Source organism: Puma concolor, chromosome C2 (assembly GCF_028749965.1).
Source record: "Puma concolor isolate L17-30 chromosome C2, mPumCon1.1.hap2, whole genome shotgun sequence".
NCBI lineage: Eukaryota > Metazoa > Chordata > Mammalia > Carnivora > Felidae > Puma > Puma concolor.
In genome coordinates, this window is record NC_141675.1 from 94,680,045 (window position 1) to 94,968,402 (window position 288,358).

The following is a 288,358-nucleotide window of genomic DNA, read 5'->3' on the forward strand; positions in this document are numbered from 1 at the left end:
TATTAAGAACTTTTTTGGTATGTGTCTTTTGCTGGACATAAGTGCTTATTTCTCTGGAATATACCACTGTATAGGATTCCTGGGTCATAGAACAGACTCATATTTGACCTTAATAGATACTGCCAGACAGTTTCCCAAAATGGTAGTACCAGTATACACTCTCACCAGCAATGCATAAGAGTTCAAGTTGCTTTGCATATTTACCTTTTACTGTTGGCTGTTCTGGTTTGTTGGTACTCAGTGGAGTTTTCATTTGTATTTCTCTTATGACTAATGATGTTGAGCACTTTTACAGATACTTATTGGCCATTTGGATATCCTTTTTACAAAGTGCCTGTTCACTTCTTTTGCCCATTTTTATATTGGATTGTTCGTCTCATTCTTATTGATTTGTAGGACTTATTTACGTAGCATGCTTGTATGTATGTGTTTGTATTTTTTTTTTTTTTAATTTTTTTTTTTCAACGTTTATTTATTTTTGGGACAGAGAGAGACAGAGCATGAACGGGCAAGGGGCAGAGAGAGAGGGAGACACAGAATCGGAAACAGGCTCCAGGCTCTGAGCCATCAGCCCAGAGCCCGACGCGGGGCTCAAACTCACGGACCGTGAGATCGTGACCTGGTTGAAGTCGGACGCTTAACCGACTGCGCCACCCAGGCGCCCCTGTGTTTGTATTTTTTAAACCCTTAAAGCTTTAAGTATTCTGTATTTTATTTTGGTAGATGGTTTGTGATAGAAATCTCACCTAATCTTATTTTTAAAAGGTTATCTAGATGTTACAATGACATTTTTTTTTTTTTAAAAAATTTCTCCATTGATTTAAAATACTAGCTTTTCCATATAGCACTCTCTAGTACATACTTGAGTCTATTTCTGTACACTTCACTCCTGTTTTGTCAAGAAAAAATGATCTGGTGTTTCTCTCAGACCGTTTTTTGGTTGTAGGTTTATAACATACGATAATATCTCATAGAACAAATTCCCTTTCATTTTTTTCTTTAAAAATAATTTGTGAGTACTTCATATATTCTTCCAAGTAACTGTAGGATATTTTTGTTCAGTTCCAACAATGACATCAAAAAGTTTGTTGGGATTGTTTAAAAATTCAAGAAAAGTCTTCTAGGTCAAGGATGTTTGTGAGTCTGGCTTGCTGATGTTGTTTCATTGATCTCTGTTATGGGCTGAATTGTGTTCCCCCCAAAACTCATATGTTGAAGCCCTAAAGCCTGTAAAGGACCCTGGAGATAGGGGCATTAAAGAGGTAATTAACCTTAATCATTGGGGTGGGACTCTAATCCAATCTGACTGTTGACCTTGTAAGAAGAGGAAAAGATAGGGGGAGGTGCTCACACAGAGAAAAGGCCATGTGAGGTTTATTTTTCTTTTCCAATTTGGATGCCTTTTATTTATTTTATTATTTTCTTGCCTAATTACTCTTGCTAGAACTTCCAAGAAAATGGTGAATAGAAATGGTGAAAGTGGGCATTCTGATCTTGTTTCTGATCATAAGGGGAAGGCTTTCACTATTGAGTATGATATAGATTTTTCATCAAAGCCCTTTATCAGATTAAAGAAGTGCTCTCTGTTCCTTGTTTTCTGAGTATTTTTTTCTTTTAATCAGGGAAAGGTGTTGAAATTTAAAAAATATGCATTAATTGAGATGATTCTATGTTTTTTCTCCTTCATTTTATTAATGTGATATATTACATTGATTTATTTTTGTACGGTGAACCATCTTTGCATTCCTAGAGTAAATCCTACTTTGTCACAGAATGTGATGGTCTTAATATGTTTCTGGATTCAGTTAGCTAGTATTTTGTTGAGAATTTTTGCATCTATATTAATAAGAGATATTAGTTTGTAGTTTTCTTGTGATTGTCTGGCTCTGATATCATGGTTATGCTGGCTCATAGAATGAGTTTAAAAATGTTCCCTCCTCTTTTATTCTTTGGAAGAGTTTGAGAAGGCTTAGTGTTAATTTTTCTGTAAGTGGTTGGTAGAATTTATCAGTGAAGTCGTCTGTTTCTAGATTTTTTTTTTCTTCTAATGTTTGGGAGGTTTTTTGATTCAACCTGTTTATGTGTTATAGATATGTTCAGTTTTTTTTTTTTTTCTATTTCTTCTTGAGTCTGCTTTGGTAGTATATTTCTAGGAATTTTTCCTTTTTATCTAGGTTGTCTTTTTTTTTTTTTTTTTTTTTTTTTACTGTATAGTTGCTCATAGAATTCTCTTTATAATCCTTTTTACTTCTGTAAGATTGATAGTAATGTCCCCACTGTCATTTCTTTAGTTATTTACTACTTGTCTCTCTCTTTCTCTTTGTCAGTCTAGCTAAAGGTTTATTAATTTTGTTGATCTTTATTTTAAAGGACCCACTTTTGTTGACCCTCTCTATTATTTTCATATACTCTATTTAGTTTATCTCTGCTCTATTTTTTAGAATAGAATTTTCTTTCATCTTTTAGATTAGGGTTTAGTTTGCTCTTCTCCTTAAAGATCTTTAAGGTATAAAGTTAGTTTACTGATTTGAGATCTTCTTTTTTTTTAATTTTTTAAAATGTTTTTATTTATTTTTGAAGGAGAGAGAGACAGAGCATGAGCAGGGGAGGAGCAGAGAAAGAGGGAGACATAGAATTTGAAGCAGGCTCCAGGCTCTAAGCTGTCAGCACAGAGACCGATGTGGGGCTCGAACTCACGAACTGTGAGATCATGACCTGAGCCGAAGTTGGACACTTAACCGGCTGAGCCACGCAGGTGCCCCTGAGATCTTCTTTTTTTAATGTAGGCATTTATAGCTGTAAATTTCTTTCTCAGTAGTTTATTTCCAGCATCCCATATCTTGGTATGTTGCGTTTTAGGTTTCATCTGTCTCAAGGTATTTTCATCCATCTCAAAGCATTACATTACTCTTGTAATTTCTTTGTTGACTCATTGGTTTTTTAAAAGTGTGCTGTTTAATTTCCAAATATTTGTGAAATTTTCAGTTTTCCTTCTGTTATTGATTTATAGCTTCATTCCACTGTGTTCAGAAGAGATGCTTTATAAGATTTAAAGCTTTTAAAATTTATTAAGACTTGATTTGGGACTTAATATATAGTCTATCTTGGGGAATGTTCCATGAGAAGAATGTATATATGCTATGGTTTGGTGGAATGTTCTTTATATGTCTGCTAGGTCTAGTTGGTTTATAGTGCTGTTCAAGTCTTGTATTTTCTTTAAAAAAAATTTTTTTTTAAGTTTATTTATTTATTTTGAGAGAGAGATACAGAGACAGAGACAGAGAGAGAGAGAGAGAGAGAGAAAGTATATGCATGAGCACAAGTGCAGGAAGGGACAGAGAGAGAGGAGAGAGAGAATTCCAAGCAGGCTCTGTGTGCTGTCAGTGCAAAGCCTGATGTCGGGATCGAATTCACAAATTTGAGATCATGACCTGAACTGAAATCAAGAGTCGGATGCTTAACTGACTCAGCCAGCTAGGTGCCCCAGGTCTTGTATTTTCTTATTGATCTTCTGTCTAGATATTTTATCCACTGGACACTTTGTGTCAGTTCTTTAGGTAGCCCTCAGACAAGTCAAAACACAAGCAGAATTCTTTGATAACAGGTGTGCTCTGCTCCCTCTGGAATGAGGGACTATGATCTCATACTTGAACATGGGCTTCTGTCTTCAAAACTGATGCTGAGTTGAGGAGCAGAGCAAGGACAAGTAAAAATGCTGCAGTGGTCTCCTGCTGTTTGTAAGTTGCCCCCTTGATTCAGCATTCACTTGATTGCTATTATCTTTGTCTGTTTTCCAGAGTTCTGAAAAAGTTGACTGAGATTTTTTGCTCATTTTTTTATTGTTTTTGTGGAAGGATGAGCCCCTGGAGCTACCAACTCTATCACTTTTATTGACATCACTCCCTACTGTGCCCCCAACCCCTTAAAGTTTTGAAAATGGCAACTTGTATATCCACATCAGATGCTTGGTTTCTTTTGAAGAATTGAAAGTATGTTACTACTGAGCCCATAGTTCCACAGATCAACAATTGCCTGGTGAGTAACAGTTGCCCAGTTCAGGTAGGAAATACGTTTCGCCTGCACTTTCCCTCCTGCCCCTTAATCATTTAAGTTACCTGATTGGTTTCTCCACCCATTTTAATTTTCAATCTCTTTAGTATTACATATTGACTACAAGCCTAGGCCTTGAACCAGATAAAACTGGACTTGAACGTTGTCCTGACCATTTAAAGACTGTGTGTCCTTAGAAAAGTGACCTGTTCTCTGTGATCTTTAGTGTCTTCATTTGTAAAATGAAGAGAAACATAATTACTCAACTTAGTTATTGAGATAAGTAAATAATATAATATTTATGAAGAATTTAGCCCAGTGCCTAACATGCAGTAAGTAAATAATAGTTGTTAGGAGTTTTAATGTAAATTTATTAAAGTCATTTTTCATGTTCCTTGGTAATGTTTGGAATTTTTTTCTTATATGTTGAGTATATTTGTTTAAAAATGTTATTCTTATATAATTTGTGAATTTTATTGTTGTTGTGAATTGGATCTTTTTTTCCTACTATATTTTCTAAATGGCTAATGCTAGTATGTAGGAAAGATAATTTTGGTTTCTCTTTTCTCCTGCCATTTTTTAAATTTCCTTATTAGATTAAATAGATTTTCTGATTAGCTTCATTTTTCTTTTTGTTTTTTTAGTTTCACTTTTCTTGATACACATTGTAATGATAATTTCCCCCACCTTTATAATATTTATACTCTAATTCTTTTTTTTTCTGATATTGACTAGGACTACAAAACAATGTTAAATAATAATGAGGATTACAGATGTCATTTTATTCCTGAATATAATGGGAATGTCCCAGCAAGTGCAATGCTTAATTTTGGTTTCAGATATATATATATATATACATACATATGCATATACGTGTGAATATATATATATGTATATATATGTACATGTATAAATATATATGAATATATATAGAACAATTTCTATGATGAAGTTTCTTTATTTCTATTTTACAAAAAATTTTAACTGGCTTTTGAATTTTATCAAATAATTCATAGAATCTATTGAAATAGTCATATGATTATCTCCATTAACTTATTCATGTAGTTGCATCCATAGATTTTTTTTTTTAACGTTTGTGTATTTATTTTGAGAGAGAAAGAGCATGAGCAGGGGAAGAGCGGGGGGGGGGGTGGGGAGAGGGGGAGGTGGTGGGGAGAGAGAATCCTAAGCAGCTCCACACTGAATGTGGAGCCTGATCCCATGACTGTGAGATGACGTGAACCAAAATCAAGAGTGGATGCCTAACCAACTGAGCCACCCAGGTGCCCCACATCCATGGATTTTTAAATGTTAAATCAGTTATCCATTCCTAGAATAAACCTTACTTGGTCATCCTATATTTGTCTTTTAATACAATTCTGAAATCAGTTGCTAATATTTTATTCAGGATGTTTGTATTTTAGTAGTTGATCTATTGTTACCCTTTCTTGTTTTGTATTTGTAGACTTTTGGCATTAGTATTATGCTAGCTTTATAAAATGATTTTAGAAACTTACTATCTTCTTCTGTGTCCTGGGACAGTTTATATATGAACTATCTGTTCTTCAAGATTTTCCAAAACTCACCTATAAAATCACATGGTCTTTGGGGCGCCTGGGTGGCTCAGTCGGTTAAGCGTCCGACTTCAGCTCAGGTCACGATCTCGCGGTCCGTGAGTTCGAGCCCCGCGTCGGGCTCTGGGCTGATGGCTCAGAGCCTGGAGCCTGCTTCCGATTCTGTGTCTCCCTCTCTCTCTGCCCCTCCCCCATTCATGCTCTGTCTCTCTGTCTCAAAAATAAATAAACGTTAAAAAAATAATAAAATAAAATCACATGGTCTGGTTTCTCAGGGTGTGGGGGTTATGGTTGTGGTGTATACAGATCTCTTATAGGTTTTCCAGTTACTGTAGGTTTTCCAGTATTGTATGATTATTGGTCTACTTAAATTTTTTCCTTATACTTTAAAATTTTTTGATGATTCAACTTAGAAAAATATTGCATTTCCTTTCAGATTTATGATTTATTGAGACTAAGTATTTTTTTAGACTGTTACTTCAATCCCCACGTTTTTAATTTCCAATATTGAGTCCTCTCTCTTTCTTGATTATATTCAGTTATACTTTATTTCTAGTATGTTTTAATGTTTGTTTAAACAGTCTTTTTAAAGAAACACCTCTTTTGTTTATCACGTTTATTTTGAGTTGTTTTGGGGTGTTGAGGCTGTAATGTAACAGACAGTGAGTTTATAGTTTTGTGATCCTCTGACCTGTAATATCTAACTCTATGGGGTACCAGAATCACTAAATTTGGAGTGTACATCCATGATATACAAAAGGATTAGTGGGGAACCTTCTGCAACTTTTCTTATTTTTATGCTGCTTATTTATTGATTTGTGAGCAAACCAAAGTGAAAGTAACTTTTTAAATTTTTTTTTTGTAACGTTTATTATTTTTGGGACAGAGAGAGACAGAGCATTAACGGGGGAGGGGCAGAGAGAGAGGGAGACACAGAATCGGAAACAGGCTCCAGGCTCCGAGCCATCAGCCCAGAGCCTGACGCGGGGCTCGAACTCACGGACCGCGAGATCGTGACCTGGCTGAAGTCGGACGCTCAACCGACTGCGCCACCCAGGCGCCCCATAAAGTAACTTTGAACTGAGTTCAAGGTATCATATTTGCCTGTTCTTAAACCCAGTTGAAAATCTGTGGTTTGCACTAGAGAAGATAGTTTTTTCTTGTTTTTGCTTTGTTTTGTTCCTTTTGGTTGATGTCTTGGAATTTCTTGCTCTTTAAGCATGAAGCTAAGTGTTTTAAACATACTTAATTATGTATTTTTTAAAAATAGTTTTATTAACATATAAAAAAATACCATACCACAAAGTTAACTCACTTAATGTGTATTCAGTGGTTCTTTAGGATATTCACAGAGTTTTGCAACCACACCACAATCTAATTTTAGAGAATTTTTAACACTCTAAATAGAAATCCTGCACACATTAGCAGTCATTTCACATTTCTCCCCTACTTCACCCCAAACCTGGATAATCACCATCCTATTTTCTGTATTTTGCCTATTTGGGACATTTCACAAAGATAGAGTCATACAATATAATGTATGTCTTTCACTTGGCATAATGTTTTCAAAGTTTATCAATGTTGTGGCATGTATCAAAATTTTATTTTCTTCTTAGTGCCAAATGATTTTTATTATTTGTATATACCACATGTAGTTTATCCATTCTTCAGTTGATGGACATTCACATTGTTTCTACTTTTTGGCTGTTATGAATGATGCAGCTATGAACATTCATGTACAAGTTTTTGTGTGTATATATATTTTAATTTCTATTTGCTATATACCTGGGGTGGAATTGCTGGTCATATGATAACTCTCTGTGTAATCTTTTGAGGAACCACCAAAACTGTTTTCCAAAGTTGCTGCACAATTTTACATTCCCACCAGCAGCATATGAAGGTTCCAATTTCTTCACAACCTCATCGACACTTATTATTATGTGTTTATTATGTTAGCTTTATTAGTGGGTATGAGTGGTATATCTTTGTGGATTTGATTTTCATTTCCCTCGTGGCTAATGATGTTGAACATTTTTTATGTGTTTATTGGTCATTTGTGTATCTTCTTTGGAGAAATTTCTATTCAAATTCTTTGCTCATTAAAAAATATTCTTTAATAAATTTTTAAATTTATTTTTGAGAGACAGGGACAAAATGTGAGTAGGGGAGGGGCAGAGAGAGAGGGAGACACAGAATCGGAAGCAGGCTCCAGGCTCTGAGCTGTCAGCACAGAGCCCAACATGGGGCTTGAACCCACAAACCATGAGATCATGACCTGAGCCAAAGTCGGATGCTTAACTACCTGAGCCACCCAGGCGCCCCTGCCCATTTTAAATTGGGTTGCTTGTCTATTTATTATTGAATTGTAAGAATTCTTTATATATTCTAGATATAAATCCCATTTGAAATATATGATTTGCAAATATTTTCTCCCATGCTGTGTGTTGTCTCTTTACTTCCTTGATGGTATCCTTTGACAGAGAGAAGTTTTAAATTTTAATGATCTTCCACGACCTATGTTTTTGGTGTCATATTTAAGAGACCATTGTCTAATCCTAGATCTCAAAGATTTAGACCCATTTATGAAAACAAGTAAATCTTCTTAGTGAAGATACTTCACTGCCATCTTCTTAGTGAAGATACTCAATGTATGTATGGTTTCCTAATCTGCAAAGAACTTGTAACATTTAACTCCTTACTGATTATGGCAGAGGACCCACAATTTACTAAGAAAGATCGGATGAGTGTGTGACTATTCTGATAACTTATCAAAATTGATGTAGGTGACTTACTCTGAGGAGTAAAACAGGAGAGAAGCAGGTCAGAGTTCCTGCATGGTGATTCCATCCCAAATCTAGGTGATCTCATACAAATCAAAATTGGGTTAGCTTCAGATAGTCCTTTTCTTCTTTTAATGTTTCCATGTGACTAAGTAGTCTAATAAAATGGTTCCCATCCTAATATTTTGTACTCAAATCATGTATCCAAAGATGTCTTATTAAAAGCAACTATTTTTTTTACTCTTAAAACTTGGAATTTATCTATTATAATGTTATCACAGCACAGAATCTTTTTTTCTTCTTTTCCTCACCCCTCTCAGGTAAGAAGAGGAGATGTCTCCGGTGGGACTTTTGCTCTCGTGGGACTACTTTTCTAGTAGTGGTGAGTTACTTAATACTAGATTTTAAAACTATCAGTGGTTATTATTTCTGATGACCTGAGGGAAGGGCTTTCTATGATATTGATCTCTTCTCACACTTTCCTACCTTTTTTAAAATGCTTATTTATTTTTGAGAGAGAGAGGGAGAGAGCGCATGCAAGCGGGGGAGAGGCAGAGAGAGAGGGTGACGCAGAATCCCAGAATCCGAAGCAGTCTTCAGGCTCTGAGCTGTCAGCACCAGAGCCCAACACGGGGCTCAAACTCACGAACTGTAAGATCATGACCTGAGCCGAAGTCAGATGCTTAACCAACTGAGTCACCCAGGTGCCCCTCGCACTCTCCTACTTTTTATGATACTAACCTCTTCTTACACTCTCCCATTTCTCAATCCTGGGAAAAAATATTTTATTTTCTTTAAAAAAAAAAAAAAGAAAGAAATTATTGAGCCCTTGCTATCTATGTGTAAGGCAAGATGGCTACAAAAGGAAACAAGGCCGATAAGGTTTTTAACCTCAGGAATCTTATATTCTAGAAGGGACCTCTAGAAAACAAACAACTATAATGCAAGGTGGTAAGAGCTATGCCAGGGGAAGTACAAACAGGTATTTGTGCATGTAAATGCGACACTTGAATCAAAGTTGGAGTGCTAGGGTCTAACTGCAAGCACAACATCTACTAGCTCGGTTACCTTGGACAAGTTTCTTCATCTTTACTGCCTTCAGTTTTCTCATATTTAAAATAGAGGCAATAAGAGTACTCATCTAATTGGTTTTCTATGAAAATAAATGAGTTGATGCATATAAATTGCTTAGCATAGTGCCTGAATATACAATAAAAAGGTAACTCATTATTATGATGATGATGATGATGATGATGATGATGATGATGAGAGGGATATTATTCTGAAGGGTTATTTAAGAGCTAAGAAGTAAATGGAGCGGTCAATGTCAGAAGAATATTCCAGGCAGAGAGAAGAGCATGTTGCATGCCTGGAGGCAGAACAGATCATGGAGAGTATGAATAACTAAATGAAATTTATTATGCTGAGTAGGAGAGAGCTGGAGAAAAAGATATGATACAGGAGAAATAGGGGCCGGATCAGAGAGATGTTTGGCCTTTATGCCAAGAGTATGCAGATTTGAGAGGGGGATCAAGATACTCGAGTAAGAGGACCCGAAACTCACCTCTTCCCACAGATGGAACTAGATAACTCCTATTAGCGTAAATAACCCAGGAAAAGACCCAAAGACTGGCAGGACAAACTCCACAACTAAAGTAGAGAAGAGACCACAATGAAGATGGTAGGAAGGGCAGAGATGTGGCAATCTGCAGCAGGGAAGGAGCCCTGGGTGCAGACAAGGGTGAGAGACAGACTATCACACTGGATATCCTGCACTGGGAAGATGAAACTCCATAGCCTTTGACTTTTAAAACTAGAGGGACTGAATTTCATGAGTTCTTACAACCAGTGGGACTTAAGGCTTGGAATCTTAAAAATCAGCAGACTCAGTTCTACATCTTGGAAATAATAGCTAGAAGTAGCAGTTTGAAAAATGCCTGGGGTACATGGGAGGAACAGTTATTTATACATCTCAGAGCATGTCCTGAAGGAAATTCTCCACAAACAAAGGAGCTGGCAGGTGCCATATCCCTGCCCTGCCCCACAGCATAACCAGCAGCAGCACTGACATTCACTAACTTGCTTACACCAAGCCCCACCTCCCACACTTCAGCAGATCCACCCCTTCAGGTCCTGTTTACCTTAGTCTGAGCACTGCAGGTCCCCTCTGCCAGAAGACCAATGCAAACCTTGCCAACACTGCATCTCCTGACCCATGCATTTTACAAGGCCCTGGTCTCAGTGGTGGTGGGGGTGGCAGGTCTCATTTTGCAAGCATACCAGAGCTCACCTTGTTAAAACTACACATAATATACTGCCCACAACAGGCAAAGAGAACCTCTGCAGATGACTGGACTGAAGGAAAAAGTGGCCAAGACATAATAGCTGGACACACACCACACACATAGGAGACACCCCTGAACCACCAGGTTCTGGTGAATAGGGGACACTGCAGGATATCTTCTTCATAAGGCCATTATTTTCAAGAGCAGGAGACATAGCTGACATCCCTAACACACAGAAACAGACACAGAGAGACGAAATGAGGAGACAGAGAAATATGTCCCAAATGAAAGAATAGGATAAAACCACAGCAAGAGACCTAAGTGAAATGTATATAAGGAAGATGTCTGATAGAAAATTTAAAGTAATGATCATAAAGATACTCACTGGACTTGAGTAAAGTGGAGGACATCATTGGGACCCTTAATAAAGACATATGAAACATAAAAAAGAACCAATGAGATGAAGAGCACAACACATGAAATAAAAAATACACTAGATGGAATAAATAGCAGGCTGGAGGAAGCAGAAGGATGACTTAGAAACTTGGAAGACAAGAGTAATGGAAAGTAATCAAGCTGAGCAGGTGAGAGAAAAAATTATGCAAAATGAGAATAGAGTTAGGGAACTCAGTGACCCCCTTCAAGCATAATAACATTTGTATTATAGGGATCCCAGAAGAAGAAGAAGAGAGAGAAAACGTGGCAGAAAATTTATTTGAAGAAATAATAGCTGAAAATTTCCTAATATGGGGAAGGAAACAGATATCCAAATACAAGAGGCACAGAGAGCCCCCAACAAAATCAACCCAAGGAGGTCCATACCAAGATATATGGTAATTAAAATGCCAGAAAGTAGTGATAAAGAGGGAATTTTAAAAACAGCAAGAGAAAAGAAGACAATTATATTCAAGAGAAACCCCATAAGGTTATCAGTGGATTTCTCACCAGAACTTTTGCAGGCTAGAAGGGAGTGGAATGATATATTTAAAGTGCCAAAAGGAAAAAGTCTACAGCCAAGAATACTCTATCCAGCAAGATTATCATACAGAATAAAAGGAGAGATAGTTTCCTAGACAAACAAAAGCTAAAGAAGTTCATGACCACTAAATCAGCCCTACAAGAAATGTTAAAGAGGACTCTTTGAGTGGAAAGGAAAGACCATAAGTAAGAGTAAGAAAAGTAGGACACACAAAAGCAGTAAAAATTAGTATATCTGTAAAAATCAGTCAAGGGACTCACAAAATAAAAAGATATAAAGTATGATACTATATACCAAAAACATGGGGGGTGGAGAGTAAAGAATGTGCTCAAATTTAAGTGACCATCAAGTTAATATAGACTGCTATATGCAGCAGATATTATATTCAAACCTAATGGTAAACATAAATCAAAAACCAGTAATAGATATGCAAAAAATAAAGAGAAAGGAATCAAAATGTATTATTAAAGAAAGCTAGCAAATTGAAAGGAGAGTAAAAGGAGAAACAATCAGGGAAGAACTACAAAAACAACCACAAAACAAGTAACAAAATGGCAATAATTGTAAATAATTACTTTGAATGTAAATGGACTACATGTTCCAATCAAAGGTGTAGGGTGATGGAATGGATAATAAAAAATAAGACTCATCTATATGCTGCCTACAAGAGACTAATTTCAGACCTAAAGTCACCTGCAAATTAAAGTGAAGGGATGGAGAAACATTTATCATGCAAATGGATGTCAAAAGAAAGCTGGCAATACTTACATGAGACAAAATAGACTCTAAAACAAAGACTGTAACGAGAGACAAAGAAAGAACATATATAATAATAAAGAGGACAGGGGCGCCTGGGTGACTCAGTCGGTTAAGTGGCTGACTTCAGCTCAGGTCATGATCTCACGGTTCATGAGTTCGAGCCCCTCATCAGGCTCTGTGCTGACAGCTCAGAGACTGGAGCCTGCTTCAGACTCTGTGTCTCCTTCTCTCTCTGCCCCTCCCCTGCTCGTACTCTCAGTCTGTCTCTCAAAAAAATGAATAAACATCAAAAAATTTTTTTTCAAAAAAAAAAAAATAAAGAGGACAATCCAATAAGAAGATATAACAATTATAAATGTTTATGCACCCAACATGATAGCACCCAAATACATAAAACAAGTAACAACAAACATAAAGGAACTAATTGATAGTAATATAATACTATATTAATACTATATATGATACTATCTATAGGGGACTTTAGGAGACTAATATAATACTATAGAGGGCTTTAACACTCCCCTATGTCAATGGACAGATGATCCACACAGAGAACCTGCAAGGAAATGTGATTTTGAATGACACACTAGACCAGATGGTTTTAACAGATATATTCAGAACATTACATCCTAAAGCAGCAGAATATACATTCTTTTTGAGTGCACATGAAACATTCTCCATAATAGAACATGTGTTACACCACAAAACAAGTCTTAACAAATTAAAAAAGATAGAAGTCATACCATGCATCTTTTCTGACACAATGCTATGAAACTAGAAATCAAACACAAGAAAAAATCTGGAAAGAACACAAATACATGGAGCTTAAATAACATTCTACTAAACAATGAATGGATCATCTAAGAATTCAAAGAAGAAATAAAAAATTGCATGGAGAAAAATGAAAACAAAGACACAATGGCCCCAAATCTTTGGGATGCAGGAAGTGGTTCTAAGAGAGAAGTTTATAGCAATACGAGAATACCTCAAGAAGCAAGAAAATTTTCAAATAAGCAACCTAACCTTATACCTAAAGTAGCTAGAAAAAGAACAAACAAAACCCACAATCAGCAGAAGGAAGGAAATAATAAAGATTAGAACAGAAATAAATGATATAGAAACTAAAAAACAAAACAAAACAAAAAAACAATAGAACAGATCAATGAAACCAAGAGTTGGTTATGTAAAAAGATCATGAAAATTGATAAATCTCTAGCCAGACTCATTAGAAAAAGAGAGAAAGGCCTCAAATAAACAAAATCACAAATGAAAGAGAAGAAATAACAACTGACACTACAGAAAAAAAATTATAAGAGAATATTATGAAAAATTATATGCCAACATATAATTGGACAACCCAGAAGAAATGGATGAATTCCTAGAAACATATAACCTACCAAAGCTAAAGTGGGAAGAAACAGAATTTGAACAGACCTACTACCAGCAATGAAATTGAATCAGTAATCAAAAAACTCACAACAAACAAAAGTCAAGGACCAGATGGCTTCACGGGAGAATTCTACTAGACATTTAAGGAAAAATTAATACTGATTCTTCTCAAACTTTTCCAAAAAAATAGAAGAGGAAGGAAAACTTCCAAATTCATTCCATGATAACAAACCAAATAAAGATACCACAGAAAAAAGAGAACCAATATCTATGATGAACATGGATGAAAAAATCCTCAACAAAATATTGGCCCACAGAATCCAACAATACATTAAAAAAAGCATTCACCATGATCAAGTGGGATTTATTCCTGGGATGCAAGGCTAGTTCAATATTCACAAATCAATCAACATTATACATCACATCAATAAGAAAAGATAAAAAACATATATATGGTCATTTCAATAGATGCAGAAGAAGCATCTGACAAAGTACAACATTCATTCATAGCAACAACATCCTAAAGGGCATATATGAAAAACCCACAGCAAACATCATACTCGTTGGGGAAAAACTGAGAGATTTCCCCCTGAGGTAAGGAAGAAGACAAAGATGTCTACTGTCACAACTTTTATTCAATATACTACTGGATGTCCCAGCCACAGCAGTCAGACAACAAAAAGAAATAAAAGGCATCCAAATTGGTAAGGAAGAAGTACAACTTTCACTATTTGCACAGGACATGTTACTATATGTAGAAAACTCTAAAGACTACATAAAAAAACTACCAGAACTAATAAACGAATTCAGTAAAATCTCAGGATACAAAATCAATGTGCAGAAATCTGTTGCTTTTCTATACTCTAATAATGAAGCAGAAAAAGAGAAATTAATAAAGCAATTTCACTTACAACTGCACTAAAAATAATAAGATATCTAGGAATAAACTTAACCAAAGAGGTGAAAGACCTGTACTCTGAAAACTACAAAACATTGATGAAAGAAATTGAAGATGACACAAAGAAATGGAAAGATATTCCATGCTCAAGGATTGGAAGAACAAATAGTGTTAAAATATCTATACTACCCAAGGCAATCTACAGATTTAATTCAATCCCCATCAAAATACCAATAGCATTTTTTCACAGTACTAGAACAAACAATCTCTGAATAGCCAAAGCAACCTTAAAAAAGAAAAACAAAACTGGATGTATCACAATTCCAGATTTCAAGTTATGTTACAAAGCTGTAGTAATCAAAACAGTGTAATACTGGTACAAAAATAGACACATTGATCAATGGAACAGAATAAAAAGCCCAGAAATAAACCCAAAATTATATGGTCAATCTTTGATAAAAGAGGCAAGAATATACAATATGAAAAAGTCTCTTCAGCAAATGGTTTTGGGAAAATTGGACAGCTACATGCAAAATAATGAAACTGGACCAGTTTTTACACCATACACAAAAATAAACTAAAATTGGATTAAGGACCTAAATGTGAGACATGAAACCATAAAAAGCCTGGAGGAGAAGACAGGCAGTTATTTCTCTGACATTGGCCATAGCAACATCTTTCTAGATTATGTCTCCTGAGGCAAGTGAAACAAAAGAAAAAATAAACTATTGGGACTACATCAAAATAAAAAGCCTCTGCCCAGCAAAGGAAACAACCAACAAAACTAAAAGACAACCTGTGGAATGGGAGAAGATATTTGCAAATGACATATCCAATACAGGGTTAGTATCCTAAATTATAAAGAACTTATACAAGTCAACACCAGAAACCCAAATAATCCAATTTAAATTGGACAGAAGACACAAACAGACATTTCTCCAAAGAAGACATATGTATGGTCAACAGACACATGAAAAGATTCTCAACATAACTAATCATCAGGGAAATGCAAATCAACATCACAATGAGGTATTACCTCACACCCGTCAGAACGGCTAAAATCAACAACACAAGGAACAACAAGTGTTGACAAGTATGTAGAGGAAAAGGAATGCAAACTAGTACAGCCACTGTGAAAGATAGTTTGGAGGTTCCTCAAAAAATTAAAAGTAGGGTTACCCTATTATCCAGGAATCATACTACTGGATATTTACCCAAATAATATGAAAACACTGATTTGAAAAGATATATGCACCCTTATGTTTATCACAGCATTGTTTACAACAGCCAAACTATGGAAGCAGCCCATGTCCATCAATAGATGAGTGGATAAAGAAGCTGTGGTATATATGTACAGTGGAATATTATTTAGCCATAAAAAGAATGAAATCTTGCCATTTACATCTAGAGAATATAATGCTAAGTGAAATAATCCACTCAGGGAAAGACTAATACCCTATGATTTCCCTCATCTGTGGAATTTTTTTTTTAATTTTTTTTTTTAACGTTTATTTATTTTTGAGACAGAGAGAGAGACAGAGTATGAACAGGGGAGGGGCAGAGATAGAGGGAGACACAGAATCTGAAACAGGCTCCAGGCTCTGAGCTGTCAGCACAGAGCCCGACGCAGGGCTCGAACCGATGGACCGTGAGATCATGACCTGAGCCGAAGTCGGACGCTTAACCGACCAAGCCACCTAGGCACCCCATCATCTGTGGAATTTAAGAAACAAAACAGCAAAGGGAAAAAAGAGGGGCAAACCAAAAAACAGACTTTTAACTATAGAGAACAAAGAGATAGCAGAGGGGAGGGAGGGAATAGGTGAAATAGGTAAAGGGGATTAAAAGTATACTTATCTTGATGAGCACTGAGTAATATACAGAATAGTTGAATCACTATACTGAAACTAATATAACACAGTATGTTAACGACACCAGAATTTAAATGATAAAATAGTATGCAGAGTCATGAAAGGGTTTCGTGCAAGGCACTGACATGATCAGATTTGCATTTTAGATCATTCTTGTTGTAACTAAAAAACCAGATCGAAGTAGTGGACCAGGGGTAGGGAGACTAATAAAACCCTATTACAGAGAGTTCCATTTATAAAATGGCCAAGTAAAGATGGCGTTATACTCATCTTCTCTCAGAAATCAATGCAAGATAAGAAGAGCAAGAAAGAGAAATGCAAATTCAGTCTTTGAAAAAAAATTAGATGAAATCTATAACCTGAACCACAATATGTGAGGAAGGATTACTAAGAGGAGTTGTGGTCAAAAAAGAGTAGGAGCAGGTACGGAAAGATGCTGTTTACCTCTCGGCACATTTTAGCCAAAACTGGCAGGGAAAGTTCTCTAGAGGAGATGCTGTACCTTCAGGGGGAAAAAAAATCCTCAAACATTTCCTTATTTGGAATAACGGGAATGTGCCAAAGGTATTGGAGTGAGAAGGAGCAGAAAGGAACTAGCAATAAAGTAATATACACATTGAATCATTTAATCCAAAGAAATAGAGGATTAAATATACTATAAAATTTATAGTAAACCCACAGATACAATTTTAACTGTGAGAAATAAAGCAAGTGAAAAGATATTCATTGCAACATCAATTGTGTAGGCAAAAGATTGGGAATAACATATATAGTATATCAATAACAAAGGTATGTATATAACACAGGTTATATCCATACAGTGCAGCTATTATAAAGAGTGAACTCTTATGTATATTTATATGGAATAATCTCCAAAATGTATCATTAGGTGGCAAAGCAAGGTACCAAGGGAAAAGAATGGGGAATGAGAACCAATATATATGTGCTTGCATATGTTTAAAATATATCTCTTTTAGTGTTTTATTTATTTTTGGGAGAGAGAGAGAGCGCAAGTGGGGAAGGGGCAGAGAGAGAGGGACAAAGGATCTGAGGCAAGCTCCATGCTGACAGCAGCAAGCTCGATGCAGGGCTTGAATTTACGAACCGAACCGTGAGATCATGACCTGAGCCAAAGTTGGACCCTCAACCAACTGAGCCACCCAGGTGCCCCTAAAATATATCTTGAAGGACACACAGAACTTTGGTTAGCTTGGTTTCCTCTTATTAAGGAAACTGTGTCACTGGTGGTCAGGGATGAAAGGAAAATGTTTACTGTATACTTCACAGTAATCGTAAATTTTTGTGTCATGTATTTTTTGTACCATAAATTTTGTATCATTACTTTAGAAAAAGTAAGACTTTTTTTTTTTAAAAAGAGGCTATTTAAGTTATTTGTGTAAGAGAGAATGGTGATCTGAGTTAGAGAAATGGCAGTGGGGATGGAGAAAAGTAGATGGATTAGAAGTATTATCAGTGGGAATGATGGGTAGTGAGTAAGGAAGAAGGGGTCAAAGATGACAGGTAACTTTCTTCTGGCTTGGGTGACTGGGTGGGTGGTTGTGCTGTCCCATAAGGTGGGGCACTCAGGCTTCATCCCTCAACTTTCTTTGTAGAATTCTGTTATTTCATGCCTTTCTACCTTTCCTGCTATTTTAACCTCTTTGTGGATAGTTTCCCTGTCTTTTATAAGCTCAGGATTATCTGGAATATCAGATGTATACTGGATGTCAGCTCAAACACATATTCTTACCTAATTACAGGATTAAAGAATCATAAAAGTTAAATCTTAAAATGGATCTTAGAAATTTACCATGGTTTCATTGTTTTATTTTAACAATGAAAACCTTAACGACAGAAGCATTATGTGACATAGATTCCTGTTAAAAATTTAAATAAGTTGTATAATGAACTTCCATTTTTTAAAAAAATTTTTTAATGTTTTATTTATTTTTCAGGCAGAGAGAGACAGATCATGAACGGGGGAGGGTCAGAGAGAGAGGGAGACACAGAATCTGAAGCAGGCTCCAGGCTCTGAGCTGTCAGCACAGAGCCCGACGTGGGGCTTGAACTCACGGACCGTGAGATCATGACCTGAGCCAAAGTCGGACACTTAACCGACTGAGCCACCCAGGCGCCCCTGAACTTACATATTTTTGATCCCTCTTTTCTTCCCTTAGTTTTTTTAAAAATTAATTTTATTTATTTTGAGAGAGAGAGAGAGGGAGGGAGGGGGTGTTAGCAGGGGAGGGACAGAAAGAGAGGGAGAGAGAGAATTCCAAGCAGGTACCACACTGTCAGTGCAGAGCCCGATGTGGGGCTTGAACTCATGAACCATGAGATCATGACCTGAGCCAAAATCAAGAGTCAGATGCTTAACTGACTGAGCCACCCAGGTACCCCTCTTCCCTTATTTAAATGATAGTAAATCATAACACGCCTAAGTAGTGGATTCTAGAACAACATTGTCTTAAAAACATTTTTTTTTTAATGTTTATTTATTTTTGAGAGAGACAGAGCACAAGTGGGGAGGGGCAGAGACAGAGAGGGAGGCACAGAATCTGAAGCAGGCTCTGGGCTCCAGGCTGTCAGCACAGAACCTGATGCGGGGCTTGAACTCACAAACTGTGAGATCATGACCTGAGCTGAAGTCGGACACCCAACTGACTGAGCCCCCCAGGTGCCCCCAAAACAACATTGTCTTTTAACCACATGTGGCAAATAGACAATGTATAAGAATGTCAAACTGTTTCCTCTGTGATCTCTGTCTCATTGGCTTCAACATCTCTTAATCTGCCTAGACTCAAGAGGTCAAAATTTTCTTTATTCTCTCTTATTTTAATTATACTCTCCTATCCCACACCCTGCATCAACCCACTGTTGAATGACTGATTTTGGTTTTCCTTCTGAAACACATCGATGTTTTTTTCTCCATTGCCATTAATACAGATGGAGTTCAGATTTTTTTGCCTGGATCATAGCAGAGGCCTCCAAACTGATCTCCTTGACTTCAGCCTTTCTCTGTTTCAATTTATCTTCTGAATTACAGCAAGTTTTACTTTCTAGAGGTGTGGATCTTATTGGATCTCTCATAAAATTTTCAATAACTGTTCAAATAACTTATTTTCAATAACTAGATCAAATGTCCAGATTTCCTGGGTGGCATTCAATGCCTCCATGATTTGTAACTAGCCTTTGTTTCTGATTTTATTTCTGAATACACCTTCCACTGCAGCTATACCTGACTAGTCATCTTTTCCAAAATTCAATCTGTACTTCTTCACTCTGAAGTAACTTTTCCTTTGTTTATTTTTGTTGAAGATTTATCCATCTTCAAGAGCCTGTTCATATACCACCTGGCTTTCGTAGAGCAAACCTTCCGCTTACTCACGTGTCTTTGAGTTTGTGCCATCAATAGAATAGCATTCTCATGGTTTGCTCTCTATTTTATTTAGTGGTGTTTGTGATACTGTGTCTTTTTCATTTAAGTGTACTTCACCAACCTCTTTCCCAACTTTTGTACATTCTGTAGGCTCAGAAACAATGCCCTAGATGACTTGAAAACTTGTGACCGTTCTGCAGAACTTCAGGGGTCTGAAACTGGATTGAAACGGTTAGAAACCAGATTAGAAACCAGGTTAGAAACCACAACAGAAGTACCCTGGAGATTTGCTATACAGTAAAACCTTGGATTGCGAGTAACTTGTTCTGAAAGTGTTCCGCAAGACGAGCAAACATTTCGAATGAATTTTAGCTTGATAAATGAGCTATGTCTTGCAATAGGAGTAGTACATGCCGCCCAACATCACATGATCACAACTGAGCCAATGGTTCTTCTCTCTGTCTCTCTGTGTCTCTCTCTCTTTCTCTCTCTTGCTGCAGGATTGTGGGTGACCGTCTCGCATGCTCAGATGCTCGGTTTCAGGCCGAGGTGTTTGGTAGAAATCAATGACTTTTCAGAGCATTGGAAGGTACCCACAACTGGCACTAGTGTATTTTTTGTCACTTCAAAGCACCTATGGACAGTCTTTTGCTTTTCCATACAAGAGTAAGCTAATGAATATTTTGCTTCATTCTGGGTCAGGCTGCCTACAGATATAGATCCCTTTCCTCTGCTGCCTTATTGCCAGTCACATTAAATACAGCAGATGACAAGAGTTTATTAATACTGTACTGTAGTCAGCATCCTTGCAAGGTATACAATGGCCCCCATGGAGAAAGATTCCATTGAGCCAAGAGACAGCAGTGATTCCATGAGTGATAGTGAAAGTCGTCCTACACAATAACCCTCCTCTCTCTTGTCTCCCTCACACCCGCCATGAAGGTTTTCAAAGGTAAGTGCAGGTGAATTTGTTCATTTTTCTTTATATTTTGTATTTTCTTTACTATTTTGTGTTATATTACAATATTGTAATTATTTTAATATGAATATTTTTGGTTGTGGAACAAATCATCTGAGTTTCCATTATTTCTTATGGGGAAATTAGCTTTGATATACAAGTGCTTTGGATTACAAGCGTGTTTCCAGAATGAATTATGCTCGCAAATCAAGGTTTTACTGTACTTCTAAATGGCATTCTCTACCTGTGACCATTTTTTAGTTGTAATTTTCACACGTCTATTTATTTTACAATTTATTACAATTGGTACAGAAAGTGAAACATTGTATTTGATATGACTGATTTCCCAAAGGGAATAGATGATAAATGCAAACAAATTTGTTACCTGAGATATTAATTCAAATTTTGAAACAGTTTTTGAAAATTTATGTAAGTATTTGAAAAACATATTTGAGTAGAAAAGTTTTTTAAGAAGTCGCTCAGCTAGGGACATCACTTTTATGTGCACTACATAATTTCTTCCACTGGAGGGCAGCAATGACTCATGACAGCATTAGGCAATAGTAAAAATGTTTTGGAATTATCCTTGGAATAGTTTGCAATGCAAAATTGGACAAAATTCACTTGTCACTAATTTAAGAAGCGTCTACTTTGTTGACTTTCTGTCCAAGTAGAAATTAATCCCTAGTACTAGCCGTTAAGTTTAATAAAGCAGATTGTGTTATGTGGCAGAACAATTCTTTTACCTTAGTTTTCAACTTATTTTCTCATGTTATTTGTTCGCAGAGCAAACGTGAATTAAGCTCAGTTCTGTGATAGGCTCTGTGTTTTTCCTGGGAATACAAAGCTGAATAAGACATAGTCCTTGCTGTGGGGAACCCTGTTTTATTAAAAAATTTTTATTTTGGAGTATTCCTAAGCTAAATAAAACAGGATACAAATGTGTACAAGACATAATTATAAATAGCATGCATTGGACGCATACAGTGTGCTAGGCACTGTTCTAAGTTGCTTTACTTCTGTCATCTCACTTACCACTCAGAAAAACTTTGAGAAGTAGGAATCAGTATTGCTGTTTCGCAGGGAGGTGGAGGCACAGGAGATTAAGTCCCTTGCCAAGCATCACACAACATTTAAGTGATGGAGCCAGCATCTGAACCGAGGCCATTTTAATACAACACACACTCCCATCACTCTACTGGTCTGCTGTTACCCATGTGAGCTCTGTCCTCAAAAAACAATTACTTCTGGGAAAATGAGGCATCCTGGGGAAATAAACAGCATCATCAGTTAGGTGCTTCATCTTGAAGTCTATGACAAAGTGTCAATAAAAATACTCCTCTGTCTTGGCTAGATTCTGACCAGTTTAAGGAGTAAACAAAAGACTTGGGAGATGAAGCCAACATATCACCTTTATTACTGATGGAAGCCAAATTGGGGGATTTGGTTTTAGGTCTGTTAGGTAAACAGGCTTACAGATATTGAACCACAGAATTAGACTTCCCCACCCCCACCCCACCTCATAAAGGGAAGCCTCAGGCCTAGGGTACGCCTCACTCCCCCCCACCCTTCATCCAGCACTTGCCCCCAGCAGGGGCACAGTCCCTAGTGGAGCAGTGAAACGAGTGCTTTCTAGAAGCACCTCACTCCCAAAAGGAAGAAGGGAGGCTCTGAGCCAAGCATGAACAGTTTATTCTTCTCACATTTACTTCTCAGATAAATCACACCATGTCTTCTGAGCAAAGAGAAGCCAGGAGAAAGTCACTGGGGTAGACAGAATAGTGGCCCCCCAAACATGTCTACATTCCAATCCCTGGAACCTGTGAGTGTCAGGTTCCACATCAAAGGGGAATTAAGGTTGCAGATGGAATTAAGTTTGCAGCTGACTTTAAAATGGGAGATTTTTAAATGGCAGAAAAGTTTGTTTGTGGTTTTTGCTTTAATTTCACAAACCTCCTTATTTAAAAAAAATTTTAATAACATTTTATTTAACCCAATATACCCAAAATATTTTAGCTTCCGCATGTAATCAATATTTAAAAACTAGCAATGAAATATTTTTCTTCCTTTTCATACTGTCTTTGAAGTCCAGTGTGTATTTTATACTTATAGCACATCTCAGTTCAGAAGCTATATTTTTTTAGTTGGCTTTTATTTTTGAAATGTTTATTTATTTTGAGAGAGAAAGAAAAAAAGCGCAAGTCAGGGAGGGGCAGAGAGAGAGGAAGAGAGAAAATCCCAAGCAGGCTCCATGCTGTCAGTGCAGAGCCCAACATGGGGCTCTGTCCCACAAACTGTGAGATTGTGACTTGAGCCAAAATCAAGAGCTGGATGCTTAGTCGACTGAGCCACCCAGGCCCCCCTACTTGGCTTTTTTTAATTGAAGTATAGTTGATACACAATGTTGCATTCGTTTCAGGAGTACAACATGATTCCTAAGTTTACACATTGTGTATGTTCACCCCAAGTGTAGCTACCATCTGTCACCATATAACAAACACTAGTACAATATCATTGATTATATTTCCTTTGCTGTACCTCTCATCCCCATGACCTATTAATTCCAAAACTGGAAGCCTGTCTCTCCCACTCCTTTTCCCACACTTGTCCCATTCCTCCACCCCCACTCTCTGTCAACCATCAGCTTGTGCTCTGTACTTATGGGTCTCCTTCTGCTTTTGTTTGTTTATTCGTTTGTTTTTTAGATCCAAATATAAGTGAAATAATATGGTATTTGTCTTTCTCTGACACATTTCACTTAGCATAATACCTTCTAGGTCCCTCCATGCTGTTGCAAATGACAAGATCTTGTCCATCTTGATGGCAGAGTAATATTTCATTGCGTATGTGTATGTGTATATGTGTGTGTATATATATTCCATCGATAAGCGTCTTCTTTATCCATTCATCTATTGATAGACACTTGGATTGTTTCCATATCTTGACTATGGTAAATAATACTACAATAAACATAGGGTGCATGTATCTTTTCAAATTGGTATTTTCATTTTCTTTGGGTAAATACCCAGAAGTGTATTGCATTACCACCAATAGCGCAAGAGGGTTCCCCTTTCTCTACATCCTTGCCAACATCTGTTGTTTCCCGAGTTGTTAATTTTAGCCATTCTGACAGGTGTGAGGTGGTATCTCATTGTGGTTTTGATTTGTATTTCCCTGATAATGAGTGATGTTGAGCATCTTTTCATGTGTCTGTTAGCCATCTGGATGTCTTCTTTGGAAAAGTGTCTATTTATGTCTTCTGCCCATTTCTTAACAGGGTTGTTTGTTTTTTGGGTGTTAAGTTTGTTAAGTTCTTTATAGATTTTGGATACTAACCCTTTATCAGATATATCATTCCCAATACCATTTATTAAAGAGACTGTCTTTTCCCCATTTTATATTCTTGCTTACTTTTTTGTAGATTCATTGACCATGCAAGTGTTGGTCTATTTCATGTAAGTGTTGGGCTACCTCTTCTGTTCCACTGATCTATGTGTATATTGTTCCTTGTTTTATGTGGATATAGTGTATATTGTTTAAAAATATGGCGGCTTGCTTTCTGGGGCCTTCTGGCTTTGTTTACATACACTAGTGTGTCTAGACATTCTTGTTCCTTTTTCCCTGTTCTGCTGCATTTTGACATCCAGAACTTTCTCCTTCTTGTTCTGCCCTTCCCCAGCACTCCCAACTCTACATCAGTGTCTCCTTCCATGAGGACCTGAACTGATAAAGGAGTTCTGTTGTCAAGTCCTGCGGCAGTTGCCTAATTGCTGCTTTATATTTCCTATGGAACAGACATCAATTCCATACTAGTTTTGTGGCTGTTAGTGGTTCACCTGCATTGATTTGTACTTTGTGGTTTGTAAGCATACCTTGTTGTCCCAATTTTTAAATAAATGTTGTTCATGGGTTCTTGGCTTTGTTGTCAGGTTGCTCTTCCTGTTTTTATGTAAGGATTTGGGAAATTGGAAAAATTATGCTGCCACTGCTGCCATCTTCCTGGGATCCGTGGAAAAACTCTTGTCAACTCTAACTATTGATATCATTGTCATGGCCAGTATATTCCTGCCTCCTGCTGTATCTGATGAGGTGATTTATAAGAATACTTGAGATTTACAAAAGTACCTCTAAAATGTCTGAAGATCATTTCCCTTATTGTATCTAGGCTATCGTCTGATCTTAATGTGATTTCTCTCTCAGAAGCAATCATGTTGATTAGCTGAGATAAATAAATACCCTTGGTTGTTCTATTTCTCACAATGAATTATTTACGTATTCAATTCAGGCTAACCTTTATTTGGGGCTCCTCTACGTGTCAGTCAGGGTGGGTTGGGTACAAGAGAGACAGAGGTGAGTAAGCTGTAGACCCAACACTGCAGGATTTCTCAGTCAGATAAATTTGTTCGCTGATATTAAGGATCTACCCTTACCTCAGATGATATCAGACCTTAAGCAAGCTCTGATGAAGAGAAGGAATTTGAACTTTCTATCAAAATCTTATGAAAAAAAAGTAAAATTTCTAGGAGATAGAGAAAACAGAAACTGTTACTGAGCCCTAAATTAATTCGAAGGAAAGACTTTGTTTTGAGTATTGATATTGGAAGTTCCTGGTGGTTGTTAATGGTTTATCATCTCAAAATGTGGATGGGTAGAGTCATTTGATGATTCAAGTTTTTTTCTACAGGTAGGGTCAACCAGAGTAATTTTAATAGTCTGGTGAAAAAAGGCCTCAGAAACTAAAAATATATGAATAGCCAATAGCTTCTGCAGGGAGCACTCCACAGTACCAGGTTTGGGTCTGTCTGAGCCCACTCCATTGACATGGAGCTGGTAAAGTGGAATCCCTGGGAAGTGTATACAAAAAAATCCAGTGCTAATGATTAAAGGTGAAGTAACTGAGCTTTGCAGTAGAGGTAGCTTAGCAATCTTGTTTTTTTGTGTAACATTAAGACATTTAGTGTGTGAATTGTATGATAGAGCATTTCTTGTTATTTACACTTTTAATACATCTTTGTGATATTCTCTATGTGTGTGTATATGTGTATATATGTATATCTATATACAATGGGTATATAGCTATGCAATTGATTGAATGTTTATGCCCCCCCAAAATTCATATGTTAAAATCCTAACCCCCAAGGTCTTCACCTTGGATGGTGATGGATATTAGGAGGAGGAGACCCTGGGAGGTGATAGGGTCATGAAGAAATTAGTGCCCATAAAAGAGAGGTCCCAGAGAGATCCTTTGCCCCATCAACCATGTGAGTACACAGTGAGAAGATGGCAGCCTGTGAGGAAGTGGGCCCTCACCAGACATTGCTGACACTTTGATCTTGGACCTCCCAGCCTCCAGAACTGTGAGAAATAAATTACTGTTGTTTATAAGGCACCCAGTCTACAGTATTTTGTTTTAGCAGCCTGAACAGACTAAGGAATTGGGAATAAACTAAATAGAAATAGTTTATGAAGCTAACTGGGGGCACTCAATGAAAGAATACGTAGCTTGTAGTGCTACATTTGAATTTAAGTTGTCAACTTAGGCTGCTTGATTATACCTTTGTCTTAAAAACATAACCCTGACAATTGATTTTGAAGCTGTATAACCCTTAGCTGGGACTATTCTTTTTATACCCCCTGAGGACAGTTTTTTTGTTTATTTTATTTCTGAAAACCCTGCTTTTCTGGGTGGTTTTGGTCACAGAAGTCTGCTAAGCTGATGTTTTCAAAGAAAGCTTATTATGGCTCCCAGGACCTTCTTTTAGGATTTAAGTAAAATTTAGTTTTTTTTATTAATATAAATATTTAAACATACAAACTCTGAAGACTAAACATAGATGAATAGAATGTCATGTTTTAATGAAACTTATAGTGACATCAATTAATCTGAAATATTTAATGAGGAGATGATTACTATTATACTTCATGAAATTTAAGGACAAATGGTGAGCATTGAACTTTGGCATTAAGGTATTTACATCTGTTTAAGGGTAGAATAGGCATAACCCCATAAAATATCTTATTGAATTAACTGTAAGGACTCTTTTGAAGGTATGATTTAATACATTATATATTATTTTCTGGATGAGTACTTATGGAAGCAATCTCTCTCTATTCTTGGTACCTGGAATAGTTAGGCTGCTCCTAAACTACTGTTTTGCTTACCTTTTAAGGACCCTGTATTGTATAACTGATTATGTTCTTTTTTGCATCCCCTGCCAGGAAGCTCACTGCCAAATTTATGGCTGACTTATAGTAAATTTGGAGGACATAATGACATACATTATCTGCTGTAATCTCACACTTCATGTAACTTTTACTTTACTATTATTTCTTTCCTATTAGTTTTTATTTATAACTTATTATATTGTTGATGTATTTTTTAGAAGCCACTAAATTTAATTGAGGGTTGAATAGATAAAATGAGTAGCTCATATAAACAGTTACAAGCGGGAGGCATTGTTGTACTCCAGGTCTGCTACTCCAGGGGTGGTGCTCAATCTGGGCACACTGGATGAAGCAGGAAGTTGCTCTGATCTCTACATGGCAGTCCCACAACCCATCATGTAGGAGGAAACAAGAGGTCAGGCTTTACAGCTTCTCTTGTTGGAGTCTCCTGCTCTTAACTTGCACTGTGACCTCAGATTTGAGGCCTGTGACCCTCAAACTCTCTCCTTTTTCTTCCCTGTCTTCCATTTTCAGTGTTTGCCTTAGCAGCACAGACCAAAAGTGTATTGTAAGGGGAGGTCTTTGTCCACCCTCAAATATCATCCCTAGCTGCCTAAAATTCCACCAGATACAGATTTATTTGACCACTAAGCAAATGCCTATGGAAAGACTAAGAATTGGATCTTCCTACTTCCTTCCCCGAGTAGGTGTGGATATGCAGCAGCATTATAAAGCCAAAAGGGACATTAGAGAGCCTAAGAACTCTCACTTTGCTTTTCGTTTTTTTTTTTTTTGTTTGTGTTTAAAGTTTCTTTTTATTTATTTATTCTGAGAGAGGCAGAGTGTGAGTAGGGGAGGGACAGAGAGGGAGAAAGCGAGAATCCCCAGCAGGCTCCACGGTGGCAGCTCAGAGCCTGATGTGGGACTCACGAACCCTAAGATTGTGACCTGTGCCCAAACCAAGAGTCAGACGTTTAACCAACTGAGCCACACAGGTCCCCCCCCAACCCCGAACTCTCACTTTGTAAAAGAGGACATTGAAGCTCCCTGAAGCTAAAGTATTTTGCTCAAGGGTATACAGTTTAAAAATGTTAAAAAATAGGACTAGAACTCTTGACTCCCAACCCAGCGTATGATAGAAAATAGATTTTTAAAAGAACTGTATGGCATGGTACAGTTATTTATATATATTTAGTGTATACTTTATAAAATGCTCTACCAAGGGAGTGTCACTTTGGAGCTGGCACGGAACCAGTCAGCTCTTGTGAAATCAGTGTTCCTCTGGGTGTCACAGTCATGATAGTAAGAATAGAGATCGATCATGATAATGAGAATAGAGGTTGAGTAGAGCATGAGGAAATAGACTGGGGAAAAGATACATGAGAACAGGTAGCCATAAAAAGGGAGGGGAAAGAAGTAAAGGAGAAGATTATGAGGAGAAACAGAAACATATGGGAAAGACAGAGGCAAAAATAGAAGTGAAGGAGGCAGAAAAAGGAGAATAAAAATGAGCAAAATAAAAACACGAGAAAAGGGGACTAAGGCTGAAAAGTGAGTCCATAGTAAAGACTAAGACAAAGGATGAGGAGTACCCCACGGGCAGTCAGATGCTCCGTCAGACGTTGAAAATAGCAGGTGGATCAACACATTAAGTGATTGATATTCAAACAAATTGGATTTCATCTCACTTTCCAAGTTATTGAGAGGCATCAATATATTGCCCTAAAATGAAAATGAATGCAACATCTAAAAAAGCAAAACCAAAAAATAGAACGGATAACTCCCTAGGTAAAATTTTAGTAGGAACAAAATTCATTAATATATGAATAGATTTTTGGTGTGCAGGGAAGTGGTTAAACTGAAATAAAAAAATAAAACAACTGTCACCCTAGGTATGGTCTTCCTTTAAAGATGCAAATTAAGCATGGACTCTCAAATGTTACTTAGGATAGGAAAGTTACAATTAGCTGCTATAATAATATGCTCTTTGGTTCTTGCTTTGTTTCACAGTGGCTTTAATTAAAGGCCTAGTGATGTCGGAAAGTCACATTAATTATTCATCTGCAAACATTTACATAGACTTCCCTGTTCCCCTTCAATAAATTATCAACTTCACATCTCCATAATTTAATCAAATGACTAAAAATACACCATCTCCAGCTTCTGCCCCTCCTCTCTGGGCTTTGTCTCTTCCATGTTATTTGTTACTGGAGAAGACTTCCCACTGTTATTAAGAAAGAAGAGAAGAAAATCTGTCTGCTGAAACTGTGTAGATTGTGTTTCCTTTTTTTCACACTGTCATATTGATTGGTATAAAGCTGTGGTTTGCAAATGTCCATAATTTTTTGGAGCAAGATGAAAGGTACCATAGAATTGTGCTATTATTAAAAGCTAACATGATGTTGGGATATATTAATAGAAGCGTAATATTCGAGAATAAAGCAACTTTTCCCATAATCCTCAGAGTGTGAAGAATCAAAGCTTCAACCACTAAGCACAGAAAAATCATAAAAAGGGAAACTTCTAGAGGTTACAGCTGAAAGAATAAGCATACTTAGCCAAAAGTAAAGTTAGAAGTGCCATTTAAGAAAAATTACTCAAGAAAGCAGATGTGCAATTCGATACATAGTCACTTAGTAGGTCTGCAATTTGGCCTAACCCTTAAAGGAACATTGGGGAACAATTAAATCCAAGGATTCAAAACATGGTAAAGGGAAAAACATGGACTTTGGAGTCAGCTGGGGCTGAATTCAAATCACAGCTGTGCCATTTACCAGTGCTCTGATGTTTAGATACTTTCTGAACTTTCCGAAGTCTTCCTGATCTTGATAGGTAATGTCTTAGCCCAGGGTCATTTGATTACAGGGAGTAAAAACCCATTCAAGCCAGATTAAGCATAGCAGATTTACTATGAGGAAACAAAGGAATCTCATGGAACTTTCCAATTTCCATGAGGTGTGGCTACCGTTAGTGTATATGTGTTCCATGAGATTCCTTTGTTTCCCCATAGGCAGCTTTTTCTCTTCCCTAAGTGTTCTCCTAGAGTCTCTTATTTGTGATTCTTGTGCAATATTTGTATTTCCTAAAGAAATTAAAGAGGACCTAAATAAATGGACAGACATCCCATTATTGCACATCCAAAAAACTTAATATTGTTAATATGGCAATGCTCCCTAAATTGATCTAGAAATTCAACACAAGTCCCTATCATCATTCCAGCTGTGTGTGGGTTGTGGGTTTTTTTTTTTTCCTGAAACTGACAAGCTGATCCTAAAATTCATATAGAAATCCCAGAGACACAGGATAGCTAAAACAATTTTGCAAAACAAAGTTGGAAGACTCACACTTCCTGATTTCAAAATTTACTACAAAGCTACAAAAATCAAGACCGTGTGGTTCTGGGGTGAGACCATACCCATATATTCAATGGAACGTAATGGTGAGTCCAGAAATAAATCCATACATTTGTGGTCAAATTATTTTTTACAAAGATGCCAGAACATCCTATGTGAAAAGAATAATCTTTTCAACAATGATGCCAGGACACTGGCTATCCATATGTAAAAGAATGAAGTTGAAGCTTTGTCTCACGCTATATACAAAGATTAACTCCAAATGGATGAAAGGCATAAACATAAAAGTTAAAACTTCCAGAAAGAAAAATAGGTCTAAATCTTTATGGCTTTGGGTTAGGAAATGATTTCTTAAATATGACACCAAAAAGCACAGACAACGAAAGAAAAAGCAAACAAATTGGACTATATCAACACTAAAAATATTTGTCACAGGACACTATCAAAAGAAAAGAAAGCAGAATGAGAGAAAATACTCATAAATAATCTATCTATAAGAGTCTTGGGGCGCCTGGGTGGCGCAGTCTGTTAAGCGTCCCACTTCAGCCAGGTCACGATCTCGCGGTCCGTGAGTTTGAGCCCCGCGTCAGGCTCTGGGCTGATGGCTCAGAGCCTGGAGCCTGTTTCCGATTCTGTGTCTCCCTCTCTCTCTGCCCCTCCCCCGTTCATGCTCTGTCTCTCTCTGTCCCAAAAATAAATAAACGTTGAAAAAAAAATTTAAAAGAGTCTAATATCCAGAAGATATAGAGGACTCCTATAACTCAGTAAGACAGAAAGTCTCAAATAAACAGCCCCATTTAAAAATGGGCAAAGGACTAGAATAGACATTTCTCCAGAGAACATACACAAATAGCCAATAAGCACATGAAAAGATGCTCAATATTATTAGGAATCAGGGAGATGAAAGTTAAAACTGCAATGAAATACCACTTCATAAATACCAGAATTAGCTATAATGAAAGAGAGGTAGTAAGTGTTGGTTAGTATGTGGAGAAACTGGAACCTTCAGACACTGCTACGGGGAGTGTAAAATGAGACAGCCACTTTAGAAATAGTCTGGTAGTTCCTCCAAAGGTTAAATAAATATAGACCCAGCTATATGACCCAGAAATTCTACTACCAGATATATATCAAAAAGAAATGAAAATATATGTTCACACAAAAACTTGTATATGAATATTCAATAGCAGCATTATTCATAATAGTTGAAGGTGGAAACTGACCACATTCCATCAACTGATGAACGGATAAAGAAAATAGGGTCCATCCATATTATGGAATACTACTAGCCATAAAAGAAATGAAGTTCTGATGCATATTACAACATGGACGAACCTTGAAAAAATTATACTAAGTGAAAGAAAGCAGCCACAAAAGATTGTATGATTCCATATATACGAAATGTCCAGAATAGGAAAATACCGAGAGACAGGAGGTAGATTAGTGGTTTCCTTGAGATGGGGAGGGGTTGGGGGTGGGAGATGGAAGTGACTGTTAATAAGCATGGTTTTTGGGTTTTTTTTTTTTGGAGTGATGAAAATACACTAAATTTTTTTGTGCTGACAGTTATATGACTATGACTTTCTAAAAACCATTGAATTATTCACTTCAAATGGACAAATTGTATGACAGGTGAATTATGTCTCAATAAAGCTGTATTTTAAAATGATTCATATTTTCTGACTTATGGTGACTCTGTGTTGCTTATTGGGGGAGGGAAGAGGGATGTAACACTCAAGTCTCTCAAGTCTCCAAACTGGGCCATAGCTTCTCAAAAATGGGAACGTGAGAGGAACTGATGCTTATCTCCAATATGTGTACACACACACACACACACACACACACACACACACACACACACAAACTGGGCCATAGCTTCTCAAAAATGGGAACGTGAGAGGAACTGATGCTTATCTCCAATACGTGTACACACACACACACGCACACACACACACACACACACACATACACACACCCAAACTGGGCCATAGCTTCTCAAAAATGGGAATGTGAGAGGAAATGATGCTTATCTCTAATATGTGTATATGCACACACATGCACACACACACACACACACACACACACACCTCAAAAGTGTGAGGATTCAATGAGATAATATGTAAAGCACCAAGAAAGGTATCTAACTAGGTTCCCCTTTATCGTTTTGCCATTTTGTTTTAGCTTTTACTTCTTGTCAGATTGAAATGATCATTATTAGATATTTCACCTGTTGCAATTCTTTATGTCATGGTTGCCCAGAAAGGCCAGGGACGTGGAGTACTTTGTGCGGTCTGGCAGCAGTCTATGTTACTAGGGTCTTGGATCCATCCTGATAGACCTATGTTCTAGGCTCTTAAAAATCCTCCGGACACTTTGGGCTTGGCGAGGTATTAGGGTCATCCTTTCCCACATCTAACGGGCCTGGAACAGTTTTCTCTCCAGATGACTCTAAAAGAACATGGTGACGAACTCAAATCCCTGAGTGACTCTCAGTGGTTGTGAACCCCTCAAGTGTCCCCCAAACCCTGGTGCAGCTGAGGCCTATACTGTTGTGGGCTTTCCTGTGAACCAGAGCAAGTCCCTCCAGCTGCATCAGTTCAAATTCATGCTAAAAGGTTTTCTCGGTGGGCACCAAGTGCCTCTCTAAAACATGGGACTGGCTACACCTGTCTTTCCTCTTTGATGCAGGTAAGTCAAATCTATGGCAAGGAACAAATCGTCCCATGACAACTTGTTTATAAATTCTGTATTCTTCGTTTTGAATTTTTGATAGGGGGTGAGCTATTCACTTTATATAGTTGAATTTGGTATTCTGGATTTCTAATAAAACTTTTTTTTAATGCTTATTTATTTTGAGAGAGAGAGAGAGAGCATGTGTGCACACGTGCAAGTGAGGTAGGGGCACAGAGAGAGAGAGAGAGAGAGAGAGAGAGAGAATCCCAAGCAGACTCTGCGCTATGAAGTGCAGAGCCTGATGTGGGGCTTGAACCGTAAGATCATGACCTGAGCTGAAATCAAGAGTCAGATGCTTAACCGACTGAGTCACCCAGGTACCCCCAGGATTTCTAATAAAACTTTTGCCATGTGAGTGTGATTTTTCAGATATGGGTTGATTTATGGCCTCAGTCTTAACCAGATTTCTCAGTGTGGCATTGTGCTGACCGTAAGTGTCACTCAGCATTCATGTTTTTTTTTTTCCTTTGAGAGAGTGGCCATCGGTAGGTAGTATCCTCCCGATGGAGGTACCACCTCAAGGAGGTAGGTCACCTCAAGGACTTCTGATTATACAAAATAAGTCTTTCTCAGAAGTGTGGAAATTTTTGATACCGGTTTTCTCGTATCCTTGGATCGTGTAAACTAGATTGGCTCCATCGGTGACAGGAAACAGCACACATGGGCACCAATCGCTTTGGCAGGCCGGATACAGATGTATCTCTGAATCCTGCATAATTTCTCAGAGTATACAAAGTTGCTTAGTAGCTTCTGGAGTCAGTACCAGATGATATTAAGCACTTGTACGGTAGAAAAATATAGGCAGTATTAGTGCTTCTGCATCTGTTATATACATAGTTTATTTCTAATAGACTGCTTTCAGACTGCATGTTATAACCACTTCATGTTACAATAGGCAGTATGGGAGAGTGGAAAGAGCACTGCATTTTTAGTCAGATGGAACTTGTATCAATCCCTCACTATTTCTACAAGTGTAAATGGTGTCCCTTGTATATGTCACTTAACCTTTGTGCAATGAACATAATTCTTCCTGGTAGGTTGTGGAAATCCACTTCTTAGTAGATTGTATGTACAAAACCATACAGTGCCTAGCACAAAGAAGGAATACTCTCACTGAATGGTAATTTGAATCTAAACTCACCTGTCTGGGGAACTTATTCCTTAAGGCCCAGCTCGCATTGTTACCTCCTCTCTGTAGCTTTCAGACTCTCTCCATGTTCTTGCCAATGTAATTGTAGTTTGCCCTCTGTGCTTCCTTAGTGTCTGAGGCTCTGTGGTAGCACTGTTCTCATGGTTTACATGCATTACCAGAAGAGTATTAGCATTGGCCATTTTCCTTGTGACTTAGGCCTAACCTCTTTCATACGGTGCTAGGATTTGCAGAGATCAGAAACTAAAGGCCGTATCCTTTTCTCCCACAGAGATTGTGAATTGTTGGCATTTCCTCTATGCACAGGGCTGAGCTTTGCTATGATTAAAGCACTGAGGGAAAGCAAAGCATTTTCATCCTGATTTGGGCCTTTGTACTGTTGGTTTGTTCCGCTTCTATTATATCTTTAACAACTGTTGTAAGCTTTTACTTCTTTTCTCAAACCATACCTAGCATCTCATCTCCCACTCCAAGAGTTTAACCTTGTCTTTTTTTTTTTTTAACTGAGAAAATCAACATCAGGTTGGAACTTCCTCAGCTTCCTCCTCAATTTCCTCTTCCAACACCTGCAAATTATATACTTCTTTCGCTTCTGGCTTCCTGTCTCCATAGGAAGGGTGTTCCTCCTTTACTTTCCTTCATAGTCAAAAAATGTGAAAGAAGAGCTTATGTTTCTTTTCTTTTTCATTTCCCATATTCTCCAATCTGGCTTGTCTCTACTATATTAGAATTTCTTGCTAACGTGACTAGGATTCAATGGGCCTTTTTTTCTTCTGATCTTTCATAACCCCTTAATTCATTTAATCTTTTGACAATTCACTCCTTCAGATGTAGCTTCCGGGCCATTTTTCTCTCCTGGTTTTCTACTTCTCTGATCTTTGTATCATAGCTTCCTTTAAAGGCTCTTTTCTCTCTTAGCTGCTCATTCTTTCATTTGTTGATTGATTCATTCTACACAGTTTTTTGAGTGCCTGCTGTGCGCTAGGCTCTGTACTAAAAACTGGGGTAACTACAATGGAATATAGCATTGACAAGGCCTTTGCCTTCCTGGAGCTTATTCTAATTGGGGAAATCTTTGGTAAACAAATAAATAAACAGTTACAAATTATGATGAGTCCCATAAAGGAATATCAAGTGAATGATGCGGGACCTACTATAGATAGTGTGAGCAGGGAAAGCATCTTGAAGGAGAAACCAATAGTGTGAAGAGCAGAAGAACATTCTAGCAGAAGAAATGCATTTAAATGGCATTTAAAGCTATGAGAATAAACAAAAATCACTTAGAGATGGAAAAGAGAATATTTAACATTTAAAGGTGAGTGGAGGAGGAGTCAGCAAAGGAAATAGAAATGGCTAAGAAGGTAGGAGGCATATGAGATAAGCGAGCTGGGAAGATGTGGTAGGCAGAATAATGGCCCTCCCAGCACATCTGAGTCCTAATCTTCAGAACCTGTGACTATGTTGGGTAACATGGCCAAGGGGAATTAAGGTTGCCCATGGAATCAAAGTTGCTAAGCCACTGACCTTAAAATAGGAAGATCATCCTGGATTATGTAGATAGGCCCAATGTAATCACAAGAGTCCTCATAAAAGTGGAAGAGGGAGGCAGAAGAGGGATGCCGACATAAGAATGACTCAACCTGCTGTTGAAGGCAGAGGAAGAGGGCCACAAACCAAGGAGTGCAGACAGCCTCTAGCCTCTAGGACCTGGAGAAGCCCCCTGCCACCACCTGGATTCTAGCTCAGGAAGACCTATTTTGGGCTTCTGGCCTCTAGAACTGTAGGATAATAGATTTGTATTGGTTAAGTCACCAAAAGTGTGGTAGTTTTTGTGCAGCATCAGTAGAAAACTGGGCTGTGACCTCAGCCACAACAGGGTTGTGACTCAAGCCCTCTCCTCAGCTTCTCATTCACTATACTTGCTCTGGACAATCTTATTCTCACCATGACGTCCATCCAAACATATTCCTGCCTCCCTCTCTATAGCTGTCATATCTCTGAGCTACAGATTTGTACACAAATCTTTATTTCACTTGAGTATCTCATAGACACATTAAACAGGAATAAAGCCAAATGTATTTATATTTTCCCCACATCTGATTTTTATTCTCTGCTATCTCTGTGATTGGTATTAACATTCACCCAGTTGCCAGGTAAATCCTCTATCACTTCTCACAATGAATCTTTAATTTCTCTAGAGTCTCTCTGCTGACTCCATCACCATCTCTCCTTTCCATCATCACTGCCTTGGTTTGGGCCTTTATCAGTTCTAGCCTGGATTACTATCATACCTAACTAAAATTCCTGCCTTCCTGCCCAACTGCAAATAAATGATCTATACTGCTTCTGGAGTATTCTTTTAAAGAATAACCAAATGTGTTCCTCCCCTGCTTAAATTCCTCCAGTAGCTTCCTGTGGTAGCTTTTGACATCTCAACTTGGCTAGGCTGAGCTAAAGTCCCTGTAATTTCATTTCTAGTATGTCACTGGTTAGGATGTGAGAGTTGGAGGATGATAGCAACATACACCTTCTCCAAATTCAAACAGACGCTAATGTAGGTACTGCTGAGAAGAGACCTGGCAGATATGATTAAAGTCCCCTAATAAGTTGATGTTAAATTAATCAGGGAGATTATGCTGGGTAGGTCTGACTGAATCATTGGAAGGCTTTTAAAAGAGGGTTAGGACTTCTCTGAGTACAGAAATGACTAACCATGAATGACAAACTTTACCTTATACCCATGGAACTCCAACCTGCTTATGACCTTCCCTTCCATTGTGTTTGCCTTGTGGACTTCAGAATTGCTTAGCCAGTCTCCACTATTGGGTAAGTCAGTTCCATGTAATAAATCCTTCTATGTATGTATCTATATCTGTATCTACATATAGACCCATATCTAGACCTAGATATGTGTGTGTGTGTGTGTGTGTGTGTGTGTGTGTGTGTGTGTGTGTGTAGAGCCTACTGGTCCTGCTCCAGTTGAACAGTGACCAATACAGAAGTTGGTACCAGAAGTTGTGGTTCTGGAGAAACAGAATCTTCGGGGTGAGTTCTCTGAATTGATTTTGTGTTTTATGGAATTGGTTCTCTGATGAAATTTAAAGGTACTAATGGCTGACTATTTCCAGAGGCATGAAGTGGCAAAAATGTTAATAAAATGATCACATTTGGATACCTGTAATCAGCTACAGAAGGCAAAGCTCTGGGTCACCAAGTATTAGCAACCTCAGTACATTTTGGTCAAAATAAGGAATTTAGTGGGATTGATTGGTTATTTTCAACTGCACCGGGAAAAGCAGAGGAAGAAAATGATGAGCTCAGGGCTTCAAATTCCCATCTCGAGTTACACATTATGACCTGAAAGGTTCTATAGCTTTCCTGAAAGAAACTCTTATTTCCTTTAGCTGCAAGACCAAAATTTCTTAAAACTAAACTCAGAGTTTCATTTTGCAAGTGGCTGAATTATAACACAAATTGAATTCCCAACCCTGCAGTATCTATTCTGTTAAAATTGGATCTTTACTGGGATGGAATGGGATCAAGAACATGTGGGTAAATTCCGGTGAAGATAGGGAACTTGGACCGCTAAATTCAATAGAGGCTCTTTTTTTTGGCCAGTAGAAGCAAACTTTCCACTCCTGCCTGAGAAGGTTAGTGGTATGTGTGAGATTGGGCTTGAGCCCAGTAAGTATGAAATAGGCCTTGAAGGCACAAGTACATTGCATGAGGAAGTGGTTCAAATGCCCACAGTCCCTTCTCTTCCTTTATTACCTTCTCTTTCTCATGTTTTTACAGCCTCATGAGGAGTTCTCTATGACAGTTGACTGAGGAAGAAAAAACTCAAGCCTGGCTTTACAGATGTTTTTGTGTGATGTGCAGGCAACAAACCCAAGAGGACAACTGCCACACAGTATACATAGCCCCTCTCTGTGACATCCACTGAAAGAAAGAGGTGAAGGGAAATCCTCCAAGTGAGTTAAACTACAAGCAGTGCATCTGGTTGTTTATTTTGCTTGGAAGGAGAAATGGCCAGGTGTGTGATTATACACTGACTCATGGGCTGTGGCCAGTGGTTTGGCTGGATGGTCAGGGACTTAAGAGGAAAATGGTTAGAAAAGTGGAACAAGGAAGTCTGGGAAAGAGGAATGAGAATGGGAAAAAAGTGTGAAGATATTTGTGTCCCATGTAAATTATCACCAAAGGGTGATATTGGCAGAAGAGTCTTTAAATAATCAAGTAGATACAATGACATATTCTGTGGATACCAGTCAGCCTCTTTTCCCAGCCATTCCTGTCATTGCCCAATGGACTCATGAAAAAAGTGGCCATGGTGGCACCTGTGTGGCTCAGTCAGTTAAGCATCCAACTTTGGCTCAGGTCATGATCTCACAGTTCGTGGGTTTGAGCCCCACATCAGGCTCTGTGCTGGCAGCTCAGAGCCTGGAGCCTGCTTCGGATTCTGTGTCTCCCTTTCTTTTTGCCCCTCCCCCACTCCTGCTCTGTCTCTCTCTCTCAAAGATAAATAAACATTTTAAAAAATTTAAAAAACAAGAAATAAAACTCAAATGCCTCAACTTCAACAGTAAATGAAATAAATCAGTGTCACTACCTGTACATTGATAGTTGTGTCAAATAATTGGGTTTAGATTTCCAGACATAAACATCCCATTGGTAAGATACATAGTGTATATACCATACTCCCTCAGTCAAATGAGGATCCTCATTTATGAGCCTCTTTTTCTTTTAACCATTGAAGGATCACATTTTGTCAAAAGCAGGGATCACAAATAATGTGAAGATTGCAACTGCTATGATACATGATATGTCACTATTTCCTTGAAGGAGTTTTTTCCTTATTGTAAATATTTATTTTTTTATGATTTTATTTTTAAGCAATCTCTGCACCCAATGTGGGGCTTGAACTCACAATCCCAGGATCAAGATCAAATGCTCCCAAAAAACAAGAGTCCAGGGCCCTATGGCTTTCCAGGGGAATTCTACCAAACATTTAAGGAAGAGTTAACACCTATTCTCTTGAAGATGTTTCAAAAAATAGAAATGGAAGGAAAACTTCCAAACTCTTTATATGAAGCCAGCATTACCTTAATTCCAAAATCAGACAGGACCCCACTAAAAGGGAGAACTATAGACCAATTTCCTTGATGAACATGGATGCAAAAATCCTCAACAAGATATTAGCCAACCGGATCCAAAAATACATTAAAAAAATTATTCACCACGACCAAGTGGAATTTATACCTGGGATGCAGGACTGGTTCAATATCTGCAAAACAATCAGTGTGATTCATCACATCAATAAAAGAAAGGACAAGAACCACATGATCCTCTCAACAGATGCAGAGTGAACATTTGACAAAATACAGCATCCTTTCTTGATAAAAACCCTCAAGAAAGGGATAGAAGGATCATACCTTGAGATCATAAAAGCCATATATGAAAGACCCAAAGCTAATACCATCCTCAATGGAGAAAAACCGAGGGCTTTCCCCCTAAGGTCAGGAACAATACAGGGATGTCCACTCTCACCACTGTTATTCAACATAGTATTGGAAGTCTTAGCTTTGGCAATCAGACAACACAAAGAAATAAAAGGCATCCAAATTGGCCAGGAGGAGGTCAAACTTTCACTTTTCGCAGATGACATGATACTCTATGGAAAACCCAAAAGATTCCACCAAAAACCTGCTAGAACTGATCCATGAATTCAGCAAAGTTGCAGGATACAAAATCAATGCACAGAAATTAGTTGCATTCCTATACACCAACAATAAAGTGACAGAAAGAGAAATCAAGGAATCGATCCCATTTACAATTACACCAAAACACATAAAATGCCTAGGGATAAATCTAATCAAAGAGGTGAAACATGTATACACTGAAAAGTATAGAGAGCTGATGAAAAAAATTGAAGAATACACACAAAAATGGAAAAAGATTCTATGCTCCTGGATAGGAAGAACAAATATTGTTAAAATGTCGATACTACTCAAAGTAATCTACATATTCAATGCAATCCCTATCAAAATAGCACTAGCATTCTTCACAGAGCTAGAACAAACAATCCTAAAATTTGTACGGAACCAGAAAAGACCCTAAATAGCCAAAGCAATATTGAAAACCAAAGCAGGAGGCATTACAATCCCAGACTTCAAGCTATACTACAAAGCTGTAATCATCAAGACAGTATGGTACTGGCACAAGAACAGACACTCATATCAATGGAACAGAAAAGAGAACCCAGAAATGGACCTACAAACGTATAGCCAACTAATCTTTGACAAAGCAGGAAAGAATATCCAATGTAATAAAGACAGTGTCTTCAGCAAGTGGTGCTGGGAAAACTAGACGGCAACATGCAAAAGAATGAACCTGGACCACTTTCTTACACCATACACAAAAATAAACTCAAAATGGATGAAAGACCTCAATGTAAGACAGGAAGCCATCAGAATCCTCAAGGAGAGAGCAGGCAAATACCTCTTTGATCTCGGCTGCAGCAACTTCTTACTCAACACATCTCAAGAGGCAAGGGAAACAAAAGCAAAAATGAACTGCTGGGACCGCATAAAAAAACTTCTGCACAGTGAAGGAAACAGTCAGCAAAACTAAATGGCAACCGATGGAATAGGAGAAGATATTTGCAAATGACATATCACATAAAAGGTTAGTATTCAAAATCTATAAAGAACTTATCAAACTCAACACCCAAAAAACGAATAATCCAGTGAAAAAATGGGCAAAAGACATGAATAGACACTTCTCCAAAGAAGACATCCAGATGGCCAACCAACACATGACAAAAATGCTCAACATCACTCATTCATCAGGGAAATACAAATCAAAACCACAATGAGATACCACCTCACACCTGTCAGAATGGCTAACATTAACAACTCAGGCAACAACAGACGTTGGTGAGGATGCTGAGAAAGAGGATCTCTTTTGCGATCCTGGTGGGAATGCAAACTGGTGCAGCCACTCTGGAAAGCAGTATGGAGGTTCCTCAAAAAATTAAAAATAGAACTACCCTATGACCCAACAATTGCACTACTAGGTATTTATCCAAGGGATACAGGTGTGCTGCTTTGAAGGGGCACAAGCAACCAATGCTTATAGCAGCACTATCAACAATAGACAAAGTATGGAAAGAACCCAAATGTCGATTGATGGATGAATGGATAAAGACGGTGTGGTATATATATATATATATACAATGGAGTATTACTCGGCATTCAAAAATAATGAAATCTTGCCATTTGCAACTACGTGTATGGAACTAGAGGGTATTATGCTAAGCGAAATTAGCCAGTCAGAGAAAGACAAATATCATATGACTTCACTCATAGGAGGACTTTAAGACACAGAACGGATGAACACAGGGAAGGGAAGCAAAAAGAGTATAAAAAAAAGGGAGGGGGACAAAACATAAGAGACTCTTAAATATGGAGAACAAACAGAGGGTTACTGGAGGGGTTGTGGGAGGGGGGATGGGCTAAATGGGTAAGGGGCATTAAGGAATCTACCCTTGAAACCATTGTTGCACTGTATGCTAACTAACTTGGATGTAAATTTTTAAAATTAAATTAAATTAGAAAAAAAATGATCAAATGCTCCACTGTCTGAGCCAGCCAGGTGCCCCTCCTTAGTGTAAATATTTTTCTGTCTGGAAAACATGTAATAACCCAGACATCCAAGGCTTCGCCAAAATGTATGACTGTGACCCTGTGACATTTATGCCCAGCCTGTTTCTTAGGCCTTCTTGTTCTCGTAGGACCTCATCTCCCTCTCAAAAATTCTCCCCATTTGTTTCAAGCAACCTCCACAATGGTTATATTTCACATATGCTCATAAATAATTATGTCTGTGCCCTTCCACTCTTGTGTAACCCCGTGACTACAAACCACAAGAGAGGTATCTTCCCCTGTCAAAGAGCTTTTTTTGAGGATGCTTCTCTGCTGGGCACTGCTGCCCTCGACCTGCTATATGCCAAGGTTGTGTTTCCTGGTGGGGGTTGGGGAAAGGGAGCATAGTCTCTCTGATTCTGTATGCATTTGGTCACCTAGACAAAAGGTGGCTCTGTGGAGTTCAGAGCCTCCTGCAGTCTTTCATAAACATACTTCCTTTGGCCTTTTGCCCTACTACTGCTCTCAGAGGAACTTGAACTCATCCATCAGTACAGACACGTACTGATGAGAAATGGGAAACAAGAAAAATGGCATAGCATTCCCATCACTTTCCCCGATTTTCTCTTGTCTTTATTCCACAGCTGCATCTATGCCTTTCTATCTCCTCTCAACAGCAATTAAAACAAAAAAAACCACCCAAACCAAAACAAACAAAAAGGAAACAAAGGCAGAAAAAACCCCAAGCCCTGCCCCGCAAAAGGCACATACACTCTGAAGATAGATACTTGGATGCTTACTTATACTTAAGACAATCCAGTTCTTAGCTGTCCAGGAAGGTACCCTGGTACAATTTTTAAAAACACTTTTAATTATTAAATCTTATTAAAGTCTGCACATAATGTCCATCAGTTGTTATTTGGGTATGCTAAGTGTTCCAAATGTGTACTAGTTTTATATCTAGGACAATATCGCAACACATTATTTCTGCAATCCTATAGGCTGAGTCCCAGGAAAAGAGGTAAGCTCTTTCTGTTGGAGACCAGTTTATTTTTGCTTTCAATTTTCAAACGAATAAGAAAAATACATTTGAAATTCATGCCAAGGGCCTAGGGTTAAAAGTTACAGTCTGCCTTTTTTGGTCTGGAAGAATGATGAGACAGCATGAACTCTGAAGTCTGAAATGCCTGAATTCCAACCTCACTTACATATTCTTGGTCATGATGCTTTATGGATTTCAGTTTACCGCTTTGAAAATTGGAGATACTTCCCAGTATCCATGTCAGGGTTAAATGAAATAATGTAAAGTGCCTGGTACCTAGAGGTTCAACAGTTGTTACTTCCTCCTACACAGTGCCTTTTCTTCCAGAGTTGTCTCAGACTTCAGTGAATCATAGCTATATGGAATTTCAGAGCTGGGAAGAAATAGATCTCAATTTTCATTGCCATGACGACAGAATCAGAGCAGTGAAAAATTTCCTCCCTAAACAGGAGCAACTGTTAACAAAGTAGCACCTTTTTAATTGGTGGCAAATACGTGATTTTGTTCCTTCTCTTTCCCCCTCTGCTTCAACTAGTTTGCCTAATCCTATTTGTTTACTCTGAATGGACCAAAAGGAGAAGTTAGCGATTGATATTCTACTTACTGTGAAAATATTAACAATGATATCTAGTGCTTTCATATCACCTGCCTTCTAATTGCTGCCTGCAGAATATCATGGAAGGTACCTGGGATTTTATTATAATCTAAAATTAGATCTTTTTGTAATCAACAGCTGTATTTGTCAGATGCCTGTAAGCTATACTTATGTATTATTCATAAAATCTCAAAAAGTTACAGTGGCCATTCAGTCTTTCTTTCACTCTCCGAATAGAATCATTTCCAAAAGGAATTTTTCCCCTTTTTGTTTTGACATGCCTAAAGTTGACTCAATTAATTCCCATGGTAATATATTTCACTCCTTCATAGTTTTTGTGGTCTTAATAACCAACCCTACCTAGTAAAACTTAAACCTCTCCTCTCTCTTACCAAAGATATGGAAAATAGCTAATCATTGTTATTAATATAGTTTTGTTTGCTCTAAGAAAGATCCCAAGTTATGGTCCTTTCTTTATGACAGTTAACTTTTTCTCACGTGATAGAGTACAAAGTTATTTTAAAACAATGTGTTCCATTAAAACATACTTTTAGGGGCACCTGGGTGGCTCTGTTGGTTAAGCATCTGACCTCGGCTCAGGTCATGATCTCACAGTTCGTGAGTTCGAGCCCCACGTCTGGCTCTGTGCTGACAGCTAAGAGCCTGGAGCCTGCTTCGGATTCTGTGTTTCCCTCGCTCTCTGCCCCTACCCTGTTCACGCTCTGTCTCTCTGTGTCTCTCAAAAATGAATAAACATTAAAAATAAATAAATAAAAAACATACTTAAAAAGTTGTTTTGAAAAGCTGATTCCTTAAAAGCAGTGTGGCAGGGGCACCTGGGTGGATCAGTCAGTTAAACATTGACTATAGATTTCAGTTTAGGTCATGATCCCAGGGTCGTGAGATGGAGCCCCATGTCAGACTCTGCCCCGAGCATGGAAACTCCTTGGGATTCTCTCTCTCTCCCTCTGCCTCTCTCCTCACTCACGCTCTCTCTCTCTCTCTCTCAAAAAAAAAAAAAAAAAAAGGCAGTGTGTCAGAGATCTGTAACAAAGGTCAGGCTTCAAAGACCAGTAAAGAAGTCCTTTAATGAAAAATGTTTTTTATTGAGTTATAATTGACCTATAATATATTAGTTTCAGGGGTATAACATAGTGACTTGACATTTCTATATATTGCAAAATGATTACCACAACAAGGTTAAATATTGTCGTCACCATACAATGTTAATACAATATTATTGACTATATCCCCCATGCTGTACATTATATTCCCATGACATATTTATTTTATAACTGGACATTTGTTTTTCTTGATCCCCTTCACCCTTTCCCACCTGCTGCCCCCTAAGTCTTTCTCTCTGTCAACCACCAATCTATTCTCTGTATGAGTCTGGGGGTTTTTTGTTGTTGTTTTACTTGTTTTGTTTTTAAAATTCCACATATAAATAAAATCATAAAATATTTGTCTTTCTCTACCTGACTTATTTCACTTAGAATAATACCCTCAAGGTCGTATCCATATTGTTGCAAGTGGCAAGATTTCATTCCATTTCATGGCTGAATAGTATTCCATTATATATAAATTATATATTATCCATACACATACATACACACCCACACACACCCCACACACATCTTCCTTACCTATTCATCCATTGATGAACACTTAGGTTGTTTCCATATCTTGGCTATTGTAAATAATGCTGCTATGAAAAGATCTTTTCAGGATAGTGTTTTTGTTTTCTTTGGATAAATAACCAGTAGTGGAATTCTGGGATCATATGGTAGTTCTATTTTTAATTTTGTTGAAGAACTTCCGTACTATTTTCTATAGTAGCTGCACCAATTTACATTCCCATCAACAATACACAAGGTTCACTTTTTTTCCATATCCTCACTAACATTTGTTATTTCTTGTCTTTTTGATAAATAATAGCCACTTTAACAGCTAAAGTTGTTATTTCATTGTGGTTTTTGTTTGCTTTTCCCTGAAGATTAGTGATGTTGAGCATCATTTTATGTGCCTGTTGCCCATCTATATGTCTTCTTTGGAAAAATGTCTGTTAAGATCTTCTGCCCATTTTTTAATTGAATTGTTTATTTTTTGTCATTGAGTTGTATAAGTTCTTTATGTACTTTGGATATTAAGCTTTCATCAGATATATAATTTGTAAATATCTTCTCTCATTCAGTACATTGACTTTTTGCTTTGTTTATGGTTTCTTTCACTTTTCAGAGCTTTTTAGTTTGGTATATTTGTTTGTTTATTTTTACTTTTGTTTTCCTTCCCTTTGGAGTCAGATCCAAAGGAATATCGCTAAGACTGATGTCAAGGAGCTTACTGCTTATGTTTTCTTCTAAGAGTTTTATGGCTTCAAGCCTTACATTTAAGGCTTTAATCCATTTTTTAAAATATTTATTTATTTTTTGGAGAGCACAAGCAGGGAAGAGGCAGAGAGAGAGGGACAGAGGATCTGAAGTGGTCTCTGCACGGACAGGCTGACAGCAGCGAGCCTGATGTGGGGCTTGAACTCATGAACCATGAGATCATGACCTGAGCCAAAGTTGGACGCTCAACTGACTGAGCCACCCAGCCTTTGAGTTAATTTTTGTATATGGTATGAGATAGTGTCCAATTTTATTCTTTTACATGTAGCTGTCCAGTTTTCCTAGCACCATTTATCGAAGAGACTGTCCTTTCCCCATTGTGTGTTCTTGCCTCTTTTGTCAAAAATTAATTGACCACATATGGGTTTATTTCTCTCCATTCAGTTCCATTAATCTATGTGTCTGTTTTTGTTCCAATACCATACTGTTTTGATTACTAATGTTTTGTGGTACAGTTTGAAATGAAGGAGTGTGGTACTTCTGGCTTTGTTCTTTCTCAAGATTGTCTTGGCTATTCTGTATTTTTTGTGGTTCCATATAAATTTTAAAATTATTTGTCCTAGTTCTTTGAAAATGCCACTGGAATTTTGATACGGATTACACTGGATCTTTAGATTATTTGGGATAATATGGATATTTTAAAAATAATAATTCTTCCAATACATGAGCATGGAATATCTTTCCATTTATGTGTGTCACCTTCTATTTCTTTCATTAATTTCTTATAGTTTTCAGAGTACAGGTCTTTCACCTCCCTGGTTAAATTTATTTCTAGATATTTTATTCTTTTTGATGCAATTGTGAATGGGATTGTTTTTATTTGAAAATTAATTTCTTAATTTGAAATTTTCTTATTTGAGAAAAGAGCTAAATGACATAGAAACATGTTGTCAGTAAAATTATTTCTGTCTCATTGATAAAGGATTAGCACACATATGGAAGTCATGCTTCTTGCATGAAGATATGAAATGGAAGAATTCTCTGAGCTTTTGATAAGGTTTTTGGGACAGAAAATAATTTTTCTCATGTGCATTTATAGAGGAATGAATTAGATAAGAAAGAAGCTAAAAGTGCTAAGAATGGAACTTTAAGCAGAGATTGTTAGCTGCTCACCCAATATCCATTCTCTCATTTTTCTTTAGTAAGGGAAACCCAGTTTTCTTGGGGGCAATATTGTATTCAGGTTAACAAATATTACATTTCCATGCCTCCCTTGTAAGTAGAAGTGGACAAGTAATACAGTTCAGTTCAATGATGTACAAAGGTAGTTTAAGGTTAGAACTTCTGGGAATATTTCTTAAATGTGAGTAACCCATGGTTAGTATGCCTTTGCTGCTCTATGGACTGTTTCCTTTTTTTCCCCCCACTGAAACATGAAATGCATAATGGATGTGGGTCTATTTATAGATACCTCAACTCAGACCTCATTCTTATAATAGTTCCTTTGATGAAGTCATTGTTGCTTTAGATTGGCTGCTTGTTAGAATTGCCTGAGAATATTCTAAAAACCAAGTGTTGGCGCTTCTACTCATAGGTATGATGTAGTAGATAGTGGCAGGCCAGGGTTTCTGTTGCAAGAGTCTATTGCAAAAGTCATATAAATTACAAATATATTTCTAAAGGTATCAGAGAGCTGTAAAAGCAAGTTTATGATACTAAATTTCCAGAGAGGGAAGAACTATTCTCCTTGTAGGTGGATGATCAATAGCTACTTCTCTTCCTGGGGTCATTTGCCAGCTCTGGTGTGGCCTAGGCAGAAGACTCTGCTAATAGAAAGAGAAACGTATAAAGCTTTTAGTGGTCAGGCAGGGCAGGAGTGAAAAAAAGGAAACCTGAAGCACATTAAATGCACATCTGGTTTTTCTCACAGGACATTAGTCAAATTTTGGTTCTGCACAGGTAGCTGAGGAGCTAAGCTGAAAGCTTCTGAAAGGCAGAGTGAAATCTTCTGTAGTCTCATGAAACTTAGGCAACAAAGACTTGCCAAAGGTGGGGATATGCCTCAAATGCACAGCTGGTTTCCCTTCAAGACATTTGCTAGATTTTACAATGTAGGGTCAGGAGACTGAAGAGCTGGGCTGAGAACTTTGGAAAAGTAGAGCTGGATCTTCCACAGTTTGTCCGAAGAGTTGGAAACTCATCAGGTACTCAATAAACAGTTCAGGAAAGGCTGAGGAAAAGAGGAGAACCAGAGACAGACCTGAGTTTTATTAAAACTGAAACTAGTCCCAACCCAGTCAGTACTTGGTTGGATTGAGGTAATCACTCTCTCCTCCTATATACTAGTAAAGGACAGAAAAACCCTTTTTGGTGAAGAATAACATTATTTGGAGAATTTGTGTTTCTTTAAATACACAGAATTTGGCATACCATAAAAAAAGCTGCTAGGCATATAATGAGGCAAGACAAATAGGGCCTATAATTAAGAGAAAAAGAAGACAGTTGAGTAGGGCCACATTGAAGTTTGCAGACAAAGAGTTGTAATAACTGTGATTAATATGTTTAAGAAAATAAAGGAAAACATGGCCAAAGTGATAAAATGATGGAAAATCTCACTAGATATTTGTTATATATAAAAATTAAAATGGACATAAATAAGTAAAAAAATACAGTATCTGAAATTAATAACTCAATAAATAGATTTTGTGATATTAGACACAGCTGAACACAGGCTTAGTAAACTGGAAGACAATTCAAGAGAAAATATCCAAGTTGAAGCACAGAGAGACACAAGAATGGAGAGAACAAAACAGTGTAAAAAATGTGTATTGTAATTTAGCTCTCTGAAAACAGAAAGTCTTGATTTGTAATGGTATAACTTACTACCATGATATAAATGCTGTCACCATGGCTGATTTCAAGCAACTATTATCACAATAGCCATATCACAAAATACCTGAATATTTAAAAATTGACTTTGCAAGCTGGTAAAAGCTAGTTGTACTGCACTCTTCATATGAATCACATTCAGAAGCTCTAAAATATGTTAGGAACACAGAAAAAGAATAGAATGGGATAGAAGCAACCTTTGAAGAGATTATAGCTGAGAATATCCAAAGCTTTTAAGGTAAATCAAGCCGTGGATTAAAGAACTCAGCCCACTACAAGCATGATAAATACAAAGAATACTACATAAAGAATACTGCACCTCACTGTAAGACTGTTGCAAACGAAGGTGTAATAGGCTGGATAGTGATGCCCAAAGTGATCTATCCATGTCATAATTCTCAAAACCTCTGAGTGTTGTCTTGTTTGGAAAAATTACATCTTGTTTTCACAGATGTAATTAAATTAGGATTTTGAAATGAGCACATCATCCTGGATTATTTAATTCTGGTGGACCCTAACTATTATCTTGTTATTTTTTCACCATTGTAACAAAAAGGTAAATACCAATTACTTGCATCAGTCATTAAAAAGATGGTATTACTATGCTGGTGCCTGGGTGGCTCAGATGGTTAAGTGTCCAACTTCGGCTCAGGTCGTGATCTCATGGTTCTTGAGTTCAAGCCCCACATTGGCCTCTCTGCTGTCAGCTCAGAGCCTGCTTCAGATCCTCTGTCCTCCTCTCTCTCTCCCCCTCCCCTTCTTGGGCATGTGTGCTCTTTTGTCTCTCAAAAATAAATAAACATTAAAATTTTTTTTAAGATGATATTACTATGGATTTTATAGACATCAAATATACATTAAGAGACTATTATGAATTTGGAGCCAATAAATTTGGATAAAATGGATAGATTTTTGAAAAATAACAACTAACCAAAGTTTCCAGAGAATAAATAGAAAACCTGAATAGTGTGACATTAATTAAAAAGATTGCCCATGAAGAAACAACTTTACATAGTGAAAACCCAGGTTTGATGGATACACAAGTAAATTCTCACAAACATTTATGTAAGAAACAAAACAAGTATTTCACAAATTCTGTTTTAAAATAGAGACAGAGGAGTACCTTTCTACTTTATATGAGGCCAGTATAAACTTTATTCTAAAACTAAAAGGATATTGCAAGAAAATTATCAGTCTTTCTCATGAATGTAGATGCAAAAATTCTTAAAAAGCACTTTAAAAAATCCAGCTGTATGTAAAAAGGATAAAAGCAAATGCCAGTGGAATTTATTTCACAGATGCAATTAATTGTCGCTTAGTAACCACAACTCAGTTAAGGTAACTCACACATTATTAAGAAAAAAAAAAGAAAGGTCATGCTCATTGCAACAAATATAAAGAAAGCATTTCAGAAATTTTAAGAGATTAATGATTTTTTTAAATTTTTTAACATTTATTTATTTTTGAGACAGAGAGAGACAGAGCATGAATGGGAGAGGGTCAAAGAAAGAGGGAGACACAGAATCCGAAACAGGCTCCAGGCTCTGAGCTGTCAGCACAGAGCCCGATGCGGGGCTTGAACTCACGGACCGCGAGATCATGACCTGAGCTGAAGTCGGACGCTTAACCCACTGAGCCACCCAGGCGCCCCGAGATTAATGATTTTTAAAAATCTTGGCAAACATAGAATAAAATAGAATTTCTTAACTTGATAAATATATTTATTAAAAAACCTATATGAGGCATCATATTAAATGATGAAATATTCACAACTTTTCTTCTGATACTGGATGTGAGACAAGGAGGCCTACTACCAACACTTCCATTCAACATTTTCTGGAGGTCTTAGGCAGTGCGATAGGGTAAGAAAAAAGAAGCAAATAAGGATTAAAAAGGAAGAAATAAACTTATTATTTTTAGATGATGTAATTAGGTATATAGACCATTCAAAAAAGTTTAGAATCAATAAGTGAATTTTGTAAGATTGTTGGAAATAAGATACACAACAGTTAAATTTTTTTCTATGTGCCAGGAAGAGACAAATAGAAAATGAAATTTGAAAAACGATACCATTTACAAAAGCATCAAAGGATTGAAGTCAACCAAATTTAGGAATAAATTTAAGTGGGAATAAATTTAACCAAAAATGTGCATACTAAATATGATCGTGAGAAATGAAAGAACCCTAACTGAATTGCTTGATCTGGCATATTCTTAGATTTGAAGAATGAATATTATGTAAAGATAGCAATTTTCCTAAATTAATCTATAGTTTCAACATAATCCCAATCAAAATCCCAGGAGATTTTATTGGGGAAATTTAGGTCCTGGTTCTAAAATTCACTTGGAAGTGCAAAGGACCAAAAATAGCCAAGGCAGTCTGAAGAAACACAAAGCTGAAGGATTTATACTACCAGATGTCAAGACTACTATATATCTATAGTAATTAAGGAAGTGTAGTATTGGATAAATTTCTGCATTTTCCACTAAACTGGAGGTTTCATAAGAGCAAAGACCTCTACTTAATGTATCACCAGTGTCTTAACAGGGCCTGGGATATGTAAATACAGTAAAACCACATTATACTACCCCTCAAAAGTAATTAGAATTAACATATAATAAAACTGGCAATTAATTCTTGTCCTATGTTTAGTTCTTTTGCATATTGGGAGTGTGGGGATGGGGTGGAGGCTAAAGGGCTTACTGTCTAAGGGAGGATATGGTGGGGTGATGTTAGAAGGTTAAATGGCAGGCAGATATGTCCCAGGAAGCATAGGGAATGTATATTATGTATATTGTGGTTGAGTATTCTTATATCAAGCTAATGAAACAAGTGCGAACTCACTATTACTGGGATCACTGATGCTGCTGTGAAGTACCGGTAACACAGGACTCAACTCAGACAGTTCCATCAAAAGCCAAGCTGTAGTATGAAGTGCCACCAGGTGGCGCTAAACCACAGCTAAGACAGGAATAAATCTGGATCCAGCGATAGGACCTCAGGAATTCCTGACCAGCTAGCCAATTTATTAGCCCAGTCATTTTATTAACCTTATAATAATTCAAGCATGCATTTTACATGATCTAATTGCTTCATTGCCACTTAACACATCATATGGTCATTCTGCTTAAGAAGTCCCAACTTAATCTAGTCCCTCCTTATCTCTCTAATTGCTTCTTCTAGTTTCTTCCCATTCACTCAGCTCTCACTACAATGACCTCCTCAATTTTCCTTGAACAAATAGAAACACATTTGCCTCTTTTGCCTCGGGACCTACAAAATTGTTCTTTCCCTAGATCTTGCATAGTTATCCTTTCACTTCCTGTGGGTCTTTCTCACATGTCACCTGAAGTGAGGCCTTTGCTGACCATCTTATCTAAAATATAAAACTTGAAAAGATATTTTAAAATCCCTCTCCCTATTGTATTTTTTTCTTAGCATTACATCACTAACATACTCTATATTTTATATAATAATCATTTATTTTCAGACACACCCAATAAGACCAACAAGAATAGGGATTTTGATCTGTTTTATTCATTGTTGAATTCTCAGTGTCTTCAACATTGCTTGGCACATAGTAGACACTGAATAAACATTAAAAAAAAATGAATCAGTGAATGAAACAAGTCTCAAGAAACTTCACAGGACTGGAATCAATCAGAACACATTCTCTGACCATAATGTTACTAAGCTAAATATCAATAACAGTATGAATACATATATACTCATACACTTAAATATTAAGAAAGTCACTTTTAAATAATTCAAAATCAAAGAGGATACCATAAAAAAACTAAAAAAGTATTTAGAAGAAAACAGTAATGAAAATATTTTCTGTTACAACCTGTGCAAAGCAACTAGCATACTTGGTGGAAGGACAGGGTAGGTAGGGTTGGCTGTGAGGCAAAGGTGTCTGTTAAAGTAGCAAAGCAGTGAAGTCTCTCATTTCAAAGATCTATTCAGAGGGCTTTTCAGTTTGTTCTGAGAATTAAATGAATTCAAATATTTGCTTATGACTGCAAAATACAATGCAATGAAAAGTTTTTGGTGGTATATCAAGTCCACAAAATGGATATTTTATTACCATGAATGTAGGCTTTCGAATATAAAACCAATATAATAATAATGGTAATAATAACAGCAGCTAACATTACTGGCCAGGCCGATTATCTGTGAAAGGTTGTAATGGGCATTTTCATTTATGCAGTAAAACCTTGAATTGTGAGTAACTTGTTCTGTGAGTGTTCTGCAAGATGAGCAAACATTTCTAATAGATTCCAACTTGATAAATGAATGATGTATTACAATATGAGTAGTACGTGATGCCGAATGTCACATGACCACAACTGAGCCAATGGTTCTTGAAACTTGCTTTGATATATGAGTACTTTGGATCACAAGCATGTTTCTGGAATGAATTATGCTCGCAAACCAAGGTTTTACTGTATTACCTCATTGAATTCTTATAACAACTTGTGAGGTAAGAATTATATCCCATTTTTATAAAGTTTATAGTTGAGGTCTAAACAGGTTAAGTGACTTTACAAAAGCCATTTAAAAATATATACGGCATTCCCTCCCCCGTTCATGCTCTGTCTCTCTCTGTCCCAAAAATAAATAAAAAACTTTGAAAAAAAAATTAAAAAAAAAAAAAAAAGGGGCGCCTGGGTGGCGCAGTCGGTTAAGCGTCTGACTTCAGCCAGGTCACGATCTCGCGGTCCGTGAGTTCGAGCCCCGCGTCGGGCTCTGGGCTGATGGCTCGGAGCCTGGAGCCTGTTTCCGATTCTGTGTCTCCCTCTCTCTCTGCCCCTCCCCCGTTCATGCTCTGTCTCTCTCTGTCCCAAAAATAAATAAAAAACGTTGAAAAAAAATTAAAAAAAAATATATACGGCATTGAGCAAATCTTTTATCATTTAGAACTTCAAATACAAAAGCTGTGTTTTGTATTTGCCTTATTTGTTACTAGATTTCATGAAAAATACATTGTAGAGACCTTCCAAAATCTCTAGGACAAGAAGAAATGTACTATTCCATAGTTTTGATGTGTAATTTGGAAAGAGCAGGCTATTAAAAAGCTATAATAGAATCTTGGTAAGAACCATATAGACAGGCATATAAAACCCATGTAAGGGTAGGTCTCTTAGCCTAGGTTTCCCTGCAAGTTTATCCTGAGACAAAAGTTTATGTAGAGTTAGTTTATTGAGGAAGTAATTTCAGGGAGCAGGGTTAATTGGTGAAGGATTGAAAAAGAGAGGGAGGAAAAGCTGATCAAGGATGTATTCATTTGTTGGTTACTGTTGGTTACTATTGGTGTTGCCAGGGCTTTCTGAGGAGCTCGAGGAACTAAGAACTTCCCCTCCTCCACTCCCCTGGAGAATGCAAGGCAGTAGGTTGATCCATTGGCTCCCATCCCACACTGGTCAAGACTGGCCCCATCAGTGTTGACATCCCTGAGCTTCTAGGTTACACATGTTGGTCCCACCAGATTCCTGCCCGTGTCCCAGGCAGCATTGTCCTGAGCAGGGAGAGATACTTGCTGTAGACCACAATGAAGCAAGTTGCTGTCAGGTTATACCTGTGAGAAGTTGATCTGAACCTGCAGCAGAAGCCGGAACAAGAGGTGGGGCTGAGAAGATCTGAAATACACAAGAAGGGTCTCATACTCTTCCTTTAGGAATATAGGGTATTAGTGTGTGGATTTTGGTAATAATGATTAGATATATATGGATTTTCTGAAATAATTTTAAAGCTGTGAACCGACTTATTGGAATTAAATATCTTTTAGGCCATCTAATATTTTCTTCTTTGTGTTACCATAGAAACACAGCATGGCTCACTGTTTTTAATTTGAGTTCCAATTTTTATGAGTTATTACTGATTTTATTATTAATAGCACATAAAATCAAGGTATTATTTAATCTTTTAAGCTCACTAACTATAAAATTTTATATTAATTTTTAAGGGGTGGTGGTATGCATTGAATTGTAGAAGTGTCTTTTTTTTTTTTTTTGAATTTTTTTTTTCAACGTTTTTATGTATTTTTGGGACAGAGAGAGACAGAGCATGAACGGGGGAGGGGCAGAGAGAGAGGGAGACACAGAATCCGAAACAGGCTCCAGGCTCCGAGCCACCAGCCCAGAGCCTGACGCGGGGCTCGAACTCGCGGACCGCGAGATCGTGACCTGGCTGAAGTCGGACGCTTAACCGACTGCGCCACCCAGGCGCCCCTGTATAAGTGTCTTTTAAGGAAGAGTGTTCATTAACAACAGATTCAGAAGGCAGGCTAAAATCTGAACAAACAATTCTTTAGTATTAAAAAGTAGCAGAAATAGTACCAATTCCAAATTGCCAGTCAGGTTGCTATTCAAATAGAGGTATTAGGGTATAGTGGAAAGAATACTGCCCTTACAGTTAGAAAGGTTGGGTTTTACTCTTTGGGTTTTATTACTTAAGAATTCTATGTTTTTGATGAAGCAGTTTAAAGTTTCTCTAAATCTTGGTTTTATTCATCTGGAAAAATGAGTGGAAAACCACTATCTCACAGAGTTGTTGTCAGGATTTAAATGAGACTATGTTTGTTAAAGCATATAGCATGGTGCCTGGCACATAGCAAGTATGCAGAAATATGGACTGAATTTAAACTGGAAATGTACACACAACACTGACTCTGATCCACATGCTGATCATATATGTTACCAGACTGGAGGCCATCTTTTGACCATTTCTAGTTCTCTTCATGGCTTGTTTCTTCCTATTTCTTGACCACTAGCTGAGATGTTCCTTCTTTAGGAAGATAATTTCTGGCTCTAATCAAGTAGGACCTTTCTCACCTCTTTTTTTTGTTTGTTTGTTTGTTTTTGTTTTTTTTTCAATATATGAAATTGATTGTCAAATTGGTTTCCATACAACACCCAGTGCTTATCCCAAAAGGTGCCCTTCTCAATACCCATCACCCACCCTCCCCTCCCTCCCACCCCCATGAACCCTCAGTTTGTTCTCAGTTTTTAAGAGTCTCTTATGCTTTGGCTCTCTCCCACTCTAACCTCTTTTTTTTTTCCTTCCCCTCCCCCATGGGTTTCTGTTAAGTTTCTCAGGATCCACATAAGATTCACCTCTTTGGAAGTATAAGTTCATGAATATCTCTAACCTGCCTTTAGAGAGACAAGACCTTCAGAACACTTTAAAGACAGTGTTCTTGGTGGCAGGCAACAGAAATTGATGATGGTTAATTAAAGCAGGAAAGGTCCAGGAGCAGGAAAGCTCCTAGAAAAAACGGGAAGTCTAAAGGGTCAGAAAACAAGCAGAAACCAAAGAAGGCTAGGTTGCTGAAATGACACTATAGGAATAGTCCAGTGACAACCATTGATGATGGCACAGGTACTGGATGCCACACCTGGCATCATTGCCACAAATGTCTTTGTTCAGTGGACAGTGGAGTGAGTTCTTTATCCCTTCCTTATTCTTATCCCTTATCCCTTTCTAACGTTTATTTATTTTTGAGACAGAGAAAGACAGAGCATGAACGGGGGAGGGTCAGAGAGAGGGAGACACAGAATCTGAAACAGGCTCCAGGCTCCGAGCTGTCAGCACAGAGCCCGATGCGGGGCTCGAACTCACGGACTGCGAGATCGTGACCTGAGCCAAAGTCGGCCGCTCAACCAACTGAGCCCAGGCGCCCCCCCTTATCCCTTTCTTATCCCTGAATTTTTGTGACACCTGCTCACGATTTATAGTCCAGAGATGAACTTCTCCTGTTGGCTCAACCTTATATTATGTGAGCACAGTATAGATGCTAGGAAGTCATTTTTGGAGTCTGCATTGGAAGGTAGACTTTGGTTCCCACTGAGAACAAAACTGGGGAATTCTCTGAACATTGGAAGAGAGTCTTGATGCTTAGCAGTCAAAAAATACTTAGCAATCAAAACAATTCCCCACAGTCTACTCCTTTGAATGCCCAACATCTACCAATACTTTCCTCCCTTATATTTATATTAAAAAATACATAATGCATGTACCTTCTCACAACTGTTAAATCACTCAATTCCACACTAGGAGACAATTGCAAACTCTTGTTATTATTTATGGTTCCATACTTAAGTCCAGTGGTGATATCTGTTCTTCTTTTTGGGTTGTTATTCTGTCTTGATATTCCTCTGTCTGTGGACTGACTATAAAATTATCTGCTGCTATCACACCCTAAATAAAACAAGAAGAGGAAAGAAACAGAAAGTTAGTTAATAGTGTAAATATGTAAATGACAGAGCAAGGAACAAGATAGAGACAGAGGCTACAGACATTATTTCTGAAACAAATTATTAGGCCATACCTATTTCAACTCTGCATCTTTAAGAGATAGCATTCTTTTAGCACATTTTTAGAAAGTACTTGAGTTTCAGTCCAGAATTTGGAGATTTAAGTATGTTATTTTCTTTATTTAAGCAATGTGGTAACATTACAAGTATTCAGCTATCCCACAGTTCATCACGCTGCTTTTACTGTTCTCTGAGAGTGGCACCCAGGTTTCTCAAAGCTTTGCCTCCAGTGTGCACTTAATGAAATGATCGTATGATTTTTTTTCTTAATCTTTTAACATAGCAAATAACATTAATTTTCACATGTTAAACCAATCTTACATTCCCAAAATAAATTCAATTGGTGTGATGAATTACTCTTTTTATATATCACTGAACTTGATTTGCTAATATTCATTTGCATGATATAAATCTCTACATAATGAAAATTAACCTATCTTCCGTTCTTGCGTTATCTTTGTCCATATTTGGTAATCAATATAATGCTAGCACCACAAAATGAGTTAAAGAGGATTTCCTTTTCTTTCTGTATTGTTGAATAGTTTGTAAAAGATTGGAGTTTTTCGGGGCACCTGGGTGGCTCGGTCGGTTAAGCGTCTGACTTCAGCTCAGGTCATGATCTCATGGTCCGTGAGTTCGAGCCCCGTGTCGGGCTCTGTGCTGACAGCTCAGAGCCTGGAGCCTGTTTCAGATTCTGTGTCTCCCTCTCTCTCTGTCCCTCCCCTGTTCATGCTCTGTCTCTCTCTGTCTCAAAAATAAATAAACGTTAAAAAAAAAATTAAAAAAAAAAAAAAAAAGATTGGAGTTTTTTGTTCCCTGAACATTTGGTGAAACTTGCTGATAAAATTGTCTGGATCTATAGTTTTATTTATAGGAAGATTTTACACTATTGCTTTAATTACCTTAATTATATGGGATTACTCATATTTTCTGTTTATTTTTAAGCAAGTATTGGTAAGTCATATTTCTCTAGGAATTTGTCCCTTTCTTGTAAGTTTTCAAATTTATTAGCATAAAATTGTTCATTGTTCTCCCAATCTTTTTAATCTCCATAGCATCTTTGGTGATGTCTCCTTCTTAAATTACGCTATTATTTGATAATTAAAATATGATATTATTTCTCTCTCATTTTAAATTTTGTTTAGCCTCACCAGTTTTGTTAATTTATTAAACTTTTCAAGGTACCAACTCTTGGCTGTGTTGATCTCCATATTATATGTTTTGTTTAATATTTCATTAATTTTGCCTCTTTATTAGCTTCTTCCTTCTACTCTCCTTGGACTTATTTTATTTTCTTTGTCAGACATCATAAACTTTATCATAATTCATTTGTGTTTAAGCTTTCATCTTTTCTAACATACACATTTGAAGCCTTAAAGTTTTCCTCCAAGTATGCTAGTTGCTTTGCACAGGTTGTAACAGAAAATATTTTCATTACTGTTTTCTTCTAAATACTTTTTTAGTTTTTTTATGGTATCCTCTTTGATTTTGAATTATTTAAAAGTGACTTTCTTAATATTTAAGTGTATGAGTATATATGTATTCATACTGTTATTGATATTTAGCTTAGTTAACATTATGGTCAGAGAATGTGTTCTGATTGATTCCAGTCCTGTGAAGTTTCTTGAGACTTGTTTCATTCACTGATTCATTTTTTTTAAATGTTTATTCAGTGTCTACTATGTGCCAAGCAATGTTGAAGACACTGAGAATTCAACAATGAATAAAACAGATCAAAATCCCTATTCTTGTTGGTCTTATTGGGTGTGTCTGAAAATAAATGATTATTATATAAAATATAGAGTATGTTAGTGATGTAATGCTAAGAAAAAAATACAATAGGGAGAGGGATTTTAAAATATCTTTTCAAGTTTTATATTTTAGATAAGATGGTCAGCAAAGGCCTCACTTCAGGTGACATGTGAGAAAGACCCACAGGAAGTGAAAGGATAACTATGCAAGATCTAGGGAAAGAACAATTTTGTAGGTCCCGAGGCAAAAGAGGCAAATGTGTTTCTATTTGTTCAAGGAAAATTGAGGAGGTCATTGTAGTGAGAGCTGAGTGAATGAGAAGAAACTAGAAGAAGCAATTAGAGAGATAAGGAGGGACTAGATTAAGTTGGGACTTCTTTTTTTTTTTTTTTTTTTTATAAGGATATATCTTCAACGTTTATTTATTTTTGGGACAGAGAGAGACAGAGCATGAACGGGGGAGGGGCAGAGAGAGAGGGAGACACAGAATCGGAAACAGGCTCCAGGCTCCGAGCCATCAGCCCAGAGCCTGACGCGGGGCTCGAACTCAGGGACCGCGAGATCGTGACCTGGCTGAAGTCGGACGCTTAACCGACTGCGCCACCCAGGCGCCCCAAGTTGGGACTTCTTAAGCAGAATAGTGCCCTCTCCACTCCCCATCTCAAGATATCCACTTAATCCCTGGAACCTAAGAATATGTTCCCTCACTTGGAAAAAGGGAATTAAGATTGTAAATGGAATTAAGGCTGCCCTTCAACTGATTTGGAGATTAGGAGGTTATCTTGGATTAACAAGCGGGCCCACTGTTATCACAAGGATCCTTAAATGTGGAAGCAGGAGACAGAGTCAGAGAGACAGCAATGTGGAAAGGACTTGGCCTGATGTTGCTGGCTTTGAAAATGGAGGAAGGGGGCCATAAGCCAAGGAAAGTAGGTGAACTCTAGAAACTGTAGAAGGAAAGGAAAAGGATTCTCCAGAAAGGAGCACAACCCTGCAGCCATCTTGATTTTAGCCCAATGAGACCCATTTTGGACTTCTGACCTCCGAACTATAATAAATTTGTGTTGTTTTATACTACTAAGTTTGCAGTGATCTGTTACAGCAGCAATAGAAGTCTGATACAAACCTTATAATTTATAATAAAGACTTCTACTTTCACTGTGAGTCAGAAAGTCACTGGGCAGAGCAGTAATCTGATCTGATTTAATAGGACCATTCTGGATGCTGTGTTGAGAATAGACTGTTGAGGAATTCCTTCCTTCATCTAGCTTTCAGCCTGACTCCCATATTTTACTGAGATCTCATCAATTCATTTAAGATTAAAAAAAATAATTTCTCATTTCTTGTCTAAGTCAAGGTCTCTAGTCTGTTTTGTTGCCAGAAATAGAAGTCTGAACTGCACTTTACATTAAACTTCTATGGAAAACTCAGAATTTGAACCAACTGAAATAAGTGATTGTCAATACTACAATATATAAATCAAGTGAGAGGTTGAAGGAGATTAGTTTAGATTACCGAATACTGGTAAAGAGACTTTGAAGAATATTTGAAAATTATTTTCCTTACATTATAAGAAAGAGAATACAAAAAAATGTGAGGTGACATAAAATGTTTCTTACGCTATTGCCCTTTTCAAATCCTAAAAAATGTATTGGCGCCATTTTCAATTTGCTGTTAGAATGAATTCAGTAGCATTTTGTCACAATGGGCCCTGCTTCAGAGAGTAACTTTGCCTGAAAATAAATGTGTTCATAACAGAAGGATTTCAAGGAAAAGAGCCAACTTTTCCCCAAACGGATGAAGATGTGAAACTTTGCTTCAGCAATATTCACAGTGGTGATAGGGATTAGGCTACGGTGAGGGGGATGGAAATGCTGTTTACCTTTGTGTGACTCCTATCTAGCACAGCTATCCTAGAGAAGTGGGCAGAAACTAATATAAGAAACGTATCAGAAAGACTAAGCTGTCAATATATCTAGGTTGTAAATTGATCCAAAATTTGTGATGGAGATTTTGAAATAATAAATCTTTCAAATATTAAATAATTTATTTGTATTTAACATAGAATAAACACTTATTGGCTTGTTAATTATTCTAACAATTCCATTATTATCTTTTCCACTCTTTATTATTATCTCAGAGCCTTAATTGTCTTTTCACAAAAGGGGAAGGGGGAAGAATTCCTTTCAAATTTTACTTCTAAAAGGAGCAAGCTCTACTCTAGATTATACACGGTCCTAGGCAACTTCGTTTAAATAGTTACAGGATGAATTACTGGCTCAAACAAGGATCAAAAGGTATTTTCGAGCTTTAAGAATGATATTCTTGGGATGCCCAAGTGGCTCAGTCAGTTAAGCATCAACTCTTGATTTCGGCTCAGGTCATGATCTCCTGGTTCATGGGATTGAGCCCTAAGTCGGGGTCCAGGCTTACAGCACGGGAGCCTGTTTGGGATTGTCTCTCCCCCTCTCTCTCTGCCCACCTCCCTCAATAAAGAAATAAACTTTACTTAAAAAAATGAATGATATTCTTATAAAACATTCCATAGACATTCTCAAAAACTTAAATGCAATTAATCTTTAATTATATACATAAATGGAGAGGGATAGATGCTATTAATAATTTAAAAGTAGCTAATTAGGGGCGCCTGGGTGGCGCAGTCGGTTAAGCGTCCGGCTTCAGCCAGGTCACGATCTCGCGGACCGTGAGTTCGAGCCCCGCGTCAGGCTCTGGGCTGATGGCTCGGAGCCTGGAGCCTGTTTCCGATTCTGTGTCTCCCTCTCTCTCTGCCCCTCCCCTGTTCATGCTCTGTCTCTCTCTGTCCCAAAAATAAATAAAAACGTTGGAAAAAAAAAATTTAAAAGTAGCTAATTAAAAATAGTTTATACTTGGCTTTGGAAAGCCTTATAATTCCCTCCATCGTTTTTCTTTCTTAATTGTTTTTCTCTTAAGCTAACATTAAAACTAATTTTCCATTCTTGAATGCAGAGTAACATTGTAGAAAGATCATCCAGCATTTTCATGGGTGGAGGATAGAAGCTGGTCTAGGATTACAATTTGAATTGGGATAATTCATATTTAGATATTTAGACGTTGACTATATTCTCATGTCATCAATGTTTTGAGCCCAAGATTATTATTACATTATGTAGCGGAAATTTTATGGGCTATTCCTATGGGAGTGGGTGGAAGTGGTGGGGGTGGGGTCTGATGTATGTTGGGGCAGCAACTGCAGTGTTCCCACAGACAGCTTTAAGACACTAACCTATGGTTTATATGAAATTCTTCCGATGTTGGTCTATAAAGAGCTAAAAGAAAAACACTGGTGTGGTAGGAAACAACCATAGTATGAATGTCAGAAGACCTTGGTTGCAGTTCTGCCTTGGTATTTGCAATCCCCAAAGCGTCCCTTGATCTTTTTGAGACTCAGTGTCTTACGATGTGGAGAGGGGGCAATAATACCTGCCTTACATACTCCTCGGGTTGCTGTGAAAATCCAAGCAGATAACATATGCGAAAGCATTTTGAAGTTTATAAAGTATTATACAGATGTAAGATGTCTGTTGCTTTAGCACTCAGAATACTTAAGAAATTTAAAGAAATCCTACTGTGGTCATAAAGCAGATTAGGATGAAAGTGGTGAAACTCATCACTACTAGTAACAAACTTACTCAAAATACATGCCAGTGGTATTAACTCTGTGAATTGAAAAGCACTTTTTTTCCCCCCTGTTTCCTGTGAGAGTGTCCTTTTTGAAGCCTCTGTGAACAGCCCTTAGAGTTTCTGGTACTGCCGATCTGCTTCCTTTGAGTCCACCATCTACCATCTGCACCCGAGCTTCTGAGCAGACAGATTGCTGTCTGAAATCGGATCATTCCCACTCCCCCTTCAGAAGCCACACTTATTTTTCTATTAAAAGGGCTGCTCCACCTAACTGTAAGCACTCTGTTCTCTTAATAACTCACCAGCTCCTGTTGGGTGAGGTAGAAGTACACTATGGTGACATAGAGGCAGGAGAGCGAGCTCTCTTTCTCTGATTCATAACCTTGTGGATATATCCCATGTACAAGTGTAAGTTTTTTAAAGGGTGGGGGTCATATCTTATACTTTATATTTGACGTTTAACCCAGTGTCTTACACAAGGTAGGTATTTTGTAAATGCTTGCTGAATTGATGTGCTAAGAAATGTATCAGGTAACTTGCTTTATCAGGGCTTTTCATCTAGATTATTAGGTTATTTATTTAATTAAAAAACGAATATTCTATCTCTATATTTAAATCTGGGATTATAGTAAAGTGAAGACCTGTTCTGAGTAGCACCTGCCATTTGACAGCTTCCTTGTTTTTCTCTTTATATTAATTACTCTTATACCCTGTTTGGCATGGGGTTTGAATGTGGAAATGTGTGCAGGACAAGATAAGGAATTGGATTGAATGTAGAAAAAAAAATCTAGCTCTTGCTGTGGAGTTTAAAAGAATGAGAATGATCCCAGTGATGAAATCATAGCTGAAATCTAAAATTTCTGTTGTTAGTATCAAATAATCTGTACTGTCATATTATCATCTTCTTGCCATTAGAGATCTGGTAAGGGATTCTAACAAATTGGAGGTAGTGAGCAAAGTTTAAGCATCTTCAGTTCATAATCAGACTATATCTTTTCAGGGTATTGGTATTAAAGGTGATTGGCATTTCTTACTTTCCTTACTTAAAAACTATAGCATCAAAATTTTCAAAAAAGAAAAAAGTGCATCCATAATTCCACCATGTTGATACTGTTATTTTTACATGTATCTTCCAATCTTTGTCCAAATGTATAGATGTTTTACATATTTGCCTTTCTCCTGTGCATACTATTTTCATTCTGAGTTGCCATGTGAGGATTATATCTGCCAAATGGGGGCTCAAAATTTCCTAATGGCCCCAAGAATCCTAATCTATGTTGCTGTAGAAATTAACGGAATAGTCTGACATTCCCCAGGCAGGTATGTCCAAAGAATTTAGAAGTTTCCCATTAAGAAGCTGAAGCAGAAAGTGACTATGGAGCTGTTAGGACACCAGTGATACAATGGATAAGAAATGAAGATTAGTTTTTATAAGGAGAGAGGTAGGTAGATATTTAAGTAAAATAATTTCAGATGCCAAGAATGTCTCTCTTCCCACCCAACCAAAACAAACAGGAAACAAAAAATAACCCAAAGTAACAACCACCATAATACAATCACCCTCTCACTAGTGAACAAATAAAGAAAACATTTAAAACTACAACTTAAAATTTATTTATTTATTTGTTTGTTTATTTGAGAGAGCGCGTGCGCAAGTGGGGGAGGGGCAGAGAGAGATTGGGAGACACAGAATCCCAAGCAGGCTCCAGGCTCTGAAATGTCAGCACAGAGCCCTGTTCCGGCCTCCAAATCACAAACCGCCAGACGGTGACCTGAGCCAAAGTCAGACACTTAACCGACTCAGCCAGCCAGGGGCCCCTAAAACGGCAAATTTTAAATATTAGAAGTTGAGATAAGTTTTGCTGAAAGGGCAAGAGAAGATAGAATCGGGGAGCGAGGAGCATGAAGCCCTTATGCTCTTTTAAGGAAAAAAGGGTAGTCAGGAAAAAAGAAAAAAAAAAAAAGCTATGGAATAGAATTAACCTCATCAATTCTTAATTTTGCTGGAATTAGGTAGGTTCTTTCAGATTATGTAGGCTACAGAAGAGAGGAATGGACAGAAATCATCTGAAAAGTACAACAGAAAAGAATCTAGCTGGATGAAGGTTGTGGAAAGTCCTTCCTAGAGGACTTTGGGGATCAAGACTGACACCCACTGTTTGGAGAGTGATTCAGGGCCGGGTGGGCCTTGACAGAAGGCCAGGAGGGCGTTCTCCGGTGGGTCCCCAGCGGCGCTCGCCCCGGCGTGCGGGGGAGGGGGTGGCACCGCGCACAGGTGGCCCAGGCAGCGCCAGCTGCGCGCCGCGCTCTCTCCGCGGGTGGGCCGCCAGGCGTCGCGCTGGAGCCGCGGTTGCCTGGGAGACCGAGCGGGGCGAGTGGGCGGCGCGGAGCGGAGCCGGAGCCGGGCTGCTGCCCTACTAGCCCGGCGAGAGTTGGGGGGGAGTGGCTCCCCCGGCGGCGCGGCAGTGCCGGCGGGTCCTGGGGCAGCGCGAGATATCCGCGGCGCTGCGGGGCTAGGCCGGCGAGCCCGGGACGCGCCTGGTCGCAGCTCAGCGTCCGCGGAGCGGAAGGGCAGAGCTGCACTTGCCTGGTCTGAGCGTCTCACGGTCCCGGCCCCACCGGGCGGACCCGGCTGCCCCAAGAGCGCGACGAGGAGTCGGGCGGGCGGCGGGCGCGCTCCCCGCGGCCCCGGGATGACTTCTCCGGGCTCCCCTCTGGCGCCTCTCCTGCTTCTTTCTCTGCACGGTGAGTAGCCCGAGCCCTCCGCTCCCGGTGGGGCCAGCCTGGGCCGGCGGGCCCGGAGGGACCTTTGCCAGGTCCTGGGAGCCCAACTTTCCCAGGGGCCGTATTCGTTGCTATCGGCCGGGGCTCACGCGCCCACTCTCACGGCTGCTATCCCGCGGGTGTCCCCAGTCCTCACCGCGCGCGCGGCTCAGGTGTCCCAGATCCAAGAGGTGACTGCACCCGCTGCTCGTTTCCCTCTGATCGCGGACTTGCCTCTGACCCCGCCGTGCTCTTTTTAGGTAATCACTCCCTCACTTACTGGGTCCAGTGAGAAACAGTATTTCCGTTACCCGGCGGCTCCAGGAAAAATAGAGATGCCTTTAAAGTAATTGAGAAAACTTTAAATTGCAGCTTTACCATAACCTTTAACAAGCATACGCAGGTTTGACTGAAAATGTGATCTTTGCTTTAAAAATAACTCTACAGCGTGCTACACTGTGTTCGAAAACAATAATTTTTTTGTACTCCAGCTTCTCCCCCAAAGCATTTAAATTGGCTTACTGAAATACATAAAAGGTAACAATATTAGAACAGAAAGACTAAACGTGTATTTAATTTTCTTAATGTTTTTTTAAAGCTATTTACATTTAAATTTTCTACTCTAATTTTTCTTAACATTTTATTTTCGATGAATAGCCATCATATTTAAACTCTGATTTTCATCTTTGCCCTTTTCTTTTGTGAGTGCACTGCCTTGGAAGCGTTTTCTGTCCCATTTAATTGAAGAGATGTATTGACATTTATTCTGAAGGGTTTCATTTAAAGAGCAGGTTCAGTGATTTATGGAATATTGTGGTTAACCTTGTTTGTTTCTGGAGATATCAGTATGTTTCCCCTAGTTTTGTGGCCTTATTTGAACTGATAATGTATGCATGGATCTTGAAGGGATTTCGTTTTAGTCGACTTAAATTGTTCAAATTTATTTAGTAGGGGAGAAAGGAATACAAAATTTTGAATACTTTTTTCATAGATGCCAGTGAAGGAAATCGTCAAAATTACAGATAACTTTCCTGGAGTTCAGTATATACATTTTTGGTGATGATGTGTAGACAATAATTAAGTGATGTGAGTATGTGCTTCCAAATTAATTTTGTCTGGTTACCAGTTTGAAGGGGCCAACATTTTTCTGTCCTGCTTTTCAAGTGTGTAATAATTAGCGTAAATGAGCTTTTTATACAGTGTCTTGGACGTAACTGAAAATATTATAAATATTACTATAAGAGCAGATGAAATTTTGGTAAAAATAATCTGTTCTTAACCTTCATCTACTACAATAAATTATGCTCCCTTTTTGTAAATCGCATTTGTGTGTAGTTTGTTTTTGAGTTATTAGGCAGTACTTTTAAAGAGTTGATGTAATTTGCAGAAGTAGCCTTACAAGGTCATCTGATTGGTTTCCTTTCCTTCAGAACTATTCCCAAGCTATCCTAGAATGTTTAAAGACTTCCAAGGACAGTTCAGCCTTCATGACAATCTATTATGTACAGACACTTTTCACCCTCAGAAATGAACAGTTGTGTTCATTTGTTCAACAAATATTTGCGGAGCTACAACTCTGAATTTGGGTGTCTGATGGGGAGAGATGGTGGAAGACAGAGTACAAGAGTTTGTCTGCAGCCCTTAAGGAGTTTGCAGTTTTGCAACAGGCTGTAAGCATGCACAAATGGTTAATGATACAAGGAAAATATGAGTGCCATTTATCAGTGGCGCTATCAAGGAAGACTTCATAGAAAAGTTTACTTTTGATCTGGACTTTGAGTAGGATTTGAATTGGCTGAGATGAGAGCAGTCGGGTCTCCTTTCCTAGGGCAAAGGAATAGCCTGGATCAAAGGATATGAAGTGGAAAGTTCAGGAGCATATTCTTGAAAGGCCAAGTGTCTAGCTGCTAGAGCAAGAGATGTGTGTAAAAGGAGAAAGGGCTACAAAGATAGTAAAAGGATAGTAGAGAGCCTTGAATGCTGAATTTGGTTTTATTCTGTAGGCCATGGAAAGGCCACTGTCATTCAGTTTCTTGAAGATGGGGAGGGGAAGAGGGTGAACAGCTATTGTGTGCTTACTTGCGCCTAGCATAACAGTCTCCAGGAGAATACCATATCCTGACCTGACTGCCATTAAGTTCTTGAAGTCAAAGGCAGAGTTGTTTTGAATGAATTAGGGCCCATCCTTGGGACTTAGAATGAACAAAGTTGCTTCTGGATGCTAAATAGATAACCATTCGAGCATTGGCTACTACAAAGACATGATGCACTAAAGGTAGAAATACAGAGTCTCTTAAACTTTTGAAAGAAATGTCAAGAAATTTCTGTTTTTATTTCTGTTTGAATTTCTAAGCATGTGTGTACACACATGTGTGTGCACACACACACACAGACACACACACACAGACACACACACACACACACACACACACACACACACACACACACATCCTTCTCTTTAGGGCTGAGAACTGAATCACCTGGCTGTCTTTTCCCAGCAGTGTTAGGATCTGGGCTCAGTCCCCACTTGTGTTTTTTTCCCTTTTGTAAATTGTGGTAAAATATATATAACAAAAAAATGTATTATTTCAACCAGTTTTAAGTGTACAGTCCTGTGACATTAAATACATTCACAGTGTTCAAAAAAAAAAAAAGAATTTCTGTGGAGTATTCAGAGGGAATCTGAATAGAAAAGTTGACTTCTGTATAGTTCTACCAATAGGTTAGATTTATCTGAAGTTTTTTTTTTTTTTTTTAATATTTGGGATTACTTGCAATAGCAGATAACTTTCCAGAATCTGAGAAAATCTATAAAAAGAAAGGATCATGTAAAATGAAATGAAAATGAAAAGAATTATTATGCTAAATATTAGCATTCTGAAAATTTTATTGTGAACTTTGATTTGTTAGCTGTAACTTTAACTGGGTAGCTGCTTTGGAAGGATTCACTTAAAATTTTTTTTTAATGTTTATTTTTGAGAGAGAGACTGAGTGCAAGCGGAGGAGGGACAGAGAGAAAGGGAGACAAAGAATCCAAAGCAGGCTCCAGGCTCTGAGCTGTCAGCACAGAGCCCGATGTGGGGCTGGAGCTCATGAACCACAAGATCATGACCTGAGGTGAAGTTGGACGCTTAACTGACTGAGCCATCCAGGCACACCAGAAGGATTCACTTTTTTTGTAAAAAATCTGTAGTTTGGCCTACATGAAAGGTGACAGCCACTGGATGAAAATTTTAGAGAAATTAAGCTTAATACACTGTATATTCCATATGGACTACTCAGGAAGCAATTTAAACATAGAATCACGAAGTGCTTCTAAAATATTCTGCTTAGAACTGTTGTCAGACTCAAGGTAATGATGCAGCGGGGGAAAGACTTTTCCCCCCAGTAACAGTATGTGACACATTTTCAAATGTGTTTTCACACTTTGATGGTGGAAGCATTTATAATGAAAAGTCTCGTTTGGATCTTCATAGTTAAGCCATGTGATTTAGTGCCAAACAAGGTGATGTGCCGGCACACAAGATTCTTCAGTTGCAGTGGGTTATACAGAAAAAGGGACTGGAAATGCTAGCCGAGGTGGGAAAATTGTGGCACTCCCCCTGAAATTCTCATCTGTGTTAGTTTGTTTAGAATAGGGATCCTAAATTTATAGTTATCCACACTAAAGATGTTTTAGGCAATTGGAGGTAGGATTGCTGGGTTTCTGGAGTCGAGTCACTGCAAGTCCCCCCTCCTTTGTTTGATAAGGGCTGTCTGGCACTCATATATCTCACCCTTGGATTTTGAGGGCAGCTCTCATACCATCTGGAGGCTCTGAAATCCCCCTTTGATCATAATTGAGAATAACTGGTTTCAGAGGGGGTGTCAGTTCTTGGGTGGTATTCAAAACGCCATATGATTTGAGCTGAATTTGGTCTTAAAAGTGGAAAGTTAATTAGTTACTCATTAGTTAAGCTGATCTTACTAAAGTGTGAAAGGATTTTTTTCCTTTCTATTAAAGTTTGAGTAGTTGATTTCCTCTGTACCTGGTTTCCTACCACATAAGAAAGAATAGTTTACATTTGTGATGATTAAAAAAAACATGAAGTCATGGGGCGCCTGGCTGGCTCAGTCAGTTCAGTGCCTGACTCTTGATATCAGCTCAGGTCATGATCTCATGGTTTGTGAGTTTAAGCCCATGTCGGGCTCTGTGCTCAGAGTGTGGAGCCAGCTTGGGATTCTCTCTTTCTGGCTCTCTCTGCCCCTCCCCTACTTGTGTACGTTCATGCGCGCTCTCTCAAAATAAATAAACGTAAAAAAAACCCATGAAATGTGTCAAAGAAATAAAATCTGTTTACTAATTTCACAAGTGATAGACTCAGCCATTGATCTGCTACCATTATTGGATACTCCATAGTTCCTATATTGTGTGCCTCTGCCTCACTTATGTATGCTTGGAAGATCATATTTTAACATGTCACTAAAATTATTATGTTTGTAGAATAGGATTAAATAAATACAAGTTTCCAATGCGAAAAAAAGTGTTCAATAAAAAATATTCATAGAAGAAGTCTATTTACTGGTTTTTCTTCATTTAGCATTTTGATCTTGAGAGAGGTAACAAACTGGCGGTATTAGATGTACAATTTATTTTAGAAAAGCCTTGCCAGTAAAGAAGTTGAGATGCTAGAAGCACAGAGTTCAGGAAATCCTTGTACCACGTAGAGTTCTTTGGAGAAATCTTCAGAGAATTAGGTTAATATCAGCGGTATGAATGATGGTGGATTGGAATTTAAGGTTGGAATAGATGGTTAAAGTAGAATAGGTTTGGAAATTCAGTGCTGGTTTTTTACCAAGAGTCATAACTATGTAATAACACAATGTGACATTGTGAATGTAACTCTAGTGTCATGGGGCCACTTGTAGGCCAGTCTTAAAAGACTAATCCAGTAGTTTTAAAAATTGGAAAGAGGTTTAAATTTTTTCTGAAGTCTGTTGAAGATCATGTCCTAATTTAGAGAGCCCCTTTACCCTCCTTTGTCCAGAGTCTCTCCCTGTTGACAGCAGTTGCTCATGTAAAAATATGTTTTCTCTCACTCCCACATTCTCATTAATGTTGGTTCTTTTCTGTCCTCTTTCCTCCTCATGGTCTCCAAACATTTTGGAGGATGTTGTATTGTTCTGTTACCATCAGGTTCTTTTATTGTTCATTTAGCATCTAGCCATTTATGGTTCCTTCCAATGATTTACCTCCACCTATTTTGAGGATATATCAACCCTGGAGCCAAGCAGCCCGACCCAGTAATCACTTTAGAAGTTGGGCAGTGGTGAGTGAGAAGGTGGACATTATTCCATGCTAGTATTTTCCCCTTGTTCATGAAGTTAATTTCATGATATAATTCAGTGTGTATTTATATTTATATTTATATTTTCCCTAAAAGATAGTACCATACCTGGCATATAGTAAGTGCTCAGTAGATACTTGAGAATGACTGAGTGGTTGTTCATATAATTGGTAATTCTGTGTGCTTGGAGTACCTGAAAAGAATGTTCTCGCTTTCTCTTTTAATGAAAAATAATTTTTGTTAAACATTTTTTAGGGATTTGGTGTGACTGTGTCAGCTTTAGTTCATCTTTAAACCTTAGTATGTATTTTGTGGAACAGAGGTGATACAGATCTATTTTCATAGACTTTCCGGATTCTATGAGTTGGAAGTTAATTTAAAAAGGTAATGCACCCCATAAGAGACCCTTAAAAACTGAGAATAAACTGAGGGTTGATGGGGGGTGGGAGGGAGGGGAAAGTGGGTGATGGGCATAGAGGAGGGTACCTGTTGGGATGAGCACTGGGTGTTGTATGGAAAACAATTTGACAATAAATTTCATATTAAAAAAATAAAAAGGTAATACAGATCTTTCAAAATTTATTTTTAGCTTATTTTTAATCACAAAGCTTTGAAGTTGTTGATATTTGAAATATATTCCCCTAAGGAGTTTCTGAAGATCTTGCTCCATGTAAGAAAGAATGACCTTGGACTTTTGGGCATTTGTTTAGAACCGTAAAGTTTCCCATTGCCATGCCTGGTATTCTTTGTCCTTAGGGCCTGTATGTTAAAACTAGTCTCCCAAGAACAGAGGTAATTAAAAACAATAACACCTGTGTAGTCTAAGCTCAATCTCCCCCTCCCCACGTCATGTGTACAAAGTACTGGAGAAGTTCTTTTAGAAATAAGAGCATTAACTAGATGAGCCCCATGTGGAGGCATCATAACCTGCGCCCAAGGGAGACTGCCCAGTGTCCTCCCTTCCATTCCTTTCCCTTTTTCTTTTCCACACATAGTTTCTCCCAGCTGGGGCTCATTCTGTGTGGACTATCCAATCAGTCTGCTGATGTTTATCTCGTAAGTCTTCTACTCATAGGGACATCCTTGATCATGTACTCAAAGATGCCTTAAGTAACATCCATATCTGTTATAACACTTCATCTTTGTTTCCTTGGACCAGGTCTATCATTACCTGTTATGCAACTTCTGTCAGCCCCATCTGTCAGGATTGTTTGCCAGAACACAAAATACATGGCAAAAAGAGAGGCCCAAGTGTCGGAAACGTCACTTGTTGCAGAACACATTCCAATCAGGCTAGCATCTTAGGCTTTCATTGGTTAAGAAAGCTTGTAGTACATTTCACTTATGCATATTACTCATGTGTAAATACAGACTGCCATGCTAGCATTTGTTAGCCAGGACTTAAAACAATATGCAGGACATGTGAAAAATATGTTAATGCTGTACTACAAAGACTTTCAACCTTTTGGCCTTGAAGATTATTGGGGCCTTAAAGATTATTGAGGACCACAAAGAGCTTTTGTTTATGTGGATTATATCTGTTGATATTTACCATATTAGAAATTAAAAGTAAGGACATTTAAGAATATTTATTAATCAATTTAAAAACAATAATAAATCCATTGTATATTGACATAAAATATTTTTGTGACAAGTAAGAATTTTTGCCCAAACCAAAAAATATTAGCAAGAAGAGTGGTATTGTTCCACATTTTTGGAAATATCTTCAATATCTGACTCGTTAGAATACAGCTGGATTCCCCAATCTCCTTCTGCATTCAATTATTATGATATGTTGGTTTGGTTAAAATATATAAAGAATATCTGCCTTACACAGATATGTAGTTGGAAAAAGAAGGGATATTTTGACAGCATTTTCAAATAATTTTGGATATTCTTTGGTATTTACCAGAATTCAATAAGAACTAGTTTTTTAAAAGTTGGTTACTATGCAGAATTGAAACCATATCAATAAACATTTCTTTCTCTGTTTTCTGAAATCCATTGGTTTATGTTGCACTTTGAATGGATCTTTTATTCTTTTTTTTTTTTTAATTTAATTTTTTTTTTCAACGTTTATTTATTTTTGGGACAGAGAGAGACAGAGCATGACGGGGGAGGGGCAGAGAGAGAGGGAGACACAGAATCGGAAACAGGCTCCAGGCTCTGAGCCATCAGCCCAGAGCCTGACGCGGGGCTTGAACTCACGGACCGCGAGATCGTGACCTGGCTGAAGTCGGACGCTTAACTGACTGCGCCACCCAGGCGCCCCCGGATCTTTTATTCTTGCATGACTTTTTGGTACAGTATACATTGATAATTTGGGAAATATTGCTTCTTTGATAAAGATTTTACAAATATTGACAGACATTAAATTACCTAACAGATCACATTTGTTAATGTCACCATTGATCTCATCAAAACAGTTTCTAAGTATTGGGAAGCTGTTAAGCTACAATGGCAGATACAAGTTTTCAAAATTGTAATATTTCCCCAAATTTTATTATTGGAAAAGAACACCTGCCAGTTATTTCCCTTGAAGTGAGAGTCCTATTTTCTTAAGTTTTGCAAAAATGTGTGCCTCATACCTAAGTCTGAATAATTGCATTCTGTGAATTGTTCTTCTGAATAAAAATGCTGATCCATGAAAACAGCGACTAGCTCATTCAGCTTTGCTCTCAAGGAGTTGCACCAGTGTTTTTCCTTGGGACAGCCATTTTGCTTTGGTCTGCTGCAAAAATGATGTATGTTTCGTACTGCCCATTTTGTCATACAGGAAATTATAAACAGGTCAAGATTTAATAAAATTACTGTTATTGTTTCTCCGAAGACATTCTTCAGTGAAACTGGATTTTCTTTGTTCACTGTGAGCACATGATGGTGAAGACCCACTACAATGACTGAGTATGGTTTAGTGTCAGTACCTTGAGTGTGGTAAGGCACCAGTGTTTCACCCACTACTTTGTCTGCGCTGTCAGTGCAAATGTCAACACAGGCAAAAGGCAAATAACAGTTTACCATTATTAAGAAAATAAGTTTTACCTCACAGATTTTCTGGAAGGATCTTGGAGAACCCATTGAGTCCATACTGACTGTACTTGAAACTCTGGTGTACTGTAATGGAATGTTAGATTATTTTTATTTTTTTTTTTGAACATTGTTTTTTAGACAAATAGCCAACAGTTATTGCATATTCTGTAGGATGGCATTAAATAGAGTATGCATATATTATTTAAAAATAATAAACTTATTTAAAATTCTTTATTTTTGTATTTTACATACGTTTTTAATCACAGAAGTAACATATCCTAGGCATAAAAATTCAAACAATGCAGAAGTGTTTAAGAATTGACTCATACCCTACCTCCACCCACCGAATTCTCTGGTTTTCTTGTGCATTGTTCCAGACATTTTTCTAATGACAAACAAAATCTGCATGTCCATGTACTTTTTTTTTTTTTGTCTTTTTTGAGGATCTTTGTAGATTGTATAGAGGACCAGTCATTTACATTTTTTGGAGATCTTGTTTACCCTCTACCTAAAATCTAGGTTCAAAGTTAATTGTTCAAAAATCAGTTTGATTGCATTTGGTAGGAAAGTAATCATAGCCCCTAGGTAGGTGTGTGTGTGTGTGTGTGTGTGTGTGTGTGTGTGTGTGTGTGTGTTTTGTATGTGACTGACAACCACTTTGCCACCACATAATTTTTCGTGAGTTACTCATATTGCCTTTTAAGTCAGTTTTATTGAAGTATAATTTAATTACAGTAACATGCTCCTGTTTTCAGTATAATATTATGTAGTTTTGATAAATTTATGCACCTGTGTAAGAGTCAAATGTAGAACTTTCCACCACTGAAAAGTTCCCCCATGGGCCTTTGCAGTTAACTCTCCCACTCTCAGATCCAGTCAAATGTCGATTTGTTTCTGTAAGTATATATCAATTCTGACTGTTTTAATTTACTTAAATGGAATACAATTTGTGCTTGAAAAGTACAGACCTCAGGTTTTGTATTAAAAGGATCCATGTTCATTTTAAGTTAGTTCAAACAGTATAAAGCAAGAGAAAACAATATTTCAATATACCATTCTAAACCAGACCACCCAGATATGTCCATTTTAACATTGATAATTATGATTTATTTCTTGATAAACCTAGATAGATGTCTATCATTTAGAATTATTTCAGTGCTTACTTTGTTCTCTGAGTTAGTTCATGTTTTCAATGTTTGCCTGTTTCTGTCCAAATTGAAAGAGAATTTGTATACATATGTTATTGAGTCAAAACGTCTTTCCTACAATTTGTTAGAAATTATTCCATATCTTCTGGCATTGACTGTTGCTGTGAAGTCTGAGATTAGTCTAGATTTAATTTTTCTCTCTTGAGAGTGATTTACTTTTTGTACCTGGATGTCAAAAAGCTTTTCTATATTTTTATAGTTCAATAGGTTAACCATAATTTATCTTGATGTGCTTGTTTTTATCAGTTTTTTCTGAGATATTATATCTATCTATATATAAAGATATATATTATATCTTTTCAGTCTGCCTACTCACATCTTCCTGCATTTCAGATCTGTTTTCCTATATTGTATTTCTGGATATTTCTTTTTTTTAAATTATTTGTTTTAATGTTTATTTATTTTTGAAAGACAGAAAGAGAGCACAAGCAGGGCCAGTAGAGGGGCAGAGAGAGGGGGAGACCCAGAATCAGAAGCAGCCTCCAGGCTTTGAGCTGTCAGCATAGAGCCCGACGCGGGGCTTGAACTCACAAACTGTGAGATCATGACCTGAGCCGAAGTCAGTGCTTAACCAACGGAGCCACCCAGGCGCCCCTATTTCTGGATATTTCTACGTTTCATATCTTCTATTTAGTATCTCAGATACTATCTGTATATTAAATTTTTTTTTCTACATAATTTTTAAAATTTGAAATTCAACTTATTTAAACTAAACCCAATTTACTCATTTCTCATATTTTAAAAAAAACAAATAATGTCATAAATATTGTTTTACAACTTACTTATAAAATATAACAATTTAATATGGGTCTTCTTCCACATCTGTTACATGGATCTACCTCATTCTTTTTAGTGACTGTTTAGTATATCATAGCATATATATGCCATAGTTTATTTAACTATTTCCCCATTGTTGGACATTTATGTTTTTCTGATTTTTTGATATTAATGATGTTGTAGTGAACATCTTTGTATGTATAACCTGTAAGTTTATGTAGGTATTTCTTCAGTCTGTCTTGCCCAAAGTAGAATTGTTTGGATATAATTATTTAGCATTTGGGGGGAGATAATAGTATTGTGTGGGCTTTAGTTTAGTCAGACATATTGGGTTTAAATTCCTGAGTTATCATTTATTTGTGCTATGACTTTGGGAATGTTTTAATGTTTTGAGCTTGAGTTTGATTACCTTGTACAGTGGAGATGGCCTTCATTAAGTACTAAGTTAAATATAATGACACATCTCTAAAGGGTCTAGCATAGAGCTTGGCATTAAGAAATGCTTGGGGGTGGGGGCGCCTGGGTGGCGCAGTCGGTTAAGCGTCCGACTTCAGCCAGGTCACGATCTCACGGTCTGTGAGTTCGAGCCCCGCGTCGGGCTCTGGGGCTGATGGCTCGGAGCCTGGAGCCTGTTTCCGATTCTGTGTCTCCCTCTCTCTCTGCCCCTCCCCTGTTCATGCTCTGTCTCTCTCTGTCCCAAAAATAAATAAACGTTGAAAAAAAAAATTAAAAAAAAAAAAAAAAAAAAAAAAAAAAGAAATGCTTGGGGGTGCCTGGGTGGCTCAGTTGGTTAACTGTACAACTCTAGATTTCAGCTCAGGTCATGGGATTCTCTCTTCTCCCTGTCTCTCTGCCCCTCACTCACTTGTGCACTCTCTCTCCCTCAAGATAAATAAATAAACTTTTTTTTTTTTTTTAAAGAAAACTGCTTGGTTAGTGACAATTATTGTTGTAAGGATTGTGGATTCATGAGCTCTAACTTGAGTCAGAGATGAGTCTATCCAGGGAGTACCAATGGGAGGTGTGACTTGGGAGCATCCTACAATTCAATTCCCCGAGGCTTGCTTTCATTTACAAAATAAAGGAGTTGGGTGAGGTAATATCTTGTTCTTTTCTGGCTCTGTAATCTCACAACTATTAAGACTATTGGCAATAAAATAAATTGGAGAGAATATATGGCTAGTTTTAACGTATTTACAAGCCTTGCCCTAAAATAGCTAATTGACTTTCTATTCCTTCTCCTCCATAAATGTAACGAGACTTTTCTTTAATTAAAACCATTCTCATCTGGGGGCACCTGGGTGGCTCAGTTGGTTAGGTGTCTGACTTCGACTCTCAGGTCATGATCTCGTGGCACGTGAGTTCGAGCCCCACGTCGGGCTCTGTGCTGACAGCTCAGAGCCTGGAGTCTGCTTCGGATTCTGTGTCTCTCTCACCTCTCTCTCTGCCCCTCCCCTCCTAGTGCTCTGTCTCTCTCTCAAAAATAAATAAACTTTTAAAAAAATCTTAAAAAAAAACCCATCCTCATCTGTTGTGGAAAGATTATGAACAGTGGTTTCAAATATAAAGAATCTTATTTTTAAATTTTATTTTAAAATTGATTTTTTTTTCCACTTTGGTTCAAACTCTGTACATAACTATTCTCCTAAATCCTTTCTATCATAGGCAGATCTTGTGTGTGTCAAGAGACGGTCAGTGGTAAGCAGACTATATATATGACAGAAATCTTTTTACCACCGTCATTGTATTCTGACCCTTTGGCTTGATTTCTATGACTTTTCTCTGCTTTTCTCTTTTCTTTGTGTAAGCCAGGCATAGGTGTCTAAATTTTATCTGTGTGGGGTTATATGACAAATATAGATGTTTTCTAATGCTGTTGTTGATGAAAAGTGAAAAGCCTGTGAGCTTTTAAAAAATAACAACCAGGGAGTTTTAGTCAGGGAGGGTAGTGATACTTAAATGGAAAGCTTCGGAGGGGTGTGGTTAACCAGGGCACCTCTGGATTCTGACTCTAGGTTACATGTGATTGATGGTGTTTCCCACCTGTTCTCTTTGCATTTTATGAAAGGACATTTTTATACAAAGCCAGGTGGTCTCCAAAGTGGATGATAGAGTTAGTCACTTTGGCAGAAATTTCAAAATAATCCTGAGATTCATAAACTCACTGCCTACTAAGTTATCTTAAAAAAATTTTTTTTTAAACATTTATTTATTTTTGAGAGAGGGAGAGCGAACATGAGCAGGGGAGGAACAGAGAGAGGGAGACTGAGGATCCAAAACCCAATGCGGGTCTCAAACTCATGAACTGTGAGATTATGACCTGAGCCAGAATCAAGAGTTGGTCACTTAACTGTCTAAGCCATCCAGGCAACCTGCTGCCTACTAAGTTATCTTGGTAAGTATAGTTTGTTTACAGGTCATTAAATTTTTCCTGAAACCAAAGTATGTGAGTAGAGAAGGTTCTTGAGTTTTGCATACCAGCCACTTCAGTTTTAGAAACTTAAACGTGGCTCATTTTCATGAATATATTTTCTGAAATTATAACTTTTAATTCTAACTAGTTTGTGATTTCAGTGTCCTCAGAGCATGACATGTTTTAGTTGCCCTTTGATCAATCTATATTCCTGGTTTGGTTTCTGTCTTAAGATCTGTACTTCTTTGGACAAATTAATTGTTGCCTGCCCCCCCCCCCTCCCCCCGGCTGTTATTTGGAGTTCAAGGGGTTGAGTTGTCTTTCTCATTAATAAGAACATGTAAGGTTGTGAGTCATGTGGACCTGGCCCAGCAAGGTCTCTTAGGGCCTTTAATTCCATAATGTCCTTGATCTGAGGAAGCCGCTCAGTAATCTCTTCACAATTTCCACAACCAAGCCATCTGCCTGCATTAAAATAAATCAAATCTGCTTACTCCTTCAGTGTCTAACAAATATTCTATAAACTGATGATGATGAAGACCACAAACACAAAAATAATTTGCAGTCTCGAGCACTTCCTCTGAATTCGCAACTTGGATTGTCTTGACATAGTGGAAGTTGGCATGCCAGCTTTCTCTTTGACTGGAGTAGAGGATAGCGGAACCCTTTCCCCCTACTCCTTTGCAGTAATTCCAAGTGTGACAGGGGAACGGATTCAGCTTTTCCACATCTAGATTAGTCTTCACAAAACCTTTCCTTGCCCTTCTGCTTCGTATATACTAGCTAATTAGGTAAATGCACATATGTGTTTAGAAATAGAATCATCCATATTCATTCTGCACTTTTTTGTTTCTGGCTCTTAAAATTCAACATTATTTATGCACTTTATCCACATTAGGTATAGCTGTAGTTTCTTCACCTTCATTACAGTAGAGCATTTCATTGTATGAATATACCATGATATTGACATCCGTCCTACTGCTGATAGACATTGCGTTCTTTCCATTTTGGGTCTACAATGAATAATGCTGCTGTGAACATTCTTATACATGTGTTTTGATGCGAACCAGAGTGCATTTCTGTTAAGTATACACCTAAGAAACAAATTGAGTATATTCAGCGTTAGTAGGTACTGCCATTTTCGCGAAGTGGTTGTGTTGATGTTTACACCTGCTAGCAGTGTTTGGAAGTTTTGTTTCCTCTACATGCTTATGAACACTATTATCTATTTAACTTTAACCATTATGATGGAGGAATAATGGTATCGCATTGTGTGTGTGTGTTTGTAAGGTTCTGCACTTCCCTGATTACTAATGAGGTTGCTCACCATTTCCCCTTTTACTGACCATTTAAGTATCTTCCTATGTAAATTGTCTGCTCAGGTCTTCCCAGTTTTTTTTTTTTAATTTTTTTTTAACGTTTATTTATTTTGGGGGCAGAGAGAGACAGAGCACGAACGGGGGAGGGGCAGAGAGAGAGGGGGACACAGAATCGGAAGCAGGCTCCAGGCTCTGAGCCATCAGCCCAGAGCCTGACTCGGGGCTCGAACTCACGGACCGCGAGATCATGACCTGGCTGAAGTCGGACGCTTAACTGACTGCGCCACCCAGGCGCCCCTAAAAATGTTTATTTATTTATTTTGAGAAAGAGTGTGTGTGAGTACAAGTAGGAGAGAGGCAGAGAGAGAGGGAGAGAGAGAGTTCCAAGGAGGCTCCATGCTCAGCACAGAGCCCAGCGTGGGGCTTGATCCCACGAACCATGAACCAAAATCAAGAGTTGGCTGCTTAACTGACTGAGCCACCTGGGTGCCCCTTGCCAGTTTTCTTTTTTTTTTTTTTTTTAATAACAGCTTTATTCAGATGTAAGTCACCTACTGTATAATTTAACCCATTTAAAGTGTACAATCCAGTGGTTTTTGGTATATTACATTATTAATTTTACAACTCAGTGGTTTTGGTGTAATGTATCATTAATTTTTAAGAATTGTGGTAAAACACAACATAAAAGTTGTTATTTTAACTGTTTTTAAGTGTACAAATCAGTGGCATTAAGCACATTCACAATTTTGTGCAACTATTACCACTATTTCCAAAACTTTTTCATCATTTCAAACAGAAACTTTATAAACAGTGAATAACAGTTACTCCCTGTTTTCCAGTTCCCCCAGCCACTGGAAATATCAAATCTATTTATATTTCTGTGAATTTGCCTATTCTATCTACTTCATGTAGGTGAAATCATACAGTATTTGTCTTTTTGTGACGGGCTTATTTCATTTAGCATAACATTTTCAAGGTTCATCTATGTGATAGCATGTATGATAACACTTCATTCCTTTTCATGGCTGAATAATATTTCAGTGTTTATATATGCTACATTTTGTTTATCCATTTATCTGTTGATGAACCCTTGGGTTTTTGTGAGTTTTTAAAATTAGAGAGTCCATGTGTCTTTTTTCTCCCTGATTTGTATGGGTTTTAAAATGTTTCTTGGAATTTTATTGGTTAGATGTGTTGCAAAATCTTCTTTTACTCTGTGACTTGCCTTTTCACTTATTTTGATATCTTTTAAAGAACAGTTCTTAATTAGTAGTGTTAACAGTTTTTCCTTTTTGACTACTACTTTCTGGGTCTTGGCTGAGAATTTGTTACCTATCCCAGTGTCATAAAGATATTCTCTGTTTTCTTCTATAAGCCATACTGTTTACCTTTTATATTTTGACTGATAGCCCTCCTGGAATTGATGTTTTGGGTGTGTGATGAGAGTTGGGAGTTAGGGACTGAAACTTAATTTTTGGTGGTGATTTACCCAGACTGATTTACTCAGATTGATTGATCCAGTCTTTTTGGTTAGGTAAGTTCTTTGATACGGTCTTATGTTTCATCTTACCTTCAGGGTCTAGTACAATGCCTTGTACATAGTAAGTGATCAGTAAATTCTTGCTAACAGTGGTTGAGCCATAAACACTCATTTCCCAAAAGGCACAAGAGACCCAAACAGAATACTGTGAAATTTGTTTTTATTTGTAAATGGTATCTGTAAATAATGCTCATTTTTTTGTAAATAGGATTCATTTCCTCTTTACAGAATCAATTTCTTCTCTCCTTTTGTTTTGGTTTTGGTCTGCTATCTCTCTCTTCTTCTGTTTTCTCTGCCATCTTTATCATCATCATCTCCTGCTTCATTAATGTCATCTTCATCATCCAGAGCTGAGGTTATGTTCTAAATCTCATGATCTTCATTTTACCACTGTATCGTAATTTCCTTTAAAAATAATAATTTTAATTGTATAATAGTCTTTCCTATTATTGAGTATCTTACATCATAATAGCATCACCTTACATTTGGTTTGTACAAGGAATTTGAACTTATGGTCCAAAAACGGTTTCCAGAGAAGGCATAGAAATTTTATGCAAAATTTAGTGTTGTATGCATTTGGTCTTTTTTTTTTCTGGGGGGAGAATATCTCAACTTATTTATTTTCTATTTGTTTTTGAGAGAAAGAGATTGAGAGAAAGATTGTGAGCGGCGGGAGGGGCAGAGAGAGAGGGAGAGGGGAATCTTAAGCAGGCTCCATGCTCAGTGCAGAGCCTGATATGGGGCTTGATCCCATGACCATGAAATCATGACCTGAGCTGAAATCAAAGGTCAGATGCTTAATTGACTGAGCCAGCCATCACCCCAATATGGTACCTGGTCTTGAGGAGCTTAATACATGTGTAATTAGAGTTGTAAGCACACTTATAATTTGGAGATTTATATGAATCAGAAAAGGAATAATAGTGGAACCCTTGTCAGAATTGTGTGAGGAAATAGAAGTGCAGCTATGTGATAGTTGAAATGTCAGGAGGGGGGCGCCTGGGTGGCATAGTCGGTTAAGCGTCCGACTTCAGCCAGGTCACGATCTCGCGGTCTGTGAGTTCGAGCCCCGCATCAGGCTCTGGGCTGATGGCTCAGGGCCTGGAGCCTGTTTCCAATTCTGTGTCTCCCTCTCTCTCTGCCCCTCCCCGTTCATGCTCTGTCTCTCTCTGTCACAAAAATAAATAAAAAACGTTGAAAAAAAAATTAAAAAAAAAAAAAAAAAAGAAATGTCAGGAGGAAGAAGATACGATATTCAGATAGTTAATGGCTTTGTGCACTGCCTGTCTGGTCTTTATCCCAGCTGATGAGGCAAATCACCTCTGTTTCTTCTATATTAAACAGTTTTAAAGGAAAAGCAAAATAAAATGACAAAAAAAATGAAGGGTCTATTATGTTCCAGGAATCTTGGGTAGAAAGATGAAAAAGTGTAGTAGGGTCCAGTCCTCAAGAGTCCATGGTTTAGTCTAAAAGACAAACGTGATTCAGCTCATTATGATATAATGTGTTTCTTTAGGGTATGAATGAAGTATAGCCTCCCGTTCAATTGTCATTGTTATTTTGACCGATCTGTGCCATTTTCCTGGGTGGTTTGGTTCTCGGGGTCTGCAGGTTCTGTAGCTGGCCACTTTGAACATGTGCTAGAGTGATGGCACGGAGGCAGTGGCAGAAGCAGGTGGAGTCTGTGGCAATGCTCCTGGGTCCTCAGGGCCTTCATGAAGTGTGTAAGAGACCTAGCAGTGTATGTGTATCCTGGTAAGGGGACCTATCAAGGTCTGAGGAAGTCTATGAGTACAGGAATTTCAAGATGAGAGGACCATTGTATAAAGATGGGAGCTGGCACATACCTACCACTGTTCCATTCAGCACCACTGCTACAACTACCACCAGAAAGAACACTCCCGCCCAGGACTGGTTGTAACTTACTGGTTACCACTCTGGGAGTCCTCAGTCCCCCTAGATCTGAATCCAGGGAAGACCCCGGAAACTTTGTGTAGATATGAGGGCCACCTCTCTTCTTCTCTGCCTTGGGATAGTTGGAGGATTCTATCCTTCAGGCAGTCAGATACCATCTGGAAGAAAATCAGGACGGGGGAAAGAAATCTAAAAGACTGAGCATTTATCTGAGCCATCCAAAAGAGACATCTCTACAATATTACTTAAAAAGTCTGTTTAGGGGCACCTGGGTGGCATCCAACTCTTAATTTTGGCTCAGGTCATAATATCATGGTTCGTGAGATCGAGCCCTGTGTGGGGCTCTGTGCTGACAGCATGGAAGTCTGCTTGGGATTCGCTGTCTCCTTCTCTGTCTGCCTCTCCCCCACTTGTGTTGTTTATCTGTCAAAATAAATAAATAAACATTAAAAAAATATTATTTATTATTGTTCCCCAACCCCTGCCACCCATCTAGTTTTGGGGTGGGTTGGTGGGGTAGGAAGTAGTAAGAAGAGCGTATCAGCTTGAAAGAAAATAGACTTTGCTTTTATGCACATGCTTCTTTGTTCACAAAGGAATGTAAATTTACTTATTGCTATCCTCTTGCTAGCATTTGGTTTAGATACATGGCCAGTCCTGCAGAATCTGGGGTCCTCATCTGGCCAGATGTGCCAGTCTTGAGCTCTGTCCTAGTTTTTAACTTAAGCTCATGTACCAACATGGCAGCAAATGTGTAAGCAATTGCAAGAACATACTACTGTGGTTTATTGAATCTCGATAAATGATCTTTTCTCTTAAGAAAAGCCTCTTTATTCACTTGATCACTTAGAGTGCTTTTTTTAAATACTTGGATTTTGGCAGGCATTTCGGTATTGAGGTGCCCGCAGTGAACTGAATGTGGTTAAACAGCTTGGAACACGGGGGTTGAACAGGCTCTGAGCACACGTGCCACAGTGTGGTAAGCCAACATCAGCTCTGATGAGCTTCAGTTCTGCTGTCGCTGCCACTTCTGGATCCCTCTTTCAGGCACACACATTTCTTCTGATTTGAAGCTGTCACAAGTTTCCAGTCTGGATGTCAAATTTCCATTAAGATTGTATCTGCCATTGTTGGGTACCCACCCGTGTGCCATTCATTACCTGAGTGCTTTATTATATTTACTCATCAATTCTAAGACAAGCCTGTGAGATCGATGAGTATTCTCCCTATTTCCAAGTAAGGAAATTGTGCAGTTGTAGAATAGAATGAATTTCAGTACCTTGAGTTAAGTGCCTGGAAGATTAAGGCAATATGTAAAGTGCCTACTACTGTGCCAGGCTCAGACAGTCAGTAAGTGGATTACAGTTTTTCCTTTAAGCTCCGTTTGACTTTGTGATGATTTTTGTCTCCATTCTAGCACCTGATTGGAGAAGACTTTGGGAAGCATGTATATGATCTGTGAGCAGGGCTTGAAAAGATCTTTGGAACCCTAAGCATGAAAAGATCATGGTGCCCCCTCCTGTGAAACTCAGAATGGGACACTAAACTATAAAGTAAGAGTAAGCGAGTCCAGCACAGCTGTTTTTCCCTTTAAGAGGACCACTTTAGTCTTTGTTCTGAAATATCAAATATCAGTCTTTTTTTTTAAATTTTAAAATGTTTATTTACTTACAGAGAGAGACAGACAGAGCACAAGCAGGGGAGGAGCAGAGAGAGAGGGAGGCACAGAATCTGAAGCAGACTCCAGGCTCTGAGCTGTCAGCACAGAGTGCAGTGTGGGACTCAAACCTGTGAACTGTGAGAACATGACCTGAACTGAAGTCAGATGCCCAACTGACTGAGCCATCCAAAATATCAGCCAGTCTTAAAAATGTTTACCCCTTCTCTCTCTTCCTCCGCCACCTTCTTCTTGTCTAGTACTAGTCCTTCAACATACATTATATAATTAATATTTACCACAGCGGTCCATTGTTTCCATTTTATAAACAAGGAAACTGGCGTTCAGAAACGTGAAATAAGGTTACAGCTCATGTCCTTTGGTTTCTAAAATCGACATTCTCCCTGCTTCAGGAAAAGGAGAACAAGAAAATACTGTTGTTTCACCTTGAAATCCTCCTTCCTCCTCTTTTTTCTGAGCCTGGGAAATAATGCTTATGCTTTTGGATGCAGGTTGGATGTCACCTCCCACACGGTCTCCCCAAGTTGGCTTCTTCCTCTCCTGTCTCCATAGAACATTGTTCAGACTTGAGCCCACACCTGTTTACTGTGACCCATACACTCACCTCTTGCTTAATCCTGCTCTTCCTTCCTTATCCCTTGCACTATGCCTGGGACACAGCCAGTGCCTAATATGTGTTTGTTTCATAAATAGTAGGTGACAATTTTACAGTTCAGGCTACAAGGACACCTGGAGTTCAGAGAGACTTTATGGAACAGGTAGGAAGTCACAGAGTCTCCCAGCATCTGCATAGGATTTAGACTGGCACAGCAGAGGCCTGGCTTGCTGGGCTGTGGGGGAAGGGGTGGGGTGCGGAACCACAGCAGAAGTGGCCGTTTGGAAAGGAGCATTGCTAGCTGCTGCTGGGAAGTAATGTGAGTTAAATTTGGATGCCATGTTTATTATTTCAGCTCTTTGAAAACTGCCCCTAATGATATCTCTTTTCTTTTGTTTTTTCAAAATTAATTATCTTTTTGTAACTATGGTAACTGATTTGAAGCTCTATTATGCATGTAATCTGTACACATTGAACTATGTGCTTCAGCGTTCTAAACATTTTCCTGCATAGTCAATAATTCTATATTTGTAATGTTCTCTTCCTTCTGGTGAAAATTGGCTATTCCCTTTAGATTTCTGAAGATGATTTTAAAAAGAATTAGGAATGACAGCTTTACTAATAAATTACCATAAATGGCCATCAATCTTTGTTCCTAACGTTCATGCCATTATTTGCTTATACTAACATATTTCTAAGCAGCTTTTACTTTGAGAAGCTTTGAACCCATGACACATAGCACCCTGGTTTCCCTGATCTCTCTGGCCTGAGGGCCCCTATCCATCACTGCTATGAGGTCCTCACCCTCCCGCCTCTTTCTCGGACTTCTGCAGTCCCGTGGGACACTCTGTGCCTCCTGCCTGACTCTGGTCCAGCCACCTACACCTCTGTGTTTATGTCTGCTCTTCCCCCTGCTTCTGCTCATCCTGTTGCGAACTTTCCTGGCCTGACCTTTCTGCCTGGTCTCAGATAGCTGTCTTTTATGTCCTCCTGTCTCTCTCAGAGAAGTTGAGCACCTGTACCCCAGCTCACTTAGGTAGACTAGGTTCCGTGTTTTCTTCTCTTTGGTCAGTGTGTTGTTTAACCTTGGAATCTTTTTCTTCATCTGGAAAGAGAGGCCTACATCCCTCCGCAACGAGTGGCTGGACTGGATGAAGAGATGTCCTGAATGCCTGGTACGTATGCGGCAAGAGTCTGTCTCCCCTCAGCCCTTGATATGATCAAACTACTTTCAAAAACACTTGTTATTTATTCACTCAGTATTCATCGAGGGCCTGCTTTGCGGTAGGCACTGTTGTAAGTTTGGTGGGGGGGCGGTAGCAGAGGCAAGAATAACGACATCTAGGGCAGAAAAGATGATCTAGCACTAAAGTTTCTTCTTCAGGTCCCTACTTCATCTTGAAGGGAAGTGTTTGTTCACCTATAAAATACTGGTAGGTTGAGAATAATGTAACTGACCCAAAAAACTTATATTAAGGTCCTAAATCTCCTGAAGTCAGGTAAACAAGCTTTTTAAAGCTTTTACAGCCTTATGATTGTTGTTGTGTTTTCCAGGTATATAGCAGTTTCCTAAGTGAAGTCACAGGTTGTGTTGGCTGCAGCCTGAACTGGGTCTCTGTCTCGAAAAGGCTTGCAGTTTGTTCGTTGCTTTGGGTGAGGTAGATCTTCTGTAAGAAATCGGAACTGATTCCTGTCACCAGGACGGGTTTTACTTCCTGTTGATCCCGTGTTGTTTATACCCCAGTACCTTACACGGTGAATGTATTCAGGAAAGAAAGGTTTATGGATACAGGAAATGTTTATTTCTCTAGATCGGCTTTTACACTTCTCTTTTTGAGGCTTTATTAACAATTACATTTAATGTTTATCACCAGTAATAAACATCACCCTAGGTAATGTTTGCTTCTCTTTTTCTTACATTTCTCTACTTTAAAAATGCAAAATTGTTTGAATTGTATTTATTTTAAAAATACTTCCAAGTTGCTTTAGTATTTACTAAATATTTATTTAGCTTCTGATACAGTTGACTCATACACTTTATTGATACATAAAAAGGTGTATAAGTTAGTATTTATTGATTTGCTTCTGGGTTTAATGTTGATAATTTCAAACCAGAAGGGGAAAGTTTTTTACACTTAATAGAGGCTTTCCTGTGAAAATTCATGCAGCTGTCATACAGACTTTCAGTCTCCTGGTTTCTCTTCTCTGCTCAGCTCTTTCTTCCTTCTCCTCCTGCCTCTCTTCTTGCATGTTATATAATAAGAAACCCAGAGAGGTAAAGTAATCTTTTTGAAACTACACAGCTTTTAAGTGGCAAAGTTTGGATCAGAATCAAAGTTGAAGCTCTTCGTAAGTAATATAGCCAAGCAATACTTGAGTTACTTTTTCTGTCTTGTGCAAATTAATTTTAACTGCATTAGGGTCTCTTTCTACTGTCTTTCAGTCCCTGTCACCTCACCAGCCCAACAAAATGTTACACTAGAAAATGTAAATATACTATGAGCGTACACAGATGTGTATAAATAGTGGGTGTGCTTTGTGATTGTGGTAAGGTTAGTTAAGCACAATGGAGGTGTGTGTGTACCAAAACAACAACAACAACAACAACAACAACAACAACAACAACAACAACAGCAACAACAAAAATACCACGAAAACATATTGGATACCCTGCCCTTAGTGACTTTTATGCTTCTGGAATGTCCTCAGATTCCAGACTGGGTAAGATGAAACAGACAAGAAAATACTCAAATTTCATTTCAGAATCTGCAGCAGCTGGAGTGAACGTCAAACAGATGGGCTTTTCCACCCTGATTATCCTAACTTCCTAAATTTAGAAATACATGCTTTAAAAAAATGTAAATTACCCGAGGGGGTGGTGTAGCACATGCCAGGCAGTGCTAACGAGTGCAAATAGATGTCATCTGCTGACTTAGATGAATCTCAGCTCCCACTTCTGGGTCTCTGTTATTTCATTCCCTTTAGATTTGTTTTATGTCACCACTTTCAAGCCTCTTTTCACATATAGATTAATATTATTTTAAAATATTGAGATCTATATAATATCTTAAACCAAAATAGTGTTTAATCTGTCTTATTACTCAAAATTCCTTCAAACTGGTAGAAAAAAATAAGAAAGATATTAGCTGCAAAGTCTCTTGTATCTTGCCTTTGCAACTAACTAGCTGCATGAATTTGGGTAAGACACTTCCTCTACCATAAAATGGGTAGACTAGACTCAATGGTCTCTATGTACCTTTGAGTTTTAAAGTTCTTTGTTTCTGTAAATTATCTAGAATTTATTTTGTGTAATGTTGTGTCCCTAGAACCTAGCACAGTGCTTGGCATATAAGTAGATGTTTAATAAACATTGACAAAAGAATCATATGATCTTATGTTTTCAATTTACATGATTGATTAGGCAAATTGTTTAGGAACTAAGTCTTTTATGGCCACCCTGCCCCTATTAGAATATACTATTTCTCTCTGGTATCTTATAGTTAAGTTGAGATCAACAATGATCCAAGGACATAAAAAAGCAAAATCCAGACAAGTGAGGAAGTTTGTATATACATATCACCTCTCATTGGAGTATGAGTTGTATGGAGAATCACATTTTATATAACTGAATATGTTGGTAGAACCACCTTTATTCCAAAGTCACAGGAGGGAAAGCAGAAAGTGATCTGTAAGTCCACACCAAAGGAAGTGGAATGATCAAGTTTGTAGAAGAAGCGAATCCACAAGCTTCATCTTTGGGGATAAGTAAGAGTTCAGGAAGTAAGGGGTTAATGTGACAGAGAGAGGGTTTGTGAGAGCTAGCTTTTGTGGGCAAAAAGAGTAGACTAGCAGAGTTACAGGGGCATAAAATAGTCTGGGAGCTGTGTAGAGTTCTGCATGACTGGAGGGTAGAGTTCAAGGGGAGAAGAGGCTAGCCTCTTGCTGGAAGGATAGGCAAGCACCAGAGATCTGGACTTTATCTTGTGAGCAGTGGGAAGCTGCCTAAGGGTTTTAAAGAGAAATAACTTGCTCACTGGCTCTTTTAAGCAATTTGGCTCTTTTAAGCAATTTGACTTTAGTAGCAGGAGGAGGATGGATTGGAAGTGGACCAGGAGGTGGGGGACAGGGAGATCACTTAAGAGGCTGTTGTGCTAGTTCAAGATCATGTGAGAATCGTCATAAATGTTGATAAATTAGGTCCAAGGAGAGAGACATATTCTCAATGAATCTTTTATTTGCTTTATCGAAAACCCCCACCCCAAAAGGTAAAGACTTGTAAAGAGGGTATTTTCTTCTCAGAATGAGGGAAATATAAAAAGGAAAAATAAACATTAAATTTGTGGTTGTTTTATTAATATATGGATAAATGTGAATAATTGAAAGGTGAATAGTGTTGTATTGAGATTGAAATCTAGCCATTTGTGTCTGTTTGCTAGTTCTGGTGTTGATTATCTTGGAAATCTAGCTAACATGGTAAAAGAAGAAATTTCCATTTCACTTAAATGGTACTCATCTGAGCACAGACTAAACCAAGCTGCCTCTGGGGGAGGATATAAATTATGAATACATTTAATAAAGCATGTAAAATCATGGTGTAGCACTTATTTGGGAATTTCATAAAGGTTTGAGAAATGTCGTAATTAATAATTCTAAGCATGGCAGACCTTTGCCGTTTCCCTTTTGGTGAATTTTCCTTGAGAGACTAACCCCTGATAGTTTGCCAGTTTCTCCATATTTCTCAGAGGTCTCCAGGAATCTCTGACAATCTCTTGGCCTCAAGGTTCTTTTCAGAGATTCTACTTATGTTGTGTCTTTCACTTCCTGGAAATGGATCCTCTCCCACCCTCCTGGAGTGGAGGGCCGTACCACTGTCCTCTCTTCATTCCACCTGCTACCCTAGGGTCCCTCCGCAGCAGAAGCACATATAGTTAAGCAGAATGTACTTAACTATAGCTTCCCACTCAGAAGATTTATAGTTTGAGCTTTTACATTTAGGTCTGCAGTACATTTTGAATTAATTTTTTTCTGTACATTTTAAATTACATTTTAAATTAATTTTGAATTAACTTATGTTGTGAGGTAAGGTAGATGTTTGTTTTTTCAAAATGCAAATATCTAGTTGTTCCAATACTTTTTGTTTAAAAGGTGTTCTTTTCCCCATTGAATTGCCTTTTATCTTTATTTCTTTCCCTCTATTTGTCTTTGATCTTCTTTTTCTAGCTTCTTTTGGTAGAAACTTAAGTCACTGATTTTAGACCTTTTTACACCCAACATAAGCAGGTACTGCTATACCTTTCCCTGTAAACACTGTTTTTCTTGCATCCTACATATTTTTATATGTTGTAGTTTTCATTAAATTTAGTTCAAAATGTTTTCTAATTTCCATTGCGATTTCTTCTTTGACCCAATAGATTTCTTAAAGGTGTCTTATTTAATTTCCAATCACTTGAGAGTTTTCCTAGATATATTTTTGTCATTCATTTCCAATTTAATTCCTTTTTGATCAGAGAACATTCTTCATATGCTGTCATTCTTTTTTTTTAAATGTTTATTTATTTTGAGAGAGAGAGAGAGAGAGAGAGAGTGAGCAGGGAAGGGGCAGAGAGAGAGGGAGAGAAAGAATCTGAAGCAGGCTCCACACTGCCAGTGCAGAGACCCAATGAAGGGCTCGAACCCACTAACCGTGAGATTGTGACCTGAGCTGAAATCAAGGGTGGGATGCTTAACCAACTGAGTCACCCAGGTGCCCCTCTTGTCATTCTTTTAAAATTGATTGGAACTCATTTTAATGGAAAGCACATGCTGTCTCTGGGTGAATGTACCATGTGCACTTAAAAATAATGTGTATTCTTCAGATATTGGAGGTCAAAGTGGTTGACAGTGTTATTCTGACTCTCTTTATTTCATTATTAATTTTTTTCCAGGGTTCCTATCAGTTGGTCAGAGTGGGTATTGAAATGTTCTGTGATTGTGGAATTAGTTGTTTCCCTTTGGTTCTGCCAATTTTTGGTTCATGTGCTTTGAAGGTCTATTATTAGGCTCATACACATTTATGATTATTATGACTTTTTGGTGAATTAACTCTTTCATCATTATGAATTGTCCCTCTTTATCTTTGGGTGTACTCTTTGTCTTTAAGTTTGTTTATATGATATTAATATAACTCATACTTCTTATACTTATCATTTGTATGGTATATCTTTTCCCAGTCATTTTTTTCAATCTGTGTCTTTATATTTAACATACATATTTTATAGGTAGCATATATTCACCTCTTGGTCTTTAATATAGTTTGTTAATTATCTGTTGACTTGTAAGCTATTCCTCTTTACATTATTATTTTTTGGTTATTGCTCTAGAGATTATAATGTACATCCTTAACTTGTCATGGTATATACCAATGCAAACTTTGCAAACATAGAAGTACATTTATTGTAACTTCCACTGTCCTTTATGTGATTATTGTCATATGTCTTATATCTGCATGTATTATAAACCCAAAAGGCAGTTTATGTGTTAAATGGTTAATTTTAAATTAAGAGAGAAATATTTTATATTTACATAGATAATAACTATTTATGATGCCGTTCATTCATTCATGAAAATGTATGTTGTCCTCTGGCATCATTTGCCTTCAGCCTAAAGAACTTTCTTTAGCAATTTTTACTGTGCAGGTCTGCTCATGACAAATTTTCTTACATTCCTTTACCTGAAAATATCTTTGTTTCTCTTTCACGCTACAAGAGTATTTTTGCTGAATATAGGATTTCTAGGCTGGAAGTTTTTTTTTTTTTTTCTTTTGTTACTTTCAAGATACTGTTCAACTGGCTTCGGCTTCTGTGGCTTTGGATAAGAAGTTTGGGGTTATTGGAATCATTTTTCCTGTCTATGTAATGTTTATTTTTTCTCGGTCTGCTCTTAAGATTTTCTCTAGGTTTAAAAAACATTTGGCTGTGATTTTTCCTAGGTTACTTTTCTTTGAAGTTACCCTGTTTGGGTGTTGCTGAGTTTCTTAAATCTGTAAATTTATGTCGTTCACCAGATTTGGGGGTTTGTGGATATTTATTGTCAGTTTTCATTGCTCCATTTGTTTTTTCTTTCTTGAAGTACATTCGCAGTATGCTAACACTTTGAAATTGGCACACATATTCCTTAGAATCTGTTCATATTTAAAGCTTTTATTTCTCTCTTCAGTTTGGCTGATTTATATTATTCTTGCCTCAGGTTCACTGATTTTTCCCCTCTTCTTCACCCCCCACTTTCCTGCCTTTAAGTTTACCTCATGAATTAAAAAAAAGATTTTTTTTTTAACTTTTATTTATTTTTGAGACAGAGAGAGACAGAGCATGAATGGGGGAGGGTCAGAGAGAGGGAGACACAGAATCTGAAACAGGCTCCAGGCTCTGAGCTGTCAGCACAGAGCCTGATGCGGGACTTGAACTCATGGACCGCGAGATCATGACCTGAGCCGAAGTCGGCCGCTTAACTGACTGGGCCACCCAGGCGCCCCCTAATGAATTTTTAAATTTCAGATTTTTTTTTACAATACTAAATTTTTTCTTTTGTTTTTTCTATTTTTTTAAACTGAGACTTCCTGTATTTTCATTTATTACAAGTGTATGTTCTTTTTTTGTTATTGATGAGCATAGGTATTATAGCTAGCTTAAAATTTTTGCCTGATAATTCCAGGATCTGCTTTGTATTGAGGTTAATATCTGTTGATTGTCTTTTCCTTTGAGAATGGACCACATTTTCTTAGCCTTTTTTACGTGGAGAAATTTTAGGTTATATTTCTGGAATGTTATGTCGTGGCGATTCTGTTTCTGTTATCTTGCTCTGAAGTACGTAAGCAGGTATTTACACTGGATAGACTCAAAGAGGAAGCCTGTGGTGGTGGTGGCTCAGATCTTACTTCAGGCTGTCTCAGGCCTGCCCTGCACATGTGTGGTTCGGGTGTCAGCCAGAGAGTTGGACAGTATTTATGCAAAATTTAGGGGTCTTTGCTTCTCATTTTTTGCAGGGTTTCTCCCTCATTCCCTGGTAGCCTTTGTTGCTTTGGGCTCTGATTTCTTCTGCCAAAAAGCTGGTGAATTTTCTATTGGAGTTTTAGTTTCCAGGTGCTGTGGCCACAGTGAGCGTGGCTCATATCACAGTTTAGATTAATTTTGGTCTGTCCCACGCATCTAGATGCTTTAAGTGTCTGCCAGAGGTTTGGGCAGAATTTCTACACAGAATTTGATGTTCACTTTCTCTGACTCTCTTCTTTCCAGGCTTTTCCCTCACCGTCTGGTGGCTCTGGTTTCCCTGACCTACTTTCCCAGGTTCTTCTGATCATTAAGAGGTTGGGTTGTTTTAAAATGGGAGTTTAGCTGTTTAGCACCATGACTGTGGCTGTTCTTAGGGCAAAGCTGCAGACTTGCACCCCGTCCCATGCTGGTCACTTCTTCCAAGTTTAGACTTCCCTTCCAAGCATGTTGGCTTCTCTTCACTTACCAGAGCCGTCAGGTAGTGGTTTTTTATATTGTCCAGAGTGTTAGTTGTTATTTGTGGGAATTTTAGTTCATTAGAAGCTTACTCTTCCATGACAGGGGTAGATCTTGCAATGATTTTTCCCCAAGTATCTTTATCTCAGTAACTTCTAAGAAGGGAGGTTAGGTTGAATGACCTTTTAGCTCACTTTTAACCAGTACGATCCCTTGAGTTTAAAATTATTTTTAAGGTAACTAGATGGCCTGTTTTTGGATTCTGTGCTTGAGTATTGAGTTATTAACAAAAGTGACTTGGTGTTTGCTAACCTAGGAATGGCTCCCATCCTTCTGCCAAAAAGCTGGTGAGTTTTTCTATTGGAGTTTTAGTTTCCAGGTGCTATGGCCACAGTGAGCGTGTTTCCTGTTGTATTATCTTATTTATTCCCTGTAAACAAGGCTGCTGGGGAATCCCAGTTGAGTCTCTGTGACCTCATGCCAGAAGAAGCCCTCCCTATTCTTGGGTACACTTTATGCACTGTGCAGGGGTGGCCCCTGGCTCTGAGTCTAGCTGGCTCTGAAATAGGAGTCTGAAGGAAGGCAGAACAAGCAGATGCCACACAGAACCTCAGAGGGTGGCCTGTAGGATGACTCTTCTTCTCAAAGCTTTTTCTGTTTCCCCTTCATCTCTCATCCCTCCATCATACCCTTCCCCTGCTTTGCTCATCACTCTTCTCCCTCCTCTCCCCATTCTGCTTATTAATTATTAAATTAACATCCCAAATCATGACGAAATAGTGTCTTCATGTTTCCTTACCAGTAATATATTATTTTACTGTTTAAATTGTTTAATTTGAAATCTAGGTATTGTATATTTCTAGGCAGATGTCTCTTGTAGTACCTTGCCTTCCTAAGTTTGTGGGGTAGCTGACAGTAGTGTGATAGAACAGTGAAGAGTGAAACAAGTAAGTCTATGAAGCCTCCCAATTATTTGGGAATGGAAATACCTGGAGAAGCTAGGAGTATAGGCAAGATAATTTTTTATCTATTAATTTCTGTTGGTTCTTTGTTTAAAGTCCTCATTTATTATATATTTTTGGTAGTTATATGGATGTTTCAAGGAGTGTTATGGAAGAAGTGTTGGGTGGGGAAAAAGCTTGGGTAGTAGAATCTCAAATATTTTACTCAGACTGTAGGTTGGCCTCTAAAATGTACAGTCAGGGAGACTGAACACAAGTAGATTGAGGAATCTATACTCTTCATGCTCAGCTGGGCATGTTTATTTGTAAAAGACGTTAAGCCCTAATTCAGGAAAACTTCAGAGACTTATTTAGAATGACTAAGAGTGTACAAAAAGTGGTCTGTCAGGGAAGGAATGTGCACTATTAGCATTTGGCTCTGTTGACCACTTCCACTTTCTGGAAACTTCTTTTTATTTCTCTGTTTCTTTCTCCTTCTCTGATGGCTTTTTCAGTTTCTATGCAGGGTCTTTCGACACCCAGATTTAGATTGTGTCCTGTAGGCATGTTCATGGCAAAGGGAGGAGTAAAGGAAGAGGAATAGACTCCTTCCTAAAAAGATTCCACAGTGGAACTTTATTATTTGGTTTAGATGCTTAGGAATTCATGAAGTGCAATTCATGACATTCTAAAGTCAATTGAAATGGACTTTGAATTATCTGTTGCTATATTTGTATTGACTTTCATTTCAGATTACAGTTGTGACTCCTCTTTTTTCTTTTGTGGAGAAACCTGAAATGATCTTTTTTTAAATTTTTTTTTTTTTTGTTAACGTTTATTCATTTTTTTGGGACAGAGAGAGACAGAGCATGAACGGGGGAGGGGCAGAGAGAGAGGGAGACACAGAATCGGAAACAGGCTCCAGGCTCTGAGCCATCAGCCCAGAGCCCGACGCGGGGCTCGAACTCACGGACCGCGAGATCGTGACCTGGCTGAAGTCGGACGCTTAACCGACTGCGCCACCCAGGCGCCCCGAAATGATCTTTTTTTAAAAAATTTATTTAATTTGAAGTTAGTTAACATATAGTATAGTATTGCTTTCAGGAGTAGAACCCAGTGATTCATCACTTATATACAACACCTAGTGCTCATCCCAGCAAGTTCCCTCCTTAATGCCCATCACCCGTTTAACCCATCACACCACCCTCCAGCAACCCTTAGTTTGTTCTCTGTATTTAAGGGTCTCTTATGGTTTGCCTCCTTTTCTGTTTTTATCATATTTTTTCCTTCCCTTCCCCTGTTTTGTGTCTTAAATTCCACATATGAGTGAAGTCATATGATGTCTTTCTCTGACTATTTCGCTTAGCATAATACACTGTACTTCTACCCACATTGCAAATGGCAAGATTTCATTCTTTTTGATGGTTGAGTAATATTCCATTGTATATAGTGTGTGTGTGTGTGCGCGCGCGCGCGCACGGTGTGTATATTTATCTAGTCTTCAGCCAAAGGACATTTGGGCTCTTTTCATAATTTGGTTATTATTGATAGCACTACTGTAAACATTGGGGTGCATGCACCCCTTCAAATCAGCATTTTTGTAACCTTTGGATAAATACCTAGTAGTGCAATTGCTGGGTCGTAGGGTAGTTCTGCTTTTAATTTTTTGAGGAAACTTGAGACACAGCGTGGAGAGGTTCTACTCCAGAGGAAGGGCGTGGGTCCACGTGATGCTGGTCCGAAATCATCTTGAGTAGGTTTCATCCTGCTTTTTTAGTTAGTGATTTTGTTTTGTTTTCTTTCTTTTTTTTAAACCAAGGAATGTATATTCTTCTGGATGGAAGGTTGTCAAGATGTCAGCCCACATTGATGCATGTATAATGTTGGTCAACTTAACCTTTCATGATTCTCGGCTTCCTTACCCATATAATAAGTTAAATAGAGTAGATAAGCTTGAAGGTCACTTTCACTTTTGATTCAGTGATTATGCAGACATTAGGGAACTTTGATAAGGCTATTTTAGTAGAGGATTTGAAAGTTAAGCATATCTTTTCTGAGGGAAGAAGGAGGCAGCAATGGATGTGGATTCCATATTTGGGCAGTTTGACCAGAAAAAGGACAGAAATAGGACAATAGTTAGAGGACAGAGCAGGATCAAGAGAAAAATTTCAAAATAACGAAAGGTCTTTGCTGTTTTGAAAGCATAAGGGAAGGAGCCAAAGAAAAGGGAGCAGTTGAAATATGAAGTGGTGGGATGATGGCTCAGATGAGGTCCTGATGGAAGTGGAAGATGCTCTAAGGCAGGGAAGGAGTTATCCTGCCTCCTGTGGATTGGAGAGGAAGGTGAAAGGGCAGGTAAAAGTACAGATGCTCTGGTTGACAGCGAGAGAATTCCTTCACTTTCTTCTAGGTGCAGGTGAAAAGTGAGGTGTTTGTCAAGAGTTAGAAGGTTAGGATAGGAGAAGGAGCTCAAGAAAGGTGAACCTTTAGAAGACTGGCTGTGAACTCAGTGAGAGATGAAGAATGGGAATACCAGTTTGAGGTTGGATGGTGAATACAACAGCCAACCTTATTTGTTAGTTTTGTTTTATATTTTTAGGCTTATGATTTTTGCTCCCTGGTAACTCTGGCTGTCAGTTGGTCATTGGTACTGTAGACATCTATAGTACTGTAGATTGCTTTGTTCTCACCTTTTTTTGAACCTGAGACCCTATTTCTCAAGAAGCTCCTATTGAATTAAGTTTTAAAAGGCATTTTGTCATTTGGGGGCAATAAAAGATGATGTGATTAAGATAAAATTAGTCTTAAATGGATATTCTATTATTAAGTATTGTTATAAATTTTATATTTAATATATGATTTAATGCAGCATTATGAATGAAAAGACATTTGACTTTTCCATTTAACAAGTGATGTACAGTGTGATTAGAAAAATTGAATATTTTCAAAAATTTTTTTCTCAGTCACTTCTTATGGGGATTTGTCAAGAAGCTCATATTTTGTACTGCTTTTTCCTTGTAGCCCTGAGAAAATGAAGGAACCCATTGTAGCTGCTATTTCAACCATAGATGGCACATGAAGAGGGTTGGAGATGGAATTAACTCTAAGATTACTGTGTTCCATGTGATTCAAGAGGGCATGTATTGAGCAGTTTTAAGATTACAGATTGTGATTGTTCTTCTACAAAATATTTTTGTCTATGTGATTATATATAAACTAGTTATTGAGTATTGCATTTTTGAAAGTATTAATTTCTTTTAAAATACTCTATAAGAGTATTGGCTTACTTTTAAAAATACTTATTTTAAACATTACTGTCTTGGAATAGATTATATATTCTCATGGATCAAATTTCAAAAAAATATAAAATAATACTCCTTGAAAAGTTTCTCTTGTCTCCAGTCCTCCAAGTTTCCCCTCCACAGGTAACCAGTGTTGTTAGTTTTTTAAAAAAGTATCATTCTGGAGTTATTTTAAGCATGGACAATCAAATACATTTATAACCCACCCCATTTTCCTACACAAGCAGTAGCACACTTTATTGTATGCTTTCTTATTCTTTTATGTCTGTGTAACATCTCATTGTATTGACGTGCCATAACTTGTTCCCCCACTGGTGGATACTTAGGTGGTTTCCAGTATTTTATACTATTTTAAACAATGCTAAAATGAGTAAATTTATGCATATATCATTTGCATGTATAACAAGGTTGCTTAATTTAGTTTAAATTAGTCACATAAAATAAAACCCCACTGTCAGATTTTAAGATGATGTCCTTTTGGGAATGAATATAGTAAAGTGCATATTGAAATTTAAGGTTGTGTCAAGCATCAAAAATAAATAATAACCTTAGTTTATCACTCAGTGGTTGCAAGTCTGGTATTCTGTCTTATTTTTAAAAATGTATTTTGAGGTTTTCTTCTAAAATACACTAATAGATAAAAATTTTCAAATTGCTATTCATAAGTACTTTTCTGGCAAATAACACATAATGGAGGCAATCTTATTCCCTGTAAAAGAAAAGCCAGTTGTGATGTTATATTTTCCATATTTTCCCTTTTTTTTCCCCATTGGATTTTGAAGTATTGGAGACTTTTTTTTTTGTAAGATGTAAGAAATTTGATCAGGTGATGCAATATCCAGAGCTGGTAAAAATCGTCATTAGTTAAAGTTGTAGGATTTAATGTTTGTGTTCTTTATTTATATTTCAATATCTCAATATTCCATATTTCAATAACTCTTATATTCTGTTTTTAACCAGTGGTCCTTTACAGATACAAAGTAAATGACATATGACTAAACATAAAGCAGTTTAAAACCTAAGACTACCAAATCCACCAGGCTGTTGCCTGTGATCACCTGAATAGAAAACAACTGACAGGATCACAAGCTGACTAATTTTACATTACTAACTGTTGTACATGCTCCTTGGATATATAGACAGAAGTTCTCAAAATGTGCTGTTTTACTTTTTATTTTTTAAACGTTTTATTTATTTTGAGAGCGAGAGAGAGGAGGGGCTGAGAGGGAGAGACAGAATCCCAAGCAAGCTTTGTGCTGTCAGCACAAGCCCGATGCAGGGCTCTGACTCAGGAAGAACTGTGAGATCATGACCTGAGTCAAAACCAAGAGTCAGACGCTTAACTGACTGAACCACCTGGGTGCCCCTTAAAATGTTCTATTTTAAAAGTTAAGACAATTGAATAATTATTTAATATATTGATTTAAAAAGTGATGTAGAGATAGATGCTATCATGATCTCATTGAACTTGAAAGGTTTGTATATAGTAGTTAACAAACACTGATATTGGGGAAAGTTAAGGAGAAAAAAAGGATATTGGAGGCTGTAATCAGTTTATTCTATATCTGCATTTGGAAAAGCAATTGTTACTTGTTAGAAACTCTCTGGAAGCTCTTTGCATTTATTTGTCATGTACAGTACTTTATATTAAATGCTTTGCACAGTGCCATGGGAATCCCACCACAGTAAATTATAATTTAATTATTTCTGAAAATCCTTACAGCACCCACATTCAAAGGTAGCTCTCCAGGGTCAGTGGGAGAGAGGAAGGAAGATAAGCTTTGTATCTGTTCTCTAAGCTGTTAACTTAGTGGCATCCCCAGACTGAGACATTGCCTGGTGTCGTTATCAGAATATGTACTTCTGGGTACCACCCCAGGTGTACTGTCTGAGAGTCAGGAATTATTTATAATGAATGACAGAGAAGCCATTTGGGAATTGGTAAGGACACAGGGAACAGGGGGGCAGAAACATTGGGTAAATAGTTTGAAGGAAGTGGCCAAATCATAGGCTTTGCTACCAGATTGTTCCTTGTAAAAATCCCACCATTAATCTAGTGCCAGATCTGTGTTTTCTGTTGTCCTTGAAATGCTAACCTACACCTGACCCAGAACTGCAGAATTTCAGATTAGAGAGATACTTTAATCTTTCCTAAGAAGCTGAGCTTGCTTCAAGCTTTATTAACTTAGTTCATGATTATCTAAAATAGTCTTAGTCCTGTTTACTAGGTAATTCGGCCTATGTTAGTCTTGAAATAGTGAAGCCAAATGTCATTGGGATCCAGGCACATATTGCCAGTTGCCAGCAAGGTAACTACTTGGACATTCCTAGACAGCTCAAACCGAGTAGGCCTGTACTCATCATCTTGCCCCAGACCTGATCCTCTCTCTTTCATTCTTTCAATGTACTAGGCACTGAGTATCCCAAAGTGAATAAAACAAGGTATGTTCCCCATCTTTAGACTTTAGTGCAGTGGGGATTTAATGAAGGTTTGACACTTTGAAAAGATCATCTCTGTGTGTAGAATGAATTTGAGTGAATTAAGGATGGTGGCAGGGAGACTGATGAAGAGGCTGTTGGAGAAATCAAGTACAGTGCTGGTGAATAGGTAGGGAGTGGTGGATGAATGGAACAGATTTTAGAATTAGAATCAGTGGCACTGGTGATTGATAGATTAAATGTGGGGGGCTTGGGGGAGCAGATGTCAAAGGTGATTCCCAGGTTTCTGGCTCAAGCACCAGCGTTAGTCGGAGATGATAGAACTGGACACTGGGGAACAGGTCTGGGGCAGAGGGGCAAGAGTTCATGTTTGAACTATCTTTAGGAAAGTCAGGTATCCCTTGTACATTTCCTTTTGTCGGTGTCCTCTTCACCCTGGCCATCATCTGACATGACTTGTCATCTGACATGACTTGTCTCACTCTTTTTTTTCCTAATTTCTTTCAGTCCTTCAAGCTGCTTTGTTATTTCATACATCTTTTCTTTGCATTGCCTTCAGTGTGGTTTGCTTTCCTTCCATCCCCTTTCCCACGTCATTCTCTTCCTGTTTACCTAGCCTCTGAAGCCCTGCTCAGGTGTCACTGTTCGTGTGAATCATTTGTGTGTCATCTCCAGATGAAATCACTGTCTTCTCTGTTCTATTTCTCTGCCCCATGCTCATCCCCGTAATTTGCACATAGAGCCCTGAACTTGAATCATGTGCCTACTTCTCTGTCTTAGACTTAACAGGTTATGAACTCCTTGAGGGTTGGGCCTACTATATCTTTTGTCTTTGTATTCTAAACATAATCGTTGGCCTGTGGTGGGCTTCAGTCATTGTTTACTGAAGTAAATGGAGCCAAAGTTGGTAGCAAGTGTTGCGAGGCTTTGGTAATTAATAGAAATTCAAAGTGTTTGAAATGTATATATTGGGTTCTGTGTTGCTCTCAGAGCCAGTCCAATTCTAGACAGTGCTTGGGTTATAAACACAGATTGATGTGAGTATAATTGCTCTACTTCAGGTATACTTTGACCAATTTGGTATCAGGTAGCTTGAAGGACAGCCTTTAGGAGTGCATAAAGGTTTGCAGTTTGGCACGATTAAAAAATACCAGCTTTATTGAGATATAATTTACATACCATAAAATCTACCCATTTAAAGTGTGTAATTTGATGGTTTTCAGTATACAGATTTGTATATCCTTCACTATAATCTAACTTTAGAATGTTTTTATCCCTCTAGAAAGAAAACTTGTATACATTTGGTCACTCTCCAGTCTCTCCCATCCCTTCAGAATGTTGGCAACCTCTATAGAGTTTCCTGTTCTGGACATCTCTTATCAATGGAATCATATAATATGTAGTCTTTTGTGACTGGCTTCTTTCACTTAGCATGTTTCTGAAATTCATCCATGTTTTAGCATGTTTTTTTTATCATTGAATAATATTACATGCATGGATGTACAAATTTCTGTTTATCCATTTGTCAGTTGATGGACCTTTGGATTTTCTATTTTTTGGCCGTCATGAATACTGCTATGAACATTTATGTACAAGTTTCTGAGTGGATGTGTTTTAATTTTTCTTGGATATATACCTAGGAATGGAATTGCTGGATCTTGTAGTCCTCTGTGTAACTGCCAAACTATTTTCCAAAGTGGCCACACCATTTCTCTATGTTCTCCCCAGCACTTGTTATTGTCTTTTTATTTTGCCATTTTAGCGGGTTTGAAGTGATATCTCATTGTAGATTTGCATTTTCCTAATAACTAATAATGGTGAATATCATTTCATATGTTTATTGGCCATTCATATATTTTCTTAGGAGAAATGTCTTATTCATAAACCCTTTGTCCATTAAAAAGTTTTTTTAAGTTTATTTATTTTGAGAGAGAGAGACAGTATGAATGGGGGAGGGGCAGAGAGAGAGGAAGAGAGAATCCCAAGCACTGTAGCACAGAGCCCAATGAAGTGCTCGAACTCACAAAATTGTGACATTGTGACTTGAGCCAAAACTGAGTCTCATGCTTAACCAGCTGAGCCACCCAGGCACCCTGCCCTTTATCCATTTTTAATTGGGTTGTCTTTTTATTATTAAAATTAAAGATTTGTACCTCTCATCAGACATATGATTTACAATTTTCTCTCATTCTGTTGGTTGTCTTTTCACTTTCTTGATGGTATCATTTGAAGGACAAAGGTTTTAATTTTGACCCAGTTTAATTTATCAGTTTTTTTCTCTTGTTGTTTGTGCTTTTGGTATCATGTTTAAAAAATCATTGATTAACTCTGGTGCAATTTCTTGAGCCTGTCTTTTTCCCCTGAATTTTTTAAAGTTCAATCGTAACTTGTTTGGGAGCCTGTGGACTTGTTATAGCCCCCAGGATCAGACTCACAACACCCTATCCATAGGTCAAATAGGCCAAAACTGATGTGTGCTTGGAAATGGGGATGAGGATGGTGGCTATTTGTCCTGCCAATCTTGGAAAGGTATTTGCTAGAATCTGTTAATCTGGTGAGTAAGGGCTTTTCGAATGTACAAACAGGTTTTGTGCTTTTTTACTTAATGTTCAGGGAACACCATTTAAATTAACTATGCCCTGGAATCTCAGACTATGGTTTTAACTTGTATGGAATAAGCACTTTACAAAAGGGTAGTATTTGGGTGAAGTTTACCAGTGGGTTGATGATTTGAGACCTGTAATATACAGACTTAGGTCTGCTGTGTGCAGTTTTCAAAATGCTAACTGTGGTAGTCTTTCTTACTTATTTCACATTTTGGAATATAGGTTGTTTGTGATTGTTTTTGGTACATTTCCCTGCTCTTCCTCTGAGTGCCAGTTTAAGGAATTGCTAATTGTCCTTTCTTGCTGGAAAGTACTGATTTCCATTTGAATATAACAGTCTTTTGGCTAAAACTTTCCTATGGTTGATTTGAGCAAATACAAGAAGCCTTCTGTTTGTGGACTGAATGTTCAGCCAGCCGTGACGTAGTCACTATTATCAATGAAGCTTATTCATCAGTCTCCATGCTGGTGCATTGTACAGGGCTTGCAGAGGATCCTGGACATTTTGAATGGAGAGCTTCTCCTTTGCTTACCTCCATACACTGTTGGTATTAAGTGATTCTGTTTTCTGTCTTTTCCAGACCTTGTGGATAATTAGATCTTTTTGTTTTCTGTTGATTCCCAAAAGTGTCTTGCAGATGGGTAAGCACTGATTGAGAATTTGTTCATTTCTGATAACAAGATGGCAATTAATGCTGTTTGGAGATAGTTTTATGTTCTCTTATATGTGAACATTTGTCTTATATCCAATGCCACTTTACAAAGACACGGGCAACATTATGTTTTATAAACTAAAATGAAGTGGCAGCTGATGATCGTAGATTAAAAGCTTATTACTCTTTAGGTAAATTAAACTGTTTAATCTTGTATACTTGTCGAATAATTAGATTAAATTCACAGGTTAATTGGTGAATTTCACTTGTATAGATACAGCTGTAAAGATACACAAGGGGCTCTTTGTCCTAGTTCATGACCAGAATGAAGTAGAAGTTGATATAAAGCTAAGTCTATTGTATCCTTTGGTAAAATCATGTGCCCTGAAATATAGCAGGCACTTATTATAGAGCCTGATAAAACACAATCGGACCACCATAACATGGAGACTGGGCCTGTCCCACAACAAGAGGACGACAGTGTTATGATAAGTGGTAATCCCTGTGTGTGTTAATTGTGGCAAAAGAGGGGTATAAATACCCATGATAGAACAGTATTTGATTTGTTTCTGACTACATCTAACCACAGGCTTACTTTTTTCCCAATATTCCATGAAAAATGGTATATGCTTGCGCCACACTCCCTTCCACTGTTGCTTTCTCTCAAGAGTCACTGAGTTTCAGGGACTCACTAAATCTGTGAGAGGGAGAAGCTATTCTAGGGAGAAGCTTATCTCTGGGTCTTTGAAGACTGGGAGCTCCAGAGGCTCTGGCTGACTCAACAGTTTTCATTTGAGGGACTCACATTTTCCCTAGTGACATTTCATGGCATATTAATTTCTTCCAGGCAAGAAACCTCCTTCCCTGCCGGCAGCACCACACACACTTGTGTTATACCGCCTCCCCCCACCTCCCTTTAGAGATTCCCTGAACCCATAGGATTGTCTGGATTGAAGATGAGTCTTGGTTTGATACTTACTGAGTTAAGTACCTCAGGTCAGCTGTGGTCCAGAACTAACTAGGGGGTTTCAGGAGACCCTAGAGTTGTCCTGGGGTCAGTAGTGAAAGAACTGTTTGTATTTTTTTATCTCTCTATTCTCTTTTTATCTCTCATGGTGTCTAAAATACTGCTTTCTACATGGAGTGTGCAAAACAAATGTGTTGGCTATATACCTCTTTCCTTGTTCTCTCTCTCTCTCTCTCTCTCTCTCTCTGTGTGTGTGTGTGTGTGTGTGTGTGTGTGTGTTATCAAGGCCCAATATCATTCTAGAATTTCACATTTCACCCCAGATACCTCCCGTTTCTCAGCAGCACACACCTCATACTTGTATTTAGTGAACTTTCACATTTTCATTCTAGAATTTCCCATTTCATCCTGATCTCTCTCCTTTCAGTAACCCACTCATCCTTGTTCCTACTGCTCTCCCTCTTGTATAATCAGACCACCTATTGAATTAAATGAACAACTGTCTAATTGTAGATTTTGATACCTATTGGTAAGCGAGGAATACTATACATTCCTACCTTTGAAACATTTCTCTAAGCCATTCTTTCTTGCCCGTTTTCCTTGATATAATGCAGCTTCTCTTTACTTCCCACCTAGATTATTCCAGTATGTTCATAACTGGTATCTGCCCCTCCTTCTGTTCTGTCTCCCTTCAAATCTATCTACCATACTGCTACCAGAATAACTTGAATGAAGATACAAATACAGCCTTCTCTGGGTAATACAAATGTTCAGTGGTTCCCTCTTGTGTTTTAGGTAAAAAGCCCAAAGTCTAAACGTTAAAGTCATGCAAGTCTCTTGCAATTTCTTTGTAGCTTAACTTCCTGCACTTATACTGTTTATTACTATGCCTCAAAGTTTATGCTCCAAACATGCCATCCACTTTTATGACCCCCAAGCTTTTTCAGATGCTCTTCCTTCCCTAGAATGCATTTCCCTTCTCACTGTCTCTGGTTAACCCCCACTTATCCCTTATAGCTTAAAGGTTATCTTCTCTCTGGAGCCACTGTTAAATCTCACAGGTTTTTCTCCTCATCTGTGCTCATATCATATGTGTAGGACAGCATGTAGTGCTAGCGGTATGTCACTTTATTGCATTACTTCTCAAACTATTTGTGGGCTGACATTTTGTAAAAAGTGTAATAAAAATGAAATACTAGAAAAATGAAATGTAAAAAAGACATACAAAATAGAAGCCTCATTTATAAATGACTAGAATCAACAGACCTAAAATTACTGGTAAATTGCTATAAAGGTTTTATAGCAGCACTTTCAACAATAGCCAAATTATGGAAAGAGCCTAAATGTCCATCAACGGACGAATGGATAAAGAAGATGTGGTTTATATACACAATGGAATACTACTTGGCAATGAGAAAGAATGAAATCTGACCATTTGTAGCAACATGGATGGAAGTGGAGAGTGTTATGCTAAGTGAAATAAGTCAAGCAGAGAAAGATACCATATGTTTTCACTCATATGTGGATCCTGAGAAACTCAACAGAAGATGGCAGGGGTGGGAGAGGTGAAGGGGGTGAAAAAAGTTACAGAGAGGGAAGGAGGCAAACCATAAGAGACTCTTAAATGCTGAGAACAAACTGAGAGGGTTGATAGGGGGTGAGGGAGAGAGGAAAGTGGGTGATGGGCATTGAGGAGGGCACCTGTTGGGATGAGCACTGGGTGTTGTATGGAAACCAATTTGACAATAATTATATTAAAAAAATAAAAAAACATGAGGATTTTAAATCTGCCCCCCCCCCCAAAACAATAGCCAAATTATGGAAAGAGCTCAAATGTCCATCCATGTTGTATGCAAATGACAAATCACTAAATTCTACTCCTGAAACCAATACTACACTGTATTGAATTTAAATAAAAAAAAAAAAAGAAAAAAATTGCTATAAAGTTTTCTAAATGTTTACTCTCCATTTCTGAACTTGCTATTTTCTTGTAGACCGACAACAAACAATTCAGGGGTTGGCATGAATAGCATTGCTTTATAACATTTATCAAACTGTTGTATAGTTTTTGCATGTATGACATTTACTTTCCTCACTAGACAGGGACTGTGTCTTATTTATCTTAATTTTCTTGTATTTTCCTTTGTATGCCTTCTTATCCTTTGTCTCCTAACCTCCCCACCTTATAACCTTTAAGATTATAAGGTTTTAAAATTAGTGTGCATGGCACAGAGTTAATCAGTAAATTTTGCTGAATAAATTAAGTGTAGCATTGATCTCTTTACCTTGTAATGACAACTGGCTTGCATTTTGGTTTGCAGAGTAACTTGGGTAGAGCTTTATATTAGCTTATGCGGGTATTGCTTTGAACTTCATGATGTCATAGAGAAGTTCTGCTGAGGAAAAGGCTTGCAGACTCTCAGGTAGATGCAGTTGTGTTTGATACACAGTCTCTAAGAAATCTTGTGCGCAAAACATCCCTGTAGTCTCAGCATAAGTGATAAAATACTGTCTGCAATAGGGGAGGAGTAAACTAGTAACACCACTGAAGCAGCCTGTTAGCAAATAGTTGCTTTGAGGAGAATGTTTATGGCCAGTTAAAAATGAAATGCTTCTAATTTTTCTGGTTTTACTGACATACCACATGCAGATGCCCTTGTCTTCCAGGTCTCCCCTCTCTGAGGAGATCCAGCCCTCACATCCCTCCCTTCATTCTTATTCACAGTGCTTTAGTCAAGTTGTCTTTAGAATCTACATTTTAAAAGATGCTTCTTTTTTTATTTTTGAGAGAGAGAGAACACAAGTGGGAGAGGGGCAGAAAGAGGGAGGGAGGGAGGGAGGGGGAGAGAGAGAGAGAGAGAGAGAGAATATGAATGTGCGTTGTCAGCACAGAGCCCAGTGTGGGGCTTGACTCATGAACCGTGAGATCATGACCTGAGCCAAAGTTAAGAGTTGGATGCTTAACCAACTGAGCCACCCAGGTACCTCTAGAATTTGCATTTTTGAAGTTGTATTCATCTAGCTTCAGAACTCCCCTCCCCACCTGCTGTGGTAGAAAGCACTGGAAACCTGAGTTCCAGCCTAGGCTTTGCTCTTGACCGCATGATGCTGGACAAGTCATACACCTTTTGTAATTTGGGTCCTCATTCGAAAATCCAGATTAGATTATTTCTAGGGTTTTTTTTTGTAACTCTTCCCTTTGGTCCTTGTGGGGGTTGATGTTTGCTTGCTTCGCTTTTGGTCTTTTAACTCTGAGTGGTGGTCTTCATATACTACCCTATACATCCTGTGCCAGCAGTTGCCTTATTTTATTGACATTCTCTTTGCTTTTTCCTCCCACGTCCCCTAGAATACTGTAGCTTCCTCAAAGACATCCTATTTGTCTTTGTATTAGCTGATCTTGGCCCAGTGTCTCAATTCATGCCCTATTAATGTTGGTGGGTGACATGTTAAGCTGAACTCTGTTCTTTGTTTTTGCTTCAGAGCTTTGTGCAGCAACCTGCTTGCCAGGTGTGAACCCTTGCATTGGTTGTATATTTGATACCTAATTAATATATTACAGAACTGTTTCAAGTTGTGGAAGTCCTAAACCCATTAGAGTAATGCAGATTAGTCACATGCATGTGTAAAACATGAGAGTTGTGGTTATTCATTCATTGTTTTCCTCAGGAAGTTCTCATTGATTATTAGCTTGATGAAGGATCTGACTTGGTATTCCTCTGTCTGGGCCTTCTTGGCCTCTGGCAGCGGGGAGAAAGATGTGAATTCTCTGCCCACATTCTGTCCAGCCCAGCAAGGCAGCCTGCCAAGAGTCTTAAGTCACATGCCCAGCAAGTTGCTGCTACTATTTTTCTTCCTTGTCTTTTTCAAGGCTCTTGTTGTTGGGATCTCTGCCTGGTGTCCTTGGATTGTAGCTTTTTTGGTTCTCCCCACTACAGACATTGTTTAGTAGCAGTTGCAATCTTTACTGGGGCTGTATTACCTCTGCTGAGTAGGCCAAGTATATTTTATGACACCATGCTACTGGGCAGGACTTGGAGAAGTGGGGGCAGTGGTCTTGTTGTAGTCTTTGCTTGGAGCCATAACTTCTACATTAAGCTTACATTCCTTAGTATCCATAGTCTGCCTCAGAATGTCCCCAGGCTAGGGTGTGCGTGGTGTGGGCACAGTGTGAGAGGCAGCTCGTCCTCACCCATTTGCTGAAGGAGGGAAGTCCTCACCGCCTGGAATGAAATATGAAATATGAAATGCCCCCCCCCCCCCCCTTAGCTTTTCTAGTCAGGCATTCCATCGTGCATTCTGTTTGCAGAGCTGAGCTTCGAGCCTCTGTGATAGCTTTCATGTACCAGTTTGCAGGCACCATTAGGGAGGTTGGTACTTTGAATTGTATTTGTAATGGTGGTGGTGGATTAAAACTGAGCCGCTTACACGTTTTCCTAGTCCATGTGATTGCGAGATGGTTTGCAAGGGTTAGAAGTTTAGTGGCTGGATGTCTCGTGGAACGAAACTAATTAATGCATAAGTTTATTGAACTGCTAACCCTAGCATTCCCTAACACGGTGTTCTAAGTAATAGCCATGGTCTTACAATGACCCCCATTACCCAGAGTCACCCATCCAATTGAGACATGTGGAGAAAAGACAAAATTGTGAGACTGGAGGAGAACTTAGAACATTTTCTCCTTTTTCAGTTTTTGGATTTCTTTTCTTTCTGTTGAATCCTTCTGTTCTCTCTCAACGGGAGGAGCACTATTAAGTTGGCATAAAACCTGTATTCCAATACTGACCCCTCCACTTTTGAGCTGTGTAACCTTGTGAAAGTTTATTATCCTCTCTTCTCTGTAAAAACAAGATACTGCCTCTGCTTAACTTACATAGCAACTTTAAACATTGAGTATCATGTGAAAGTGTATACTCGGCATGGTATACTACTGACCTGGGGAAAGCTTTAGTAAAGGTTCCTTTCTGTTTTCCTGTTAAGTTGAGCATACAAAATATTACTTACTGTAAATCTCTCACTTGTACTGTATTGAAAACAGGAAGAAAATGTTATAAATAGAATCAAGTAAAAATCGAGTCACTTGATGAAAAAAGAAGTTAGTTCAGTGAACATTTCTTGTGTACTAGGCACTGTGAGTGGAGGTGAATACCGCTTCCTTGAGCTACTGGTAGTCTGAGGCAAGCGGACAGTCAGCAGGGTGTGGTAGGTGCTGTGGAGTCAGGGCTGCTTTGCTGTGTAAATACAGGGGGAAGACACTTTGTCCAGAAGTGAGAGGAGGAGAAGAGTCAGGGAAGAGTCCCTTAGGGAATGCGTTCAAAAACGCATTCAAAGTTCAAAAAAACTATGGCTTGTTGAAGAGAGAACTGCACAAAGAAAGACAAAAAAGCATAAAGTGGCACAGGGAGTGCAGCTTGGGTGCTCAGGTGTGCTTCATTGTAGCAGTTGTGTGTGTGACCTGCTGGTGGTGGAAGGGGAAGCTATGAATGGTGGCTCATGGAAGGCCTTTGAGTCCTGGTGAGAAAGTTAGTTTATCCCTTATGGGAGAGTGAGGTCCATTCATCCCAAGGATCTATTCTAGGGTGGAGTATAAGCACATTTGCTTGTTGGAAGTGCCCTCTGGGGCTGGTGGTGCACAGAATGTACTGGCGGAAGACAAGGTGAAACAGGGGCAGGTATACTAAGAGGCCGGTGCAAGGGTTCAGAGGAGAAATGATGAGGGGCCAGAACAGAAGGAACAAATGGCAGAAGAGTTAAACAGGAGACCACCAATTTAGCGGGTAAGCAATGTAGGAGGTAAACTTTCCTTGTTTTAAAGGATGCTAAACATGTCCTGGGTGAATGTCTATGTTCTTGGATGCATTGGAATGGAGAATAAAGGAAGAAGATCCAACTTTGAGAGAAGATGATCAATCCAGTTTTGGACAAATTGAATTTGTTCTGCTTGAGGAACGTGGTCCAAGGGGAAGAAGACCAGTAAGCAATTCAATATATGGGTCTAGGGCTTAAAGGAGGTCAGCACCAGCAGTGTAGCTTTTCATGTTAAACTTAATTGTTAATAGTTACACAGGAAGCAAAAAGTAAAATGGTCCCTTTGTCCTTGCATTGTGACAGAGGGACAGAAATTTATAATATATCACAAATGGATCTGTCGTTAAAAATGCCTGGTAGATTACCACCTCCCTTTCTATCTCAATTCTTTCCTAAATTGAGATACAATACTGTTATCTCCTTATTCTCTCTCAATTCCCATAGTGCCTTTTGGTTTGAAATACTGCTTTGAAATTAAATAAGATTGAATTTTGAAGGGTCTTACATTTTAATGTGATACTTTACATGACTCCTAGCTGCATTTTAATGTGGCACGGCATATCTTCCGATGCCTCTGGGAGTGCTTCAAAGTAATTTTTATTATTATTATTATTATTATTATTATTATTATTATTATTATTAGCTCTCAGACAAAAGTTTAGAGAAAATTATTAGAAAAATCAGGATGTATTCCCTAGGCTATCACCGGAGAAATGTAAATGTCTCAGCCACAGTGGCTTTTTGTCTTTTCCCTTGGCACAGCCTGCCTTCTCCTGGAGGCTCTGCAGGTTTAGATTAGAATCAAGGTGTTACTTGAGTGACAGTATTCAGATAAAGTTCTTGCAGCTTCGAATTTCTTTAGATAATCTTCCACACCATCACCTTTCCCCTTACCATTCCTTTACCTTTCCTCAGCTAGGAGGACAGACTTCATCTTATTTCAGAAGATCTTAGGAAATCACATTCTTGGATATTCTCATTCTGGTCCTTTGTGGTCTGTACATATTTTCCTCAGTTATTCTCACGTCAGTATTGTGCTTTATGTAATCGGTCCCTTCCTACCTCTTTCCTTTGACTATACATAGAAAATCACTGATTCTTTTCTGGCTTCCTCGAAATTATAAGTGTGTCTTTTTTTTGTTTTGTTTTTCCATCCCTCCCTCCCTTCCTCCTTTTCTCCTTCCCTCCTTTAAGGTAAAAAATATTCTAGGTCCAAGCACGACACTCCCCCCACCCACCCAGAATATACCTGCTAAACTCCTATATTATTCTAGCCACATGACTGACCACCCTTTCCTTAAATAATTTTTGTACAGGGAAGTTCACTGTCTCATACAGCTTATTTAATTATCAAAAGGCCTCCTTTATGTAACAGGGTGATATTGTGATATGTTAATCACATGCTTTCTGTTCCTGGTATTTCCTGCTGCCCTCTGACAGTTTTACTTTTTCTGGTTATCAGGGGAGGAAAGAGACACCTCAGCAGAATGCAGAGAAGAGGCGAGTGTCTAGTTTTTGAATTTCAAAAATTACAAAGTCTGGGTGTGTGTATAAAACAATTTGGAAAAGTCAGGAAAAACAATTTTGTAGACTATTTGAGGAAGGAGAGTCAGTTGAGAGAGTGTAGGTATTGGCATTGTGCTTGCAAGAAACGTTTAGGAAGGTTTGATGAATTCTAGAGGTACGTTGACTTCTCCCTGAGACATCAGAGCAGAAGTGCAAAGATCAGGTTTCTGCCTCAGTTAAATGGGGGTCACAAATGAAATAAAGTTTAGTCACAGAAAAAAAATTTAAAAAACAGTTACATTTCTTGACCATGTGATTTGTAGACTGAGATTGTATCTACTGTCTCTATGCAGTATTGAATACAGTGGAAGATTGCTTAGGTTTGGAAGCCAGTTTGATGTGGGTTTCAGTCCTGGCTCTGCCAATATCCTAGCCAGGCTACTTAATTTCTCTGAGTTTCTCTCAGAGAAATTCAGAGTCTGTTTCTCTCATGTGTATAACTGGAATAACAACACCCACCCTGTGGGAGTGCTTGGATGGATCTAGACCAGTGCATTGGCTTATCCTAAACCCTCAATAATACTGTCCTTCACTTTAATTTTTCTCTTAGTACTGCCTTTTATTTTGTCTTCTCATGACTTACAGAATAGATGTAAATACTTCTTTCATGTGATAGCCCTGCAGGTATTTGAAGACCAATATCCTTAACACTGCCTAGCATTGTGTTTTGCATATTGAGAAGCAGTGTCTCATAGTGCATTCTGGGTACACTGTTGAATCCCAGCTAGGTCACTTATTAACTTAGGTAAGTTACTTCTTTGGACCTCGATTTCTTCATTTATAAAAGTGGGGTAATAATAATAGTAACTATCTTATGGACAGTTGTAGATATTAAAGATGTTAATATATATAGAGACTTCTAGGTTCATAGTAGTTAATTAGGCATGTAGTAAGTAGTTCCTATGACAAAGACCATGCTACTTGTTAATCTGGTTGTGTTTTATTTTCCTCTCTTTTTTTTTTTTGAGAGAGAGAGCATGGATGTGAGTGGGGGAAAGGCAGAGAGAGAGGGAGAGGGAGAATCTTAAGCAGGCTCAATGTCTGGCATGGAGCCCAATGTGGGGTTTGATCTCACAACCTTGAGATCATGAGCTGAGCTGAAATTGAGAGTTGGATGCTTAATAGACTGAGCCACCCAGACCCCCTGTTTTCCTCTTTGGAGCCAGATCGAAGCTTCATTTTCCTGCATTCTTTGCAGTTAGGTTGGAGCCACATATGTGTTCTAACTGGTAGACTGTAAGTGAGAGTGTTGGATTGTGGAGACCCACATGTTGAGATGAGCGAATCACAAGATGATACGTGACCAAATCCTGAGTCACTGTTTGGAAGAGAGCTTCCAGTTCCATAGAGGATATTGTGTGAACACGAAATAGACTTTGTATAAAGCTGCTGAGATTTCAGAGTTGATTTGCTGCCAAGGCATAATCTAGCCTGTATGGGTTAATGTAATATGGCTATTATTATTGATGAGACGAACACCAACACCAAATGGAAGAAACTGTTGAGTGGTCAGTTTAGCAGAGGTCTTTTTAATGAAGATTATTAAGGAGGAGTGAAGAGAGGATTTTATTAAGGAAACAAACAGGGTTGGGGCAGGGATATTAATTTTTCTTTTTGGAAGGGATTTCATATAAACTCATGTCTGGGTGATAACAATTCATTACCCTTCTTTTTCTTGCCCCATATCTTACAATAGAAAAATTTTTTAAAAAACCTTCATCTATCTTGTTAAACTTAAAGCAGGTATATTCTGGAATAGTGATTAATAATTTTATTAGTGAATGAATTACATGAAGGCTGGGGATAAAACATGGGCCATCCATAAACATGGTGAAGTGACCCTTGAGGTGAAACCTGCTCAGTGGCAAAGTGTTGCCAACCGTTGTTCTGGTAGTTTCTCTGCTTCCCTGGCATGACACACAAAATGGTAAATGGATTTGGTTTTTGGGACAAGTTTTCGAGTATCTTCAAACACTTGCCACCAATAACTAGGGCTTCTCAAAATGATTTCTGTATCATTTTCCTCTTTTCAGTTATCAATCCTTCATGTATTTCTCAGATTAAGTCATAATGAAGATGGGCTAAGAAATACTAGAATAAAGTGTAAGAAAAATAATACAGGCCAAGTATTTAGAGGTGACTTCCTTAGAGGTCTAAGCAGAACAACTTCATTTATTAATGGAAATTGATGTGTGAAAAAATATTTGACCCATAGCATTACTGGATCAGTGGTCACATATATATTGTATTACCCTAATGTCTGCCTTTGAGAACATAAGAAAATGCAAACAGATGTTTCCTAAATTTTTTTAACAACAACAAAAAGATTGTGCAGTGCTGCGTTGGAGCAGCTGATAAAATTCAGTGACTATTCTTTTCTACAGAGAATATTTTCTGATACGACACTGGAGTTTTACATTGTGTGTGTGGGGGAAGCATAGACCCTCCTACGATTTTTGATTTTTTTATCTCTCCTGGTCCACTGTGGAGTGTCATGACAGTAGGAACATTGATACACACTAATAATCTGGAGAGAGGTGATATTAGGAATGAAGTAAGAGGCTTATCACTTTGGGGAATGGAGTGGCCTAGATAGATCCAGTGTTCTGAATCCCCTCCGTCTTCAGGCGGCAATGAAAAGTTTGACTCTCCCTCTTGTTTCACTAGTGGCAGGACTCTTATTCCTTTTTCTTTCACTCAGTTTCTGTCGTGGCATGGGGACTTTGTTGGAGCCCCCTGATCGTGGCAGCAGTGGTAGATGCTCCTCGGACGTACTGGGGGGGGGGGGGTAGGTGCAGAGAGCCCTTGGCAGTTCAATGATGCTGGTGACTTCAGGGGTCATGACTTAGGGATTTCCTGTGTACAGGACCCTATTTGATAGTTCCAGCAATAGCATGAGGGGTTTGAAAGGATAGCACCAAGGTTTGAGCCTGTTATTACCATTAGCCAGAAGACAGAAGTTGGGAAAAAAAACTTATTTTTAAGGGCAAAATATTGACTTTATTTTTGGACATTGAGTTTGAAGTGATGAGTGATTAACACAGTGGCTGGAAGTTTGACACTGTTAGCTGGGGCTAACAGTGATTTACATACATCATTTGTTGTTAGGCCCCAATTAAAGACACCCCCACCCCATTCTCTGTTTGATAGAATACATCTTTCAGATTATAGAGCAGGTTGGTAGACGCATCTGATTTATTATATAAACTCTGACAAAAAACTTTTTATGAGCACATCTTCTTTTGTTCAGTAGGGGTACAAATTTATCTCTGTTAAATATAGTAAGAGAAACCAACATGAAATGAGTAAATTTTGTTTTTAAGGAAAGGTACTATTGACGAAAATAGAAAAGTGGGATAACAATTTTTAAAACATAGATTTGGCTTTGTGAACAAAATAATTTTTTTCACGGCAAACTTCCTTCAATAGGAGAGAGAGGAGCATTTCTTCTCTGTCACATTTAATCTGTAGCCATCTGCTGCTGTATCTCATTATGTTCTTCATGTAATTAGAGCAATTAGGATGAAGCTTGCACTATATATTGGTCTTGGAATGAGGGTTGAGCTATTTGCAGGCTTATTTTGAAAGACTGGAGATTAATGACCTAATCTTTTAGGTAAACTGATGGAAACTGAAAAGTGTTTAAGCTAGTAAGAGAATAAGGGCATTATCTGTAATATTGCCTTCTTATCACCATGGTAACTAGCTATCTCGACAAGTAAATTTAAAAAAAAAATTAAGCTTATTTATTTATTTTGAGAAGGACAGAGACAGCACGAGTAGGGGAGGGGAAGAGAGAAAGGAGAGACAGAGAATCTCAAGCACCATCAGCATGGAGCCCAGCATGGGGCTTGAACCCACGAAACCATGAAATCATGACCTGACCTGAAACCAAGAGTGAGATGCTCAATCGACTGAGCCATCCAGGTGCCCCTCGACAAGTAAATTTTTAATAAGATTAACTCAAAAGATGATGGAAAAGAAAAGATTGTAGAAGAAAGAGAGGATATGGGCTCTGTGGTCTGGGGATTATGGTGGAAAGCTCTCTCCAGATTTTTGACGTTGAACTGGGTGGAAGGAGGGGATGGAGAAAAGGAGCAAGGGGAATGAAAAGAGGCAGTGTTAATCAGAGATGTGCAAAACCCTTTTGGGAAGCCAGTCACATGAATGTGATTTGAACACTGAAGAAGGGCAAGGGGATTAGGAACCATAACCACCATAAACTAAGGGATCCTTTGGATAGGATGGCAGTGCTGTTTCACACACCTACCTAGGATTAATATGCATTCCATATCCTGGAAGGGGCTTCTTCTTCTTTTCAATGTTAATTTATTCATTTTGAGAGAGAGAGAGAGAGGGAGAGCAAGGGAGGGGCAGAGAGAGAGAGAGGGAGGGAGAGAATTCCAAACAGGCTCTGTGCTGTCAGTGCAGAGTCCGACATGGGGCTCGGTCCCAGGAATCATAAGACCATGACCTGAGCTGAAATCAACAGTTGGATGCTTAACCAACTAAGCCACCCAGGTGGCCTTAGAAGGGGCTTCTTGTACGGGCTGACAGTTCTTTCTTCCTGCTCTGTTTCCTTCTCTGCCTTCTTTGTCTACATTGCAATTGACATTAGTAATAATTAATAATGAATTAATAGCATTATTATTAATAACACATTCCCAATAAGTCAACTATTGCATTGTTTTTCCCACTGATATTTCTCGAGTCTTTACTCCAATTCAACCTACTTTTGGCCACCAAATACATTTTTATGAAGTATTACTTCATCTTTGATTCTTTTTATGAAGGTTCTGTATTGCCCAAAATACCAGACTTCTTATCCTGCCATTCAGGGTACCCTGAAGGGAGCCTGACCCACATTATCACCCTCAGCTCATCTGCTTGTATCCTATTTCCAGCTAGTCTAGCATCTTCCGTGCCTTAAAAATGTTTCATGTTCATCTCTGCTGTTGCTTCTCTGCTCATGCCATTGGTCTTGTCTGAAAACCCCGTTGTCTCTCTAAGGTCTAACGTAGTACTCCACTATTCTAATTATTTTCTACCACTATTTGCTCTTGTATAGTCTTCGCAGTGCTCAGAATAGTTGTTTGTGATGTAGTGGATGCAGAAAAGCTGGTGGTGATTAAACCATAGAACTTTAGAAGTGGAAGAAACTTTAGAGATCAAGATGACCCATCTTGTTTTGAATTTCGAGTAGTGGTAGGACTAGGTCTTTGGGAACTCAGGCAGTCAAGTCAGCCTAAAGAAATGAGTTGGGTCTTTATTTCATTTCTTTTTAAAATCTGCTGTCAGAGTCCTGGTATTATTGAATTGTACCATGCTCACGCAGTTGACAGAGAAAGCCATTTTTTTCCAGTTTTGAGGGGATTCATCCCGGATGCGTTGAGTGTGGTTAGCTTCTGGGTGTGTGCCCAGTGCTGTGTGCATGGAACAATTAGTTCTAGGGGCTGTCCATGCTCTACTCTATTTAGACCAGGACTCATTTTATGTGTGCCAGGCCACCGCTGAGCTTGGCACATGGTGGTGGGCAGGAGAGGCCTGCTTGCCTCTCTGCATATGACAAGTTCTGCTGCTGTGGGGTGGAGCATATGCCTGGGTGAGAGATCTTGCGGGAGAGAGCAGCAGAAAGAACAAAACACTGGGAACGAGGGACTGAGAATGAGCGTAGGAGCAGAAAGAAAAGGAGGTGTTGACAATAGAGGGTTCCTGGTATAAACGGCTAGAGTAGACCAGGCTTGTGATGTCTTTCACACTGTAATGCACCTTTACCTAGGTCCTAGCAACACCTGGAGGCTTCTGGCTTCAGTCTTTATTTCATTGTGGCATGACTTATGCCTTATCCCAACCCTACTTGAGGAAAGTGTTAATTCTTTACTAAAGAATTTATTTAGTTCTCCAGGGGCTCCTGAACTCTTTAATTTGCCTTTAGTTTATGACAGTGAGACCATGGTCTGCATATCTGAAACTGTTCCATTTGTCCTTGAATTACCCGCCCCCACCTTCCCCGAGCATTTAGCTATAGCTTTTATAAATTCAGTGATGGCATCTGCCCAAAGTGACCAGGACATAGCTGTCCAGCCTTGTGCCCATACTTTATGTTTCAGGCACATGGACTATGTTTCTTCCAAATGTCAGATTTATAGAGTGTCAGGATTTGCACAGATGATGAAATCCTCTCATTTAACAGCTATTTATCGAATAGTATTCTCATCTAAAAAATGTGAAGATTCTTGCCTTCATGGAGCCTCCATTTTAGCAGGGAGAGACAGACAAACATTGAACATAACAAATCAAATGTGTAGTATGTTAGGAGGTGATACATACGTTGGGGAACAGAAAAAGCAGAGAATGGTAAGGGAGTGACTTGAAAATATGTGAACGGGATGATAGTTTAATATTTCAGTTTGAATACATTTAAACCTTATATTGAAACAAATATAATTTGAAGAGATTGTGGCTTTTCCTGTGTTTTTAGATTAGAGGACCATGAGGTGTCAGGCATTTAGATTCTTGTTTATAGATCTTAGAGGTATATAATTGACCATTTAGTCCTGGCCATTTGGGGCTGGAGAGAAGGATAGGAACAAACTGAAAAATCTGTAATCTAACCCAAAATTTAGTGTAAAGAAGCTCCAGTGTAATATAGTGTAATAATTTCAGGAGTAAGATTTAGTGATTCATCACTTACGTATAACACCCAGTGCTCATCCCAACAAGTGACCTCCTTAACGCTCATCACCCATTTAGCCCATCGCCCCACCCAACACCTCTCCAGTAACCCTCAGTATTTAAGAATTTCTTATGGTTTGTATGTTATTTGGGGAGCATGTTAATTTAAACACGTCATTCTTCAATTTTTATTTATACATGAAAATGTTCACTTGCCAGGGAAGGCTTAAAAAGGTGGTGAGTGGAGAAAGGGTAAATTTCCTTTATCCCCTAACTATACTTTCAAGTCTTTTATTTTACTTTAGTCTTCCAGTCACTTCTTTTTAGGATAATCAGTGTTATTGAAATGAGGAAACACATCTCAGAATTAAGATCAAACAACATGGCCTGACATAATTCTGGATTTTTGATGTTCTGTTTTTCATGTGCATGCATAAACCTAAGATGTTTTCCTTTGGGTCTTTATTTCCTGAATTTTTACTCCCTGAAGTTTGCTAATCTGACTGACGCTGACCTAATAATTTATAATGTGAAAAATGTCTCTCTGCCCCTAACAACATAGCATGCCTTAAGTGCCTCTGGTGTACTTCAGTCATTCCCGTGCTTTAACTGACTCTTACCTGTATTTCTTCCAGTTATCAGCTGGGCAGAGTTAATGAGGTAGCAGTAGGTACATCTGTCAGTTCCAAGGCTCACCAGGACTCGCCCTAGGCTTTGGGAGGGTGTGTAAATCTGGGACCAGTGTTTGTTATTGTCAGCATTATTGTTGCCCATTCTGCTTCTAACGGCCCAAATGCTGCAGAGATAGCACAGCAATATTCTCAGTCTATTTTCCAGCTAACTGTTATTTTTCAAAGAGAAAATAACCTATGGACCTGTTCTTACTTAAGAAGGGACCACGTAATGGAGAACTGTGAATGGAAGGGCGTATTTTAGTGTTTGAAATTTTAAATACTTATTTAAAAGATTAGTTGTGCTTTCTCTTTCATAAGGTATTTGAAATCCGATAGTATTTGAAAGCCATAGTAGTGAATGTATTACTGAGAAATACCTCAGTACCTACAATACCAACTCTTAGAATAAGTCTTGAGGCCTTTTTTGCTGGTATTTTATTTTTCTTTTAAAAAAATTTTTTTTTTTCAACGTTTATTTTTGGGACAGAGAGAGACAGAGCATGAACGGGGGAGGGGCAGAGAGAGAGGGAGACACAGAATCGGAAACAGGCTCCAGGCTCTGAGCCATCAGCCCAGAGCCCGACGCGGGGCTCGAACTCACGGAACGCGAGATCGTGACCTGGCTGAAGTTGGACGCTTAACCGACTGCGCCACCCAGGCGCCCCTTTTTTTTTTTTTTAATTTTTTTTTTCGTTATTTTATTTTTCTTAAGTAGCCTCCATGCTTGGTGTGGGTCTGAACTCATGACCCTGAGATCAAGACCTGAGCCACGAACGAGGGTGCATGCTTGATGCTGGTGTTTTAAATCATCACCTTGAACTAGAAAAACCTGTGTGAATATAATTCCAAACCAAATTTAGAACCTTTCCATTCTACACTGGCTTCTGTTTTGATAATGCATTTATTGTCCTAATCTCAAAGGCTGGAAATCCTGGGTTGCTTTCATTTCCTTTTTTATTCAGTATCCTCTGTTTCCGTCAAACATTCCTGACAGTTTATTCTTTTAGTGTCTCTAAGCTCACCTATTAATTCTCTATTCCCAAAGATTCCCTGGTTCAGGTCCTCTTTACTTCCTGCCTAGTTTGATGTGATAACGTTTGAGGTATTAACCAGTGCCTCTTCCAATTGTTTCCTATTAAACATACACTTTGTCTAATTTGGCAGTCTGAATTATTTTTTAAGAAAAAGATAAACACACCACCAAAGAGTCAGATTCTTGACTTGTGAATTTTAGAAGTCGAGTCCCAGGCATAGAGGGAATTGGTCTGGAGGATTCCAAATCAGTTCTTTCCTTCCTCAGAAGAGCCAGGCTTGGAATGGTGGCCTGGAGACCTCCTGTGCCCAGCATGATTAGAGAACAGGAGAGATGGCCATGAGAGCTGTCTGCTTGGTTGGACCTGAGACAGCTTTGCCAGTTTCTATGGCAAGGATGACTTAGGGGCACCGAGGAAGGAAGGATCTGGGTAGACCTGCTGGTGGAAGAGCTTCAGATGTTTGCAGGGGTAAATGACCTCCACCTGTCCTGTCCCCACAACTCCCAAGTCTAGCATTTTGTAATCCTCTGCAATTTAGATGTAACCCTTGAGAAAGAGGAGACCAGAAATTGAGATCATCTTGAATTGACTGAAATTGAGTTTTTGCCGTTAAGTGGAATGGGGGCCTTAAAATGGAAAATGAAGCTTACCTATACAGACATAAACTATGATTTCATCTGTTTATGAAACTATGATTTCATCTGTTTGTGCTTTGCAGGAGTATCTGTTATATGAGTTCCTTTCCAGGACTGCCTCTGTAATTGTGCTGCTTTTAGTAGAGGAGTCTACCATGGCAGTTTGTGATACATGGCCTGGATATCCAGATTCTTTGTAATCTGGTTCTACCCCATTGTTTCCTGCTGGTCTCCAGCTCAGACTGTAGGAAGGCCAGTCTCCTCATTAGCCTCAGTCTGACACATGGCTTCTTAGCTTCCTACACAGCCTTTTTTTCTTTGCTTATATTTCTCTTCCTTACTTACATTCAGACAGGTGTGGTCCCCTTCCCTTCTCTTTGTTTGCTGGTCTAAATCCTACCCCTTTTCAAGGTTCAGCCCAGATTATGCTACCTCTTAAAAGCCTTTATCTTCATATTCACAATGGTGTTTGTTTAAACAAAAAATTTACAATACCACTCAGCACCTGGTTACATATTATTGGTTCCTTGATTTTTGTTCTATAGCCATTTGGTTTTTGTTTTGTTTTTTTAACATCCAACTAGATGATAAGCTTCTTAGGAATATGGACCATGCAACCATATTTTTCTTGCATTCTCTTGAATGCTAGCACATGGTGAACATAGAGTAGATAGTGAAAAATTATTCATTAATTAATAGGATAGAAAGCATTGTTGCTTACATTGTGCATGAGATGAATTTTATCTTTTATCTGTTTTATTCTTTATATATTTCTATATCTCTACCACTCTGGTAGTTAAATTAAAGAAACAAGCAGTGGGTGGATGTACTGTGCATGTCTCTGAAAAGTAAAACAAAGCTGATTTGCTCTATTTTTAGAAAGCTTGATGGTGCTCATTTTTCAAGAGTCACTTAAAAATGGGTAGCTAAATAAGCACTCTGAGTATTTCTAGTGCAGTGGTGTACTTGGGCACAAAGGCCTTTGGAGTATAGGCATCGCAGATTTAACATCTTGAGTTCATGCTCGCTCCAAGTTATAGAAGGGTAAAGAAAGCTAATGCTCCATCTTAACTTTTTTAATTATGAAGACTTATCTGACATTAATTAGGGTCCCTTTTTGACACAACTTCAAAAAATAATTTTGTGTGTTGCCTGGGTGGCTCAGTCAGTTAGGTGTCTGACTCTTGATCTCAGCTCAGGTCTTGATCTCAGGGCAGTGAATTCAAGCCCTGCACTGGGCTCCACGCTGGGCCTGGAGCCTACTAAAAAGAAAATTCATCACAGATTTTAGTTCTGGGTTTCACATGTTTGCTTAAAAGAAACTCAGGTGTTTTCCTGCTCTGTTCTGTACTTTCTTTTTTATTCGATGTTAGGAGCCTTTTCATAGAAGGTCCTCCTGTGTTAGATGTTAGAGAGGCTGGATCTTCTTTTTCCATATCACTTCCCTGGCTGTAATGATTCCCTGAAGGCCCAGGGCAGGCAGAAGACCCAGGGAAGGAAGGAGCAGAAACCTGAGAGGCTTCAGGCACACAGAGATGCTATCCTGTTTCCCCGCCCTCCCCTCCCCCAACAATGCATTGGTTTTCCCCTGTCCTACTGGAGAGCACAAAACCCATTTTGCAGAAGAAGGTCATATGTCCCTCTTTGGGGATTACCTATAAAACATGTATCCTTTTTCATATATAAAAACATACAGTACATCTAATATTTTTTAACTTGAAATGATCCCTTACAAGTAATTAGAGCTTTGTAATACTCTAAGGCAATCTTATTTGAGGTACTTTTTTTTTATTAAGAAGTGCTCAAAAAATTATACTCGTGGACATGCACACACACATTTTCCTACTGGTAATGACCTTGGTAATAGTCTGTCACGGTAAGGTTATTGGAGAGTGTGTCCTTATTGTGAGAATAACAAGAAAGAACATGCATTAACTTTGGGGGGAATCCTTCCCTCACTCAGTGGTGCTGCTTGCCAGTGCATAATAAAAAAAAATAAATAGAAAACTTCTACAAAGAAAAAAATGGTACAACTAGATTTATTCACTTGCTTATTCATTCACTTACTTATTTCACATGTTTCAGTAAGTGCTGAGGAGAAAAAGCACCCGGTGCCTGAAACAGAATGCCTAGGAAGCCTTTCTGAGAGGGGTCTTTAAGGAAGTGATGTCTGAGCTGAGACCTGGAAATTAAGTAGGAGGCAGACAGTGGAGGTGAGGAGGCTGGGCACTGCTGGGCGTGCAGCACGGCATCTGAAGGTAAGGGAGGCAGGAGGTGGAGGCAGCTTCCTTCAGAGATGCTTATATTTAATTTTTAAAAGATAATTGTTGCGTTCATGTTTGACATATAGCTGTGGAAAGTGAGATCCTTTGTTTTACGTAGTCAATTTGTTGAGGCCTCAGATCCTATGAAGTCATGTCTCTTGATAGAGAATGTAGAGGAAGGCCAGAGGAGAGATGTGACAGATCATACTATGCTCAGTGGCTTTTTAAAAACTTGTTCCTCTTTTACCGCCAAATAATGAGTGGAATACCTAGGCATTTACTTGACAGGTTTCATATTTATATATATTTTGTGTTTTAGTTAGATGATTAGGCATTAATTCTTGAAACTCAGTCTATTTGGCATTTCCATATTTTTAGTAACCTTTAGAATTCATGTTCTCTCACTGAGAATACAACAGTATGGCTGAGTTAGAGCCCTCCTTCGGCCCTGAGTTAACTTTGGAGTGTACTCTTTTTGTTGTTGTTGTTGTTGTTTTGTTTTGTTTTCCTTTCCCTTTCTCAGCTTATCTGTTGGGTAGAATTACAGAGGTAGGTAGGTAGGTGGGAGCAGTTGCCTCTTCTACACGTGGTACCGTGTTACCACCTCCTGTGCAGGCAGAGCCCTGTACATTCAGAGATGTCCTGGGAATGGAAGTCAAAGAGCCCAGTACTGGGCTGGCGTGGCTAAGCGGTGGATATGCAGTTTATGAAGAGGTAAATTGGATGATAATGACTAGGAAGTGTCACATACTTTTTCACTTGACTGTCTTAAATGTAAATCTGGTCCTTATTCATGTAATCTGGCTGCTTTTGATTTGTGTAAATATATAATCTTTGATATATTGTCCTAATGCTGCCTTTGTACTAACCTGAGTCTGGAAATCCTTATATGTACGTCATGAGAGATTCATGCTACGGAGGTGAAAGTTGCCTTTTAAATTCCCTAGTAAGCACATTGTCAGATGCTTGATAAAGAAAGGGGAAACAAATCAGGAATGCCAGATGTCTTTTGGTAGACTTACCAAATCATTTCTGATTTTTAGCTGGTATAGAATATAATTAAGATAAACCAAATAACTCAGTCTAAAGAAGCCGTGGTATAGGGAAAGCCGTGTGGAGTCAGGGGCCTTTTAACACCCTTGCTCTGCCACAAATGAGCTAGGTGATTTTGGACTGAATACTTAGTCTGAGATGTTTCCTCACCTGTGAAATGGAGATAACAATACCTGCCTGGTTAAGGTCCTTTGTGAGCATGATACGTGTGAAAGTGCCCAGCATAGTGGTTCATGCTCCCTAACCTTCACGTGAACTTAATTAAATAATTGTTCAGCACATATGTTTGCAAGGTTAAATATGCTGGTAAGATAGCCCTGGTCCCTATCCCTGTGCAGTTTACAGTTCACTAGTTTGGGGACCAACTCCCTCATAATTGCCCCATTTGTTGTTCGAAAAGCCCCAGCAGTGTTGTTTCCGCACTATGCTTTGAGTCACTGGCCAGACCGGTGGTCATTCGCAGGGTCCCGCGTCAGGCAGTGGACCACATGAGAGGAAGCTCACTGTATGGCCACACTGCGGGACCACACATGATCAGGGAGTGCAGGAATTGTCCTGGTTTGGCTGCTTCCCAGGTGGGTGACATGGGGGTGAGTCCGCCGGCATCAGGTTGGGCGGAAGAGAGCCTGTAGAGTCACACAGCAGCCACTCAGCCTGCGGACATTGTTTGCTGAAAACTGTGATGGGCTCTGAAGGGGGGCTGGCAAGGTAAAATCTAGTAAGAGGGGAGGCACCTGATGCTGGTTTTGTATTAGTTCTGCATTTCATACACAAAAGGAGACCGTATTTGTGTGCAGTGAAACGGATTCTGATTGTATTTGTATCACACGAATTTCATTGATTGGCACTACTGCAGTTCTGTCCACGAAATTCTTCTCACTTTTCTCTCTTATTCTCCTTTCTGTGCCCTTTTTCTTCCCCTTTCTTAATCTCCTGGTCTGGTCTTTTCGGAAGGCTGTGACCTTTTCCACCCTGAGAACTCAGCTGCTGAGCATAAAGCACGTTGGCCTTTCCTCACCTTTCTTCTATCTCTCTAAAATGGTGCTTCTGTTGCTATGCAGTAAACGTGTTCTTAGGTGCTTCCTTAATTCAAAACATAAACTACACTATTTTGGGGGAATTTTAGTAGATATAGGATAGTATAAAGGAGAAAATTAAAATTACCCACCATACTTTAGCACCTAGAGGTCCCATCTGTTAAAAGTTTTGGCATATTCTCTCTGTCTCTTAAAAAATTATTTGGTAAACAGTTGGATTTTCAGTGCAACTCACATAGACTTTCTACATTTAGAAAATAACACTGACATATTTATGTATGATCTCTGATAATTTGGGACTATTTCTCTCCAAGAATCACAGTCACTTCTATAGGAAAGTGGGTGTGTTTTTTTTAAACACATCTTGTGTAAGATTACTATGAACACTAACCTTGGCTCATTTTTGAGCCAAAAAAGAATTGAAGTAGAAATCAAGAGAAGAGCTCTTCCATTTATAATTTATGACACATATTAGATGTTCAACAAATAGTTCATTTTCTTTCTGTTTTCTCTTACCTTTTCCTCTTTCTTTTTAAGAAATTAAAAAAAAATTTTTTTTTAACGTTTATATATTTTTGAGACAGAGAGAGACAGAACGGGGGAGGGTCAGAGAGAGAGGGAGACACAGAATCTGAAACAGGCTCCAGGCTCTGAGCTGTCAGCAACAGAGCCCGACGCGGGGCTCGAACTCACGGACCGCGAGATCATGACCTGAGCCGAAGTCAGACGCCCAACCGACTGAGCCACCCAGGCGCCCCTCTTTTTAAGAAATTAAAAAATATATATTTATTTATTTTTGAGAGGTCGAGACAGAGCGCAAGTGGGGGAGAGGCAGAGAGAGAGGGAGACACAGAATCTGAAGCAGGCTCCAGGCTCTGAGCTGTCAGCACAGAGCCCGACATGGGGCTTGAACTCCTGAACCACGAGACCATGACCTGAGCCAAAGATGGATACTTAACTGACTGAGCCACCCAGGCACCCCCTTCTTTTTATTTTCTTATGAATTTATCTAAGGAATGGAACCCCAGTAGAACTCTGGGGTGCTTTGTGGGATGCAAGTTAGAACTTCAGTGTGGCTCCTTAGAAGACGTACCGATTCATCTAAATGAGAGGCTCCTGCCGTAGGGGTATCCACATCCTCTAAAATTGTATGCCAAAGTATATTTACATGTGGGCCTTTCTGGGAAGAGAATTGGTCCCTGAGTTTCATCAGCTTTTCAAATGATTCTGTCACCAGGAAACAGATTCAAGATTTAAATCTAAGATCTGATTGTGGCTAGTCAACTCTGGACAAGGCGCATAACCTTTCTTAAAAGAAGAGAAATTACTTGTGCACAGAGTACATGGAAATTGTAAAAAAAGAAATTAAATAAATTTATGACAAATAGAGTTTAGGGTCAGAAAAAAGTTAAGGGATGGTTTACTGTCAATCTGAACCACATAAACTGTTGTTACTGTATTCTAGCTGTGAGCTGTGGGATTTGGGTAACAAATAGATACTGTAAGGAAACATTTTTTATGAAGAATTTCAAACACAAGAAAGAGTTTTTGTATAATCTTCTGTAAGCCCTCATAAAATGGATAAAAATTTCATTTGTGTGAGATGGTTTAAAAGTGATCTTATTTGGAATTAAAATATGTTGTATTACCTATGAAAGAGCCCATATGCTGAAAGTCTACAAAAACAAAACAAAACAAAAACCCTAATAGCTAGTCAAAAGTATAAAATGTCTTCCCTTCTTTGCATTAGCACCTCCTCCCCTTGCCCTGCTTTTCTTCCTCCAAGAAATCTGTGTATTTGCTCTAATGTGTATATATGTACCGTAAGGTGGTGTTTTCAAAGGGGCTTTTCAGCCTGTGACATGCTGGTGGACCCGGGCCTCCTTCCTTTCCTCCTTTGCTCTACCCATTTTCTATGTGTATGTTTACTGTTTATGGAATGCTCTGGTTAATACACAATCACATATCTAATGCATCTAACTTAAAAAAAATTTTTTTTTACTGTTTATTTTTGTGAGAGAGACAGAGTGCAAGTGGGGGAGGGGCAGAGAGAGAGGGAGACACAGGATCCTAAGCAGGCTCCAGCCTCTGAGCTGTCAGCACAGAGCCTGACATGGGGCTTGAACTCATGGACTGTGAGATCATGACCTGAGCTGAAGTCAGATGCTTAACTGACTGAGCCAACCAGGTGCCCGAATGCATCTAACTTTTTAACTTCTCTTCCACTTTCTTGCTGATGTATTTAGAAATCTGCAAAGCAGAGGCACTGGATGGCTCAGTCAGTTGAACGTCTGACTCTTGATTTCGGCTTGGGTCATGATCCCAGGGTCATGGGATTGAGCCCTGTGTTGGCCTCCACACTGAGCATGGAGCCTGCTTGAGATTCTGTCTCCCTCTGCTCCTCTTCCTCGCTCATGTTTTCTCTCATTACAAAAAAAAAAAACAAAAAAAGGAAAGAAAGAAAAAGAAATCTGCAAAATAAACATGTAACCAAGAATATAATGTAATGATACCTGAAGACCGTCTTTCCCAAGGTAATCTAATGCATAACAAATGAGTCAAGAGAAAATAACTGGAAGGACGCAAGTGAAGTGAGCAGATCCTATATTTGTGTGGGGGCTGGGGAAGTGTTGGCATGATTTTAGAAAACCGTATATGGAAGGCTGAACTAGATGGCTTCTCCAGATCTTTCTGGCTCCAGTATTCTGAGACCTAAAGAGTGTTGCCCTCATCAGAGAGCACTGAAAACAAAAGGTTTCTGTGTATAATGGAGCGCAGTATGCTCCTGGCCCAGGAAGCTTGGTAGAGACACCCATCATGAGACTGGCATCAGTCAATTAAAGTCAATGTCAATTAGGGAATATTAATTAAAATTGTAGCCTCCCGAAGGGGAAAAACATTGATTCTCTGCCTCTATAAATGATAAAAAATGGACTATTTCTATATATAGATGAATAGAAGAAATACAACTTTCTTTTCCCCAAACCAAAAGAAAGTCAATAACAATTTCTTTTGAAGGTATCTAATAACAGTAATGTAGTGCTTTTAGGTTGCATGACTTCTTTTTAGCACCTCAGTCCACCAAGCAGAACTTTTTCTCTTTTGGGGCACCTGGGTGACTCAGTTGGCTGAGTGTCCAATTTCAGGTCATGGCATGGTCTCATGGTTTGTGAGTTCGAGCCCCATATCAGTCTCACTACTGTCAGCACAGAGCCAGCTTCGGATCCTCTGTTGCCCTCTTGCCTTCTCCCTCTGCCCCTCCTCCGCTCAAGCTCTCTCAGAATAAATAAAACATTTCAAAAAAAAAAAAAGAACTTTTTCTCTTTCATTCTTGTTTCACAAAGTTTCCCCATCCACAATCCCCATCTCTGTGGGTCTCCTACCTACATATGAAGGTGGCTCTCCTGCATGGCTGTAACACTTCCTCAGCAGAATGATCATCACGATGGTGGTACTACGTAATCAAAATAGATTGATGTACATGAAAAGCAAAAATATTATTTCTGCCCTGAGTACTTCTGGTTATTGTATGTTTATCAGGTAATTTCTTACTTCTGGGTGGATTGTAGTGGCCATTGCCTTAGCATCCTGTTTTCAGAGAGGGAAAAACTTTTGAATTGCAGAATGTCAGGGGTTGAATGGATCATGAAGAGCATTTAGACCAGTGGTCCTCAAAGTGAAACATGCAGGGGTGCCTGGGTGGCTCAGTCCGTGAAGTGTCCGACTTCGGCTCAGGTCATGATCTCATGGTTCTGGAGTTAAAGCCCGCGTCGGGCTCTGTGCTGACAGCTCAGAGCCTGGAGCCTGCTTCGGATTCTGTGTCTCCCTCTGTCTCTGCCCCTCCCCCACTCGTTCTCTGTCTCTCTCTCAAAATAAACATTAAAAGAAAAAAGCTTTATAAAAATTTAAGCATGCATAAGAATTATCCGGGGGACTTATTAAAAGACATCTAGTCTTGAGTTTTTACCTCCTGAGATTCTGATTTGAATGTTTGGAGTATAGTCTTTGAATCAGCAATTTTATTTTATTTACTTATGTGTATATTTTAAGTTTATTTATTTCTTTTGAGAGAGAGAGAGACAGAGTGAGTGGGGGAGGGGCAGAGAGAGGGAGAGAGAGAGAATCCCAAGCAGGCTCTGTGCTGCCAGCTGTGTGGGGTGCAAATCCACGAAGCCACAAGATCGTGACCTGAGCTGAAACCAAGAGTCAGACACTCAACCAACTGAGCCAACCAGGTGCCCCTGGATTTGCATTTTTAAACAAGTGGCCTCAAATAATCCTGAGGTATGTGGTTCAGGGACCTCCTTATGTAGCTCACTGAAGTCCACCTAGGGTTGGGAATGTGGCATTCTAATTATGCAGATTTATGTTTCATCAAAGTGGCCAGATCTACCATCCTTTGGGAACTGCCTTTATAAAGATCACGGGACACCTCCTGGTTGCCAAGTCCAATGTTGTTGGATTTTGGGTTTCATAATAAATTGACTTAAACATACAACTTGATTTTATAGTTTTTTCTGCCTATGCTTACTTACTCTTCCCTTATTTTTCTCTTCTCCAGGTACTAGTCTTACCCCTGCACTCATTCATTCTTCTTCTTTCCCCAGTGCCCTTTCCTTTGCCTACCCCTAAATGTGGCTATACCATGAAGTTCTGGCTTTTAATTTTTGTCATTTATTTGACTGATCTTTTGTTCAGTGCATGATTTCACTGGCTCACCTGTTTCAGACTTCTAGAGATTGCTCTTTACCTGTAATTCTGGCTACCTTCCGGGCATGTTTATCTGCTTGCCACTCAGAATCTTCAAACTCAGAGTCTAAAATTGAGCCCAAATAATTTTCCCCCAGACACTTCTACCTCTATTTCCTGTTTTAGTAAACAGTCCCACCAGTGGCTTACTGACAGTACTAGAGAACCAGAGTAACACCCCCCTTTCCTGTATGAGAAAACTGTTTTCAGTAATAATCATGAAATGAAAGAAATAGTAGTAATGATCAGAAAATAAATTTTTCTTACTGAAACTTACATATAATCAAACCACTAACAAAAGAAATAAATATTATAATACAAAAAGGAAAACTTGTATAGTAATGTAATTGAGGGGATGTAATAATTGGGAAAAGGAGAGAAAGCTTGTGAAGAAGCGCTTCCAAGAGTGAACTCTGCAAGGTTCAGAGAATGATTTGAAGGTGGAAGGACAGAGTTGCAATTATTCAAGTGTGTTTCTTCTGTTACAGTCACTACAGGCATCATTTTTATGGAGCATCTACTGTCCAAACACAGGACTGTGTAGTTGGAGACAGAACTGCACCAGAAGCCAGCTCCAGTCCTTTTAAAGGAACATGAATTGGAGGCCAGCCTGTAGGTTATGTAAATGTAAATCCCTTATAATCAGTGATTTCTGTGAAATAACTCCCAGGGAGAATACAGTGGAATAAAAATGTGCCAACTCAAAGTTTACATATAATATTACTAAAACTTTTTTTTTCAATATATGAAGTTTATTGTCAAATTGGTTTCCATACAGCACCGAGTGCTCATCCCAAAAGCTGCCCTCCTCAATACCCATCACCCACCCTCCCCTCCCTCCCACCCCCCATCAACCCTCAGTTTGTTCTCAGTTTTTAAGAGTCTCTTGGGGCGCCTGGGTGGCGCAGTCGGTTAAGCGTCCGACTTCAGCCAGGTCACGATCTCACGGTCCGTGAGTTCAAGCCCCGCGTCGGGCTCTGGGCTGATGGCTCAGAGCCTGGAGCCTGTTTCCGATTCTGTGTCTCCCTCTCTCTCTGCCCCTCCCCCGTTCATGCTCTGTCTCTCTCTGTCCCAAAAATAAATAAAAAAACGTTGAAAAAAAAAATTAAAAAAAAAAAAAAAAAGAGTCTCTTATGCTTTGGCTCTCTTCCACTCTAACCTCTTTTTTTTTTTTTTTCCTTCCCCTACCCCATGGGTTTCTGTTAAGTTTCTCAGGATCCACATAAGAGTGAAAACATATAGTATCTGTCTTTCTCTGTATGGCTTATTTCACTTAGCATCACACTCTCCAGTTCCATCCACGTTGCTACAAAGGGCCATATTTCGTTCTTTCTCATTGCCATGTAGTACTCCATTGTGTATATAAACCACAATTGCTTTATCCATTCATCACTTGATGGACATTTAGGCTTTTTCCACAATTTGGCTATTGTTGAGAGTGCTGCTGTAAACATTGGGGTACAAGTGCCCCTATGCATCAGTACTCCTGTATCCCTTGGGTAAATTCCTAGCAGTGCTATTGCTGCATCATAGGGTAGGTCTATTTTTAATTTTTTGAGGAACCTCCACACTGTTTTCCAGAGCGACTGCACCAGTTTGCATTCCCACCAACAGTGCAAGAGGGTTCCCGTTTCTCCACATCCTCTCCAGCATCCATAGTCTCCTGATTTGTTCATTTTGGCCACTCTGACTGGCGTGAGGTGATATCTATTACGAAAACTTAACAGCAACTGTAGCACCTGTTTTGAACTTAGAGCAACACATTTTTTTTCAGAGAAAAATTTATCAGTGACATTGTTTAGAATTGTTGGTTTCATGGTGACGAGGAGAAGCAAACTGGATTTTAGTTAGCTTTATTATTATTATTTAAAAAGTTTTTAATGTTTATTTTTGAGAGAGAGAGAGAGACAGAGTGGAGACGGGAGGGGCAGAGAGAGAGAAAGAGAGACAGAATCCGAAGAGATAGGCTCCAGGCTCGTAGCTGTCAGCCCAGAGCCTGACACAGGGCTCGAACTCACGAACTGCGAGATCATGACCTGAGCCCAAGTTGGATCCTTAACTTACTGAGCCACCCAGGCACTCCCAACTTTATTATTATTTTTATGTTGATGATGTAAACAGCACACCCCGTGTTGTCAGAGTCACTCCTGTACCCTTCCTTCCTACACCACTGGGTCCTGCCATTCACATATTTCCCTCAAGCTGGAAACCTTAGAATCACTTAAAAATTCCTTTTCTTTTGTTTTTGGAGTTTATTTTGTTATTCTTTTTCTGACTTCTTCATGATTTAGTTAATTATTTTGGAGACTTTTTGCCAAAGTGAACATTTTTGGCAAATTTGCCTTTACTGCTTTAAATAACAGCTTTGATTTTTCGTTTTTTTTGAGCTGTAATTATATATAGTAAACTTGACTATTTAGCATACAGTACAGAGAGTTTTGAGAAATGAGAATGGTGTGGGAGTGTGCAAGACTTGCAGAAGCCCAGCCTTGGAGTCAAGAAGTCTCTGTGCAGGGCTTTATGGCCAGAGCCAGCTGTCTGAGACCACAGGCACCAGGATGAGTGCCAGCAGGCCTTCCCCACAGAGCCTAGGACCAGTCACATCTCAGCGGGAACCAGTCCAAGGAAGAGAGCCATACTGGAGCTGACAACAGCCGCGATATCCAGGAGACACTGGGTCAGAAGAATCTTGTGAGCCTCATCGTGTATTGTCTCCTTTACTCTTCCTGAATGAGGCAGGAACTGGGTGGCAGAGAGCCCCCAGGGACTGTCCTAAAGATACTCAGTTTTCCAAAGGGAACCATGTAATAAATCAGCAATTTTGGCAGGTCAGATTTTGAATAGGTAAATATTTAAACTGAAGCTTTGTTTACACTGGAAGAGATGGAAAGATTGCTGATGGGGCTCCTAAGGGTGATTAGATCAGCTATAGAAATAAAAGAAACTGCATTTCCTTTGTCCAACTTAATGTTTCAAAAATACATTAGTATTATTTTACCACAAAAAATAAGCCCTGCCAAAAATAGATTTGTAACCTCACTATGTGACAATAAGATTAATGTAATAAATGCATGGGGAAAAGATTAGAAATAATGTACACCAACAGTCTTCATCTCTGAGTAGTGACTTTACAGGTGATTTTTATTTTCATTTTCTGCTTTTATGGTTTTCCCCCCAAATTACCTGAAATAAATTATATGATTTATGGCTAGGAGAAGCAGGTGCTATTAAAAATAGAAATTAATCAACTGGCAAAAACGAATAACTTCTTTATTGGATGTTTATGCATTATGACACAGCCTTATGGTATACATTTTACATGTAAGTATTTGATACAGTACTTTTTATAGAATTTTATATTTTTCTTTTTACCACCTGATATTATAACATGACCATTTCCTTTTTATACCCTCTGTTCTTAAAAGCATTTAAAATATAGCTGTAAATAGTATGTTTATGAATCATTTCTCTACCACTGAACATCTAGGTTGTTTTAAAAATGTCACTTTTTTTTAAAAATTTTTTTTTTAACGTTTATTTATTTTTGAGACAGAGAGAGACAGAGCATGAATGGGGGAGGGTCAGAGAGAGGGAGACACAGAATCCGAAACAGGCTCCAGGCTCTGAGCTGTCAGCACAGAGCCCGACGCGGGGCTTGAACTCACGGACTGCGAGATCATGACCTGAGCTGAAGTCGGCTGCTTAACTGACTGAGCCACCCAGGCGCCCCAAAAATGTCACTATTTTAAGTAATCCTGTAATATACATAATTAGTAAATCTTTGCATCATTTTTTTTTAAAATGTAAATTTATTTTGTCACTTATTCCAATTACTATAATGGTTTAGAAGTCCTAACTATGAAAAAATTGAGTTTTTTTTTAATGTTTATTTGCTTTTGAGAGAGAGACACAGAGTATGAGTGGGGAAGCGGCAGAGAGAGAGGGAGACACAGAATCTGAAGCAGGCTCCAGGCTCTGACTGTCAGCACAGAGCCAGATGTGGGGCTTGAACTCACAGACCATGAGATCATGACCTGAGCCAAAGTCAGATGCTTAACTGATTGGGCCACCCAGGTCCCCCCCCCACAAAACTGAGTTTTTTCATGTGTTTTTAAAATAAGTTTGAAAAATGAAACTTTTTTTTTCCTTTTAAAACAACTTTCTTGGATGTCAAGTTAATGGCTATAAATATCCACATCCAAACCATTTTGAGTTGAAGGGAAAAAGCATGAGATCATTATAAAGTAATATTTTCTTAGATTATATAATAAATTCCCCTAATGACTTTTCCATTTACTGTAGCCCATAAGCTCATAGACACATTTACTTTAATGATATCAGTGATATATGTATTTAACAGGTTACCTGAACCCAAGATTTCCTTTAGACAAAAAGGTTCTCTTTCATTATTATAACTTTAATAAAATTGGTTTTTAAAACCCACTTACTAAATATGAACCGTGATTGTTTCAGTTGAATGTACATGCTTAAATCAGTCTGAATCCTGATGTCATATATAGTTAAGTGAGAATTTGGCTGTCCCTGAAGTTTGCTGTATTCCTGGTAACAGTGCCATATTCCAAAGCCTACAATTCCATTCGCACCCACCATGAAGACCCAGATGAGGAATCCAGCTATGAACCTCAGGAGTATCACAAACATCCACCCAAGAAACATGGTGATAGGCCAATGAGAATCCAATACCAACTTGCTGCACAGTCTTCAGATATTTTCATTCCAATTGCCCTTGTATCAGGATTTTATTGATACAATTTGCATCTGCTTGGAGTTCTATAGCATTTCTTGTCCTTCTATTCCCATCTTCAAATGTTGTCTTATTTCCTACTGTCAAAGTGCCGTTTTTAGTAGAGCAGTCAGGGAGTCTCCGGAGAAATGGTTTGCTTGGGAAGATCGCTGTTGGACAATCATCATTCAGTAAACTTGTGTGAGAGTCTTTGCAGGCTTAAAAGTGGACTCGCAGAATTGGCTGTGGTATATTCAATAGTTTTTGTGTGTTCTGTATATAAATTGTATTTCCATGTAGCTTAAAAATTTTTCTGGGCACTTGAAGACACAGATCTGTGTGGTAGGGCCCTGTAGTTTTACCAGCCAGTTTACCATGGACTGGCTGGTACAGCTGAATAAGTTAAAGTAAAACAAAATGGTCTTAGTCTCATTGAGGGTGCCCTTCTGGCCTTAAAACTGGCCCCTGCTGTCTGTAGGATAGGCCACTTTCCTGGGGTTGCCATCTACCCAGGCCACAGGTCCTAAAGGAATACAGCCAGCAGTGAACAGTATGAAGATTATGGGGCACAGAACATCTGAACAACTCCTTTTGACAACAGCCCCCTTGAAATTTGTATCAGATGTCTTTGGATCACATAGGTCTCGTCCTCTAAATAAAGTGTCTGGTGGTGGTTCTTCATCACTCATTAAGAGGCTGTTCTCTTCAGAAGAAGGCCCGAATCACTGCAGAGTTGAGTTTCTGAGAAAGGAGTCTGTGAGTTTTGAGGCAGCTCCTGTCTTACGTCTTACAGGTAAGAAAACGTCCATGGAGGTTCGAGGACTTGTACAGAGCTCCCAGGGCTTAAACGCAGCTCTTATAACTCAGGACCAGGCTCTTCACATGATACTGGCCTGACTTGAATCCTGGTGTAGCTGGTGTGCAGGGGTGCAAGAGCACCTGGCTCCTGGGGTCCCACACAACTAGGTTTGGCCTCTCACCACTGGCAAAATCCAAAGGCAGAGAGACAAGGGTTGGTAGATTAAGAGAGGAATGATATTAGTGAGGCCAGCCCTGGGAAGACAATGGACTAATGCCTCAAAGATTGTCTCTTGTAAACCTTTGCATTCTTGATTGTTTCCTTGGGATGGGTAGATTCCTTAAAATGATATTACCGGTCCTAATAATAGGAACATTTTCCAAGTGCATTAGACAGTTTATTTTTTTTTATAGAGAGTGTACATCCATGTGCAAATGGGGTGGGGAGGGGCAGAGACAGAGACAGACAGAGAGAGAGAGAGAGAGAGAGAGAGAGAATCCCAAACAGGCTCCACTGTCAGCATGAAGCCTGACACGGGGCTTGATCCCATGACCCTGGGACCATGACCTGAGCTGAATTCAAGAGTCAGACTGAGCCACCCAGGCACCTCAGATATTTAGACAGTTTTAATTTCCATGATCTTTTGGGAGCCTTGATAAAGGACTGAATGGCATTACCTGTATATCACCTTTTCATTCCACTCCATTCCATTCCATTGTTATTAATAATGACAGCAACAATTAAAACTCTCACACACACACACACACACACACACACACACACACACACACAGCCCTGTTTTATCTATCAAGATTTCATTGACCTTACTGTCCTAAAAATTTTGTACACCTATTGTCTATTTTTTCACTTTGAGGAGACACCTTTCACTATTCATAGGAGTTGCTTTCCTATGTATTCAACAAGGACAAACACCTAAAATGGCCATGGTAGTAACTTCTTTGATGGGGTCACATTATCCTGGGATGTTACTACTTACCTGTTGTTCCATGAGGAGTAATTCTTGGCATGTTTCTCTGAGGAATTCATCACTCTTTCCTCTGTCTGGAGTGTGGTTCTCCCTCCTTGCTGTTTGATCATTCTTCTTCCTGTTCAGGTTTCACTCATGACTCAGACTATCCAGTCTTTCCCTTTTGAGTTCAGCCATATCAGCCTTGTCCTTTTCTCACAACCAGCAGCATATGTAATCTAAATCAGAAATCTTTCTTAGTGGCTTAGGTCCTCTCTAAGCAGAGACCTGTGGCCTGCAACTCATGGTAGAGAACATCAAAATTGGGTCCCTGTTTAAAGAACAATCTATACCTGTTGGAGGGCTGTTGTCTATTTGTACTCCATGCCTAATCCAGGTAATACCTCCAAAGTGCATTCTTTAACATCCAGTGAAATCTGGTATGTCCAGCTTTATTTATTGGTAAGGCGACCTTGTCTCCCCCACACATATTTTGCAGGTGCCTCTGTAGTCCATAGCATCCAGCAGAAATAAAATTGCTAGGAACCAAGAGAGGAGTTAGTTCTTGGAATGTATGAAATGGGATGATGACTTCTGTTAATGGGGAGAGTCTCATTTGCTGTATTTGTGTTCCTCACAGTGCTTGACTCAGTGCTAAGGACAGAATTTGCCCTTAGTAAATACCTCTTCTCTGTTCATCTGCATTTCTGTTTTATTTTATTATAATAATAATTCCTTTCATGGTGGTAATGTATTGAAGAACATATATTATAAAATATACTTATTAATCCTTCAGGTCACTGGCTGAAGTTGTCATAATCTCAGCTTTTTACTCACTGCAATTAAATCTAGTGTTCTTCATTTTTTAAATTCATTCCAGTGGCAGAAACAGTCATAACTACCAAATGTTTAGATTTCTTGATGATACTGTAGTGAATTTGCATGTATCCCTTTGTAATGATTTTCTTTATGTTGCTGCTTATAACTTCATTCTTGCTTTTTTCCAACGACTAGGGAAAGTTGGAGACGAATGAAATGCATGACTAGAAGATTCCTGGCCACAGTCCTCATATAAGTCATCTCTGAGTACATTGTGATAAAGTAAGAAAAAGGAGAGATTAAATTACCAAATTTAGTCACAAAATAGGCCGACATAACCTCTTGTGTTTCCTTCTAAAGCATGAATGGTGGCCACAGTGATGGTAATTATCGTTTCTGGATTCTGGTTCACTGCCACATTTGTCAGCTTTGATTTATTTCTCTTTTTCCTTTATAAAGGAACAACAATGGCATTCATTATTGGCAATGTTAATTGTGAACTTTAACCCTTCCTTTAGTGAGACTTTGAATTTTTTAAAGGTTTCCTTTGAAATACTATAGAGAACATTGCAGCAATGTCTGTGATTTCAAGAAATATAAGAAAAGAGGTGATTTGCAAGTGATTGTAGACTAAGCAGTGTTAAGTTTAGGATTTCCTTTTCTTCTGAATTTCTACTTTTGGATTTTAGCACCTTTGAATTTCAGAGGAGGGGTGCACAGCTGCTGTAAACCTAGATCATTTTGCTAATGTCTTCCTAGTCAAAGTAGAAACCTGGAAGAGGTTCAGTAGCCCAGAGAGAGTAGGAAGGATAAAAAAATTTAGAGGGTGATGTCCTTTCTTGGAGTTAAAGAAAGGAATGCTGGTTACTTGACCCCCTACTCACATCCGTAACAAAACCAGCCGTCTTCTTTTTTTCTGCCTGTAGACAGGGCATTTTCCACTGTAACCTTTGCTAGTAGTTGGCGGTTGGTTCAAAGTAGAAGTTACTTTCACCCCTTAAAACAAGGGTGAAGTGGAGACTAGTAATTACTTTGAAGAAATTATGTTTGAAATATGTTGCTTGTGAGGTTAAAAGTGATTGGAAGAAAAAAGCTAACCTGCAAGGAGTGGAGAGCCTGGTGATTAAGAGCATGCATGGACCATGGAACCAGACTTTCTGTATTCAAAATTTGGTTCTATCATTTATTAGAAGTAAGTTGGCAAATCTTTTAATCCCTGTTTATCATTTTTCTTACTTGCAGGCTAGGGAAAATAGTGTGTTATAATAGTACTTACATAAAGGTTGTAAAGGTTGAGCTAATACATGTGAAACCTTTAGAACAAGAAATGTTAGATATAATAGTCAACTGATGAGTACCCTGTCTAAAAGTATTTAATTTACATTAAAAGTAAAAAATGCCCTGATCACCAAACCAAACTCATTTGACAGCCAAGTTTGGTCCATCTATCACCAGTTTGCAGTCCCTGGTGTGAGGAATACATGCATGATAAGTAGTTTAGCTCCATAAAAAGATGAAGAATGGAAAACTGTGCTATCCAGTATGTTGGCCATTAGCCTCATGTGGATATTTGCTTTTTTTTTTTTTTTTCCCAACGTTTATTTATTTTTGGGACAGAGAGAGACAGAGCATGAACGGGGGAGGGGCAGAGAGAGAGGGAGACACAGAATCGGAAACAGGCTCCAGGCTCTGAGCCATCAGCCCAGAGCCTGACGCGGGGCTCGAACTCACGAACCGCGAGATCGTGACCTGGCTGAAGTCGGACGCTTAACCGACTGCGCCACCCAGGCGCCCCTGGATATTTGCTTTTAAGTTAATTAAGATTAAAATTCCATTTTTTTGCTTCTGCAGCCTACAGTTTAGGTGCTTAATACCAAATGTGGCTAGTGGCTACCATATTGGATAGTGCAGATATACAACATTTCATTATTACACAAAGTTACATCAGATAGAGCTGATCTGATGGCTTATAAAAATATTCACTCATTGCTCTCTACAAGCTTATGTGTACCTTGGCAAGAAATGGCCGAGCCATAGGCAGTAGACTAGTAGTGCATAGTAGTGTGGGGTTGGGTGGAGCTGTTTCCCTGCTTGATCTGCAGCTGTTAATCTACTCTCTAGCAGTAGCTTATAAATTTGTTTTTGAAGTACTTTTTTAAAAGCTCTTCGGTGACTCTAGGCTTCTGACGCTAGGTGAATCTCCAGTTTGAGGAGAAAGTTTTGTAGGGGAATAATAAGGATGGTTCCCCCCCATTCCCAAACTTTAAGGACACATTATTAGTGCCTTTCTAGGGATGATGGAGAAAGTTGAGTTGGAGTATATATGTGTGTATGTGTGTATTTTCCCCCCACTACGAAAAGTACGTCACTGTGAAACTTTAACCTTCATATATTCTTTATTAAATATGTAAACTATGTATTGCCGTAGAAGTTTTTAAGCTGTGTCCTAATGGTACTGTATCTCATGGTGGCGATGAAAACCTGCTATTGCTAGTACTGCTTTACCATGTGTAATGGGAAATATCACACTTTTGATCAAATGGTGATTTGAAGAATTTTCACTATGTTAAAACTTAACTGGAGGAAGCTCGAGATGGTGGTGGGTTGATAGAACAGATCAAATCCCTTAGAGCTGTTTACCTCAGTGAATGGTATTATATCTCTTTGCCACTTATGCTACGTAGAACTCATGTGTTTCTCCTTAGACAGAGAAAGCATAGAGCATGGTGGGAGTGTGTGTATGTGCTGTGGTTTCTTTAGGAAGAGTTTGTAGCGTCAAATATTATATGTGTCATGGGGGATTACCTATTTTCTCTGAACAGATCTGTATTTCCATTCCTGACTCAATAAATACAGGATTAGTTCTTTATAGTTTCTCTGTTTCCTAAGCTTTTGCGTTGGTAACTATCCACTCACCTCCCTAACCTAATGTAATTTATTTCAAGCCTTGAATTTGAGGATTACAATAAACTCTTAGTGGTAAATTAATTTCAGATTAATTGATGAAATACAAAATGAATGCATCCCTTCTCCAGAAGTGAAGTCCACAAAGACGTGTACCTGAGACGTGAACATTTTTCTGTATGTGTTATACTTCATGAATTTTACATCAAAATATGAAGTTATAGCTCATCTTATTTACAAGAGTTAGACGTATTTACTTTTGGTACTTAAGTAGTCTTTCTTGCTAATCCGTCAATTTAAAGAACATTTATTATTCTTTAATTTTGTTTCTGGTGATAGCAATAGCAAGCAGTTAGAGCTATAAATGTCTCTTTAAGCATCCCAATAGTTTAGGCGCATCCCAAATACTTCAAGATTATAGAGAAAAACACACATGGCACTTTGTGGCAAAACCAAGGGGTTAATTCAAAGCTGACTAAATTAAGCCACCATTGCCATAGGCTCCTAGTCTTGATAATACTTATTTGAGGCCCTTTGGAGGAAGACATTTATAAATATAAGCAGGGTAGACAGGATCTCCATGAGGTATATGTAGTAACCTCCAAAAAAACTCCCAACAAAGAAGTACTTGGGTATATGGAGAGGTAACAGTACTGAATCAGAAGTCTACAGTTTGACTCAATTGGAAAGCCAAACTGTACTAAAAGAATTTATGTAACAAAAAGATAAGAAGACACCGATTGACTTTTGCACTTTTACTACATAGGTTCTGAATTAACTTTAACATCTGCTGAAATGCATTTTTGTGGCCTTAATTGATGCTGGGGTCAAATTATACTTATACCTGAGGATCCCAATAAATTTAAACAAGGTAACCCTGTATGTACATGGGGTCCTACTACATTTTAATAAGATACACCTACAGTCAACAGGGAATTACAAAATGTAAAACAGAGAACAAAAAGGAATGCCATACTTTAACCATTTGAACTATTATCTGCTTAAATTTCCCATGTTCATAGCATTTGTTGTTCTAAAATATCCCATAGTCAGCATGGATGTTCTGACCCAACGTGTAATAAATGAAATTAAACTACATCTTTGGCACTTAGAAAAGGCTTGGAAACATGGGACTTCCTTGACCTCCTCCCTACTCCATGATTAAAATAGTTAATATTGCCCAATGTAAATTGAAATAGAGTCTTAAAGAATTAAAACCCATAAATAAGACCTTTATAGAGAAGGGGTAATTATTCCTACTCTTTCTTCACTTAACAGCACAATTTGACCTGTTCTTAAACTTGGAAAGAAAGAATAGTGCCTAAGAGTCGGTTACCATAACTTTCATGCAATAATCTTACCCATTAAAGCATCCTTCCCAATATTATTGAAATTGCTGACACCATGTAATCAGCAACGGGTAATACTTTGCAGTCATATTGGCTAATATGTTCTGTTCAGAGCCTATTTCCACCCTTTCAGCAGCAGCTTGCCTGCATCTTTGAAGGGACACAAAACACCTCTACCCAGCTGTCCAAGGGATACAATAGCCCTATTATTGCATACAGTCTTTCTAGCAAGATCTTAACCATATCCAGCTTTCTCCAGAAGCACAAGAGGACATCACACTGATGACTTCTCCTCCAGGGAGATTCACTTGACAAATTCCCTCAAAACATACTAATATTCACAAAGGACATGAGCCGTTGCCCCACATATAGTGCAGTGTTACCTTTGTTAAATTACTGAAAATTGTTTGGCAGTCTGGGGGCAACTCCATCCCCAATGTCAAGGACATCCACAAATGTTAAAATGGGCTCAACATCTTTTAGGTATTTTTGGCTTTGGGAGACAACATAGTTTACATTAATGTTGCTTCAGTTTATGCTGCTACTTGAATGGGACTCCGAACAATAAAAGGCTCTAAAATCTGCCCAAATTCAATACAATGGACCTTTAACTAGTGCCCCTCTTCTCACCCTATGATTCTTTCCCTTTAGCAGCTCGTCTCATGCTCCCCAATCTCTGGAACACCCATAATGACCACAGTTTGTCCATAGACTTTTGATATAATCATTTCCTTCCTGAGAATCACTCTGTTTGCCAGTAGAGTGACAATTTAGTGATTCAGCACTTCCATACATCACCTGGTACTCATCACAACAAGTGCACTCCTTAATCCCCATCACCTATTTCACCCATCCCCCTGCCCACCTCCCCTCTGATAACTGACAGTTTGTTCTCTAAGTTAAGAGGATGTTTCTTGGTTTGCCCTTATCTCTTTTTTCTCCCCATGTTCATTTGTTTTGTTTCTTAAATTCTACATACTAGTGAAATCATGTGGTATTTACCTTTCTCTGACTTATTTCACTTAGCATAATACTCTCTAGCTCCATCTATGTCATTGTAAATGGCAAGATTTCATTCTTACCATTCATTTTCATGGCTGAGTAATATCCCATTACACACACACACACACACACACACACACACACACACCTTCTTATCCATCAGTCGATGGACATTTGGGCTCTCTCCCTAGTTTAGCTATTGTTGACAGTGCTGCTATAAACATGGGGTACATGTGTCCCTTTGAATGAGTATTTTTGTATCCTTTGGGTAAATACCTAGTAGTGCAATTGCTAGGTCATAGGGTAGGGTTTTTTGTTTTGTTTTGTTTTGTTTTTTACTTAGGAAATTTTACTTTATTTTTAAAAATATAGTTTATTGTCAAATTGGCTTCCATACAACACCCAGTGCTCATCCCAAGTGCCCTCCTCAATGCCCATCACCCACTTTCCCCTCTCCCTCACCCCCCATCAACCCTCAGTTTGTTCTCTGTATTTGAGAGTCTCTTATGGTTTGCCTCCCTCCCTCTCTGTAACTTTTTTCCCCTTCCTTTCCCCTATGATCTTCTGTTAAGTTTCTCAAGATCCACATATGAGTGAAAACATATGGTATCTTTCTCTGCCTGACTTATTGCACTTAGCATAATACTCTCCAGTCCCATCCATTTTGCTACAAATGGCCAGATTTCATTCTTTCTCATTGCCAAGTAGTATTCCATTGTGTATATAAACCACATCTTCTTTATCCATTCATCAGTTGATGGACATTTAAGCTCTTTCCATAATTTGGCTATTGTTGAAAGTGCTGCTCTAAACATTGGGGTACATGTGCCCAGTCATAGGGTAGTTTTATTTTTACCTTTTTGAGGAAGCTCCACATTGTTTTCCAGAGTGGCTGCACCAGTTTGCATTCCCACCAACAGTATAAGAGTATTCCCTTTTCTCCTCATCCTCACCAACACCTGTTGTTTCCTGTATTAAAAAAATTTTTTTTTTAATGTTTATGTATTTTTGAGAGAGAGAGAGAGAGAGAGAAAGACAGAGCTTGAGTGGGGGAGGGGCAGAAGGAGAGGGAGACACAGAATCTGAAGCACGCTCCAGGCTCTGAGCTGTTAGCACAGACCCTGATGCGGAGCTTGAACTCATGAATTGTGAGATCATGACCTGAGCCAAAGCCAGATGCTTAACTGCCTGAGCCATCCAGGCAGCCCTCCTGTATTGTTAATTTTAGCCATTCTGACTGATGTGAGGTGATATCTCATTGCAGTTTTGATTTGCATTTCTCTGATGATAGGTGATGTTGAGCATCTTTTCATGTGTCTGTTGGCCACTGGTATGTCTTCTGTAGAAAGATATCTATTCATGTCTTCTGCCCACTTTTTAACTGGATTACTTGTTTTTTGGGTGTTGAGTTTGATAAGTTCTTTATATATTTTGAATACTAAGCCTTTTCATGTCATTTGTAAATATCTTCTCCCATTCTATAGGTTGCCTTTTAGTTTTGTTGATTGTTCCCTTAACTGTGCAGAAGCTTTTTATCTTGATGAAGTCCAATTAGTTTATTTTTGCTTTTGTTTCCCTTGCCTCAGGAGACATATCTAGTAAGAAGTTGCTACGACCAATGTCAAAGAGGTTACTGCCTGTGTTCTTCTCTAGGATTTTAATGGTTTCCTGTCTCACATTCAGGTCTTTAATCCATTTTGAATTTATTTTTGTGTATGGTGTAAGAAAGTGGTCCAGTTTCATTCTTTTGCATGTTGCTGTCCAGTTTTTCCAACACCATTTGTTGAAGAGACTGTCTTTTCTCATTGGGTATTCTCTCCTGCTTTGTCAAAGATTAATTGACCATGTAGTGGTGGGTTCATTTCTGTGTTTTCTATTCTGTTATATTGATCTACGTGCCTGTACCATATTGTCTTGATCACTACAGCTTCGTAATATAACTTCAAGTCAAGAGTTGTGATGCCTTCCAGCTTTGCTTTTCTTTTTTCAAGGTTGGTTTGGCTATTTGGGATCTTTTGTGCTTCCACACAAATTTTAGGATTGTTTGTTCTACCTTTGCAAAAAATGTTGGTGGTATTTTGATAGGGATTGCATTAAATGTGTGATTGCTTTGGGTAGTCTAGACATTTTTAACAATATTTGTTCTTCTAATCCATGATGGAATGTCTTTCCATTTCTTTGTTTCCTCTTCAGTATTTTTCATCAGTGTTCTCTAGTTTTCAGAGTACAGAACTTTACCTCTTTGGTTAGGTTTATTCCTAGGTATCTTAGCATTTTGGTGCAATTATAAAAGGGATTGATTCCTTGATTTCTCTTTCTGCTGCTTCATTATTAGTGTATGGAAATGCAACAGATTTTTGTATGCTGATTTTATATCCTGCGACTTTGCTGAATTCATGTATGTATCTGTTGTAGCAATTTTTTGGTGGAGTCTTTTGGGTTTTCCATAGAGATTATCATATCATCTGCAAATGGTGAAAGTTTGACCTTCTTCCTTGTCAGTTTGGATGCCTTTTATTTCTTTTTGTTGTCTGAATGCTGAGGCTAGGACTTCCAGTACTGTGTTGAACTACAGTGGTGAGAGTGGACATCTCTGCTTGTTCTAGATCCTTAGAGGAAAAGCTCTCAGTTTTTCCCCATGAAGGATGATATTAGCTGTGGGTTTTTCATATATGGCCTTTATTATGTTGAGTATGTTCCCTGTCATCCTACTCTGTTGAGGGTTTTTATCGGAATTGATGTTATATTTGTCAAATGCTATTTCTGCATCTATTGAGAGGATCCTATGGTTCTTATCCTTTCTTTTATTAATGTGGTGTATCACATTGATTGATGTGCGAATACTGAACCACCTTTGCAGTCAGCTTTCTTATCCTAATCGATTCAGCTATGCCTTCAGCCTTATTCAATGGTACATTATTTTAACAGTGCATTATGCTTCACTTATATAATGACCAGATGATGTTTTCACTATGATAATACCTTTATTTCTAATTCTTAAATAGCTGTTAAATTACCTGTAGGTTTTCTGTAGAACTTATACTTAATGTTATCAGCTTTAACTGTACATAACTGTGGTACATGATTTAGATATTTTATGCTTTAAACTTTTTTATCTAATTTAACTCTCCTTATTTCACTCACTTGAAAAATATATTTACATTTTTTATATAGTGCATCAAATTATCACAAAGAGGACATCCTGGCAATAATTGTAGCCAAATATCTTTTAAGCATTTTCCCTATGATAGAGTAAGTTTTTAAAGCTCTTGAGTTTAGTTTGAACTTACGCAGAAACATTAGCACCAATGTTTGATTTTCTAATTTAGAGAATATTTATTGAGTTTTCATGGCGATTATGGCCTAAAATATTAAAGGTAGGAAAACCTAAAACATAGATAATTCAAATTATTTAAATCACCAGTTGCAATTTCACTTCTATAATTTCAACCTCTTTTCATCCAAAAAATTTAGAAGAACTAAGTCTTCCAGAAATTATTAGAGTAGATTGATTTCAGTCATTTTCTTTTTCTGTATCATCCATCATTTGATAAGTGTTTAAATGAATAATGGGATAAATAACAGTGGAAAAGATAAGCAGAAATTTCAGGCTACCTATTCATAAATACTAGAGATTTATCCCTGGGTATTTGAGTTTCTATCCTTTGTACAACAAACCTGATACAGTGAAAATAACACTCGGCTGGGAATTAAGGACTGACACTAACTGTGGTTTCAGACCAGTGATTTCCCTGTTGCAGGGGGAAGTTCTTTTCATTAAAAAAAAAAAGGGGGGGGGATTAGATTAGATGATATTTAAAGTCACTTTCCACTCATTTAACATTCTGAAAGGCTTCAAATAAGAAAACACTAAAATGATATCTAATATCTAAAATTTACCCTAAACCTATATTATTATAGGAAAGTGAAAGAATTTGTAAGCTGTTAAGTAGTATTTTTTGTGGTTAGTTTTGTAAGTTTTTCTTCAAAATGTTCACCTATTTATGGTTATGGGACAATAACCTTTTTTTTTTTCACCTGGTTACTGTGGAAATCTTCAGGGTGACACATAAAACCATCCAAAATAAATACTTTCGTATAGATATTTAAGGAAAGCAGAACAAGAGAGCAATTATGGCAAATGTCTTCTGGTCATTGACTTGATTTCTGAATGCAGTTTGGGTAACTGATACACTAAGGAATAGAAAACTCACTGTGGGTAGAAATACTTATTGCAAGGTGGTACCCTAAGCCAAATACAATTTGGAAATGAAAGCTAGTAAATACGGTAAGATTGAAGCAATCTATACAGTTCACATGCTCCCCCCCCCCCCCCAAAGCTTCAGTTTATAAAATAGAGAAACTAGTTGTAAACCACTATTTTATTTGGAGGTAACCACTAAGTCATTAGGTGCACCACTTGACTACTGGATTCGATAGATGGTGTCACTTTAGTTTTTGTTAAAACTCATAGATATTTACTGAATTGTAAGTGTGTGTGTGTGTGTTCAGTTCATACTCCCATCTCAGTTCTGGGGCTAGAAGAGATACAATGTTGTCTAATAGTACTTGCCATTAGATACTGGTATGTGGGCATCTGGAGAAGGCTATTCCTGTCAGTTCCTAACAAAAAAATAGAAAATAATTGTTTCAAGTAGAACAACTAATGAATTTTAAGTTGAGCTGCTTGTCTGATACAACTCTCATCTTCAGTCATTTCTGTGCATTGTACGCACACACGTGCACACCTTGAAATGTAGTGTTATGATGGTCATAAATACCAGAGGGGAGTCCTCACAGTTGAGGAGTGCATGACTCCACTTGTGGGTTGTTTGAGCCTCTGGCTTCCATGTCATCTTCCTCTTTATTGATCACTTCTGTAGAAGATGAGGTGGTTTCCTGACTGGAGGCCGACTTCAAGGGAAAAGGGGAGGGGAGAGAAGCACATGGTTACTTTGGAGATATTTTCTTTGGGAAACTGGGCCAAAAAAAGACATACCTGTGACCTCTGATTTCTTCTTCTTGCCTTTTTTTTTGGGAAAAACCCCCTGAAAATACGAAAAAAAAAATTAACTCTGAAAATTGTGGGTAATGTGGTCATCTTAACTGCTCTCATAGTCCTCTGCTCAGTAGCTGCTTTTTTCATGAAACTTTATTAATGATGTTCTTTTTTTTAATGTTTCTTTAATTATTTTGAGAGAGAGAGGCGGGGAGGGGCTGAAGGGGAGGGAGAGAGAGAATCCCAAGCAGGCTCCACACCCAGCGCAAAGCCCGAGGCAGGGCTCCATCTCACAGCGGTGAGGTCATGACCTGAGCCGAAATCAAGAGTCAGATGCTTGACTGACTGAGCCACCCAGGTGCCCCTAATAATGCTGTTCTTTTGTTGGTGTTCAGTGTGGGTAGCTGGTTTTGTCTCCACAGATTCCCAGATTGTACACACATATGTTTGTTGGCCGCCTCTGCAGTGGTTAGTTTATTTGTTGCGAACAATTTTGCACCTGGTAGTCTCTTTTCCTCTCGCCGGATCTCAAAACCGCAGACAGCTCTGAAGAGCCATGGAATTAATTGTCTGAAAGGATTAAATCAGAATATTGTAAGATTCTCTCTGTGGTTCAAAGGGTGCTGGGGAAGTGGCCTTGGGATCAGGACTTAAGATGTGTGCATTGTTCGGAGAAAACTAGTTAGAGTCTAGGGAACCTGCTGCTTCTAGTCTCTGGTTGGAAGGTATTTGGGGAGAGGAGAAAAGGGGAGAATTTTAAAAATCATGTGGAAGGAAGAAGGGATTATGGATATTGTATAAGTAGATGTTTTAAATCTGATGGAGCTTTGTACTTTTCAAAGCTCTTTTACTCAGAAGTTGCTGGAAACCCGTAATGTATTGTATACAGCTTTTTTCATTGTGGCTAGAGTGGGGCCAGGTAAGTTTCACTCTCAAACCATCAGCCAGAATCTCGCCGGGAGCTGCTAAAGTTTTGCACAGAAGTGGCAGCTGTGCGGAAACTTCTGTCTTCACTGCCTGGTGTCTTCAGTTTACTACGATTTTTTCTTGTGCCAAAGAAAACATCCCTCCACCAGCCTGTCTGGGCTTCTTCTGAACATCAGTTTGATCAAAATGCAACTGAAATCCTCTGTGAACCGAGACAGCCCTGAAGGACTGGTAGCCGGAGTGGGAGCACACGGACCCCCCACCCCTTCAGATCACAGAGTCCTAGGGCTCTGGGGAGAGTGGCCCCCTCCATTCACCCACTGAGCCCTGTGGGTCAGTCACAGACCACTAGCTAACCTTGGCTCTTTGTTACTTTTCCTGAGACCTGAGGAGGACTCAGCTGTCTGTTGACAAGCTGGTGGTTCTAGAAATTGCCACATTTATTAGAGAAAGGCCTTCCAAATTAAAACCAACCCTCACAATCAAAAGTACCTCATCCTGAGAAAAGAGAAATAAAACTGCATACCTTCTGTGTAAAGTTTATCGCCATTGTGTTTAATCAATTAACAGCTAAGTTTCCACTAGATTCTCGGTTCCGTGAGGGTAGAAACTTTGTCAGTTATGTTTGCCACTGTTACCAGTGCCTGGCATTTGTTTTGTTGCCTGGATTCGTGAATGTGAGATTCAGTAGGCCTGGTACAAATGAACCTGTGCCCAAGGTGGAAGCATAGAGTGGGATTCTCGGTGCTGCCAGCCCAGCCCAGCCCAGCCCAGCCCCCGGCCGTTGACTCCTGATTTCCTCCCAACCTTCCTCCCCTGGCCCACCACACACACGCCAGTGTTCTGGCCTCACTTCCCTTCCCACTCCTGAAAAGAAATACGTCCTTCTTTAACTTGTTAGCAATACATCTGTCATCAAAATATTTTCTCCCCATTTCTTCTCCACTTAGCCCATTGTATCCATATCCTTTATGGCCTCTTCTTTCCCCGAATTTTAATAAAGGGAGCCATAAAATGTATCTTCCTGTGACTTCAAATTACTGGTTGTAAATGTATGAGCTCAGCCCATAATAACACTTCACCATTTAGTGAAAGAACCGAGGCCACCAAAATGTGTAATAAATAATTCAGCAGTGAACATCTCAAAATCCCCCATTAGGGAGGCCTTCTGGATTCTAGTGTAGGTTTGTCACAGGTGTTTAGCACCTTCGGAGATGGTGTCTGGGCACCCAGAGGTTAGAAATGGAAGCTATGAGATCTATAATAGGTGTTCCCTCAAAAGAGCAAGTCTTGAAGGGGAACACTCATTCAACTAATGTTGTCATTGTCATCTCTACCCTAAGGGGTGTTGTTCCTTTCTGTAAAGTGAAGGTGCTGTGCTTGCCTGATGGAATCATGCTTCCTCATACCTGCCTGGTTGCAGAACCTCTTCATACTGAAGTGTATATTTTATGCATATTTGTTGGTCCTGTAGTTGAACATCAAAGTTAAGCTAAAATAGGGGAACAGTGACAAAAAACTAGGGCAAGTAGTATCTGAAAAGAGACCATAGCCCTTTCTTGCTACTTTTACCTGGCAGAAAAGTTCTTGTCAGTGGGGATGACCCTTTCTAGTTTTCCTAGTTTTAAACTTTCCACCAGAAGTATAATGTACAATGGGTACAAAGTTGCAATCTTGTAACACTATTGTTGTAACAGTCTTAGTTATTCAGGAACAGTAGGTGATGTGAAGTCCATTCTTCTGGATTGAACACTTGGAAATCTGTTAGGCCTTTAAAGTTTTGTATGTTTTTGTTTTTGAGTAAAATAGGCTCATCTTAGACATTAAATCTATTGTAAAGTGTATAAATATATTAGCAGATGTAAGTGCTATGGAAAAAAACCAAGTACACTATGCTTGCTTAATTCTGGTTTTTAGGGGTTAGTCCTGCACAGCAATATAATATTTCAGAGGAATATGTGATTTTTATAAAACCATTACTGGATCCAGCAGTTTTGCTGGATTTATATATGTAAATGTATGTATCACATGTATGTGTATTTTTTATCTTCCTTTCTGTTTCTTGCCGTTGCAGTTCAATGGTTGCTATGGAGAAGGCTGTGGTAAGGAAAAGCATCAGAAAGTTAAAAGTTCTTTCTGCATCTGGGACAGAAATAACAGCCCAGCCAGCATCTCTTTACGCCCTCCCCTTCATGTGCTGGCCTCCAGTATGGCACTGCCAATGCTGAAGGGGGGCTGGCTTGAGGCGCTATTTAAAACATCTTACAGGGGTGCCTGGGTGGCTCAGTCGATTGAGCGGCCGACTTTGGCTCAGGTCATGATCTCGCGGTCCGTGAGTTTGAGCCCCGCGTCGGGCTCTGTGCTGACAGCTCAGAGCCTGGAGCCTGTTTCGGATTCTGTGTCTCCCTCTCTCTGTCTCTCTCTGTCTCAAAAATAAATAAATGTTAAAAAAAATTTAAAAAAATCCCATCTTACAGAGGAGCGAATTCTCCTCTTTTTTCACTTTTCCGCTTTATCACTTTAGTATGGGCACAGAATAGAAGGAAAGAACAGACGTATTTGGGTGAATTGTCCACTCAAAACATTTCTGGTTTGTAGGGGGTGGGTTTTTGTCCTTCTGTTTTATTTGCATGGTTAAAATTTGTTTTTATTCTTTATTTGCTGATAGGAGGGAGGAAAAGCTTAGAGAAAGGACCTGATGTAGAACAGTTGGGATTTGGTTAATCTGCTTAGAAATAACATTAATCGGCAGATCAGATGCTGTCAACAATACAGGGTTTTCTATCCCCATTATCTTTCCCATTCTTTTCTTGCTTAATTCTTCCTGTACTATCTTTGGTTTCATTTAGATTTATCTTTTCATTTCCTACCAGTTATTTGTTTTCTAATGTTTCTTTTATATTTTTACTTCACATTTCATTTTTAAATTTTACTCCAGCTTTGTCATAGGAAAGTGTTCAGTCTTTTGGCCTTTTACACGGTGGGGGTGTGGAGGATATAGGTATGTACTAACCCACATACCAAATGAAGTTTTCTCTTAACTTAAACGTGTGCTTAAATAACTCCATGTAGCTCTTAGTAACTAAAAAAAAAATCGGAACTGTAGGTATACGTCACAATAAGCATGTGACCATAATTTTCTTGAGAAGTTTCATGCCACTGGGACAATTATAAGAATGTAGGTGAATACATACTAACTGCTTTCTTTCTTCTCTCTTTCCTATTTTTTACTACTTTGGGTTATTTCCCTGAGATCAGATTCAATTACTCTTTATTAAAAACTTTTTTATTTTTGCCAGGCACTTTAATGTACGCTTCTTCATAGTTATCTTGGGTGGTAAATGTTTTTATAATTTTTATACAAATGCAAAAATACTAAGTATCCAAGAGTTTAAGTAATGTGACCAAGGTTACACATCTAGTAAGTAGTGGCCCCTGGATTCTAGATCCTGTGCCCTTTCCGGTATTATTAGGAGGATGTATGGTGTAGAGGTTAGGATTGCCATGGAGTCCTGCTGGACACAGGTTTGAATCTCAACTTTATGTGGGAAAAATTTTTTTTAACACCTCTGGGCCTTGGTGTCCTTATGTATAAAATATGATTAATAATCATATCACCTTCCAGTCATGTTTGTTACCTAGCAAAAATAAAAGTGCTTAGAAGTGTATTTGGCACATTCTTGATTTTTGATCAATTATTGATGACTATTATCAAATACATATTGGACATTTACTGAATTATGGTCATTGTGTACTAGGACCTGGGCATATAGCTTCTACTTAGAATCTGGTACTGAGAAAGACTTCTTGAAGTTTAAAGGAAGTATATGGTGCTGTGAAGGCACTTAAAGGAGAAATGTAACCTGTTCTGGATGAGAGAAATTTTGAAATCTGATGGATAGGTAGGAATTAGAAAGGTGTGTGTGTGTGTGTGTGTGTGTGTGTGAGAGAGAGAGAGAGAGAGAGAGAGAGAGAGAGAGAGAGGGAGGGAGGGTGGGGGCAGGGAGAGAGACAGACAGACAAACAGACGAGACTGTTTCAAGCTAGGGAAATAGACCATACCAATCCAGGAGAGCCTAGTGTATTTCTGGACCTGAGAAAAGTCCACTGTGAGAGGAAGTGCTGTTAAGACTGACTGGAGAGGGGCGCCTGGGTGGCGCAGTCGGTTAAGCGTCCGACTTCAGCCAGGTCACGATCTCGCGGTCCGTGAGTTCGAGCCCCGCGTCAGGCTCTGGGCTGATGGCTCGGAGCCTGGAGCCGGTTTCCAATTCTGTGTCTCCCTCTCTCTCTGCCCCTCCCCCATTCATGCTCTGTCTCTCTCTGTCTCAAAAATAAATAAACGTTGAAAAAAAAAATTAAAAAAAAAAAAAAAAAAGACTGACTGGAGAGAGAGGCAGAGGCCAGAGTAAGCAGAGCCTGCAAGGAAGGTCATGAAAAGTACTCAGATGCATTGTGTCAGTGAATAATTATGAGTCCGTATTACCTCTCTCTGCATTCTCAGATTAGTACGAGCTTCTAACAGGATAGATAATAAACTCCCTATTTCCACATTTTTTTAAATTGACGTGTAGTTGACATCACATTATGTTAGTTTCAGGTGTACAAGGTAATGGTTGGATATTTGTATATTGTGAAATGATCACCATGGTAAATCCAGTGAACATCTCTCACCACATATAGTTATAAAATTTTTTTTCAGATGATGAGAACTTTCCAGATTCACTCTCCTGGTTTCAAATATACAGTCCAATATCATTAACTGTAGTCTCCATGCTGTACATGACATCCACATGACATTCATTTTGTAACTGGAAATTTGAACCTTCTGCCCTCCCTTCACCCATTTTGCCTACGTACTCCCCTCTTACCCCTACTGCCTCAGGAAACCACCAGGCTGTTCTTTATACCCATGGGCTCAATTTGTTTGTTTTTATATTCCATAGCTGAGCTCATATGGTATTTATCTTTTTCTCTCTGACTTATTTCACTTAGCATAATGCTCTCAGGGTCCATCCATGTTGTCCAAAGGGCAAGATTTCATTTTTTATGGCCAAATAATATTACACACACACACACACACACACACACACACACACACACACACACACACCACACCGCTTTTTCTTTATCTATTCATTCATCCATCTATGGACATTTAGATTGTTTTCATGTCTTGGCTCTTACAAATAATGCTGCTGTGAACGTGGCGGGAGTGGTATATGTATCTTTTCAAATTAGTGTTTTCATTTTCTTTGGGTAGATACCCAGAAATGAAATTGCTGGATCATTTCTAATTTTTTGAGGAACGTTCTTACTGGTTTCCATAGTGGCTGAAGCAGTTTACATTCCCACTAGCAGTGCACAAGGGTTTCCTCCCCCCCCCCCCATCTTTGCCAACACTTATTATTTATCTTTTTGATGATAGTCATTCTAACAGATGTGAAGTGATACCTCATTGTAGTTTTGATTTGCATTTCCTGGTATGAGTGATGTTGAGTATCTTTTCAGGTACCTATTGGTCTTCTGTATGTCTTCTTTGGAAAAATGTCTATTCAGATCTTATGCCCATTTTTTAATTGAATGGTTTGTGCTTTTGCTGGTGAGTAGTATGAGTTCATTATGTATTTTGGACGTTAGCCCCTTATCAATTACATGATTTACAAATATTTTCTCCCATTCAGGAAGTTGTCTTTTCATTCTTTTGATCCTATTTACATATTTCAGTGCTTTAAACTGTTAAAAGTTAAACTGGTACTAACACAAACAAATCCACTAGATCAAGAAAATTAAAAAAAAATGGTGTTTAGTTTGGAAGGAGGCAGTATTACTGGCGAATGAGAATAACATATTTCAGTGGAGCCATTTTTAAAAAAAAGAATTTAATTAGTTTCGGAATATAACATCCTTCCTGGTGGTTTCAGATGGCTTTATTTATTCATAAATAACTCTACTTGTTGATTTAGCCTCTTTTATCACATGAATGCTTCATTAAACAACTGGCGCTTGCTCATTAGAGCCGAGTGGGGCTGTGTTCAACCAGGTGGTGAAGTTGAGAGTACATGGCTGTATTTAACAGTAAAGGCCATTTATTTGGCCTTTTGCCATCTGGAAACTCTAGTTAGTATTTCCCAATATAAATCTTCAGTCTGCTAACCAGACAGATACTGGCACTCAGCTACAGTGTCATGATGTGAGAAAGGCCTACCAAAATATAAACTAAATTACGCTGTAATTTCTTTAGAAAACAAAGCAAAACTAAGCCCGGGAAGAAAAGTACATTCTTCCTACCCTAGTCATTGTCCAGGTATAAAACCTAGATGTTCAGAAGTTCTTTAGAAAACTAAACAGCAAGGAATTTTGATTTTTTTTCCTTCTGAAAGCAGCTAGTCACTGGCAAGTTCAAATTTGGCCAGAGGGTTATTCCTGTAATAAAAGGCAATCCTGAAACACTGAAAAAATAGCTCATAGACTGTCCGTTTTCTGTCCCCATGCCTTGCCCTGTCTCTAAACAGGGATTTTTGGAATTCGAAAGCCCAGAGATTTTTTTTAAGTCCTTCATATAACCTTTGGGGCATTAATATTCATTTTAAAATTACACTTCTCATTCCTAGGACCCACAAAAGTTTACAAAGTATGTCTGTTCATCTGTTTTCTTTAAATCGAGTTGAATACAAATCTGAGAGTCTCTTTTTACCCCTGTAGCAGGAAATTTAATATCAGTTACTACTGGGGCTCCCCACAGGTAGATCTCTTACAGAACCCAAACACTGGGGGACCCCTCTGGTCTTCCATGGAGTAACTACTGCATTCCCCACGCTTGAACCTGCAGGGTCCTTTGAAGTCTTGCTCTGCAGCTTCCCTGCCTCACGGAGCAGAAGGAGTCTTGGAATGACAGGGCCCCAGTGTCCAGAGCAGCCATCCCCTTTGAAGCACTACTATTTCCCTTGGCCTCTGAGGAAAGTAGAGCAGGGGTCCCCTCTTCTGCAGGAACTTGGCCAGCTTCCATGCCCTTCCCAGGAGCCCTTCTTCTCCTTTCGCAAGCTCAAAGCGGGGCCCTCCCAGCTCCTCTCCCTCAGGATAGTTTCCTCAGTGAGCACAGGCTTTCACTACAGAGACAGGAAGCCTGTTGTCTTCAGTAGTTTCAGCTTTCCACCTTGCACAAGGCTGTGAAGTTAGGAACTAGAGAGGACTTGACAAAGACAGGCTTAGAAGGGGAAGGGGAGAAGAAGGAATGAAACAGCTTTTAATGTTTCCACTTGCTGCTTGCTGTAGTCAACATTTGTCCTGTTAATGTCTGGCCATCCTGTTTTGAATAGTATTTCTGTATTTGGAGAAATTCCCACATTATGAGTCCACTTCTCACTGTTTGACGTGTGAACTCAAATTTCCAGCTTCTTGTGTAGCTTGGCCTTTGGCTCTCCAGTCAGATGCACATGGATGAGACCACAATTTGGAAGAGAGCAGAGTGAGAAACGACCTCTGTGCTGAGCATGGATAACTACAGAAGAGGATGGCTTTGGTGGTCCATAGTGTTGTCGGGTGGAGTGCCAGACAAAGAACTGATACCATTAGTCATTGCAGTAGGGTCCTGGCATTTAGGGTTGGTGACAGGGACAGCTGTAGCAGTGTTCTCTCAAGCCAGTTGTACAGCACAGTTTTGGATATTTTCCTAGAAGTTTAATCCTTGAGCTTGTTTCTTTAGCCATTTCGGTGGTTCTGAGAGCTCCCCAACAATCCTCTTTTTTTTTAATTAAAGAAGATTGATTGGGGTACAATTTACATACAACAAAATCCCCCCCTTTTAGGTGCACAGTTTGTTGAGTTTTGACCAGTGTTTGCAGTCTTCTAATAGCCAGCACAATTGTGATGTAGAAAATTTCTGTCACCCTCAAAGTGTCCATTCATGCCCCGTGTGGTCATTCTCCATGCCCTTTCCCCTCTCCGCCTTAGCTCTAGCCCCAGGCAACCACTGGTGTGTTCTGCTCCTATACTTTTATCTTTTCCATTATACAGAATTTTTAAAAAAATGGGTACACAGGGGCGCCTGGGTGGCGCAGTTGGTTAAGCGTCCGACTTCAGCCAGGTCATGATCTCGCGGTCCGTGAGTTCGAGCCCCGCGTCGGGCTCTGGGCTGATGGCTCAGAGCCTGGAGCCTGTTTCCGATTCTGCGTCTCCCTCTCTCTCTGCCCCTCCCCCGTTCATGCTCTGTCTCTCTCTGTCCCAAAAATAAATAAACGTTGAAAAAAAAAATTAAAAAAAAAATAAATAAAAAATGGGTACATATTATATATAGTCTTTTGTTTCTGGGTTCTTTTACTTAGCATAATGGCTCTGATATTTATATTGCATGCATCAGTAGCGTGTTCTCTTGTTTCTCACAAGTTTTTTATCCATCTAAGTTGATGGACATTTAAGTTTCCAGTTTTTTGCCTTGTGGATAAAGATGCTGTGAAAATTTTACATATAGGTGGTTCGGTGTTTTTGCATTTCTTAGATGAATACTTAGGACTGGAATTGTAGGATAGTATGGTTAAGTGCATATTTAACTTTGTTAGAAACTGTGAAAATATCCCCAAATATATGTACCACTTTGCAGTCCTCCAGAAAGGTATGAAAGTTCGAGTTACTCTGCATTCTTGTCCACGCTTGGTATTGTCAGTCAGTTTAACTCATTGTAGAGATACCGCCTTGTGATTTTAATTTCCCTGTTGACTAATGAAGTTGAAATTCGTTTCATGTTATTACCCATTTGTATGTTTTCTCTGGTGCATTTAAAAAATTGGGCTCTTATTGAATGGTAAGATCTGTTTCTGTATTATAAATACAAGTCTTTGATGTGTTTTGAAAGTAATTTCTACCAAAATATGGCTGGTATTTTTATTTTTTAATAATGTTTTTTGAAAACAAGAAATTATTAATTTTGAAAGTCTAATTTATTATTATTTTTATTAACTTGTTTTATTTTTTATTTTTTAAATTTACATCCAAATTAGTATATAATGCAACAATGATTTCAGGATAGATTCCTTAGTACCCCTTACCCATTTAGCCCATCCCCCCTCCCACAACCCCTCCATAACCCTCAGTTCTCCATATTTATGAGTCTCTTCTGTTTTGTCCCCCTCCCTGTTTTTATTTTTGTTTCTCTTCCATTATGTTCATCTGTTTTGTCTCTTAAAGTCCTCATATGAGTGGAGTTGTATGTTAGTCTTTCTCTGACTAATTTCACTTAGCATAATACCCTCCAGTTCTTCCATGTAGTTGCAAATGGCAAGATTTCATTCTTTTTGATTGCTGAGTAATACTCCATTGTGTGTGTGTGTGTGTGTGTGTGTGTGTGTGTGTGTGTGTGCGCGCGCGTGCGTATACCACATCTTCTTTATCCATTCATCCATCGATGGACATTTGGGCTCTTTCCGTACTTTGGCTATTGTTGTTAGTGCTGCTATAAACATGGGGGTGCATGTATCCATTCGAAACAGCACATCTGTGTCCCTTGGATAAATGCCTAGTAATGCAATTGCTGGGTTGTAGGGTAGTTCTATTTTTAGTTTTTTGAGGAACCTCCATACTGTTTTCCAGAGTGGCTGTACTAGCTTGCATTGCCACCAACAATGCAAAAGAGATCCTCTTTATCCACATCTTTACCAACATCTGTTGTTGCCTAAGTTGTTAATGTTAGCCATTCTGACAGGTGTGAGGTGGTATCTCATTGTGGTTTTGATTTGTATTTCCTTGATGATGAGTGATGTTGAGCATTTTCTCATGTGTCAGTTGGCCATCTGGATGTCTTCTTTGGAGAAGTGTCTATTCATGTCTTTTGCCCATTTCTTCACTGGATTATTTGTTTTTTGGGTGTTGAGTTTGATAGGTTAATAATTCATGCATTTTGTATCCAAAGAAGTATTTTCCTAATTCAGAGTCATTAAGACTTTCTTTCATGTTTCCTTCCAGAAATTTTATGTTTTTACTCTTATATTTAACTCTTCAATCCATTTCGGGTTACCCCTATAAAGGTGTAAGGTAAAGGTAAATCTAATATTTTTGTATCTGGAAGTCCAATTTTCTAGCCCTATATTTTGAAAAGCGTATTCTTTCCCACTTGACATCCTTCTTGGAAATAAAATGGCCACATACATGTGGTTCTATTTCTGGACTCTCTATAAGTCTGTCCTTATGACAACCCAACACTATCTTGATCACCTTAGCTTTATTGAATGTTTTAAAATCAGGTACAGCAAGTCCTCAAACTTTTTTTTCCTTTTCAAAATTTGGCTATTTTGATCTTTGCTTTTACATGTATATTTTAGAAACAGTTTGACACTTTCTACAAAATAGCTTACTGGAATATTGATTAGAATTTTATTACATTAGTAGATGATTTCAGGGAGACTTGACAGCAGTATAAGGTTTGATTAATGGCCGTGGTTTATCTCTTCATTTATTTAGGTCCTTTAATTTCTCTCAGCAAAGCTTTGTTATTTTCATTGTATAGATCTTACAGATATTTCATTAAAGTTATCTGCAAGGGTTTTATCTTTTTGATGCTATTACAAGTGGTATTATTTTTGCAATTTTAATTTCCAAAATTTCATTGCTACTGTCTGAAAATGTAGTTGGTATTTGTATATCAACCTTGGTTTTTGCAACCTTGTTAAACTAATTAATTAAAATTTGTTGCTTTTTTGTAGATTTATTAGAATTTTTAATGTAGATGATTGTGTTATCTACACATAAATACAATTTTACATTGTTTCTTTCCAATCTATATGCCTTTTTCTCCTTATCCTTGCCTTAGTGCAATGGCTAGGACCTCTGTGTTGAACAGACCTGGCGAGATCAGACATTCTTATCTTGTTTCTGATCTTAAGAAGAAAACAACTTTAGCCATTTATAAAAGTTGTTTTTTTTTAAATCATTAATATGATGTTAGCTGTTTTGTTTTGTTTTGGTTTTTTTTTTTGTAGATACTTTTTACCAGTTTGTGGAAGTTCCTTTTATTCCTTGTTTGAAGAGAGTTTTTATAATGAATATTTTATAATGCATAGACATTGACTTTTGTCACCTTTTTCTGTACCTATCAAAAAATTATATAGTTTTCTTTTTTAGTATATTGACATGGTAAGTTATATTGATTTCAAATATTGCGTGAACTTTGTGTTCCTGGGGTAAACATCACTTTTGTCATGATTAATTATTCTTTCTGTATATTGCTGGATTCAGTTTGCTAATATTTTAAGGACTTTTATGTCTATGTTTAGAAGGGATGTTAGTCTGTAATTTTCTCTGCATGTATTGTCTTTGTTGGATTTTGGTATCAGCGTAATTAATGTTAGCCAGCTTCATAAACTGAATTTTTTTTTCCTGGAAGAGTTTATAGATAGAATTGGCATTATTTTTTCATTAAATGTTTGGCAGAGTTCACCAATGAAGCTATTTGGGTCTGGTGATATCTTGGTGGGAGGATTTTGAAATGCAAATGAAATTAATTTTCTTTAACGGTCAAAGGGCTCTTCATGCTGTCTTTGTCTGTTAGCGTGAGCTTTGGTACTTTGTCCCTTTCAGAAATTTGTTAATTTCATCTGTGTTACCAAACATGTTAGTATTAAGTTATTTAAAATATCCCTTTATGATTCTTCTACTGTCTCTAGAATCTGTGGCTATGTCCCCTCTTTCATAGCTGTTTCTTCTCTTTCTCATTCTTGAGCAGTTTGGTTGGAGATTTATCAATTTTATTGACCTTCTCAGAGAACTACCTTTTGATTTCATTGATTTACTCTATTATCATTTTCATTGAATTCTGCTCTTTGTACTTTTCTTCTTTTAACTTGCTTTTGGTTTAGTTTAATTTGCTTTTTACTTTCTTTTTTTTTTTTAATTTTTTTTTTAACGTTTATTTATTTTTGAGACAGAGACAGAGCATGAATGGGGGAGGGTCAGAGAGAGGGAGACACAGAATCTGAAACAGGCTCCAGGCTCTGAGCTGTCAGCACAGAGCCTGATGCGGGGCTCGAACTCACGGACCGCGAGATCATGACCTGAGCTGAAGTCGGCTGCTTAACCGACTGAGCCACCCAGGCGCCCCGTGCTTTTTACTTTCTTAAGGTGAATGCTTAAGTTATTGATTATAAGCCTTCTTTTTATATGAGCATTTAGATGCTATTAATTTTTCTCTAAGTGGTCTTTGTTTCTCATAAATTTTGAAATGTTCTATGTTCATTTTCATGCAATTGAAAATATTTTCTTATTTTCCTTGTAATTTCACCTTTGAAGTGAAGTATTAGAAGTAGGTTTTCATGAATCTTTGATTATTTTCTAAGTTTTTATTGAATTCTAATTTTATTCACATTCTTTGTATGATTTTAATTCTTTAAAATTTGTTAAAATTTATTTTGTAGCTCAGACTATTGTCTGTCTCGGTGCATGTTCCATGTGTGCTAGAAAATAATGTGTATTCTATGATGTTGAGTAGAGTGTCTTAAAAAACTCAGTTATGATAAATTCATTGGTAGTATTGTTTAGGTCTTCTGTATTTTACTGATTTTTATCTATTCTATGAATTTCTTCTATGTTATTGTTAATGACAGAAGAGTGTTCCAATCTCTCAACTATGATTGGTATTATTTTTCTCCTTTCAGTTCTATCGGTTTTTGCTTCATGTACTCTGAAGCCCTGTTGTTAGGTACATACACAGGACTATTATGTCCTTGATGAATTGATGCCTTCATCATTATTTAATGTCCCTTTTATTCCTACTTCAGTGACCTAGCTCTTCTCTCTTCACATACTGCTGCTTTTTCAAGCTCTCCACCAAGAAGGAAGGTCCTCCTTGATTTGCCAGGCACCATTGTGTTTGGCAGTATCTTTGGACAGGATCTCATGACAGTTACCTCACAAACAACTGTCCAGTCTATAGGTGACTGTTTTGGTCAGGTGCCCATTCCTGGTACAATCACTTGTCGTCAGGATGTGAATGAGATCCTGTGTCACAAACCATGGTAACCTGTGTGTAAGGAATTGTCTCATTCTGCTTTCCCTGAAGGGAATTGTGGCTATGGTAGCTGTCATAGCATCATGTCCCATCATAACATTGCAAAACCTGGTTCTGCTTTTATGGCTTGCTTCTGTAAACAGTTAGTTATAATCACATTACTCACTTAGTTTTACAGAAAGGATTGCAGACACAAATGCCCACAAGAGTCGGGCAGGTATCCTGACTGAGTAAAGTGGGTCATATTGTAGAGTAATAAGGGTGATGGGGATTGTGACAGTGTGGAGAGCTCATGCTTTGTCTAACAGGCAGCAGTGATCAATTGTTGTGTGAAATTGCAGGCCCAATGTTACTGACTTTTACAGTTTTTCAAGGTAAGTTGGTAATGTAGAGTTTTGTGTTATTTAATTGTAAGTGATTCAAAGTATTTAAAAACTTGGAGTCATATAATATAGGCCAAACAAAATATGTATGTAAATGGTCTGTCACCTTGCTGGGCTGTGGTCATCCCTGTAAAGAGAATTGCTAGTGGAATAGGATACCTATTCCCAAAGCCATATATAAAATCAGGAGAGGGCAATAATAGTGGGAGACTTGCTGTAGAGGATTCTGATCAAGTGTTAGGAGCTCTTGTTGAGGAAATGTCACTCACCTAATAGATACGGCATGGCATGAAAGGGCCAAATATGCAGATGTATATACTTTTTGATTATTTGAAGAGTGATAGTGTAGACCATGAGCATTGGTTCAGTACAGGGTTTTGGGCTCCCTCTGTCTCATCTCTGGGTCTGCTCTGAGGAAATCATTTCAATACCCAGATCTCCTGGCATGCTATTTGCCCTTAGTATGGTTCCCAAGGAATGTTTGTGGTTGAACAGGAGACGGTAATGACAAGGCACTGTAATAGTACCTGAAGGGAACCGTAAAACCATAGAACTATAATACGGTAATACTATGAGTCATGGACTCTGTAGGAGTATTCAGTGCTTTAGCCAGAAGATAAGGATATGTGAGTTTATAGTAGCTTGCCTTTGTGTACCAACAGTAAAGTATATTGTTTGATATGGCATCAAATGAAGTAGAGATTTGCCAGTGATCCTATAGATTTATTAATATAGATGACCAGTGCATAATGAAGCCATCTACATTGATTAAATTAACCAGATATTTATTCTTCATTTAGTTTAGTACTGTGTTGATGGCCAAAATATAATTTAATGTCAACTAATATAAACATTATTTTTTTTTAGTTCAGATGACAGTTTAAAAATCATATAATAATAATTATAATGGTAGATTAATGAAAATTTGGGTACAGTATGAGGAGAAAGTGATTTGTTTTAAAAACCACTACAATATTAGGGACTTATGCTATTCCAACGTTTCCTTCAGAAAACATAGAATATGGAATTTTTATTTTTTTTTGAAATTTACTTCAGTCTCATGGAACGACAGAACTGAATTTGCATAGGTTAAATGAATTTTATATTACGTTTTTTTAAATGTAAGAAACAGCACTTATGAATTGTAGGGGAATCATATAAGTCACAATTAGCACTTTGTGACTGCTGATATTAATATTTTGGGTGACTGGACAACACAGTCCTCCCAGATACCATCTGATCCTTTTGATGCTTTGTTGACCTTCGTTGATGCTTTGTTGATCCTTTTGATGCTTTATTCCCAGGGGGAAGTGTTCTGGCCTTTGGGCTGATCCTGAAACATGCGTACATGCTCCGCAGATATCAGTGAATACTCTGTTTTGAAATCTCAGTAGGATTGCTCTGTAGGATTGCCAGTCCTCCTCCTGAACTTCAGGTGTTCTGGCTCTGATGGGTGTTGCAGGTGACGTTTCATGTTCTTGGAGTCTGCAGATCACTGTGAAATATCCTTTGTCTATCCCTTGGCTGCTATGTGGTGTGGATGATCCCTCTTAAGACTTCTAAGGATTTTTTGCTGCCAGTTTCTTTTCCTGTAATGTGTAATTCTTGGTCTGAGAGAAATGTGCATTTCTCTCGGTTTTAAATTTTGAGAGGGGCCTAAAGAAAGAGTATAGACAACTGTTATTTATGATTTCAACTCCTCAGAGGAAACGGGGCCATGTGCTTTATGTCTTTCTTATTTAATTGCTTAGAGTCGTTCAGAATTCATGAGTTGACTTAATTTTTCTTGGGTGAAAGTACTAAGAAAAGATTCAAGCCTGCAAAATGCTGCCAAAACAGCTCTTAAATTATACATTTCTCATGTAAATATTGCAAATTGTAAGGTGTTTTAAATGAATTTTTAATCTAATAGTTAGCATTAAAGTTTAAATTCCTGCCTAGAATTTCAAACATGGAAATACACTCTAAAAGGAAATGGGGTTTTTAGTTGTTTTTTTAGTAAGATAGAAAAAAATTAATCATTTAAAATGTGAAAAAATACCCATTTCCCTCCTTCTTATTTTTACTCTTTCTAAGAAATTTTAGGTTGTACTCAGTTTAGTCCGTATGTTAAGTAGGAATTCTGAGACCGTTCCAAAGCAACTTTATCATCCCAATCTCTTTATATTTATTCAAGATCCAATTCTTCTTTTCCTACATGAAAACATAAGCAGGTTACACAGTTTTTTTTCTGATCACTCTGAGTTTAGAAATAAAGCAAAACAAGAAAAGTCAATTTATATACAGAAATCTATGTGTAGTTTCTAGAATGCTGGTGATCCGCCCTTTAGGAAGTCAGAGGTCTACCCCCAGCTTCATTGTGGTGAAGTCTCCTCAGCCCGCCAGGACGGAATCCAAGATCACCCTGCACCAGCTCTTTGTGTGTTCACCTCTGATCCATTGGAAACTCTCAGATGTCCTTGGCCCTGACACATTCCAGGAATTTAGGCCCTGTTGTTGAGTGGGCATGGGATGGGACTGAAGTGCACCAAGCTCTAACAAGGGAGTCTCTCAGAGTCTCTTTACAGATGTTCACTTCTGACCCGTTTATTCTTTGTGTAGTTGTAAAAGTTAGGTAGCCTGTTCTCAGCCATTTTCTTTGTGTAAGTCCTTCAGGATAGTTTATCTTAAAACTTGCTCTGGTATCTGGTGTCTTAATATATGATGTTTTATGGTCTTGGATGACTTTCTGTTCCGTAGAGAATTCTGGTAGCTAGAGAGCATAACCGCCTTTTTATGTTAAATGTTCCTATCTGTAAGACACTGAGAGTAGAAGAGATATAATTACAAATAAATTGAGTTTCTGTCACTCAGTTATCAGTTTTATTGGTAAGGAAGTATCTCTTCAGTCTCATCTTAATACAAGCGATAACATTATCATTTGTTTTCTGAGATGTGATCTGTGGGAGAGTTTGGTATAGCAGACATCATACTGTGGGAAGTCAGAAGACACAGGTCCTAGTCTTAAGACCTTTGGCAAGTCTGTCTCTTTGGACCCTACTGTGGTCTCTTGTGTGGAAACTGAAGGAATTAAATTAGATCCATTCAGTAACATGTATTTATTGAGTTGTTAATTATGTGCTTAAAGTAATGGAGTTCTCAGTGGACCTCCAGTATACTGGTGAAGATATTTTAAGTAATAAGTATGAATACTAATGAAAGTGTGATCACAAGTTTGGATAGTGTTCAGAATGAAAGGAACATTGCTTTATGACACCCTGACCTCGACTGGCGGGTCAGGAAAGGCTCTTTTGTGAAAAGTAACACATGAGCTAATAGGAAGGATGAGTAGGAGGTTACTAAGTGAAGGATTGAGGTGTGGATTAAATGAGTGTGCGTGTGTGTGCACATGCACATGTGTTTGTAAATAGTGCTAAATGTGGGCTTGGCTTATGGTCTGTGTTGTATGTAGTATATGTTAATAGCAGTAGTAGTAGTCATGGTTGTCATCATCAGCTGTCAGCCTCTGTTACTGCCCTTATTGTCATACCCTTTTGATGAGGATGTGATGGTAACATTTAGCCCTATTTTTCAGAGGAAGCAACTGAATAAGAGACGAAGTGATTTACATGGGGCCACACAGCTAAGCAGATGAAATTGCCAGATTTCAAACTAGATCTCTGCACCTTCAAACTCATACTTTTCTTCTCTCTTATCTCTTATTTCTTCTATAGCCGTGTCTGTACTTGAGACTTCAGAGTTAATCTTCTGTAAAATGGGAAGGAGATGAAGTCAGTCTTCCATAACTTCTACCAACCCAGCGGCTTGTCTCTGCTAGTGGACCTGCTCCCGTCCCCTCAGCTCCCATCCTGTCCTATGGATTTACTCTTCCTTTACTCAGCTCCTAACCTATTTTGGTAGTTTCCTCCGTCAACACCTTTCTCTTTCATTCTTAGTTTATGTTGGCCATTTTTTTTTCTTTTTAAAATGTGTATGAAAGATTGTGTGAGTTCACCTTGGAATTCATGAATTGAAAGTGGAAGGTACACATTATCCTGTATTGTTTAAAGGGGACACATTCCCTTCACTTCTTGGAGGATTACCTGGGGAAGGAAAGGATGAAGGTTTTGTTGCTAGTTTGGCTTCTACACTTACTCTAAAACCATGTAACAACTATATTGCCCTAACCCGCTTCTACCTTAGAAGGTAGCTTATTCCCCTGTTCATTGCTGTTCCATGATCAACCTTCCTTGTTGGCCTTGACACTTAACACTTAGAGTTTCTTTCAGTTTTCCTTTTTAAAACTGAGAGACTTTCCCTAATATTTTACTTAGAGGCTTTTCCTGATGTTATAAACTGCTTTGTATCCTATCACAGATGGCTTATTTTTTGAAACATTTTATCCTGCAAATTTAACTCCTGAGAACATCATCAGACTCTATGTGAAGAACATGAAGTTCTATAGAAGGAAGGTGTTATGTAGATTTATTTTTTTTTTAATGATTTGTAATCATAGCGATATGTTATTGTGTTACTTTTTTTGGAGAATTGAGATAATATCACTTCAAATTAAAACAGTTTGAGATACTGCCATGGTCTTAATGTATTTTTTGTGATTAGAATAGCTTCTCCCTTGGATCTCCCTGGCCTGTTTTAATCTCCTGTTAGCCCTGTACTGTTCTATAGTCCCAGGGGGACAGGCATTCTTTTTAGAAGAGATAAAAGTTGATTTTCACTTCCCAGGATTTGATTCTGATAGATCACTATTTTCTTCTTTTAATTTTAACAGTTATTGAGATAGAATATATGTTCCACAAAATTCACACATTTGAAATATAAAATTCATTTATTTTTTGGAAATTTATAGAGTTGTACAACCGTCATAACAATCCAGTTTTGGAAGTTTTCCATCACTCTAGAAAGTTGCATATAACCTAAATGCATCAATCCCTCATCCCTCCTCTCTAGCCCCATGCAACAACTGATTTGCTTCTTGTCCTTATAGATTTGCCTTTTCTGGACATTTCATGTAAATAGAATCATACAGTATATTAGTGTTTTGCATATGGCTTCTTCCACTTAGCAAAATGTGTTTGAGAAGCTCATCCATGGTGTGTCAGTAACTTGTGAGTAGTATTTCATTGTATGGATATACCACATTTTGTCCACCAATCAGTTGATAAGATATTTGGCGATGTGATATTAGTAATGCTACCATGAACATACATGGTCTTTGTGTGACATATGTTTTCACTTGGGTAGATTACTAGGGTGGAATTGCTGGGTTGTATGGTAAGTTTATGGTAAACATTTTAAGAAACTGAAACTATTTTCCCAAGTGACTGTTCTATGTTACATTCCCACCAGCAACGAATGAGGATTGTAGTTTCTCTACATTCTTGTAAGCTCTTGGTTTTGTCTTGATGATAGCCATTCTAGTGGTTTTAATATGCAGTTTCCTAATGAGTAATAATGTTGAGCATCTTTCCATGTGCTTATTACTTTTTGAAATAAATGTTTATTAAAGTATTTTATGCATTTTAATATTAGGTTGTTTGTCTTTTCATTATTGAGTTGTAATAGTTCCATATATATTATATATTGGAGTCCTTTATCAGATAGGTGAATTACAGATATTTTTTTCCCAGTCTATACCTTGGCTTTTTATTTTCCTAATTAAATGTTTTGAAGTACAATAGTTTTTAAAATTTTAACAAAATCCAACTTTTTAATTGTTTTCTTTTATGATTTATGGTACTCGTGACATATCTAAGACCTCTTTGACTAACCCACAGTCACAAAGATTTTCTTCTATGTTTATTTCTAGAAGTTTTATAGTTTTAGCTGTTATGTTTAGGTCTGTGATACACTTTGAGTTGATTTTTGTGTATCCTGTGAGGTAAGGGTCTGAGTTAATTTTTTGCATATTAATGTCTAATTGTTCCAACACTGTTTATTGAAAAGACTATTTTCCCCCATTTAATTGTCTTATACCTTTGTTGAAAGCATTTTACTATAAATATAAACAGAAGACCATGGGGGAGGGGAAGGAAAAAAAAAGTTAGGGAGGGAGCCAAACCATAAGAGATTCTTAAAAACTGAGAACAAACTGAGGGTTGATAGGGGGTGGGAGGGAAGGGAGATGGGTGATGGGCATTGAGGAGGGCACCTGTTGGGATGAGCCCTGAGTGTTGTATGGAAACCAATTTGACAATAAATTTCATATTAAAAAATATATGTATAAATGTTTATTTCAGAACTCTAAATCCTGTGCCATTTATCTGGTGTTCTGTCCTTATGCTAGTACGACAGTGTCTTGATTACTATAACTCTATAGCAAGTTTTGAAATCAGATAGTGTGAATTCTGCACATTTGTTCTTATTTTTCAATATTATTTTGGCTATTCTCGTTTTTTGCCTTTCCATGTCTGCTAGAATTAGTTTTTCAGTAGCTACAAAAAGCCTACAGGGATTTGAATTGGGATTGCTCTGAATCTATAGGTCAGTTTAGGGAGAATGGAATCTTCTAATCCATGAACATTGCATATCTGTCCATTTTTGTGCTTATTTGATTTCCTTCATTAGCGTCTTACAGTTATTAGTGTTTATTTAAAAAAATTTTTTTAACGTTTATTTATTTTTGAGACAGGGAGAGACAGAGCATGAACGGGGAAGGGTCAGAGAGAGGGAGACACAGAATCTGAAACAGCCTCCAGGTTCTGAGCTGTCAGCACAGACCCTCTGCGGGGCTCGAACTCACGGACCACGAGATCATGACCTGAGCGGAGGTCGGCCACTCAACCGACTGAGCCACCCAGGCGCCCCCAGTTATTAGTGTTTAGATCTTGCACATATTTTGTTAGATTAATATGTAAGCATTTAATTTTAAGTGTGCTATTATTGATGCCTTTTAAAAAAATCATTTTATTTCTCATCCGTCCTCACCATTTCAAGTTTTTTTTTTTTTTAAATTTTTTTTTTTTCAATGTTTACTTATTTTTGGGACAGGGAGAGACAGAGCATGAACGGGGGAGGGGCAGAGAGAGAGGGAGACACAGAATCGGAAACAGGCTCCAGGCTCTGAGCCATCAGCCCAGAGTCCGACGCGGGGCTCGAACTCACAGACCGCGAGATCGTGACCTGGCTGAAGTCGGACGCTTAACCGACTGCGCCACCCAGGCGCCCCTCAAGTTTTTTTTTTTTTAATGTTTGTTTATTATTGAGAGACAGAGATAGAGCATGAGCATGGGAAGGGCAGGGAGAGAGGGAGACACAGAATCCAAAGCAGGCTCCAGGCTCTGAGCTGTCAGCACAGAGCCCAACATGGGGCTTGAACTCACAAACCTTGAGATCATGACCTGAGCCAAAGTCGGCTGCTTAACCAACTGAGCCACCCAGGCTCCCTGTCCATTGCAAGTTTTGTTCAAACCCTATCAGTTAACTTCTCCCATGTATTTGAATCTGGCCAAATATCTGATATTGTCTTACAAAATAAAGTAAGCACCTGCTAATGTTTTTCATTTGTGGTTTCTAAGAGATAAAGGTAACTGTTTTTATTATTTCAAGTCAATGACTGGTTAGAAGTTGTTTAGTAAGATTATTATGTCAGTCTGTTTACATTACTGATAATGTAAAACACACAAGCGTTTTCTGAAGAGGTTTGGTCTGTCAGGAAAGGGTGAGCACATAACCTCCCTGTTCTCTGCTTTGCAGGTGTTGCAGCTTCCCTGGAAGTCTCTGAGAGCCCTGGGAGTATCCAAGTGGCCCGGGGCCAGACGGCAGTCCTGCCCTGTACTTTTACTACCAGCGCTGCCCTCATTAACCTCAATGTCATTTGGATGGTCATTCCTCTCTCCAATGCTAATCAACCTGAGCAGGTAGTTCTTTTCCACTTCATGCTGCCTCTCAAATATTAATTTTTTCAGAAGAGGTGGGTAGGAAAGCATCCTGAGTATATATTTGATTTCTAGGTAGGATAAGATGGCACGTTCTGTGTGCCTGTGCTGTTTTAAATCCTACTCCTGTGTTATTAGTCAACCATCAGAAGAGATTATCCTCTTTTTAAGAGACTTTCTTGTTTTAACATATGTCAGGGGAATCCTTCTGAAAATTTTACGTAGGAACCTGGAATTTTACCAAAAGGTGTTGCTGATAGGAAAAAGCAAGATAGAAAAAGTAACATATGCTTTGACAGGAAGGGACTGTCAGTAACACAGATGGATGAGAGTATGTTTTAGAGACAGTGATACTATTAAGGAAGTAACATTAGATAGTAGTACTTGGTTTATTTGTCTAATTTCACAAGTGTTTTTAAAATAAACACAGCCAGGCATACTAGCCAGCCTCAAAGAGTCTCAAATAAATTAAGGTACACAAAAATAGAAGCTACTACCTAGTAAACTGTCAATTACAGGTAAAAGACCCATAATTGGTATTAACTGTTGTAGAAAATAATGCTCAGAAAATTAATGAATTGTAACCACAGTTACGCATTTATTCCCAAAGATAATTTATTACTGTTACGAAGCTTTTCTGCTTCAGTGAGGTTATTACTACCTAAAAATACTTGATAAGCTAAATTTTCTGATATGAATTCAAATATGTATATTTAGAAGCTTCTTTCATTTCTTTAGACCATGGAATTTTTATAATTAATTAGACTGAGCCTCTGAGATCATTTTGTTCAACCTTATCATTTTAGAAGGCAAAGAAAGACTTGAGTGTAGTTGCCCAAATATTTACAGATAGAACTGAAATAGAAGCAAGTTTCTCATTCTCAGCCCACAAGGCTTTTGGCAGCAGTGTTCTGAGTCCTCTCCCCTGAATAGTTAATTTTGATAATAGAAACGGACATAAGAATAGCAATCAGGGATCTGCAACGCTTCTTCTCTCTCATGACTAGTTATGTTCAGGTTGTAGCCATGATCTGTCATCTTGTGACCTGGTAAGCATGAGAATGGCAGTGCTAATTTTTTAAACTTTTTATTTTGGAATTATTTGAATAAAAATATTTATGGGCTGATAGTAAGATTGCACTAAAGATATTTTCTATATTCTGATGAGTTAGACAAGGAAACAGTGTTATTTTAATTTGGTATCTGAGAATTTAGAATCCCCATATACACCTGTGCACTGATGCTGTAGTAAAGGGTTGGGGACAAGTTTAAGATAAGAAAGTTTTTCAATGTTTGATGCAGTCTATGATCTACCAGATAGTTACTGCTATGTATTATGTGTCTAGAAGGGAATGTAGTGGCCAGTTTATTTATTTTACTTTCTTTTCCAGGTCATTCTGTACCAGGGTGGACAGATGTTCGATGGTGCCCCCCGGTTCCATGGTAGGGTAGGATTTACAGGCACTATGCCGGCCACCAACGTCTCTATCTTCATTAATAACACTCAGCTGTCAGATACAGGCACCTACCAGTGTTTGGTCAACAACCTTCCAGATAGAGGGGGCAGAAACATTGGGGTCACCGGTCTCACAGTTTTAGGTGAGTGGCAGGATGTTGCAGGCATCTTGGCTTTCCTTATGCTGTGACTGTACTCGAGCATACTTACTTTTGACCATCCTTCTACACTTTCAGTCTGCTAGCATCCTTTTCTTGATTCCTCTCCTATCTGCCCTGCCTGGACTCTGCGTCTCTGTGCTTTTTACGCATAGTCTTCCCATCCCTTTTGCCACTTCTGGTGGCTCCTTAAAGCTTCTTAAATGATTTGTCCTGAAAGTGGAGAAAGGTGGTAAAAAACACAATCACAAGTGGCCTCTCACTTTTCTTCAGTGTTTACAGGATAGGACTTATCATTGAGAACAAGTTAAGTCAAGAATCACTTATTTTCTGTACAAAGCAGAAGTTTCAGCACACGTGAGAAAAAATGACTGCTTCATGTCCACATAGACTGAGGAGACTCACCGCAGTTCTTGGCTTACCCCTCATGTCCTGGCATAATTTCAGTAAAACATCCTTTTGTCCTCAAAAGCATCCTTTTTGAATGATAAATCATATGATCAATTTGGTCTCAATACTGTATTAAGAGACTGTATAGTTTTAGGGCCTTTTTAAAGGTGGCATAGACAATGTCTTGTCTCACACAGGCACTTTTTCTATTATACAGTATACTTAGAATACGTCATACTAAATTAAGTCCATTCTAAACACGTTTTGTTTCTCACTTCTGCTGCCTCTAAAATAAAACACTGCCTCCTAAATGCAGTTAAGCTCAGTTCATTGGGGGAGACCTAGGAGGTAGTTAGAGAAGGCTGATACTCTTGATTGTCCTTCATCCTGTTTTTGGCTCAGAATCTCCTCCCTTATTCCTTGGCAAATTCTTGCCCTTTCTTTTCCCTTCCGTTGTTGAGGTACTTGAGGATACCATTTTCCTTCTTTGGATGAGACTATGCGATAGCCATGGTGCCTTGTTTTCCTTGTCTTCAAACAAAGTAAGAAGACTAAGGACCAGATTGGAGATTTCTATCTTAGAAACACTGTAGTATATTCAGAATTGTGTAATTTTTAATTATGCAGAGGTTTTTACTAAATACAGAGATTTAAAAATACTCAAGTACCGAATATAGAGCACTAATGGAGTTTCAGTGTTTTTCTGATGTTTATACCTGCAAATTAGGTGACTGTCTTCCCACATTATCTAAGTTAATTTTTTCAATTTTTAAAAGAAGACAAAAATCCTTTAATTTTTTTTATAGTTGATGCTACCTTCAAAGAATTATCTTGGGCTTCCTTTATAGCATCATGGTGGCAGTGTCAAAGGCAGTAATTGAGGGGACTGGTTTACCCCATCACAGCAAGTAGGATTCTCTGAGATTTTTTACTTTTCCTACCTAATACCCTTTTATGGTTCTCTGTCCCCCACCCCTTCCTTTCCTGGTTTCTCTGTCTACTGCACTTATCTTTTATGCATTTGTTCATTCCTTTTTGAAAGGTTGAACGTATTTCTCGAAAAGTCGTTAGCATTACAAGTATACCATCATTGGATTCAGGCTTTACTTCCTCCATCCCCCAACATGAGACTCCAAGCCTTGGGGTTAGCTGATATTTTTATTTGCTTGCATTCTTGCTACAAAGCACCGCCTTCTTCCGTTAGTGTTCTTCTTTCATAATTTTTAAATTTTGTGTCTTTTATGTGCTTATTTGTCTTAATGATTATAAAATGTCCACTGCATTATGATCAAGTAGTAGACACACTTGAACTTGACTCTAACTTCCCCCACCATAAAGCAGAATTTAGCATAAAGTAGGTCTGTCAGGTTTTTGTTTGTAAAGTAACAAAGAATCTTGTCAGGGTCGTCTTACCCAGAGAGTTGCTGGCAGGGTCAGTGGTTGCTCTTCCTTGAAATATCTTTTCTAAAAGTGGCTTCTTTCAGTAATGAAAAAATTTAATTGTGGTAAAATACACATGACATAAAACTTACCATCTGAGCCAGTGTGTAAGTGTATAGACCTGTAGGGATAAGTACATTCACACTGCTGTGCAGTCACTCTCCAGAACCCTTTCTATCTTACGAAACTAAAACTCTGTGCTCATTAAACAACATTTCCTTCTCCTCCTGGCCATTGGTAACCACTTTCCTATTTTCTGTTTGTATGAATTTGACTACTCGAGGTGCCTCATATGAGTAGAATTATTTATTGTTTGTCTTTTTATGACTGGCTTATTTCACTTAGCATAATGTTCTCAAGGCTCATCCATGCTATAACACGTTTCAGAATTCCCTTCCCTTTCAAGGCCGAATAATATTTCCTAGTATGTATGTACCACATTTTGTTTATCCATTCATCCATCCATGGATACTTGGCTGTTTCCATCCTTCAGCTATAATGAATAATGCTGCTGTGAACATGGGTATGCTCAGTCATGTTTCTAAAGGCAGTGTGTGGGCAGGAAGGACCTTCAGCATTCTTCTTCAGAGGAAGGAATGCAAAACGAAGAGCCTAAGATTCCTTCAAAGTATAATGAAAGGATGCAGCCCCTTTTCCATGTTTGCCCCCTGCCAGCTGAAGTTGTGGGCCCTGACTAGTCACTGGCATCACTCACGAGGTAGTCTTCTGGTTATGTGTTCTATAAACATTGTTATCTGAGGTTCCAGTGCACTGAATGTTGATGTCTCCTCCATCATCAGGTGGCTCATAGTAAATACGTACTCTATTCCTTACTCTTCCTGTTGTAGTTCCCCCTTCTGCCCCACACTGCCAAATCCAAGGATCCCAGGATATCGGCAGCGATGTCATCCTGCTCTGTAGCTCAGAGGAAGGCATCCCTCGGCCAACTTACCTTTGGGAGAAGTTAGACAATACCCTCAAACTACCTCCAACAGCCACTCAGGGTATGTACGGTGTTGCTTTACCCATTTCATTAGTTACCATGCAAAATTCCAATTCTAAGACTCAATGAAATAATTAACTTTAATAGAGTTTGAAAAATAACACGCTGTATCTGTAACTGCTGAAAAAGCTATCTGGATCATTTTGCGTTTTCAACTTTAAAGAGAAGAAAACATATCCTTTCTCATATGCTGCCGTTATGTATCTCATCCAGTGGTTACTATCTATGGAAATTCTGTTCCATTACAATGAGGATTTAAAATCTCTCCTTGGTAGCTTCTTTATAGTGTTAACTGTAAGATGATCCTTGAAGTTTATAACTGAGAATCCACTTCCTTCTTGAAACACTCTTGAAAATTTGATGAGAACTTATAAAATGAGGGAAGATTACAGAGTTTTATCTAAAATCTTCTATTTCAAGAAAATAAAAGTTAGCAGCCTTGAATGTTGTATCATCTGTAACAGTATTTTTCTTGTATACTCAGGGCTTGTAGCCTGTATACTCTTGTAGCATTCTCAGGGCAAGTATACAAATCTTATGTTAAAAGAGTTGGCAGTTAATGAAGAGGCTCCAGACAACCTGAATTGTGCCTGAAATATGCCCCCATTGATAGTATATGGCTGTCATGGAGATGGAAAGTCCTAACTTGTATGGTAAAGTTAGGCATGGTAAAGCACCAGGCCTACCAGCTCTGTCAGAGCCTGTGAGAATCCTGACAGAACTATTCATGGACCTTCCTATCATCTTTTAACTTACCTAGCCAAAATCTATTATGTAAAAAAAACTTCTCAGTGACAGCACGTAATAACTTTTGGGTTACTCTGATAATGATTACTGCAATACCGTTGTTCCCTGCGGATTGCTGAATTGCTAAAATGTTTCAGCCACACTGTGGGCTGAATAGCTTTTCTGGTGGACTAAAGTGTTAATCTCTCTATTTACATGTAAGAGACATGTTTAATCTAGCTCTTGTGTTGAAATCCTGAAAACCATATTTAAATTCCAGATTTCCTAGTAACTATTTCAGTGACAGTTTACCTCTCTGGGCTGGTGTTGCCTTTTTTTTTTTTTTTTAATGGGGATTAAACAATGTCGTTTCCAAGATTCTTTTGTATCAGCATGAAAGTTCTATGATTTATATTTAAAACATTTTGGTGAAATACTGGGTTGAGTTTGGAATTACAAATAAATGCTAAAAGTGGTTACTTGTATGTAAGTTGAGAAATACCTATAGAAAGAACCTTCCACACCTCTTTGTCTTTGAATAAGTGTGTATTAGTCAATTTTTTTGGTGTCTTCTGTGTAATTTAAATATTTTTTAGTACTATATGAAAGTGATCTTGAATGATATTGATGAAAATGTTTATCTTTTGTAATCCAAACTCAGGATTCATTATCAGAATTAGTTTGAATAACTTCATTTATCACAATAATGCTCACTAAGTGAGTCAGATTTTTTATTTAAATTTGCCTCTTGGGGGGCGCCTGGGTGGCTCAGTCGGTTGAGCCTCTGACTTCGGCTCAGGTCATGATCTCACAGTCCATGAGTTCAAGCCCCGCGTCAGGCTCTGTGCTGACAGCTCAGAGCCTGGAGCCTGCTTCGGGTTCTGTGCCTCCCTCTCTCTCTGCCCCAACCCACTCACATTCTCTCTCTCTCTCAAAAATAAATAAACATTAAAAAAACTTTTTTTAGATTTGCCTCTTGGTACTGATATTAATAAAATAGATCTCAAAATAGCATATAATCCCCAAATAAGTTAGATTTTTTAAAGATACTTTTTACATTTATTTATTTTTGAGAGAGAGTATGAGCAGGGGAGGGGCAGAGAGAAAAGGAGACAGAGGATCCGAAGTGGGCTCTGCACTGACAGTCTGATGTGGGACTCGAACTCATGAACTGTGAGATCGTGATCTGTGGCGAAGTTGGATGCTTAATCGACTGAGCTACCCAGCCACCAAATAACTTAGATTTTAAAAACACTTTTTTAATATGTTTGCAGTTGCTTAATATAAACTCAAGATGTATTCTCTGTGAAAAGAATATTTGACACCAAGGGAGGGTACTCCAGAAGTCAGTTAGTGACAGGGTCATAATATTTGGGGATTAGAATTGTCCTTGTGTGTAGGGGCTAGTTTGAAGGAGCTCCTTCTGGTCACATCTTGGACAGTTTGAACATTAAAATAAATATATAACCTGTTGAATGAAATGAAATGTATTTAGGAAATATGAAGTACTTAGTTTGGTCTGTGCTTCTGAGGTCTGTACAAATGGCCCATGTTCCATTAAGTGTCTGGGTCTGGTCCCAGTTCACCAGCCCCTGCATTGGTGGTTCTCAACTGGGACATTTTCAGTTGACATTTTTTTGGTTGTCACAGCTGATAGGATGGTGCTACTGGCAGCTCATGGGTAGAGGCTAGGGATGCTGGTAAACATCCTATAATGCACAGGAATAGCCCCTGCAGTAAAGAACTATCTGGCCCCAAATGTCAGTGAGTCAGTTACATTAATATGTTACTAATGTTAAATATCCTTGCATTTCTGGAATAAAGTCTATATGATTGTAATTTAAAAAAAAAAACTTTTTTAACATTTATTTTTGAAAGAGAGAGACAGAGAGTGAGCAGGGGAGGGGGTGGAGAGAGAGAGAGAGAGAGAGACAGACAGACAGACAGATAGACACAGAATCCAAAACAGGCTCCAGGCTCTGAGTTGTCAGCACAGAGCCTGATGCATGATGTGGGGCTCAAACCTATGAATCATGAGATCATGACCTGAGCTGAAGTTGGATGCTTAACTGACTGAGCCACCCAGGCGCCCCTGATTGTGATTATTTTAAATAAATTGCTCTGTTTGGTATGCTAACATGTTAATAGAATTTTTGCATTTGTGATCATAAGTGAGAATTGTCTACGATTTTTTTTTTCTGTTTTCCATTGCCCTCGTTCAATTTTAGTATCAGATTATATAAGGGTCTCATAAAATGAGTTAGGCAGTTTTCCCTCTTTTTCAATTCTCTGAAATAGTATGAATAAATTGGAGATTATTTGATGATTTTGTAGAATTTGCCTATAAAAGCTTTGCCCTGCTGTCTTGTTGGTAGATTTTTGACTCCTGATTCAGTTTTTCTAATGGTGTAAGTTTTAGATTTTCTGTATCTTCTCTATTTTTCTAGGACACATCTTTTTTTGGTCTGAGATTATACATATTAAATTAGTCATAATATCTCTATATGAAAATAGAGTACAGGTTCTGGAGTCAGAGGGTGTGGGTTGGAATCCTGGCTGCAGGGATGGCTGGTTATGTGACCTTGTGCCTTAGTTTTCTTACATGTAAAATGGGCAGAATAATAGTAATTGCCTCACAGGCGTGGAATAAAAATTAAATGAAAACATGTAAAACTTTTAGAACAGCATCTGGCATGAATATGCACTTAATAAATACTAGTGTTTATAATACCATTAGTTTTATTATTCTCTTGTGTATTTAAAAACTATTATATTCCCCTTGTCATTATTAATTGTTAATGCTTTTCATCTTTTATTTTTGGATCAATCTTGTTAAACCAAGCTTTTGGTTTTATCTGTTCTTCTGTATATTGATGATAATTTCTGTTCTTCATTTCTTCATTCAACAAATATATGTTGGGTACCTACTAGGTTCTAGACACTGTTCTAGGTGCTGGAGATATAGCAGAGAACAGAACAGAAATGCTTCTTCCCTTGATAGTATTTACTTTCTAGTGGGTGGAGACTGAATATAACAAATCAGTAAATTGCAGTTTATTACCAGGTGATATCTTCCATGGGGAAAACATAAATGAGGGTAAAATGGATTTGTTGGGGCATAAGGAGCTGCAGTGTTGAATAAAGTGCTTAGCGTAAGCTCACTGAGAGGATGATATTCTAAGAATGTAAAAGTGATGAAGGAACGAGCTATGTGAATATGGGTGCTGGAGAGCATTCCAGGCAGAGGGAACAGCCATCTGAAGCCCCTGAGGCTGGGGTGTGCCTGGTGTTTGGGATCAGCAGCAAAGAGGCCAGCATGTTTGGAGTAGAGCAAACAAGGCAGAGAATGGTTAAGAGCTATGGTGCCCAGTTACAGGTGCTGGGGTGGAGACACAGGCACACCTCACACATATTGTGGTTGTAGTTGCAGACCACCACAATAAAGTCATTAGCACAGTAAAGCAAGTCAAGTGAATTTTTTGGTTTCCTAGTGCATGTAAAATTTATGTTTACACTGCAGTCTGTCAAGTGTGCAATAGCATTATGTCTTAAAAAAACAAAGTTACGTGCCTTAATTTTCTTAAAAATTTTTTTCAGTGTTTATTTACTTTTGAGAGAGAGTGTGAATAGGGGGAGAGGCAGAGAGAGGGAGACACAGAATCCGAAGCACAGGTCCAGGCTCCGAGCTGTCAACACAGAGCCTGACGTGGGGCTCAAGCTCACGGACTGTGAGATCATGACCCGAGGTGAAGTCAGACGCTCAACTGACTGAGCCACCCAGGCGCCCCTTACATGCCTTAATTTAAAAGTACTTTATCTCCCAAAGCCAAGAGCACACTGTATCCACTGTGTGTTAGCTAATTTGAGAATAAATTATATTTTAAAAATAAATAAGATAAAAGTACGTTATTTCTAAAACAGGCTAACCATCATCTGAGCTCTCAGTGAGTTACAGTCTTTTTGCTGGTAGAAGATATTGGCTCGATGTTGATGGCTGCTGACTGATGAAGGTTTACCAAGGGCAGCAGTAGCCTTATGAAATGTATTTCTTAAATAATAAGACTTGAAAGTCAAAATGATTACTTGATCCATGGGCAGCAGAATGGGTATTGTGTTAGCAGACACGAAAACAACATTAACCATGTTGTTCATCAGAGCTCTTGGGTGACCAGGCACGTTGTCAGTGAGCACTGATATCTTGAATCTTTTTTTCTGAGCAGTAGGTCTCAACAGTGGGCTTAAAATATTCAGTAAACTGTGTTGTAAACAGATGTGCTGTCATCCAGGCGTTGTTGTTTCATTTATAGAGCACAGGCAGGATAGATATAGCATAATTCCTAAGGGCCCTAGGATTCTCAGAATGGTAAATGAGCATCGGCTTCAGCTTAAAACCATCAGCCGCTTTGCCCCTAATAAGAGGGTCAACCTGTTCTTTGAAGCTTTGAAGCCAGGCATTGAGTTCTCTCTAGTTATGAAAGTCTTAGATAGCATCTTCTTCCATTGGAAGGCCATTTTGACTACACTGAAAATCTGTTGTTTAGTATAGCCACATTTATTAATTATCTTAGCTCGATCTTCCGGATAACTTGCTGTAGCTTCTACATCAGCATTGCTGCGTCATCTTGCACTTTTATGTTATGGAGACGGCTTCTTTCCTTAAACCTTATGAGCCAACCTCTGCCAGCTTCCAACTTTTCTTCGGCGGCTTCCTCACTTCCTCAGCCTTCACAGAACTGAAGAGAGTTAGGGCCTTGCTCTGAATCAGGCTTTGCTTAAGGGAATGTTGTGGCTGGTTTGATCTTCTGTCCAGACCACTCAGACATTCTCTGTATCAGCAGTAACACTGTTTTGCTTTCTTATGATTCATGTGTTCACTGGAGTAGCACTTTTAACTTCCCTTAGGAGTTTTCCCTTTCACTCACAGCTTGCCTAACTGTTTGGTGCAAGAGGCCTAACTTTTGACCTGTCTAGGCTTTCAACATGCCTCCCTTACCTAACGTAATCATTTCTAGCTTTTGATTCAGGGAGAGACATGTGACTCTTCCTTTCACTTGAACACTTAGAGGCCAACACTTGAAGGGCTACTAGTTAACCTGATTTCAGTAATGTTGTGTCTCAGGGAATAGGGAGACCTGGGGTGAGGGAGTGAGAGGGGAGAATTGCCAGTCATTGGAGCAGTCGACACACACATACATTTATCCAGTAAGTTTGCTGTCTTATCTGGGTGCACTTCATGGCACCACTAAATAATTACAATAACATCAAAGGTAACCATGACCAATGAAATAATAATGAAAAGGTTTGAAATATCGTGAGAATTACCAAAATGTGACACAGAGACACAAAGTGAGCAGATACTCTTGAAGAATGGTTCTGATAGGCTTGTTCAACCCAAGGTTTCCACAGACCACCATTCATAAAGGCAGTATCTGTGAAATACAACAAAACAAGTTATGGCTGTATATATAATATGAAACTTGATTCAAATGTTATATATCTTTACCAACATCTTATCTGTTTCAGTTATTTTATGAGAGAGATGTGTTTAAAAATCACAGAGTAGGGTTGTGGATTTCTCAATTTGTTCTTGCAATTATGCCAATTTTTTTTAACCTATCCTCAGCCTGTATCAATTAGGTACTTACAGAGGGTTTTCTATCTCACTGAGTTTCTATTTATAATATGAATTTAATTTTTTTTAAGTTTATTTATTTATTTTGAGAGAGTGTGTGAGCAGAGAGAGAGAGAGAGAGAGAGAGAGAATCTGAAGCAGGTTCTGTAACATCAGCACAGAGCCCGATGCAGGGCTTGAATTTACAGACTGTGAGATCATGACCTGAGCTGAAATCAGGAGTCGGATGCTTAATTGACTGGGCCATCCAGGTGCCCCAATATGCATTTTTGCCTTACTTTGGTTATTATTGAAATCCCGACAGTAGCTTTCTTTGATTAATTCTTGCTGGTATGTTTCTATTTTATGGTTCATTTACTTTCAGGTTTCCATGTTTTATGTTTTAGGTGTATTATTTGTAAGTAGCATATGTCTAGATTTAATTCAGTTTTCAATCTGCAATCTGAGAGCTTTCTTCTTTGATTGATTGAATTCATTTATATTAATTGTGATAATGGATATGGTTAGAATAATTTCTAATATTTTATGATTTTTATTGACCAAGCTTTTTCTTATACCCTTTCTCCATAACTTCTGATTATTTCAGTGTTGTGAGGTTTTTTCAGTTTTTTTTTAATAAATCATGCATTTTTCCTTTATTGTTCCTAAGGAATCCTCTGTTGTCCTCATCCATTCATAATTTAATACAGTGAAAAGAGGTGATTAAGTCTTCTGTGTGCTGCTTGCTTGAGAACTCTGCAGAACTTAGTATGGAGGTCATAGATGGAGCAGGAGAGTGTCTTAAACATCACTGTAGTCCAACACTGTCATGTTACCAGGCACCCAGAGGATGCCAGATTTGCCCAAAGTCCAAGTAGAAAGCACTCCCATTCTTTTGCCATGTTTGAAGCCTCAGGAATCTTGATTCTCCTTGAATTGCCACTGCCGATTCCCTTCCCAGTGAGTGTTTCCATAATTATTTCATGGGGAGTAGAAAAGTTTCTAACCACTTCAGTTGCTGAATAAATAGGTGCTTATTTCTTCTTTTTCATGCTGTTATTCTGACTTAAGGCAAAGCTTTCCTCTTTCTTTTTGCCCTCTGACATAAAGAAGCAAGTTCTGTGAAATGTTCAGTACATCCTCTTCTTTAAAAATTAAATACCAGCAATTGTCACAACTGTATTCATTTGTCTATACAGTTGTTCACCTGTTTTTAAAATATGTGTGTGTGTGTGTGCACGCACACACACTGTCACAACCCTTATTTGTGCAGCTACTTCAGGGGATACTTGGAAAAGTAGAGAAATAAAAACATAGAGATATGTCTTTATTCTAGGGCTCACTGTCTAAGGGGAAGACAGATCTAGAGAGGTAATTGTAGTAGTGCATGTTGAATGCTATAAAAAAGTTTCCTGTTCACACTTATTCTCCCTGAAGAGTCTAGGAAGAACTTTATAGGGAAAGAGTTTTCCAAAAAGAAAAGGATCTTAAAGGCTCAGTAGAAGTTTTACCAGGTAAAAGGGGAAAATATTAATAGAGGGAGCCATGCATGTAAAATCTTGCAAGCGTAAAATTTTTGATGCTCTTAAATGAGAAAAGCTGTGAAGCTGACATAAAGATTCATGAGGGTTTGGTGAGAGAGGAGGTTGGAAAGTTCACCTCCAGATTGTGCAGGGTATTGTATAACATTCAAGGAGTTTGGATGTTGTTTTTGAGACTGTGGGTACTCCCAGGCATTTATAAAGCAAGAGAGGATATCCAGATCTGCATTTTATTTTATTTTTTAAAATGTTTATTTTATTGGAGCACCTGGGTGGCTCAGTCAGTTAAGCGTCTGATTTCGGCTCAGGTCATGATCTCTCGGTTTGTGGGTTCGAGACCTGCATCGGGCTCTGTGCTGAATGCTTGCTCAGAGCTTGGTGCCTGCTTCGGATTCTGTGTCTCCTCTCTCTGCCCCTCCTCCACTCATGCTCTGTCTCATTCTGTCTCTCAAAAATAAATAAATGTAAATTTAAAAAAAATGTTGATTTTTTTTTAGAGAGAGAAGGGGTGCGCACACCCACAAGTGGGGGAAGGGCTGAGAGAGGGAGAGAGAAAGAATCCCAAGCAGGTTCCATGCTCAGCACCAAACCTGATGCAGGGTGAGACAATGTGTGCCAAAATCAAGAGTCGGACGCCCAACTGACTGAGCCACCCAGGCACCCACGACTAACACCCAGGCGCCCCAGATCTGCATTTTAGAAACAACTTCAGCAGTCAGGGTGTGAATTTGATAGCCTGGTTGTAGGTGGGAGACTTTGAGAATAGCTCCATCAAGAAATGAAGAGGGCGTCTGGGTGACTCCAGTCAGTTAAGCATCCAACTCTTGATTTCATCTCAGGTCATGATCTCATGGTTCTTGGGATTGAGCCCCATATGGGGCTCCATGCTGATAGCACAGAGCCTGCTTGGGATTCTCTTTCTCCTACTCTCTCTGTCTCTCCCCCACCATCCCCCATTAAAAAAATACAGAGAGGGCCAGAACTAAGACCCTCATGATGGGGATGGAGCAGGAATGGAGGGAGAGTGGGGTTCAAGAAAGAAGACAAAAATCATTAAGGCATGGGACTTGGGAGAAGAGTCAGAGTTTACTTAGATTTATGTCTTAGGCCCATTGAATGAATAACAACTGTATTAACTCAGAGAAGGAATACTTAAGGAGATTTGTTTAAGGAAGGTGCTGAGTGAGTTAATAATCCTCTGAGACCTGGGACTGAAATAATGTTAACAGGTAACATTATCAGTACCATTCTCCTTTGAGAATTAAAGTTTAACAGTCAACACAGAGACATTGGTTCAAAAGAATCCACTGATGTCCACTTAAAAACAAGAACACTCAGAGTCAACATTTCTGGGAACTTGAACAGAAGTGTGTAGGAGAGAAGCAGTCACGATCTAACTCATCTTGCTTGTAGCAGTTGCCACATTATAACTGTGTGTTCATGCCCCAGTCTGTTGCTAATGGTGAGTCATTCTTGCAAATAAATATTAGTAGGTTTATATACATAGTATATTTTATACAAATGCTGTGTGAGTGGTATTCTGGGAAACAACAAGTTTTAAAAGCAAAAGAAATCCTTAGCTTGGTAATTTTGATGTGTGATTCTATGCAATGTTATAATACTGGGGGTTTCCAAATATTGCGTTATTTGTATATTGCCCAGTAATAGTCATCACTGTTTTCCAGTGTTTGAATATTTTCTGTAAACTACAGTTCTTTGTAAATACTTCAATAATGGAAATGCAAAGAAAAGAACATGGAAATGTTGGTGTGGAAATACATGGACATGGAATCAGAAATGAGTTTAAGATCTGAATTCGCAAAAGCAATATCTGTTTCAATCACAAAGCCAAAGTAGAGCAGACACAAAATATTTTCATCGTTAAGTTAAAAAATGAGCTAATATGAAGCAGCATGTATCCTAATGTGTGCCTTGAAGGTACTTTGGATATTTTCTTATTTGGGACAGATTCTTTCTCTGTTCCTTTTCTATCTACACCTTAATTCAACCAACATCAACACAAAAATAAAATTTTCTATGTCTGGAAAATTTGACATGAAACAAAAATTGAGATTATCAGATAGGACACTTAAGGCTTCATAGTGTTTTATTTATTTATTAAAAAAATTTTTTTTAAACGTTTATTATTGAGAGACAGAGAGAGACGGAGCATGAGCATGGGAGGGGCAAAGAGAGAGGGAGACACAGAATCGGAAGCAGGCTCCAGGCTCTGAGCTGTCAGCACAGAGCCCGACGTGGGGCTCGAACTCACAAACCGCGAGATCATGACCTGAGCCGAAGTTGGATGCCTAACCAACCGAGCCACCCAGGCGCCCCTTCATAGTGTTTTAAAATTTTCTTTTAAAATGACAGTTTAAATATGAAGTATATGTGATATTATCTTTGAATTTGTAAGTAGATTTCAATTTTTCATTTATTTTGTGATATTTCTCCCTTTTTTACTATTTTTTGTTATCAGATGTATCAGATTGAGATAATTTTTACATATTATTGAGATATATAATTTTGTCATAATAGTTGGTTCAAATAAGAAGAAATCATGCATTTGTTATTTTTTTTTTATAGGATACTTCTGAAATGTTTATGAGAAATGATTGTTATTATGGTCACTCATTTTTGTTCCAAAGTACATACATCGTATAAAAATATAGACTAATTCATGATTAGGAATCTCTGTCTCTCAACCTCACATCCTGAGTATTTAACATCTGTTGGGAATTTGGAGACATCTGACATTTTCCTAATTTCTTGACCGATTTTTCTTATGATTCAGAAAAATATGTATTTCCCACGCAATGCCAGGACAGAATTCCCCCACGGAAGCATTACCAGGCACTATACTATGCCTGTTGCATGCATGACCTCATTTCGTCCTCACAGTAACCCCTGGGATGAAGGTGTGTTAGTAGCTCCATGTCATATGTGATGAAATTAGTAGGTGGTAGGGCAGATCCCAGGCCAGGCTGTCTAAGCTTAGAACACATGCACTTAGCCAGTGCATCATCTCCCGGGCAGTAACAGAAATGGTTCTGAGCCTAAGGAGAAAGGATGGACGTGGAGACGGACACATGTCTGTTGGGCACCCTAGTCCAGCTGCGTAGTTTGTGTGGGATCTGGTGTAGGCTGCGAACTGACAGTGGGCTGGGATGTCATGTGTGCTTTCCAAACTGTGGTTCCACACAGTGGAACTTTACCTATTTGTGAAAGAAAGATCATAAGAACATTTGTTTCCTAACTTCAGTTCTACAAATTACTTCTGAACTAGAGCAGGCCAAGCGAAGTGACAGATTGAATTGGGGAATTAGTCCTTTTCACTTGGGAAAGAGCCCTGTGCTCATGGCTGGAAGTAGCCTGATGCTTGCCGAGGAGGGGCTCCTGTCTCCTCTTTGCCTTGACTGCACAAACAGCCCTGTCCTACTTCTGGCTAATCCCCTCTTATCAATGTGCCTCCTTCCCTGATTACATCCTGAGTTAGCTCTAGCATGGCACGTCAGCCTCAGTTAGGAATACTTTCTTCTATCAGTCTGCTCTTGGTGTCTGTGTTTATAGAGATAAAAGGAAGAACAGTGACTTCACCTCTTAAAAATAACCTTGTAAAGCAAGAATCTTTAAAGTTTACCTCTTTCTACATGCCAGAATGCTGCTTAGAGCAGCTGTGAAAAGTTTCCCAAATTATCTCTATGAAAATGTCAACAAAATTAGTGGTTTTGTGTGAACTGATCAAATTCCTAGAATTTTAGGGCTTACGAAAACAGCACCACAGTGTGTGGAATTGTGGGACTAGTTGTCCAGAGATTATGGTTTTCTTGCATGGTGACATCTGGTAATGTATTGAAGGTGGAGTTAGGCAGATGGCTTAGTTTAATACTAGCAGCAATGGAACATTGTGTTGTCAGGAAATATCTTATAGCTGCACCCCATAGTGGTTTAAAATGTCTTACTAGAAAACCAAGTATATGTATGGTGCCTGTGTGCTTTGGGCATGGGTAGACCTGATTTTATAGATTGCTGCTACTTCTGTACTGTGTAATATTGGGCACATTGCATAGCTTCTCTGAGCTTTTTGTCTTTGAAAAGTAGGGAATATAAAACCTAGGATTTTTTTTTAGTTTTTTATTTGATTTCCAGTATAGTTAACATAAAGTTTTATATATTAGTTTCAGGTGTTCCATATGGTGATTCAACAATTTCATACATTACTCAGTGCTCTCAACATGATAAGTGTATTCTTACCCCCCCTTCACCTATTTCACTTATCCCCCCACCCATCTCCCCTCAGGTAACCATCATTTTGTTCTTTGTATAAAATCTAGGATTTAGACAATTCAGTAATACATATGTAAAACTCTTAGTACCCCGCATATGGTACACAGTGGACACTGAAGAGAAGGTAGCTCCTTTATCTACTGAACACCTTCTTGCATGCTGGGTAATTTCTAAGGATGATGATGCAATTATGAACAAGACAAACCCAGCCCCTTCTTTTAATGAGACAAATAGGCTCCAGGGCACCTGGCTGGCTCTGTCGGTTGAGCTTCTGACTTCAGCTCAGGTCATGATCTCACTGTTGGTGGGTTCGAGCCCTGCGTCGGGCTCGGTGCTCACAGCTCAGAGCCTGGAGCCTACTTTGGATTCTGTGTCTCCCTCTCTCTCTGCACCTCCCCCCTCTCACTGTCTCTCTCTGTCTCTTGAAAATAAATAAATGTTAAAAAAATTCTGTTTTTAAATTAAAAAAAAAGAGACAAATAGGCAAGACGAGACAACAAATGAGGTTAAGCGCCAGCAGTAGAGAACACATGGTGCTGAAGAGCACATATGAGGGGGGCATTTAATGAAGGCTTGGGAAATCAAGTAGAAAACACAGGAGGAGAAAGCAGTTTCCTCCCTGACTGGCCCAAGTATTGAGTGAATTCACTGACGGGCTCTTACACATTGGTAGCCCTCAGAGTTGTTTGTTTATTTGTTTTAAAGAAAAGGAAATAATACACAAGTGCAAACCAGGTAACCACCAAATATATTGACTTGGCGTGTGTAATACAATTCAAATGTCCAGACTCTTCATAAGTAAGGTATCTGTATAATGTGGATTTGACTCTTTAAAAGTTCCCATTAAAAAACAAAAACAAAACCCTAAAAAGAGTCCTTTCCTTTGCTTATTTTTTTAAGTTAATTCCAGAAAAGCACTTAGTAAATATTTTTCTTAAATGATTTAACCAATAAATGCATGTGTGCTGTGGTTAGGTCTGCTTTTGCTGATTCCTCTTCTCTGCTTCTGCCTTTGATCTAGATAGAAATGAGGATTGCCAGCAGAAACAAGAGAATGTTAAGTTTCATGTAAAAATAGCCCAGGGTAGAGGTAGCTCCAAGTGTTGCCCTAGGAATATACGGACTTTGTGCCAGAAATGTGCCATTGGGATGCTTTCTACTTATTCCTAAATTTGCAGCTATTTTGAGGGGTTGAGATTACTGGATGTGTTAGGTTCTGCTTAAAGGAGGCAGTGAAGCGTAGAGCTTAGATGTAAGACAGCCTCCCATCTAATTCGAATTCTGTGTGACTAGCTGAGTAATCTTATTACTCACTTAAAGCCTCAGTCTCCTTACCTGTTCAATGGGATTAATAATAATACCTCATAGGGTCCTTGTGAAGATTAAGGTAGTACATATAAAAGTTTAACAAGTAGTTGGCACATAGTAATAACAACTATTAATTATAGTTTTTATTATTACTGTAAGTAATTTAAATTTTATTTACAAGGAATACATAATCTATGCTAATGTTGATGAATTACTAAAATGTGGACTACTGAAAACGTTCTTGGTGATATCAGTGTGATGGTCTTGAAAATGCACTGCTTATCTCCTGCTGTGGGGACACAATTGACTTAACAGCTCCAAGCACTTCCTCCAGAACCCACCAGCTTTGCACTCAGACCACGTTTTGCCTGGGCTGCTCCCAGGCAGTAACTGGACACAGTGGGCCTGCTAACGCAGGGCTCTTCCTGCAAGGTGTGGGACTCCTTTAACAGTTACTTTAGCTCAGGGCCTCCCCGTCAGCCTGATGGAAACTTCCGAAACACTGTGCTGCGATCTGAGATGCCCCTCATTTGGACCTCCGTTCTCTCTCCTCTTCACAGAGGCCACACCTGCATTGCAGTGAGGCTCTCCCACCTTCTCCAGCTGCCTCTCCATTTCCTTTACCAGAATTTCTTCCACTAAACCTTTGGCTTGTCTCTGTGTGTCTGCTTTGTGGAGGAGCTGGACTTACACACTTAAAATAGTTGTTAGAAGTCACAGTCTACACCTGTGAGCACAGAATGCGTATTTTCTCCATCACATATACAGTGAACATTAATGCAATGAGTTTAACTCCTTCTTTATGTTATTGCATTTCCTCAGAATTAAAATTTGGTGTTACTGACCAGAAGTTCTCTAGGATGGCATTAGCTACTGTTTCCTCAGGGAAGACTGCTCACATTTAGGACCTCATGCCAATCTACACATTAAGTTGTAAGATTGCCCTTATTTAGGACAGTCCTCCATATCTCCGGTCTTTAACGTGATGTGATTTTAGTATTTTCATGAACGAAAAAAAAATCTCTTCAGAAAAGGCTATGATAGCTCTTCAGTGTTTATTTTTATAGTCTTCTGCTGATTTCTTTGGTTTTCTTATTTTTTTTTCCCTAACTGCTCACTTGATTATGATATTTGTGACAGACCAGGTCCAGGGGACAGTCACCATCCGGAACATCAGTGCTCTGTCTTCAGGCTTGTACCAGTGCGTGGCTTCTAATGCCATTGGAACCAGCACCTGCCTTTTGGATCTCCAGGTTATTTCACGTAAGTACATAAAATTCTGATCTCCTCTCTATCTGGAACACCAAGATCTTTGTTAAACCAGAAATGAAGAGTTTCTCTTAATTGTTTTCAGGTGGTTTGAAGATTAAATATAAATTCTTCTGGTTTTATTATTAAAGTAGTTTATAAATGTATTAGTATACTTTTCTGCCTCAGCAAGGTGACATCTTCTTTACGACAGAATGCCTTTCTCCTCCGGGTTGTGAGAATCAAGTCAGTCACTTGTCTTCAAGTGATTGCATAGTGCTGTAGACATTATAAAAACTTAACAGTGATCTTATGGCCATGACAAGACCTTTTTGTATTTTCTCCTAATCCCTATACATCTGCTTAACTGTTAGGTGGCCAGGTCACAAATAAGTGGTGCAGAAATGTTGTCTTTAGATGAGAATTCTGGGTTATTTGAATTCCAGTTACAAAATGTAGTGATGGGGTTGGGCTGGGGTGACAGTGAGCCTGCTGACTGCCAGGGTTCCTTTGGGCAGATCAAGCAGGTGAACATCGGTTGCCTGTTCTGCTCTAGGAGTTTCTAGGAGTTGCTCTGCCGAAGTGGTGAGTCCTGTGATGTTCATTTATTCAGAAAGTGTTTGTGAGCCGACCATGTGTCAGTTAGTTCTAGCCACCCAGGACACAGAAAGTTAACTGAGGTTTATACGGATGTAATACTTTAGGCAGTTTTGTTCATTTTAAGAAGGTTCTGTAGTGAACTTTTATGTTTATAAAGTTGCATGAGTATATGCTATTTCTCTCTCTCTCTCTTTCTCTCTTTTTTTGTTCTTTAAATCTGCCTTAAATATATTTTGCAGCCCAGCCCAGGAGCATTGGACTAATAGCTGGAGCCATTGGCACTGGTGCAGTTATTATCATTTTTTGCATTGCACTAATTTTAGGGGCATTCTTTTACTGGAGAAGCAAAAACAAAGAGGAGGAGGAAGAAGAAATTCCTAATGAAATAAGGTTTGTTTGTCAGATAATTTGTCCTTCATGGCCAGTGTCTGTAATGTGTATCAATTTTTGGCAGCTAAGATTTCTTTGCTAATCCAATGACCGTGATGGCCAAGACAGTTAACATGGCCAAGTAATATTTTTTCCTTGTATGTTACATCAGTTTTCCTCATGATGCTATTCAGAGTTTCTTACTGCATCTTGAGAGAGGAAGAGGGTCTAACATGTGCCCAACCAGGAGGGCACATGTTAGACCTCCCTCACCTCCTGTATCTCCAAGATAGGAAGGGGTAGGTGGCTGTGACAGTAGAAAAGTTACTTTAGAAAATGTGTTTAAGGGGCACCTGGGTGGCTCAGTCCAGATTCTTGATTTCAGCTCAGGTCATGATCTCATGGTTCATGAGACTGAGCCCCATGTCAGGCTCTAAGCTGAAAGTGCAGAGCCTGCTTGGGACTCTGTTTCTCCCTCTCTCCCTGCCCCTTCCCTGCTTGTGCACTCTCTCTCACTCTCTCTCTCTCTCTCTCTGCCTCTCAAAATAGATAAATAAACATGAAAAAAAATGTGTTTGACATTGGCATTTATAATAGAAGCTAGAAGGAACACCACAAGACTATACCTGTCCTTGTGTACACAGCGAGGCCAAAGCAATATGGCTTGGTGTGAGGAGACAGTTCAGTCAAGGATATGAATAACTTCAGAAAACAATGTGAAAATCATCTTTAAAGAAAAGTGACTCTTGGCTCTTGGGATATGGGAGTACAAACTCGGTCTCACATTGCATCACATCATATCCTAGTTGAGAATGCTTTAATGACGCTAGCCTACTTAGTGTGACACACACAGCCCTTCAGGACCTGACCCTCCCCTGCTTCCCTGGTCCTCTCTCACCACTTCTGTGATCCTTGGTGTTCCAGTCTGTTCTGTATTCTCTCATGCCTCAGCGTCATTGCTCAAGCCTCCACCCTCTTCCTGGACCATACTCCTTTCCTTTTCATCCATCTCTCTGGTAAATTCTTTGATCTGATTCAAGATTAGTCGAGGCATCACCTCCTCACAGATGTTTACTTTAGTCCCTTGTTCAGTGTTTCAGACTTGAAGGAGTTCTTGCATTGATTGTCACTCCCATTTTGTCATAGGCTTCTGGGGTATAGAGCTGTGTATTTTTTTTTTTTCTTTACATGAAACATCTAGTAGAATGCCTGGTATTCAATAAATGTTAAATGAATTAGTTAACATCTTAAGTTAAATTAGTAACTTCTCTTAGCCTCTTACAATTCTTACAGGTTTAGATTGTATGCAAGGATAGATTTCATCCCAGCATAAGATCACTGAGGAAAATCACTTATCAGCATACTACAGTGATTTCTCAAACTCCAAAGTGCAATAAAATCAAGCCAACTCTAACCATTTTTTGAAACTCCACACACCCATAGCTTGGTTTGCTAACATTTTACAGCAACAAGCTCAGTGGATTTCTTCACGGACTATTTTCCCATTTAGAGCAAAAAAAAAAAAATTTATACATTCGCAGATGTGTGCGCGCACACACATACACATACACACACACTTTTTTCAGTTATATTGGAAAATACAGTCTTTGAGATATTTGACATTACCTTTCTATCCTTGGAGATTGAGAAACCTCAAATTTTTCTTGAGGATTGTTTCAAAGGATTGTGCCAAAGCTGAGGCCACCAGGACTAATGTGTTTGCTTTCATGATAGTATGGTTTGTCCTGAGAATTTGTACTTCACAGACATACTGGTCTTACCATAAGAAGAAAGAGTCCTGGCAGGAGGGTAGGGTAAAACTCAAGTAAATCCTAATGACAACTTTATTTTTGTTCTTTTCCAGAGAGGATGATCTTCCACCTAAATGTTCTTCTTCTGCCAAAGCATTTCACACCGAGATATCCTCCTCGGAGAACAACACATTGACCTCTTCCAATACGTACAACAGTCGATACTGGAGCAACAATCCAAAAGTTCACAGAAACACCGAGTCACTCAACCACTTCAGTGACTTGCTCCACTCAGGCAATGCCAATATACCGTCCATCTATGCTAATGGGAACCACCTGGTCCCAGCTCCACATAAGACTCTAGTAGTGACAGCCAACAGAGGGTCATCCCCACAGGTTGTGTCCAGGAGCAACGGCTCAGTCAGCAGGCAACCTCGGCCTCAACACACACACTCGTACACCGTCAGCCAAGCAACACTGGAGCGAATTGGTGCTGTCCCTGTCATGGTGCCAGCCCAGAGTCGGGCCGGGTCCCTGGTATAGGACCTGAGTGGATAAAGTATTCAGAAAGGAATCAGTGGAATGCCCCAAGCAGGGGGAGGGTGGGGTGAGCAAGTTCTGGGAAAGAAACACTTTTCCTTGTAAGGATACTAGTAAAAAGCACAAAGGAAAAGGCAATGCCGTTACCTGGCCAGTGAGTTTTGTGGAATGAACTGGGATTCTCCATCTTGAAGACTTGTTTCCCCACCACAGATTCTGTCCAAAAAACTGGATCTCAAAGATGTGCCAAGCCAAGGAAAAAGTTATAAGAGCAGAATAGCCCTTAAAACCCAAACTGCAGTCCAGATGGGCTTGTCCTTTAATTCATGCCTAACTTAATAATTTTTCAAGAGACTAAAGTGCCAGCTGAAGTTTAAATGATGAAATTATTTAAAAATATAGCTGTCTTTAGAAAAAATAATGAGCAACCCTGATATCATTACCATTCCCTCTTTATCTAGAGGGCTTAATGGCACAAATAGTTAATACTGGTCCCAACAGGGCTGGCTCTTGTATCATAGAATAAAAGCTTTTGACACAAAATTCAGTAAGAAAAGGGGGAAAACAAAAGCAACTTCTCTGAGAAGCCCCTTCATATTTATTTATTTATCCCTTCCTGAACCATGAATTTCATATTTGGAATATTGCTGTATTGACAGATTGTTGCCTGTCTGTTTTTCTAGGGTCTGTTCCAGGTCCATGACAATTACTGTTCATTATTTCCTGGAAGAATATTTTTTTAAAAGAAAACTATTTTTTTTAAGAGACATGAGAGGCATAGGGCTAGGAAAGAAAAGACTACTGTTTATAGCACATTCAGTGATTAGGTTTGTGGAGAGTTTCGGGAGGCCCCTCACAAGGGAGAGCGAGCTGGGCTGTGTCCGAGGGACTTGCGCATCCCTGGCAGGCTCAGAGCAGAGCTGTCCAGGGTTCCCTGCTTTCACACTAGGTTACTCTTAATGAGGGCAGCACCTGATGCCTTTTGCATCGAGGCAGATAATGTTCTCCTTGTTTGACAAGTCGAGGTTAGTAGGTTTGTACAGGGAGGTCAGGAGTTGTTCTGTTGTTGTTGTTTTCAAAATAATTATTTTTGAAAAAGAGATAAGATTGAGACAAAAGGGATGCCTTCAGGTATGCTCCTGGGAGGGTCTGCCCTATATTTGTCACAGCTCAGGGTTGTAGTTTTGCCCAAATGCGTTTTATACCACTGTAAAGAGACTCCTTCTGTGATTAATTACCTGGCTTGGCTGGCCTTGGAGTTCACCAGATAATTTACAGACTCCCCACTGTTTTTCGCTGTGTGGATCTGGGCATACTTGTATTGGGGACTATCTTGCCTTAATCACACTTTAAGCAACACAGAAATGATTTGTTCGAGAATCGTTCTCTGAATTATTTATGAGGCCGACCTCGTGGTTCCATAAGAGCATCATTTCTTTCCCAATGTTGTCTCGCACTCCCTCTTTGCACTATGCCTTTTGCCCTCTTTTCCTGCAGCATAGTCGTCACAGGGAGTGGCTTCCTGATTTTCAGACCTACTTGGAGAAATGGAAGCCAGCCACTGCTGCACACACTGTTTTCTGGGAGGGCTACACTCAGAACCTAACCATTGTAGCCATTTCAATATTGATGAAATGCTGAATTTATATTAGCATTACTTATTTTCTCCATGTGATGGTTCTTGACTTTGTAAAAAATTAAATAAATGAATGTCTATACTTTTTCTAAAGAAGAGTGAAAATACCATGACAGAAAAGGTACTATCAGATGTTGTTTAGACAGCATTTATGTTGCATTTCTTTATTCTTTCTAATGATCTAAAATTCAATAAAAGTTTATTCATATAAAAACAAGTTGTCATTAATTATCACACATTAATGAATATATGATCTTATATGTAGTGTTCTTTACAAGAATTTTCTATTCTGTTCAGTAGTGTTCATGATAATTTTAATGAGCATACAGTACTCTAGAAATTACTTTACCTGACTTATTAGAGATTTGAGTCCAGTTCCCCCGTGTATGACTGAAAATGCAATGCCCCTTTCATACATTGCACTATTTTTCTATTTCCCAGTATGAAGTTCATGAAGACAAGATCCATGACTGCTTTTTTCACTCTGAATCTCTGTCACCTAGCACAGTGCCTAATAATAGGTATTGTGTAGATAAATGACTGATGGCTTGTAAACTGAAGTTGTCAAGTTTCAGTTCAGAAAGTTATCTCCATGTATACTGGATCATTCCTTTGTTGTAACTTTTTATTTTGAGATCATTTATATATTTACATGCTGTTACAAGAAATAATAGAGACTCCTAATATACCCTTCATCTAATTTTTCCAAATGGTGACATCTTGCATAACTGTTATACAGTATCACAAATTGACATGGATACAGTCGATCAACCTTTTTCATATTTCAACAGTTGTACATGCACTCATGTATGTGTGGCGCATGCATTTAGTTACCTGCAGTTTTATCACATGTGTAGATTTATGTGACCGCCACCACAATCAAGATAGAGGATCCCTTGTGTTACCCTTTTATAGTCTTGGCCACCTCCCTCCTCCCCAAGTCCCTAATCTCTGATTTGTTACCCATGTCTATAGTTTTCTTCAAGAATGATATATAAATGGAATAATGTAGTATGTAACATTTGAGAATTAGCTTTTTATTGCTCAGCATAACTCTTGAGATCCATCCAAGCTGTTGCATGTATCAATGGTTCATTCCTTTTTATTGCTGAGTAGTATTCCATGGTACAGATAATATCAATATGTTAAATTATTTACCTATTGAAGGGTATGAAGGATATTTGAGTTGTTTCCATTTTTGGCTATTACAAATAAAACTGCTGTGAGCATTTTTGCAAGCTTTTATGTGAACATAAGTTTTTATTTCTCTGAGATAAATGCCTGAGAGTTCAGTTGCTCCATCACCATTTGTTGAAAAGGCTGTCCTTCCTCCAGTGAGTTGTTTTTGCATCTTTGAAAAAATCATTTAGTCAAATTTGTGTGGGTCTCCTGAGTTCCTTAGCTGTTCCACTGATCTTTGTGTCTGTTCTTCCACCAATGCAATGGTGACCACTAGCTATTTAATAAGCTTTAACATCTTTTAGAGTGGTTTCTCCCACGTTACATTCTTTTTTTGAAATTGTTTTAACTATTGCAGTCCCAGTGCCTTTTGATATAAATTTTAGAATAAGGTGGTTTATTTCTATGAAACTCTTGGCTGTTGTAATTGGAATTACATTAAACCTATGACCAATTTGGGAAGGCCTGGCACCTTTACTATTTGTGTCTTCCAAACTATGGATGTGGAATGTTTCTCCATTTATTTAGGCCTTCTTTATTTTATCAGCAATTTTTAATTCTCAGGATACAGATCCTGTACATGTTTTGTTGGATTTGTCCCTAAGAATTTAATTATCTCTGAAGCGATTATAAATGTTACTGTGTTTTAAATTTTGGTTTCTGTGTGTTTGTTCTTCTTAAATAGAAATGTAATCGAGTTTTTTTTTGTCTTGATTTTGTATTCTGTAACTTTGCTGAAACTCACTTCTTCAGGATCTGGTTATTTGTTTTGTGTTTTGTTTTCTCATAGATTCCTTGGGATTTTCTATATACATAATCACGTCATCTGCAAATAGGGACAGTTTCATTTCTTTCTCTTCAATATGTGTACCTTTTCTTTTTCATAGCATTATGTTAAATAAAAGTGGTTAGTGTGATATGCTTTCCTTATTCCCATTGCAGGGGGAAAGATTTCATTATTTTAACCATTTGGTATGATGTTAGCTATAAGTTTTTGTCAGTGCCTTTATCATATGAGGAAATTTTACTCTGAGTTTGCTGAGAATATCTGTCGTCTATGGGTGTTGGATTTTGTCAAATGATGTCTTCTGCATCAATTGGTACAATCATACCTTTTTGTTCTGTTTTGTTTTTTGCTTTAGTCTATTGATTATGCTGGATTACTGACTGATTTTCAAATGCTGAATCAATCTTGCACACCTGGAATAAATTGCATTTGGTCATGGTGTATAATTTTTTAAACCCTGCTTGATTTTATTTGCTAATATTTTGATGAGGATTTTTTTTGTGTATAAAAGTGCATAGAATTTTCTAGTAAAATCATCTGTGGCTGGAGAGTTCCTTTTCAGCTTTTAAATTACCAATTCAATTTATTTAATTGGATTATGGTTATAGGATTATTCAGGTTTTCTATTTCATCTTGATTTTCAGTAGTTCCTGAGTTTAAGGAATTGATCCATCTCTTCTAGCTTGTCAGCTTTACGGATGTAAAGTTGTTTATATTTTCTCCTTATTATCTTTCTGACAGAAGCTGGAATCTGTATTGATGTCTTATTCCTGACATTGCTGATCATTGTCTTCTATCTTATTTATTTTTATCAATCTTGCCTGAAGTTTGTCAATTTTATTGATTTTTAAAAAAAGAAACAGCTTTTGTTTATTTATTTTTTCTGTTTTTCTCTTTTCAGTTCTATTAATTACATCCCTTCAGCTTGCTATGGGTTTTTTTCTCTCATTGTTCTAGTTTTCTTTCTTTTTACTTAATTAATTAAATTCATTAGTTAATGGCAATACTAGTTTCAGGAGTAGAATTCAGTGATTCATCACTTACATACAACACCCAGTGCTCATCACAAGTGGCCTCCTTAGTACCCATCACCTATCTAGCCCATCTCCTACCCACCCCCTTCCCTCAACCCTGTTTGTTCTCTATCACTAAGAATCTTGTAGTTTGTTTCCCTCTCTTTTCTCCCCCTTCCCCTGCCTACATGTTCATCTGTTTTGTTTCTTAAATTCCACATGAGTGAAATCATATGGTATTTGTCTTTCTCTGATTGACTTATTTAGCTTAGCATAATACGCTCTCTCGCTCCATTCATGTCATTGCAAATGTCAAGATTTCATTCTTTTTGATGGTTTAGTAATATTCCAATATATATATATACCACATCTTCTTTACCCATTCATCAGTTGATGGACATTTGGGTGCTCTCTGTGGTTTGGCTGTTGTTGATAGTGCTGATATAAACATTTGGGTGCATGTCCCCCTTCAAATCTGTATTTTTGTCTCCTTTGGGTAAATACACAATAGTGCAATTGCTGAATCATAGGGTAGTTCTATTTTTAGTTTTTTGAGGAGCCTCCATCCTGTTTTCCAGAGTGGCTGCCCAGTTTGCATTCCCACCAACAGTGCAAGAGGGTTCCCGTTTCTCCACATCCTCTCCAGCATTTAGCCATTCTGACAGGAGGGGAGGTGGTATCTCATTGTCGTTTTGATTTTTCCCTGATGATGAGTGATGTTGAGCATCTTTTCATGTGTCTGTGAGCCATCTGTATGTTTTCTTTGGAAAGGTGTCTACTCATGTCTTCTGCCCATTTCTTAACTGGGTTTTGGTTTTTTTGTGTGTTGAGTTTGGTAAGTTCTTTATAGATTTTGGATACTAACTTTGTCAGATATGTCATTTGCAAATACCTTCTCCCATTTTGTAGGCTGCCTTTTAGTTTTGTTGATTGTTTTCTTCACTGTGCAGAAGCTTTTTATCTTGATAAAGTCTCAATAGTTCATGTTTGCTTTTGTTTTCCTTACCTTTGGAGACCTGTCTAGTAAGAATTTGCTCTGGTAGAGGTCAAAGAGGTTGCTACCTGTGCTCCCTTCTAAGATTTTGATGGTTTCCTGTCTCACATTTAGGTGTTTCATCCATTTTGAATTTATTTTTGTGTATCGTGTAAAAAAGTGGCCCAATTTCATTCTTCTGCATTTCGCTGTCCAGTTTTCCCAAAAACATTTATTGGAGAGACTGTCTTTCTTCTTGGATATTCTTTCCTGCTTTGTTGAAGGTTAATTGACTGTATTGTCTATTTTTGGGCCAGTACCATACTGTCTTGATCACTACAGCTTTGTAATTATGACTTGAAATCCAGAATCATCATGTCAGTTTTGTTTTTCTTTTTCAGAAAAGAAGCTCTTTTCTGGTTCTTCGGGGTCTTTTGTGATTTCATGCAAATTTTAGGATTGTTTGTTCTTGCTCTGTGAAAAATGCTGGTGGTATTTTGATAGGGGTTGCATTAATGTGTAGATTGCTTTGGGTAGTATTGACATTTTAACAATATTTGTTCTTCTAATCCATGAGCATGGATTACTTTTCCATTTCTTTGTGTCCTCTTCAATTTCTTTCACATGTGTTCTATAGTTTTCAGAGTACAAATCTTTTCCCTCTTTGGTTAGGTTTATTCCTAGGTATCTTATTGTTTTTGGTGCAATTGCAAATGGTACTGATTCACTGATTTCTTTTTCTGCTGCTTCACTATTGGTATATAGAAATGCAACAGGTTTCTACATGTTGATTTTATATCCTGTGACTTTGCGGATTTCATGTATGAGTTCTATTATGTATCAGTTCAATTTTTTGGTAGAGTCTTTTGAGTTTTCTACATAGAGTATGTCCTCTGCAAATAGTAAAGGTTTGACTTCTTCCTTGCCAGTTTGGATGCCTTTTATTTCTTCTTGTTGTTTGATTGCTGAGACTAAGACTTCCAGTACTATGTTAAATAGTAATGGTGAGAGTGGACATCCTTGTCTTGTTCCTGGCCATAGGGCTCTCAGTTTTTCCCCATTGAAGATGATATCAGTTGTGGGTCTTTTGTATATGGCCTTTATGATGTTGAGGTATATTCCTTCTATCTCTACTTTTTTGAGGGTATTTATCGAGAAAGATGCTGTATTTTGTCAAATGCTTTTTCTGCATCTATTGATGCAGGGTCATATGTTTCCTATCCTTTCTTTTATCAATGTGGTATATCATGTTGATTGATTTGTGAATATTGAACCAGCCCTGTAGCCCAGGAATAAATCCCACTTAATCATGGTGAATAATCATTTTAATATGTTGTTGAATTTGATTTGCTAGTGTTTTACTGAGAAATTTTGCATCTCTGTTCATCAGGGATATTGGCCTGTAATTCTCCTTTTTAAGTGGGGTCTTTGTCTGGTTTTAGAATCAAGGTAATGCTGCTTTCATAGAATAAGTTTGGAAGTTTTCCTTCCATTTCTATTTTTTGGAACAGTTTGAGAAGAATAGGTATTAACTCTTCTTTAAATGTCTGGTAGAATTCCCCTGGGAAGCCATCTGGCCAGGACTCTTGTTTGCTGGGAGATTTTTGATTACTGATTCCGTTTCTTTGCTGGTTATGGGTCTGTTAAAATTTTCTATTTATTCCTGTTTCATTTTGGCAGTTTCTGAGTTTCTAGGAATTCGTCCATTTCTTCCAGATTGCCCAGTTTGTTGGCATATAATTTTTCATAATATTCTCTTATAATGTTTGTATTTCTGAGTTGTGGGTTGTGATCTGTCCTCTTTCATTTATGATTTTTATAAATTTGGGTCCTTTTTTCTTTTTGAGAAGTCTGGCTAGGGGTTTATCAATTTTGTTAAGTGTTTCAAAGAACCAGCTCCTAGTTTCATTGATTGGTTCTACTGGTTTTTGTTTGTTTGCTTCTATATCATTTATTTCTGCTCTAATTTTTTTATTATTTCCTTTTTCTGCTGGCTTTAGGCTTTACTTACTGTTCCTTTTCTAGTTCCTTTAGGTATAAGATTAGGTTGTGTATTTGGGACCTTCTTGCTTCTTGAAATAGGCCTGAATTACAATATACTTTCCTCTTAGGACTGCCTTTGCTGGATCCCAAAGGTTTTGGACTGTCGTGTTTTAATTTTCATTGCTTCAATGTATTTTTTTTATTTCTTAATTTCTTAGTTAATCCATTCATTCTTTAGTAGAATGTTCTTTAACCTCCATGTATTTGAGGGCTTTCTAAATTTCTTGTGGTTGACTTCAAGTTTCATAATGTTGTGGTCTGAAAATATGCATGGTATGATCTTGATCTTTTTGTTCTTGTTGAGGGCTGATTTTTGACCCAATATGTGGTCTATTCTGGAGAATGTTCCATGTGCACTTGAAAAGAATGTGTATTCTGGTATTTTAGGGTGAAATGTTCTAATATATCTGTTAAGTCCGTCTGGTCCAGTGTGTCATTCAAAGCCATTTTTTCCTCGTTGATTTTCTGCTTAGGTGATCTGTCCATTGTTGTAGTGCGGTGCTAAAATCTCCTATTATTGTATTATTATCAAAGAGTTTCTTTAAAATTTTTTTTAATGTTTATTTTTGAGAGAGAGAGAGAGAGAGAGAGAGAGAGAGAGAGAGAGAGAGAAAGCACGAGCAGGGGAGGGGCAGAGAGAGAGGGAGACACAGATTCTGAAGCAGGCTCCAGGCTCCGAGCTGTCAGCACAGAGCCTGACATGGGGCTTGAATCCGAGAACCATGAGATCATGACCTGAGCTGAAGTTGGATGCTTAACTACTGAGCCACCCAGGTGCCCCTATCAATTAGTTTCTTTGTTATTAATTGATTGATATATGTGGGTATTTCCAAGTTGGGGGCATAAATATTTAAAATTGTTAGATCTTGATGGATAGACTCCTTAATTATGATATAATGCCTTTCTTCATCTCTTGTTACAGTCTTTGGTTTAAAATCTAGTTTGTATGATGTAGGTATGGTTATTCCGGCTTTCTTTTGACATCCATTAGTGTGACACATGGCTCTCCATCCCCTCACTTTCAATCTGCACTTTCTGTCTTTAGGTCTAAAATGAGTCTCTTGTAGGCAGCATATAGATGGATCTTACTTGTTTATTTTTTCATCCATTCTGATACCCTGTGTCTTTTGATTGGAACATTTAGTCCATTTACATTCAGACTGATTACTGAAAGATAATGAATTTAGTGTTATTGTGTCACCTGTAGAGTTGGTGTTTCTGGTGTTGCTGATTGGTCCTTTTTAGTCTTTGTTGCTTTTGGTCTTTTTTTTTTTTTCCTCCATTCAAAGAGTCCTCCTTAATATTTCTTGCAGGGCTGGTTTAGTGGTCACAGAGTCCTTTAGTTTTTGTTTGTCTGGGAAACTTAAAAAAAAATTTGTTTAATGTTTATTTTTGAGAGACAGGTAGAGACAGAGCATAAGGGGGGGAGAAACAGAGTGAAAGGGAGACACAGGATCTAAAGCAGGCTCCAGGCTCTGGACTGTCAGCACAGAGCTTGATGTGGGGCTCGAACCTAGGAACCATGAGATCATGACCTGACCCGAAGTCAGATGCTTAACTGACAGAGCCACCCAGGCATCCCATGTCTAGGAAACTCTTTATCTCTCCTTCTATTCTGAATGACAGCCTTGCTGGATAAAGAATTCTTGGCTGTATATTTTTCCTATTCAGCACGTTGACTATCCTGCCACTCTTTCTTAGCCTGCCAAGTTTCTGTGGACAGATCTGCTGTGAAGCTGATCTGTCTTACCTTGAAGGTTAAGGACTTTTTCCTTTGTTGCTTTCAGGATTCTTTCCTTGTCTGTGTATTTTGTGAACTTGACTATGGTTGGCTTTTGTTGAATTTAATGGGAGTTCTCTGTGCTTCTTGGATTTTGATAGAAGTGTTCTTCCCCAGATTAGGGACTTTTTAAGCTATAATTTGTTTGAGTAAGCCTTTTTCCCCCTTTACCCTCTCTTCATTTTCTGGGACTCTTTTAATACAAATGTTACTATGTTTTAATAAATTGTTCAGTTCCCTAAGTCTGCCTTCGTGATCCATGACCTTTGGCTCCCTCTTCTTTTCAGCTTCATTATTTTCCATAATTTTGTCTTCCATATCACTAATTCGCTCCTCTGTCTTGTCCATCTTCACTGTCCTGGCCTCCATTTAGGTTTGCATCTCAGTTATAGCATTTCTAATTTCAGCCTGACTAGATTTTAATTCTTTTATCTATGCAGAAAGGGATTCTCTGGTATCTTCTATGCTTTTGTCAAGCCCAGCTAATACCCTTGAATCGTTGTTTTAAATTCCAGTTCAGACATCTTACTTATAACTGCATTGATTAAATCGCTGTGAGTTCTACTTCCTATTATTTCTTTTTGGGGTGAATTTCTCTGTCTTGTCATTTTGTCCAGAAAAGTAAAGAAAGAAAAAGAACCCCCAAAATAAATAAAAAAACAGAACAAAGCAAAAAACAAAAAAAAAAAACTGTGGATCCTGGGTGTGTTTTGGTTTGCTTGTTAAAATAATCTAGATCCAAAAATTCAAATAAAATAAAACAAAAATAATATAAAAATATATAAAAATTCAAAATAAAAAATAAAGTAAAAAATAACAATACAAAAATAAATAAAAGTAAATAGGAAGCTAGATCCTATTTCCCTTAGAACTGAAGCTTTGTAGCACCCTATGATTAGCAGACTTGGTGCAAGAGTTGTTTGTGCTGGTCTTCTGGGTGGGGGTGCTGCTGCGCTGATTCTCAGTCTGACTTGTTTTAGTGGAAATGGCTGTCCAGCTTCGGGGTGGGGGGGGGGGAAGAGCTTGGTGTAAGCTGCTCAGGCCTCAACTAGGTGGCCAGCTGTTTTGCTTCCTGAAGGCTTTCAGTGCTCATGGGCTGGATGAATATGGCTGTGCCCTGCTCTCTCCTCCTGGAGCTGACAGATTGCACCCCCTACTCTTCAGGGAACCCTCACAAAAGAGTGATCAATCACTCCTCTTGTGTCCTTGATTTCCATCAGAACCCTGCGTTTACCCTGCCCGTGTCCAAGCTTTTTTATCTCAGGCGTGCGACTTTGAAAACTGCAAGTTTTAGGGACTTTCGTGGTGCTGACCTGCTCTGTTCCTCTGGGGAAGAGTCTCACCCTGCTTTTGTCCGCCTGTGGGAGGAAAGCAGTTGCACAACTGCTCGGCAGTTCAGAATTTATGTCAAAGCAGAGCAGAAACCAGCACCCCTGTTTGTGCCCTCAGCCAGAGTCCCTGCTCCTATGACTGGAAACAGCACGTTGGTGCCATTTGTCCTTGCAACCAAGGGGATCATCAGACCAAGCTGTCACTCCTGGGATTCTGCCCCACTTCGCCACCTGAGCACCTGTAAGCCAGGCACATCCCCCACTGTGGCACACTTCCAGAAGTTCAGATTTTGTGCTCTGCTCCTTATAACACTTGGCAGTAGCCTCCACAAGCATGCTCCCTCCCTGCCACCACACCCACAGCTATGTCTCCCTCAAGTCAACTCTCAGCACCTCCTACCTTCTAGAGGGTGGTCACTTTTCTACTTGTAGACTTGCAGTTTTTGTGCTTTCAGACCTCTGATTGATTTCTTGGGAGTTCACAATGATTTGATTACTATCTAGCTGTGTTCAATGGATGAAACAAGCTTAGGGTTTCCCTCCTCCTCTACCATCTTAACTCCCTCCTGCTCATTTTCCTAGTTTTCTGAGGTGGGAACAATGATTTCAAACTCCTCCTCCTTTTTAATGTAAGCTTTTTTTTTAGGACTGTAAATTCTCCCTCAGTACTTCCTTAGCCTCATCCACCTATTTTGACATGCATTTTCATTTTCATTGAATTCTATGTGTTTTTATATTTCCTGTGAGAATTCCTCTTAATCCATGGATTATTCAGAAATGTGCTAATTTTCAAGTTTTTGGAGATTTTCTGATTGTTTTTCTGTTAACGATTTTTAGGTTGAAGTAAGAAAAATAAATCTGTATTATTTAAAGTATAAAAAATCTCGGGGCGCCTGGGTGGCGCAGTCGGTTAAGCGCCCGACTTCAGCCAGGTCACGATCTCGCGGTCCGTGAGTTCGAGCCCCGCGTCAGGCTCTGGGCTGATGGCTCAGAGCCTGGAGCCTGTTTCCGATTCTGTGTCTCCCTCTCTCTCTGCCCCTCGCCCGTTCATGCTCTGTCTCTCTCTGTCCCAAAAATAAATAAACGTTGAAAAAAAAAATAAAGTGTAAAAAATCTATTATTTGAATTCTTTTAAATTTGTTGAACTCTCTGTTGGTACATGTTCTGTGGGCTCTTAAAAAATGTTTATTCTGCTATTGTTGGGTAGAGTGTTCCATATATGTCAATTAGATCCTGTTGGATGATTGTGTCGGTTTTATATCCTTGTTGATTTTTTTTACCTAGCAATGAGTTTCTGAAACTGAAGTGTTGAAATCCCCAACTATAATTGTAGATTTGTCTATTTCTCCTTTCAGTTTATCAATTTTTGTATTATGTATTTTTGAGGCTTTCTTTCTGGTACATGTATAATTAGAATCATCATATCTTCCTGGCTGATTGATCCTTTTATCATTATGTAATGTCCCTCTTTGTCTCTAGTTATTTTCTTTTCTCTGAAGTCTATTTTATCTGGCATTAATTTACCACTCCTGCATTTCTAAGTTACTGTTTGCATGGGATATCTTTTTCAGTCTTTTACAACAATGTCATAGTATTTGAAGTGAGTTTCTTGTCAGAATATTTTTGGATCATATATTAAAATTTTTTTTAATGTTTATTTTTGAGAGAGAGAGAGAGAGAGAGAGAGAGAGAGAGAGAGAGGCAGAGAGAGGGAGACACAGAATCCAAAGCAGGTTCCAGGTTCCACACTGTCAGCACAGCGCCCAACACGGGGCTCCAGCCCATGAACCATGAGATCATGACCTGAGCTGAAGTTGGACACTTAACTGACTGAGCCACCCAGGAGCCCCTGGATTTTATTTTTGTATCCACTCTGCAAAATCTGTCTTTTAATTGGTATATTTAGACCGTTTACATTTAAGATAATTATTGATATGTTTAGGGCTAAAATCTATTTTATTTTTTTGTTTTCTGTTTCTCCCCCCTTTTATATATTTCTCTTCCTTCTTGTGGGTTACTTGAATAATTTTTAGGATTCCTTCTTGATTTATTTATAGTGTTTTTGAGTATATCATTTTATAGTTATTTATTTGGAGAGAGAGAGAGAGAGAACGAGAGACCAAGAGAACAAGCACATGTGAGCAAAGGAGGGGCAGAGAGAGAGGGAAAGAGAGAATTCCAAGCAGGCTCCATGCTGTTAGTACAGAGCCTGACATGGCTTGTATCCCATAACCTGAGCCAAAATCAAGAGTCAGACACTTAACCAACTGAGCCACGCAGGTGCCCCTCACTTTGTAGTTTTTTTTTTTTTAGTGTTTATTCTAACTATTACAATAAATATACAGAACATATCACAGTCTACTTATATTAACATCTTACCACTTAAAATGAAGTGTGAAAACTTACTTCCATATATATCTCTTTTCTTTCTGCACTTTAAAATATCTTTTTCTTGATTGCAATATGGTGTACAATTTTTTTCAATTATCAAATAGGATTTATAAAGCTTATGATGAGGAATCCATTATATGCATCATATTTCTGCTGCCTCTTTCTTGCTTTTGGATGGTCCAGGATTCCTTCTTTTCTTATTTCCTTTTTGTTTGAAGAACTCCCATTAGCCAATTTGTAATGGTAGGTCTGCTAGGAGCAAAGTCGATCAGTTTTCTTTTGAGAATGTCTTTATTTCCCCTTCATTCCTCACTGGGTGTAGTTTTCATGGTTGACAGTTCTTTTCTTGAAGCACTTGAAAAATTTGGGAAATGTTCCACAAGTACTTCTTAAAACACTCTTTCAGCCTCCCTCTCTTTCTCATATCTTTCTGCGACTCTGATGATGGATCTTTTGTTATTGTCCTACAGGTTCCAGAGTCTCTTCATTTTTTCAATCTGTTTTCTCTCTGTCATTCAGGATAAATTCTATTGACCTGTCCTCAGGCTTACTAATTTCTGTCTTCTGTTGTTTCCACTCGGCGTAGTGAGATCATCCAGCAAGATTTTTATTTCAGTCACTGTATTTTATAGTTTGGCAACTTACATTTGATTCTTTTTAAAACAAAATTTAATCATTAATTTAAATTTTATGTTCCATTACATTGAGATATAAGTTATTTACCATAAAGTTCACTCATATGAAGTGTATAATTCAGTAGTTTTCAGTATGTTTATGGAGTTGCACAAATATCACTATAATCTAATTTTAGAACATTTTCATCAGCCCCAAAGAAACCTGTACCCATTAACAGTCATTCCTTATACCACAGCACCTTCAACTCAGGCAATCACTAATCTGCTTTCTGCCTATAGAGATATCTACTCTAGACATTTCATATAAATGGTATCATACAATAGGTGTGTGTGTGTGTGTATATGTGTGTGTGTGTGGACTGCCAGATTTCACTTAGCATAATGTTTTCTTAGATTCATCCAAGTTATAGTTGTATTTTTGCTTTATTCCTATTTCTTTACTGAGACTTTCTAGTTTTTCAATTTCAAGAGAATTCATAATTGCTGATTGAAGCATTTCTATTAGCGCTGACTTAACAGTCTTGTCAGATAATTCCAACATCTTATTCATTTTAATGCAGATATCTATTGATGGTCTTTTATCACTTGTGTTGTGATTTTCCTGGTTCTTGGGATGATGAGTGACTTTTTAATTTTCTCATGGACATTTTAGAATTATATTATGAGGTTCTGGAACTCTTTTTAATATCCATTTATTTTAGCAGATTTTCCCCTTATTGAGGTATAGCACAAGAGCCAAGTGCTTATATATGTTTAGTTTCCTGGTGGACACCACTGATAGCATCTCAGCAAAAGTGGAGTGTTTACACCGTCTCTTTGCAGATGGGTGGGGTAGAAATATAGCTCCCCGTTGGCTCTGCTTAAACCATTTTTGGTGAAAGTGGGGCACCAATCCGCACCATGTTCTTGCCTTCAAGTGGGGGGTATAAACTCAGCTCTTGGCTGGGCCTTGCTGAGACCCAGAAGGGAAGAAGAAGCATGCTTACACGCACCACTGTTGCTACAGGGTGGGAATAGAAACTCACTTCCATGTTGCCCAGCTGACAGCAGTGGAGGGGAAGGAGGGAGGTAGGTAGAGTGCCACATTATCCTGCTTCCTTGATGGGAGGTACCTCCCCATTGGCCTGCTGAGACCAGGGGAAAGAGAAAATGGAGTGTCAGCTACGCTGCTTTGAACCCCTTCTTTACACCTTGTTAATATTGGGTGTGAGAGCAGGCTCGGCTCCCCGCACTGGGGCAGTACCAACGTCTCATAGAAATCCAGCTTCTTTCCACTGTTCAGAGTATTTCTATACTTGTTTGTTGTGTTATGTCCAGGTTTTGTTTTAGTGTTTATTTTTACCATTGTTAGAGGGAAGACTTCTCTTACAGTGGGAATTATAATGGGGCTACCCCATCTTGACTGGAATCAGAAATCCTGGGACATTATTTTAAGAAATGATGAGTTATATCTTAGAGTACTCTTAATATTTGGAGGATTCTCAATTGTGTATTAAAATAAAATTCTTATTCCTTCACTGGATTCATTCAGTCCCTTCCACAAATGGTCTATTATCTTTCCATTCTCAACTTAATACTGCTTCTCTACGTGAAAACTGCTTCAGGTCTGTTCACCTTCCCTCAAACTAACTTTTTTTTTCTTTTTTTCTTCTATACCTTCCACCTGTCTCTATCCAAATCTTTCTGTATCAAAGTCTAATCCAAATATTCTGTCCTAAGCTTTCTTTTTCTGTCTAGTGAGAAGTGACTGCAGCTTCTCACAAGCTATAGCATTTACTATATGTAAGGGAATCGTCATGGTCTGTACTACATTCCTGTATTTCTATACATGATTGATCTCCGCCACTGAATTCAATTATTCTACAATCATTTTTTATTCAGTGCTATGTGCTAAACATTGTTCTAGGTTTTGGAGATAAAAACAGAAGAAAGCCACAATGGCTATCCTCAAGGAGCTCAGATGACAGGAGTACAGACCTGTAAACCAATTATTGCAGTTAATATTATAAGTATACAAGTGGATGTTCATACGAGTTTAGGCAGGTAGGACGGTATCTTTTATACCTTAGTTGTGGTCACAACACAGCACATTGCTCTATTCAGAGAAAGTGCTCAAAGGATGTGTTAAATTGATGAAAATAGCCAATTGGTCTCTTAATCTTAAAAGTAGCAGTCAGATATCAGAAAATTGCCAAAGCAACAATGAATCAGATTTATTTACTCAAAGGGCATCCCAGTTCCTTGGGATGGGTTCTTTGGAAAAGCTAGAGATGGTATACTAAAATGCAGTGATTGGAAAGAATCCCATGGTAAGTAGCTATGAAGTATTTTACGTAAAAATAATAGCTGTTGTTTTGTGCTTACTATAAGGCAGACACTTATAAAAATGCATTTAGCATTCATTCATTTAACCTCATCACAGTCCTATGTGGAAGAGAGTTCTCATATTTTACAAGTCCAGAAACTGAGTCTAAGAGTGCTTAAGCAATTGGCCAAACTAGTGCATATCAGCCAATTGCTTTTCTCAGCAGGTACTCCTGTCTGAATGTCCGAAATGTCTGGATGAGAGCTCTGGGGTCTTTGCTGTTTTGTTTTATAACAACCCTCTTTTGGACAAGTCGTCCAACTTATGTTTGGCGAAATAATAACTTTACAGAAAAATATTGAGAAGATAAATGCAACCTAGAGAAAAGTGACTTGTGAATTCTGTGTGGACGTAGTTATTTACAGCTTTTCCTCACAGCTCCCGTGTGAGTAAGGTATTATTGCCCTATTTTAGGTAAAGGCAGGGCACAACATTCTGACTTAATCATAAGACATTAATGATAGAGACAGAATTCTGGACAAAGCAGTAAGCGTAAATGCCTGCTGTGTATTTAACACTGTGAGTTCAGACGATAGCTGATTAATTTTGGCAGGTTGCATAATTACATTAGACAGTTTAGCCTAAAATAATTCATGTTGAAGCCACATTTCTGTGCCATCCATCAATTGACCCCCACCCCAAGTTCATCAGATTTACAGCAGTTTTGCATTTGGGGCTTGGACAAGATTATATGACCATGCATATGGATATGGATAAGCTGCAATTGTCCACTATATTGGACAAATTATAAAATTCTTGAAGGCTCCAATTCATCTATCAAAATGAAGATAACAGTAGCTATCTTTGAGGGCTACATGAAATCATGCACATAGAGTGAATAGCACTATGTCTGGCCATAGTAAACACTCAATATTAGCCATTATTCGTAGTTCAGAAACTTAAATTTTTAGTTAAGTCATTTATACTTACGCAGTATTCCAGTTCTTTTTGCTGGAGGTCCTGCAACATCTCAAATAGTACTTTGGGACTCTTTTTGTTTAAGAAAAAGAATAATACTGGGTAATAATTATCTGCTCAGATAGTCCCTTGTTTGCTGTTTTCCCACATTTATTCCAAAATAGCACCTCTAGGTTCTGATTACCATCAATTTTAAATCACCGAGGAGAATTAAAAAGGTGGGAAACATCAAGGTTTACCGAGTACCTACTGTATGCCAAACAGCATGCTAATCACTTTGTACGTATCCCATTCAATCCTCACAATACACTTCCAAGTTAGTAGTATCATGCTAATTTTATAGAGGAGGAAACTGAGGCTTACATAGGGTCAGTAATTTGCTGTAGGCCACAAAGCTGGTAAGTTTTAGAGCCAAGAGTATTGCCATAGACTGCTATGTTAAAAGCCATGTGAAAAGTCTTGGCAGTGTCTCCAATTTGGCACGGCATAGATAGAACTATTAATTCCTTCTAGTCATTCTTTGTCCAAGTGCTTTTTTTTTTTTTAACCAATTGGAGGAAGTTTTCATCTCTGACCTTCTAGATTATTAGAATAATTTTCTCCACACAGTCACAGCTTTCAAATCTTCCTTTTGAATTCCTACACATTAGGGAGTCTCACAGCCTTTTACTTTTTTCTCCTTGGTTTCCTAGGGCATTAGCTGTTTGCATAAAGGACAAGTTCCCTCACCACCTATAGCTGCAGCAGTCAGAGGTATTGTGAGAGGAGGGTGAAGTGCAGGGAAATCTCTGAGGTGAGAAGTTTTGAGAGGAACAAGAGGCTCCTGAAGGCACCTGGTGACTGGAGGAAGCTGCTCACCGGATGTGCTGCACTACCCTGGACCCTTGCGTGTCTGTCCAGCTCCACCATTTCCTGATGACTTAAGGCAACTTGTTTAGTCTCTCTGAGCCTCATTTTCTTCCCCTGTAAATGAGGATTATAATTCCTACATCAGAGTTCTGAGGATTCAATGAGGTAATGTGTGTAAAATGGCATAGTTCTGGGTAAATTGCAGCCTGTGTTGTTTGGCTTTGTAAGTGCTTTATTTGAATTTTATAAGGAAGGGAAAAAAACATTCCAATGGGAAGACTACAGAAGATCTGAGTCTCATATACAACCAGCTCAACATCCTCCCTCTTCTTCACTTCCCTTTTCCAGATCGTCAAGAAGTCAAGGCTGTGTTCACCTTTCCAATGTCACAGAGCCCCTCTTTTATTACGATGTAAGGGGAAGCTGTGATTTTCTGAGCCCCAGCCCTTTCAGTGCCAGGCCCAGAGTTCAGCAGCTACTCAATGACCACCAAGAGTTGTCAAAAGGGCTCAGGATGGTCAGATCTCTTGAACATTCAAGAGAAGTCAGAAATGCAGATTTGAGTATCTACTGAATTGTGGATGATGACAATGAATTTTCCTAAAAGCTGAACCCTGTTCAAGTTAACTATGCCTGTCTGTGGGCCTTGGTTGACCTGTGGTCTAGTACCCACAGTCTCTGTTCTAGGACAGACCTAATTTCTAGCAGCAATGTGTGTTGATCCACCTCCTCTGTTAAACAGTATCTGGTGTCCAGAAAGTACGTGCCAGGCACTCTTCTTTTCTATACACTTTCCATTAACTCATTTTAATCCTGACAACTCAGTGAGGCAGGTACTATTACTGTCCTATTTTACAGAGGAGGAAATGAGGTACAAGCAATTAAGCAGCCCCAGCGGAGCTACGATGAGTATTCAAATGTAGGCAACCTGGCTCTTCATTGCCACACGGAGTTTTCTGATATATGTGCTCCCATAAGAAGAAGAGAAGGTGCATTATTGATCGTTTTTAAATTAAGAGGAAGATTGGTGGATTTAGATTAGTACACCCCTCTCCCCAATTCTCCTAACAATCTGGGCTTAACATGGAAAGGGGGGGAAGAGAGGCTGGTCTGGCATCTCATTTCTTCTGCTAGGTTCTTCTGGAGTAAATGGAGCTGAAAACCCCCATTGTGTAAACTCCCAGCCTATCCCCTCCCCCTCAGCAAGAAGTCATGAGCAAGTCTTGAGTCTACATAACTCTAGAAGCCTATAGAGGAAAACTCTTCATTAACAATGCATTGATTTGTGACTGCACTTTTATAAAAAGAACAGCTTTATTAGAGGCTTCTACAGCCTTTTTTTTTTTTTTTTTTTAAGTGTAGTGTTTTCGGTTACTTGCAAAGCCCTGCAGAGGAATTAACTTGTAGATGGGTACAAGGAATCATCAGATGTGTTGCTGCTAGCACTTTTTTTTTTTTCATTGAGTACAAGGGTGAAAAGAATGTTATTTTTTTTGGGAGGATTATCAGGAAAGAGAATTTCTTCTCAGTTGATGAAACACAGCCAAAAGGGGGGAAAATCTTTCACCTAGCTCTTATTTTAATTATTCCATATGATGAAAAAAAATTCCCCTGTCTTGTCTGAAAAATAAAGTGAAAACTTGTCATTTTAGTCTTGCATTAGAAAACTTATAAATATGTTTAACAGAGAAAAACAGAACTGGGCAGAAATTTTTGGTCAGACAGGGAGAGGCCTGGGTCTTAGACATCCCAACCAGGAAAAGGAAATGATTTATCTAAAGCCCACCATGTGCCAGACACAGTCCATACATCATCTTATTTATTCTCACTTCAAATTCATGAGGTAAGTATTATTTTCCCTGATGTGTTGGAAAAAAACAGTCATTCTTAATTCCTCTCCACCTCCATGTCCCCCTCCTCTGCCCCCAGACACTGGTTGTGGCGTCAGAAAGAGGAGCTGCTTAGAGGTGGCAATCTCTTGGAAAGCGAATAAGGAGGAGAAGGGAAAGCCGAGGATTTTTCCTGTAATTTCTGTTAGCATAGCAAATGTTTCTATTTTACTATTTATTTAGGAGCACTGCAGGAGATTATGGGAAAGCTAAACCTCCCAGCACTCCAACCAGCCGTTGCCACCACCATACCTCCACAGGAGAGCAAGCTATAGACTTGACATTTTCTTTTTTTCCCCAGGGCAGAGCCCGAAGTGGGGCTCAATCCCACGAGCCTGGGATCATGAACTGAGCAGAAATGAAGAGTCTGATGCTCAACCAACTGAGCACTCCAGCTCCCACTAGATTTGACATTTCAATATCCTTTCCTCATCTCCTTCCCAACCACCTTTCCTTTACCCTGTGTTTTTTCCCCTTCATTTATTTGGCCCGTCATGATGTTCTCTTTAGCTGAGCTTCCTGCCTTCAATCTCTACTTCCAGTCCAATTTCTACCCTGTTGCTGATTGGAAACGTGACGTTAAAGCTCTGTTTATTGCCCACCTTAAATAGCCCCTATTGCCTACAGACAGAGGGTGAGTGAAAGTTTAAAAATGGTACATCTTATTGAGGGCCAAGTAATCAGCATTACTGGGGGTGAGCTGGCATCTGTAGTTTGTAGAGCTGCACAGGTAATGATAATGTGCATCCTTGTTAAGAATCAGCGGCACAGAACATCCAGGCCCCTTGTCTCTGCACACCAGGCCCTCCATGATCTTGCTGTGCTCAGCATCACTTCCCACCCTATCCCTACCTGACCTGGTGCTCCAGTCATACCAATATGCCTGACACCCCCCGTTCACCCTGAAGCTTCAACCTTCCTTGTCCCTGCACTCCACTGCTTCATCCTTCTATCTGGAATGCTCTTCTTTTTTTCCTTGACTTTTTTTGGGGAGAAATCCTCTTAAATCTCAGCTCAGGAATCACCTCCCAATAGAAATGAGGACTCTTTCTCTTTCGGGCCCCCAGTGTACATCTGATGTTCATTTGAAACATCAGTGCATTCATTAGTTTAAATGTCTGCCTTCCCATGGTAGAGTTGAAGCACTTTGCATTTTGAGTACTAAGCACATAATGATTATGGCTAATAAATGTTTATTGAATAAAATGAATATATTTATAGGTAACCCAGAGTACACAGGACTCCAGGATTGTCTAAATTCCATGCCCTTCTCTTCTGTCCTCTGTAAGAAACTATGACATAGAAACATTAGGCAACTTAGGGGCACCTGGGTGACTCTTTCCATTAAGCATCTGATTCTTGATTTTGGCTTAGGTCATGATTCCACAGTTGTGAGATGGGGTTCTGTGCTGGGCATGGAGACTGCTTAAGATTCATACTTTCCCTCTTCCTCTGCTCCTCCCCTACTCTTGCTCACTCGCTATCTCAAGAAAGAAAGGAGGAAAGAAAGAAGCAATAAATAAATAAATAAATAAATAAATAAAAGCAAATTATAAATAAACTGAAGTACCCAATCCCTTTACTATGGCCCCAAAGAACCATCTCAATGCACACATGCTTAAAAAATACTAAAATCAGACTCTATAGGTAATTGGTATCTTGCTTTTATCATTAAATGTTATTTTAATATATTCTTATTAAGTGTTATTTTAAGAAATGTTTATGTAGCTAAATAATATTCTATTACATGATTACCATATTTTAATCTGTATTTTCCAAACTATACTCATCCATCACCCATTAATATGTAGGTTTAATGAGTTTTAATCAATACTTTAAAAAATAAAATTGAAATCTACTCCTGAAATCGTTGTTGCACTATATGCTAATAACTTGGATATAAATTAAAACATTAATTAATTAAAAAATAAATTAACTAAAAAATAAAATTAGATGTATTATATGTAGTAAATATATGTATTGTCACAAGAAGCTTTTATTTCAGACTATATATACTGTACATACACACACAGACACACATACATGCAAATGTGTTTTTGGTGTGTAAATATATATACAACAGTCAAAAAAGTTCAAAAGCTCCTGTTTTAAGCATTCTCCAACAGCAGGACATTTAGATTAACTTACATTTTTTACTATTATAAATAATACTGTGATGGATTTCTCCATGAACAATTTCTTGAGTTTATTTCTCTAGAAAAGATAGATATGGCAAATAATTGGGTTGAAGAATATGAATATATAGCCTCTTGCTATCTTTTGCCAAATTATTATCTGGAAAGATTATGGCAAGCTACAATACCAGCAACAACATATTGTATTCTCAGGTGATGTTTTAGAACTGGGCTCTGAGTAATGATCATCCCCAGCCATCCAATGAGGGAGAACAGCACATACAGGTAGAGAAAGTGGAATAATTAAAGGAATTGGGCTGGGGTGCTGGAAATGCCTATTAATATTGAAGAATAGTAGGTAGTAGGTAGTGTTGTGCATGGGTGGTTATTGAAAAAGAGTAAGATTTTAGTCAAATAGCTTGGGGCCAGGGTTCAAGGATTTTATGTGGCTTGCTATGTTTTTGGTCTTATTCTTTCAGAACTGGAGTACCATGAGGTTTGAAAGCAGGAAGTGAAGTGATGAGATGAGACCCATATCACAGAAAGACAAAATGGAGGAGAAATTAAGCTTCAGAAACCAGTTAGGATGCTATTTCAATGATTCAGGTAAGAAATGCTAAGAAACTGAACTAGAGTCTGGAAAGTGGGGATAGAAAAGAGGATCCTACTTTGAGAGATGCCTCTTACACACATAAGATGGCTTGGGGGTTTATGGTTAGATAACTTATAAATAGTAACAGAAATGTAGACCGAGTTTGGTTGAGGAGAGTTCTTGATAATAGGAATACCCTAATCTGCCAGGAAGATGTCATGGAACTCTCTTGCTTCTAAATGGAGAAATTATTGGACAACCTACTTGAGTTGTCCCATGGGCCCAATGGACTGGTTTAAACCTCTTTATGGCCTGGGTTTGGCTGTCATTCTGGAACAATTTGATGATGTCATGGAATACAATCCAAGTATAGGGCCATTGAGAAGCTTTTTTTTTTTTTTAACCATACTACATCCTTCTCAAAAACTCTGGAAGCCATTTGTGATGGACAAAACTTGTAAATCAATACCTTTGCAGGGTGACAGCTTTGATCTGGGATACAAGATTCTGATTTGGAGAAGGATCATGAACAACTTTGATATTTGAATATAGTACTTATGAATGCTACAGTTCAGAGAAAAGGCAGTATTGCCTACTGCTAAAAGTCTCATTTTCATGTTTTGTAGTTCTGTTTATTGAACAGACTAAGATATAAAATGGAAGATATTCACCTCCATACATTAAGTGACTAAGGAAACCTAAAAGGCATAGTGTACACATTTTAACTTATGTCCCTTCCCCTTTTGCTTTTTCCAAGGTTTCATTCATCATCATTTTTTTTGTCAACAAATATTTATTAAGCATGTACTCTGTGCCAGGGATTCTTCTAGGTGATGGCGATGCAGCAGTAAACAAAATGAAGTTTATCCATCCCTCAAAGAGACTTACATTCCACAAATTGTAGCATAAATCAGGATTAGGAAAACCACCCCAGCAGTATCAAATTATAGATATGTGTGGCACTCCCTATTAACCAGAAAATTCCATCCTTTATCATTTTAGAGTTTAGATAAACTGGAGATTATGGTTTTATGGCTATTGGGATCTTTGAAGGTGATTCTTCTTTCAGTCAAAAATCTACCTATGATGGAACGTACATAAGTTATACTAATATGTACATAAATAAGACTCTGGTTCCTCTACAACGAGAGCAGAGTGTGTTCTGGACTTAGATTTGAGAGATAGTATACTTGGCTGACCAGCTGTGGAAACTTGACCAACTGACTTAGACTCTTCAGCCTAGTTCTACTTTTCTAAAATGAATACGATACTATCTGCCTACTCACTGCACCAGGTAGTTATAAACTTCAGTGAGATTCCAGATATGAAAAATACTTTGAAAAGTAAAAGGATTAAAATCAATATAAAGTTATTATTATCTTCCATGATATTATGAGGGCCTAAAAGGGTTTGTTCAGACCTAAGGACAGCCAAGTTCATCATGAATTGATTCTGCAAAAGAGCAAAGAAGGCAGGGAGAGGACTGTGTGCTCTTAGCGATAACATTGCAGAGAGAGGGCCCCAACTCTGAGTGATAAATATAGGGACTTGGGGACACCAAAGCATAACAGAACAAGAACTGCTTTTGAAAAATCGACTTTGACATTTTGCTATTCCCCAGCACTTAGCACATAGCTGTTGTCCTAAAGACACTTCCTGATTGATAGTTAAGTGGAGTAGGGTGGGAAGAAATACTCTGCTAAAAATGTAACAATGTAACATGAAATGGTGCAATAGTTTTTATTTCTTCTTTTTGTTTTGTATTGTTTTGCCCAGGTTAAAATGTAGGCCCTATCCTGCATTACGTGATGTGCATTACACTGGTTCTTGATGCTTTTAGAGGTCAGGAATTGATTGTTCAGTAGCTCTAGGGTGACACCTGCTGCAAATTGTAGGAAGTGCATCTCTTAAAAATTCAACATTTGGGTTTCCGCAGGCGTATTAGACGCGACCGGCCAGTGTGGACACTGATCCGGAAAACCTCCCATGAAAACCAGATTCACCGTCTCACAGAATACCGCATTCTTGTTTAACTGATGTACACATGGAAATTACAAGCGAGTTAATACATATCGTTGAGCGCCCACACTGTGCTGCCACCATGTGGCGTAACACGCAATGGGGCGTAGCGGGGTATCCTGGACTTGGAATCAGGCGACCTGCAGTTGGCAGAGTTGTTCCCTGCAACCTATTAGCTCTGGAAACTTTCTGTGGGTCAGGTGGACTGTTATGTGGTTTAAATAACAAGGCGACAACTCTTGCAAACTGTGTAAAGTGGTTATGCTAACACATCCTCAGGGACCTTACACTCGCCGAGAGTAATGCAGGAAATAAATAATACAAGACCCATGCACAATATTGGTAGCAGTAGTAACAACACTAGCTAACCCTTTACGGTTTTACATACCTTAGCTAATGTGGTAGGTTACCTCCTGGAATCCCTCCTGGCGCGGCTCTGGGTTGGGGTAGGCCACGGGGGAGATTCACGCGAGATTTGCAAGTTGCGCGTGACCCAGCGGCCCGAGAGCCGCGAAAGTTGGTGCCAGACTGCGGTCGCGCGGTCAGTGGCGGGGCGCTGTCGTGGCTCTTCTGCTTTGACGTTATCGGAGTGGAGCAGCTCCTGGGCCCGGGGCTCCTCCTGCTCCCACCAGATCTCTAAGTTCGGGTAAGGCATTTGTGCAGCTTCGAGGAGGGCCACCCCCTTTACAGGGTCACCAGTAGTATGTGGGTTAAATGCGGTGAGAGTCAATGGGATCGTCTCCCTTGCTTTGGTCCAGAGTTTCTTCCCCAGCTGCCTGCTCTTCTGACCTGGCACTTCAGGCCACCAGCAGATGCAGAGACTACATCCTCCGCAATAGTCTTCTTTATCAGCAACCCTTTGTGGCTCCTGATTAGAAAATTTCCTCGGATCCTCCATCTTTCCCCTTGCTCACTTTTACTTACCCATTTCCCCCCACAATCGTGTAGGGTCTAATCCCTATGATAAAACCCTTATTCCATGTCAGTCATAGTGGTTCTTGTTCCCTGATGCAACCCTCCGTGATACATGGTCATGAAGACTTTTCTAAGCATTTCACATATATTTATATATCTAATTTACAACACAAGCTTGGTGAATAGGTCCGGTTTTTTCTGCATGTTGAAGATGAGGAAATAGAGGCATTGAAAGGTTAAATAACTTGTTCAGCATCACAGAGCCACTAAGGCACAGAGCTGGGATTTGAATCCCAGCTTTAGTTTGGCTTCAGAATCTGTGCTGTTATTCTCCACACCATACAGTCTCTCCTGATTATTATTTTAATTGCTGTTGTTGTTGGAGTTCAGTGGTCAGGAGAGAGCCATGAGGACTGAAGTTGCCTCTCAGGGGCAGTGAGGTTTGGATGGAAAAGCTGACCCTGAGAGTACTGGTCCCGAGCATCAGAACAGATGTAAGCTCCGGACTAGGGTACCAGTTGGCAAGGAAGAAAGGACAGGCAAGCAGTCAAAATTAAGTCCCAGGCTGAATAGAAGAACTGGATTGGTTAGGTTCTTAGAAAAATCCCACACAGGTTAGCATGGGAGAGATCTAGCCATGGGCATGGAAAAACTGGTTAAAAAGAGCTGCAGATCAGGAGTGGGAATCCAGTAGGAATTTAGCTCCCTGACGCAATGATTGTGGCCTGAGCAAAAGAAGAGGAATGGGTAGTCAAATTACCTTTTTCTAAAAAAACATTTATTTATTTTGAGAGAGAGAGAGCTTGCATGAGAGCGCAAGTAGGGGAGGGGCAGAGAGAAAGGGAGAGAGAGAATCCCAAGCTGGGATTCTCTGCCCCCAGCTCAGAGGCTCTTGCAGGGATCCATTCTACTACCCTGGGATCATGACATGAGCTGATATCAAGAGTCAGATGCTTAACCAGCTGAGCCACCCAGGTACCCCCAAATCAGCTTTTAATACCCACCTTCCTAAATCCCCTTGCCTTGGCACCGAGTGCAGGGTCTAGGGTGGCTTAAGTCCACAAGCATATATATAGATATATGTGATATATGGATATATGTGATTTGTGCTACATCCCTTCCTTTGGGGGCCCATCTTCCTTGATTCTGTGTGGTTCACGTGGGGAACACCAGCTCCTTCACTGTACCCCTAGGTCCAGAGGGGAGCATGCCACCAGACTTGGGCAATCAGAGCTTTGTTTGTCAGACTGTTGAGGACAGTTTAGGTTGGAGTTGGCTGCATTTCTCTGGCCTCAGTGATTGGTTTATGGATGAATATATTATATCAGCTGGACCGATCAAAGCTATCAGAATGGTATCTTTTTCTCTGTGACTTTGACCGACAAGTACGATATAAATTGAGCTAACTTGTGAGAGCCATCTTGCCCAGCCAAATGAAGGTATCTCTCTTTTTAGAGAAGATGAGCTCAATATGCAAAGAAAAGCAAAACTGAGAGAACTCAAACCACTCTATTTGAGTTTCTAGATACAGTCATACATGAAGGTGTAGCTCCAGCCTGTGTTGTCTAATATAGTAGCTACTAGCCCGTGTGACTCTTGGGCAGTTGAAATATGGCTAGTCTAAACTGAAATGTCCTGGAAATGTAAAATATACATCAGAGTTTGAAGATTTAGTGTGTAAAAAAAGAAAGAAAGAAAGAAAGATGTCTCATTGATGGTTTTGACATTCTGATTACATGTTGAAAGTAGATTGATTTTGGATATATTGGATTAATTAAATGTATTATTAAAATTGATTTCACCAAGGTCTTTTAACTTTTTAAATGTATCTGTGAACAATTTTTAAATATGTATGTGTCTCACATTATATTTCTGTTCACTGTTCAGGTACAGTAGCCAGTAACTTCCCTTTTTTAATGAGTCTAATTTGAATTGTCACTTGCAAATGAAAGAGTTAGGATAGGCACATATTAGATCCCAGCTTGGGGGGCTGGGAATACACAGGAGCACCAAGCAGAGTTTTGCATAAATCATCAGGATGGAGACCATAAGACATTAAGCCCTCCGTGTGTGTGGTTCTTTGATTTCCCAATCACGTCCTTTTCCTGTTTCTTTTCTGAGCACTAGGCACAAGTTTACAAATGTCAGCTAGACATTTCTTTTTGGCCAGTCCCTATCACAAAGTCAACATGTTTGTAATGAAATCGCCAGGTCCTTCTGGTTGTGTATCAAAGATTTGAAGTCATTCTTAATCTCACCAACCTCCCCTACTTCTTGATTTTCAACAAAACAGACTTTTGAGCCGGGATGGATTTTTAAGATCCTCTTGTTGGGTGCAAACTCAGTTCATAGATATGAAAACTGATTGAGTTGTCGTTCTCCATGCTCTTGGCCTGTCATGGCTCTTCCCAGATGACAGAAACAAACAGTTGTTGCACTCTGGCCCTACCTTTCTCCGGTAGAAAGCCACTGGCCCCCTCCTCTGACTCCTGACACTGTAATTGCTCAGGTTAAATGATCTGCTTGGTTGAACTGACACCTATGGTACCAACAAATGGTGATTAGTTGTGCACCCGATAAAAGCGAATAGTCGAGGATTAGAGAAGTTATACTGATTTTGTTTCATTTGCTTATTTTTATGCAAGAAGAGGCATATGGCAGTAGACCCATTTATTTTGTCAAATTAGTATTAGAGAACAAACCTTATTCATGGAGTTAAAGATAATTTAAAAAGTGTACCTCAGTATTAAAGGTGGAAGAAAGGAAAGAGTCAGAAAAAGGAATGTTTAGGAATAAGAGACAAAGACAGACCTCAGGCATGAGGCAAGGAGAGACTAATAAATGGGTATTTTAAAAATGAAGAGATAAGGAAAGATTGAGAAACATGGAGACACATGGGGAAAGAGACCTTTAAATGAGAAAAGTAATCACTGTGGAATGAGGGTTCTTCAGATTCCTAAGCTGTCTTCTCAAGAAGGATTCCTAGCAGGTCAAATCAAGGACAGACACCCTCTGGGGTGGTGATTACATGGGTCTTCTGGGTAGAATAGGTAGGAGGCATCAGGGAACTAACAGCTAAGACTCTGGACAAGGTTGGGTGGGCAGGGTGGGGTGGAGAATTTTCAGGTATAACACTGGATGTTTCTCTATAATGCCTGAGACTTAGCCTCAAGTGGGGGCACCTCTCAACTTCCTGTGGAAGGGGCTGTAACATACTGAGGTGTCTTAAACAACAGAAATTGCTTTTATCACAGTTTTGGAGACCAGAAGTCCAAGATCAAAGTGCCAGCGTGGTTCGTTCTTCTAAGACTTCTTTTCCTGCTTGTAAACAGCTGCCTTCTCACTGTCCTCACTTGGCAGAGGGAGAGAAAGTTCTGATGTCACTTCCTCTTCTTTTAGGGACACCAGTCTTAACGAATTAGGACCCACTCTTATGACCTCATTTAAATGAAATTATCTCCTAGAAGCCCCATTTTTCACTACAGTGACACAGTAGTGACACAGTTCAGTCAATAACAAGGATCAAGTTGGAATGTTGGGATATCTGTGGTGAGAAAGCTCTCTCCCACCTCAGCAGTGTGGTAGGTGTGGGAAAGGGGAGTGAGGCACCAGGGGTGGAGGGTCTTGGCAATGTGACAACGACGGGGTGGGGAGAAATGGCCAGGGGGACGAGACTTGCCTGCATCCGTGCTGAGCAGTTCCTCTTGTCATCTGCCATCTGCCACGTAACAGAGATAGGAGGAAAACAGTAGCTCTGAGGGGATCAGAGATGAAGTTAGCTCTACGACCATAAAAGTGAACTTATGATGACCCACTCAAGAACTCTGTCAGGAAAAGGGATGTGTTCCGGCAGAACTGGGTTCTAGTGTTTTCACTGGCAGGTGCTTTGTTTCATTTTTTTTTTAAATTGCCTACACCTTCCTCAGGCTTGTGACACGTTGGAGACATAAGGAAACTGGTACGGAGGGAGACAGCAGGTGACATGGGCTGATGGACATGGGAGGACTGGTCGAGGGGAGTGAAAGAGAGAGCGAGAACCCCATATACAGATGAGCTCCAGGTATACTAAGAAGCCTGTGGGTGCTTCCTGTAGTGGAAGACCCGTATTATCTGCCTTCTGGTTTATTACTGTTAAAGACCTTAATGCTAAACGCTGTGTTCCCGGTCACAGATGCGGACTCCTAGTCACAAGTGTGACTCTTGGCTCCTGCCCCGGAGATGGACAGCTTTGAACCAAGGGCTGGGATCTGGTGTGCGGATCAGGGGTTCCTTTGCATGCACTGTCCGTTGTAGTGGAGCTGGCAGAAAGCCAGCGGAAGCGCTCCTCCTGCTGTGTCCTCATATGCAGATGCACTTTGAGAAGTATAGTTCCAAGTGCCCCCTGTGACCGGCCTCTCTTTAAGCCAGCGAAGAATGTAATGGAATAGAATCATAATCAGCGTGTTTACACATCAGTTAGGGTTATTAGAAGAGAGAAGCAGGAAGTGACTAGAAGCTCATATGCAGAAGAGCTGGGCCTTTTTGCAGTTGGTAAAGGAGAGACAACAAAAGGGCTGAGTACTAATGAAAATCAAATTGCCATTTAAGTTTAAATACCTTGAAGGTCTTGCTTAAGCCATTTAGCAAGCTGGGCCAATTTCACAGTGGTCGGTATCTCCAGAGCAGCAACGGCCTGTAGTGGGTATACAGAGCCCCTTTATCAGAGGCCAGGATAGGAAAAGAGGCAGCCGGAAGTCTTTAGGGGTGTAGCACATCAGTGGGCACAAGCGCCCATGCACTTCCTGGCAAAGTAACTCATCGTCTCTTCCCTCCCTCAGGTGCAGACTCATGAGCTAGAATGCAAACAAAGTGTGTTTAGCAGCAGAAGGACCAAAGTAGGACATTTCTTCTGTGAGGGCTTTGTGTCCAGGGGATAGAAAACCATTGGAAAGCTAGGCCAGCGTGTAGAAAAGACCAGTGTTTAAAGATTTGTGTGAAAAAAAAATGGAGGAAATCCTTGGTGCCTGGGGTGGGAGTGGGGAGGGGAGTGAATGTGTGTCAGAGGAAGGTGTGACATGGAGAAAATAAGTAAATAAGACCTTTCTGCCTTAATCAGTGAGCTCAGAAAAAAAGCTCCAGCTCCCTCATCCTGGGTCACCTACTTCTCTGAGTTCTCACATTCCCCAAGTCCCATGTTTATATTTGTTATTGTACTTCTTGTTATTTACTCTTTCTGGCATAGAGTTGGAAGCTCCATATTTTATTATTTAAATTTTTTTTAATGTTTCTTTATTTTTGAGAGAGAGAGAGAGAGAGAGAGGGAGAGAACCAGGGCAGAAAGAGGCAGACACAGAGTCCAAAGCAGGCTCTGGGCTCTGAGCTGTCACCCCAGAGGCCGACATGGGCCTCGAACCCATGAACACTGAGATCATGACCTGAGCTGAAGTCAGATGCTTAACTGACTGAGCCACCCAGGTGCCCCTGGAAGCCCAATACTTTAGAGAGAAGGGTAATTCTTTGCAAGGTTTATTCTAATTAATTGTAGGGGTCAGTGAGATAACTATTGCTGTGTTCAGAGATCCAAGGTTGAAATTCTCCACGATCCTACTCTATGTGCCACAACTTTTTAGGAGAGTAGAAGCCAGGGTTGGGTCTCTGAATGGTGGCCAGTGCTTGTGAGACACTTGCTTTCTGGGATGCTGCAGGTCACACGGCTCTGCTTTTACCTCGTGACCACAGCAACCTCAGAGATCCAACTCTGAGGTAACATGGATGCAGTGCTTCTGGTACTTGCTCACAAAAGTAAACTGTCTCAGAATTTTGCAAAGTTCAAATCCTTTTTTACTTTAGGGCAGAGGTTGGCACACTTTTTCTATAAAGGGCCATATAGTAAATATTTTAGGCTTTGTGGGCCAGTTTTGATTGCAACCACTCAACTGGGCCATTGTAGCATAAAAGCCACCACATATGATACAGAAATGAATGAGCAGGGCTGCATTCTAATAAAACTCTTTTTACAAAAACAGAGGGCCGGCTGCTGGCTAGATTTGGCCCACAGGCCATAGTTTGTTGCCCCTGATATAAAATAATTTTTATAATCTTCTCCCCTCTGAAACTCTTGCCACCCCCAGAATAAGCTATACTGCATAGTTACTAGGAGCGATGGGAGGGTCTTGAAAATTCAAGGTATTTGTTTTGGTGCTTTTCTTTGGGATCTTGGCCCTTGATAAGCTCAAGCATATATCCCTGATCAATTGGCATTTGAAAACCCTTTCAGGGCATGAGTTTCTGAACAGAGTTCTTAAGAAAAAAATTTTTTTTTAAAAATTTGAGTATAGTTGATACACAATGTTACATTATCTTCAGGTGCACAATATAGTGATTCAATTTCTCTGTTTGTTATGCTCACAAGTATAGCTACCATCTGTCACCATGCAATGCTATTACAATATCGTTGACTGTATTCCCTGTGCCATACCTTTCATTCCCATGACTTACTTATGCCATAACTGGAAACCTGCATCTATACTCCCCCTTCATTGATTTTGCTCATCCCCCCACCCCTGTGGCAATCATCAGTTCTCTATATGTACAGGTCTGATTCTGCTTTGTGTTTGATTGTTTATACCGAACAGAGTTCTAAGTGTTCTCTCCATTGTTCTGTGTATCAAAAGACAAGTTAAATACCAAGATTCTATCACATCTACCTAGCAAATCCGGGATGATGGAACAATCCAATGGTCCCTAATTAAAAAGGAGTCTCTAAAGTGTTTCCACATAAAAATAGAATTCAGGATATCACTAACTAAAGTTAAAGAAATGTAGGTTGGATAAATGCAAATGTAATTTTACTAGAGGTTGTAATTTTGCCTACTTGCTAGCTAAGATTAAGAAAAATGGGGGCGCCTGGGTGGCTCAGTCGGTTGGGCGTCCGACTTCAGCTCAGGTCATGATCTCACAGCTTGTGAGTTCGAGCCCTGTGTCAGGCTCTGTGCTGACAGCTCAGAGCCTGGAGTCTGCTTCAGATTCTGTGTTCCGCTCTCTCTCTACCCCTCCCTTGCGCTCTGTCTCTCTCTCTCTCTCTCTCAAGAATAAATAAAACATTAAAAAATAAATTAATAAAAAAAAGAAAAATGTTTTCCTGTAGCCTCATCAAAGGGTCATGATTAGACTCATGGGTTTTGCTGTCAAATAGGTGCAAAATAGTATATCAATGTTGTTTTAACTTGTGTTTCTCCTATTAGGAGGGAGGTAAGCATCTTTTCATATGCCTATGATACATTTCTTTATCTGTGAATTTATTGGTTGGTGTCTGTTGCTCTTTATTTTATTGGGTTATTGATCTTTTTTGCTAGAATTTTTTTAAATAGCCCGTAGGTACTTATGGGAAGTAATCTTTTTTTTTTTTTTTGATATAAGTTGCATTTTCCCAAGTGTGTTCATTTGTATTTTAGTTTTTCTTATTTTTTAAAAAAGTTTTTTTTAATTTCAATTCCAAGTAAACATACAGTGTGATATTAGTTTCAGGTGTACAATTTAGTGATTCAACACTTACGTACAATACCCAGTGCTCATCACAACAAGTGCAGTCCTTAATCCCCATCACTTTTTAACCCATCCCCTTCTCTGGTAACCATCAGTTCTCTGTAGTTAAGAGTGTGTTTCTTGGTTTACCACCCCCTCTTCTCTCTCTCTCTCGCTCTGTGCCCTTATGACCATTTGTTATGTTTCTTAAATTTCACATATGAGTGAAATCATATGGTATTTGTTTTTTCTGACTGACTTATTTCGCTTAGCATGATACTCTCTAGCTCCATCCACGTTATTGCAAATGGCAAGGTTTCATTCTTTTTTATGGGTGAGTTATATTTCATTTATATTTATATAATTATATAATATATAATTTATATTTATATAAATATATATATATTTATATTTCATTTATATGTATACCACATCTTCTTTATTCATTCATCAATTGATGGACACTTGGGCCATAATTTGGCTGTTGTAGATAATGCTGGTATAAACATTGAGGTGCGTGTCTCCCTTTGAATTAGTATTTTTGTATTCTTTGGGTAAATACCTAGCAGTGTAGTTGCTGAATTGTGGGGTATTTCTGTTTTTAACTTTTGGAGGAACATTCCTCCATACTGTTTTCCAGAGTAGCTGCACCAGTTTGTATTCCCACCAACATTGTAGAAGGGTTGTTTTCGCCACATCCTCACCAACACCTGTTGTTTCCTGTAATGTTTATTTGAGCCATTTTGACAGGTGTGAGGTGGTATCTCATAGTAGTTTTCATTTGCGTTTCCCTGACGCTGAGGTATGTTGAGTATCTTTTCATGTGTCTTCTTTGGAAAAATGTCTACTCATGTCTTCTGCCCAATTTTTAATTGGATTATTCATTTTTTGGGTGTTGAGTTTTATAGGTTATTTATATATTTTCTATCTATATCTTTCTATCTATATCTATATATCTTTATATATATATATATATATATATATATATATATATATATATAATAAGTTCTTTAAGTTCTAACTCTTTATCAGATATGTCATTTGCAATATCTTCTTCCATTCCATAATTTGCCTTTTAGATTTGTTGATCGTTAACTTCACTGTGCAGAAGCTTTTTATTTTGATCAAGTCCCAATAGTTTATTTTTGCTTTTGTTTCCCTTGCCTCAGGAGACACATCTAGTAAGAAGGTGCCTTGGCTAGTGTCAAAGAGGTTACTGCCTGGATTTTCCTTTAGGATTTTAATGATCTTAGGTCTCACATTTAGATCTTTCATCCATTTTGAATTTATTTTTGTATATGGTGTAAGAAAGTAGTCCAGTTTCATTCTTCTGCATGTTGCTGTCCAGTTTTCCCAATACCATTTATTAAAGAGACTATCTTTTTCCCATTGGATATTCTTTCCTGCTTTGTCAAAGATTAATTGACCACATAGTTGTAGGTTGTACATTTTTATTTTTGATAAATATTGCCAACCATAGAAGTCATACCACTTTAGACTCCACCAGTGATTATGAAAATTCCTCTTTCCCATTGGATGCAGATGCGGCAGTGTCAGTGACATTTTTCTTGATATCATTTTCATTAACCCAGTATTCAGTTTTTATCTTTTTTGTTTCACCCTTTTTTAAAATATAATTTATTCTCAAGTCAGCTAGCATACAGTATATAGTGGAGTCTTCACTTCAGGAGTAGGTGCCCATGATTCATCACCTACATGCAACACCCAGTGCTTGTCCCAACAAGTGCCCTCCTCAGTGCCCACCAGATATTGTATGTTTTCACTTATATGAGGAACTTGAGAAACTTAACAGAAGACCATGGGGAAAGGGAAGGAAAAAGATAGTTACAAACAGAGGGAGGCAAACCATAAGAGACTCTTTAAAAAAAAAATTTTTTTTAATGTTTATTTACTTTTGAGAGAAAGGAAGAGAGTGTGAGCAGGCAGAGGGAGAGAGAGAGAGAGAGAGAGAGAGAGAGAGAGAGAGAGAGAGAGAATCTGAACCAGATAACAAACTGAGGGGAGACTCTTAAATACAGAGAGCAAACTTAGGGTTGATGGGATTGGGGCGGGTGGGGTGGGAAAATGAGTGATAGTTTTTATTTTTTTAATGTAAAAGTTTTTTTCTTTTTTCTTTATGTTTTATATAGTCAAATAGAGAAGTCTTAGCTTTTTGTTTCTGAAACTTAAGTCATGTAAGAAGATCTTCCTTTCCAAGTTGAAAAGAATATACCTATTTTTCTTATATGATTTCTTTTTATATTTAAATGTCTAATCAATTTGGAAATTATCTTTGTGGGTAGTGTGAGAAGAATTCAATTTTATTTTATTTTCCTAGATACTACAACTATCTAGTTGTATCTAGTTATCTAGTTATATCTAGTTCTATCTTAGCATTAAAAAATCATCTTTCTATGATTTGAGATGCAATTTTTTCATATATCAAATTATCATATACACCTGGGTATATTTCTTGACTTTCTAATCTGTCTACTCATAGGTTGATATTATACTGTTTTAATTTTAAAAGATTATAATATGCCTTAATATCTTATAGGGTAGCCTCTTCTCCTTTGCTCTTCTTTTATCAGGATTTTTCTCAATGTTTTTTTTCTTCTTTCTTCTTCCAAATTAACTTTATAATTAAGATGTCTGGCTGTAGAAAATGATTCTCTTGATATTTTTGTTAGGGGTGCAATAAATTTATGAACTCAGAATTAACATTTTTTATGATATTGTGTGTTCTTGTTTAAGTATGTGCTGTATCTTTTCATTTGTTCATATGTACTTTAGTATCTTTAATGAATATTTATAAGCTTTTCTTTTTCAAGAGTGCTTTGGCTACTTGGGGTCTTTTGTGGTTCCATACAAATTTTCGGATTGTTCTAGCTCTGTAAAAAATGCTGGTGGTATTTTGATAGGGATTGCAGTAAATGTGTAGATTGCTTTAGGTAGGATTGGCATTTTAACAATGTTTGTTCTTCTGATCCATGAGCATGGAATGCTTTTCCTTTTCTTTGTGTCTTCTTCAATTTCTTTCATATGTGTTCTATAGTTTTCAGAGTACATATCTCTTACCTCTTTGGTTAGGTTTATTCTTAGGTATCTTATTGTTTTTGGTGCAGTTGTAAATGGGATTGATTCCTTGATTTCTCTTTTGTTTGTAGAAAAGCAACAAATATCTGCACGTTGATTTTATATCCTCTGACTTTGCTGAATTTATGTATTAGTTCTAACAGTGTTTTGTTGGAGTCTTTTAGATTTTCTTTTTTAAAATTTTTTTTTTCAACGTTTTTATTTATTTTTGGGACAGAGAGAGACAGAGCATGAACGGGGGAGGGGCAGAGAGAGAGGGAGACACAGAATCAGAAACAGGCTCCAGGCTCCAAGCCATCAGCCCAGAGCCTGACGCGGGGCTTGAACTCACGGACCGCGAGATCGTGACCTGGCTGAAGTCGGACGCTTAACTGACTGCGCCACCCAGGCGCCCCTAGATTTTCTGCGTAGCCTGCAAAGAGTGGAAATTTGACTTCTTCCTTGACATTTTGAATGCCTTTTATTTCTTTTAGTTATCTGATTTTTAAGGCTAGGACTTCCAGTGCTGTGTTGAACAACAGTGGTAGGAGTGGACATCTCTGTCTTGCTCCTGATTGTAGGGGAAGGGCTCTCAGTTTTTCCCCATTAAGGATATTAGTTGTCGGTCTTTTGTACATGGCCTTTATGGTGTTGAAGTATGTTCCTTCTATCCCTCCTTTGTTGAGGGTTTTTATTAAAGGATGCTGTGTTTTGCCAAATACTTTTTCTGCATCTGTGGAAAGGATCATATTTATTATCCTTTCTTTTATTAATGTGGTGTATTGTGTGATTGATTTGCAGGTACTAAACCATCCCTGCAGCCCAGGAATAAATCCCACTTGATTGTGGTTAATAATTCTTTTTTTTTTTTTTAAATTTTTTTTTTCAACGTTTATTTATTTTTGGGACAGAGAGAGACAGAGCATGAGCGGGGGAGGGGCAGAGAGAGAGGGAGACACAGAATCGGAAACAGGCTCCAGGCTCTGAGCCATCAGCCCAGAGCCCGACGCGGGGCTCGAACTCACGGACCGCGAGATCGTGACCTGGCTGAAGTGGGACGCTTAACCGACTGCGCCACCCAGGCGCCCCAATAATTCTTTTAATATGCTATTGGATTTGATTTGCTAGTATCTTGTTGAGAATTTTTACATCCAAGTTCATTTGTGTCTGGTAATTTTGATAGTGTGCTAGACATTGTACATGCTGCATTAAAAAACCCCTGGATTTTGTTGTCTTTTTCTTAAGGATGTTGGGTTTTGTTCTGTCAGGCAATTAATTTAATGGAGGATCAGTTTGATGATTTCCAGGCATATTTTTAAAATATCTTAGGATAGACCTGTAGTAGGCTTTACTCTATGGCTAGAATAAGGCAACTCATTTTTAGAATTTTCTGAGGTCTCAGTTGAGTTCTTGAAGTGTTTAGTGAGGTTTCTTCACATTGCCTGGTTGGAACACCCATGTATTTGTGTACACCTATGACCTCTGTAGTCTCCACTCAATGCACAGATCTTAGCACCAGTAGCTGTTAGCTGTTTTGCCTCATCTACAGATTCCATCCATGTGAAATTTAATCTTTGTTCAAAATGTTAAGATCTATTTGCAGATTTCTTGCTCTATCTCTCTGTGAACCTTCTTTCTTCTTTAGTACAAGGCTTCACAGATTCCATCCCCTAAAGGCCCTGATCTCCAATCTCTGTCTCTTTAGGTGATAAATCCATTATGCTCTGCATGAACTTATCTCCTTGAATTGTGGCCCAGCAATTTCTTTCATACAGAAGGCCAGGGAGATCATAGGATTTATCTCATTTACTTCCCTTCTTTTATATACTGCTTATTGTCCAACATCTGAAAACATTTGCCTCATAGATTTGTCCAATTTTACAGTTGTATACTATGAGAATATTAGTTTGGTATAAGTTACTGTCATGGTCAGAAGAAAAAGTATGGTTATTATGTTTTTTTCCTTTTTTTTTTCAGTCCTTATTCTTTGGCATGATGTTCAGGAGGAAATTTTGTAGATTAAATACGCAACAAACTTATCCTATTTCCTTTATTTTGTAGGATTCTGAAATCTTCATCCATGGGGTTGACTATAAATATGTTCTTATCTCTATAGCAACTCTCTAAATCATTTTAACAGCCACATTTTGCCTTTGAGTTTTGGCACTTTGTCGCATTTGCCTCTGAGCTTGTCACTCTGTTGACCCTCAACTCTTTTGGGACTGTATCCTGGCCTGAGCTCACTCTGTATGTTTAGGTCCTAACCTTAAATTTCATGCCACAGCTGTGCCCTTGCCTAGTCCTTGTGTGTGGGTATACTATCAGCTCAGGCAGGATTCAGTTCTTCACAGAATAGGATGAGAGAAATAAGCATCACCAGTCTCTAGAGTCACTATAGAGTACAAAGACACTCCAGTTCATGTGGGCATGGCCTGAGAATTCAAGCCAGCAGCCCCTGGGGTTGTTGCTACTGACAGCACACCCTTTGCTGCAAACCTCAGAGGGATTAATAGTGACTTTGCCTCTAAAGCTTATACCCTTTGTGGCTATGAGGCTGTCACTTCCCTGCAATTATAGATTCATACAGTGCAGCTGCTTAATTCCCATAGAGAGCCAACATGGTTTCTCACTGTCATGCTGAGATGTTCTTTCCAGAGGGTTTTTAGAAAGACAGCATCCCCATTCCTAGCCTTGCCTTCTCCTTTACCAGGCAGCATGGTGAAAAAGTACAACTATTCTAACAAAATGGTGTAGGGATGCTGACTCCTTTTATTACTTTATCCTGGGCTGAAACTGTGGGCTAGTATGACATCCAGTCACAATTTTATTTTGTCTTCTTTGACTTACAAAAGGCTTAGCTTCTCCCATTTTATTTATAGAAACCAACATATCAAAGGAGAGAATAAAGGAAATTTTTATATAATATGGCTCTTAGCAAGAATCTGCAGATGTGCCTGCTTTCCTTCCTCATTGCAGATATACAGTCTCTGGAAAGGGCACATAGAGACCCTGCCACACCTTTTTAATAAATAATGATTATAGTCTATGAGTTTTGTTTAGCTTTGTGAGGTGGAAAAGCCCCTATATGGTGGTGCCAGGAAATCTAGGCCCCACTTAGGACATTTTCTGGAAATATCCAATACATCACTTAACATGAATATGTTGTGACTTGATTCAGAGCCTTTTTTAATAAAAAATTCTTATGAAACTTATTTCCTTGACTATGGATGTTGCTTTATTTCTTCTCTTTCAGCATTCTAAGAATTAAGGAGATTTCTTGTCAAAGAATTAATCAGAGACTTAATTTGGAAACAACGCAAAATAAGTATTAATTTCATATCGAAGCTCAAATATCTTGTCTTGCCAGCTGTGATGTTCTTTATCTCCTCTGTGTGACTGAAATTTTGGGGTGTATTTCCTGGGCCTCAGTGAAGGGTATCATCCAAGTCCTTCTGGAACCTACTCTTTCCTCCAACTATACTGCCAAAAGCACATCTTTAGTTGTTGTTTGGACTCCTGGGTAGTACAGAAACCTACTGCATACATCACATGGCCTTCTATAAGGGACTTAAAAGAGAAAGGAACTGCAGTTCCTCTTCTCTGTGTGACACTGTCTTTGATTCTTCTTGTCTTCCTCTGGCTATTTTCTTCCACTCTCCTACTACAGCGTTTCCTTTACTGGCTAGCGTGCTCCTGCTGGGTTTTAGCTGAGAGGCTTTCCCAGGCAATTATTCAGCCTCTGCCCCTCTCTATGGTGCATTCCTATATTGCAGCCACATTACATTATTAAACATTTTCATGATAAACAATTCAGAGTAGCATTCAAAATTAAAAACATTCATCCTGAGGCAAATAGGAACTCTAGTTTATTGGAATGTGCTTTAACAATAATCTGATTTTTTTCAGAAGCAGGTTATCTAAATTACAATCTGAGTCACTGGGTGTTAGATATCTTTTCAGGGTCCCAGGGCCCAGTGACCCTCTCTGAATTTGCTCTTGGTTCTCAGCAATATGGTTTTCTCTGAAGCTGTGAGCTTTTCTCACAAGAGCTGATTTTCTATTAGAAAGTTTCCCCCAACTTCTCTTTCTTCCCACACCTCTGAGAAATAGGAGCCAGCTTGCTTCCTCCATCATCCATTAGTTCTAGGTGAACTGCATTGTGCTGTGGTATTAATTAGGTGTGCAGTTTGAATAATGCACCAAGCTCAACACCATGTTAATGAACAGGCCTTTAAAATTCTCACCATTTCTGAAAGAATTTTCTTTATTAACCCTTGAGACACTCTCTAGGGTAATCTCAAATTCTAGGGTAATCTCAAATTCTTCCTCATGTGTTTCTTAAGTAAGCAACATTGCATTTAAAGAATGGCTCAGATCTACCTCTAATGAGGCAGGGCTGCAAAAATGGCGGATGCACTCCTTCCCGTATCCTCCAGGACCTCACAGCTCCTATCTCAGTACCTCAGTTTCTCAGGTGCAAAATGAAGATTTATAACAGTATCCAGCATTTAAGGTTATTGTGAAAATACAGTGATTTGATGAATACAAAGCACTTTGCACAGTGGGTGAATGTTAGTTACTATCACTATTATTTGAAAAGACTTGTTATAAGTAACACATTTTAAAATCAAATCAGCATTGTATTTAACACTCTCTAGTGCCTCAGTACCATTAACTGGATTTGTGGTTTTGGTCTTTCCAGGCAGAACCTGAATGAACTCAGGGCTGTGACTGACTTTAACACCTTTCAGTGGACCACTGAGGTACTGTATCCGTGCTCTGACTTACTGAGTTTCACCTATCCTCTCAGTGGTCTTTGCTACCAGTTAAGATAGCCTCCAGTTTTAGCTTTGTCCTCCTTCTCTTCCTCTCTCCCCAGCCACAAGTGAGTATTTACACAGGCTGAGATTGGAGAATGCTATAGACCAGGAAGCCCTATTGGCATTTGCAGCTGAGTCACCTCCTCAGTGTCTGTTCCCTATAGCTGGCCCAAGTGTCCTCCTGGCCCCTTTTCTGTCACATCCCGTTTTAAGTAATAATCCATTCAGTTGGGATTCTACTCTTACTATTAAGAAGTTGTCTATTTTCAAGGCCAAAAGTCTCAAGTTTCAGAAGGAAATAAATGTAGGAAGACCAATAGTGATGACAAAGTATGGTACTAGGGCAAATTACCATTTACCAGGCTGAATGTGTGTGTTCCTCCAAAATCCATATATTGAAACCTAAACCCCAAAGTGATGGTAGTTGGAGGTGAGGCCTTTGGGAGGTGATTAGGTCCTTTATAAAGGTGTATGTAAGGTATTAGTGCCCTTGTAAAAGAGAGCCCAGAGAGCTCCTTTGCTTCTTCTACCATGTGAGGTTGCAATGAAAATATGACTGTCTATCAACAGGACATGGGTTCTCACCAGACATGACACTTGTCAGCACCTTGATCTTAGACTTCCCAGACTCTAGAACTATGAGAAATAAATTTCTATTGTTTGCAAGCCACTCAGTCTATGGTATTTTTGTCATAGCATCCTGAACAGACTAAAATATAAGATAACTGGAAATGTGCCCTTGCACACTAGAATGACCCTATTACCCGTTTATCCAGATTAGTCTCAGTTTATATTGTGATACTAGGAATTATTTTTTTATTGAGATGTAATTGATATGTAACAGTAATTAATTTCAGGTATACAACCTAATGATTGGATCTGTGCATATAAATCTAGTTAATATCCATCAGCACACATAGTTACAAATTCTTTTTCTTGTGATGAGAACTTTTAAGATCTTCTCTCTTGGCAATTTTCAGGTACACAAAATAGTATTTTAAATGATAATCACCATGCTGTATATTACATTCCCAGGACTTACTTATTGAATAACTACAAGTTTATACCTTTAGACTACTTTTCACCCATTTTGCCCACCCCCTACTAATCTATTCTCTATTTATGAGTTTGTTTTTAGATTTCATGTGTCAGTGACATTATACAATATTTTTCTTTCTGTCTTATTTCACTTAGCATAATGCCAACAAGTCCATCCATGTTGTTGCAAATGGCAGAATTTCCTTCCTTTTAATGGCTGAATAATGTTCCATTATATATATTTACCAGTGTATCTTTATCCATCCATCAATGAACACAAGTTGTTTCCATGTCTCAGATATTGGAAATAATGCTGCAGTGAACATGGGGGTGCAGATATCTTTTCAAGTTAGTGTTTTGATTTTTTTGAGATAAATACCCAGAAGTGGAATCGCTGGATTGTATGGTAGTTCTGTTTTAATCTTTTGAGCAGCCTCCATACTCTTTTCCATAGTGGCTGGACCAATTTACATTCCTACCAACAATGCTCAAGGATTCCCTTTTCTCAACATCCTTGCCAACACTTGTTTCTTGTCTTTTTGATAATTTCCAGGCTAACAGTTGTGAGGTGATATCTCATTGTGTTTTTTTTAAAGTTTTTATTAATTTTTTTGTAGTGCTTATTTATTTTTGAGCAAGAGACAGAGTGCAAGGGGGGAAGGGGCAGAAAAAGGGAGACACAGAATCTGAAGCAGGCTCTAGTCTCTGAGCTGTCAGCACAGAGCCCAGCGTGGAGCTCGAACTCACGAACTATGAGCTCATCACCTGAGCCGAAGCTGGGTGCTTAACTGACTGAGCCACCCATACGCCCCTCATTGTGGTTTTGATATTTATTTCCCTGATGATTAGTGATGCTGATCACCTTTTAATGTACCTATTGGCCATCTTTATGTCCTTTTTTTGAAAAATGTTCAGCTCCTCTGCCTATTTTTTAATCAAGTTATTTGGTTCTTTTTCACTATTGAGTTGTGGGAGCTCTTTATATATTTCTGGATATTAATCCCTTACCTGATATATGATTTGCATCTATTTTCTCCCATTCCAAAGACTGTATTTTCATATTATTGATGGTTTCCTTTCCTGTGCAGAAGCTTTTTGGTTTAATGTAGTTACCCCTTATTTATTTTTGCTTTTGTTACCTTTATTCTTGGTGTCAAATCAAAAAAATCATTGCCAGGACCAATATCAGGGTACCTACCACCTATGTTTTTTTCTAGAAGTTTTATGGTTTTATGGTTTCAGGTCTTACATTCACTAGAAATTATTATTAGTGTCCCTCTTTCATTCTTAGAAGTGTCTTAGTTTGGACAGTAAATTTCCACCTTGAACTGTTGTCTTGTTATCACTGTCCAAATTGTCTTATGACAAATTAACTAATGTCAAGTTCCCATAGATATCCACCTTTGCATTGCAGCCTGGTGGTTTTTTAACAATTCTATTATAAACCGTCCTAGAGAGTTATGTTGATAATTATGTTTAAAAGCCTAACATAAGCATATTTGTGGTGAAAGGTGTGATAAAACTAGGACATCAGTCTCTACCATACTAGAATAGAAAAATCTCTTCTCAGGTGACCCCTCCTGAAACCTTTCTTAATTGCCCAAGACAGGTGAAGAAATCTTCTGTGCTTACATAGGACCCCTGTACTTCTATCTCTTCTAGGATTTACCGTATTATATTCAAATTAACTTTGGAATGTGACTGTACTCTTTGAAGGCAGGGACTATTTTGCAATTATTTGTGCTTTCCCAGGGCTTTGCACAATGCCTGGCACTAGTAGGTATTAAAAAATGTTTGTTGTTTGTTCACCCAATTGAACTCTAGGCTATTTTTATCATCTCTTTTATTGATTGACAAATTAGTCCATTTTAATCAATAGCTGCTGCCCATCTACATTATAAAACAAATTAAACTGATGTTTTATCAATCATACAGTCTACCTACCCAGCCTGTGCTTCCAGTCTTCCATGTCTGAAACATCCTCTTTTCTACCTCACATGAAGGCAGGTGCGTCTCTTTCCGTTCTCCCTACTCTCAGTAAGTCTGATGACACCCCATGTTCCTGGTCATCTGATCATAAGGCACCAAAAATAAGATTTTAAGATGGACACAACACCTACCTTAGCCAAGAATTCCTTAGTAGAATCCTGTTAGGGACCATAGGCAATCCCAGCGATACATTGCCTCAAGGCCTACAAGTAAAGCCGATGATCCAGGTGAAGATGTTAACAGTTTCTCTGGCCAAAGTCACCATTCACCTTTCTGGAGTCTGCAGTAGGAGCTGATCTTGACAAAAGAAACTGATCAAATAAGAGAAACCAATTAGAACTTAGAATAATTCTCATTCTTTGCCTGTAATTCTGGTAAAACACTTGAAAGTAGTGGTTCACATATGGTGTTTACACGCTGTGGATTTGAATGACCTAAGCTATTCTTATCTTGCTTTACAATGAATAATTGAGGTTTGAGCACTGCAGGATGAAAAAAAAATGTTTCAAAAATCCAAAGTGTCTATAGCAATTTCTGCCTTTCAAGTGGGTAGGGTGACATATTTCATATCAGAGGAAAAATATACATCTGTACTACTTCCTCCTATTCATGGAGGCCAGAAGGGGAGAAAGAAAGGAAAGCATGAAACTTTAAAGTCTCTGTCAGGTTTTGGGGGTACCAAAGGTGGAGATAACCCATTGTTTTGTCAAAGGACATAAGTGATTTTTTTTAATGCGTGCAAAAGTGAGCATAGAGCTAGATTAGAGTGGAGAACTAAATTCCTCTCCATGATAAAATGAGGGGAATTGAAATGTGAGATTTGAGGGGAGCAGGTAGTTAAGCAACAGGTCGAGGTGGTTGAAGATTTAAGTACAGATTAGCTAATAATCAAATACAAGCTATAGGTATTGCTTCCATGCTCCAAATTGTCCCAAATTCCAATTGATCCAAATCTGTAATAACGTCTGTTTGCTCACCATGCTTTTGGGGGAAATCATGGAGCCACTGAGTTCTGCCTCTGTGTTGTCTAAATTGAATATGGCAGAGTTTCTGGAACTTTAATATACATGCAGATCACTGGGGATCTTGTTAAACTTGCAGATTTTGATCCAGTAGGTCTAGGGTAGGGTCTAATATTCTGCCTTACGAATAAGCATCTGGATGTTACCAATATCACTGGTTTCAAGATCACATTTTGAATGTTGGGGAGAGAGGCAGGGGAACCATAGGCTAGAAATACAGGTGAACTGTCACATTCAGTGAATTGAGAAACTTAGAAAAACTTTGAGAACATAAACCCTAGAGATCCTCAGATGTCTTAGGGCAGAGTATTAGAGTACCCACCAAATACTGGAAAAAAGGATGAATCAGTTTTATTAAATCACAGAGGGCAGCTGACACTGGAGTTACAGGCATTTGAATTACTTTCTGAGTTTTTGGGCTTTTGGGTTTTAGGGTCAAATCTTCGAATCTTTCCTGATTTGCTTTTCATGATCTCTTTTCCTGTTTTTTTTTTTTTTTGTTTTTTTTTTGTTTTTTTTGTTTTTTTTGTTTTTTAAATTCTCCATTGTTTCTTCTTCTCCTAATCTATAGTTTGCTCACATCCAATGCATGGTCTCGACTGGAATCCCAGGAAGGAAAGTCAAGCTTGCCCTGAAAGTGTCACCCCTAATTAATATCCTAGAAGGCCACCTTTCATTAGTATTCAGGCCTGGTTTCAGCCCAGATCATTAATGGACTCTTTTCTCTGAGGATGATAATTAGGTGTGACGCTGATGTTCCCTGCCAGTCTGGGGATATGAAGAGCTTTATCAATGTGGTGGACTCATCAGAGAGTTAAATGGCATGGTGGGAAGCTATTCCACCAAGAAAACATCTGACATTGTAAGCAAAGTTTTAGCCATCACTAACCTGACGTTGCTGCATAACCTCACGTGAGGTTCATGTAATCGTTGATGGATGAGAGCAGTAATACTCCATTCAGGTATGGAGTGGCTGGCTGATGTCAGAAAGCCTTATGCAGTGTTCTCAGCTTTCCTATGGAGTCACCTGTAGACACGTTAAATGTAACAGAAATGAGAGTTCCTCCTCTGAAATGAGTTCTAATGTAGGACCCTCCCCATTCTGACTTGGTTAATATGAATTCTGGAATTATAAATCACATGTTTCCCAAACCTCATTTTTTTCTCAGCGTTTTACTCTGTTGACCATTATACAATCTAGTCTTTTATAATTTTGTGTATATCAAAGCTATGAATGCATTTATTTTATCACCTTCCCAGTGGATATATTGGATATATATCACTTTTCCCTGGATATATTCACAGAGCACTGTCTTCCACAATATTATGCAAGCATTTCCCTCCCTCTCTCTAGTATTTCTTAGAGCTCTGGCTAAGTCTGATACATGGGGGTATGGACAGCAGCTCTTCTTGTGTGGCAAGTCAGTGATTAAGGTGGGATATGGAGGCTAGTGCCATGGGTAAGAACAAGGCCCCAAATGAGGTAGGGAACCAGGCCAGCATACCAGACCTGGGGCCACAATTTCCTGGAAAGCAAAGCAGTGCAGGTGGTCTACCTTCCACAGGAAGGGATAGGACTTGTAGTTTTATAGAAGCTGGAGAGGTAGAGAAAAGCAGACAAGAAAACTGAGGATTATAAGAACAGCTGCAGAATCAGGCTGCTTGCTGAAGCCTTCGTCAGTCCCTGATGTTTATAGATGCTTCTCGTTGAGGTCACACCTGTTCCCTGAGGTCACTGCTTCTGGACCTGCAGGGAGAGGTGAGTGAAGTAGCTTGCTAGAGTGGATGATGGAGTAGAGATAGCACAAAGAAAGTCAGTTCCTGATGTAGACACAATGGATTATAGGATGTCTTCAAAATTATTGGATGACCCAGGAGGACTTCTGTCTGAGAGGGAGAGCACCAATCATATTGCAATCTAGACTTTAGAAACATTTATATGGAACTGGTATTAACTTTAATACTAGCCCAAAGGCTAGCACCAAACACATGGTATGTTTGTTCTACTGAGCTGGGCAAAGTGCGAGCAGGCTGGGGTTTGTCCTAGTGGAAGCCTTGGGTGTGTGAGTTGGGTAGCAGAGAATCGATACGAGTTATAAAGGGCAGAGATGTTGAGACAATTGAACACAGCAATAAAAGGAAGGCTGCGTGTTGGGAGAGAGGCTATCACAATAAGGACACAGTATGAGAAATCCAGAGGAGGGGCATTATATTAATTCAGTCACCCACTAATGTCTTCTAGTGGCCAGCTTCTTTCATTCTTCCTGATCTCCATCCTCAGCGGGATGCTTTTTCCTCAGGCTTGACCTCTCATGGTGATGAGATGGCTGTTGCTGTCCCACAGTTGCATACGGACACAGCTACAAACAAGGTCATGAGAGTTGTCTCTTTCAGGTACTCCTTCATAGAGAGGTTCTGGTAGGCCTCTCCTCATAACTCTTTGGCAAGAACTTGGATCCTGTTTATTCCTCAATCACTGATAAGCAGAACGAGACTTCCATGGGTAGGATCTTTTGTGCTGAGCAGAATGTATTCCTTGAGGCTGGGGGGCTGGCATTGGAGCTAGACTCTCTTTAAACTAGCTAGAAGAGGGTGGATAGGTAACAGTTTGGGTAGGTCACCATCAATATCTGTTAGAACAGAGTTAAGACAGTTTGGGGAGCTCTTGGAGTCAGTCCTGGTGAAGGCCAAAGTCTAGTGTCTGGTGTACATGACACACTTAACCTCACTTCTGATAGAATACATGTTGCTCTGTTAGTCACTGAACTGTAGTTTTTCTGAAGACCATGCATGCAAGAAGGGTAATGAAGGGCTACATCCCCAAGTCATGATCTTTAGGAGCAGAACCCATGTGTTCCCTTCAGTGTTATAGGTGTGTGTCAGGGGAGCCTTCTTTTAGGATACTGGCCTTAGCCTGTTTCATTGTATAGCTCTACTGATGATCCACAAGAGAAGTTTGTCTTGGTCCGGTGACTCATCTATGTAGTCTTGCTTTGAAGACTAACAATGTGGATGCTCATTCCCAAATTCCTTTCTCCTTACTAGCTAGATGTCTTGCCACAGCACTCTCTGCCCTTCTAGCCCCTGTGTTCCTTGCTGTAAGCCTAGGCTCATGTGCTTTCCAAGGTCAGCTTCAAAACAGTGGGGAAATGCATTTTTGTCTGAAACTTCCAGACAGCCTTGTGGGGGAAGGGGAAGGGGAAGGGAACAGGAACCCCTTTTATGGCACCCCTAGTCTTACTAGACAAGTGTTCTTTCCAGTCTTCCTCTTCCTTATGCTCATTCTTCCAGATGTATTTCAAGTTCAAATAGGCCAAAGTGAATGGTGATTTCTTCCTAACCAACATTTTTTTTTTAAAGTTTATTTATTTATGTGGAGAGAGAGAGAGAAAACGCATGCATGAGTGGGGGAGGGGCAAAAAGAGAGGGGAGGAGAGAGAATCCCAAGCAGGCTCAGCGCTGTCAGTGCAGAGCCTGACTCAAGGCTCATACTCACTAACCGTGAGATGATGACCTGAGCCAAAATCAAGAGTCGGACACTTAACTGACTGAGCCACCCAGGCGCACCCCAATCAACTTTTAATCATGTTTTCCACTTACTGTTGAGGTAGTTGCAAATACATTGTAGTTTTAGATTAGGAAGAGTGCCTCATTCCTATTTCATCATTTTCCTAGTAACACTTAGTTATAAATTCTTTGGCTAAATTCAGTTGGAAAATGAAATTATCCTTATTTCACTCTAAATTTCTTCATGTGAGAAAGTCACAAAAGGTACTTTTTATGTTCTGTCTTCTGAGGTTTAAATGCCAGTCTAACCTCTTATACCCTTGACACATTGTCCCAAGATGGTTTGACAATGGAGACATTTAGGATGCTATAGGATATTTCATAACTTTAAATATTTTATAACAAATTAAATGTTAATTATATGCTGGTCAGGGAAGAAAATTGCTGGAGTATTTAATTAACATTTAATTTATTAGTCATCAAATATTTAAGTAGCTCCTGTCTCAGGGACTTTTCCTCCTCATTAGTTGTAAGTTAGTAACACGTTATCATTGTTAGTTGCTATAGATTCTACTACCCAGGTATGGATATCCTATCTAGATTTCTTTAAAAAGATCTTTGCATACATGTACAAGGTAGAACCTGATATAGAAAGACATGTTTCTAATTCCTTCTTTCCCTCAAAGTTGATTGCTATGTAGACGTATTTTCTCACAGGAAGCCTACATTTGGATGGTAATTTACAACCTTTTCATGAGCAACAACTTTGAAACATGTAGGGTGGGTAGAATCACTGCTATTTGTAGGAGTTGGAATCTTAGTGCGGTTGTGTAACCTCCCAGTGTCACACAGTCAGTGGTGGGCGTGGCATTTGATCCCAGATTTTCTTCCTTGAGGTTTAGCCGGTATCAGGATCAGTGTCAGGTGGTATTTCGGTCTCAGAAAGGTCCTGACAGTTCCTTCAATAAGCCGCTTGTGTGTTTTGTTTCTAATTTATCATGAACAGAAAATGTGGTCTGTAAATGATTTTCTTGAATATATTTTTATTTTGGCAAAATATAGGACTAATGTTTTTGTGATTGTATCATGGACATAAGACAAAAATATGTATTTTCTGTTTGGAGCCATATGATTCTTCATATGTTTAATACATTTATTGCTTCTATTATTCAGTTTATTGATTGCATTAGTTCCTCTAGGTGTTTGCTTATTGTTTGTCTGCTATGTCCTCCTATTTTTGAAAGAAGTATATTGAATCTTATTAGTATGATTGTTAGGTTCATTTATTTCTTAAATTCTGTTTGCATTTCCAGTACTTTTTGCATTACATATTTATCTGCTGTGTTATTTGGTGACTGTGGCATCTTCTGGCATCTTCTTTATAAGTAGTGCGTCCTTATTATTGCACAATATTTCTAAGACATCTCTGATGTTTTTATAACTTGTCTGATTTTTAAAATGCTCCATTCAGTTTTCCTTCTGTTTATATTTTCCCAGATCTCTTTGTCTGTTTCTTTTTTTCAACCTTTCATTATCACTTTAAGTATTTCTTGTAAGCTTAAATTTTTTATTGTTGTTGTTAAACAAATCTGATTGTCTTTTGGCTCTTAAAGGGAGAATTCAGTTGTGCACAGTTCAAAGACAGGCACTCTTGATATTGTTCCATCTCTTTTGCTTTGTTTTGTATTCATTTACACAGTTTAGTCTTCTTTTTATTTATATGGCTTACTGAGATATAATTGAGGCACCCTAAATGAACATACTTAAAATGTACTATTGATCAGTTTTTGATATACTTGATATATGTATACATTTGTGAAATCATGTCTTCAATCAATATAACATGCATTCCGGTCACTTGCAAAATTTCCTCATGTTTGTTTGTAATCTGTCCCTCTTTTCACCTGTGGCTTTAGAAAAGCACTTCTGCTTTTGGTAATATAAATTAATTTGAATCTTTTAGAATTTTATATGAATGGAATCATAGAGGATATATATTTTTTTGCCATTCTTTCAAATGGCAGAGTGATTTTGAGAGTCATCTACTTTGTGTGTATAGCAGTAGTTTGTTTCTTTCATGTTCCATTGCATGGATATGCCACAATTTGTTTATCCGGTGACCTGTTGATGAATATTTGAGTTGTTTCCAGTTTTTGGAGTTTATGAAGAAAGCTTCTATGAGCATTCATGTAGAAGTCTTTGTATGGACATATACTTTCATTTCTTTTGGGTAAATATGTAGGAGTAAAATGGCTGGGTTCTATGGTAGGTGTATATTTAACTCTATGACACTACAAACTGTTTTCCAAAGTGGTTATGATTTTATATTCTGACAGCAGTATACGAGATTTTCAATTGTTCTGCATCCTCATCAACACAGAGACTATAATAGGACCCAGAGTCTGCATGAGATAATATTCTCAATGTCCCATTACTTGACATGTAAGGAACCAGGAAAATGTGACCAGTTCTCAAGGGAAAAGACCGTAAGTAGATGCTAACCCTGAAGTGGTCCAGACGTTGGAATTATCAGACAGAATCTTTAAGCATATATTATTAACTATGCTTCATGAGGTCAAGGCATAGCATACTTGAATGGAAAAATAAGAATTTCCTGCAGAGAAATAAAAACTATGAAAAAGAGCCAAATGGAAATTTCAGAACTAAAAAGTACAATATCCTAAATAGAAAAGTTTACTGTATGAACTCAGTAGCATAGTAGAGAAGACAGAGGAACAAAGTCAGTGAATTTGAAGATAATATCATCTGAGAAACAAAGAAATGAAAGATTGAAAATGTTAAGAGAGCCTCAGAGACCTGTGGAACAATATCAAAAAGTCTAATATATGTGTCATGGCAATCCTAGAACAAGACGAGAAAGATATTGAGGCAGAAAACATATTTTAAGAAATAATGGCTAAACTTCTCAAACATGGGGAAAATAAACCCATAAGTTTACAGATTTAAGAAACTCAGTGAATCTTAAACAGGACTCACTCAAAGAAAGGTGAATCTAGCTACATCAGAGTCATACTGATGAAACTAAAGATAAAGTCTTCAAGGTGACTGGAGAAAAGTGACACATTACATCCAAGGAAGCAATGATTAGAAAGACACTGGATTTCTCATCAAAAACCATGGAGGCCTGAAGAGAGTAAAAGAACTTTAAGTGCTGAAGAAAATGAACCATCAGCCCCAGATTCTATGTCCAGTGAAAATATCAATCAGGAATGATGGCCAAATAAATGTATTTTTCTCAGGTAAAGGAAAGCTAGGAGAATTCAGCAGCAGGAATAAGAAATGCTCCTTAAGAAATGCCAGCGAAAATGTTCAGGATGAAAGGGTCTTCAGGAATAAAGGGAGAACAACAGGAAATGCAAATCTCTGGGTGAACAGAAAAGATTATTTTTTTCTCTTAAGGTTTTAAAAATGTGTATGACTGAAAAAAGCAAAAACTTACGGGATTTTCAATATATGAAGAAGCTATACATACAACAATTAAAGGTCAGTGGAAGGACATACGTGGTTGCAAGTCTTCTACCTTTTATATGAAGTGAAACAAAATTAGCTATAATTACATTGAGAAGGTAAGGTTAGATGTTTATATTGTCATCTCTATAGCAACCACTAAAAACAGGTCAGAGCAAAAGATACATAGCCAAAAATCCAATCGATAAAATGGAATACTAAAAATATTTAAATAATTCAAATGAGTACTCTTCCTTTTCATTGTTTTTGCTGATTTGTTAGAGTTGATATTCATTTCATTTGTTTCCTCCTAGTTAATTTGGAAGATCTGTACTTTTCCTATTCATTTTTCTGTTGTTCACACACATATACATATTTCTCTACTATTTACGTCCTCCATTAAGACCCTGTATCTTCTCTCTATTTTCCTGATGATTACTTCCAATAAAATAAGACTTTAAGAATACTTTCACTTTCCCCATTTCTTAAACTCTCAGCCCCAACCCAGATGAAACTTTTGGAAGACTTCTTTCTCTTCTCTATCTGTAACCTCTCAGTTTTGCTGAAATAGTTTAGTATTGTTAAAATTTTCAATGAAGTTTATCCCTTCTATTTTTTTTTTTTCAGCGTTTATTTATTTTTGGGACAGAGAGAGACACAGAGCATGAACGGGGGAGGGGCAGAGAGAGAGGGAGACACAGAATCGGAAACAGGCTCCAGGCTCTGAGCCATCAGCCCAGAGCCTGACGCGGGGCTCGAACTCACGGACCGCGAGATCGTGACCTGGCTGAAGTCGGACGCTTAACCGACTGCGCCACCCAGGCGCCCCTATCCCTTCTATTTTAATAATTCTTATTTAGTGAATACATCACTCATTCCCATAATTTTTAGTGCTCATTTATAGTTCTCTCTTTCTCTCTTACACACACACACACACACACACACACACACACACACTGCAAAGCTTGATGCTCACCACTGTTTCCTCTCCTTTTCGTTAGTTACACATGGAGTTCTTGGTTCTGATTCATTAGTTGCTTGGATAGAGTCCTTCTGATGAGATACAGGTGACATAAGTATATGCAAATAATTTTTTCCTCCTGACAATTGGATATAGAATTCTTGGGTTGCATTCGTTTTGTCTCCATAAGAAAGATGTCCTCCAAAATCTTCTAGCTTTCAATATGATGAATAAAAATTTCTTTACCACTTTGTAGTAAATTATTGTTTCTGTTAGAAACTCATAATTATTTTGTTATTGTTGGACTTCAGGAGTTTTAACATAGTGTGTATATTATATCAGGAGTATATCTTTTTCAGTCAAATTTGCTTAGGGTACACTTCGTGTACACATTTAATCTGAAAACTTGGACTTTCCCACACCTCAAGAAAGTTCTTTTATTATTTGGTTGTTTTACTTATTCTTGTCACAATATTCCATTGGTGTCATTTCTGGAACTCCTATTACTGACATCTTAGTTCTCCTCCATCTGGCCTCCAAGACTTTGATCTTTTCCCTCACAATTTACTTTTCTATACTTTTAGATGGTTCTTCTTTTTTTTTTTTTATTTTATTTAAAAAAATTTTTTTTTCAACGTTTATTTATTTTTGGGACAGAGAGAGACAGAGCATGAACGGGCGAGGGGCAGAGAGAGAGGGAGACACAGAATCGGAAACAGGCTCCAGGCTCTGAGCCATCAGCCCAGAGCCCGACGCGGGGCTCGAACTCACGGACCGTGAGATCGTGACCTGGTTGAAGTCGGACGCTTAACCGACTGCACCACCCAGGCGCCCCTTAGATGGTTCTTCTAATAACAGTTCCAGGGCACTAATTTGGGTCTCAGTGTTTACCACTTCTGTGTCAATTAATTTACTGGGATAGTTAGTTTGAAAATTAAGGTTTTCAGTTCTAGAAGATTTTTGTGTGTGTGCTAGTGAGCTGTACTTGAATTTCATGAAGTACTTTTGATATACTTTTGGTCAGTTGTCCTCTTCCTGCTATGGAAGAAGCACCACTTTGCCAGGTGCCCATTTTGTTTCGTCTTGTCTTCTCTGGAACCATTTGATGTGTTATTCTCTCCTTTTGTGTGACAATGGGACTCACATCTGGGGTATCCCAAGCAGCAACAGTCCTGATACTAGTAAAAGGTAATGTGATCTCTACCTCATGGAGTGGTGAAGTGGAAACAGCAGTCTGGGATCTCTGGAGAAAGTTGCGTTCTCCCGACAACTTATACATTCTTGTTGCCTGAAGGGCAGGGGAACTTCAGTTCCATAGTTCAGCGTATCTCAGCTTCCTGGGGACTTGTGAGACCTCAGACAAAAGGGCAATCTTTACCTTACTCTTAGGGGGTGAAAATCTATGGGGATGGAGCTCCTTCAAGGTATCCAATCATTACCCCAACTCTTTGTGGTTTCAGGCTCCCATGTGCTGTCCCCATTAGACATAAATTGGGGCCCAACATCTCTCTGGCATTTAGCTGCCCATCAGCCCTAGCAGTTAACTGGGGGTAGGAACAACAGATCATGTGAATTTAGGAGGAGAGGGGAGACTTGTACCAGTTACCTTTATTCTAGACTGCCCCTTCTTGTGGAAGTGTAAGAAACCTAAGCTGCTTCTGCATAAAAATAGTAAGGGAAATAGGAATAGGATTTTAAGCAAAACAAATGGAAAGAAAATGTGTGTATACATGTCAGATGTTAATTTACCCATGAGAGCAAAGGAAGACATTCATCTTAGAGGATGGTGGAGAGTTTGGGACATTTCATATTGCTAGTGTTTTATTAAATGGACTTTTACCTAGTGCTCATTGATTAATGAATTCTAGTGATGTAGGCTGCAAAATGTGGTCATTAAATAAGGAATGACCTTAGTCTTATACAAAATATGTCCTTGGGGTCAACTTAATGTCCTGTTTTGACCCAACTGAGGTAGATACAGTGTGGGCAGCTTTTTAGGAGTTTCTCTAAGCCTTTCATATCCTTGAGAAATCCTGCCTTGCTCAGGGACTATTGGGGCTGACGGCCTGGGGTTCCTTTGAGTAGAAAAAGACACAGTGTATATTCTGAAAGCTCCAGTGATTTCCCAGTGTGGGAAATCTCTGGTCAAAGGAGAGGATAGGAACCTTGTGCTAGTCATTAAGCTGTTGTCTCTCACCTCCAAAGATACCCTTCTGTACTTTACTTTGTGATAGTTGTCTGTCACATTCATGCTTTGTTAGCTGGTTCCTGCTAGGATTTGCCAGTAAGGGACACTAAGAGGGAGACTGCAAGGCTAGAGGAAAAAGGTGGGGTTTACTCCTTTCTCTCTGCTTTTTGTTCCTTTGAGTATCACACAGTAAAGCTTCTTCACTCTGACAGCAGCAGTTCTTTCCTATAGCAGCAACTGAATTCATTTGCAGCTTTTCCAACACTTGGAGAATCAGTCTCATTGTACTCCCTCCCCTCCCCACCCCGAGCCCCAGTCTACTGGCGCTCCCTTCTCTGAAGACTGTAACCCTCCTGTAGGTTTTTTTCATTGTTTCTGAGTTTAAATAATTACAGACTCTTACATTTGTTCCTCTGGTTCTAGGGATGATGGCTGTTTCTTATACTTGCTGCAACCATGATACCTTAATGTTCTTTTATACTTTCAACTTTCTGATTAATAACTTTACATAATTCTTTGTATTAAAATTCTTTCGATTCCAATTTCATCGTGTTTTCGGTCTCCTGAATGCTCCAACTGATGTAAGACCTTATCTGAGTTTGTATCTGGAACTGTAGTTGGATTTTCAGTCCAGGCCACATGGGAGCTCTTGAGACAGTCTTTGCAGAAAATAGGAAGAGGCATGAATGTTCTTACTTTCTCACTTCTCTGGGCCTTCTGTGAAAATAGATCACTTGGATCCTACCTTATACAGTGGTTCTAATTGAGAGCCACCTCTTCCCCATAATGCTGTTTGGGGCACCAGAAGTTACATTCTTCTGGGGGAGACTAAGCCAAGAGTGCCTAGGCACCCAGGAAACAAGGCAGTGATGTAGAGGCATGATCCTTGGCCCTACTGAGAGTCTGCAAAGCCAGCCAAGGAGTCCTGGAAAAGGAAGAGTTAATGTTGTAGAACTCTCTGGAGTCTGTGGCCAGAACCTGTAGGAGAGACTTATGATAATGCTGCTGTAGTAGCTGCCATAAGTCAAATTATCAGGGTTTACAGGAAGCCAGGGAAGGCTGGTCTACAATTAGGAATCTGGGCAAAATTTTGAAGGATGATTGGCATATGGCTAATAATAGTATCTTCACTTTATTGAACACTGTATCTTAAACACTTGACATCTATAATCATACTTAATCCTCACAACCACCCATTTTGTAAATGAGGAAATAGTTTAAAATAGGTTCAGTAATTTACTCAGTCATACAGTCAAGTGGTTAGTAAATACTGGGAATGGGCCTTGGATCCAGGTCTGTCTTGAAACTAACACTCCTAAGTACTATTCTTGACCTTCTCATTATGCAGAAATGATAGGTGAGAAGTCAATATCCCAAGTGGGAAGAAGACCATAAGCCCTTCTTTGGCTCTAACTGCCTAGTTCCCATTCCTCCCTGCCAGTCTGAGATTAATTTTAGTAAAAATAATGTTAATTTGAAATAATTGATATGTGTTTTACCTCTAGGCAGTTTGACCTTTTCTGTCTTTGGTTTATTTGTGTTTACTTTTTGGTAACCCAAGATACCCCTTTAGAGATCAAATCACTTTTCTTTTTTCTAACTCTTCTTTCTCTGTCCCCCCCCCCCCCCCCCCCCCGCCTGGATCTGCTTTCATATAATTGATTGATTTTTAAACTAAGCTGGGTGCTTTCCTCTGTGACCATAGGAGGATTTTCAACAAGCCCACAAGTTATTTAGCACACACATGAATAGAATTAATCTCACATCATGGCAGTGGGAGAGGGGTGTAGTTGGGGGAAGAAGTAGCAGAGGGAGTAAGGGTCACCATCCTCTCTTCCCCCAGGAGATAACACATTCCTGGAAGGCAGAAACTCTGTTTATGACTCCATACTGCCTAACCCGTGTTGTTAATTGGTGTTAAATAACTGACCTAGGGCTTCTGTTTTAATGTATGTCCAATAAGAACATTATATGTAGCCATCCACACTTACTTTTGCCAGCCTGTCCTTATGCCTGATATTGTTGATGGTGATATAAATAGAGCTGTTTGATGGATTTACTGCCAGGTCCACAAATGGGTGGTGGTGGCTCCTTGCTATTAAAACAACAACAACAACAACAACAACAACAACAACAACAAAAACCACTGCTACTCTTTAATAGACAAAAATAGTTTGAACCAGCGCTCAAATTTGTAACTGTATAAGGTCAGAATATTTACATTGAAACTTAGTGGAAGCCTCTGAAAAAGAGGTTTCTGGAACCACCTTGTAGAAGTGTTATGTGACAATGCATTGGACTTAGAGTCAGAGGACTTGAAACTTGGTCTCATCACCTATTAGCTGTGAGCTCGGTGTCGTATAAGATCTCAGAACATCGGCATCCTTATTTCTAACACCTGACTAAATCACCTCACAGTACCGTGTGAGTTAGGGTGAGATCAGCTGTAAGTAACAGAAAATTCAAATCAAATCAGCTTATGTAATAGAGAAACTATATTAGCTTATGTAATCGGAAGTCTAGAATTAGATAGGCTTCAGGATTGGTGTGATTCAGCGACGATGTTATCAAGAATCATGTCTCTTTTCATCTCTGTCCTTTTTTGTCTTTCCTGGTGCCAGCTTCATCCTGAGAATAAATACCCATTGCTGTCACAACTGGAGAACCATATGTTTCCTTGTCCACATTTAGAGTGTGTATATATGGGGATACTCTGGAAATCTTTTGGAAGAGAGATGATGCTTCTTTCTTGCAGACCCCTAGAAAACTCCAGTGTACAGTCGCATTGGCCCACGTTGTGTCATATTCCTACTTTTAAACCAGAAGCTGAGGTCTGGAGCTGGGATAATACTTGTTTTCCTACATGCCCCACATCTAGAACCAGGTGTGGCATGACTTTCTGCCAAAGTGTGTGGGCTATAGCAGATAGAGTGTGGATTCCAGAATGGAAATCTTGGCAGCTACCAAGAGAAGGGGGTATGGAGGTTGGGGTAGCTACTGCAATATCTGTAATAGGAACATTGAGGATAAAATCAGGCAATTTATGTCAGGCTGGGGTTATTCAAATTATGTGTCCCATTGAGCCTCGAGGGCCACCTCTGAGGGGTGTGAGGGAATGGAGGGACAAGACACTCAGCCCCAATCTGCCCCTAACACACACACTTTCAACCAAAGTGGCTCTGACCCCTTAATTATGAGAAAATATTAGAACCCAATAAAGCCCTGTATAATGGTATCAGTATTACGAATAATAACAAAAATAACAAAACTACCACTGTATTAATTGGCTTAGTTTTATGTCCCATGGACTTTGCTATTCACTATCTGTTCAGCCAAGAGAAGAAACAGATCATTTTGTATCTTGCCTAGGTCCAAAAAATTTTGAGTAATGCTGATCCCAACAAGCTTATGTCATTCTCTGCCTATACTATATTTGAAAGCATCTTTTTTGCACCTGCAAATGCAGATTGGTTTCTGTTTACTGTTGCAAGAGACACCTTTTATTAAGATGTAAGCAGAGTAGAAATAAAATTATAGAAGAAGTCTTCAGTTTTGACCTTCTTGACTTTGTTGCTAATAAACTGTCAAGATAACACATTACCTTATAAAGAACACCTTAAAATATTCAAGACTCCACTGGTCAAATTCCTTAGCCAAAGGAAAGATAAATCTATGTATAAACAGGTAGATTACCAATTTATATTGTCTGTTTCTTGTTTATCAGTCATTGAAGTTCAAGGCCACAGTAGCTTGAATTTTTCCTGTCTGAAAGGTTAACTTGGTGTTTTTGGATAAGGGCTCTTAGCTCTTCAGTCTTTTGACCTTGGAATGCCATTCAGACTACAGCCTCTTCCACTAATGTGGCCTCAATTATTCACAACGACTTTAATCTTACAAATTAACCAAATCCCTTCCACTGACCTTGCCCAGAGCGCCTGGTAGACCTTTATCAGTTAATGAAATTTGACTTGAAAATTTTGAGGTTTTTATCATTTATGTTTAATTTTAAACTCTTTTTTTTCCCCTTTATTACAAGCGTTAAAGCTACAATGAAGAGCAGACTTGCCCCCAAATCTGACAGCATTGTTTTAAAACAATAGATTTTATTCAAATCCTAAGCAATAGAATAAAATTGTCCTATCATCTGTGGGCCGGCTTTGGATATAATATTTCTTCATCTAGTATTTGACCTTAATTTAGAAACTCCTGTCTCTTCCCTCCCTCCTCTGTCTCCTTTCCTCCCACTTTCCCATCATCCTTTCTTCCCCTTCCCGTTCTTCTTTTCTTCTCCGCCGCTTCCTTCCTCTTCAAGGGCTGTAAGATAGATTTTGTCCTTCTCAGCCAACATTGCTTGGTTTTAGGAGCTGCTCTGTAGGTTATTGGCTAACATGTAATTTTGCTCATGAGATCAGCTATTCTATCCTGTATTTTCGGACCCCGATGAGATTGCACTATACCCTCAAGTCCACTTACAGCCCCCACCCCATCCCTTTGGCTTCATCCCAGACTGTAGTTCATCTCTGGGGTTCATGTTAAGCTCTTCTGGAGCTCCTTTCCCAGCTGTCCTGGCACAGAATACTGGAACCTTAAGGATTGGCTGTTCTTTACTGGAGCATTGGTTCAGTAAAATCAGGACTGCATGCTGTGACCAGGTGCAGGCAGGTGATGTAAAGGTTGTTTCCACCTCATTCCTTGTGTGGCAGGATTTTTTTTTACCATGATACCCTGGATTCATTGTCTTGCCGCTTTGAAGAATGAAGAGGTGGACACAAAATGAGTAGCAGGCAAAAGTTTATCAGAATATAAGATTAGGAAGGAAGAATAGAAGGAAAGCTCTCTTTATAGAGAGGGGAGATTCGAAAGTGAATGCCTGAGGACTGTAGGCAAGGGTCCTTGTTTTATAAGGTTCTGGTCAGCCCTTCCCTTATCCTTCCCCCTTGTTCGTTCTTAGGTTCTACCCTTATTGGCTTGATAGTTCTAGGTGCTGGGTTGTCCATTCCTGATTGGCTTGTTTCCATTGTGTGAAGGGTGGTCTATGGCCACACTTAGGTCTTTTGTCAAATTCCAGAAGGGAAACCTGAGGGGGGGTAGGTGGGGTCTGTTACATTCTTAAGAGGAACCTTATGCCTGAAGGGGCTTGCTGTGGTCAGACACTCCCAGCGTTGTTCCAAAACTCAGGGTTTTTTCCCTGAGTTTTTCCCCACCCAGGGACCTCAGGCCCTAATCTTTCCCTCTCTGCCTACTGAATCCTATCTCTTCCTACCATACTTGGAAGCTCACGCTCCTTAACTCCCTACTCCCTGACTTTCTTCAGAGACTACTCATGGCTGGCCAGGTTTGTCCATTAGATTCTAACTGGGGACATCTCTTTCCCATGATTTAATTTCCACCTAGGAGCATTTGCCTCTGGATTGCCACGGGCTGTTGTGCCACCCAGGCTAGATGGGCTTCATGAGGGTGCCTGTGACCAGTCATCTCCTGATGAGGCTGAGGCCAGGATCTCCCACTGCTGGTCTTGCATGCACTGTGCTCCCTGTCCCTGTAGGTAGGGCTGGCATGAGGGTCTGGAGGGAGGTTCCTGTCCTGGACATCAGCACAGAGCACACCACGGCCATCCTTGGTGCTGGCTGGCATCCATCCCACTGGCCACTGTTACCCAGCTTGGCTCTTCTGCCATCCCCACTGGATCCCTTGACAGGATTTTTCGTTCTTACTCTGTCTCAGGCAGAGTCTGCAGATTGAAATCAAAGGATTATGCTTGTCAAACTGACCCCAGGAGGGGCAGTTCACTGTCACAGTACTCATAGCCCACCCTCCCAGTGAGTTTTGCTAGCTGCCTATTAATGTGCCTCTCTGCCTCTCTCCACTTTTCTGCATGAGTGTCTGTAGACTGGGAAATATTTTCTGTACTGACTCTGTGTTCAGATGTTGGCTTTACTGCCTTCTGTCTGTGTGCCTCTGGGCAAGCAAATTAGTTTTTCTGGGCTTTAGTTTCTTCAGCTGTAAAATTAAGGCTGTACTATTATCTCCCTCAAAGAGCTCCTAGAAGACATAGACAACCTAATGTCTATGAGGGACTTAACCCAGTGCCTGGCGCATTGTAAATGCTCAGTAAACACCTGTAATAATTACAATCATACCTATAATTTGGTTGCACTTCTGTTATCTGTCACTGTTTTCACACTCACTATCTGATTTAAATCACCCAGCCTTCTGGGAGGCAGACATTACTGTGTCTCTTTTATATATGCAGATACCAAGACTCAGAATTAAGTCATTTGTCCAATGTCATGCAGCTAAAACATGAGAAGCTTACTCATTTGGACTTTGGTGTGTATGAATTCCAGAGCATCGGCCTTCTTCCCCGCTGTTACCTGTCTCCCAGCTGGATAGCACAGCTATAGCTCAGTCAAGTTCCCAATGTCCTGTCCAGGCCCTTCCCCATTAGGGAGGCTTTATGCCTGTGCACCCCTCCTAATATACAATCCAAGAGATCTCCTTTCCCAGGTTCCTGAATTTCACCTCAAGCCTGCCTGCCCAAGTCCCCATCACCCCTAAGTAAGGGACTCACAAGCACTGGCCTTTCCCTCTTCTTCCTGATGGGCAGCCGTGGTTGGTCATTCCTAGGCCTGATCACCTCTGTTCACCAGTCATCTCCTGGTGATGGGCAGTGCAGGAGTTCAGATGCAGGGATCATGCCTGGGAAGCTCCATGTCCCACGTGTGAAGGAATAGCTAAAGTGAGGATCACCCAGCAGGGCATCTGTTGTTATTTTCCCTTGGGGATAGCTAAATGCCTTCAAAGTGAGCTCAGCTAGCTGCTTGGGACAGCCATTTAAAAAGGTTTATGTGGATAAACATAACAAAGGCACCAAGACTTCTATGAGTATATGAACAATTCAGATGTAACCTTTGGATTGGGATTAATCTATCCCTGTCTCTCCCGTAGCTCATGCCTAGTAAGTATAGTCTGAGATGCTAACAGATGTTATTAAACTGCATGGGAAGAGGGACTCGTGGTCAGCTATGTTTGAGACATGCTGAATTAAACAACTTTCTCCAGCGGAAGACTTTGCACAGCCCTAATACGTGAATTAAAACTCGCTGGAGAGAATGTTGCTTGCAACATTTCCAATCATGCTAGACCCTGGAATTTTTCCTTTTATCCCACAGAGCACCCACTGAATCAAGTATCTCAGTAGGCTGGGAGGAGGGGGACTGGGGCTTGATCCTGAGGGCCACCAGCAGCCATGTGACCTGAGCAAAAGCCACTTCCTTGTATGGGCTGCAGCATTATCAGCCACATAATGAGGTTATGGGGCCACTAAATGACGTCTTTCGAATATGCCATTCCACCTCTGGGTTTATTAGAATCCCTGTTTCTTGCATGTGTCCTTTCTGGGAGATGGAGGGTTGAAAGGGGGTTAAAGAGGAAGGAAAGGGCCCAGTGTGACCATTACTAGGCAAAAGCAGTCTGCTTATTATCTTTTATTGTCCTGTATTTTTCCCTTGGAACTCAGTATACTTGTGAACCCGATTTTTACCCCACATCCCTCTTATGCATTTCCCAGCCCCTCATTTTCCCTCATGCTCCGTCATCTATGACCAGTCATCAGGTTGTGTTGGTTCAGCCTTTGAGATCTATCCTTCAGTTTATCACCTCCTTTTTATTTCCCCTACCATCACCCTGGTTCCTGCCCTCATCATCTGTCAGCGGGACACTGCAACAGTCTCCTAGTTGGCATCCCAACTTCTTGTCTTGCTCCTTAAAATCCATTTGCTACTCTGAAGCCAGCTTAGAACTTCTTCACTGGAAACAAAATTTGCAAGATTTCTCTTTCAAATCGCACTTTTGCAAGCATACTAATGTCTCAAGAAGGGATTACTGGCTGGGACATGGAAATTGTTTGGCCTTATAGGACTTATTTATCTACTCATTAAAAAAAACAAAAAACAAAAAAACTTTACCTTAGAGAGGGAGGGAGCCAAAACATAAGAGACTCTTGAAAACTGAGAACAAACTGAGGGTTGATGGGGGATGGGAGGGAGGGGAGGGTGGGTGATGGGTATTGAGGAGGGCACCTTTTGGGATGAGCACTGGGTGTTGTATGGAAACCAATTTGACAATAAATTTTATATTTAAAAAAAAACTTTACCAAATGTTTACTGTATGCACTATTCCAGGTGCTGGGCATACAGTGGCAGACAAGACAGATTTAGTCTTACTCCTATGGTGGTTAGAGTCCAGTGCTGTGGTTCCCAAACTTCAGCATGCACCAGTTCACAAGGATGCCTTGCTAAAACAGAATCTGAGCCCAACCTTCTGAATTTCTCAGGTGATGTGGTGTGGTTTTTCCAGGCACCACACTTTGAAAAGCAGTGGCATAATGGAAGAGAAAAGTACCTGAATAAAATGAGTGAAACAATTGCCAGTTATAGTACATGCTATAAAGGGACAAGGGGCCGGAAAGGATTTACTTAAGGGGAGGTGGGCAGGGACGTTCACTCAGAGAAGGTGATATTTATGCCTAGGCCTAATGGAAGACTGGGGTCTAGTGAGGTCTGGCAAAGCATGTTCACCAAAAAATGAGCATGTGCATAGATTGTGAGGTGGGGAAGAGCTTGATGTATTTAAGAAACACAAAGGTGGCCAGAGCAGCTGGAGCACAGAGAGAGAAAGAGGAGGTTCAAGAGAGATGAAGCAGTAAGACCATGTGGGACATTTCAAGCTTCAGCGAAGATTTATTCTGAATGCAGTGGGAGGCTTTCGAAGGAATTCTAGGCTAGCTGTGGAATGGAGAATGAATATTAGGAGCAAGACAGTAGTCGGGTGGAACACCAGCTAGGAGACCTGCTCTGGTCCAGGTGAGAGAAGACACAGGACTAGGATGTAGTAGCTGTGGAAGTGGAGAGGAAGGGCTGGGTAGCAGGAAGGGTTTCAGTGGCTCAGCAAACAGCGGGCAGACGGCTGTGAGAGAAAGTGCAGAGTTCAAGATGGCCCCTGAAGAGATTCCATTTAGTAGGGCGCTGTAATAGGGTTTATTTAAAAAACAGCTGCTCAGTAATGTACAGAGTTGTCAAATCACTGTGTTGCACACCTGAAACTAATGCAACATGTGTGTCAACTCTAATAAAAACAAACAAAAATGTGTTCAGGGAGACGTAGCCCTTAGGTAGGTGTGCCTGCCCTAAAGCACACACTGGGGCTCCACAGAGAGGGTTTCTAGCATGGTTTTCTGTTCACAGACTCATTGCTCCTCAATGGGAGCCACTCCCAACCTCCTCACATCACCGTCAGTTATGCCTTTCAGCTTGTAGCTCACCTTCCTGTCTTATAATCGTTTGTGTAGAGAGCTCCATGTAATAAATGATGGGTAATTTGTCATGTAGAAGAGTAGGCATAGAAGATCATGCGGGAAGCTTGATGCACTGCAGATTACTAGTTGCCATCCCTAGGGCTGTGGTTGTGGGTGGGGTCCAGGCATCTGAGCTCTCACTTCGCATTAAATGATGCTGATGCAGATGAGAAAAATACTGCTTTACCTCCATGCTACTCAAAGTGCAGTCAGTGGAACAAACCATCAGCATCCTTGGGAGCTGGTTAGAAATGTGGATTCTCAGGCTCACCATGGACCTTCTAAATCATAATCTGCATTTTACTAAGATCCCCTGTTTTTCAGGTGCATGTAAGGTTCAGAGACGCCCTGCTGTAGATGGTATAGCAAAACTGACCTCCATTGTCTCTCATGATGGATTTTGGAGAAGTCAGGGGCCTGCCTCAGGTCCTTTGGGGCTTTGGTTCTTTCTTTTTTTAAAACTTTATTCAGTTTTCCACATAAACCAGCTCAGACTTGGCCTCTCCTTTCTTCTGTGCCCTGGGCAGGACTGGGCACATCCTGGCCCAAGGTGAGTGGCTCTGGGCTGGGGGCCCATCCTTGGCCTGGGGAAGAACTTATTCAGTTCTCTTTCTCTGGGTAGTAAATGTGTTCCTGCATGTCCCTGCTTCTCCCTGCCCCTGAGGAGACCCCCCCTGCCTGCTACAGTTTTATTGCTTTTAAAATCTGTTTTATATTCCATTATGTGATTCCACTGTCCTCCCTCTCATTCAGCTGTAGTACATGCTCCATTCTAATCTAGGTTCAGAACATTTCATCAGATGGTCTCCGATTAAAATCCAATAAAATTTAAAACAGGGGAAAGTCCAGAATAAAGGAGATGTCCCATAACACATGAGGTCTGAATGAAATTCTGCTTTAAGCCTTCTGAACACATTTTAGAGACCACCTCTGAGGCCTGTATTAGAAGGAAACAGGGGCTCCTGGGTGGCTCAGTTGGTTAAGTGTCTGACTTTGGCTCAGGTCATGGTGTCATAGTTCATGAGTTTGAGTCCCGCGTTTGGCTCTGTGCTGACAGTGTGGAGCCTGGAGCTTGCTTTGGATTCTGTGACTCCCTCTCTCTTTGCCCCTCCCTCACTCACGCTGTTTCTCTCTCTCTCTCTCTCTCTCAAAAATAAATAAACATTAAAAAAATTAACAAACAAAAACAACAATAAAAGCTCACCACCCCCCCCCCCCCCCCCCGCCTCCTACCACACAACCTGTGTTGTGTCTTTAGCCTTAGGAACCAAATTTTGTGTATGAGGACCTCCAGAGTTTTTAGTACAATTATTAGGTTCCTATATGCTAGGTGTGGGTACCAAATATGGTTCGTTCTTTCTGTTTGTGTATCTGTCCATGCAACCATCTGTCTGTCTACTTACCTGCCTACCTATCAGTCATTTTCATCATCTACCTGTCATCTATTTTGTAGCATTACTGCAGCTGTCAAGCCCTTGGAGCCAATCCTTTCCAGCCATTCTGCACTCTGACCCCCTTCCTCCTTCCTCCAGTCTGCTCATGGCTGGGCTGTCCCCTCCACAGGACTCCTGCCTCCCTGGGTGGTGCTCTCCAGGTGCAGTACCATTCCTCTCCTCCCACACTCAGCTCTTGCATTAGGTCAAAACTGGCATTAGGGAGTTAGAAGAGCTCTATTCTGTTTATCCCCGACAAAGTGCCTGTTATGGAAAATGGATTGTCAACTGTTTCCAATATATGTATTCTTGTCACGTTTCTCAATGTATGTAATTAGATGCATCCAACTTATATTTACTCTCTGCCCCTTTATAATTATGCTCCCTCCCATTCTGCGAAGGAAAGTTTCCTCCACGTAATTCCCCTTACTTTAAAATAGCAAACAAAGCTGCAGCCAGTTACACTGTCATGCACACACTGACACCTTCACTCAGAATCTCCATTATAATTTTTTGTGTAAAAAAGTTTTTGCTTTCTGCAGCATTTTTTTTTCCTGTAGGAACTTAAGGAATTGTCCTAATTGCCAGGGACAAAGCATGGGCTGTGTGGTCGGAGAGATAGAGTGCAATTAATTTTGTCATTGATTTGGAGATGGTCCCTCTTCCCTGTAAAGTAAGCTCACTTATCCCTCCATTTTGCCCTAACACACATTAAAATGAGAGCATTGAGAGGTGGGGGAGGGAAGGAGGTGACATACACGTGCATAAATACAGTCGTACCGTTTGTGTGCAGTTATCATCTGTTCGGGCTACTAGAGTGGGAGTCAGAGAAGGGAGCAGAGCTAAAACTCAAGTTGGTTGTTTTTGTTGTTTGTTAAACTGGAGGAGGAGAGGAACTGCAGGGAGGTTCTGTATTATCTTGTATTCAGTTTTAAATATTTCAATTATGCTTCTCCATTGGTATGGAAAATTGAGAGCTGGCTATAAAATGCTTGTAAAAATAACCGTACTCGAAGCAGTTTAATTACTTCAATGAAATGGAGACAAATATTTGTAAGTGAAGAGCATGTTCATAGATAATGCAAGTAGAGTACATGTATTATTCAGCAAATGACTTAATTAGTTTTTAATTAGTAGAAATTGCAATAATTTTTCAGCATATCTTTTATTGGAATGGTTTTTAATAATAAAATAGCATGTGGGTATCCTTTGTAGGAAGCCATTTACTGTAAAGCAGAATAACAGATTTGTTGTTTCAACTAGAAAAATTTCAGTTCTATTATAAGCTAATTATAGTTCAACTTGTCTTTGCGGTGTTCGATGTGGCACTTCCTGTGTGTCATCTGCAGTGTGTGCACGTGCAAATACAAGAAGCACCTCGGAGGCAACTTAGTTTCTAGATTTTTTCGCCCTTTGGAAACCTCTAGGTTTGCATTCATCCATTCACTCAGTCTTCCATTTATCATCCATTTATCCATGTATTTAATATCTATGGCATGCCAGGAATGGTGCTAGGTGATGTGGTTTGAAGTGTTGGGGTTCAGAGCAGATGGCCAAGAAAGATTTCTTGAGATGTCTTTGGTGCAAAAAGGTGTTTTTATTACAGCATGGGAACAGGACCCCTGGGCAGAAAGAGCTGTCCTGGGATTGTGAGGAGCAGTTGGTTCTGTATTTTGGAGCTGGGGGAGGTAAAGACGAAGTTTCCAAAAGGATTTTCGTATGTTAAAAAAGACTCACAGGATCCTGGAGACCTTGCTATTGTCAAGCCAAGGTGGTTTTTCCCTCCAGCAAAGCATTAAGACAGTTGGGAGTTACTGAAGGAGTGTCATATTCTGCCTGCCTCAAGTATTTGCCAGTGACTACAGGTTAGAAGGAAATTTAATGTTATCTACAATTTCCTTTTGCCTTTGTTGTCCACGTCACTAGGTATTAGAAATGTAAAGGTTTCTACAATATAGGGCCTTTGAAAAGTTCAAAGTCAAGGGTGTGTGTATGTGGGGGAGTGGGCATAGATACATAAATGACTAGAATTAATTTAGCAAATGGCATACTACCACCAGGTTTCAAGGGTATGATATAAAACAAAGATGAGGGAACAGCCAGTTCTTACTGGGGTCTTCAGATAATGTCACATTAGAAGAACTGACTTTCCAATTCTTGTAAGGACTTCCAAGCAGTAAGAACTTAAAGAAGAAAAGCAGGGAAGTATGGACATGCCTGATGTGTTTAAGGAAGCAGTCAGGGACAGAAGGGAGTAGATAGAGTGGAGACCTTCCAGGCCTTGAGTACCATGCTGTGGAATGTTCTTTCAACAAATATGTTCTCTAATTGTTAAAATAATACATGCTCACTATGGAAAATTTGGTAAAAAATAAAGAAGTATTATAAAGAGCAAAATCAAAACCACTTATAATGTTACACATTGTTCATGTTTTGGTGCTTTTGTTTTTTCTCTGTGGACAAACTCACTTAAAAAAATTCAGGTGCTATATAAATAGCTTTATATCCTTTCTCCCCCCACTTTGTGCATTGTCAGTGTTTTCCCATATCATTCAAAATTCCTTGTGAATGTAATTTTTAATGGCCGTGTAACAGTCCACAATATGCTTATTTGGATGGCCTGTAATTTATTTGAGCACTTCTCTACTGTTGGGCATTTTTATTGATTCCATTTATTACTGTAGTAAATAATGCTATTATAAACATATTTGCACATAAATTTGCCTGCATTTCTGATTATTCCTTAGGGTAGTTATCTAGAATTGAAATTACTAGGTCAAAAGCTATAAAAACTTTAAGACTTCTGGTGCATGTTGTCTTAGTGTTTTCACAATGGAAGAGGACAGTAAGTAGGTTTTTTTCTTCTTAATTTTTTTTTTTAACATTTATTTACTTTTGAGAGGCGGGGAGGGGCAGAGAGAGAGGGAGACACAGAATCTGAAGCAGGCTCCAGGCTCCGAGCTGTCAGCGCAGAGCCCAATGCAGGGCTCGAACTCACAGACCGTGAGATCATGACCTGAGCTGAAGTCGGACGCTTAAGCAACTGAGCCACCCAGGCGCCCCTGGATTTATTTTATTTCTTAATATTTTTTATATTGTTTGACCTGGCATTCTCAAGGATCCTTAGGCAAACCTGTCACCACATGCCAACAGGTTTCTCAGCCTGTCCAGTGAAAATGCAGCCTTCATCTGTGGATTGTGGGGGTCTAGGTGATTCCCGTGAGATTTATCTGTATATATTTGTGTGTGTGTGTGTGTGTGTGTATGTGTAAATGATAAATATTATTTATATTATTTATATATTATTAAGTCATTTGTATTATATAACTTATATTACATTATCGTATAAATATATGTCCTATGTGATAAATAGATTTGACTTAAATATATAAATATCTATGAGTTATAACAATGGAAGAGAGAATGAATGCTTAAAATGTTCATTAGCTTTATATTGTACTATGTCAGTAAAATATTGTATGTTTGCTACCTTGTAATATCTTATTAGAGAATGGGAAGCCCGCCTCTTGTGATGGAAAGTCGGTACTGTTGATAATGTTTGGATTATAATAGAGGAAGCTGTGACCACTCAAGGGAGAGATAGAGGGACCAGGTCATGTTCTGGAAACTTGACTGTGGTTGTACCAAAGCTAGTGAATGTGGGGCGTGTGTGTGTGTGTGTGTATGTGTTTCTCTAGCTTAGCTCAGGCCTTGAAATGGGTCAAGGAGAAGTGATATCTGATGATTTCTTAATGTTATCTTGAGTAGAAAATAAAGGGACTTTGTTGATAAAAAATGTCTGATTGATATCTTGGCCTTTCACTCACTGCCATTAGAAAAGAATCTATTAATTAATTTGGGGCCAACCAAGGAGAAAAGAGTTCTGATCTTTGGCCAAAAATTCTCCTAAATTCTTCAGTTCTTACAATCTACATCAAATACCCTCCTCATCAAATTAAAAGGCAAACAACAAACCGGGAAAAATACTGGAAATAACTATAGAATACCCTGAAGAGAGAGTTCCTCATTCTTCTTTTAAGGTATAGTTCTCCAAGTGGAATGTAGAATAACTGTGTTAAGTTCTACACCTCTCTTGTCAAAAAATATTCAAAAAGAAATAATTAGAAATGCAGATAAAGATTAATGTACACACATGTTTTGTAGTATATTAATAGATTTGATGAATTGACATTAGAGATCAATAACATCAATGCTGAATGAACATATGACTCTAAATGTCTCATAACATCACATAAAAATAAGAAATAAAGTAAGCCTCTGCTGAGATGGGCAGATGAGCACCCCACCCCCGACACAAGTTCCACTAAAAGCATAGTCCAAACAATTGATAAATGTAGGCCATCCCATTATGAACAGGGCCACAGTCCTAGTAGGAAGATTGCATACAGGACTATTCTCCGCTAAATGAAGTTCCTTGGCTCAGAAAGAAGGATGAAAATAATTTCTCTGATGTTCTATGGACAAAGAAGAACAAGCAAACTTTAGACAAGTTGGGGATGGGCCTGGTTAAGGTGATGTATTTATTTCAGCTTGGCAGAAGTGTCCTTCTATGTCAGCATGTTGGCCCTGGAGGACTTCAGTGATGGACACATGGGTGTGGCATAGGGCTGCCTGGTGGCCGAGTCAGTTTTGGTTGCCTATCTGAGGCAGCATCTGTTGCTATGATTGCATTCATTTTCAGACTTGTAGAAGGTACATCTTTGCAGAGAAATCACCTCTTTAGAAGTTATTTGAGCCTGGGTGGCTCAGTTGGTTAAGTGTCCCGACTTTAGTTCAGGTCATGATATCACAGTTTGTGAGTTTGAGCCCCACATTGAGCTCTGTGCTGACAGCTCAGAGCCTAGAATTTGCTTTGGATTGTATCTCCCTCTCTCTCTGTCCCTCCCCACTTGTGCGCGCGCGCTCTCTCTCTCTCTCTCTCTCTCTCTCTCAAAAATAAATAAACATAAAAAAGAAGAAGTTATTTGCAAGTGAATGGGACATTTACTTGACTGGCTGTTGACTCTCCTACTTTGGCCTTTTAAGCATGATCTTCTTTACAATACCCTCAGTTCCTGTGAAGGCCTCACTAACTACTTTTTTTTAAAAATTTTTTAATTTGTATTTATTTTGAGGGAGAGAGAGACAGAGTGCAAGCAGGGGAGGGGCAGAGCGAGAGGGAGACACAGAATCTGAAGCAGGCTCCAGGCTCTGAGCTGTCAGCACAGAACCTGATGTGGGGCTCAAACTCACAAACTGTGAGATCATGACCTAAGCCAAAGTCGGACGCTTAACCAACTGAGCCACCCAGACCCCCCGGTCTTACTAACTTCTTAGCTATTCTGCAATTGTTACAAATAACTTCATAATTAATTTCACCAGTAACAAAAATGAACCTCAATTTCCTCATCTGTAAAATGGGATAAATGTATTGTCTGCCTAACTCACAGTGTTGTTTTGATAATAAAATAAAAATTATGTGCGTGAAAGTGCCACACAAATGTGAGGAATGATCTCAACATTGTGTTTTCAGCATTCACCCATAAAGATACTTGTGATATGCACTGAAGATACCAGAACTAGACTCCTTTTGTATTTTGTCCTCTCTGGATAAAACCGGATTTCCTCAAAGCAGGATATTTGGTAAAAATAGCTATCATCACTTAGTGAGTGAAGTTCTGGAGGCTTGTGGTATATATCCAAAATTGTTTTACCCCCATAGAAAAGGAATTTTTTATTAGTAGAGAGCGGATAGAACCTTATAAATTCCTTCTCTTCACCACAAGGTGGTGCTAGTGTATCCGGTAAAACAGTTTACTCAGGGACTAAATCAAAGATCCTCTTCGTTTCAGCCTTAATTTATGATTAGGATTTACAACCCATTGCCATAACTTTACCCCTCTCAAGCCATCAATCCTCTGTTTCTCTTAAAAATTCGCTTTTTATGAAGTATACTCCTTTTCTTTTTTTTGAGGGTTGTTTGTTTTTGTGACAAATCCATGTCTACCCTTTGAATTACTGACTCTTGCTTTGCTCAGGGGGCATTGCTGGCCTTTCTCCCGTGGGATACAGGAAGGCCCAGTCTTGGGCCTCTTTGCAGAGTGTTACTGTCAGGCTCTGATTTAAAATTTTTATGATGGATGGTCAAATGGGAGGAGGGTGTGAGGTATTTTCGGTATTGCTGAGATACTGCTCTGTAGAAAGAGCTTTGGGTTGTACATTGGGAGACCTCTGTGACCCATTGGCAAGTTATCTGACCTTTCTGCGCCTCAGTTTATCATCTCTAAAATGGTAATGCAGTAACAACAATCTCTTTGGGATTGTTATGAAGACTGAAGATGGATGATAATGTAGTTTTTTCTCATCTGTGAAATGGGATGGTGATAATAGTTACCTCTTAGACTAAGTAAATGAGAGAAAACATGTCAAAATTCCTAAGCACAGTGCTTGGGACTTAGAGAGCGCTCACTGAACCTTGGTAATTATCATCATCATCATCATCATCCAGGATGCCATAGTGTCTGTGCATGGGCTCGGGGGTTAGACTGGATACCCCATAGGCCTTGCTCTTAGATTCTTGACTCTTTGTGATTATACATAACTGTTTCTCTATGATTAAGCAGATCATAATTGCATTTGAAATGTTAGGAAGTTTCATCCCTTTTCTTTTCCTAATTCTTTCTGCTTTTCACTTAAAGGGAGAATAAATTATTTCCTTTTAAACTGCCCCCACCCCTCTTAGGATATGAATTTGCATTTTTGCAAAAAGACCTGAATAAGAAGACAGAAGACCTAGTTTTCTTCCTAGCAATGCTGTCAGGGGGCCCTGTGAGATTAGAGAGAGCTGGCCTGGAAGCCAGGGGACTTCTTGGAATTATAATTCCTTATAAATGTAATGACTGACATTCTCCAATTTGATGATTCCTTAAAATGGGAATGGTAATATTTTTTCTTCCCATCAGACAGGTTTGTTATGAAGGTAAAAATGAACATGTAAGATGCAAATGATAATATTGGGGTTCCAAAAGTCAGTATTAAAAATAGAAGGTTATTAGGTATCTGATGGTGCAGGAGTGTGTTGGGTGAAAGAGGTAATCGTTTTGGGATGCTGATTGGACAAAATATCATTGACCTAGAAGTTTTCAACTATAAAATTCTCTTCCTCTCCCCCCCACCACCTCATTCACACACATATATACACCCCGACACCCTAGTTCTAGTTTAAAATAGGACAATTATTTGTCCTAATGGAGTTGAAAATGGAACAAACAGTAAAATATGGGTCACTCCCAACTGTGTTTGGGATGTCTAGTAATTTTGCCTTTGGGAGACCATGAACATCATTTTCTAGAGCAGAGATCAGCCCCTGGCCTCTCCTTACAAAGCTTAGTGTAATAAAACCTGCCTCGATGTGAATAGGCTTAGAACATAGGGAAGATCATAGAAAAGGAAGGTGGTGGAAAGAGAGAAAGAGGAGGGGGCAGACAAAAGTTAAAGAGGGGGTTGTACATTGTTGGGAGTGGAGACAGTTATCACCTATATATTCACATGTGAGGCAGAGGAAAGACTGGAAGCTTGGGAGTTAGGGAAATCAGTGCTGGAATCTCAGCTGTACTGTTGGCTGTCTCTTCTGCCCTAGCTGATGAATGTAACCACTCCGATGCTCTATTTCCTTAATTCTAAACTTGGGTTAATAATATGTCTTTGCATGATTGTGGTTAGCTTAGCAGAATACAATGGCCAGGGGCCAGGGTGGCTCAGCTGGTTAAGCATCGACTCTTGGTTTTAGCTTAGGTCATGCTCTCGTGGTTTGTGGGATCAACTCTCACATCAGGCTCTGCACTGACAGTGTGGAGCCTGCTTGGGATTCTCTCTCACTCCCTGTCTCTCTGTCTCTACCTCACTTGCACTGTCTCTGTCTCTCTCAAAAATAAGTAAATAAACTTAAAAAAAGGAAAGAGAATAAAATGTTCAGTAATAACGTGTGCGTGAGTGTGCGCGCACGCGCGCTCGTGTGTGTGTGTGTGTGTGTGTGTGTGTGTGTGTGTGTGTGTTCTTGCCCAGACTTGAAGTTACTTGCCTGCCACACCCTTCTGGAGAGTACCCCTTCAAAGCCTTCTCTTTTGAAGTCTAGGTGAATTGCTCCGTGTTGTTGTTATATGCAAAGACTCCCTTTTTTTTTTTTTTTTTTTAAAGTTTATTTATTTTTGGGACAGAGAGAGACAGAGCATGAATGGGGGAGGGGCAGAGAGAGGGAGACACAGAATCGGAAACAGGCTCCAGGCTCTGAGCCATCAGCCCAGAGCCCGACGCGGGGCTCGAACTCACGGACCGCGAGATCGTGACCTGGCTGAAGTCGTACGCTTAACCGACTGCGCCACCCAGGCGCCCCACAAAGACTCCCTTTGAGAGCGCCCATCGTTGTTAGAAATGGTGCAACAGAATGGGTCCAAGGACAGTATTCTCCATATCCCTCTTTGTGAATCAACACTACCTGGGGGTGGTTTTTCAAAGAGTCACAAATGTACTAAATCACATCCATTTCACCATCTTAATCACAGGGACATACTGGGGGAATATTAAAGATTTTGCTAAAATCAAGGCATACTATGTTTGCAATATCCCTAAAGTTATTTGGCTTGGTAAACAATTCTAAGAAGAATATTTCAAAATATTTGGTTACAAAGTATGTTCTAAATTTTCTAAGAACTGGTAAGTAATGTGTTGGTCTGCAGTTTCCTGGAACTATTCTTTTTCCTTCTTTTAAAACCTCAAGAATTATTCCATCTGCAGTCTTCTAATGTATTGTCTATTCTTCAGGATTTCATCTCGCTAACATAGGGTAAGTAACTCTGAGGTACAGATGTAAATTCCCTTAGCACCTGAGATATAATTAGCCTGGGTCGTGCTACATGTTTTTTTCTTTTTTAAATAAAGTAATGATTTGTCTTAGTCAGTTTGTGCGGCTATAACAGGATACTATAGATGTAGTGGCTTAAATAACAGAAATATACTTCTCACAGTTCTGGAGGCTGGTAAGTCCAAGATCAAGGTGCCAGTAGATTTGGTGTCTGTTCCCAGCTTCATAGATGGCTGTGTTCTTGCTGTGTCCTCACACGGCAAAAGGGAGTTTCATGGTGTCTCTTTTATAAGAGCACTAATCCCATTCAGGAAGGTTTCATTCCCATGACCTAATCACCTCCCAAAGGCCTCACCTCCTAATACCATCAGATTGGAGGTTAGATTTCAATATATGAATTTTGGTGGGACACAAAAGATTCAGTGTGTAGCACTTTATTGGAATAGGAATAACAGTAGCCAAATCTGAGTGTTGTCTTTAAAAATTTGAAAGCACTTCCACATGCATTATCTCATGATTGTAGAACCACTTGAGAAGATGGTAGGACTGATGTTATTATCTCCATTTCACGGACAAAGAAACTGAGGCTCAGGTTAAATGAATTATTTGAGATCTCACTGCCACCTGTTGACAGAGCTTCGTTCTACAAAGCATGGAGCTTCTGACTAGATTTTTGAATTTCTTGTTATATATGTATGTTACTGTATGTGTATTTTGTTTTTGAAGAAAGTAAACTACAGAGAAAACACACATACGTCTGTGTGTTGTTTATATATATAAACATATATGTAAACATATGTAAACATACATAAAACATATATATATATATATGTCTACTGTAACCATCTAGTTACAGTAGACATTAGCCGCATGTGGCCGTGGAGCACTTGAAATGTGGCTAGTGTGACTGAGGAACCGAATATTTAGTTTTATTCCGTTTTAATGGAAATAGCCACATGCCAAAGAGGCCCATCCCAGTAGTAAGTGGGACAGAACTCCTCAGCCAGAGTCCCTTTTTCAGAGCTAGAGGAGTTGGTAAGCCCACCCTGAGGGTAGACTTTAAAGGGGCATATCTTGAATACACTGAATATTCACCCCAAAGAGACTGTGTTAAGCCACAGGTGATTGCTTGGAAGCCTTGCAGGGGCAGGCAGATGGAAATGGGGGCTCAAGAGCATGTGGAATTAAACTCCGTTTCTGCATATCTGAGTCATAGTGTGTAAATTTTAATTCACTGCGTGAGTAAGCCTCAGGCCCTTTGGGGCTTTTGCCTTGCTGAATTATTCTTACAGGGTCTTGCCATCCTGTGTATGAGTCTTTGGTTATGTGCTCTGCTTTCTAATTCTGCACATTTCGAAGTGCGGATCTCCACATGGGTAATTGGTTTTGTTGTTCCTGCTCAGAAAGAACGTTGAGCTCACTGACCACCTCCCTCGGAGTCTCACAACCAGGGGCCATACTAAGCAGCAGATACAGTGTTAAGAGCATGGATTTTGGTGCCTGGCTGCCCAGGTTCAGATCTCTGCTGTGCCACTTACAAGCTGCCTGACCTGGGACAAGCATTGAAGTGCTCGGTGCCTCAGTTCCCTTATCTGTAAAGTGGAGAGGATAACAGTAGTGCCTTCTTCATAAGGTTGGTGAGAGTATTAAATGAGGGACTGTACTCACAGTGTCCAGCATGGTGAGCACCACATTGGAGTTTGTCGTTGGTATTGTTGTGGGCTCAGCTTCCCTTTTCATTTTAAGCACCACTGAGACTGGGGAGATTCTAGGCAAGGGAGATTTAAAGGATACCAGGCTTTCTTGCGGCAGCTGTATGATAAGAGCTGCTGCTCCTGCCTGAATAGTGGGGCACTTAGTTCCGGAGTTGTGTCTGTGAACCTAGACCCCACGCACGGGGCAGTCTCCAGCCACGGCTGGACTTTCCCAGGGCTGACCCTTATCTGCCTGCTGGTAGCCTGTGCCCAGTTTTTACTTGGGACGCTCACACCACCTGCCTATACTTCTGTGGTCAAATTCTGGAAGCTTGAGGGAGCACCTACCTCACTCTGGGGGGTTGGTTGGGGGCATTTCCCAGGTTCCCTTCAGTTGTCTGGCCCTTCCTGCCTCTCTCATCATGTCTCCTTTTTATTCCCCATCAGGCATTGTTTTGCATATCATGTTAGACTTATTTATTTATTTATTTATTTATTTATTTATTTATTTATTTTGGTAATTTTTACATCTCTCATGAACTGTATTTCTTTTGGCAATAGGATCAAAACCTGTCTTTTTTTCCTAACTTTTGAAATTGTATTGAAAATTCTGGCATTGACTTCTGTTTTATAATCTAGGTATAGTATTCATTCATTCAACAAACTTTATCTACATAGTGTCTGCTATGTAGGAGGCATGTGGTAGATGCTGGAGATGAGGGTTTTGCATGTTCTAGGCCTATAGGAGGGTCTCTAAAAAGTGTTCTTAGTTGTATTGTGTAGAATTAAATACAACAGTCACACTCTTCTGGATGGCAACTGTACCTTTAGAGAGACATACCTCAAGGCCCCTAGGTGGGAAGGAAAAGGGAAGTCAAAACTCAAATTGCTGAAGAAAGCAATGAAATCATCACCTTCTCTGTCAGTTCATGGTTGTCCTGCTCCATGGCTCCATCCACCTGCCCATTGCAAAGGATGGCATAGGGTCAGGAGAAAACTAATCCCTAATTTTGTCTGTGGAACTCCCAATGTTCTGCAAAAGGGAGATAGCAAGATATATCACAACTCCCAATTTTGAAGATGCATTTGGAACTGTGAGTTTGAATTCACACATCTCCTCTTGTTTCAGATCTAAGACTCTGCTTGTCCTTGGTCTAATCGGTTATTCAGGAGGCATTTACAGAGCAAAGCACTGGGACACACACCCACAAACATGCCTTTTTGGTTTATTTGCTTTTTCAAATACAAGTAGTTTAACCTGGGCACTATTTACTAGGTATTGTCTTAGAGGAAAGAGATGTAAGTACTTACATCAAATTTGTTGGCTTAGGAATTTCAGTCCCTGCTGGAGGAACCCAGGAGGGCTTCTCGGGCCGTGGCTGAGGCCTCAAGGTTGGGGGGCGATGGTGGGTACATGCAAATGTGAACCCTAGTTGATATCATGGCCAATGCTTGGAACAGAGCCGAGAAACAGAGAAGGAATAAAAATAAGAAAAACCCTGCTTGTTAATATGTATATTTTACATGGCATCTTTGAAGATGAAGCTGCTGCTTACACTACTTTACTCCAATTCAGTGAGTTTTACAAGACCACAGGGGGACGTGTTCCAGTTTGAGCAAGCTGAAAATGTCTTAAAGCTGACAGAATAATGAGTATTTTTTCTTTGTTTAATATTTTTGATCCAGATCGGGTAACTGTGGTTTCTGTCATTTCTACCCACTATACCTTTTGCTGTTTTCCAGATATGTAAGTTTCTTGCACTTCCTGAAGGATTTAATGTCTTTTATATATAAAAAAGAAGCCAACTAAAGGCAGTCATTTCCAGTTATTATTAAGAACTTTCCAAAATTACGTAGAATATTTGATTCTCTGGTTAGCTAGTTGATTTCAAAACTGATGGTTTTGACAAGATATTCTTTCTCTCTCTTCTTCATTTTGTTCTAATTATTTTATTTTTCTTCTTGATTTGAACATTAAACTGTGACTGAAGTTTGGTGTTCTGCTCCTGGACGATCAAGGACAGAGGGAGAATTTTTCAGGACAAAGGGATATCCAACTGGAATTAGATTTACACTAGGTGAGTGAGTGAACATTTAGAAAGATTTTGTGTTGGCCTTGAAATTGACTTCTTTTCAGGGAGAGCTTTATTAACATGTTTGCTTATTATTATTATTATCATTCAGTACTACAGTTTGCTAATTTGCTAATACATGTTAGGAAACAGGTTTGGACAAATGAAGGAATTTGCCTAAGGCCGCTCACCTGCTGTGGAAACTGAGCTCTGTTTCCAAAGCTTATTCTCATTTCACAACATGGTTTCTCCATCTTCAAATTTCAGGACTGTATGTCAGAAATTCCTGAAAAGCCTAGGAGCTTTTGCCTCTGGGACAGTAGAGATTGTGACGATAGAAGTAATAGTGCCTCTCACCTTCCCTTATAATTTACATAGAAGGTCACATGTCTCACTTTTTTCAGGGCAGGGGTAATGAACCTATTTTATAGATAAGGATCCAAAAGTTAGAATCCGTTTTCTAGACTATCTGTTGTACTTTCTACCTCCCTGGGTACTTTGTACCAGCCCAGGAGCATCAAACTAGGAGAGAAACAAGAGGGTCTCTGCCCTGGGCCAGACTCTGAGGACATCCTCTGGAGCTTCCTGCGCAGTCTTGCCCAACCTCTCTGTTTGTGTTGTTGCGATTTGCCACCACTGCTTCCTTATAAACCAGGGACTTACTGCAGGTCTGCTTGCTGCCTCCTGTGTAGACATCAGTTTTCCACCCCTGACATAAAGTGTCAGGTCTTTATTTGCATCCCATTAGGTTTCATTCTGCTTCCTTCACTGTTAGATAGTAGCCCTCAGGGGTGTGGCAAGGTAGAGTGGGAGGAAAATTCAACTCAGCTGGGAGACTGGGACTCTGATCTCATTGGCTTTGTGGCCCCGAAAGGCCATCTTCATCTTCGTGTCCCGATTCCCTCATTGGCGGAGCCAGGGTATGGACTAGATGGTTGCTAATAAGGTTCTAGTATGCTGTGGCTCCAAATCCAGTGCTTGTGGAATGGGAGATGCTTCTGTCCTCAACTTTCTGGGAAATAGATACACTTACTTTGTTACTTTGAACATTTAGTGCTAAGGGTACTTAGGAGTTTGATATTTTAATTTTTTTCTGACAAAAAAGAGAGGAGCTGCATTTCTCCAAAATATTGACAAACCCAAGGGACGCTGCACTTATCTGTGCTGCCTGCCATCTGTACTGGATGGAACATAGCAGGAGTGAGAAGCCCTGAAAATGCAGTACAGTGTGCGGGTGCCTAAAGCAAAAGTTACATGAAATACACCCCAAAGTGCCAATTCTAAAAGCTCAAACTTGGTTAAGAAGAAGGAAAAGCTGGGAGACAGGGCAAACTCTATGGGGAATTTTACTGCCATTTTCTGTAAAAGCTCTGAGGAACAGAGTTCTATTTTTCACCTAGAGGATTGTAGAAAGACGAAGCGATTTACCCTTTGGGTGTGATAAATGCATAAATATGGCACAAGAATTCTATATAAAATGCTGACAATTTCTCCTTGAGGTTGTAGTCTTGATTTGGAGTTTTGTCATTCATTCGCCTCTCTCTTCTCTCTGATTCTTCTGGGAGACAGTGAGAATGCCCTATTTTCGTAGCCTTTTTCCTTATAAGTTTTTACAAGTTTCTGCCTCGAATTCCAATTTCAATAACTTATCTCCTTTTTGCTTCCTGCCTCGTTCCCTTGTTTCTCCACTGCTAAGTCCCGACTTGCTCCCATCACAGCCCTCCTGGCGACAGGAGTCCTCACCTGGAATGCCATTCTCATTAAAAAAAAAAAAAAAAAGTTAAAGGATTAACTATTATCATTTCAAAGGTATTCTGAATGTCTGCCACAATGTGTCAGTCATATCAAATGGGAATAGCTTGTTTCTCTTTATTGAATATTGGTGTCTGATGGAATCCAAAGAATAAACAGTGTTTGGAGGTAATAATGTTTTACATACATAGAAAAGATCTCAAGGGGCAGTTTCCTCATTTATTTGTTTATGTTATGCTCTTCCAAAATAATTTTGGGCAGTTTTCAGTAAGGTTATACATACAGTGCCTTTCAGATTTCCCCAGTGAAGTGCTCCTAAGGGCAGGGGAGATTAAATGGGCACTATGATCTCAGGAGGCTTGGGGAAGAACCCAAAATGATCAAATTGTGCCTTCCAATTCATAATAAATCTGTGTTTGTATTAATATTAAGACGTTTAAAATAACCTAACTTTGATTAAATTGGAGTTTCCAGACATATGAGCCACCTTTGGGGTTACATGTATTCCAGTGTGAGAAGCACAGCAACAAGACTTTCAAATATGTATAAAGGATCAGGAGTCAGGCACTTTAAAAGGAGTAGATGGGGTGCCTGGTTGGCTCAGTTGGTGGAGCATGTGACTCTTGATCTTGGGGTTGTGAGTTCGAGCCCCATGTTGGGTGGAGAGATGACTTGAAAATAGAACCTTTAAAAAAAGTAAAAGAGGTAGATAAAACTTCTAAGGACAAAACTAGCTTTTGAGTTCCGTGGCAGCAAGGACAAAACAGGAAATCTCAAATATACATTTAAATAAATCAAACCTAAGATTTTGGGGGGATTTTCTTTTCTTCTTTTTTTCCTTTTTTTTCTTTTCTTTTCTTTTCTTTTTCTTTTCTTTTTTTTTCTTTTAAAAAAATTTTAATGTTTATTTTTTGAGAGAGAGAGAGAGAGACAGAGTGTGAGTGTGGGAGGGGCAGAGAGAGGGCAAGACACAGAATCTGAAGCAGGTTCCAGGCTGTCAGCTGTCGACACAGAGCTGGATGCTGGGCTTGGACTCACGAACCATGAGATCATGCCCTGAGCTGAAGTTGGATGCTTAACCAAGCTGCCCAGGCACCCTTATTTTCTTTTTATTGAAATATGATCAAGGAAAAACATTGTTGAGTCCATCAGTGTAGATTACGTATTATTCTTTGCAATTGATGGCTCTGAATACCTATTGACTATGTATGCTTTTTGCCTCAGGTATGAAAAGTTGTCTGTTTGTGTTCATTTCCTGAGTGCTAGTGTTTTTCAAACTTTCTTGTACATTGGAATCGCCTGGGGCATACCTAGGCTGCACCTGATGACAATTAAAGCAGAGTTTCTGGAAGTGGGGGTGGGGGATACAAGAACCAGGCATCAGCATTTTGTTTCTTTAAGTTTCCTAGGAGCTTCTAACTTGAAGCCAAGTTTGAGATCCAGTGTTAGAGACCAGTGGTTCTCAAACTTGAGCATGTTATGAGAATCACCTGGAAGGCTTGTTAAGACATTGCAGGCTTCACCCCTGGATTTTTCCCAATAATAAGTTTCAGGTGGGGCTTGAGAATGTGAGTTTCTAATAGGTGATGTTGATGCTGCTGGTCTGAGAATTACACTTTGAGAACCATTGTTCCAGAGTTTTCATGGATGTTAATACTGCCAGAGTGGATGGGACGGAAATCTTCAAGCTCTAAAGGTGAATCTGGGTTACTTTGATTGAACCAGGTGATTCTTAGGGACTTAGCAAACTTGTACAACCAAGCTCTTTTGCTACAGTGGCCATATTTGAATTTGACTGACAGCATGTTTTGTTCCAGTTGGAGTTAGCCTAGGTATTGGGGACTCAGCCACACTTTCTTTCCTGTGGGTTAACACTGTTTCATAAATGCAAATTAAGAAAAGTATCCACCGTGGTGTTTAACACAGGTGTCCTGTGCAGCATCACTGTGCACTGTGAATGTTGTCTCCTCCCACTCAAAGTTTGACGGTTGCCATGGATGCTGTGACACGCTGGAGGCCTGCAGGGGCATGATAAATGTCTTTTCTCTCGGAGTGCAGCTTTTTCTTCACTCGGCTTAAATGTGCCCAGCCTGGTCGCTCTGGCTTTGGTTTAGAACGTTGTTTCTTCTTCTTTTGCAAATATAATCTGCATAACTCTCTTAGCTTTGCTCGTCCCATTGAAAGGTCATTAGGTTTCCCATCATTAGGAGCTCCTGTTCATGGTTTCCCGCAGAGGCCTCAGCTTGGGCTTCCTCACCATGAATTTGAGCTGGGGGAGAACAAGAGAAAAGGGAAATGTGGAGACTCCACTAATATCTGCCTCCCAACTTCAAAACACAAGAGGTAGGCTGGAACCTAGGCTGTCTGCTTCAGCAGTGTTGGCAACAGGTAAAACAAAATTTGTGTATTTGTTCCTGCAGCTCCCAATAGCAACTTCCATTTAATCTTTTTGCTTCTTGGGGAACCTGGGTGGCTCAGTTGGTTAAGCATCTGACTCTTGATTTCAGCTCCCATCATGATCTCATGGTTCATGAGTTTGAGCCCTTCTGGGGACTCTGCACTGACAGCCCAGAGCCTGCTTGGGATTCTCTCTCTCTCCTTCACTCTCTGCCCCTCCCTTGCTCACTTTCTTTCTCAAAATAAATAAACTTAAAAAAATCTTTTTGCTTCTTTTTATGTCTTTTAATTATAAAAACAAATAAAATATCCAGCTTAGCTAGTCACTTTGTCCATCCCCCATCTTCTGCCAGTTGCCAGTACTTGATAGTTTTCAGTTTGCTGTTTGGTTCCCCTGCAGTTCTAGATATCCCATTAAGTAAACTGCCTCAAGTGTGGGTTTCCAGGTGGCCCAGTGGGGTGAGGTTGAGTCCCAGAGATAATGGTGCATTTCTTTTACTCAATTTTGCCTTTCTTATAAAAACAACAGCATTTTGTACTAAATTTATCATGAGGTATATTTATTAAACCTTGTACTAATGAAAAATATATAAGTAGAGTAAAATTTAAAGGAACACAAAACCTAGGTGTAGTTAGAGATTTTGCTTATTAACTGTGCATAGTGATTAATATCATTTAAAAAAAATCTATAACTTTAAAGAAGAAATGCTATCACTTTAGAATTAATGACATCAGAAGTCCCTTTAGGGGCGCCTGGGTGGCGCAGTCGGTTAAGCGTCCGACTTCAGCCAGGTCACGATCTCGCGGTCCGTGAGTTCGAGCCCCGCGTCGGGCTCTGGGCTGATGGCTCGGAGCCTGGAGCCTGTTTCCGATTCTGTGTCTCCCTCTCTCTCTGCCCCTCCCCCGTTCATGCTCTGTCTCTCTCTGTCCCAAAAATAAATAAACGTTGAAAAAAAAAATTTAAAAAAAAAAAGAAGTCCCTTTAAATTCATACACTTCCTTAGGCTTCAGAAGTCCTCAGCTCCTTACCAAGACCATCATCAGGCTTATCCTGTCTCCTCAGTTAACCAAGGAAGTTCTCTTCCAGCAGTTTTTTTTTTTTTTTTTTTTTTTGAGAGGGAGGGAGAGAGAATCCCAAGCAGGCTCCACACTGAGTGTGGAGCCCGACGCCAGGTGAGGCTTGATCTCACGATTGTGAAATCATGACCTCTGCTGCTATCAAGAGTCGGACGCCTAACTGACTGAGCTACCCAGGTGCCCCTCTCGTCTAGCAGTTTTAATTTCCTTCTCAGATGCCCACCTTTCCTTTCTTGCAGTTTGTAGGAAAAGGAAAAAAGATCCTAATTATACACACTAGCTCCATTTACCTGCTCTACTTCACCATGATTGTACTTTTCTGATTAGGAGGAAATTTGCTTTCTCCGATTGCTTCCTTAGATTTAGCTCTCTGCCCTTTCCAGCCGAAGAGAGTCCTCTAATTTACACTGAATACATGCGTTTAGTCATTACCACTAAATGTTACAACTTCTCATTGAGAATCTCCTGGAGCTGTTCTGTCTGGCTCCTGGTAAACTTGGCTTCTTTTGAGGGGCTTCACTGAAGACTGAGCCTGTGTCAGACCTCACTACATAATACAATTATTCGGTTAGGAGTGGGAATGATTTTTTTCCAATGAGGGGAAGTGGTCCTCTCGCCTCTGGGTCACATCTGTCCCACTAAAGGGAGATCGTGGTAGTGCCACATAAATGTCTGGACGTTGACAGTGATGCAGCCACTGGAGGACAGCAGGTCATGGCCATAGTTTCAGTGTGCTTTGCATTGGCAAGATATTTAACTCTTCAGGAAAATTATGTAAAAACCTAACAGAAACTTGTTAAAAAATATTTTTATTGTTTAATTTTTGAGAGAGAGAGAGAGCAAGCAAGGGAGGCAGAGAGAGAGAGAGAGAGAGAGAGAGAGAGAGAGAAAATCCGAGGCAGGCTCCAGGCTCTGAGCTGTCAGCACAGAGCCTGACACGGGGCTTGAGCTCACAAGCCGTGAGGTCATGACCTGAATCGAAGTTGGTCACTTAACCAACTGAGCCACCCAGGTGCCCCCCCAGTAGAAACTTCTTAAAGTGACCTCTCTTTACTAAGTTCCTTAGAATAATAGAGCATTCTCTTTCCTCTGTAAAACATGGGACATTGTCTGAAGTCATGGCAAAGTAAATGTTCTCTAATACACCAACCACTTCTGCTCCCAAAGATAACTTCTCCACTTCTCAAGACTTGGCTGCATTTGTTGCAAACTTGTTTATGCCATTTGTCTTTTTGTTATCATAATTATATAATTTTATTAAATATTACATAAGTAAATAGGACATTAATGTGCAAAGAAAGTGTTTCTATGGAAGGTAAGCTTCTTTGGAAAGATTTAATAAAACAAATTGCTAAAAAGAATTGTTATCAAATTAGGGATGGGCAAAACATCTGCATGAGATTAGGACAATATCATAGAAGTCTAGGAGAATTCTGCATTTAGATTGCTTTGTCTCCTCTAAAGAAATTAGATGCTGCATTATGGATGTGCTTTATGCAAGAAAGACAATAGAGAACTCCAATCAGCAGACTCACGGTAGAATATGGAGCCTTGGCACTATGTTAATATGTTGGTGAATACATATATATTTATAGATTCAAATTTTAATAAAATGGTTAAGGAATTTTAACTGATTTTTCTAATTAACCAAACAACTGTCAGTCCCTACTGCATTCACTGTTTATGCAACCCATTTGTGAACTCAGTGTTCATGCTCTGTAGGAATAATTGGACATTGTCCCAAAGCTGTGTCCTTGGCCCTGTGGACTTTGAGAATTCCTGGGGGCTTATGTGTTCCTGGCCACCTCTGTCTCTAAATTTCTAGTTCTCTGTATTTCCATTTTTGGTTCATCTCTTTTCCTTTATGTGTTCTTTTCTGTGTATCTTAGCTCTGGCTGTGAAACTCAAGTTTCCTTAATTTCAATTAAAAAAAATACCTTACTTAAAGGATTTACATGTATAATAGACTTGACTGAAGTGAAGGGAAGGGAGGGCAGGACAAAGTTTTACATTTTGGGAGTGAAAAGAATTTCAAATTACAGATCAGCTATCTTTGTTCTTAAAAGTCCTAAGGTTACCCTACAGTTGGGGATTTGGCTGTTAATCCCACACAGTTCCCCAACCACACATCATTTGCCTAGTTTCTGCTAACTTTGCTCATTTCTCTTCTCTCTTCTGGCTCTTCTCTCCATTCCTGTTCATGTCAGATGCTGAACAGTTTAGCCAACCCTTTGCTGCATCATTCTAGCTAATCCTTACTTCCTGGTGGAGTCCGCTTCCCTCCCTACCTGTCTTGTCTCAGGTAATTTTATATTATATGTGGTATATATATCTTAACAGGGTGACCACATCCTAAGAACTGGAATACCTTTGAAAGCAAAAGTTGGCAGTATTAATAATTTCTCCAGAACAAGGGCAAAAATTGAGATTGTGCTGGGCAAACCAGGATCTACTATTAAAGTTTTCCTAATTTTCTCCTTAAGAAGAATTCTGGCGTTAATGGATAAAATATTTTTCATCCCATTACATATACTCTTCCAATTTGGTTAAACTCAAATAGCCAATTCTTTACCTCATTAGGGGAGTGTGTTATTCACTGAAGCAAAGTATGATTTTTACTGGTCATCAGCATTTACTGTTCTGTGTACTTCACCCTCTCTAAGCTCAGTTTTTCCATCTATGAAATGGAGGCTATTATTACCTGCTAATGGACTCATGAAAAAAACAGACAATAAAACATTTTGGAGAAGATTAAGTTCTAGAAATGTAAGGTTTATTGTAATCACCGTTGTTATATTTTTAAAAAAATTATTATTATTATTATTATTTTTTAAGTCAGAAGTTATAGGGGAGTGGCAAATGATACTGTGCTACCTCAGCCCAGTAGCTTTTCTGAGTTTGAGCATCTGAGCATCTTATACAGTGTCCTTTATTCTTGCTCCTTGACTCTAAACCTGGTCCTTCAAAATTACCAGTAATCCTGGATCCTGACCTTCAGCCTCTTTATTATTTCTATCTTAGACCTCTACTCAGCAAATTCATCCAATCACCCTGAATTGTATGTCATTGAGTTGAGTTATTGTGATGCTGATAAATGAGAACTAAATTGAAGCCATCAGCCTCATTTTCCTTACTCACCTATTTCCAGATGTGGAAGTCAATGGGCTTGGATTGGCTGCTAACACGAGTCTCATCAAAGACCATTTTCCCTAAGGGCATTAACTGCAATTTATTGATTGGGTGGAGGCCTGAGGCATTTGGGGTGTGGATTTGTAGTATGGCCTATGGAAATGGTTGGAGCTAAAATCCAAGCCTGCCACCTGAGTTTGTCAAATTGAACAGGAACACTGTGGCTTGAGATTCAGAAGCCAGGTAGGCTGATGAAATGAGAAGTTAAACAATGTCTCACCTTATTACTAAGAGGTAAACAGCTCTTTCTTTCCTTTGAGAGTAGGAATTTGGACCTGTTTCCTATGTGCTGAGTTCTATTGCTTAAATCAGGGAATATGTCTGTTTAGTTCTTCATTATCTCCTGTAGTCAGTCAGTGATGGCTACTTGGATTATCTGTGCCTGCTCTTTCTACTTTCTCTCCTGTTTTGAATCCACTCCACTAAGGCTTTTTACGTCCTCCGCTGCAACCAAACTACTCTCCTAATGGCCACCAATGCCCTCATCATTGCTAAAAACAGTTTTGAGCTCTGATTCTCATTGCATTATCACAGCACGTGACATGCTGGGTTGTCCTCTTTTACCTGAAACAGCTTCTTCCCTTGGCTTCCAGGATATCCTACTATTCTGGTTTCTTCATAGCTCAGAGGCTGCTCCACCTTAGTCCCTTTGGTTTGTGCATCCTGATTTTCTGGATCTCTAAATTTTGGGTTCTCTAGGGTTCAGTCCTGAAGATGTTTTCCCTATTGTGTCTACACTCATGCCCAACCAAACTCATGAATTTAAATACTGCCTGTTTGCTAAAGACTCTCAAATTTCTATCTCTGGCCTGAAACCCATCCATGGACTTGAAATATGTATGGTTATTGCTTATTCAGCTTTCCACTTAAATTTGAAATAGGTATGTTGAAAAATTAATATGTCTCCTGAACTTCTGTTCTCCCCCAACATGGTTTTCCTAGTCCTTCCTTATTAGTAAAGAGCAGTCCTGTCTTTCAGTGGTGTGCTATCAAACCCTTGAAGTCATCTTAATTCATCTTTTTAATCTCATATTCTACTTTCAACACATCATTGGTTTATTGGTTTATCTTCAAAGTACTTGAATATCCAGAATATGACCACATCTTATCACCTCTCCAACTATCACCCTGGTCCCAGGTACCATCCTCTGCCACCTGGTTTATTGCCATATCCTTCTTGATGATCTCCCTGCTTCTCTGCCTTGGCCCCCTGTGGTGGAGTTCCAACATAGCAGCCAGAGTGATCCTTTAATAAGTCAGATTATGTTACTCTTCTGCTCCAAACCTTGAATGGATGAACATTCTGCTTAGAGTAATAGCCAGAGTCCTTACAAAACTTCCTAATAAGGTTCTTCATACCTGTTTCTAAGTCCTAATAATCTCCTCTATTCTCACTATGTGTTGCCAGTGACCACACTGGCTTCCAATAGTCTAGCTACATTCCTGCCTCATGAGACTTTCACTGGAAAATCTCTGCTTGAAAAATTGACCTTTTGTCACTGTCATTGCATTCTAGTATCTATCAGCTCTCACTGTGGACATAGCATTGTGCCTTTCCACTTCCAACTTCCTTTGTTGGAAATTAAATCTGTTTGCTCTGTGTGTTTTCATGACCTTTATATTTTAATGATATGTTTATTCCAAAATTATGATCTCTTTGAAGGATGTAAATGTAGATCAGTTGAGTCTTCAATCACTGGGAGCCACAGGTAGTGACAACTAAATACTGAACAGGCTTAGCCTGCAATGTCAGAGTCTCAGAACGCATGTAAAGGGAAACCTGAAACTATACAAGCTATTGAGTAGAATTTGTCTCTAGTTACTGGATTGAAGGAGAGGGTTCGGTGCCCATCCCTTCTTTGTTTTCTGGGCATGCAGCTGATTGGCTTCTTCTATCTAGAGAAACACCCCAAACCACCCCTCAACCTATTAAAAAGTGATAACGTATTATTTAAATATATCTTATCCTGCTTTCAAATGTGACACATTTAAAATACATTTGAAATATAAGTGAATTATTCATTTACCAAAGAGCAGACTTTTACCAAAATAGTTCAGGAGAAAAAAGCAACATATGAGATTATCTGATTGTCACCTACTTGTGTTCTAACAACCATATGTACTCTCCCATTCACTTTCGATATTTTCAGTCCTCAGGCTGAAAGGTCTCAAACAGCATTTTGAGATTTGAGAATTCTGAGGTTTTTGATTATATCCATACCTACTTGTGATTCAGCTGCTGATGGTTCCATATCAGGAAACTTAAGGAGAAGGACTTTGCATTTTTGGACTTGCTAAGATTTTGATAAAGTGAAAATTCAATTATTTAGATTATATTAGATTATTAAGGTATGTGCTCTGTTCCTCTTGTTCCAGTTTTTTATGCTTCTGTTTGGAACATTACCTTAGATGGTTCTTTAGTTTTAACCAGTGTTAGAGAGCATCTAATGAAATAGGCAGTCAGTCAAAATTGGAGTATTTTGAATGGAAACTCCCATTTTTTTCAGGTGTAAAATCAGAATCTTAGGTTTGGAAGGAACCTTAAAGTTTCATCTAGTGATCCTCAGCTATAGTTGTACATTAGAACCATCTGGAGAGTGTCTTAAAATACTGATCCCCTAGGCCAATTGAAACCAAGTTTCTGGGGATTGTGCCTACATATCTGTATTAAAATAAAAACAAAAATAGAGCCCTGAGTGATATTTCCTGTGTTGCCAGGATTGAGAACAATGGTGTAGGTAAACCTACTTGATGCTTAAATCTCCTCTGTACCATTGTCACTGCCCCAAACTTGGCTAGTTTTTGTTGGATTACTCCAAGGAAGAATGTCTGAAGAAGAGCTGTATAGGACATTCTTCGTTACATTGACATAAAGCTGTCTCCTTTTACCCTTCTACTGGTCATTCCTGATTTTGTGATTTGGGACCACGAGGACCAAATCTCACCTTTCTACATGGTAGTTCTTTCAAAATTTGAAGGCAGTTATCATTTTTTTTATTCACTTTATAACCAAGTATTTATTGAGTACCTATAATAGGCCCAGGCCTGCCCTGGGTCCCCAACACAAAATATGGCCATTGTACTCATGATGCTCACAATCTAGTGGAGAAGATGGAAAAACTAATGACATAGGTGTAGCTAAACAATGCATGGTTATCCTCCCATCTTCCTACCCTATATTCCACCCCATCTTACTCTTCTGTAAGCAGAATTATCCTCAATTCCTTGAACTTGTCTGCAGATGACATTGTTTTGAGGCCTTGTGCTGAGGCCATCTACTGAGGTTTAAACTTACTTCAGGTTATCTATATCTCTAATAAAATTTGGCTACTGGGCTGCATTACAGATGTCAGATGTGGTCTGAATATACTGAGGAGAGAGAGAGACTGCCATCTATTTCCTTGGACTTCTAGATGATACACTGCTGGCTCATTATGAAGTTACAGACCATTAAAACCATTAGGACTTCTTCATATACCTAGGGCTACTTGTAATGAGCGTATCTATCCCTCGGGTGCATAGGAGGGTAAGGGTAAAGCAAGGCTGATGCTATCAAAGCAAGGAGGTGGAAGAGTTTAACTTCCCTCTCTCTTATCTACCTTTTCCCCTGGCTTAGTCATGGGTCTTTAAGGTCATGTGAACATTCTGACAATGGACCACTCTGTCACTGGTCCCCAAGGGCCATGGCTAGGCTTGCCCAGAGGTGGGCACATTTGTTAAGTGAACTGGACCTAAAAGGGAGCAACTGTTTTGTGAAACTCTTTCCTGTAGCCAGATTTTCATCTATCTGCTAATCAATACTGGAGGAAAGAAGCTTTTCTAGTGGTCTTCTGGATGCAAACTGGTCTTTTTTTTTTTTTTTTTTTTTTTTGGCTGTCTTTTTTTCCTGTGGAGTTTTTATGATTACATGATTAATGTAATCTAAGCTAGGTGGTGGAGCATATTACCTTATGATTTAATGGCAACTCTTAAGTGAGTGACCTCTGATCTTTGTCTGACTCATCTTTTTTATACGTTAGGGTTTCCAGGTTATTCTGGTCCAGTCAAAACCTGCATCAACTGAAATTTTCATTGTTTGCCCCAAACCACTCTTTACATTTCTCAATTAGCATCTCAAGAAGGAATGCTGCTATATATTTGAATTTTTGCATTCACATTTAATGAAATGTTTCACAGAGATTTATAACACAACATATTCTGCTCTGCTGAAATAAAAGTGGATAGAAGTATCACCATCAGGATTAGTAAATACTCATTGAGAATGTATGACATAACTGGTTCAGATTCGAACCAATTTGGGTTCTAATCTGGGGGAGATTTAGGCAAGGCTTCTTCACTGTTGGTGCCTTCTTTTTTTTTTTTTTTCAACGTTTTTTTTTTTTTTTTTTTTTTTTTTTTTTATTTTATTTTTGGGACAGAGAGAAACAGAGCATGAACGGGGGAGGGGCAGAGAGAGAGGGAGATACAGCATCGGAAACAGGCTCCAAGCTCCGAGCCATCAGCCCAGAGCCTGACGCGGGGCTCGAACTCACGGACCGCGAGATCGTGACCTGGCTGAAGTCGGACGCTTAACCGACTGCGCCACCCAGGCGCCCCATGTTGGTGCCTTCTTTAATATCTCTTCAGTATGAACCAGATGACCTAGTGAAGATGCTAGGGTTACGTTTGCAGATGTACATGTGGGAGGTGTTTGAAGATAGACTCTTCTCATCTGCCCACTTCTCTTACCCATCCTCCGTGGTAGTTTCAACTACTCAGCTCTTCAAGGAGCAGACTTGTGCCAGTACCAGTTGCCTGTTTGATATTCACCATTTTTATCTTTTCTGCAGCATTTGACTTCATTGATAATTCAGATCTGAAAAAAAAAAATCTCTCCCTAGTGCTCTCCATTTCACTGCACCATTCTAGATGGTCATGTCCTTTTGATCCATGTTTGTCTCACTTGGCCCTCTCACCCTGTAACCATGGGCCTCCCTTGAGACTTAGTATTTCATTCTCTGATATTGTGTCCACTTTTTCATTTGGATTTCTCAGGATTTAAAGACCACTTAAATTATTATATCTTCCAAGTCTTTATTTTCATGCCTAGATGACAATATACATTATCAATTACCTATTAAAATCCAATGTCATTGCTAAAATCAAATGTCATAATTTTATTATTATCTTTATATTAATCCACTGGCATTTGCTGTTGTCAACTATAGGCAGTACTTGAAATCAAAAATTTTATTTATTTTTTTGTTTTCTTGTATCCCTGTTTCTCCTATTTTCCCCAGTCATCCAAGCATATTGGCTTTGTTTTCTAGAAAATGTAAGTATCTACTGTATTTCAGACACTGTTATAGGTGCTGGGTTGGTCATAGACTAAAACATATGGTCCTTGGGGTGTGCCTGGGTGGCTCAGTTGGTTAAGAATCCAACTCTTGATTTCGGCTCTGGGTCATGATTTCACAGTTTGTGGGATTGAGCCCCATGTTGGGCTCTGTGCTGGCAGCATGGAGCCTGCTTGGGATTCTCTCTCTTCCTCTCTGTTTCTTCCCCTTACCTGTTCCTTCTCTCTCTCCCCCCCTTCCTCTCCTCCCCTCTCAAAATTAATAAATAAACATTAGGGGCGCCTGGGTGGCTCAGTCAGTTGAGCGTCCGACTTCGGCTCAGGTCACGATCTCACGGTTCGTGAGTTCGAGCCCCGCGTCGGGCTCTGGGCTGATGGCTCAGAGCCTGGAACCTGCTTCCAATTCTGTGTCTCCCTCTCTCTCTGCCCCTCCCCCGTTCATGCTCTGTCTCTCTCTGTCCCAAAAATAAATAAACGTTAAAAAAAAAATTAAAAAAAAATTAATAAATAAACATTAAAAGATTTAAAACAACAACAAAAAACCAAACAAACAACATATGGTCCCTGCCTTACTGGAGTTAGCATCACAGTGAGAGAGTTAGACATTAATCATGTAATCATAAAAATATACCTTACTACATGTATGGGAAGAGTGACAAAGGAAAAGTGCAGGGAGCCATGAGAGTGTAGAACGAGGGACCTGAGTTAGGCTAGGAAGGGAAGTCTTCTCTGAAGTGATGCTTGATTTAAGACCTGGATGATGAGTCAGGGCTGGAAGGGGACATCCCAGGCATAAAAACCAGTATTCCTGAAAGTTTTGGGAGTGGGTGTGGCAGTTGGAGGAAACTCTGGAAGTCAAAGCAACAAAGAAAACAGTGTAGATAGAAAATGACATAGAAGGGAGAGTGGCAAGAGATGAGCTGAGACAGTTTATGAAGGGCCTTGAGGCCATGTTGAGGATTTAGTCTTTATCCTAAGAACTATTAACAGCATACTAAGTAAGGGAATAACACAGTCACATTTGTATTTTTAGATTATTGTGGTCTGTGGGGATAGGATAGATTGGCAGGGAATGGGCAAACATGGACATAAGGCCACTGGTCTGGAGGCTATTGCAATAGTGGAGAGAAGGTCAAGGGTAGTAGTTATGGAGATGAGGAGAAAATGCTGGCTATGGGACACAAATGCAAACCTGTGCTTGAATGTGAATGCACTTTGTATTCAGCTAGGCAACACATTCCATTAAATTTTCCTGTATAATTCCTTCTGCATCTGTATTTTCCTTTCCACTCCTGTTTTTCCCACATAAGTAATTACAGAGCTATGAACTCATGTCTGAATTATAGCCACATTCCTGCTAGGGTTTGTTCACTGAGAACTGTTATTCTCCTGCTCCTTAGTTCCCTACCTTAAACAGGGTCTCAAGGGTCTTCCAGTGACTTGTCCCCATCCCAGGATCTGTGTCAGCTATGCTGAGACTGGCTTCTTCTAGGACAAAACATGTGGATTGGTGTGTCATATAAGGCCATGGTTCCAAACATGAATAAGCTCTGTCATGTGTTGCACTTTGAAAATGTATCAAGAGGTTTTGATTGAGCAATTTTGGTGTGGAACCCAGGAATCTGTATTTTATGTAGATCAGATTTCTAAGGATCAGGCCGGTTGGTTTGCTCTAAGGCACCACTTACCTGCATTCCACTTTGTATTGAAGAGGACAGTCACTTTGCAGGGCTGGTCTCTGTCTTCTCTAGGATATCTTCCCCAATCTCCTTCCTCCCCTAACTAAAACAACCTTTCACACTTAAATCTTTATTTGACTTTAAAGCCTTCTGTTTTGTGGTTTTTCTTCCCACTGGGGAATCTCTGATGTCTTCTTGGCAAGCATAGCCACCTGTGAAGGGACGTGCCATGCCATAGAGGACTGTTCCCTGGATGGCTGAGTGACAGGGAGGATTTCCTGAGATTCATTATAAAGCAAACCCTATATTTGCAAAGATGAGGTGTTGGATAGATCAAGAGAGGAAACTTAGCAGCAAGAAAATAATCTATTTGAGAATACAGCCCTGTTTCATGTATCTGTCAATTAGATTTGCTTCCTTTTGGTCTTTAGATAAAAAAAAAAATCTCAAATAAACATGACTGTGGTGCATCTGTTTTAATGCTTCTAATCTTCTGACTACTAGAGCAAAAAATTAATATCTTCCTTCCTCGGTAACAGTGAGAACTTAGATACTATTGGAAGGAGGGAAATGAAGAACAGACGCAGTTTATCTCTGGGTGGAGGACTGTGTGTGTGTGTGTGTGTGTGTGTATTCACATATATATGTGATTAGCATCAATTTAATATTTTTATGGAACTGTAGCAGTAGATCAGGTTAGATATGTGAAAAAAATATCAAAATTGGATCCCTGACCTAATATGCTTAACTTTATAGGCATAGTGCATTATCAGATATCCATGAGCCAAAGAAATAACATGAAGGGAAGTTTACTTGGAGTCCAAATATGGATTCATTACTTTTTAATATTCTCTAACGTCTATTCTTAGAAACATGGGTCTTTTCAAATGTCCTTTAATTTCATCTATAGTCAGTGTACTGACAAGTGATTATTGAACTACGGCAGGTAGCAAGAGAACATGTATTTGCATTCCCTAAAATTGAGTCACTGAAACCTGAATGAAGAGCACAGATGAATTATAAATTTAAATTGTGTGTGTGTGTGTTGAAATGGGGAAGGAGGTGAAACTGGGCGGAGGCGGGAGAATGACTTGCTTCCACTCATAGCACAGAGGAAGATAAATCAACACAGAAGATTAAAAAATGCAAAAACCTTTTCCCATTCGTCTCGCTTTCTTGTGGTGTCTTTGAATGTGTTTGGCAGCAGTGGGCCATGTCAGGCCACCTGTGCAGTCAGCAAATTGCTCATGGTATTTAAAGGGCTCCTTTATTAATCTCCTCAAGCAGTCCTTTAGGAAATTGGATGCTTGCTCTGGAATGTCCACTGTATTTTTACATTTCCTCAGGCATTATTATGTTTTTATTCTATTTTCTTAAGAGTTTTCAGGTTAAAGAGAATTTTCTTTCTCCCTGCAGTGGATAATAAGCTTCTTCCTTATGGAAAACTGTCTTCCTTATGTTGCTAACATTTAGAATGCCATGTCCAATGGTAGGACATAGTCTGGAAGTCTTGAAATTCCAGCGCACCAGTCACATTGTTGTGCTGGCAGGAAAGAGATTTATGTGGAATACATTGTGGGTGGCATCCTCTGAAGTTGTGTAACATGATGGTAGGTACTCAATAAAAAATAAAAATTAATGAATAAGCAACTAAGATTGAATGCCTTTCTTTTCATTTTTCAGAGAGTTTAGTGTAGTTTATGTTGAGTCCAGATGAAATAGAAATATATAGACCCTGGAGTAAGAGAGACTGGGGCTCAGTCCTGGCTCCCTTGTCTACTTACTGTGTGATTGGGGCAAAACTACGTAATTTCTTAGAATCTCAATTTGCCTATCTGTAAAATAGGTAGAGTGAACCTACTTTGTAGAGTTATAAAGAGAATGATGTGTGTTATATAGAGAAAGCATGATAAAGTCCTTGGCATAGAGTAGATATTGAATATTAATAACGATAATCATGATTCTGTGTTTTCCAATTCAACTTTAGTTACATTGGTAGCAGTGAGTGGAGAAAGTAAGGCATGGATATAGGACTCAGCTAAGACCTAAATCTACTAAAGGAAGGGCTTGTGTCTTTTATGTGTAGCTCTCAGTCTTTGCCTACGCTAGGGATAAATATTGCATGAATTATCATGTAAGTTACTAAGATGAGCTTGCAGTATATTTCTTTGTTGAAACATAAAAACGGTTAGTTGAGAATGACCAATTCTACACTGTGCATTGAGAAGGATGTGCATTTAATCATACATTAGCTCTGGGCCACGATTACCTAACCAACAGAAAGAATACACAGTGGGGTTCTGAT

General features: G+C 39.0%; 1 protein-coding gene and 1 long non-coding RNA gene across 5 annotated transcripts; one reads left to right on the forward strand and one right to left on the reverse strand.

Moving 5' to 3' along the window:
* Positions 1-53,709: 53,709 nt before the first annotated feature.
* Positions 53,710-65,253, reverse strand: LOC147577434 (uncharacterized). The gene is made up of 3 exons (XR_015240293.1): positions 65,141-65,253; positions 56,842-57,022; positions 53,710-54,462 (listed from the first exon to the last, which is right to left on the reverse strand). It is a non-coding gene; the product is annotated as an uncharacterized LOC147577434 (long non-coding RNA).
* On the forward strand, positions 64,967-195,065 carry IGSF11 (immunoglobulin superfamily member 11). Of its 4 annotated transcripts, none has more exons than XM_086675368.1 (7): positions 64,967-65,298; positions 169,580-169,743; positions 171,153-171,360; positions 174,054-174,209; positions 188,822-188,944; positions 189,853-189,919; positions 191,763-195,065. In XM_086675368.1, exons 1-7 carry the CDS (start codon positions 65,247-65,249, stop codon positions 192,190-192,192), a joined length of 1,200 nt encoding a protein of 399 aa, XP_086531494.1. In that variant the 5' UTR covers positions 64,967-65,246; the 3' UTR covers positions 192,193-195,065. The 4 variants fall into 4 exon arrangements, with proteins under 4 accessions (XP_086531494.1, XP_086531493.1, XP_086531495.1 ...); XM_086675367.1 differs by having other exon boundaries at positions 64,969-65,298; positions 189,769-189,919; XM_086675371.1 differs by lacking the exon at positions 64,967-65,298 and adding an exon at positions 102,702-102,836 and having other exon boundaries at positions 189,769-189,919.
* The last annotated feature ends 93,293 nt before the right edge of the window (positions 195,066-288,358 follow it).

Coding starts and splice junctions, on each gene's coding strand:
- IGSF11 (XM_086675367.1), top strand. CDS start 65,247: ATGACTTCTCCGGGCTCCCCTCTGGCGCCTCTCCTGCTTCTTTCTCTG. Junction 169,744..171,152: donor ATGCTAATCAACCTGAGCAG/GTAGTTCTTTTC, acceptor TTTCTTTTCCAG/GTCATTCTGTACCAGGGTGG. Junction 188,945..189,768: donor GGATCTCCAGGTTATTTCAC/GTAAGTACATAA, acceptor TATATTTTGCAG/CCCAGCCCAGGAGCATTGGA.